The 243,166-nt window shown below is 50.3% G+C and overlaps 51 protein-coding genes across 51 annotated transcripts; 27 read left to right on the top strand and 24 right to left on the bottom strand.

Annotated features, from left to right (window-relative positions):
* Positions 1 to 3,225: 3,225 nt before the first annotated feature.
* On the bottom strand, positions 3,226 to 10,504 carry EsH8_V_001177 (type I polyketide synthase; the record flags this gene model as incomplete). Its single annotated transcript, XM_083273693.1, has 4 exons — positions 3,226 to 4,068; positions 4,130 to 4,450; positions 4,514 to 10,253; positions 10,311 to 10,504. The coding sequence occupies 4 exons, from the start codon at positions 10,502 to 10,504 to the stop codon at positions 3,226 to 3,228; spliced, it is 7,098 nt and encodes a 2,365-aa protein (XP_083126408.1).
* Positions 10,505 to 12,049: 1,545 nt separating this feature from the next.
* On the top strand, positions 12,050 to 13,962 carry EsH8_V_001176 (MDR family MFS transporter; the record flags this gene model as incomplete). The annotated part of the gene is made up of 3 exons (XM_083273692.1): positions 12,050 to 12,247; positions 12,311 to 12,733; positions 12,787 to 13,962. The coding sequence occupies 3 exons, from the start codon at positions 12,050 to 12,052 to the stop codon at positions 13,960 to 13,962; spliced, it is 1,797 nt and encodes a 598-aa protein (XP_083126407.1).
* A 2,147-nt stretch (positions 13,963 to 16,109) lies between these two features.
* Positions 16,110 to 23,230, top strand: EsH8_V_001175 (type I polyketide synthase; the record flags this gene model as incomplete). Its single annotated transcript, XM_083273691.1, has 6 exons — positions 16,110 to 16,188; positions 16,250 to 16,518; positions 16,580 to 16,942; positions 16,995 to 17,988; positions 18,041 to 22,425; positions 22,484 to 23,230. 6 exons carry the CDS (start codon positions 16,110 to 16,112, stop codon positions 23,228 to 23,230), a joined length of 6,837 nt encoding a protein of 2,278 aa, XP_083126406.1.
* Positions 23,231 to 26,047: 2,817 nt separating this feature from the next.
* EsH8_V_001174 (cytochrome P450) lies at positions 26,048 to 27,764 on the top strand (the record flags this gene model as incomplete). Its single annotated transcript, XM_083273690.1, has 2 exons — positions 26,048 to 26,180; positions 26,233 to 27,764. 2 exons carry the CDS (start codon positions 26,048 to 26,050, stop codon positions 27,762 to 27,764), a joined length of 1,665 nt encoding a protein of 554 aa, XP_083126405.1.
* Positions 27,765 to 28,076: 312 nt separating this feature from the next.
* On the top strand, positions 28,077 to 32,094 carry EsH8_V_001173 (uncharacterized protein; the record flags this gene model as incomplete). Its single annotated transcript, XM_083273689.1, has 5 exons — positions 28,077 to 28,232; positions 28,416 to 29,522; positions 30,439 to 30,968; positions 31,025 to 31,921; positions 31,980 to 32,094. The coding sequence occupies 5 exons, from the start codon at positions 28,077 to 28,079 to the stop codon at positions 32,092 to 32,094; spliced, it is 2,805 nt and encodes a 934-aa protein (XP_083126404.1).
* Positions 32,095 to 33,996: 1,902 nt separating this feature from the next.
* Positions 33,997 to 38,130, top strand: EsH8_V_001172 (HET domain-containing protein; the record flags this gene model as incomplete). Its single annotated transcript, XM_083273688.1, has 1 exon — positions 33,997 to 38,130. One exon carries the CDS (start codon positions 33,997 to 33,999, stop codon positions 38,128 to 38,130), a length of 4,134 nt encoding a protein of 1,377 aa, XP_083126403.1.
* Positions 38,131 to 39,312: 1,182 nt separating this feature from the next.
* Positions 39,313 to 40,206, bottom strand: EsH8_V_001171 (thioredoxin-like protein 1; the record flags this gene model as incomplete). Its single annotated transcript, XM_083273687.1, has 1 exon — positions 39,313 to 40,206. One exon carries the CDS (start codon positions 40,204 to 40,206, stop codon positions 39,313 to 39,315), a length of 894 nt encoding a protein of 297 aa, XP_083126402.1.
* Positions 40,207 to 41,516: 1,310 nt separating this feature from the next.
* Positions 41,517 to 42,677, top strand: EsH8_V_001170 (uncharacterized protein; the record flags this gene model as incomplete). Its single annotated transcript, XM_083273686.1, has 3 exons — positions 41,517 to 41,766; positions 41,861 to 42,298; positions 42,352 to 42,677. The coding sequence occupies 3 exons, from the start codon at positions 41,517 to 41,519 to the stop codon at positions 42,675 to 42,677; spliced, it is 1,014 nt and encodes a 337-aa protein (XP_083126401.1).
* Positions 42,678 to 44,275: 1,598 nt separating this feature from the next.
* On the bottom strand, positions 44,276 to 44,983 carry EsH8_V_001169 (uncharacterized protein; the record flags this gene model as incomplete). Its single annotated transcript, XM_083273685.1, has 3 exons — positions 44,276 to 44,383; positions 44,442 to 44,741; positions 44,804 to 44,983. The coding sequence occupies 3 exons, from the start codon at positions 44,981 to 44,983 to the stop codon at positions 44,276 to 44,278; spliced, it is 588 nt and encodes a 195-aa protein (XP_083126400.1).
* A 5,618-nt stretch (positions 44,984 to 50,601) lies between these two features.
* EsH8_V_001168 (uncharacterized protein) lies at positions 50,602 to 51,704 on the top strand (the record flags this gene model as incomplete). The annotated part of the gene is made up of 3 exons (XM_083273684.1): positions 50,602 to 51,088; positions 51,183 to 51,400; positions 51,465 to 51,704. 3 exons carry the CDS (start codon positions 50,602 to 50,604, stop codon positions 51,702 to 51,704), a joined length of 945 nt encoding a protein of 314 aa, XP_083126399.1.
* Positions 51,705 to 51,842: 138 nt separating this feature from the next.
* On the bottom strand, positions 51,843 to 54,331 carry EsH8_V_001167 (uncharacterized protein; the record flags this gene model as incomplete). Its single annotated transcript, XM_083273683.1, has 5 exons — positions 51,843 to 52,548; positions 52,600 to 53,242; positions 53,342 to 53,642; positions 53,863 to 53,986; positions 54,174 to 54,331. 5 exons carry the CDS (start codon positions 54,329 to 54,331, stop codon positions 51,843 to 51,845), a joined length of 1,932 nt encoding a protein of 643 aa, XP_083126398.1.
* Positions 54,332 to 54,579: 248 nt separating this feature from the next.
* Positions 54,580 to 55,443, top strand: EsH8_V_001166 (uncharacterized protein; the record flags this gene model as incomplete). Its single annotated transcript, XM_083273682.1, has 4 exons — positions 54,580 to 54,666; positions 54,722 to 54,945; positions 55,152 to 55,253; positions 55,323 to 55,443. 4 exons carry the CDS (start codon positions 54,580 to 54,582, stop codon positions 55,441 to 55,443), a joined length of 534 nt encoding a protein of 177 aa, XP_083126397.1.
* Positions 55,444 to 57,658: 2,215 nt separating this feature from the next.
* On the top strand, positions 57,659 to 59,429 carry EsH8_V_001165 (uncharacterized protein; the record flags this gene model as incomplete). The annotated part of the gene is made up of 3 exons (XM_083273681.1): positions 57,659 to 58,591; positions 58,653 to 59,006; positions 59,115 to 59,429. The coding sequence occupies 3 exons, from the start codon at positions 57,659 to 57,661 to the stop codon at positions 59,427 to 59,429; spliced, it is 1,602 nt and encodes a 533-aa protein (XP_083126396.1).
* A 10,662-nt stretch (positions 59,430 to 70,091) lies between these two features.
* On the bottom strand, positions 70,092 to 73,757 carry EsH8_V_001164 (uncharacterized protein; the record flags this gene model as incomplete). Its single annotated transcript, XM_083273680.1, has 5 exons — positions 70,092 to 70,167; positions 70,732 to 70,968; positions 71,786 to 72,416; positions 72,499 to 72,565; positions 73,665 to 73,757. 5 exons carry the CDS (start codon positions 73,755 to 73,757, stop codon positions 70,092 to 70,094), a joined length of 1,104 nt encoding a protein of 367 aa, XP_083126395.1.
* A 768-nt stretch (positions 73,758 to 74,525) lies between these two features.
* Positions 74,526 to 76,418, bottom strand: EsH8_V_001163 (flavin-containing monooxygenase; the record flags this gene model as incomplete). The annotated part of the gene is made up of 3 exons (XM_083273679.1): positions 74,526 to 75,536; positions 75,601 to 76,037; positions 76,196 to 76,418. The coding sequence occupies 3 exons, from the start codon at positions 76,416 to 76,418 to the stop codon at positions 74,526 to 74,528; spliced, it is 1,671 nt and encodes a 556-aa protein (XP_083126394.1).
* Positions 76,419 to 79,289: 2,871 nt separating this feature from the next.
* On the top strand, positions 79,290 to 81,308 carry EsH8_V_001162 (cytochrome P450; the record flags this gene model as incomplete). The annotated part of the gene is made up of 7 exons (XM_083273678.1): positions 79,290 to 79,497; positions 79,564 to 79,696; positions 79,773 to 79,964; positions 80,030 to 80,181; positions 80,251 to 80,489; positions 80,572 to 80,843; positions 80,918 to 81,308. 7 exons carry the CDS (start codon positions 79,290 to 79,292, stop codon positions 81,306 to 81,308), a joined length of 1,587 nt encoding a protein of 528 aa, XP_083126393.1.
* A 2,018-nt stretch (positions 81,309 to 83,326) lies between these two features.
* On the top strand, positions 83,327 to 84,598 carry EsH8_V_001161 (uncharacterized protein; the record flags this gene model as incomplete). Its single annotated transcript, XM_083273677.1, has 2 exons — positions 83,327 to 84,171; positions 84,223 to 84,598. 2 exons carry the CDS (start codon positions 83,327 to 83,329, stop codon positions 84,596 to 84,598), a joined length of 1,221 nt encoding a protein of 406 aa, XP_083126392.1.
* An 863-nt stretch (positions 84,599 to 85,461) lies between these two features.
* Positions 85,462 to 87,997, bottom strand: EsH8_V_001160 (uncharacterized protein; the record flags this gene model as incomplete). Its single annotated transcript, XM_083273676.1, has 2 exons — positions 85,462 to 87,674; positions 87,736 to 87,997. 2 exons carry the CDS (start codon positions 87,995 to 87,997, stop codon positions 85,462 to 85,464), a joined length of 2,475 nt encoding a protein of 824 aa, XP_083126391.1.
* Positions 87,998 to 89,625: 1,628 nt separating this feature from the next.
* EsH8_V_001159 (pectate lyase superfamily protein-domain-containing protein) lies at positions 89,626 to 95,160 on the top strand (the record flags this gene model as incomplete). The annotated part of the gene is made up of 2 exons (XM_083273675.1): positions 89,626 to 90,591; positions 90,655 to 95,160. The coding sequence occupies 2 exons, from the start codon at positions 89,626 to 89,628 to the stop codon at positions 95,158 to 95,160; spliced, it is 5,472 nt and encodes a 1,823-aa protein (XP_083126390.1).
* A 2,458-nt stretch (positions 95,161 to 97,618) lies between these two features.
* Positions 97,619 to 98,235, bottom strand: EsH8_V_001158 (CVNH domain-containing protein; the record flags this gene model as incomplete). The annotated part of the gene is made up of 3 exons (XM_083273674.1): positions 97,619 to 97,680; positions 97,745 to 97,857; positions 97,943 to 98,235. The coding sequence occupies 3 exons, from the start codon at positions 98,233 to 98,235 to the stop codon at positions 97,619 to 97,621; spliced, it is 468 nt and encodes a 155-aa protein (XP_083126389.1).
* A 4,855-nt stretch (positions 98,236 to 103,090) lies between these two features.
* EsH8_V_001157 (uncharacterized protein) lies at positions 103,091 to 105,559 on the bottom strand (the record flags this gene model as incomplete). Its single annotated transcript, XM_083273673.1, has 5 exons — positions 103,091 to 103,440; positions 103,503 to 103,953; positions 104,029 to 104,759; positions 104,856 to 105,210; positions 105,293 to 105,559. The coding sequence occupies 5 exons, from the start codon at positions 105,557 to 105,559 to the stop codon at positions 103,091 to 103,093; spliced, it is 2,154 nt and encodes a 717-aa protein (XP_083126388.1).
* Positions 105,560 to 105,819: 260 nt separating this feature from the next.
* On the top strand, positions 105,820 to 106,958 carry EsH8_V_001156 (uncharacterized protein; the record flags this gene model as incomplete). Its single annotated transcript, XM_083273672.1, has 2 exons — positions 105,820 to 106,242; positions 106,359 to 106,958. The coding sequence occupies 2 exons, from the start codon at positions 105,820 to 105,822 to the stop codon at positions 106,956 to 106,958; spliced, it is 1,023 nt and encodes a 340-aa protein (XP_083126387.1).
* Positions 106,959 to 107,422: 464 nt separating this feature from the next.
* EsH8_V_001155 (uncharacterized protein) lies at positions 107,423 to 108,484 on the bottom strand (the record flags this gene model as incomplete). The annotated part of the gene is made up of 1 exon (XM_083273671.1): positions 107,423 to 108,484. The coding sequence occupies one exon, from the start codon at positions 108,482 to 108,484 to the stop codon at positions 107,423 to 107,425; it is 1,062 nt and encodes a 353-aa protein (XP_083126386.1).
* A 905-nt stretch (positions 108,485 to 109,389) lies between these two features.
* EsH8_V_001154 (uncharacterized protein) lies at positions 109,390 to 110,627 on the top strand (the record flags this gene model as incomplete). The annotated part of the gene is made up of 2 exons (XM_083273670.1): positions 109,390 to 109,954; positions 110,017 to 110,627. 2 exons carry the CDS (start codon positions 109,390 to 109,392, stop codon positions 110,625 to 110,627), a joined length of 1,176 nt encoding a protein of 391 aa, XP_083126385.1.
* A 1,328-nt stretch (positions 110,628 to 111,955) lies between these two features.
* Positions 111,956 to 112,474, bottom strand: EsH8_V_001153 (uncharacterized protein; the record flags this gene model as incomplete). The annotated part of the gene is made up of 2 exons (XM_083273669.1): positions 111,956 to 112,320; positions 112,384 to 112,474. 2 exons carry the CDS (start codon positions 112,472 to 112,474, stop codon positions 111,956 to 111,958), a joined length of 456 nt encoding a protein of 151 aa, XP_083126384.1.
* Positions 112,475 to 113,396: 922 nt separating this feature from the next.
* Positions 113,397 to 114,680, bottom strand: EsH8_V_001152 (uncharacterized protein; the record flags this gene model as incomplete). The annotated part of the gene is made up of 4 exons (XM_083273668.1): positions 113,397 to 113,570; positions 113,624 to 114,250; positions 114,321 to 114,499; positions 114,581 to 114,680. 4 exons carry the CDS (start codon positions 114,678 to 114,680, stop codon positions 113,397 to 113,399), a joined length of 1,080 nt encoding a protein of 359 aa, XP_083126383.1.
* A 1,294-nt stretch (positions 114,681 to 115,974) lies between these two features.
* On the bottom strand, positions 115,975 to 117,306 carry EsH8_V_001151 (uncharacterized protein; the record flags this gene model as incomplete). The annotated part of the gene is made up of 1 exon (XM_083273667.1): positions 115,975 to 117,306. One exon carries the CDS (start codon positions 117,304 to 117,306, stop codon positions 115,975 to 115,977), a length of 1,332 nt encoding a protein of 443 aa, XP_083126382.1.
* Positions 117,307 to 121,055: 3,749 nt separating this feature from the next.
* On the bottom strand, positions 121,056 to 122,969 carry EsH8_V_001150 (zinc finger CCCH domain-containing protein; the record flags this gene model as incomplete). Its single annotated transcript, XM_083273666.1, has 3 exons — positions 121,056 to 121,648; positions 121,706 to 122,859; positions 122,938 to 122,969. The coding sequence occupies 3 exons, from the start codon at positions 122,967 to 122,969 to the stop codon at positions 121,056 to 121,058; spliced, it is 1,779 nt and encodes a 592-aa protein (XP_083126381.1).
* Positions 122,970 to 127,394: 4,425 nt separating this feature from the next.
* On the top strand, positions 127,395 to 130,756 carry EsH8_V_001149 (uncharacterized protein; the record flags this gene model as incomplete). Its single annotated transcript, XM_083273665.1, has 4 exons — positions 127,395 to 127,953; positions 128,011 to 128,070; positions 128,125 to 130,656; positions 130,728 to 130,756. 4 exons carry the CDS (start codon positions 127,395 to 127,397, stop codon positions 130,754 to 130,756), a joined length of 3,180 nt encoding a protein of 1,059 aa, XP_083126380.1.
* A 1,023-nt stretch (positions 130,757 to 131,779) lies between these two features.
* EsH8_V_001148 (multidrug resistance protein 1, 2, 3) lies at positions 131,780 to 136,208 on the bottom strand (the record flags this gene model as incomplete). Its single annotated transcript, XM_083273664.1, has 9 exons — positions 131,780 to 132,457; positions 132,506 to 132,696; positions 132,748 to 132,863; positions 132,922 to 133,470; positions 133,591 to 134,471; positions 134,739 to 134,885; positions 134,955 to 135,234; positions 135,303 to 135,973; positions 136,026 to 136,208. 9 exons carry the CDS (start codon positions 136,206 to 136,208, stop codon positions 131,780 to 131,782), a joined length of 3,696 nt encoding a protein of 1,231 aa, XP_083126379.1.
* Positions 136,209 to 137,649: 1,441 nt separating this feature from the next.
* EsH8_V_001147 (putative transcription factor) lies at positions 137,650 to 140,394 on the top strand (the record flags this gene model as incomplete). The annotated part of the gene is made up of 8 exons (XM_083273663.1): positions 137,650 to 137,778; positions 137,838 to 137,861; positions 137,929 to 138,047; positions 138,111 to 138,598; positions 138,655 to 138,950; positions 139,000 to 139,437; positions 139,569 to 139,819; positions 139,878 to 140,394. The coding sequence occupies 8 exons, from the start codon at positions 137,650 to 137,652 to the stop codon at positions 140,392 to 140,394; spliced, it is 2,262 nt and encodes a 753-aa protein (XP_083126378.1).
* A 3,275-nt stretch (positions 140,395 to 143,669) lies between these two features.
* EsH8_V_001146 (transient receptor potential ion channel family protein) lies at positions 143,670 to 145,921 on the top strand (the record flags this gene model as incomplete). The annotated part of the gene is made up of 2 exons (XM_083273662.1): positions 143,670 to 145,831; positions 145,888 to 145,921. 2 exons carry the CDS (start codon positions 143,670 to 143,672, stop codon positions 145,919 to 145,921), a joined length of 2,196 nt encoding a protein of 731 aa, XP_083126377.1.
* An 809-nt stretch (positions 145,922 to 146,730) lies between these two features.
* Positions 146,731 to 148,449, top strand: EsH8_V_001145 (ankyrin repeat domain-containing protein; the record flags this gene model as incomplete). Its single annotated transcript, XM_083273661.1, has 1 exon — positions 146,731 to 148,449. The coding sequence occupies one exon, from the start codon at positions 146,731 to 146,733 to the stop codon at positions 148,447 to 148,449; it is 1,719 nt and encodes a 572-aa protein (XP_083126376.1).
* A 2,443-nt stretch (positions 148,450 to 150,892) lies between these two features.
* Positions 150,893 to 152,299, top strand: EsH8_V_001144 (uncharacterized protein; the record flags this gene model as incomplete). The annotated part of the gene is made up of 4 exons (XM_083273660.1): positions 150,893 to 150,959; positions 151,361 to 151,459; positions 151,511 to 151,957; positions 152,013 to 152,299. 4 exons carry the CDS (start codon positions 150,893 to 150,895, stop codon positions 152,297 to 152,299), a joined length of 900 nt encoding a protein of 299 aa, XP_083126375.1.
* Positions 152,300 to 155,064: 2,765 nt separating this feature from the next.
* EsH8_V_001143 (uncharacterized protein) lies at positions 155,065 to 157,355 on the top strand (the record flags this gene model as incomplete). The annotated part of the gene is made up of 5 exons (XM_083273659.1): positions 155,065 to 155,440; positions 155,494 to 155,899; positions 156,077 to 156,323; positions 156,378 to 156,717; positions 156,790 to 157,355. 5 exons carry the CDS (start codon positions 155,065 to 155,067, stop codon positions 157,353 to 157,355), a joined length of 1,935 nt encoding a protein of 644 aa, XP_083126374.1.
* A 286-nt stretch (positions 157,356 to 157,641) lies between these two features.
* Positions 157,642 to 159,336, bottom strand: EsH8_V_001142 (uncharacterized protein; the record flags this gene model as incomplete). The annotated part of the gene is made up of 1 exon (XM_083273658.1): positions 157,642 to 159,336. One exon carries the CDS (start codon positions 159,334 to 159,336, stop codon positions 157,642 to 157,644), a length of 1,695 nt encoding a protein of 564 aa, XP_083126373.1.
* Positions 159,337 to 160,196: 860 nt separating this feature from the next.
* EsH8_V_001141 (uncharacterized protein) lies at positions 160,197 to 161,459 on the top strand (the record flags this gene model as incomplete). The annotated part of the gene is made up of 1 exon (XM_083273657.1): positions 160,197 to 161,459. One exon carries the CDS (start codon positions 160,197 to 160,199, stop codon positions 161,457 to 161,459), a length of 1,263 nt encoding a protein of 420 aa, XP_083126372.1.
* A 559-nt stretch (positions 161,460 to 162,018) lies between these two features.
* On the top strand, positions 162,019 to 165,096 carry EsH8_V_001140 (ankyrin repeat domain-containing protein; the record flags this gene model as incomplete). Its single annotated transcript, XM_083273656.1, has 1 exon — positions 162,019 to 165,096. One exon carries the CDS (start codon positions 162,019 to 162,021, stop codon positions 165,094 to 165,096), a length of 3,078 nt encoding a protein of 1,025 aa, XP_083126371.1.
* A 1,037-nt stretch (positions 165,097 to 166,133) lies between these two features.
* On the bottom strand, positions 166,134 to 167,232 carry EsH8_V_001139 (uncharacterized protein; the record flags this gene model as incomplete). The annotated part of the gene is made up of 3 exons (XM_083273655.1): positions 166,134 to 166,480; positions 166,542 to 166,693; positions 166,763 to 167,232. The coding sequence occupies 3 exons, from the start codon at positions 167,230 to 167,232 to the stop codon at positions 166,134 to 166,136; spliced, it is 969 nt and encodes a 322-aa protein (XP_083126370.1).
* Positions 167,233 to 167,598: 366 nt separating this feature from the next.
* Positions 167,599 to 168,981, top strand: EsH8_V_001138 (uncharacterized protein; the record flags this gene model as incomplete). Its single annotated transcript, XM_083273654.1, has 1 exon — positions 167,599 to 168,981. One exon carries the CDS (start codon positions 167,599 to 167,601, stop codon positions 168,979 to 168,981), a length of 1,383 nt encoding a protein of 460 aa, XP_083126369.1.
* A 713-nt stretch (positions 168,982 to 169,694) lies between these two features.
* Positions 169,695 to 170,894, top strand: EsH8_V_001137 (MBL fold metallo-hydrolase; the record flags this gene model as incomplete). The annotated part of the gene is made up of 3 exons (XM_083273653.1): positions 169,695 to 169,743; positions 169,814 to 169,961; positions 170,036 to 170,894. The coding sequence occupies 3 exons, from the start codon at positions 169,695 to 169,697 to the stop codon at positions 170,892 to 170,894; spliced, it is 1,056 nt and encodes a 351-aa protein (XP_083126368.1).
* Positions 170,895 to 174,820: 3,926 nt separating this feature from the next.
* Positions 174,821 to 175,354, bottom strand: EsH8_V_001136 (uncharacterized protein; the record flags this gene model as incomplete). Its single annotated transcript, XM_083273652.1, has 1 exon — positions 174,821 to 175,354. The coding sequence occupies one exon, from the start codon at positions 175,352 to 175,354 to the stop codon at positions 174,821 to 174,823; it is 534 nt and encodes a 177-aa protein (XP_083126367.1).
* A 9,093-nt stretch (positions 175,355 to 184,447) lies between these two features.
* Positions 184,448 to 185,932, bottom strand: EsH8_V_001135 (uncharacterized protein; the record flags this gene model as incomplete). The annotated part of the gene is made up of 2 exons (XM_083273651.1): positions 184,448 to 184,598; positions 185,322 to 185,932. The coding sequence occupies 2 exons, from the start codon at positions 185,930 to 185,932 to the stop codon at positions 184,448 to 184,450; spliced, it is 762 nt and encodes a 253-aa protein (XP_083126366.1).
* Positions 185,933 to 187,939: 2,007 nt separating this feature from the next.
* On the bottom strand, positions 187,940 to 189,270 carry EsH8_V_001134 (uncharacterized protein; the record flags this gene model as incomplete). The annotated part of the gene is made up of 2 exons (XM_083273650.1): positions 187,940 to 188,694; positions 188,775 to 189,270. 2 exons carry the CDS (start codon positions 189,268 to 189,270, stop codon positions 187,940 to 187,942), a joined length of 1,251 nt encoding a protein of 416 aa, XP_083126365.1.
* Positions 189,271 to 193,520: 4,250 nt separating this feature from the next.
* Positions 193,521 to 195,067, bottom strand: EsH8_V_001133 (cytochrome P450; the record flags this gene model as incomplete). Its single annotated transcript, XM_083273649.1, has 5 exons — positions 193,521 to 193,709; positions 193,764 to 193,901; positions 193,955 to 194,569; positions 194,619 to 194,876; positions 194,936 to 195,067. 5 exons carry the CDS (start codon positions 195,065 to 195,067, stop codon positions 193,521 to 193,523), a joined length of 1,332 nt encoding a protein of 443 aa, XP_083126364.1.
* A 5,126-nt stretch (positions 195,068 to 200,193) lies between these two features.
* Positions 200,194 to 200,787, top strand: EsH8_V_001132 (uncharacterized protein; the record flags this gene model as incomplete). The annotated part of the gene is made up of 2 exons (XM_083273648.1): positions 200,194 to 200,279; positions 200,343 to 200,787. 2 exons carry the CDS (start codon positions 200,194 to 200,196, stop codon positions 200,785 to 200,787), a joined length of 531 nt encoding a protein of 176 aa, XP_083126363.1.
* A 4,303-nt stretch (positions 200,788 to 205,090) lies between these two features.
* On the bottom strand, positions 205,091 to 206,757 carry EsH8_V_001131 (class I SAM-dependent methyltransferase; the record flags this gene model as incomplete). The annotated part of the gene is made up of 7 exons (XM_083273647.1): positions 205,091 to 205,130; positions 205,181 to 205,600; positions 205,654 to 205,791; positions 205,877 to 205,911; positions 205,986 to 206,023; positions 206,089 to 206,218; positions 206,623 to 206,757. The coding sequence occupies 7 exons, from the start codon at positions 206,755 to 206,757 to the stop codon at positions 205,091 to 205,093; spliced, it is 936 nt and encodes a 311-aa protein (XP_083126362.1).
* A 1,783-nt stretch (positions 206,758 to 208,540) lies between these two features.
* Positions 208,541 to 212,080, top strand: EsH8_V_001130 (uncharacterized protein; the record flags this gene model as incomplete). The annotated part of the gene is made up of 2 exons (XM_083273646.1): positions 208,541 to 208,667; positions 208,890 to 212,080. The coding sequence occupies 2 exons, from the start codon at positions 208,541 to 208,543 to the stop codon at positions 212,078 to 212,080; spliced, it is 3,318 nt and encodes a 1,105-aa protein (XP_083126361.1).
* A 16,059-nt stretch (positions 212,081 to 228,139) lies between these two features.
* On the bottom strand, positions 228,140 to 228,933 carry EsH8_V_001129 (cytochrome P450; the record flags this gene model as incomplete). The annotated part of the gene is made up of 2 exons (XM_083273645.1): positions 228,140 to 228,564; positions 228,687 to 228,933. The coding sequence occupies 2 exons, from the start codon at positions 228,931 to 228,933 to the stop codon at positions 228,140 to 228,142; spliced, it is 672 nt and encodes a 223-aa protein (XP_083126360.1).
* Positions 228,934 to 231,084: 2,151 nt separating this feature from the next.
* Positions 231,085 to 237,240, bottom strand: EsH8_V_001128 (uncharacterized protein; the record flags this gene model as incomplete). The annotated part of the gene is made up of 9 exons (XM_083273644.1): positions 231,085 to 231,773; positions 232,336 to 232,668; positions 232,726 to 232,999; positions 233,153 to 234,285; positions 235,030 to 235,588; positions 235,661 to 235,732; positions 235,993 to 236,073; positions 236,124 to 236,472; positions 236,693 to 237,240. The coding sequence occupies 9 exons, from the start codon at positions 237,238 to 237,240 to the stop codon at positions 231,085 to 231,087; spliced, it is 4,038 nt and encodes a 1,345-aa protein (XP_083126359.1).
* A 596-nt stretch (positions 237,241 to 237,836) lies between these two features.
* EsH8_V_001127 (uncharacterized protein) lies at positions 237,837 to 240,708 on the top strand (the record flags this gene model as incomplete). Its single annotated transcript, XM_083273643.1, has 4 exons — positions 237,837 to 238,102; positions 238,176 to 238,305; positions 238,360 to 238,444; positions 239,600 to 240,708. 4 exons carry the CDS (start codon positions 237,837 to 237,839, stop codon positions 240,706 to 240,708), a joined length of 1,590 nt encoding a protein of 529 aa, XP_083126358.1.
* Between the last annotated feature and the right edge of the window lie 2,458 nt (positions 240,709 to 243,166).

Here is a 243,166-nt window from a genome sequence, read left to right as displayed (position 1 = left end):
AGAATGAGCAGATTACTACGAGAATTGCATACAGAGGCTTTGTGTCTTAGAAAGTGAAGAGATATAGCGAGTTAAATAGCGAAGGTCTTGGATATGATGTAGCCCCTTTGATATTATTGACGGGGTGATTTTGCTTCTTTTTTCTTGGCACTTCCAGTACAAAATTTTGAGACGCACCTCTGTACAGCGTAGCTATATAGTGTAGAACAGGGGATAATGATATAGGTGCATCATTACTGAAGCTTATGCTTTATGCTACAGTTAGTTGCCCTCGCCTACTTGTAACACTTACAAGCTGTATTATAGGTAGTAGCTAGGTCTTCAAGATAGACCTTAACTACTATAGTACTAAGTATAAAAGTAGCGGAAGTATTGGAAGTAATAGAGTTGTCGGAATCACTAGACATTGTAACATTAATTAAAATGCTAGTAATAGTAGTGATAATAGGTAAAAAAGCATAGTGGTAAATGTTGTATCGTTAAGGTACCCCTCTGAATGCGGAGTAATGAAGTGTAAATAGTGGAGATTCTAGGGCTTAGCGAAAGTGCTATCTATTGGTACCCGATGGGATAGTTTTATTATATAAATCTAAAATTTCATTGTTTTCTTGCTTGTTAAAGTTATGTAGTGAAAATGCAGGTGGGTGGATTGAAACTTTTGGTACCCTACTGTGTAAGCTTGCCTACCTTTCTGACGCTAAAGTATCCTTGGGTTACGTCTTAAGTTATGCGTTGCGAGCGCATCTTCTTTTTGCAATTGTTGAAACTAGCCCTTGCATGAACTCTGTCTCTCTACTGCAGCTATAACTACTCGATGTGAACGTCGAACGAAATCATTGGTGTTTGCAATTGATTCATCGATGACAAAGAAATCTTAACTGGCAAAGTTTTCTCAGGCCGCATGTGTGCCCTCGGAAGCCGCTAAGCGCGGCACACATGTCAACCAAAGTTTATACTATTGGGTCTTCGGTATATTCGCCCCAAGGATACAATGGCAGTGGCTACGAATGAGCCAAGGTGTCGCCTGAATAGATCGAATGGAACTTATTGTTAGGATCTAACCGCGTCATCGCTAGTCCTCGCTCAGGCAGCCGCTTCTATTACATTATTTACCGTGCTAGAAAAGCAAAGATGTTCGGCACTCTGATGTATGATCTACAACAAAACGAGCCAAAGTTTGTGGAGAATAACGCTGAGTCTGTGATCAACCGGAACAAAAGGGGGAAGCCACATATAGCTTGTGAATTTTGCCGGGCCCGCAAGGTGCGCATTCATCTTGAAGACCTCCAGTCTTGCCAAGTACTGACCCAAAGTTTTGGCGTGTAGTTGCGTTGCAACGGCAATCCAACTGGCTGTGATAGATGCAAGTCAGCCTCACATATCTGCAAGTATGCTGCCAACCGCGCGGCGATCCGAAAACGAAAACTATCAACTACTTCGGCCAAAGACACGGCTCAGACAAACCAATCTACACATGAGGAGGCAAATATGCCTCTTTCCCCAGCAATCTCCGATCACTTCACAATTGAACCGTCCATGATATATCAGACACTCAACCAGGACCCCGAGACGAATGTGGTTATGGGCCAGCTACAAAGACACAATTCTCTTCCAAAACACGATAGAAACGTCACCCTGTGCGCAACCAACCCAATGGGAGAATTTCTGAGCAACCACAATGAAAAAGAATGTCAAAATGACCAGATTGATCAATGGCTGTCGTCATTCAGCCTGTTGTCGCCGAACGGCACAATCCACATGTCAACTCTGAAGACTGGAGATATCAGTGGTCCTTGGCAAAACCTCGGAAAAGATGTTCCATATTTGGAAAAGGCAATTGACAGTGAAGATGATGGGGCCAGCTCCCAGGAGACTCAGATGGAAGACTTCGACATGAACGGTGAGTAGTCTAACCTGCACTCAATTTCCGGCGTAGTCGATAACCAAACTAATACTCCATGCTTTTTCCAGATTCTAATCAAGTGATCGAAGATTCATCCTCCACGCCATGTTTGTCATCAACAAGTCTGGATTTGCTCCTGGACGACAGTTTCTCTCCAAATACCTATCTTCCACCGGCAGATTCGCCGGCAGCCAAGAATACAACTTCACAGCCAAGCCAAAAACAAGCACCAATGGCATACAGAATGTCTGCACCGGCACCAAGTCCTATCAGTGCCCTTTTGAAGAACGCCGAGAACACATATAAAAAGAGGGCTGAGTGCCGCTGTTTACGACTTGCAGCGCATTTGCTCGAGCAACTTGGGAATGAGGGGGCCAATACAGAACAGCCTACGATAGATGGGCTATTGAGTTGCTGCCGTGAAGCCATCAAAGGCTGCGAAACAATCCTCAGCTGCACACTCTGCAAGTCGCGCTCGGAAAGTATGATGCTCCTAGCCATGGCTGGACAGTATCTCAGCAACATCTGCGAGAAGACAGTCCGATGCTACGTCGACGTCGTCCAGAAGGCCCAGCCAACAAACTCATCGCTCACGGGTGGATCAGCGATATGGTTTTGCTCTTACAAGATGGAGAGTCTATCCGAGCGGAACCAGGTGATAAGATGCCTCGTCACCGGCCAGCTAACAGAATTCTGCCAGCTCATTAACAAAATCAAAGCGAGAGTTGGATCGCGAAAGGCACAGTTAGCGCCATTGCTTGGCGCGGAAAGAAAGATTCGGTGCATGAGGACGATGATGATGGAGTGCGAAAATTATATAGGTCCCAGAAGTGTTAGTAGCGAAGCTTAGAGATCGTGTCGATATAACTCAATTTGGAATCCATGACAAAAGGTTACATACTTTGCGCCGTATGAGCGATTGGCTAATCTTCAAAATGGCTGTGTTTGAATGTGATTACGCGAAGTGATGGGCTTGGAATAAGCACAGTATGCAGCAGACGAAAGTCGCGAACTTGTTCAAACTCGGTAACGTTTTTGCATTTTTATGATCTCAATGTGCATATCTTGCTCGCACTACGACGACGTGGGAAGCGTCGGCGCAGGAACGGCAGCCCAGGGATAGGGGTTGGCTTTCACACACGAGTTCCAAACTTGGCTAATGCGAGCATCGAAATGATGTTTACCTACATTCCTTTTTGCCAAACATCTCAAAATTGGTTCACCACGCAATGAAATTACTGAACCGATAATTCAATGTAAGCATTTTGAAAAACTACATAACAACAGACAGGGATTTCGACAGAGCCCAGTTGAACCTAAGTCTAAAAGGATTTCACCATGCTTGAGACATATCGGCTTTTTTCTCCGATCTTCTCGGCTAATATGGTCAAGTTCGGGCTATGTAGCACGTCGAAGATGCTTGTCGTCTCCGCGCCAGCGCTTGATACAAGCCAATTGCGGAGCTCCACTGCAATGAGTGAGTCTACTCCGTACTTGGAGACTGGGTATTCCTTGTCAATCTCGGCTGCGTCCAGTCCAAACATATCCGCAAGTTTTGAGACGATGGCCTCCAAAATGAGAAGTACCGCACGTGAACCGCTCGTCACCGACTGAAGGGAATCCGATAGTCGCATAGCCGGGCCCCCTGAGCGGTCTGACCTGCTACGTGAGCCCTCCTTGGAATTGCGACTAACTTGCAGAGACGAGAATCGCTTGTCGTTGACCCAAGCTACAGTGGATGACTCATCGAATTCCAAAATACCCGTTATGAGCTGACTGAGGTCGACAGGCCGCAGGGGGTTTTGGATAGCCGACTCAACAATCTTGAGCATTTGGGCTTCGTTGATGTCGGCAAGACCTGTCTTAGTCAAGCGCTCTGCAACACCTTCGGTGTTGGCAACGAAGCCCACTTCTTGGACGCTAGCCAGGTCAATGGAAACAGCAGGGAGTGAACGAGAGGTACGATACTTGGCGAAGGTATCCTGGAATGTCCCCCCGGCCGAATAATTTGCCTGGCTGGTGTTGCCGCCAAGGCCTGTTAAGGATGACAACATGATGAAGAAGTCAAGTCCCGGGAGATTGTTGTGGATGTTCCACGTTGCAGAAATCTTCGGGCCCGTTGCGGCGAGCCATTGGTCGTATGTCATATTTGGGAAAATGGAGTCCTGCGAGAAACTGAGTTTGGGATTCTGATACACGAGTCATCGAGATAAGTGCCGTACTTACATTTAACGTCATTGCGGCATGGATCACACCACGGACCGGCGGAAAGCTTCGCTTGATGTCGTCTAGAAGCCAGCGAAAATCGTTCTCATTCGACAAATCGCAATTTTGAACGCTGACTTTGCACCCCGCAGCCTCAACATCAGCGATAAGATCAGCGCACCCTGGATGTGTCCGCGCGTTCCGGGAAAGTATGATGAGGTTTTTACAGTCGAGACTGTTGGACATCCATCGTGCAATTGACTGGCCGATACCTCCCATGCCACCGACAATGAGATACGATGAGTTAGAAGATAAGGCCACCGGCTCAACAGAAGGAATGACCTAGAAAAAAGTTAATGTTTTCCACTTTGCCAATCTACGAGCAGGTTTCAGTGATTTCCATACCTTGACCAAGTCCGTCCTACTCGGTTTCACGACTATCTTACCAAGATGTTTTCCACTCTGCATTAACCTGAACGCTTTATCGACTTCAGAAATGGGGAAAGTGGTCATCGGAGCTACAGTCCGAAGCTCTCCGCGGCCAAAAAGTTGCATAATATCTCGAAGAACCCCCTGAAGTACCAGCCCGTTATATTTACCCAGTTGAAAGAGATCGACGGCAGCGAAAGAGGCAGCGCGTCGAAAATTGCTCATGTCGAGGGTTTTTGCAGCTTCCATGTCACGCTTGCCTATCTCGACAAAACGGCCAAATCTTGCCACGCAGTCCCAGGATTCTTTGAGAAGAGGGCCAGAGAGAGAGTTGAGCACAACGTCGATTCCCCTGCCGCCCGTAGCTGCCATGATTGCGGGTCCAAAGGACGTGTCTCTGCTCGAGAATATGTGGTCTTTAGCAATTCCGAACTGCTTCATGACAAAGTCACGCTTGGCTTCGCTACCGACAGTAACAAAGATCTCTGCGCTTCGGTGTTGAGCTAGCATGATCCCGGCTTGGCCAACACCGCCCGTCGCGGCGTGGATCAGAACCGTTTCTCCTTTCGTGAGCCTCCCGATGTCATACAGCCCGTGATAGGCTGTAGCAAACACCATGGGCACGGTGGCTGCTTCCTCGAAAGACATACTGTCTGGGATCCGGATAGCACATGGCCAGTTGATCAGAACCCTCGTTGACCAGTTTCCGCGGAGTATGGCACAGACTCGGTCGCCCACCTTCAGACCGCTCTCCTTTCGGGCTTCAGAGCCTAGTCTGGTAACGACACCGCTGCACTCGTAGCCCATAATAGTTTCGTCAAGCTGACCGAGAGCAACTAATACATCTCTGAAGTTGAGGCCAAATGCGCGGGGCTCAATCTCTAATTGACCTACAGCCAGTAGGTCTTGGAAACTTTCAATTTCCCTGAAGCGGAGAGTATCCAGGAGTCCGGGAGTTCCAACCTCCATCTGTAGATTTGAAGTGGAATCCTCAGCATCAAATTCTTTGAGCTGAGGTTCTGGCTCAGAATCCTTTGGGGCCAACGACGTGTTCGACAACTCGTCGTTATAAATGCGCGATACACAGACCAGGGAATTCTGGGCTGCGTACTCCCAGTCGATGTCTTGCGGCTTCAGTCTCAAGTTGAACGTATTCTTGAACACGTCTGCAATAAATGTTGCATTCTTGTCGCTCCAAGTAGCCTCGGTGGAGTCAAGATCAAGAGAGGCGTATCGCCTACCAGCATCTTCCATCCGAAGCGTTCGAAGAAGGCCCCAATGAAGCGCCATGTCAGGTTCACCACCGTGGATGAGGCCACCCCGGGTCACCCACAAAACACCTCTGGCAGTCGTCAGAAGCCTTTGGATGCACTCAAACTCATAGTTTGTCATATGTCTCAAGATAGGTGCGACCATTTCAACCAGCATGATGCACACCTTGTCAGTTGCATCAGTCTTGTTCCAGTCTACTACAACGGTAGTAACCCCTGTCTTTGTTTCGATGGCTTTTTGAAGACCGCACATCCAGTCGTTGGGAATATTTTCGGCTGCAGAAAGAATATAGGCCCCGGAAGGGAAAGATGTCGGTGCAGCGGCGGTCGAGACCATGACACTGAAAGAGTAGTTGTCATCGTCCTCCATGTCGCGAACGTCTATGTTTATTCCGTCGAAGCCGCTGTTTCTCAACACACGACCCCAGTGCTCGAGTGTGAGATTCGGCCCGTCCTTGCGTTCTTCTCCAAGCCACCATCCAGGGAGCGTGCCAAAAACCAACTGCACGTCGAGTGTGTCTTTTGTGGTCTCAACGAGGATCAACTTGCCTCCGGGCTTCAATAGCTTTCTGACGTTCTCCATTGTCTTCTCCATGTTTTTGGTTGCGTGGAGCACTTGGCAGGCGATGACGAGGTCGTACGAGCCAGCGTTGAATGACTGTTCGGTAGGATCAACCTCGATGTCAAGTTTCCTATAACTCATCATGTCTCCATACTCGGAGAACTTCTTAGCGGCTGCCTCAAAGAAGCCAGCTGAGATGTCGGTGAATGTGTAAGAAGAGAAGCGCGGCCTGCCGTCTGGGGTGTCCTCAGTCAGCCCCTTCAAAACTGAGCCTGTGCATCCACCGGTGCCGCCTCCGATCTCCAGAACATTTGACCTGGGATATTTCATTGAGTATAGGTGCACCAGTTTTTGAACTTGGGCGTAGGACCGGTTGCATCGAAGCGCTTTCTCGTAGAACTCGTAAAGAAGGTTCCCTTCCATCATCACCTCAAGAGGCGCCGCCTGTTTCCTTAGGATCTTGGACAAGTTCTGCCCAATTCGACACAAAAGACGACCGTTGACACTCTGAGACGCCACTTCATCAAAAAACATGTGTTTAATCCCCTTGCTGGTTCTGGCCCAGGATGCACTGCCGCGAGCTAGTGTGCCAGCAAGTCCAGCCTCGTAGCGAGATAGCATCCAGCGGTGGAGAGCTTTGTGGTACCACTCCATATCAGCCAGTGCCTGTTCATCTGAGCTTAGGTCTTGGATAGCGTCAGAAATGAAGTACCAAGCCGCGCGGACGAGTTTCTTGTTGATGGAGAGTTCATGTTCGTCAGCCTTATACGTAAGATTCTTTTTTAGAGTCTCGGCTGGCATAAGCGACAAGTCAGGATGCCACAACATCTTAAAAAGAAGCTTCGGCACATCCTGGGGGCCCTGGTCTTGGATCGAGCCTCCGACTGCCTGGCAGTATAGACCTTTGACATCCAAAATAATTGTTTCCGGGGTTTGCGGGTCGTGAGTGGCTATTGACGATCGGAACCCAGACTTGTCTTGCTTAATGGTTGTTGCAATTGACTCTAGTTGAGTACCCGGAGATGACGCAATCGAACAGGCAACAAACACTTCTTCAATAGACCTCGGTATAACCATTGCGTTTTGGTATGCTTCAGGCGATAGAGCAGCGTATGCGCCTTGGAAGATAGAGTCTAACGTTGTGGGGTGCAACACATGGCTGCTGTTTGACTTCGCATCGGCTATATGAAACTGAAAACGCGAGCCTGAGTCCTTCCCATGGATTTTAAGCATGTTCTGGAAAGACGGGCCATGCTGAAGCCCCAGTTTCCTCAGGCGGCTGAAGAGATCGTCAACGTCAACTTGTCGAACGTAATCGTCTTCGATTCTCGGCAGAAGGGTGGTTGCTATCGGTGCCAACAAAGACTTCTCCCTTCTTCTCTCTGACACATAGCCGTGAATATGTTCGGTCCAAGACTCCCCATCACTGCTGGGGGACTTGAGTGAAAACTCATACCATCCAGGCTCTAGGTTCTTGCCGTCACAAGGATGGAGACACAATTGAACTTCAATTCCTCCGTCTGTGTCGGGAATAACAAGTGCGTTGCTGATCTCGATATCTTTGAGACAATAACCGTCAATAGAATCTCGCGCAGACTGGGAAAACTGTTTGATGGCTTCGATAGCCATCGCAATACCTCCAGCACCAGGGTATACAATATCCGACTGCACCAAATGGTCACGCAGCCACGGCAGCTCCGACGGTTTGAGAAAATGTCTCCAAGTTGGACTCGTATTTGCAGGGCCGGAGAGTAAAGAACCTAAAAGCTCGTGCCGCACGTGTTTTCGCTTGCGATGCGCAACGTTGATTCGAGGCTCTAACCAGAAGCTCTTGGAGTGGTTCCAAGGATACGAAGGAAGGTCGGCAATCACGTTGTAGTCTCCGCGATCATTTTGACAGTTGACTGCGGCAAGGTCGACTGGATAGCCCCTAGACCAGACTGATCCTACTGCTGTTTGTATGGCAACGACTGCATTCTGATCCCTCAACAAGCATGACGCGTACGACAAGGATTTGTCTTTCAAGGCAGCGGTCTTCAAAATCTGTCGTATCGGACCGGCTAATGCTGAGTGTGGGCCGACCTCGAGAATGAAATCGACATTGGAATGGCTTCCGGCTGAGTCAGGTACGCACATCTTCTCAAAAGATTGAGAGAATAGTACCGGCCATAAAAGGTTGTTGACCCAGTGTTGGGGTCCGAGTTTTTCTGGGCTCTCAATGAGATCTCCCGTGACTGGTGAAGAGTATATCATCTTGTTCCACTTCAGCTTTGGCTCGATGATGTTTTTCAAAGCTGATAGGTACTCGCCGGCCATAGGCAACATGTGATGAGAATGGTATGCCGACTTCACCTTGAGCTTTCGAGCGAAGATTTGGTCCTGAGAAAGCTGTTTCTCGAGACGTTCGATAGCCTCAAGATCGCCGGAGAGAGTCACACTAGACAGGCTGTTGACGCATGCTACAGTAACAACGCTTTTTTCGATACCGTGCTTTGACAGATAAGACCAAGCATCATCGCTCCCGAGACCAACTGCCATCATACTACCCGGTACCGTAGAAGCTGCCTGGTATTTCTCTGTCAAGGCGCCTCGGAAGTAAGCGACGCCAAGGGCTTCCTCGAAGGTCAAGGCACCAGCTGCGTATGCAGCGGCAATTTCACCGCTCGAGTGACTCGTGACAGCGCTGGGATTGACTCCCCATGATCTTAGGAGATCAAATAAGCAGATCTGAAGGGCCACACAAACCGGTTGGCTGAGCCTTGGCTCGTTAACGCGAGTCGACTTTGCGTCACGCTGAAGCTCCTCAAGCAGAGACCAATCGGCGCCGTAATATGCCAGTGAGACATCGGCATGTAGCAGAGCTTTTCTAAAGATCGGATAGACTGCAATTAGTTCCCGGCCCATGGCATGCCACTGAGCTCCCTGTCCATTGAAGACAAAGCCGATTCGAGGGGCATCTTTAGCGAGAGTGATGGTCTGATTGGTCGGGTCTTCAAGAGCACGAATCAAATCTTGCTGGGAATGTAGACTTGATATTGCGACCCTCCAAGGGAAGTGCGATCGCCGTGATTCGAGGGTGTACGCAAGATTGTTCAAGTTGACATATACCCCTGCCGACTTCTGAGCCTCTAAGTACGCTTTGAAGTTTTCCAGCATCTGGGAAGTGACACTGGAGTCTTTGCTGCTCAAGACCATGAGCCGCGGCTCGTTTGATTCAGAGCTCTTACACTGGAATTCGATCAAGTGCTCAGCCAATCCATCTATGATGACGTGACCATTCGTACCCCCATAGCCGTAATTGTTCACCGAAACACGTCGAGGCATGCCCTGCGGCCAGTCTTGCACAACCAGAGGGACCTTTACTTTAAGGGCTTGCATGTCGATTTTCGGGTTGGCCTTCTCGTAGTTCAAACTGGGGGGGATGATACCGTGCTTGACCATCATGATCGCCTTGATAACCCCAGCAATGCCACTTGATGCCTCCAAGTGTCCCAGATTTGTCTTGATGGAGCCGACTAGAACTGGGTCATCTGTGCTTCGGGCCTTGCTGAACACTTGACTGATGGCGCTGGCTTCGATAGGGTCGCCAGTTGGAGTTCCAGTCATGTGAGCCTCTACGTACGGCGTCTTCGAGGGATCAAGCCCAGCTCGCTGGTAACATGATCGGATCAACTCTTCCTGCGCATCGGAGGAAGGAGAAGTAATCGTTGGAGTCTTGCCATCTTGGTTGACAGCAGTCTCTCGGATAACTGCATGGACAGAATCGCCATCCGCAAGAGCGTCCCGCAGGGACTTGAGTAGCAGAGTGGCAATACCATCACCACGGCCGTAGCCATTTGCTCGACTGTCCCAGGCATAGCATCTACCGTCGGCGCCAAGGACACTATTCATTGTCAGCATCTCAAAATTTAGCACCAACACCGTAACCTGTGCTACTCACCCAAGACCTGACATAACGATGAATGGGTCAGGGTTCAGCAAGAGGTTTGATGCTCCGACGATAGACATCCGGGACTCGCCGTTGCGGATGCTTTGCACAGCAAGGTGCAACGCCGTTAAGCTAGCAGAGCAGCCAGTGTCTGTTGTCAAGCTGGGGCCATGGAGATCAAAAAAGTGTGAGATCCGATTTGACATCATGGCAACGCCGTTGCCAGTCAAAGCCGTTCGTGGCAGTGTATCGGGGTCACGCATGAGACTGTCATGATAGTCTCTGGAAAATGAGCCCACATATACAGAAGTGTTACTGCCTGCCAAGTTCTGCAATGTGACTCCAGCTGTTTGCAATACTGTGAGCATTACCGATGCATATGATGACATTGATAAGTCAACCTACCATTCTCTGACGCTTCAAATACAGACTCCAAGAGAATTCTTATCTGGGGATCCATCGCCTGGAAACCCAATTTAGACATATATCATCAACGAAGCTTGATAACTCAGGTATTGACTGACATTTGCGATTTCTGCTGTAAAGTTGAAGAATGATGCGTCGAATTTAGATACATCATCTTGAATAAAATGACCGCCTACCACGTTAGACTAGCTTAGGTATTAGCTCTGCTATTCAGAGACACGTATGATCAGGTAAATATAATACCATTCCGATCTTTGCGTGATCCCCATCGTAGAATGCATCTTTGTTGAATCTCGACCTCGGTATCGAGGACCATCCGTCTCTGCCATTGGCAACTAATTCCCAGAGCTTATCCGGGGTTGTTGCGTGTCCGGAGAAGTTGCAACTCATGCCAATGATGGCTATGGGCTCTGACGGGACTCCTCTAGGTGACTGGACACTGTCCACTGGAGAGCCCAGCTCCGACGACGTAACTTGAGTCATGTAAGGTGCCATGGCGAGTGACTGATGGGTTTGATGGCAGTTAGTTGCAAATGGGGTACAATGTTGCAGGCAGCAAGTTGTCTGGGTTATCAAAAGATGAGTTTCTAGGATTTGAGCCGACGACACTGTAAAAGACTCTACAATAACCTTCTATGGACTCTACCATGTGAGAATAACAATCACTGTGGTATCAGCACTGCATATGATCAAAAATCATCACTTTGACGATTGAATTGTGACTAAACAGTCATCATAACAATGTTATCCGTAGCAACCGGATTGCCAAAAACGGTACGATCCGAGACGATGTTGCTACGTGGATGTTTTGTCGGCACAGTCCTTATATGTCCGACGAGTAAATATCTCCAGATTGGGAAACAGCGTTGGAACGCAGAAAAGAGGATCATATGCATTAAACCCGCAGAAAGTTTCTTTCTTAGGCTCGGAAACTCTGATTGAACAGTATGCTTCATCCATGATTCGGATCAAGGCCCTTTGATAAGGTTAGACTGTCCGCGTTTAATATGACTCGTGGTGTCAACAAAACAATGATATCGAATGCTCCGTCGAAAATGACACAGAGCTGTTACGGTCACGGAATTTTTCATGACCGCATGTAAGCCATCAGTCTACGACTTTGTCCGTACTAATAGCAAGTACTCAATGTGTTGACAGGCTTGCATCCGATTCCTAAATGACGACACCGCCGAACTCGGAGTCCATTGAAAACTCGAGATCTCACTGACAAGCTCACATTGCCAACTACAAAGGCTCTCTTTGTGGTGTTCTTGATATTTCAAAGTCCTCCATTCAAACTCGAACGACAATTTTCAACACTAAAAATGGCTTCGACGGTAAAACTGTCCAAGTTGCCTAAAATCGACGCCCGCAAGTCCAACTTCGAGTCCGGCGAGCCAGCGGTCATCGAGAGACCCGTCCCTGACGGCCCGCCCTCAGATCCCAGTGCAAATGGCCCAACTGGACTGAAACTTTCTGTTATCACTCTCGGCTTGTGCTTGACTCTTTTTCTAGTAGGCTTGGTACGGAATCCCACCCTGAAGATGCGATCTCTCGAACAGCTGACTTACAATAGCTCAATGTAGGACAACATCATCATATCAACGGCGATTCCCCGAATTACCGACGAGTTCAACTCCATTAACGATATCGGCTGGTACGGTAGCGCTTACTTGTTAACGACTTGCACCTTTCAGCTTACTTTTGGTAAATTGTACACACTATTTTCTATTAAGATCACATACCTCATTTCGATTGTTATTTTTGAGGTTGGGTCGGCAATATGTGGCGCAGCCCCTCAGTCAGTTGTTCTAATTGTCGGCCGAGCCGTCGCAGGCGTTGGCTGTGCCGGAATTTTAGCAGGCACCTTTACGATCATTGCTGTCATTGTCCCTCTTCCCAAAAGACCTGCTTACACTGGTCTCGTCGGCGCTGTATATGCTATCGCATCAGTTGTTGGACCGTTGCTTGGAGGAGCCTTCACAGACAAGGTAACATGGCGATGGTGTGTAAGTTTCTTCTCTTGACCCGTGTTCTGCCATTCAGCCCTGACTTTATGCAGTTCTACATCAACCTTCCAATTGGTGCTGTAGCCCTTGTTATCATGGTATTCATATTCAATTCTCCTCCTGCGCCAGACACAAGCAAGGACAAAGGTCTTCTGGAAAAGTTCCTTCAAATCGACCCATTGGGTACAGTTGCTTTGATGCCAGCCGTTATCTGTCTTTTGCTTGCACTTCAATGGGGTGGTACAACCTACCCTTGGAATAACGCAAGAATAATCATGCTTTTCGTCCTCTCTGGGCTGCTGTCTATCGGTTTCGCTGTCATTCAGATACGCAACAAAGAACACGCCACTTTACCAGTCACAGTCATTTCTCAGCAGAGTGTTGCAGCTGCTTGCTGGTTTTCACTTTGCACTGCAGGTGCAGACTTCACTATGCGACAGTATATCCCCATTTGGTTTCAGGCAATCAAAGGCGTATCGGCAGTTAACTCTGGCCTAATGAACCTGGCGTTAATCTTAGCTACTGCCCTTGCGTCGATCCTAGCTGGAGTCGGCGTTACCAAGATCGGCTACTACAATCCATTCATGATCGCAGCGGCAGTTTTCATGTCTGTCGGCGCAGGGCTCATCACCACTTGGACACCTGATGTTCCTATAAGAGACTGGATAGGCTACCAGGTTTTATATGGCTTAGGTTCCGGACAAAGCATGCAGACGCCACTGATGGTGGTTCAGACTGTCCTACCGATGGCAGAAATACCTTTGGGGACGGCTTTGGTCATGTTTTTGCAGACATTGGGCGGCGCCATTTTCATCTCGGTGGCTCAAAACGTTTTCACAAATGACCTTCGTGCTGGTTTGGCCAGAGAGCTTCCTAACGTCAATGCTACTGCAATTGTAGATGGCGGCGCAAATACTATTCGGATGCCAGGGATATTACCGAAAGATCAGTTAGAGGCAGTTATACGGATATACAGCAAGTCGCTGACCAATTCCTGGTACGTTGCAGTGGCGCTTGCTTGTGGAAGTGTCGCTGGAAGCCTTTTATTACAGTGGAGAACCGTCAAGCAGCAGACGCCGCCGGCAGCGGGCGATGAAAGTGGCATTGGGGACACGATGGTTGGAGCAGTGGACAACATGGAGATGAAGCATTGCGCTCTCAGTCCCGCAAGCTCCGACGGCAACAACGTGTTTAACAGGCGAAACGATACTGCTAATACATATGAGTGAGCAAATATGGCCAGAGGGTTAAAACAATACTGTACCTAGGTATGAAAAGATAGATATTACCTCAGAGGAAGGGCAATTCTGAGGCTGCAAACAGACAAGCACACTATGTGCGATGAATTGAAATAAAAAGCTTACACACTTCTTCTTTGAAGAAAGTGTCATAGAAAAGGAGGAATTCTCAACAAGTCTTTTTCCCATTTGATGTTCTGCATTTTGATAATAGTTTTTGAACTTGATCATAAAGCAAGCGAAGCACCAAATTGTGGCCAGAAAGTTTGGATAGACCAGCCAGTGTGCATGCTTTGTTGCACTATAATCAAACAACTGAACTCGTCCAAATCTAACTCAAAGAGGCGGAATCGTGTTGGAAAGGCTGTCTATTTCACGAACGTGTTTGCTTTGCGGTCATCCTTTCCCATGTGCTACTATGCATTGTTCCATACATACCCATCATAGAAATGATGGTGGTTGTCTATAATATTGGTCCACAGCGCATTCGATAGCCCTGACAACCGCCTTAATCTCACAATCTTTCTTGGGCGGTTGGTGGCCGCCAGAATGATATAGCTTCTTGGAAAGCCTCACATCACACATTTGATAACCTATCTCATGCATATCGTGCATGAAAGGGAAGTCTCGCCGACCAGAAACATGAATAGTTGGAATATGTATGCGATCAGAGAGTAGCATCGGATGCAGCACACGTGGAACAGTGCCACCCTCATCTCGGAAAAAGTCCTGATTGAAGTCCGGCAGCACTGCTCCGATCTTCAATGCCGACTGAAAAGTTCGCACTAGACAGTCGTTGAAGACTTGTTGTTTTGGTGTAAGGTCCCTAGCATCGATGCCACTCCGGCGGTAGGAGCAAAGCCCGTCGATTTCTCCTTCGCAGTAGGTTGGGTCGGCTGAGAAGGGAACGACTGAGGAGAAGAGAACCGCGAACTTGAAGTCGGGTTCCTTTCCTTTGACTTGTTGATGGTAGAGGTAGGACAGCGCCAGCGATGCACCTTGACTGAAGCCCAAGATGCCATCAAAAGGACCAAGTTCGCCTACTGTTGCTGCAATGTGCTGGTGTGCTGCAGCAATTTCTGCAGGAGAATAGCCAGTGGTGTGAGAATAGAATGGCCCACCTAGTGCTGCACCCATACCTTGGACCATGACATTAGCATGAGGAGCTTGTGGCATTTTGCTGGAAGTGGTGCCCTGCTGTCAAGCTTACCAGGTCCTTGGTGTGAGGGAAACGAACCGTCGACCAGCACAAACTCATAGCTCGCATCGACTGACCTCATCAAACCGACAAGTTGGGTCTCAAGGATTTTGGCAGAGCTGCCAACGCCATGCAATGCAAGAATTCTCATCTTTGACAGCAGTGATTCGAAGCAAAAAACATGCAGGTCGCATTCTCAATCCGCCTGCATGAAAGGCAGATACAAACCTTCTTATTGGGAAAATTTTATTCCGAACACATGGCAAACCTGTTGCTCAAGTTGGTATGGCAAGGTTTGGTTGGCATCTCAAGCGAGTTCGGGCGTCCAATTCGGGTAGTTTATATACATTTCGACGTTTTCGGCGATCGCCGACGGTCGCACTTTCGTCTCAAGACGCCGGAACTTTGTCTCTAGCCGCAACAAGTGATGGCCGGGCAGTAATATACGGCTCTGCAGCTTGAGAATACTGGTATGTCAATGTACTGTGCTGGTGACTTGGTTGACAGTGATGGTAATCTCATCAGATCTGAATGTTACCAGGGCTCTCAGCTCTTCTTATCTGGTGCAGCAGACCGCACCAACCACTTGTTTTCAACCAATCACCAACAACTAACAAGAACCACCACCATGAGACCTTCCAAAGAACAAGAACCAATTGCCATTATTGGCACCGCGTGTCGTCTACCTGGCAAAACAACGTCGTTGGCCAGGCTATGGGACATGATCAGTCATGGAAAAAGTGGCCATGATAAAGTTCCACCCTCGCGATGGGACGCTGATACATGGTACCATCCTGATCCTGATCGTAAAGGATCTGTACGTAAATACCTGACGTTGTTGTCATGGCTTACACTAACAAATTTGATTCTATAGATCAGTGTGAAGCACGGCTACTTTCTTGATGAGGATGTTTCTCTTTTTGACGCCCCATTTTTCTCCATGACAGCCAAGGAAGCTGCTGGGATGGACCCTATGAAAAGACTACTATTAGAAGTCAGTTTTGAAGGGTTTGAAAATGGTACAATAAGTTTCAAATATTCTTTGCTTCGTCTTCCTTTACTAATGTGTGCCGATCAAAGCTGGTATACCAGTGGATACTCTCATGAACTCCCAGACGGGTGTTTATGTGGGATGTATGACCAACGACTACGAGCAGCTATCGGCCCATGAAATCCACGATGTAGGATATGTTGCAGCTTCGGGGTTGAGCGAGGCCATGATCGCTAATAGAGTCTCCTGGTTCTTTGGTCTCCGGGGACCCAGCTTGACACTTGACACAGCATGCTCATCCAGTCTTTATGCCCTTCACTTGGCTTGTCAATCATTAAAACTTGGCGAAACCAATATGGTGCGTAACAAGAGGACTGCACGATGAGACATCGGGTGAAAATTCACTAACTCTATGGCAGGGGCTTGTTGCAGGTGTCAACCTGATCTTGCACCCAAACTTCATGCATCAACTTTCTTTAATGCACATGCTGAGCCCCGAGGGAATTTCTCACTCTTTTGACCACAAAGCTAATGGCTATGGGCGTGGAGAAGGCGTCGGTTGCTTGATTGTCAAGAGGTTAAGAGATGCGCTGAGAGATGGCGACACTATTCGAGCAGTAGTTCGTGGCACAGGGGTCAACGCAGATGGCAAGACGCCTGGAATCACACAACCAAGCTCCGATGCACAAGCCGAGCTTATAAGGAGCACATACAGTTCTGCAGGCTTGTCATTTGCCGACACTCAATACTTTGAGGCGCATGGCACAGGGACTCCTCTTGGTGTGCGTATTAGACAGCATCTCGATGCAAAAAGCTTCCGCTAACTTGTGGAAGGACCCCATTGAGCTTTCAGCCATAGGAGCAACCATTGGAGCCGGGCGTACAGCTGAATCTGGACCGCTATATGTTGGCAGCATCAAAGCAAATGTTGGACACACCGAGGGATGCTCAGGTCTAGCTGGTGTTCTCAAGTCAATATTGTGCTTGGAAAAGAGCATACTTGTTCCTACAGTGGGTATCGATAAACCAAATCCAAAGCTGAAGCTTTCTGATTGGAATCTTGCCCTACCTACGGAGAACATGGCATGGCCAACCAAAGGCCAACGTCGCATCAGCGTCAATTCATTCGGTTTTGGAGGCGCCAACGCCCACGTCATCCTGGACGATGCGTACAACTACCTTCGCAGTCACAATCTGTCGGGGAATCACACAACAAGTACCTATGAAGACGATTCTTCAGAGTCTGGTATTAGCATGGGATCCGACTCCCCCAGAGAAGACGCTAGCAAAAGGCTCTTTGTTTTCAGTGCGAAGGACCAGAACGGCATTGAAAGATTTGTACCACTTTATGTCGACCTCCTTTCAAACAAAGAGGCCACTTCGAGTCCCAGATTCATGGGCGATATTGCTTACACCCTCTCGGCGCGAAGATCCCATTTCGAGTTCCGCAGTTTTGCCGTCGCCGAGTCAGTCTCGGATCTTGAACAGCAAATGTCAAAGGGTCTTCTGAAATTTAAGAGAGCAGCTAAGCACGACAATCCCATTTTCATCTTTACTGGCCAAGGGGCTCAATGGGCGGCCATGGGCAGAGAGCTTCTTAACAACAATATCTTCCGAGACAGCATCCACAAGTCTCAGGCTCTTCTGGAACATTACGGATGCCCTTGGGATCTAGTTGACGAACTCTCTAAGACGTCAGACTCGAATGTCGATCTGCCACAGTACAGTCAGGTGCTATGCACTGTTTTGCAGATCGCCTTGGTTGATTTGCTCCGGGAATGGGGAGTTACACCAAAAGCTGTTGTCGGCCACTCGAGTGGTGAAATTGGTAAGACTTTGCTCATGCACGATATCTCTGTGGATTGTTAACTGTTTCTCAGGAGCAGCATATGCGGCAGGCTTGCTATCACGCTGCATCGCCGTCAAGATTGCCTATCTTCGAGGTGTGTGCTCAGCTAAAGTCGCGGGGATCATCAGCCCGCAAGTAGGTGCTATGCTCGCAGCTGGTTTGTCCGAGAAGGATGCAGAAATCTACCTCGCTCAGATTCCCTATCGATCAGCTGTGGTTGCGTGTGTCAACAGTCCCTCCAGCGTGACGTTGTCGGGAGATTATTCTTCGATTTCTAAGCTGTGCGATCTCATCTCAGCGGATGGAAAGTTCACAAGAATGCTTCGCGTCCAAATCGCATACCATTCTCCCCATATGGAGAATGTGGCTCAGGAGTATTTCGATCGGATGGGAGTAATTATTCCACTCTGTCAACAGGACCAAGTCGCGCTGATGTTCTCTTCTGTTACCGGAAAACCCGTAACATCGGGAGATCTGGATGGAAACTACTGGATGAGGAACATGTGCGAACAAGTCCGGTTTTCTCAGGCTATGAGTAATCTTCTGGAGCATACAACGGATGCATCGCGAGGATGCGGTCATAGTCGGACATCTTGGAGCGCCTTTATCGAAATTGGTCCTCATGGAGCCCTGCAAAGTCCTGTTGCGGAAATTGTCAAATCCAGTCAGAGCAAAGCTGCCAAGGAGGCGCCTTACCTTTCGGCCATCACTCGCCAAAAGGACGCTGAAATGACCACCATGCAACTTGCCGGCCAGCTCTGGGCTTCGGGGCATGGGGTCCAACTAACCAAAGTCAACGGTCTTCCGTCTGAACCACCTCCAATGGCACTCCCAGACATTCCATCATATCCTTGGAATCACAACAAGGGGTATTGGCACGAGTCGGCGGCCACCCGGTCGAATAGGTTTCCGAGTAGTCCACGAACAGATCTTTTGGGGGTTCCAGTTGACCTGCAAAACCCCATGGAGCCCAGGTGGCGAAACTTTTTGAGAATCTCCGAGAATCCGTGGATTGAAGATCACAAGATCACGGCAACCACGCTGTATCCGGCTGCGGGCATGATTGTGATGGCCATTGAGGCTGCTCGCCAACTGATAGATTCAAAGTACATGCCCAAGGGAATTATTCTGCAGAACCTCAAATTCGAACGCGGTCTAGTAATACCGTCAATAGACCAAGCCGTGCAAACAGAAATCAGCCTTCGGCCCGGCGAAACATCGCCCGACACTTGGGATTTCGCTGTGTACTCTACCTCCGCAACAGGGCCTTGGACGAGGAACTGTCACGGATCGCTTACTCTAGTCTACGATGAAAAATATCGCATGGATTCCGAGGAAGAGTGGGATAGCTTGATCTCTACTTGGAAGCAAGTCACGACGAAAACCTCGAAGGATATTGATATTGACTCTTTCTACAACGACCTCGAAGCTGTAGGCATTGAATATGGGCCAACATTTCGAAATGTTTTCCAAGCGGCCGCTAACCCCGGCGAATACTGCGCCTATGGCTCAGTCAGCATCCCAGATACCAAATCATCAATGCCTTCCAACTTCGAGTACCCTCATCTCATTCACCCAGCTACCATGGACGCCATTTTCCATCTCCTTTTCATCGCATTCTCTGACGGTAAGCCGCTAAAGGAGGCGGCGGTGCCTTACACACTTGAACAAATGTACATCTCTACAGACTTGCCGCAGGGTGAGGGTAGTGTCTACAATGGGGTTGCCAAGCGCTTGCGCACCAATGGCCGCGAGACTGCTGGAGACTTGGTCGTTTCAGACGAAGTCTGGAACAGTCCTAAATTGGTAGTTCGAAACCTCGCCTTGAGGCAAGTGACCTCCATGCAAGACTCGCCGTCTACCAACGAGGGAACGGCAAGCAAAGTCTCCGCCAAAATTCAGTGGAAGGAAGATTTTGAGTTCATCCGCGCAACTGAGACTCTACTGAGATCGAACACAGAGCGGGGAGTTCAGGAGGCTTTCCAAGAGACGGCTATCTTGAGCGTGTTGTTTCCGTTTTTGGAAATATTATATCACAAGCTGCGGAATTACGAAGCTCTCATTGTAGTCACCGACGCAACACAAATCTCCCAACAAATGTTGCAAAGCTTGCTGGTCCTTTTCGAATCTACCAAGGACAGCGAAGATAAAAGTCCCTTCCAAGTTTCACTCGTTGCGGCGACGGAAGAAGCCAGGGAATTGACTCGGTCATTACTATTGAACTCTCGGCTTTCTGTGGGCATCAAGATGTGGCACATACATGACAAGACATTGCCATTTTCCGAGCAGACTTTCGATTTGGTCCTGGTTTTGGACGCCTCTGGCCACGCAATGAGAGACTCTTCAGCAATTTCTCATCTGTGTGAACTTACTCGCTCAAATGGTCACTTGGGGATACTTGGGCTGTCTCTAGTCTCTCCAGAGGAAGAGTGTAAAGTCCAAGAAGTCCTTGCATCATCTGGATTGATCACATGGGCAAACGAGAGACAGCAAGGAACCCGAGAAACACTTCGTCTGGCTCACAAGCGAATGGCAACCGATACCTTGAAAATGTCTGAAGACGTTTACATCATTCAACCAATTCAGCCGTCTCAGCAGTCATTAGCATTAGCAAAGAAGCTACTTGACAAATTACGAATGCTGGGGTGTCAGCCTCATCTAACAACTCTGGATGACGTCGATCAGCTCGAAGGCGGCTATGTCATATCACTACTTGAGGCTGAGTCGCCATTTGTCTATGGTTGGACTGAAGAAGAGTTTACGCGATTCAAGCATCTCGTATCCAGGGTCAAGCATCTACTTTGGATCACGAGAGGCGGTCTCATGCGGAACTGGGACGGTGGCCTGCAGTTCGCACCATCTCAAGGGCTTTTGCGCGTTATGCGCACTGAGTATTCGCAGATTACACTGCCCCACCTTGATCTGAGCAGGGAAATTGACTTGGGGTCAGAGTCAACTGTCAATGTGATCATGAACATTTGGCTTTCTTCCACGCAGAGCGCCTCACAGGTAATGGAGCTAGAGTACGCTGAGATGAATGGAACTATCTATGTGCCCAGGTTTGTCGAAGACAAGGGCATCGATACTGACCTTGCCCCTAGCAGTGAAAATCTCAAACCGATCAAGGGAGCCTTGCGGAGGGCGGATCCCCACACACTGGTGCAAAAAAACGGCTTCTTCGTCTGGATTGAGGACCATGAAGGATGTGCACCGCTGCACAAGCAAGAAATCCAAGTCGAAGTGGAATATGCGGCCTTGACAATTGATGCAGCGGAAAATTCCGGTGGACAGCCCAAAGGCATGATATCTACTTCTGCTGTTGGAGTTGTTGCAGCATCTTCACGTGAAGTCATGAACTTTCAGGCTGGCCAGCGTGTGATGACGTTACAGTCCGGGCCTTGCCGAACCAGAGTTCAAGTCCACGAGTCTTTTGTTCGACACCTTCCTCAAGATCTCAGTTACCAGGAAGCAATGTCAACAATTCCTGCACTGGTCGCAGCTCAACATGCGTTGCTCGAGGTGGCAAGGGTAGAATGCGGCCAGCTGCTTATCGTTCATGGAGTGGATTCACCTGTCGGCCAGGTAGCTGCCCAACTCGCGACTCTGGTTGGCGCAGAGGTTTACGCCGTACCCAGTGGCTCTTCAAGTAAACAAGAAATCTGCCAGAAACTACGGCTTTGCGAGGACAGAGTTTTTGAATACTTCTCGAGCGATTGCCGCGCAGCTATTATGCAGCATACGAATGGGCGAGGAGCGGATGTGGTTCTTTGTTGCGGCAAAACCTCCTCCTCAGCAGCTTTTGAGTGCTTGTCAGAGTTTGGTGTCTTTGTCGATTTTCGCGGATATCTTAATCCAGGGCTCACAAGAACCAACATCGATCGGAACGTCACCATCCTCAGGGCGGACCCATACCGATTGTTCCAATACAAGCCTGCCCTGGCAAAGCGACTATTCCATAAAGCATTCGACATGGTTGAAAATGGGAGAATTGTGCCAATTACACCATGTGAGGTCACCGCCGTCTCTCAGCTGGGCAATTCAAGGTCAAAAAATAGCGCTCGTGAACTCATTCTTTGGTTTGACTACAATTCGAGTGTTCCGATTCGTCCCTCTAGACCAGCTGAACTTCAACTAGACTCAGAAGCAACGTATGTACTCGCTGGTGGCCTTGGTGCCTTGGGATTGCAAATTGCGGAAATGATGTTCCGGCATGGTGCCGGTCACGTCGTTTTTCTGTCTCGATCCGGGGGCGAGAAGAATCTGAGAGACTTGGACTCCTTTCGTGAACGTGGGCTGGAAGTGGATGCGTTCAAGTGCGATGTTTCAAACGCATCACAAGTCGAGTGTGCAGTTCAAGGATTGATAGACCAAGGAAGATGCATCAAAGGCGTTGTTCAATGTGCAATGGTGCTGGAGGTAGGGCCACCGGGTTTCTGCAGCTTTCAGTTGAGTTAACTAACATTGCGGCTCGCAGGATGCTATCTTCGAAAACATGACTTACGATCAATGGCAAAAGACAACTAAGCCCAAGATTCAGGGAACAATGAATCTACACAACTTCATGCCTACCAATGTCGACTTTTTTATTCTCCTTTCATCCATAACCTGTGTCATTGGTAACGCAGCGCAGTCGAACTACAGCGCCGGAAACACTTTTGAGGACGCCTTCGCACACTACCGTCAAAGTCAAGATCTTGCAGCTACTGCAATCGATGTTGGACTAGTCACTGACTCAGCCCACTTCACCGGAGATTTCGACATGGAGGCGTATCTTCAGATGTACGAACATCGATGGGATGGCTTACAGACAACTCAAAAAGAATTGGACGTTGTGATAAGGGCAGCCATGCGAGGCCACACTGCCGATGGTCAACCCATCGAACCACAAATCGTACTTGGACTAGGCAGCTCCATGCCATGTGGACCTTCAGCAGTGTCCTGGACTAGAGACGGCAAATTCAACCATCGAGTAAATCACGATTCGTCTTCGGTGTCAGGCATTACTGCGCATCAGCAACCAGCTGCAGAGAGAATTGCACAGGCGCAGACTTTCGCTGACGCAGTGCTAGTCTTCGAAAAGGTCCTCAAGACCTACGCTGCCCAAGCGATGAATGTTGCGCCTGACGATGTCGATGCTGAGAAAGCATTTTACGATTTTGGAGGTACGTCTCTCTCTATGCTGTTCTCATTTGGCCCATGTCTGCGCGTCACTTCTTACTGACTTTGATCAGTTGACTCGCTCAAAGCTGTCGAACTTCGCAGTCATATTTTACGTGACTTGCAGAGCGACATGTCTGTGTTTGAATTACTGAGTCCATCACCCTTGTCAAATCTTGCGTCAGAAATCGCCAAGAAAAGCAAGCTTACTAGGCATGTTGTCGACAGGGGTGGGAGTGGGGGTAAATGATCAAGGAGCCGAGTAGGAACCGGTTTGCGACAGTTCTTCTGATTGTGTCTGACATTGCCTTGTGCGAAGCTATTCATACTAGAGGGACTTTTAAGAATATACTCTTCCTGCAAGAGAAAACGCCATCACCGCGCCAGGTGAGATGATGCTACTGGCAAGCGTGAGGGCACCTATCCTTAGGATGATTGAGCCCAATCCCGTTGCAAGCCAAGTACTACGCTTGCGTAGTCGTATGAAAACGCGAGACGACCTGAAAACCAGGTCGGCAAAAGGAACCAAGGCTGCCGTGATGACGAAAATATCCATCTGCAGAAAGTCACGCGCCCCATCAGCAATGGCCATCGGACTCCGCACGTCGACACCTTCAGCCGGCAAAAATGTTCGACGGACACCACCCTTCCCTGAACAAAACAGAGCCCAACCGTGTCCTATGGCTGCCGTCATACCCGAGAAAACTAGTGACGCCGCAACGTACGCTTTTGGCTTGGCTGGCCCGCGGTTGCGAATCCAGGATTGAGGAATCTTTCCGTAAATCCAAATAAAAAGGGGATGGGCCAAGGCTTGCATGAGTGGAGCGAAGCGGTAGAATGCGATCAGCCCCTGTCTCTGATGGGTGGTACAACTTGGATTGAATGCCGGATAGAGTATGAGTGCGGGAGTGATTGCACCCAGAAACGACGTTGCGAGTATTGCAAGAGCCTCCCTGCCCTCAGTCGAACCAACATCTTCCTCCTCGCCTGTATTCTGGTCAATGATTAGAAATCGTTGGGCATGAGTGAAACACCAAAGAGGATACACAGCCGCGGCGCCCCAGGCCTGATTGAATGTGCCCCAAAACAAATACTCCCTACCATTCATCAGCGTTGATCTCTGTTAGAGATAGGACATGTATTTTACCATGAAGCCCACCATGGTCTTTTACCCCGTCTCCATCCGAGCACCAACATGCAATGGGACATGCTTTGCATAGTAGTGAAAAGACTCACGAGCAGCATGCGGTCTGCTGATGAACCATTGCTCAGAATGTTGTTGTAAAATATAACGGCCGGGATGAGAAATTGGTCAAAAACGTATATGCCGGTGAAGTTGGTTCGAAGGAGGTCGCCATTTGGAAATGTGCCTGTCCGCTTGACAATTCCTACTACTCCCACTACACCGCTGCGGATCATGCGTCCCCAAAGGGAGTCGTAGCCTACCAGACTAAGCCCAAGGAAGTAAGTGTGCATTTTGATGACGAGTGTTCGGTCAACCTTGTCATCTGGCAATCTTGAACGGGGAAGCTTTCGTGCTTATATATGAGGGAAGGTGGGCAGGCTTTAAGTTCAAGGGAAAACTATCATGTAGGTCTTTCTATTTGAACGAGTCAGACTAATGGGTAGCTCACTCATGTGAGCTCTCTTCCTCAAAATCAATTCAGTTCCAATATCAGACGTTCGGCCTATTCATTTTACAGCTGAAGTATGAAGGATAATCCCAAACTTCACCGTAGTACTCCAACGTTTTCGTGAACTGCGCATACAAATAAAGATACCCGCTCAGACTTAAAAGAGAAGCGATCAAAACTCCCATCCAAAAAGGTAACATACCCGACCAATCTGAAACTACCAGTTTTTGTCCGACGACCGTCTCTTCGGAAGCAGCATTGGTTTGACAGAGCTTTTTGAACAGAAAACCAATCCCAAGCAAAGACATGCCCAAAACAGCAGCTCTTGAACCAATATGATGAGATCCTGTTCTTTTGACCTGAGAGCGGTAAGTATCCCAGGCTTGGGTCAAGTTGTCCTGGCCCTCATCATCCCTCTTTGCTCAGGGTTAGTAAAAAGATTGAACATGATGTATGCTAGGTCTTGTTTACTAACATGTCCCTGTAAAATACCGACTTGAAACCTCTGCAATGTTTTCCATGCATCCTCTGAATGCCCTACATACTCGAAGCTCTCGGTGCCATCAGAACCCGCGACGTCTTTCAACACTTCTATGCCACCTGGATGATCATCCACATAGCTAGTCGCGTCATAGACTATAGAAAGTTAATGTTGATTTATATTATCAGTGTCAATACTTACCTTTTCCACGAATTGAAACCCATAGATCACTCACGTCATGATGTTTTTCTAGTTCTGCTACCGTATAGATCTTCATAGTGTCCGCAACTATGATATCATGAATGTACTGCTCTACATCAAAACTATTTCCATGTCCTATACGGCGCTTTCATCTGTTTTTGACGAAACAATCTTTCTTTCGGCTTTGCTACTCGTCGTCATTTAACCCAGGATAGCCATACATCATCGGTGGTGAGAACGCAGCCGAAAAGTGGGGTACGGACCGGCCCAACAAGGCAATTGCACGGACCGGTCCAAGCGGGGCATCCCGATTCGGCCTCCCAGCTGTGCGCTTTTGGACTTCTCCGAGAAAAGCGCAACAGGGACATGTCAAAAGTTAGGCAGGGAGTGAGCGAGTCGTACTTCGGCCATGCTTTGGTCGGGGAAACAAGAATCATCATGATATACACGATCAGTCAGCTAAGTTATGTTGAATAAAGGAGGCAAATTGGGTCCATCAACAAACTCATCGTCATCGTTCAATCTGCATCACCAACCGAGGCCCAACTCTCTGTCGAGCAGCGATATGTTCCAACAACAGTTCACCATCGGCCACGGCTCCCTCGAGCGATGCCAAACACTCACTCTCCCAAGCATCAAGAGCATGCAAGAGCTCAAAGCCGGAATTGCCAAAGTCTTTTCCGTTTCCGATTCTGATTGTCAGTGAGCGAAGCTTCTGTCATATGTGATTGTGGCTCACATCGACTCCAGCAATTTCTTTCTACAATCGTAGGAGCGTTCTCACATGTCTTGGTGAGATTGAAAAATGCGATGTCCCTGTTCAGATCAGAGTCAATGGTGAGATCGTCCGCGAACCAGCCGGACCGGAGCCTCTCCCGTACGTCGGTAACAGATACGAGCTGTATCCCGATCCTCTGGGAAACTATGACCGCCTCTTGGAGCGCTACGGCTCAGTCATCAAGACGGTGAACATGGGCACAACGATCTACCTGACCAATGACCCAGATGTGTCTCGAGAAGTCTTGCGCGAAGGGCAATTCTTCACCAAGACCACATCAGACCCTGGCCATCCGTTGTACTATATGCGAAACAACGAGGCACTATTTACCTGCGACAGCGATGCTCCAGCGTTCAAGCTAGCACATAAGTTTATCCCTCCCAGCTTAACGCCTAAAGCAGTGCGACACTATGCACCGATCTTGCAGGCATGCGTCGACAGATCATACAAGGTATTTGATGAGCTAGACGACAAGGAAATGGCTTTCAACGTATATCATTACACCTTTAAAATGGCGGGTGAAATTATCTGGAAAGTGATATTGGGTATGGACCTCGGCCATTTTGAGTCGATAGAGTCAAAACCTCATGAAACCATACGACTGCTGGGCGAATATCTTTCTCTTATGAAGAAAACTTCATTGAGAGGTAGCTGGTACGGTTATCTCCCATTCGGCACGCCAAAGCGACTTCGCCTCGTCAGGGAGCTGCTGTGGAGCGGTGTCGCAAGAGGCATCGAAGAGTCTGTGAAGACTTCTGGCGACTTACCGATGAAAGATGCAGCTCTGCGCGCAACATGTGTGGCAGATTATCTGCGGCGCGCCACTAATGAGAATGGGGACAAACTGCCTGAGGATTTGATGCTCAGCAACTGCGTCATTATGATTGGTGCTGGCTTCGTCACTACATCATCGCTATTAGCGTGGCTGATCTACGCCCTTGTCAAGTACCCTGGCAACCAGCAACGTCTGTTCCAGGAACTCGTGGACAATGGTGCAGTGCCGCAGAAAGAGTGGTCGTACGACGAACTGACCGAGATGCCATTCTTGGACAAATTTGTGAAAGAAACCCAGAGAATGCACAATCCGTCTTTCCAAACTGCAAGAAATGCACGGGAAGATGTCGTCCTTCCGGGGGGCTATTTCCTTCCCAAAGGCTCAGTTATCATTCCTACCTTTCCATCACTACACAAGAACGCGGCACATTGGGAAAATCCCTTACGTTTCGAACCAGATAGATGGGATACGGATGCCGTCAAGAGTCGACACAAAATGTCGTACACGCCATTCGCTGCAGGAACGCGTGGCTGCGTGGGATACAACCTAGCGTTGCTGGAGGTCAAGAGCGTCATGGCGAAGCTAGTATACCGATATCATTTTGAAGACGCTTCCACTGAGGCTGTTGTGTATGATCCGGAGTTTATAGTTGTCAGGCCATTGAACTTCTACGCTCGTGCTATGAAGAGGACTTGGTGGCCGGAGACACATTCCAAATCGACAAAATAAATGTGGCATTGCGCTGCAACTACCCATGACTTCGATTTACTTTGCAACCCGTAGCCTTGAATGTGATGTCAACCCAACCACTATCTGAAAAAGTCTCACAAAAGCATTCTACTCCCTCCTCATTTTAAGTTTCGGGCCTGCAGATTCCCTTTTTGGACGTTCCGGGCTCAATTCTATGTATGAAACTTGCTCGCGTCGAGCAGGTGATATATTAATAAGTTGTGCCGCCAAACACAGTTTTTCAGAAAATTTTCTAACTGTTTGTCGGGTAGATGCACCGATTGAAGAATAAACTAGCCCTGATTATTCGCCATGGCAACTCACGCCTACACCACAGCCGCAGACCAGGTCAGCATCGGCCCAGCTTGCAAGTCGCCCGACACCATTACAACTCAGCTGAGCGTTTTCGACCTGATCCCACCTAGAGTATACATCAAATTCATCATCTACCTGCCACTGCAACCCGGTGTCAGTTTTCAGAGAGCATTTTCTCATCTAGAAGCTGGACTCCGGGGCACGCTTCGACAATTTCCATTTTTGGATGGCCGCATCTTTCCCAGGAATAAACACGAGCCCGACTGGCGGCCGGGGCATATCATTGTCTCATACGACCGAACAGCTGCAAGCAGTTCGCACGATCCTCCTCGGCAGCTAGTGTTCAAAGACCTCTCGCAGGTCCTCCCGGACTTCGAAGATCTTCGGGACGCCGGATTCGAGTTCTCTGCGTTCGACGATGAGCTAGTTCTGGCTGCACCATTTGTCCCAGATCTATCTGGCGGAGTGGACATTTTTCTTGCCCAGGCAAATTTTGTCAATGGCGGTTGCCTTCTTGCAACGGGGTTCCATCACTCAGCCAACGATGCCACCGGCATGGTCACGACAATGAGGGCATGGGCGGAGCACTGTCGCAACTTCAGCCAGCCTGCCGGCGACGTCTGCAGCTGGCTGGCGCCAGAAAGTTTCGATCGTACTCTCCTTGAGCGGCTGTGGAGCAGAACGCCTGCCAAGCCCGTCTCCGAGATCCTGCGCGACACGTGGAGCTTCCTCGGCTTTCAAGCCCCGGATGCGGAGGACGTAGCGACAGAGGATCCTGCCCAACCCCCGGCACAGAATCGGACGATGGAGTCTAGCATCTTTTACATTTCGCCTGAAAACTTCAACAAGCTCAAAAGAGAAGTTCTTGGGGAGACACAAGACGGAACAGGCTTGTCGGCTAACGACGCCTTGCTCGCTCTCTTCTGGAGAGCTCTGATGAAAGCACGTTACAAGGCCGCCATCGCCGCAGGGCAGGCCACACCACCAGACGAGGTTTCGCATCTCGAGTCTCCACTCGATGGTCGTCCGGACTTTGACCCTTTACTTCCTCCGTCTTACGCGGGGAACCTGGTCATTGTGAATAAAGTCCCTATGCCAGTGGTAGAGCTGGCTGCTGAGACGACGAGTCTCCGCGACGTCGCTCTTCGCGTCAGAGCTCAAGCGGCTAAAGTGAACCCAGATTTGGTCAAAGACGCATTCACACTTATGCGGGAGGTTCTAGATTATACAAAGTTAAAACACGCTTTTACGCGGCTTGACGGATTCGATGTTATGATCACGTCGGTACTGTTGTTACCGCTAGATAAGATCAATTTCGGGGCGGACATTTTTGAGAATGATGGAAAGCCCGAGTCATTACGGCCGTTGATGGATGCGTTTAATGCGAACTTCAGACTATGCATGGTGCTGCCGATGAAGACCTACGGCGGTATTGAGCTGCTTGTTAGTTTGTTTGCTGATGAAATGGAGCAGCTCTTGGGGGATGAGGAGTTCACGAGATATGCGGCTTTTTGTTGTCATTGACATTTTTTTGTTGAGGTTTCACATGGTTAATTCTCAGTTTAAAGCGTAACGCCTGTCTACCTCATCGGCCTTTTGAATTTTCTTGTCAGCAGGTTCCCAGTGTAGACCACAATATACATTCCTTGTGAGCCAAAAGTCGAAGTCGGCCGCATATACTACGGGATGGGCTAGGATTCCATTGAGCAACTGTGCAAAGCCAAACGTGGTCTCATCGCTACAGCGAATGTTTAACATCAAAGCAGTAAAACGGTCGCATCCTCACACCACCTCGCCAGTTCACGCCTTAATTACTGGTTTGCCATGTAACGCCTATCGAGTCAACTTTGATTGACCTAGCGCACGCAACTGCTGACTCGCAGACTAACACTCTCGAACTGAGTTCCAATTTTCGTCAGAGCTCACGCTTAAGCTCACCGGCGCGACCAAGGAGGGAAATTTCAACAAACTTCCTTTCTTGGACTCTCCGTTAAGCCTAGGTTCCCTTTAATCTACGCATGTATTTACAGCAGCCCGCCTATTTTGCCACATTTACGTGGGACTGTTAGACAGCCCTCGCATCTCCATGCCTTGTATTCATGAAATCCAACGACTACTTCGACTGATTCAACTCCCCCCGAAGCATTGAAAAGCCATGGGTTACATGATCTCATCAACATCGGCGGCAATGCTGCCGTTGATATTGACTCTCACAGCCGCTGTTACATGCACGCTTCTTCTTAAATTAATATGGGGAGCATACACGATCAGAAAGAAGTTCAGACGGGTGCGTGCGCAGGGTATTGTGAGTACCGAACGATCAACATTTATTTGCGAAGGGGTTAACAGCCAGCCTCAGCCCATGCTACCGCACTCCTGGATAACGGGACACTTGAGTGTCATGTTCGAGTTCCGCAAAGAGTACCCGAAAGACATCAACATCGGGAATTTCCATCCATGGATCATTAACAACTACAAGAGATACTTTCCAGATTTAGATCACTGCCCATCGGTGATCTACCTCGATCTTTGGCCTATCATGAGGTCGCCTATCGTAGCTGTTTATAAGAATACAGTAGCGGCGCAGTTTACTCAAACTAAAAACCTCGATAAGCATCAGACTTCACTAGACTTTATGAATCCCCTAACTAAGGGGAAAGATATTGCCAGCCTGCAAGGCGATGAGTGGAAGAAGTGGCGGTCCTGGTTTAACCCGGGGTTTAGCTCTAGGAACGTCTCTACGATAGTCCCGGAACTCATAGAAGAGATTAAGGTCTTCGCGGGAAACCTGCGGCAAAGGGTTGGGCCGAACGGGTCTTGGGGGCCGATGTTTCAGTTCCGTAACATGACGACAGCTCTTACCTTTGACATCATCGTCCGAGCAGTGTTGTAAGCCGGCACCATCGTGCAACTCAGCTCCGGACTTCAGTACTGACACTTCCAAGGGACGAACGTCTGCATGAGCAAACAAACCCTATCAGCGGCCCCCTAAGAATCGCCCTCGCAGACCAATTACGTTTAATGGGCATTAGACAAGCTTTCAGCTTTGGTTACCTGTTTCCCTGGCAGCAGAAGGCCGTCGACCATAACAACGAGATCATCCACAATCAACTCTACCCCAGCATTATGCGCTCCCTCGAGTCTGGTCTAAAGCCTTCCAAGAAAAAGACGGTTCTAAACCTTGCTTTAATGCACCTCTCAGAAGAAGCGGGCACGCGCGTGGTAAACCCAGCCACAGACCCAGACATGATAGAGACTATCATAAGTAACCTCAAGACCTTCCTCGTTGCCGGCCATGAGACGACGGCGAGTGCCTTGTGCTTTATGTTCAAGGTTCTCCAGGACAACCCGGGTAGTTTGGCCAAGGTCCGCGCTGAGCATGACGAGATACTCGGCCCTGACGCGGAGAAGGCTGCCAACATTCTGAGCAACTCTCCGCAGTTACTTAACTCGTTGAGGTATACCCACGCGGTAATTAAGGAGACGCTACGGCTATACCAGCTTGCCTCCACGATGCGGGGCGGAGAGCCGGGGTTCTATTTAACCGACCCCGATTCCGGCAGACAAAATTCAACTGAGGGCTTTCTGGTCTGGGATGGAGGTCCCGGTATGCAGCACGACCCATCGTTGTGGCCTGATGTGGAAAAGTTCGTGCCAGACAGGTGGCTGGTACCTGCGGAGGATCGACTACACCCTGTCAAAGATACCTGGCGTGCTTTTGCAAGAGGCCCTCGAGACTGCATCGGTCAAGAGGTCGCATTGGTAGAGATCAAACTAGTTGCAGCTCTTATTTTGCGTGAGTTCGATATCGAGGAAGCCTGGGACGAATGGGACGATTATAAGTGAGTTAGTACTTCACCCCGGTGCAGTGCAGCCTGCTAACTGCTTTCCGTTTCTCAGGGGGTTGAAAGGCCCTCAGGATATGGTAAAGGGCCAGCGCTTGTACGTCGCTGGAGACGGGATCGGTCACCCCAAAGATGGCATGCCAGTTCACGTACGCCTCAGACAGAAGTGACAAGACTTTCACGATCGCAGGCTTGTTCCAAGAGCGCAGAGACATGGACACGGCTGTTGAAGGGGGGAAATTCGGCAGAGAGTTTCTGAATTTGAGGATTTTCTAACGTTCATCTTATGGAATAACTGTGAGCAGCTTTTTCCTGGAATGTACGATGCATTGGCGACCCAGAGTAAAATTGCTGATCTATGACCAGCAATTTAGATTGTGACCGAAACAGACCATAACGGGTCGATCTACGGTCAAGCACCAAATGAATGTGTTCTTATCCGTTATGAAAGAGTAAAATAGCCTGCTCGTATTCTATGCAGTAAGAGCCAGTCGCAAGCCGGTCTCGTCCACCCGCCTGGGTGCCCTCACCTCCAATGTCGGCGGGATATTCTCGGAGATCTTTTGAACCAAAGTGTTTGATCTCACACCCTGGTAATCTCAGCGACGGAAATGGTATCACGGTGCAACAGCGGAGCCCACCAGGGTCTGCCATCCGGTCGAACGCCGTTCGAGAGGCTAGCGACCGCCTATGTGCTCTTCTCGGGGAGATCACCCGGGAGCTCTGGGCTCGTGGTACTTCACATGTTGGTTGCTTTAGCTTTCATATTCCAACTGAAGGTACTTCTCCCTCTGCCGGCGTTTACTCTCCTGTGAGAAGAGTTACTAAACGCAACCCCCTTGAAGACAAAAAGAAAAACTGTGCTTTCCCCTTACCTCCACTCTTCCAGTCTACGGAGAAGCTGTCTCGGGAACCCACGAGCCCGCCCAGCTGCATCTCCGGCCTCAAGTTCCAAATCCTCTCGCGTTTTCTCAAGTAGGCCAGCCACATGCATAAGCGCCGCAATATTGTTCATCCTACTTCTTTATACACCAACGGCGAAAGTCGCAGTGTCTGTATTCAAATGAAACTACATGCGAATCCCCCATGCTGGTCAGGCTTTGTTGCAGCGCGTTAAAGGGAAGGGCATCGGCTTGACCATCTTCAGCAGCATCGGGAAAATGCGGTAGGCGCCGGCGCAGAATCTTGTCTTTGCCTTATTCCTAGCCAACCTTGTTGAAGTACGTTAATTGATGGTGTATACCTGTTGTGTATTCGTATGTGTGTATCTGGGAAATCCCCTTAGTTGCCTGGCCGTGTTTTGCCTACTATGCAAGGCAAAATGCACGTGCCATCGGAAACTGGCATTCCTCCGGACTGCCCCGCTTTATCCCTATTTAGGCTGCTGAATGAGATACCCCATCAATTGACGTACTTCACCACGTGCGCACGAATCCTGTTTATCTTATCTGCAGTGGCTGCTCCAGCCACAGTCTCCATCATCCACGAGTCACGTGAACGCAAGTGTGTCGCTGCAGGGAGCCTACAGTAACCACAGCAACGCAACGCGCCAACTCATCTAGTGACAATAGTAGCTGTATTGTAGTTGCAGTAGAAGAAATATATCAATAGCTTGAAATAGATGGTGACAGTTAAACCGCTGCCTTTTTAGGTGGCCTAGAAGTGGGTGCCCGACGTTAAAACCATTGTGATGTTAGGCAGAAATAAGGCTGTTACTATTTATGCAGAGCTGACTACATACAGCTCCCCTGCAGGAGGCGTGCAAGAAGAACCAATTAAACCACTGCGTTGCGCCACCCGGAATAGCATCTTTAACACCACTAAATCCCAGACCCAGTATATAACCAACCCACCACAACACCAATGCACCGCCTCGTGTGCTGTTCCACACTGCTAAGGGATATTTCCAGACTCCTGTCATTAAATATTGTACTGACGTGTCAAACGAGGCAAGGATACCTTACAGCCGTATACAAATACCGCGACTTTTCCAACTCGTCAGCAACTCCCCTCACAGAATCAGCTAACACCCATTCAGAATCTACCTAAGACAGTCACTTCTCACTGGAATCATGGATCCTGATACGATTACGAGAATGGAATTGGATGATTCGTTATCAAAGTATGGCTTCATGCAGACGCAGTTCGCCGAAGCCCTCGCCAACGACAGGATCCCGTTGGAGGTTGAGATAATGGTGCGATCGACGATGGCGGAAATGGGCATAAAAGTTGGCTCCCAGCTAGCCCGGCAACCACTTCTTGAAGATGCCATCCAGCACCTAGACACCATTCTGCGACGAATTCCGCAGATCTCCCCCGATCGCCTAGTCTTTCTGAACAAGCTTTGCGAGGCCTACTACGAGCTTTACTGCGTTGGGGGCTCCCAGCAGGCCCTTGAAAAATCCGTTCTCTATGGCCGCCAAGCGAATGATGGGTTAATTGCGTATGGCGTTGAAGAGGGGAATCTAGACCTTCACCTCGAGATCCTGACAAACTTGGGCCATTCCCTGGTTCAAAGGTTCGAGCTGAAGAAGAACCCGCCCGACTTGGAGGATTCCATCGCCTGCAAGCGGGAGATCCTGGCCAAGGCACCCAGGAACTCCGATTGGTATCTCACGGCGCTTAACAATCTCGCTTCATCATTGCGCCTGCGCTATATGTGCACTGAAGAAGACGAAAATGAAAGAGAGGCCAGTGAATTATTTCGAGAGCTGCTGTCGTCGGCTGCACCTGGAACACCGATGCACAACGTCGCCATAGGCCAGATCGGTGCTACGGCTGCCATGAAGTTCAGGATAAAGAAGACGCCAGAAGTGCTGGACGACGCAATCGCGAATTGCAAGATTGGCTTGGAGGCAGGTGGTCCTGTGAACGATGGCTGGATGGCGATGCTTAGCATGCTCGTCGAGCTCTGCACCGAGAAATTCAATTATACTGGCAATCCGACAGACTTAGAAGTACTTATCAACGCTTCATGGCGCCAATTCGAATCGATACCGGCTGGACATCAAAGTCAAGGAAAGGTGTTCCTGAAACACATCGAGACATTGCGCGAATGCGCTTTTCAGCTTCAGTCTGTACATATGGTGGAGCACATCAGTGAGGAATGCCATACCGCGCTCGAAAGCATGCCGGCGGACTCTGAGACCAGGACCCTGTCGCAGGTCGAGTATTCCCACATCCTGGGTCATAAATACTGCTTATCAGGTAGCCTGCTGGATCTCATCGATCTCGTCGAGCATAGCCTGTCTGTGTCGGCCGACTTCAATGCGCTTGTCAGAGCTAGCTCGAGCCTATCCCTCTCAGAGGTAAATAGATACTGGTACCCCGATCTAGCTAGCAGGCTGCATGCGTTGGCTAGGGCATCTCCCGACAATCCCATGCGTCAAACTGCGGAGGAAGAGATGCTCGCCATTTTTAAATCACACTACGACTTTGAGGCCAAACGCTACGCACTAATGGCTTTGGATGGCATCTTCGAGTACAACACCACAAGATTACAAATCCTGACAGCAGCTGCGGCGAATAACATGAACCTATCGAACGATGAGATTGAGCGGAAGATCGTCGAGCTCTATACCGAGAGTGACGAGCCAGTGGAAGAGCAGAATGAGATGCCAGAAGAACCCGTCAATCCATTCGATCTGTTCCACTCTCAGCGTTTGGTGAACATCGATCCCCAAGATGGGCACATGGTGTTTGATATAAAAGATTGGGTCAAGACTCTCATAGGTCAGGACGATGGCCTCCGTTCAGACAGCGGCTCTCCCTCCGTCTCTGTTCTCGTCGATAATAACGAGAGATTGGAACGAAAGATGTTTCGAAAAGCCCACGAGGCAGGTAGGCAGACCAATCCAGGTCTGTGCTACTGGTGTCAGTGGCTTTGCAAACTTGTGGACCCACCAGGCGTAGGTTTTGGCTTTTCTCCTGAAGATACCATGTTCCCAAGTATCGGAGACTGGAAGACGACCCTGTTCAGGAAGAGAGAGTGCGCTGTTTGCAGTTTGGCAGCCTCGCTGATCACGACAGCAAAGGGCCAACTACACGCTTATTTTGAGAAGATAGAAGAGAATTCAAAGCGTATTCGCTTCATTCTGGGTCGACTTCCGTCAGGCGAGGGCGTCCTGAGAGTGGATGTCGGTCTTTCCTGTGCGGGAGAGTTGCGAGTGCTGACGCCAACCAACTTTCGTCAAGCTCTTCGACAGGCATGGGAAGCAGATGTGGACACATCAAACACCTTCGAAGCATTATCAGAAAACACGGATGGGCCCGTTCACGACAAGGGCGGCCAACAGATCAATTTCAAGCTCATGAGAAGATGGCTGAAGGACTGTGACCACAACCATGGCCCGAGTTGCAACCACCTGCGGCCCGGAAACCGGATCAAAACCGAAATTAATCTGATCTTCATTGATGTGGTCAAGGAATGCTTGGTCTTTGGTTCCTCCAGCGATGAATATCTTGTGCTGAGCTACACCTGGGGCAAGACGGAAATGTACATGACGTTATTGGACAATTTCGAGGAGAGGCGACAGCCACATGCGTTGGCTTCGGTGCCCTTCCCGAAATCAATCAGGGACGCAATCAATCTGGTACGCTCCCTCGGAGAGCGGTTACTTTGGATCGACGCCATCTGTATTGTGCAAGACGATGATTCACAGAAGAGAAAGGACATTCCAAACATGGACATCGTCTATGGGAGGGCTTACGCCACCATTGTTGCCCTCCACGGCGATAATGCTGACGCGGGGCTCCCAGGTGTTGCACCTGGCACACGTGCCTGTCAGCGGATTGAGACGATCGATCTTTCTGCTGACGACCAAGATACCCAGGAAGGCTTCCAGGAGGAGCGCATTCAGAAATGCAGATTCATCCGGGGTCCCAGCCCGCTTCCTCTAGTCTTGCAAGCATCGACCTGGAACACGAGGGGATGGACACTGCAGGAGCGACTCCTATCAAGGAGATGCGTATACTTCTCTGCCGACGCCTTCTACTTTGAATGCAACCGAGGGACCTTGGCCGAGGGCGGGCTGAATGAAGCGTATGAGTCCTACTCTTTCGGTGAACTACTCGATGACGGAGATATCCAGCAAAAGCCGAATCAAGACAACCCGATCTCAGACCTGGCTTACATGGACGATCTATCTCCCGGTAATCGACTGTGGAAGGCTTGGACAGTGTACCAGGAGCTAGTACAGATGTACACGAAGCGCCAGTTTACCTTCAAGGCAGATATTCTAGACGGCTTTGCCGGCATCTTCGCCGTCCTGGATGAACTGCACTTGCAGGAGTCTATTGGTAGCATCACGGTGTATGGAGTGCCTGAGGCCTTCTTCATCCACGCGCTTCTCTGGACGCCTGCCGCCAAGATCTCGCGCAGACAGACCACGGTCGCTCCTCAGAATGACGTCGACGTAGGAGGCCAGCCGGATCCGAGATTTCCCAGCTGGTCGTGGGCCGGCTGGGACGGCCCCGTGGACTATCGAATGTTCGAGGGGGTTCAAGATGCGCTTGACCGGCCTAAGCCCCTGGTGCGCAAGTTAAAGCTGGATGGCCAAGATGTCTACCCTGACAAGTGGGCAAAGAGTGGCCGTGATCCAGTCCAACCTCAGCCGGAGTGGGAAGGAATTGAAGACGAGGGAGAGAGGACAGCGGGCGGAGATGAAATGATCGATCAACAGCGAGGATCTCAAGAGGTGAGGAAGAAGAAGGATTCCCCTCGAGCCAACACCATCTTGGAAATGACGGCCCCCACCGTTTCACTTGCATGTTTTTCGGTGTCACCCATCGAGGAATTTCTGAGCTTGACGGATCAAGTACACACACAGGGGCCCCAGAGTGTTCGCAGGATAATCGACAGCGAGGGCGAGCACTGCGGGCTCTGGTGGTCCCAAGGCCGTGAGGCACGGGCTGAGGATGATACACATCCACAACACAAGGAGAAGCTGACTCTGGTCGGTATCTCTGCCCATGGGGAGTGCAATCGTCCACGGCAAGGGCTAGGCCGCCCTGGTGGGGCGATTGCACTCTGGGACAGCGATCGGTTTCCCAGTATTGGTCCGCAGAGTGGCTGGGTGAATGTCATGGTTGTTGACGAGGATGCGGGCCACCAGGACATGGTTTCCAGTCGCTATACCGTGGCCATCATTTATAAAATGGCATGGGATAAGGCAAAGCCTGTGCAAAGGGTAATTCAGATTGCATAGGGGACGAATGTAGGCATATAAAGACATAGAATCTGCCTCAAATAAAGCGGATGAAGTAAACTGATAGAATCGCGTCGCCGGGGAAGCCAGAAATTGTGCAGTCGTCTTTTATGCCTTTGCATCAGTTTTCAGTATCTACACAAATAATACATAAATTCCTACTTGCGCATGAGGATCATGTCTCTGGCAGGGTTCTGCTCAGGTACTAGAGGCGGTGACTCAGGCACGTAGTGCCATGCTCAGGCTCGCCTCAGGCTAAGAGCGGCGACTACTTAGGATGGCAGCCGAAAAAAGTGGCTGGAATCAGTGAGACAAATCGGGTTGGCTGTCGTGAATCCAGCCTGCAAGGGTTCTATATGGTCTTGACTAAAGGGCTAAAAGCTTCCAAGGACTTTTACCGCAAACCTGGTAACTTGGCTATAAAAAGATTTCATCGCTTGTCGTATTAATCATCAAAAAGAAAGCGATACTGCACTCCGCGTGACCCTGGCTGCACAGTTACACTACATGCGCGGAAGTATATTCTACTATCAGGCCAACATGGATTTTCCTGCTACATCACCCCCTATGCGTTTCATTCGAGATAAATAAGAGATCCTTTATGAGTTTATTCTGGGAGTCAAACGTGCGCACTAGGATCTTCAGGCTGAAATAATTTCTATACTTCCGTTTACATGTAAACGGAAGCCCTTTTACACACTCAAATACCTAACCCAATATGACCTATATGATACTGGAACTGCAATTCCCGTCATGGAAAAGAAGTGTCTTCAGCTCGATTGGTCTGAAGTGGATCTTGCTTTCCCAGTGAAGGAAGGACTCTACAAGCATTCTCGGAAAAGTTTGACGAAGCGCGGCATTGCGGCTAGGATTTGGCTGTGAAATCGTCCTGACAAGGTCGTCGCCGTTGTCTCACATGCTGACTTTCTGCACGTAAGTAACCCTAATGAAACTTGCTATCAGGACTATAAAGTTCAATAGACACCTTGGGTAGATACATTACCCAGCACAATTCAGAATGGCTCCCCTAGTGGTTCTAAATTGTAAGCTACCATCACTACAGTAAACCATAAACTGCTTCAATCTTTCTCGATTATTTAACATGTATAAATACGGTACTTATTGTTTATAATTCATTATGTATCATATTATCTACAAGCAGAATGAAACTTATTCTGACTCTCAGGAGTTACCAATAATATCCAGCTCGTGAATCTCAGTGACTGACGTCATTTCGCCGCTCATATTGGCATCAATCCTGATCGTCAAGCTGTTGATGCCTGTAAACTTTGATGCCTTGAGCTTCAACTCTGCAACACCATTAACGTACTCGTCAGAGAAAACATTAAAAGACTGCGAGTTCTCTGCCTTCGTGATTGATGCCATAGTCAAGTCATTCGACTCGACGCCTTCCTTGTCCTTGGTAAAGATCACCGGAACGTTGGTGCCGACCTGAATCCTGCTTGGTGCCTTTGAAATCGCATCTTTCCCAATTGTGATCTTCAACTGGCCAGGGCTGACACTCTTTTTAAAAACCAAATGTATCAAGAGCTGCGACTTCAATGCCGCAGAAGCCGCCGTGTAGCCAGCAGGCGGAGGACTGACAATATTGCGCACTGAACTCAGATTCGAACCCAGCACTCTCGACGGCCCTAGATCAATCCACGAACGCAGCGACTGCGACTCGCCGCTCTTCGGAGCAGACGCTGCTTTCTCACCACTCTTGCTCCCTCCCGCCGCAGCCTCTTTCAGCGTCAGCGATGTATAGTATCCGATCTTGGTGGTGAGCTGCTGCACGTCGGCGCCCTTAACCTCGTCGACCTTTTTGCCTGAGCGGAAGAACTGGAATGTAGGCATCGCAGTGATCCCGCATGCCTGCGCAACATCTTTTGCCTTGTCGACGTCGACTTGCGCGAAGACGATCGCGGTCGAGGAGGCCTCATGCTGCTTTGCGAGTTTGGAAAAGACAGGCGAGATTGCCTTGCAGGGACCGCACCATGTTGCGTAGAAATCGATTATGAGGAGGTCGTTCCCCTTAAGGGTGTTGAACTGCGAGATGGACTTGATTTCTTTCATCGTGGAATGCTGAGGAGATTCTTGCGGATGTTGTTGCGAGATGGCGGGGTCAATCTGTGGATATATTGCACTTTTGAGAGAAATAGTACTTCCTGCTTAGTAATTTCGGCATGGATGAATAGCAACCGTGCTTGTAAACACTTGAACTACCTCTTTAGTAAGCTATCCTATACAGGGAAGAAGCTAGGGTATTGCCGAAGTTCTGCCGGTTCCACTCCCTACAAATCAGCGATATTGCTGACGCTCTAAAGTACTAGCAGAAGCTTCGCTTCTACAATCACATTTCAAATTCATTAAATATACATACTCTCTTGGTCTTCTAGGGGTTTAATTTTAACCAAATTTCATTCGCTATTGTTTTCACCTTATAGGTTTCGCCTAACTTAAATCAAGATCTAGCGTGACTTTCGCCTACTTTGCCGCCGAGTCTCGTTCGGTAGTTAACACTAGTTATGCGGTAGCTGTCCAGCCCGGCGGCGATGTCGAGACAGTGCACGCCGTTCCGAATGCATTTATCGATGAGGGTCTCAGCTTTGCGATGAGATATACCAGCACAGTCGAGAAGTGCGTTGATGCCTTCGAGTGCGGAGACGAGTTGCTCACGTGCTGTGACATCGAAGACTCAATAGGGCAGGTCCAGGCTGGCTGCAAGCTCATTGAGGCTGTCTGGGGCCCCTCAGGCCAGGATAGTCTTGATCCCAAGAAATTTGCGTGCTCGTTGGCCATGCGTCTAGTGTATACGGTGGCTCCGCAAATCATGAGCGTTAATATTGCCACGAATGCACTACTACTTCGGCGACAGGCGGCGATTTCGAGAAGCGTATAAAATGACATAAGGCTGGGGGATTATTGGTTCGATGAAACATCAAAAGGGTATCTTAATGGTATAAATGTATAAGTATCGATATTTCTCTGGATGTCGGTCTAAGGGTGGACGCCAGTGATGGCTGTATCCTTTGTGCTCGGGGTTCCGGGTATCAGCCACCCCACTTCACCTGCGTCAGCACCTTAACAATTATTCTGAGGTAATCTTTCCTCAAGAGTGACATCTAGCATTCAATACATTCCCATGACAAATAGATTGATTACAAATCCTCAATTTGTAATACGATGCTGTTTGTGAAGTCTGGTGCGAATGACGCCGATGCGGACGAAGCCATTCAGTAGGCCGGATATTTGCCATGTCGACATCGAAATGCTATATAAAACAGCCGCTAAAGATTGAAATTTATGTGATTCTCAGAGGAACAAGTAACAGATCGTTTTAGAAGTCAATAGCTGTTTTCCAGCTAACAAAGCACTCCAACACCATGACGATCCCGCAGCCCGCCATCCCTCTCGGTTCAACTGTCGTCGTAATTGGAGCAAATGGCTTTATGGGCGTGGAAACCTGCGAGAAACTTCTGACCGCCGGGTTTTCCGTTCGAGGCACGGTCCGCAATGTCGACAAGCACAGAAACTGGATGCATTCGCTGTTCGACGAGAAGTGGCCTGGGAGATTCAGTCTTGTGAGAGTCGTGGACTTTGAAGAACAGGGAGCTTTTGATGAGGCATTTCGGGGTAAGCTGATCGGGATTGATTTCTGACGACAAGGGAGAATATTTATGAGTGGGCTTTTCAGGAGCAACGGGGGTTATATACGTCTCCACGCCAGTCATATTCGACACGGACCCTGACAAAGCCATTGATCCTGTGATCAAGGGCCTCCGCAACACCCTGGAAGCAGCAGCACGAGCTGGCGTCCAGCGCTATGTCCTCAGTTCCAGCTCAAAGGCAGTAGAGTCATGTGTCTACAATCATCCACACATCATACAGACCGACACGTTCAACTACGAAGCAGTACGCAAGGTCAAAGAAAACTCGACAGGAAGCGGGTTTGAGAGGGCCCTGAGCGTCTACAGCGCCGGGAGAACCCTTGCTGAGTTGGAGTTCTGGTCTTGGGTGAAACAGAACAAGCCCCCATTCGTGGCTAACTGTGTCGTGCCAGACGGTAACTTTGGTCGCATCCTGGGTCCCGATACGGAGGGTTCTTCGGTTGGAATGTTGAAGAGCGCCTTTTCTGGCGAGTGGAAGAATGTGATTCCACACCTAGGTTAGTCCAATGTTCCCGTGACAATGAGAGATTCATCTGCTTATATGGTGTAGGTTACTACATCGACGTTCAAGACTCAGCACGGCTTCTTGTAGCTGCACTCAGTCTCAGTTCTCTGGAGAATGAGCGCATCTTTGCATATCGATACCAGGGGACCTGGAATGATCTTCGACGCAGAGTACGGGAACTGTATCCGGATCGTTCGGACGTAATTACTGGAGACGACCTCGAGATAGAGGGGATGGACTTGTCTGATGCGACTGGGCCTATACAGCGTGCAGAGAAAGTGTTGCGGGAAGTCGGCCAGCAAGGCTTTACAAGCGAGGATGACATGTTGCGCGACTTTGTTGCAAGTGTCTACGGGGATGGCGATTCGTAGAGGGGTGGATTATTTTCATTATTTAGAGGTTCTAAACGTATTTACACCTAATATTACGACATATCTTGCTAGTAGTCGACTTTATTGATTAGGACCCTCTGATTTGATCTCTTTTGAAGGTGCAATGAATTTTCCATAAGATGCTGTGTTACAGCTTGGTGCCGAGACAGACGTCGAAACAAACGTGTCCTCGGATCAAGGCACGGTATACAATGTAGCTTTTGGGTTTCAGTTGTTCACAGCATTCACTAGAGCCAATGGTTAGTCTCAACTTTATTATATAGAGTTCTCGAGTATACAATAATGGAATAGTCCCGCGTACCATAAAATACTTCCAAAAGCATCCGCTTCAGCAAACCAAGTCTCAGTTCTCATGCTCCAAGAGTCGTCCGCATTAATGTAATAGAATTCGCCGATATTGAAACCTCCGTGCTTCCAGAAGACCAACCACTTCTCATACTGCCGTCGCAAAGTCTTCCGCACAGGAGATGTCCAGCTTTTAAAGCAGGTAAAGCGCCAATTCGAAGCATATTGGAATTAGATAGGCGTGCAGCAGCGACCACGCCCATTCGAGATGTTGCAGGCTTAACACGATCCTGTGCTTAGCAGCCACTGATGGCCCAGTTTCTTCAATCCGGCACGTAATAGTTAAACTCGGCGTCAAGGGAAAGCCTGGTCGTTGCCAGCCAATGCCTCACGTCCCAAATGCTGATGAGGATTTGAGCCTCGATTGGGTCAGGCTCGGCTCTCATCGATGCTGAATCTCAGACACCAAACAATGGAACAATCATGCTTGTTTAGATATAGTTGTAAGGCGTCTAGACGCTAGCTTTTTGTGACTGTTAAGAGGTGTGGCACTATAGTTTAAGGCAGAAGAGAAGAAGGAAGGGCTGTGTGAGAAAGATGGTTTGTTTAAGCCTATAATTATTTCCTTAAAACACAATGCTAAGGCTAAGCAAACAGGAGATTGAGTCTACTCTAGTATAAAGACTTGAAGTCTTTTAGAATGGTTTAAGCATAAGCAACTTATCTAGGTACTTCCTTCCTTCTTTTGAATTTACTCTATAATACTAAACTAAAGAGAATGTGGGGGAAGGGGTTGTAGTCAATATGAGAAGCCTAGGGAACGCATTGAGATTTCCCAGGCGGGCAGGTTCAGATACAGTGGGGCGGAAGAGGGATGCACCCAATGGCTGTACACGGATGGGCCGCTCCAAGTTTATTAGAGAAATAACCTCAGGAGAGGACTGTAAATTACTAAATTCAATACAACGACACTTGTCCCACATACACTATGCTGCTAGCGGCCATACATATGATATATCACCTGTCCACTTAAGCCTGAAGTAGGGTACAAAGGCAGCGTCCAATCTTTCATAACATCACAACTGACTGACAACCACTGTTTCCCGCCAGAAGTTAAGTTGTCTTGATTCACTATAGCTAGCCATGTAGTTGTAAATTATAAAATGTCTGGCTACCAACGTTGTCACAAGCACGCACGGCAGAACGCCGCTGCTGTCCTTCCAGTTCGTCCTTGCTTGGTCCAAGTTTTCTGTCCCGGGACCTTAGGGTTATCAGGGAGCCGGTGTATAGCCTTAGGCCTCAATCTGGCCGCGCAGGTTCTGGAACTCGGCGGGCACGGCATCGGCACCGGCGCCGGTGTTGGCAATCTTTTCCTTTAAGCGGGGCATGCAAGTCAGCATCTAGTCCAGGTGCCATACACATCATCATCATTCTTCCAGAGCTGCAGCCAAAACTTACCAACTCCTGAACCTTCTCATCCGTCAGGCCGGCGATGTTGTACTCGGTGCCGTCCGCGAGGCCGAGCGTATCGGGCTTGACGACAGCTTCGCATTTCCCGGCACCGGGCTGCTCGGCTGGGCATGACTCGTCGTTGGCTCGCTTGCGGCTGAGGAAATAGTAACTGCCCCCCGTGCGGTCGCCGCGCGTGATGTACGGCAGGCAAACGGTTGTGCTACCGGCCGAGTCGCGCCGACCCCCGGTAGCAGCGCAGCCGCCGCCCGTGTAAGACTCAGTGCGGATGCGCCAGTTGCTCGGGATCTGTGCTCGACGCCCGTTAGTTCTGAGTGTTTCGCAAGCAAATGCAAAGGGGTTTCACGCACGGCTACCACAGCAATGCTCGACCTGCCGCTGCTTACTGAGCTGCTGAACGAGCAGCATACGTTGGGGTTAATGTTCACGCAGGCCGTGTAGCTCCCGACGCAACCGTCACCGACGTGAGCCCTGATATCGATGGCCGATGCGGTGGCCGCAAGGGTCAGGAGGAGCGACGAGAAGTACATATTGGATGAGTGCGGTGATGGTATTTGGTGTGATGCTGCCAAGTTGGAAAGGGGAGGAGCTGATGGTGATGGAGGAAACAAATAGAACATTCCTGGAGGAGGAAGCACCTGGCTTTATACTGTTTCTTGACCATGTTGTCCATCCTACGACTCCTCTCATCTTGAACAAGAAGAGCAAGAGGCGTCGATACCTCGACGGCAGTATCATGCGGGTGCCCCTCCTGTGCCGTCTTACCACCTCGCAGATGGGACGTCAGCTGCTGGCTGGCCATGGTTTGGGGTATCGCAAGCATCTGTCGATGACAAGTGAGGACATCGCCACCGCCCGAGCCAAAGTTTCTCCGCAAGTTGCGAGGCTCTTTCTCTTAGGCATCAATTGGACGCGCCAGATCGTGGGGTTCTTTTTGCTGAGCCATTCTCATCCCGTAACCCAGGTCCCTTAAAATCGATCTTCCTTAGATCACAATCATCGATCTCAACAACTCTCAATTTGTGCGTGCGGTCTGGCAAGCGACTGACGAACAAGTCGAGCTCGTGAGCTCGTTGCTCAATGGGATGCTTCTCATCTGCCCACTTCTTGGCATTAATCCTTGAAGCATCGGTCTGCAAGCTATTTGCCGTTTTGGGCGCCCATGCTTACGCTGAGTGAATTCTCGCAGCATCTCTTTCTTGACATAGCCCAGCGGCCTGCCTAGACGCACACGATGTGACATCGCAGATGACGGATTGTCAGCCTAAAGGTAAACCCCGCAGTTTCTGCTCCTAAAACAGTAAATAAAAGTCTCACCTCAAAGCAGCTTCCCTTGCGGGATGTTCTAATCTATTCAAGCAGTCTGTTACGGCCCGCAAGGCATGACCAATAGAGAACGCCCAACAAGGATACTGGGCGGTTAGAATTGATTGATTGATTGATTCTTGTTCGGTTATACCCGGATAGCGGGGTTCCGGCAGACAGCCGAAGCGCCAATGCAAAACATTGACCAGTTGTCCCCAAATTCCCGCTTTCACTTTAACCTCTAACTACATTTGGTTGGTCCCCTCGTGGGGACTAGTCCCCTACTAACGTAACTTATATACTAGGCTCTGTCGAGGCCTGGTGCCTCGTACCTTGGTTCTGTGTACCTACAGTCTCCCCCCAATGGTGGGCTTTATCTGGGTTGTGACTCGATCCTAAATTGCCCAAGGATCCCGGTCTGTTCCATGAATCTAATGTCATTCGAATCTCCGTCATCTAACCAACGTACCCCGTTCCCGTGTTAACCATCTTTCCGGTCCGTTAGGTACCTGATTTCCAAACCCCTGCGACTCCGACATGCAAGTGTGGTGATTCGCACTTTTTTATATATATGGTACAATGTAATGTCATTGACATTTCTCTCCAAAGTTCGTGGGACAGCATTTCCTGTCCTGGTATATGCAAAGGACTTTTTAAATATAACCCTTGCGATACGTTAGGCACAGACTAAAGCGTACTGACTGTATAAAAGCTAATCATCTCAGCAACACTGGACTTTATTGAATATGCTGAAGTATCTGCTCTTATGTACATCTATTTACAGGTATTTCCCACCGGTAGTGTGACTGAAATACATGACCGCGTGAGTACACTTTGTGATAGACAGACCGCTACCTTTACTAACTGCACTTTTTTTTCCAGCCAAGTGACTTGAAAACATGGCACACAGGATTCTGCTATCAACGTTTCGTTAGGCTAAGGCCTTACGAGACATCCTTCAATATCAACTCTCGCCATTTGAGGTCCTATCGGGCTTGCTGGTGAGTTTAGATTCATACTAGAAGCTATGCCAGCTTGATTACCCGACTCTTCGTTTACTCCTTCCAGTGGTTTGCGAGAACTGTGACTGCTTTTTCTTGATGTGCCTGAGCACAACAATGTTGGTCGAAGGAGCGGCACACAAGCGCAGATGATTGCAGAGGTCTGTTCAGCAAGGCTTAAGAGAGCCAGCGGAACTTCCTTGTAGTATATATCAGCAGAAGTAAAACTTGACGACAAATTGATAATTCTAATACAAGATATTGTTGTAGTACTACGCAAAAGGTTATGATACTTGGTCAAGCAGTAAATGGTTGTTTACTTACAAAACACCAACTCCAAAGCTAGAAATGAGCCCAGCCTTTTGTGTTGTTGTAAGAGGCAGCCGGGCTATAAATGGCAAAGGAAATATAAAGACAACAACATCAGTAATAAGTTGTATAGCGGCATTAGCGTAGCCAAATTCCAGCAATTCTTGACTAGGACCTGGAATATAACCAAGCCGGAAAGTCTTCTTTGTAAGTAGACCATAAGCTAATGCCATCCCAAATAGCATCAGGAAGATAATAATTAAGAATATGTCGCAGAAAAGTTTCATGTAAGGTAGTGCAAAAGCTCGACGATACTGAAGAAGGAATGTCGTCTTAATAAAGGTAAAAGAAATCAAATACATAAAAGCAGTTGATACCAAAAACTCAACACCCAGATTAGTAAAACATCTATATTGACTATAAATATACAGTCTCTTACCTGGCCATCAGCTTTCAAACGGCTAGGTGGTACAGTCCATATATGTACACCAAGACTTCCGTATTCCGCATCTATAGGTAATATAGAAAGTCATTAGCATGATATCTACGTTATAGATAGAAGGTGTGCTAGCTCCACATACGGCATAATACTAACGCATTTTGAGCGACTAGGAGAATCTTTTTTAAGTTATTAATATGGATTGTAGTAAAGTGGGATTCATCTACTTACGGATGACCAGATAAAAATTGAATCGTCTATTTTCCATGCTTTCAAAATATAACCTCTGATGTACACTCGAACTGCCATAATGATTATAACAATACCAATGAACATAGTGGTAATTCCAATGACGAGAGTTTTTTTGGTATCGGTTGGAAGAGATTGCGACGGTGTCGGCTCTGAAGCCTCAGCCAGCATCGTCATGTTGCTCATGCTTCGTGAGAATGAGGCCCCACAGCCGAGGCTGTCAGTGGACTTATCGGGTTCGGTAGGTAGGGATGTAACTCTGTGTTACTGATACGCGCATTATCATCCGCAAATTTCGACCCGTTAACATAACCAACTAGCCAGTAGATTTTCAATCAGGTGTACAGCAAGCGAAATCAGATCGCTTGGACTGTACAGGGCCAAACCTGCGCTGTCTGATGGTCAAGGTATGAAACTAGGTAATAAGAAAGAGACGGATGATAACCGGGAAGAAAAGAACGATTGAGACTTAGATCGTTCTTTGACAGCAGCTATTTGCTAGTCGCCAGCTAAGAAAATAGAGTATGAAAGATGTAGCAAAGCGAGTTCTGAAAACGGCTTCCCTTTCAAGCTAATTTTAAGTGTTGAATGCAGGTGGTATGCCTGCCCGCATTCATGCCACATTCTTTTCTGAATCAGTGGCTGAGACAGGCTGCGACAGGAAAGGGTATAGGTCTCATTACTACTTTGGTTTTTGTCAGCTCCCTAACACACTGAAGGAGTGCCAGTCAGTCATCAAAAATCAAAGACAGACCTGTGTCCGTGGTCTAAAAGCCGTTGTACAACAATCTGATCTGAAGGTTCAAGACGCCTGATACGTTATAGAAAGCTCATGGCGTTGGGATCCTGGCTCTTGGTAACTTGCCACTGCAAGTTGTAGAAAAAGACAGGATACACTTGATACCATCACAGTACTTCAGCACGCTGTGCTTGGTTTTCTGCAACAAGCCCCTTAAATCAACCATTAAACAACGCTAAAATCAATACATCATTCAGTATTTAAGGCATTGAATTAAATTATTTCATTAATAGCTGGTTGTTTGACCCTTTTTGGCGTTATACAGTCAGTAAAAGATGGTTGTTGCATTTAGTGTGTCATTCTTTTCTCTTGAAGCTTGCCGCTAGCAACGAGACAATCAGGGTCTTAAGGCTTAGATCTTTTCACTAGCGACGACGCTAGTTGTTAATTGCCAGCTGATATAGGCAGTGCATAAAACAGCGGAAACCCTTTTTTCGTGACCCTTTCCCTTTCTCAGGTTGATTTCTACTGCCGGATCCGGGACGCCTCCTCAGCTAGAGTTGTACAATGTTCCTTTCTAAATGAGTGGCTGAGATATACCAGAGGTGGTATAGTCAACGTGTATCGTCAGCTTTTGTCGCCTTTTTTGGTGAGACTGGAAAGGTCTGCCAACTCCCAGTTGCTATGCCAGTGTGCTGAAGAGCACGTTTGCTTGTGAAGTAGGTACCAAAAAGCGGTTGTATGGAAGACCGCTTCTGGAGATACAAGCTGTGACATCCTAGCGTCGTGTCTTCGCCCAAGTCACCATCTCACCCTAACCTTTCACTCCCACAACCGGAATGATCAGCTGCCTCTGTATCTCCCGTACTCCTCTGCCAAGATGGTTTCTCTTCCCGGGTAGTTTCCGTTTTGCAAGCTCTTGTATCGGATTTGGAAGCTCAGCTTCCGCTTCGGGACGGCTTTGGTGGAGCGAGCTGTGCACAAGCGTGGGGTTTATGCATTTTATACAAATGTCGGAGGGGCTACTACCGACCACCGACCCCACAATTTGGTCGCTTGAGTGTTTACCTGGTTCCATTTTATCCTGGCCAAGGAGGATGCGGGGGCAACGTGGGGGGCATGCCTACGTCCACGTTCCGAAGTGTTTACATGAGGAAGCGGCGATGCTATGCTGGCGCATACTCCTGGCCAACTCCTGGCAGAGGCCCCATTGGCTATTGTCTTTCAAAGCTTGGAGGGCGGTGTTGGAATGAGGCAATTCAAGGTCGAGCCGTCAAAGTAAACTTCCGCTTACACTGGAAGAGGGCGAGGTTTTGCTATATACATAATTTTGTGCGTACGTGCTGTGCTGCAACTGACATGACTATCGCAGGGGATAAGGTGGTCCACAGGCAGCCAGCTCGCGTACGTAACAGTCACGTAACAGTCATTCTATCACAACTTTGGACATCTTTCTCGTCAGGTGCAGCCAATATGATTCCTTTCGCTTCATAGTCGGAAGGACAGGGATAGGATCAGAGTCGGGAAACCTCGGACAACGGAAAGCAATTATCGTTGCTGGATCTCGTGAAGGGCGAGAGATATCAGCGCAGAGGGGCTGGCTGAAAAAAAGAGGCAACGTTAATGTATGTACAGGTTACTTTTGTATTTATCTTAACTACATGCCCAGACCGCATGCATTCTTTTGTTGATAGTTCTGCTACGGATGGTGGCGGGCAGTTGTTGACCAAGCTTTAATACTGCTGCCTAATGACTCCTATACCTCTTCTACACCAACATAGCTTCCTACAGCGGAAAAGCAACCTTCCCGCCTTGCGGACCACCAAGATCTGCAGCTCCATGTGCCTTGCTTCTCGAAACGGGCGGAGCGGAACATATTTATACCGAAGTACGCCTATGTTAGGCAGGCATCGAAGATTGGCCAGTCACGCTTGACGCATGGGCGCTTCGGTTGTTGAATTTCAGGGAACCCCTGCTCTTCGCGGGTTGAGTTCGCCCCAACCTGCCAGAGCCTCGTTCGCATTCGAGATTCCCCGACAAGTCCTATTTCTTACTCAATATCCAAGTCAGAAATCTCAATCAAAGCTACTGCAATTTGCGCCTGCAATGACGCGGCTGACACACATGGGACCGCTGGTTTGGACGCAACCTGCCCCAGGCTCTCCGGAGGCCTTCCGGGAGGACGAGTTCGTCAGTCTCTGGTCCGAGATGTACGTTTTACTGTTGAAGCTCAACTTCTGGAGACGCGAGGACGTCGTATTTCCGCCAGAAAATACGGGGAGGCACACCAATCTGGATAGGCATCATCTTCGGGTCGAGCTGGGAATGAGCCCTGAGGCCGTCTCGCTCATCGAGCGGCTGCCATATCCCCGGATCGCGCCGTACAAGCGCATGCGCATCTTCCCTGAAGCTGACGCCATGAATTACCTGGAGTGGGACGACCTCAAGGACTGTCGCGACCCGCAGGACATGGCACACTATTCTACCCGAGCCAGCAACATGAGCGACAGCAGCTACCTGCTGCCACAAGATGTCGCCCTGGCTCGTCCAGATGAGAGCGATGGTCTCGCTTGTATTCTGGACATCGATTATAGTATGTCTATTCCCCCTGCAGTCCTTTCTCTGTCGCATATGGCTCTAGATGCCGCCTGATATAGAGACTTGATCTGACCACACCATCCCGCCAGACGCCTTCAGATTCATCCATGGCGTCTTGGAGACCCCCGCGAGAGGCTGTGATGACCTCCCGCAGAATTACCCTATCGAAAGGCCTGAAGACCCAGACCATTATAGGAACTGGCCCACGTACCATGCGCCCACTGTCCTGAGAAGATGGATTCAAGACCTCCTTGATCTCGAAGTAGTTCCAGCCTCCATCCAAGGCGAGTACTGGAACTTTCCGTCCGTAAATGCTTATATATATCCTCCATCCCCTATGCCACATATACGCACTGAACACGCGCCAATAGGACGTTCAAGGCCAGGTGATTATTAAAGCCCTGCGAAGGTATGGCTGGCCCGCGTCCTTTCGAGAACAAGACTGGGCTCGGGACTCTAAGGAGATATTCCGCGCCGCAAGCGACGTCACGGAACGCTATGAGAAGTCATTCGATCCACATAAGTTTGGCCGTGACAGGGACGAGCTCCTGTCTCAGTGGAGGGAGGACGCGGATCTCATCCCCTATGTCGGACTGGACCTGTCAGAATAGCACCAATCACTACGCATTCGCGAAGTAGTGACTTCATTCTCTACTTGTATCTTGAACCAGGTACCTATAAAAGATCAATATTCGCGTTGACAGCACGGTCCCTCCAAGTGCAAGAACCCAGATGCCACCCAGGTAAGTCTACGGGGCCGGGGTCACCGTTGGCAACCTCGGCACTTTTATGCTTCGCCACGCCACATCGGGAAGGTTTCCCCCATAACTTCCAGTTGCCTCCTTCATGGGATCCACTGCCGTCGTCGTGGCCTGTAGCGAGATAGGCGTTGGGTTCCCGTTCACGTCGAGCCCCAGGGCTGCCTTCTCCTCGACACAGTTGGGCGAGAGGCAGGGCAATATTCCCAGGTGTTTCCGCAACTCTTCCGGGGTCGCGCGCCGCGACTGATTACGTTCATCAACGATGCCGAAGCCGTTCTCGTCAGAAAAGAAGATGTCCTTGTCGTCCAACACACGACGCGGAAGAGTCAGTCCCTGGGTCACGGCAAAAGGAGGAGGGTCCCGGTATACGGCTGAATCAATTTTCTTGCCCGAACCAGTCTTGTACCAAGGGTCATCGGTCAGGAGGACGAAGCCTGGGTCGTCGAACCGGACATTAGGGATGCATGGGTTTTGACGCAGGTGGTCATCCCAGATGGCGGTGTTCTCCCAATCGTCATCCCAGTTGGGGTATGATATGCTGAGGACGACCTGTGTCTTGGTGGTCTTGGAGTTCACATAACATGTACGGCTACCACCCGACGTCATCTCGACAGTAGTTTGCGACTCAAGTGTCGTGGGGCAGACGCCTTGGACTAGGGCGACGCCAGCACGGCCGTTCTCACTCTTGGGCAAGCTACCGTCACGGTCAGATCCTTATCATTTGACCAGCAGGGGGAATACATACACCCTTAGGAATTGAATTGGGGGGTTTGGCGGGCCGATGAACCTGATGAACAGATACTCATCTCGTTCGCAGGTTGTGCCGCCGGGTTTGGGGAGCCAGTTTGTCCAACCCGAGTGCTCGCCGTTCCAGGTTCTGGGAACGCTTCTGGTAGCAGTAGCCCCACGTAACCACTCCCATGGACACAGCAGATGATCGCTGTGCCCGGCTGAGTTGTGACCGTTGGCAAGCCAGTGCTTAGCGACCGAGACGTAGTTGTGGCAGGCTTGGGGCCATTTTTTAACATCGCACTCTCTCACTGTGATTATCGACTCAGTCACCGTCTTCGATGTGGTGATGGTGGTAGTACACTCCCCATCATCGTCATCCAGATCGGGCCACTTAAAGTCACTGCCGGCAGGAAGGTTATAAGGAGTATACCCCAGCCTTATGAGGTCCTCGATATCACCATAACGCAAATCGTTGCAGCCATTGTAGCCGTCGAACATTCCAGTGAGCGTGGGGTCCATTGCAGATCCAAGGTTGGATGACCTCCGCAGGATCTTTTCAACGACCCCTCGGATCACCAGGCCACCTGCGAGGTCTCCTCCAATTCTCATGCTTCCAAAGTCGAACTCATCGCACCATCTCTTGTCGAGCTTGCTCTCTACACTCTTGCAACACTACAGTGGCGCGAAAAGCCGTGATTAACAAGTGGTGAGGTTCCATGTGCTAGGTGCCACACTTACATAAGCAGCTTAGGTACCGGGGAAACATTCTTTGGGGGCGTCATTGTCATCACTGCTCGGCGGCATGTTGTCGTTGGCGAGATGGATCGAACCCTGGGGACAACCGCCAGCAGCAATGAGCCCAGCAATGGGCAGAATGGGAGAAAAGACAAGGGGGGGACTGCAGAAGAGCGGCTCTCCAACCCAGGAGCAGCCTTCTGCCTCAATATTACCCGGTACGCACAGAGTCCGCTTGCCCCGGCCTGCTCTCTGGTTAGTAGGGTCTCTCCGACCTCTATTGAACATGCACTCTTCGACGTCCTTGCCCGATCCGGCCCACTGAGTAAGTATGTTAGGTCTGGGATTCCAGCTACCGCAACTGCCGAAGGGGCGAGAAGAGAGAGGGAAGCGCGATTGCAGGACTTACCACCCCAGATGCTCTGGCTATGGGATTCCACCCGGCGGGACATTCCTTGCCACACTCGGTGAGGATCATATTTTAGATTCCCAAGCCGTTAGTTCGAGCCCGGTCCGGTATTACACGGCAATGAAGACGTACCGCCACGGCCTCATTTTGCGACTTAAGATCTCGGTCTACGCGGAGTGCCGCGTTGACAGAAAGGTCCTTGAAGATCCCCCAGGGAGACCGCCAATACCTCCACCTCCGCTGCCTGAGCTTGAGCCTGAAACCAGAGGCTAGAGAGTTGGAGAGCCGGGCTTGTCAAGGTCAACTGCCCAGATCATCTTGCCAGACAGGCACCTGTTATTAGCAAACTGTGTTTTCAAGGCCAACGTTTCGTCGTCATCATACGACACCCTGAGGAGCCCGGTCAGTCTCTGGCAGAAAAGAGAGGTCCACTGAGCGCTTACCATTGGCCTTCCCAGCTGATGTACTTGATGCCTGCCTCTCTGTCTAGAGTCGGCTCAACTCCGGTCCGGTCGAGGACGCGGCGAATCTCGGCATTGGAGAGGACTCCGGACGTATCCATGCAGTACCCGGCGTCAGCTCCCCCCGAAAAGGGGCACATAGGCTCAGTACAGCTGGGGTCCTTGAGATCGAATGCCCGTCCGTAGAACCCCAAGCCAAGCACAACCTGGGTTGGCTTGATATTGTTGCGCCATGGCCTCCACATCGGAGTGCCGCAGATACCCTTCAACAGTGTCAGAGTACTATGTGTCAGGATTAATATTTCTAGGGGGACTTACAGTTAGAAGCGGGAATAGCCACCGTGATCTGTTTGTGCGCAGGCATAGCTGTTCTAAGTTCGCGGACAAGATGCGCGTAGTTCTCCGTATCTTCGGGCGCTCCATCCCGATCCGAAGATGCGGGATACTCCCAATCGAGGTCGATACCATCGAACCCGTAAGTGTCTAGCAGGTCAAAAACGGACTGGGTAAACACAGCGCGTCTTTACTAGATCGACGAGGAAATGGATGAGTGCTTCCCGGACGACAAGTTCGCGGAAGAACCCAACAATGACATTTCGGAGTGGATGTTCCTGACACACGACTTTGCGGCCGAGGACTACTTCCGGGACCGCAGCGGCGTCCTTGAGGTGGCGAAACGACACGGCCTTGGGAGCTCCAAAGCCCTGCACTGGGACGAGTACCCGCTTGAGATCCAGTGCAACCCTTGCTTCTGGTAGGTCGTCAATTTAACGCTGTGCCCATTCGCTCGTCGGTGGGCTCGAGATATGCTTACGGGAGGCGTCGCAAGAAAACCTTTGCAATGGGACAGGGAAGTCAATGGTCTCATATGCGATGGGAGTGAGTTAGGCAAAGCGGCCCGGCTACGTAGACAGCCGGTTTTCCATGATGTCAGACTGATCCCTTGGTGTTTTTTTGCAGCTCCTGGACCGAACAGACCTTGGCGAACATGGTCCGCAACTGCGAAATTCGGGGAGAAGACGGTATGATTACTTCGTTCAAGAATCTCACTGTACTCGAGCCGTAAGTCAGAGCATCTCGCCCCCAAAGGAACGGACATCTATTATCGTGGCTAATCTCGGGTCCCGAAAGGGCCCCCGGCGATGGCCAGGGAACTGACTGGAACCTGTGCCCCAGCACCACCACGATCTCGGTAACAAATGAGGACATGATCTGGGAGTTTGCGCAGAAAGCCTCGCTGCCGATGGCCTGAGTCCGCAGCTTCAACTCGGAAGGGTACTACGGCGCGGCCTTCCTCAGGGGCGCGCGGCTGTGCCTGCCCCTGTCCTGCGAGACGGCCATCGTTGACGAGATCACCAACGTGCAGGACTTGGTAGAGAAGAAGCTCGATGGCGTCCATGTATCAGTTTCTTGAGTGGAATCAGTGCTGCTGAAGCATGACACGGTCTGTCTCGGCCCCCACAGAGGCAGGTTTACGCCGACGACGACGGGCGTCGCTCAGTCGACCATCTTCACCACGACAGCGTCAGTAATCTTTTTTGTCATTCAGATTACTTAGGAACAAACCTGATTCGTCATTGCGTAGAACCCCGGATCCCACGCCACCGCAAAGCCAAATTGGGTGCCGCTGTTCCCATGCTTAGCGGCCGGCGCCAGCAAGGGATCCCCTGCAGAAGGCTCATGTTAGCTTAGCGTGCGTTGATCCGTAGCAGGGATGAAGAGGAATGGATCATTGATCACACTTGTATGCCAAGGTACTATTTAGCAAGGCACGACGCACCTTGTTGATGGGCGCAAGCGTAATAGCCCAGCAATCGCAGGTCAGCCGGTGCGGGCTAGGGACGTAGGAGCCGAGAGCCGAGGCGGAATTAACCACTAGAATTTGCAACTCGAATGGGCAACTAAAATTAATCATGTTGAATTGGTGCTGAGTCCCTTTGCAATGCTTGGCCGCTTATGGGTGCTCACCTGAGCCCTTGCAGCACGACCCAGGCCATCTCCCGATCAATTATGAGCTGGCCAGTTAGCTGCAAGGTGCAGGCCACTGAGGGCGTGCATTTGACTGAGCAGGCATATCTTGGCGATACCTCGTGCAAAAGGAGAGGCCGGATGCTGTAGGGAGCCTTTGCCGAACCTGAAACCCTGATATACAAGCGGCCGTTAGCATAGGCATGAGCCTGAGCCAGCAGTACATAAACAGCTGCTGTTGTGCTCCATTTTGCCCATTGTGACTGTGATTGCCCGCCATCCAAAGGAACATCTGTGAATCTGAGCTCTACTGACGCCTGACATCTGGTTGAATCCATAATGGCTCGTCTTGCCACTCAGGCTATTCTCCTCGCAGCCGCTGCAATATGGGTTGTGGCTCAGAGCCCAACGCCGCGGTTCCCGTATGACCCAAGCACGTCATTCTATTGCACGTGGTGATTATACTACGAGGGAAACCAGAGCTGCGACGACATTCTGGACAGCAACTGGAGATAAGTCCTATCTCCAAAGTGCCCTTCGTGTGCGTTTCGCCCTTCAATTCGACAGTAACAGCCAGCGGTCGCAATAGTTGCAAGTCACCACATTAGAGCTTGCTGTAGAAGAGACTCAAGAAGCAGGAGAGTTTACTAGATAGATATCTAAGGGGCGTTGCAAGCTTCTAGATAATCCTAAGAGGTTGAGATAATTCTTTTACTCTGTTGTTATTTAAGTCTCTATTCTCAAGGTCTAAGCCCATGTTAGTAACAGATACCTTAGCAGCAATTTTTGATTTTGTGTAACACCAGTCCTAAAAGCACAGCGACTCTGTGAGTAGAATTCGACGCGGGGGGGTTGGAGGTCTGGGAAAACCTCCCTAGTTCAAAAAAAAGAGACCTCAGCCCCTCAAAAGTGCCGCATTTCTCCGCATCTTAGCATTATGATGGGGCATCCAAGACCCCCTTGTAGCTTGCCGTATTGCCGTCCCACACACTTTGGCCACTCTAAGAAGAGAAAAAGTCAGTTTAAGTTGGGTACAATGACGAGTCAACAGTGCACAGACCCGAAAAGCCTGGGACTCCCAGCTAAGTTAGAGACGACGGGACAGTTTTCTCATATAATTACTGATCACTATCACGAGCTGGGGCTTTACGCTCTGCAACAAGCAAAATGAGATCGGTGGACGGAGGCAATAAGGACTCCGGGCTGCTGAATGATATCCACTCTTGTCTCAACTACCTAAGTCGACCGAGACTTTACCGAGGCTAACCCCTAAGGGGCTAATTTAAACTTAGGTCCCACTGTCCGCCCCAATCGACTGTCAACTGTATAGTCAATCTGGCAACAGCGTGATAACTTCTGCCTTTAGGAAGTACTAAAACTTTTATCGATTGATAGCAAAAGTCTAGCCTATATAAGATGCTAGGGCTTGCCTTGAAAATCAATGTTCTCTGGCGCCATCCGCAAACTTCAAGTCAGGCATTTCCTCAAAGCCAGCCACCATGATTCCTTCACTCTTCAGCGGCATCATCTCGCCCTCAGCCTGCACCGCAGCCACCTTTCCTTATCCTATCATCCAAGATGTAAACTTCCTTTCACTAGAAGCTAATCTTGTGAAGAACTTCTCTTCCAACCTCGGTCCTGTTCCTAATCACGGTCCTGTTAATGTTACCAACATCGGGTTTTGCAACGTCTCAACCACCTACACGCACTATGGCGGAAACGACACAGTCAATGTCCAGGTTTGGCTCCCTACAGACACTTGGAACGGGCGCCTTCAAGGCATTGGCGGAGGTGGATGGTCTGCTGGCCTGAACTTTCCAGCGCCTGACGGTATGGCTGCTGCTGTTGCTGAAGGATTTGGCTCCTTCGGCACCAGTGCCGGCCTAATCCAAGCCGACGTCACGACTCCTAAGACCTGGGCTTTCAAGGCGGAAGGAAAGCCAAACATGCGTCTCCTTGAAAACTTGGCATATGCTTCCCTCTATGAAGCTGCTGTTATTGCCAAAAACTTCACAGCTGCCTTCTACACTGAGCCAGCCAAGTATTCTTACTGGTCTGGCTGCTCCCAGGGCGGTCGCCAAGGCTTAATGCTTGCCCAACGGTACCCAGACCTCTTTGACGGTATTGCAGCTGCTGCTCCAGCGATTAACTGGAACTCCGTCTTTGTTGGCGGCACTTACGCCAACTTCCTTATGGACCTGTATAAGGTGTATCCGCCTAGATGCGAAGTTCAGGCTCTAACTGATGCTGCAATCAAAGCCTGCGACGGAAGCGATGGCCTTGTGGACGGTATCCTTTCCGACATTGACGCCTGTGACTTTGATCCGGTGAACCTCGTTGGGACCACCATCCAGTGCGAGGGCTTCCCCTACCTGAATGTAACTACTGAGCGCAAGATCTCACTAGGCGCAGCGACTATTGTACAAAAGACTGTAAGTTTATCTGCCAAAAGTTCATTACCTAAACTTGTTTACTTACACTTACTGCCTGCAGTGGGACGGTCCTCGACGCGCAAACAACTCGCAGCTGTGGTATGGTGCATCCCCGGCCGCCGCCCTCGGTGGTGGCGTCTACGCCAACCTTAATGGTGGAAGCTTCGCGCCCATTGGGACTGTCTGCGGCGCCAACGGAACCTGCACCCTGGACCCTCTCGTCCTCTTCCGAGAATGGACTCGGTTTTTCGTCTTGAAAAACTCCACTGCCGACTTAAGTAACCTGTCGCTGGAAGAATATGAGGACATCTTTGATTCCTCTGCCCGAGAGTACGCCTCTATAATCGACACAAACAATCCTGACCTCTCAGCATTCCGCCAGGCTGGAGGAAAGCTGCTTACCTTTCATGGAACAGTACGTCCGCTGTCTACAAGACACCTCCCTACCCGCCTTTTCTTGTCTCCCTTTTTTTTTTTTTTTTGGCAAGGGAACGTTGTAGCTTAAGCACTAACCTTAATTTAGGCTGATGATCTTATACCTTACCAAGGGTCTGTAGATTACTACAACCGCGTTACTGCACTTGACCCAAATGTGCATGACTTTTACCGCCTCTTCCTTGCTCCAGGAGTGTACCATTGTAACAGTGGGCCTGGCCCGTTCCCAGACACAGCCTTCAACACGCTGGTTCAGTGGGTAGAGAGCGGCGTGGCGCCTGAAACCCTTATTGCCCACAGTTTTGGCACAGAACCCAGCTACGAACGACCTCTATGCCCTTATCCTCAGAAGCAGAAGTACGTCAAGACTTCTAATGGAACCAACATCTTTACCTGCGAATAAGGATCTAGGACAAATTGCACTACATGCCTAAGACTGGCTACTAGATCTATATTGGAAAGCCCTTTGTTTCTTTAAGACAGGAGGATTACAAACACCTTTCAACATGTGTTGTATAGAAGATAAAGTCAGATAAATTCTTAGAGCAAATCTTTCAAGATAGGTACTAGACTACTAGGCCTTTGGTCTAGTAGCTTAGGGTTACAATATGAAAATGCTTTTAACTTTCTCTTGTAATTCTTATGTGTTCTAAATAGCATGTATTCAACTATTAATTATAAGCCCTATATCTATTGCTAGTTAATAACAGATACAATTACATATAAGCTTGTATAGAACCTACTCCTATATTACAGTTAGATATCTGACAGCAGTGTTTTCTGCTAACAGGGCGTTGCGGTTGATACTCTTGCAGTGGTCGTTTGTGCTGTAAGCCGTTGTAGTGTAGCTAAGGGTCTATAGGCGTATAGTGATCAGTCACACATCAGTTGAAGGCTAGTAGGGAGTTCACTAATGTAGGATACAGAGAGTCATTTAGAGATAAACTTTAAAGTTGATTACTAAAGAGCTAAAGGAAGTAATCAATCTAGTTCTAGTTATAGAGTCTCATGCTCATCTATAATTCTTATAGTGTGTTTAAGACTAACACTTAGAAGTTTGTCATAATGTTAGACCACCTTTAGTGTATTAGTCTACCTTTACTAGACTGCTTTCTATCTGTTAGTTCTACCCTATAAGACTGCTTATTGTTTGTTAGTCCTTTTTGTTATTGTATAACCTCCTATAGTTCTTCTATTGCCAATTGGGCTGAGCCTGATCCTTATGCTCTTATGTATATAAAGGTTTATGCTGCCTGCATCCTTGCCGCTAGGTGGAGCGTTATATTTAGTAACTTGTTGGGTTGTAAATAATAACTAGTAAGTATTGTATTAAAGAGAGTGCACTAGGTTGTAATTTAACTAGCTAACACCTAAATAGAGTAACTATATATAGTATAGTGTAGGATTAGAAAGGAAAGGGCAAGCGATATAGAACTTATGTTTCTATTCTTATAGAGAATCTATTTTATAACCTTAAAGCCATCAGTAGATGACGTGCTCTAGAAACTACCGCCCCTAAGGAGTACTAGAAGCACGGGTTTTTAAACCAAGTAGTGGGCTAGACTTAGTCTCTATGTCTTGCTTTACATTAAATCTAATATATTATGTTCCGCTTGGACACTAAGTGGACATTATATACTAATTGATCTAGTTTTTCAAGGTACTATCCATCTTAGACTACAGTTAGGTGTTAGTTGACCACCTGTTTACCTGTCTCTGTTAATCACTCATGCCCAGCAGTGCATTAGGTATTGTTTCCCATGATGGGCAGAATAAACCCTTATATTTGGCCGAGGGTACTCCCGCTGATGTTTTTCGACCGAGTAGCACTCATCTGAATAGTCTCCTCTCGATCTCTATCTACCCAATTTGCCTTGGGTAGGGCCGGAAGAGGTTTCATTACATTATTGAACCCAACAGGATATGCTATTATGCTATTGTCTTTCTCTTCCTTCAACTTACGCCACTTTCGTAGTGTAAATGTTTCCAACATCAGCGTCCGACACGCCTTTGTCGTACCGAAGATGACGAAGAGGAAGATACCTGGTGTCACGCCTGGTAGGAAAAGTGCGAAGGTTGCCTTGGCTCGATCTAAGCTGAAATCGGGCTCCTTTAAACCTGCATCTTTCCTATTGTTGTTGATAGATGATAATTGAAATAAAATATTGGTGACTTCAAAGATCCTACACGAATAGTTAGCATTTTGACATCACCCTGAATTTAATAGGAACTAAGGTCTTACGAGAGAACTATAAAAGCAACTGTAAAGCGCCCCATGAGCCATCTGTCATAGACACTGCGTCGTGGTACATATGCTTTGCCGGTCGAAGAGCTAACTGTTGTATCAATATTCCTTCGTTCCGATTGATTCAAGCCTCTGTAGCTGACACTGAATGTTGTCAACTTCCTTCGTGATTGGATGTATCTTATGAGTATAGCTAATAGAGTTCCACACCCTACAGCGAGACTTAACATAACTATGGGAAGTTAATTTGGGAGCAACCCCTGCGATCGACAATTCATTCCACTTACGTGGAAGGTCTGCTAAGAGAATGAAAGCAATGAAGTTTTTTTGTAAGGCGGGTATGCGTAATGAGAGTATCGTGCAGAGCGGGAAAAGAACAGTGATTACTTTGCCAGCTGCATTGAGTTTATTTAGTAAGCGCTTGAGCCTCCCGCGTTCGTTTAATTTATAGACCGATTGCGCGAGCGCAATAGCCCTTGCAACATGCCGTTAGTACTTTCGTCTGCTTGCAATTCCAAAAGATGTTCGCATAGACAAATGACCTACCAAAACATAACAAACATAGCCTCCACATTGTAACAGTAGTACTGGATGTAGTACAAGACTAGGTCAACGCCAACCGAGCCATTAGCAATCGCCTGTTCTGGATTGTTAGGGTTCAATCTCTTGTTGTTAAATTGCTCTCGCAACATGTCTCGCCATGTTATGATGTCATGAATCTGTTGAATAATAGAGGCAGTTGTACTAAGTAAGGTGAAATAGGCGACACAAGCAACGTCTATCGTGACGATCAGAAGCAGTCATTTGCGCAAAAAGACTCCTTACTCACAAGTGAACTGTTCGTTGTGCATCCAGGTCAACCAGAGCATGAGGAGACTACAAGTCTCACTGACGCAGGAGTATATCAATACCCCTGCTGCGGCACCAGCAGCATCTGTCGGGAGTTGAGCCATCTTCGTGACGGACAAGGTTAAAAGAAGCCAATATATGTTATAATTAACGCATAGTAGGGGTCTAATCATAAAAAAAGATCGGATGATTCCTCTCAACATTTGGGAAAGTTCCCGCTTTACATACTCCACAGATGTCGCAACCCATCCGGAGAATTAGCAAGTGCCACTACCTACCCTCCCCTCTTTCCCCATGATCTTTAAAGGAATGTGCTTAAGAAATGCATATAGTATGCATGCACTACTACTCGAACCACACCTAGCAGGAGACATTTCAGGTTACATCGGCTCTTGGTGACTAGAAACGGAGATCTATGTGCGGCTGAGACTACTAATTAGGTACGCTAAACCCCAGCTGTATGCTACTCTCCAAGACGGTAGGAAATTTAGGGCAGGTAAGTATTCGGCACAGGTCGATAAGCACATGCCGATTATGCAGGGGTTCCGGGGCTTACCGTTTCTGTTTATACGGTTGCTTCCTTACTCCAACCCCTCCAAAATAAGCCCCCAATTTCTCGCCCAAAAAGGCAGCTCATATGCTTTCCGGTCGGTCAACGTGTGGTTCATTACCACACTGTAACAGGCGACATAAATGGTGAAACACACCTGTCCAAATCGAGGGTGGTGAAAAACAACCCTAGTGCCTTTTCAGGTTGAACAGAATGAGTCTGTTTGTGTGCTAACATGCAGCAGCGGGATCCCACCTAGAAGGGGAATGCTTATTAAGTAGTATGGCTTACAGCATGGCTCACGTGTAAGGGTATAATGTGACCAGAAAGCAGCAGTTAAGGCTAAGAACAAAGGATCCACTTTGGCGCCAATACGATTGCCACAATTGTTTCAATCATGACTGAGCAAAACAGTCTCGGTCTTCCATATGCTAAGATATACTATAACAGTCACTTAGAGTAAAATATCTCTTGCTTATTAAATCCCATTAAGTGCCTCCAGGGATTAGGTAAAATATACTGCAAAAAGGTATTATTCAACCAGAGATGGCGTGTATACTAACTTTCCGGAGATTAAGAATAAAACTCCGAGAATAATACCGACGCAATGCAATGGTGGCGAATCGCCGAAATGGCAAGATGACCGCGTGAGACCACTAATCTAGGTGTCAATTATTGTTTTAAACTGTAGTTCGTTGGAGCCCCCATCTCAAGACACGGGCAACTGATCATCAAGGTTGATTTGTAATCTGCTTGGAGGAATAGATTCTGACTTTTTCGGCTTATTAGCTTTAGTGAAGTCAGATATCAATGCCTTCAACTAACACGCTCCACGATTTACATGCTAGACAGTGGTAGATTGTCGTGGTTAAGGGAATAAATAGTGACTTAGGTCTCGTGTAAAAGATTTTCGCAGCGACCTCTCAACCGTATTGAAAGGAAAAAAAGAAGCATATATAATCATTGATTGCGTTGGTAATGACGAGGCGGGTGGTTCCATAAGTGACGGACTCTGTCGTACCTGCAGGTCAGCTCCTGCTGTGACTACTTGTCCGCACCCATCCTTCCCTTCCTGCAGAACATGCACTCCTTCTATAAATGTCCACACATAGGAAAGAAGGAGGGTATGTACCCCCCGATAGGCAAAAGAAGGGGAACGGGCAGGTCCGCGACTACTTTTGCCTGCCAGACACATCCATCGCCTGTCGTCCACTTTTATCTTCCACATCTTGCATCACCGTCACCATCACCATCACCACCACCACCACCACACACCTCAAAATAGCACTTGTTTGGCACCAATTGCCCAAAACCACTTGCTCACCGCCGCCTGCCCATGTTCCGCCGCGCGCCGCGTAATTCTCTTACAGAACAGCCAATCACTTTGCTGAAAAGAACCTCGCTACTACGCTCACTGCTCGTCGCAGCTGAGCATCTCCACTGCTAGCCGATTGTGAGTTAAGCACCCGGATTCCTTAGCCTTGTTCATTCCTTTGGCACCTGAGGATTGATACATCCACGGTCACAGCTTGGCAGCACCAACAACAATGGCAACACAGCAGCCGGTAAAAACCCTTGACAGCATCGAGCAGGGTCTCTCAAATTCGCTCGCAAAGGACCTCGTCTTTGAAAAACCAACGGTCGCAACCTGCAGCCGATACAATGCAACTGCATCCCCGGCATGGAAGGCTTTTCCGTACCCTGCTCCTTGAACATAACACTGCCGCGCGCTGTTCCCACAGCGCCCTCGAATTGATTGCACTAAAATACCTGCTATGTAGGCTTTCTATCCTCACCTTTTGCGGCAGGTGCGTCAGGAATCAATCTACTTACCTCTTGCTGCTAAATTGGGTTTGCGGGTTTATAAACCACGTAGACATGCACTCTTATTATACAGGTATCTAGCCTACTATTTCCTAACTAATAATACTATAATCAAATCTCTTTGCACTAGAATATTCAAGCTGCTTAAATCTCTATACATATAAATAAGTTCATTATACACCTAATAGTAAAAATTAAAAAGTTTATCTAGGTTCCGCTGCTGCCGGCTGCTGCCGACCGCCTGCCTGTATTCTGGCTTGGTGATGTAATAAATCCCATCCTTGAAAATCCTGTCCTGGAAGCAAGTCTGGTCCTACCGCATAGACATGCCAGGTGCAAAGCAATTCGAACCCAACACACAGGCCACATGCCGACCTTTGTATGGTGAATCGGGTCCTAACTGCCGAATAATACTTAGATAAAGATGGAAATAGACTTTAGGGGCTAAACAGGCTTAATCAGGACCGGATCCACCGGCACACCGGGCACTTTCGCACACCGAGACTAATAGATAAGACCACCACCGGTGTATAACTTTCCTGAAACGTTACAGATCAACATTCCTATCTTTAGTCATGTTCGATTAGACATAACATCACTGATTTTCATATTCTTCAACAATAAACGTAGCCTTACTCACACAGCTTTGCCAAAGCAATCATCTCCAATTGCCACAGCGAAGCCAATATCTTTTTTGAATCCAACTCAGAAATGTCTTTCGAGTCTACTCTTTCGGCAGCCACGAACCCACCATTCACAAATTTGATTGAATCAAGCATGGGTTTATACTCGAGTTGGGAAGAAGGCCATACCAAAGGAGCAGTCCTCATTCTGGTCGTCGTGGCCTTTGGAGTCTGCTACTTTCTCTGTGGGCCTGTTCTCTACCCAGGGTTTCCTGTAGCCGGCATTGACGGCAAGGAGTGGCGATGGTTTAAGTACCAGAAAGCAGTCAGCGAATACCGCATACGCGGGAAGCAAATGATCCAAGACTGGTCCAAGGTGTGCAGCTTATGATCATTCAGACTCCGCAAACCAGTCAATTGACCAAATCGACTACGTGTGTGCTTCAAGACACATAAGCCTTTCCAAGTAGTTACAGATACCGTCACGAAGATCTGCTTCCCACCCAAGTATGCCAATGAGCTCAAGAACATCAAAGCGCTTAGTTTCACCAAAGCTCTAACAAAGGTCAGCTACAATCCGTCGAGACGGAGTCGCGGCGGTCTTAAACAACGAAGTTTTTATTTCTCGCTGAGCCTGACCCAAGACTAACATGGAACATTTCGTAGGAACTCTTCACTGAATATCGAGGGTTTGAACCCATCAGGGCTGTTAGCCATGAAAGTAACATCCTTCAAAACATGACTCGTCTGAAAATCACACCTTCGCTCAGTGAGTTCGTTCGCGTGCCTGTTAGAGTATGGGGCTGGGATGAAGAGCTTATGGCGGCATCCAGACTATTTGACGGACGATATCGCAGCAGAAGCTTCTGAAGCTCTGAAAGAGCAACTAGGAAACCCTACAGGTGAGCGAGCATCGCTTATCGCGGCAGAATCCCTCCACGCAGCTGTTCCTTTACTAATCACATACTTCCTCGCTTGAGCCAGATTGGCAAGAAACAGCCTTCAAACCCGTCGTTGAAAATTTGGTCGCGCGACTCTCTGCACGACTTTTCGTGGGAACTGAACTGTGCAGAAATCCAGAATGGCTCAAAGTATCCACCGCGTATGCTGTGGACAGTTTCGTCGCCGCATACGCATTGTGTGGCTGGCACCCCCTGCTTCGATGGCCCGTTAGCTGGTTCCTACCAGAATGCCGCAGACTCAGGAATTCAGTGGCGAATTCTCGCCGAATATTAGAACCATTTATTATAAACCACTCCCGAGAGAATAGACGAGAGCAATCGGAAAGAAAATATCAGCAGCCCAAAGCAAGCACCATTGATGTACGTCAACGCACCTGTCAAATTGCCCCTGCCTTTTTGTTTGAGTTCCTCGATTTGAGTGACAAAACGCCTGGCATTGAGTTCATTCATCTCTTTCTCCTATCACAATCCGAAAGCTTAACGTTCTATTGCCCAAAATATTCTAACGCGTTTCACATAGTGGCTATTGGAAGCATTCGAAGAAGCCGGCAACCAGGGAACGTGGCATGTGGCTGATGCCCAATTGGGACTCAGCATTGTTGCAATCCACACCACAACCGAATTGCTCACTGGCGCGCTGTTTGACATTGTGTCAGCAGGTCCCCAGTTCCTCGAAGAATTAAGAGAAGAAATTATTAGAGTGCTTGGGCCAGCAACAGTAGCTCAGTCTGAGGCCGGCGGGGGTAACATTATGTTCAATAAGTCGAGTCTGTACGAGCTGAAATTGCTGGACAGTACACTCAAAGAGTCCCAAAGAGTACACACAAGAGGAGTTGGTACGATTACCCCTGAGCCATTAATTTGGCGTCTTTTCTTCTTTGATCGCGAATCTAAACCAGTTTTGCCGGAACAGGTGCTATGGGTCGCGTCGCCGAAGCCGACGTGCGGCTTTCAGACGGTTCCGTTATTCCAAAAGGGGCTTTTTCGATTGTAACCCTTGACTCATACCAAGACGAGAAGCTGTACCCTCAGCCTCATATCTTCAATCCACGTCGGTTCTTGGATATGCGATTACAACAGGGTCAAGAGAAGAGTTGGCAACTTGTTACTACAAGCCCTCACCACTTGGGATTTGGATATGGCGATCATGCATGTCCGGGACGATTTCTTGCCGCGAACGAAATCAAGGTCGCCCTTGTCTATCTCCTGATGTATTATGACTGGAAGCTGCCGGGGCAGAGACCTCGGGACACCATGGTGATAGGCTCACAACACCAGGTTGACGCTAAAGCCAAAGTCTTATTTAAGAAGAGGGTTTCGGAGATAGCACTTTGAGGAAACAGCAACACTGGTAGCCCACGTCGAATTCTTTAAGAGGTAAAGATATCAAAACCCACCGATAGGTTAAGAATATCTGCGTTTCGAAGAAGTAGACCCTCATTTTTTATTTTATTCGCAATTGATCTCCAAGTCCCTTGAAGCACAGCATTTCCGCAACTTTTCCGACGCAAACATGGTTTTCTGTCCCGTACCATATATCATACGCCTCGTTGAACTCATTGAGTTGCTGCTCATTGATGATCCCTAGTTGGATCGCCTCTTCCTTACCAATACCCGCGCCGATGATGTTCAACATCTTGGTTTGTCTCTCTTCCCCAACCCCGACAGTAATCCTTCCTCCGTCCTTCTCAAAACCTGCCTCGCGCGCCCACTCCACGATGTGAGACCCAGCCTCCGGATGACCTCCCTTAGCCCGCAAAAGAGTGGCAGCAATGCGGCCATGTAACCTCATCGCGGGTAGATCTGGGGTCCAGGTTACCTGATTTTCGATGTCCAAGGGATCTCGCACCGCCACCACGCCACCAGGTTTGCATACACGAGACAATTCGCGAAGAGCGGTAACACGATTGTGGACGTGCGTGAGACAGGTGTGGGCGTGTACGACATCAAAGCTCGCATCGGGAAACATTGAAAGGTCCTCAGCGTTGCACACCTCGAATGACAGGTTTTTCGGTAGTGTTCTATCGTGTTTGTCCAAGTATGTTTTCCGGGCATGTTTTACCATATCGATGGAATTGTCGATACCCACTACACGGCCTTGCGGGCAGAGGCTAGCAAAATCCCTTGTGATGCTACCGGATCCAGCGCCGATGTCCAATATGTGATGATGTGGACGTATATGCGGCAAGAGATATGCTGCTTGAATCTCAGCTCGCCGGTGGTCGTAAGATGATTCCTTCGTCATGGTTAAAATATTGATTTTTAGTCCTGGTTGTGACTCTGTTCAGGCTGTTTCGTGAAAAATGTAACTGCTTCGTGGCAGAGTTTAACGATGCATGTTTCAGTTCTCGTGCAGACATTGATGTCGACGGCTGTTCTTTTAATGTAAGAATAACTCTGGATTGGGGGTTGAAAATCTACGAGGCGGACATATGACTAGGTAGTGTGGCTTGTTTCCCAGCGCCACTGTGTTCTGTGTATACACCACTGAAGTCATCTGCTTCTAAGGATACGCCCGGGAACGGAGCCGGACATATACATCCCAGACATTATCTCGGCCATATCGCTGCGAAACCGGCGGATACTGACCCCCGGATCAATTAACACTTTCCCTCAGTGCACATTTCAGATGCTGGAATAATAGCCAAAAAGTTATTATGGGGTCTCGTATCTCACAATGAGACCATTGTAAACTCTAATGCGTCGATACAGTGCTGATCAGGAAGTCTGGAAACACCGCCAAGGTGGCGCGGCAATTGGGTGGTGTTTTCAGACTTTCTGACATGCACTGTAGCCTCCCGAGTCTCCACGTCTGTGCACTAATATCACCCTTCCGCCGGAGACTTATCGTCCTATCAACGCCAAATCTGCGTTACTTTTACTTTATATCCCCTGCTTAGTACTCGTACTAGTAGTGGAGCTGTATGTACCCCGGATGTCTCGATTAAGTCCCCGACGGAGGTGTGTGCTTTAGAAATGCCGTCGGGAAAAGAAGCAAAAGTCTGTGAACTGATCCTTAGTCTGTTCCCACCTTCTGGCTTACGTAACAAGAGGTTCTCACTCAGAACCCGATGATTCATCTGACTGTTTGTAGTTTTTGGTTATGTTTAGAATAATACAATTCAAATTATTTCTCAACTTCTCTGGGTGCATGGTAGTTGACCTTTTCTTGTGAACAAACATACTCGAGGAATCAAGGTGGCAATGTCTATTGTACCTCCATCGAAGACGTTCACTCCCGGTCTGGAGTTCAAAAACAGACAGTACTTCGATCCCGCGAAAAAGTTCCGCGATGAAGCAGCCACCGCGCTCGGAATCGTGCGGCACAGACTTTCTGTGAGTGAATGGTTCAACATTTCCAACGACGACCCAGTTGTATATTTCCGTCTGAAGAACTCGAGCCCAAGAACTTGGGCTCAATGGTCACTTGGAGGAAGTACCAGTCGCCATTCTAAACCAATCCATTATACCCGAGTCTGCAGGGCTGATTAAACATTAGGTGTTTGGAGAGTTGAGGGCGCTTTTACAGCTTACTTTTGGGGACGCCACATACTCCAGCCCTCCGATCTTCGTCGACGCCCTTGAAAGAGATGTAAAGCTTCTGGCCTCTTTAGGGGCCGATGTAGAGCCAGATGTGCAGGTGACAATCCGGCCAGAGTACATCATAAGGTTCCACGAAGGCACATTGGACCCGCGCATGGGGCTTTTTATGGATGCTCGCTCTTTCGAACCATCAATTCCCAAGGGCGACATCCCCAAGTTGATCCGTTTTGCGGACCTGCTTAACAAGACACCACCGCACTTGCTGGAAAACTCTGCAAATCTAGATGCATCCATCTTGCCTCAACCGACCGAGGACATTGAGAAAATCAAACAAGACATAATTCAGTTCGGCTACGGGTTAGTCGCTTAGAATTACATTTTGTGCATCTCCGGATACCTTTCTTCATTTGAATACACTCGCCAAACTAACATTCAAACCGTCACCAGGCTAGTGAAGAACGCCTTGTCTCTAGAAGAAGTTAAGATTATTAAGAGGGCGGTCCTTGAACAGGCCTCTGGAGAGCGGCGAGAAGGGCTTGCCACTTCTGACGGTGGTCCTCAAGGACCTAATCAGCGTGTCTGGTACGTTTCATTCAAAGTCTGCAGTTCCACACAAAGACTAAGTCCGGGACTCACATAGGAATCTCATTAACAAAGGAGACGAATTCATGTACGTGTCTGGACCTTGTACACAATGCCACGAAACAGAGTTAAATGCTAATCGAGTGCGGGGATTTAAAGAGACTTACTGAACCACCCGCTCATAGACGCGATTGTTCCGTGGTTCCTAGGCGACCATGCCCATATTTCTACTTTGTCGGCGAATATTGCGCGGCCAGGAAACGTGCCAATGCAAGTCCACACTGATCAGGCATCAAAGACGCCACCGCAGCGTAATATAGCGTTGGGTTTAAACATCTCCTTCTATCTCGTAGACACTACCAATGTCAACGGGGCAACGCGAGTTTACCCAGGTTCTCATCAAGGCAATGTCGCGCCTAGTGACATTTGGAGCGTGGTATGTGTAGAACAGCCCCTTAAACCCAGGTAAAATTTGGAGTGCGCTTTGCTAAGGACATGTTTGCGCCAAATACAGGAAGGCTCCATACCTGCTGAGGGTCCGGCCGGGACCGCGGTCGTATTCGACAACCGACTCTGGCATACGACGGGACCGAACCGTGCCACAGAAGGCGAGCTCGAGCGTCCAGTTATTCTTCTCCACTTCGTGCGTTCTTTTGTGCGCGCTGGCGAGAACCACTATCTCTCTCTGCGCAAAGATGTCGAGGCCAAACTCCCTGACCGGCAGAAAGCCTTCTTCGGGTTTCGGAAGATTCCCGGCATGGGATCTGTGGAAGGTAACACTGCTGCGAACTTTGTGACCCGCACGGAAGACGCTATCGGAGCGCTGAGGGCGTCGGATTAAAACGCCGAGTTTAGATGTTTAGAAGCATTTTCTGTGCCTCCTTTTCAAATGATTGCTTCCATCTATACCCCTTACCGTCCTGGTCACTTATATCCACAAATTGATGTACCAATCAGCATAGAACCGGACGGAGAAAACTCTATTTAAGTACAGGAATTCAGATGATTCGGCATTGGAGTGTGATGTACTTCTAGCCAGACCAAAGGATACTGAACGCCAATGAAATATTGGAAAAGTCTACTAATCCTCCTCTGTTCAGTCTAGTCATGATTTAAAGAGCCATGTACTAATACTGTTACTGTATGCATCTTCACAATATCAATATTGGCGTTCTTAGAGTATCCCTGCCTGTATGTTGGTCTCGGTTAGTTGCCCGCAAGCGCGGGTATGTGGTTACCTGATTAGCATGACTGCAATATATTGTAACTGTGGGGAGCTTGTCAACAAATATTCATGGATGTTTCTATCCCTAAGTAATACTAATCTAAGCGATAGTGCATTCAAAGGGTTAAAGAAAGTAACATACATTGAGTACAGACTGACGAGGGTGTGGTGAGAACCCGCGCATGTTGTCGACAGCCCAAAGCTGACCTGTAAGCGCCGGTTGCGAGAAATCACTATTTCTACCTTTCACTCGAATGCTGCCAAACATCACTCTCGAGTTAATTAAGCACCTTGTTTCGCGGATTCTGGGTCCAGATAATCGTCGGGTTGTTTGATTGCACAGTAGTCGCAGTAACAGCCACTTGCTTCGCTGAAAAACATGGCTGCCTTGCCAATCGAAGCTGAAGATCATGGCGTTGAATACGGGCGAGGGCCTCCACGCAGCGTTGACGTTGAGCTGTGTCACATCCATGACGTAGTTGTTGCCGGTGCTCTGGCCCGGCAGGACATTGCCGAGCAAGACCTTGACGACCCACTCCTCCGCAGCGAGGGAGTATGTGCCGACAATGGTGCTGGTGCCTGGGATGAGCCATTCGAAGAAGATACCCAGAGTCAGTGCCTCGTATATGTCGTCCGACTCGAAGCTCGTGCCGAGATATGTCTCCTTCGCCTTCCTATTCTCAACCATGCTCACATCCGTATGACACCGCCGCTTAAGGCTGTTGTAGACAAGGTCCTTGAGGGCGTTAGCGCTCGACGAGGGGTCCCTATAGGGTGGATAATTCCTCAATGTGAGGTTGTAATTCTTGTTGCCGATGTCAAAGTTTGGCATGGCCTTTTTACAGAGAGACGGACTGATCCTCAAGGATCTGTTAGAGCCTTGTGCCGTGGTGTTCCCAGCCAGGTCCGAGCCGGAAAGGGGGGCGAGTTCCCGTTTGACGCCAGTGTAATCAGCAAAGATGCAGCGGGGATTGTCTGCGTCTTGGTCTGGCAGCTCACTGTCTTGGCTCTTAAAGTTCAAGAACAATGAGCATGGCGAAGTTACATCAAAAAATATCTATCAATATACCACCCGCGACCCAGACTGGTGTGCCGACAATCTCGACGGCCAAGGAGTGACCCGGAAACTCCGTTCTCTAAGGTCGCTAGATCCCAAATGCCAATTTAACATTGCAACAAGCAGCAATTACAGCATTATACGTCAGAACACTCATAAACTTTATTTAAAGTCGGTGATCACGTGTTTATGTGCTGAAGTTAACTCAAGGTGTAGCACGTTTCTGATTTTTTCTTTCATGAACCTAGGAATACTATTAGGCATCAACTTTCAGAAGCCATTAAAATACGCTTCATCTCCTCAATAGAAACGTCAAAGCAAATAAAACAGAGTTTGTATTTTTATGCCAAAGAAAAAACTGCAGAGGATGCAAATGATGTACGAAATATATGGAGAAAAAAGGTAAACTAAAAGTCCTTCTGCCCCATTCGAAAAGTAGACACTCAGATGAATAAGTGTTCAGTGAAATCTTATACCCGCTATTCTTTTGTTCAGCAGCTGCAACGACACCTTTAGTGGCGGTACTGTACATACCTCCTCGCAGATCCCAAATCCGCCAGTACTCCGAGAGGGCATTCATTACATCTTCATCCCCCGCCGCCATTCCCTCAAGCTCCCTCCTTAGAGCCTTCACGTCCACCTGTGTGAAATTCTGCTGTTTATGCTTTTTCAAGAAGTCATGAAACTTCTGGATATGTTCTGGGCTTCCCCAGCGTCTCTAGAGACTCTTAATAAGCGCAAGTAATACTGTAGAGACCGTGTAGTCTCTAAGGCAATCAACTTACGCCTGCTGCATACGCGACACCTTCATATGCCGCCCATATCTCTCTGTTATAAGGCGATCTAGGTCTAGTCCCACGAATTCCACGAACCCGACAGAGGATCGCGCTAGCCGCCTTTTTTTCTTTTTCAGTCTCGAGAGGTGCGTCCAAAAACTCTTCAAAAAGGGTTCGGAAGGTGTCGTCTTTAGCAAGCTCTATAAGGCTACGCAAGGCGGATTGTGTCTGTGCCAAGGGAACTTCCTCGACCGCAAAACGGGAGAAGATAAGATATAACTTCTCCTCGCCGTCCTCAATTCCGTTCTCTATAAGACGATCCTTGACGATGAAATTTTCAGCAAGTGCGGCTTTGGCATATGCCACGAGTGATTGCATTGTGAAGGGAAAAAGCAAACTTACATTCAGAGCTATCTCCCATTCTGCTTCGCGCTGCATAGCACGATCAAGAGCCTCCCAGTACTGCTCTTCATCTTGCTGAACATTTCCTGACATGATGAGTCCTCTGATAGTTAGTTAGTAGGTGACACACAGTGAATAAGAGCCTCGGGGATATGTTTTGGCTGATAAAGATGGATGAGAATAAATCGAGTTGAGGGGTTGAGAGGTATCAAAATGAACGACATAAACTAGTCGGCAGCTCCATTTCTTATAATTCTTGCCTTCGCCCCCAACTTTTATCGTTATCTATTTCCACAGTTGGGGAATGGCTTAATTTTCATCCATGCCGTTAACCAAGTCGTACGTGAAAGGGAGCAGTTGACAACCAACAGAAAAATCAAACAACTTCATTTGTCGTTTCTGGCCCCACACCCCCTTTGTATCCTTTTCTGGCAGCTTCTGGACCCTACAAGCCAATCATCCGGGCAAGGGTCTACTGCACGGAGACGCATTAAACAACTGGTGCGCAGCATCAGCCAGCTTCTGGAGTGTTCATTGATTGATGGCGGACTACTGAACAAGGTACCATCGTGCCTTGTATTTATTAAATATAATTTTCGTCTGTTTTATAAAATATCAGCGAAGCTGAACCCGCTCGCTTTAATTAATACAGTTCCTATCTTTACAGGTCTATGTATGTTTTTGCTGGTTTTTTTGATAACTTTAACTTGGATTTATTGCGGATGGCATATTATGCAAGTGTATGATGGTAATAAAACTCTTACAATAGACAAGTGTGAACACAGACACTATAATGAAGAAAATAGCGCTGACTTACTATTCTCCTCCTGCGGGATGTCCTATCACGTCCTTGAGAACAGACTACTTTGTCTTCTTGTTTTGTTCTCTTTCCCATTTCTCACCCAGCTGCTTCACGTCCTCGTTGTTCGCTATGATGGCCTCTCTAGCACCGGGCCAAGTCTTCCGGCCCCTCCCAGTCTCAAATAACCGGAGCAAGGGCGGCGAATTGACACCGTCCGTTAGTAGATTGTAGAACTTCCTGTCTTTCCACCAAAGCTTCCATGCATCAATGCTGAAGCACATCAGTCGATCAGTTACCCCGGTTCCGGCAATCTTGTTGAGCCAAGTAAACGTATCACTGCCGAACATCCGGGCACCCATGTGCGGCACCGGCCCGCGTCCGAGAGTCTTGACAACAGTGTCGTAGTGGGCATCGATGTCTCGTGCCATCTCCTTCTGGTCGGGGATCGGCGCGTCACCGGACCAGAGACTGCTCAGAGCCATTGTTGCAAGGTCATAGATTACAAATGGCGGTCCCATGATTAGGAAATGCCCCAGGACGGCGAGGGAATCAGGGTACTGTTCAGAAATGAACCCGCGATAAAGACGAGGGAAGGTGTCGTGAGGGTCCTTAAACTTAGCCGCATTGATGCGCTCGTAATTGTCAGGAGCTTTTTTGGGATCGGTGGGATTACCAGCGCCCGTGATGAGTGAGAAGTCGTAGTGATAACCGGAACAGACAACAATGGCATCGATGTCCTCGAGCACTGTGTCGTCAGTCAGAGTGACGGACTTGGGTCCTGAAATTTCTTTGACTCCCGTAACGGCCTTCACTGAACCATCTCGAAGGTTCTCCGCCAAATCGTTGGAGAACGTGGGGATGCGATGTTCGACTCCGTCCAATTTGCGAGGGGACATGAAGGACGGGTGCTTGTCAAGCCAGGGAAAAGCCTTCCTACGAGCGCTGACCATGGCTTTCGAGAACAGCATTGCGCAGCCCTTGGGCCACCAATCGCCAATGGTTCGGATGATTGTCATAGCTCGCAGAGACATGGCATGGTCGAAGGCCTTTCCATTCATCATGCGAGGCAACTATTTCAAGTGGTGGTTAGATTCTGGCGAAAATGAGAATCCAGGAATGCGAAATGGAACTTACCAAGTAGTACTGGCCGCGGTGACTAAGATAAATCGACTTCGCGTTGGCCTTCTTCAGAAACGACTGCGTATCAACGCCCGTGGCCCCGACGCCCATTATGAGAACATTCTTGCCCTCGTAGCGATTGGGCTCCTTGAAATCCCGTGAATGCACGACCTCTCCTTCGAAACTTTCGATTCCCTTGATCTTAACGTCAACAGGCACATTGAGAATGCCGGTCGCGATGACTATGCGATCAAATGTTTGCTGTTCTTCGGCTGCATTCTCGACATCTGACTTGGTGTCGCGAGTGTAGATCATCCACTTATTGGCAACGTCATCGCGTTCGATCTTAGTGACCTTCTTGGAGAACTGCACGTGTCGCTTGAGATCAAAGCTTTCGGCATAGGCCTCGAGATATCGTTCGACATCCTTCGCAGGTGGATGAATGGGGACATCTGAATAACAGGGATGTCAGTACGTAAGGTGGGGGCAAAACATTTGTGTGGGACGCATTGGTGTTCACCCTTTGGGAATGGAAAATCCGTGTAATGACACTGGTAGCATTGTCAGCAGGGTATTGACCACACATCAAGTGAACGGTGGAAAGAATTACTCACCGTTTGCTTAGAGGTGTTGAACGATGTCCAAGGCAGCGCAGTGGTCTGTCCCTTTCTGGGGCTGAGATGCCAGTTTCCGCCGATGAAGTCGTTTTGCTCGATCGCGGTGACTTTTAGACCCTGCTCCTTGAGGTTTTTCATCGCAACCAAGCCAATCATGCCAGTGCCGATTACAGCGACATTGTTGCCAAGGGTGACATGTGACCCGGTCGAGGCCATGTTGCTGGACAATGCTGGGAGAGTTGGAGTACTTCAAATTAGTAACAGACTATTCGTTCGGGGAGTTATACGAATTACTTTGAATGGCAAGAACGAGTACATATACGTAAACACCGGCAGGGTCTATTGATGACCCAGGTTCCCTGTACGGTGGGCTTAGCGCCTTTTATCCAAGAGCTCTTCAAGCTTATCTGACACCTTTCCCCCATAACGGTACAAACTAGTTACCTAAATAGGATAGCTGTCGGACATAGGACTCGGAGACATTTCTTACCAACAACTATCGGAGACTTCTTGGTCGCCTGTCATTTGTGGTTGCGGATCCTACAGGAAGCCATCTCAAGCCATCCAGGCGGATGTCCCCCGCACGTTAGGCAGCCCCTATTGATCCGAAATGCTAGCCAGCGCCATCCATGCCACATAGATAGAGATAGCGCTGCAGAAATGTAAGCCCTTGCGAATGAAACAGGTTTTAACCCAATTGGATTCGGCAGTGATGAACACCACTTTCGCAAAAGGGTCTTTTGTAGGCGCTTACGCAATCCCATAAACAGCCCAAGGATCTGACTTGAAGAGTGCCTTACTTATTGTGGTTTAGACTAGAAACGATTGGATCGGCCAATCCAGAATGGTTTCCTGACATGGCGAATAGACTTTGTGGAGTTGCGGACCGGAGGTTGGTACGAATATCCTTTTTCACCACCAGACACTTGACCACTCACCACCAGCACATACGTTTACATTTTCAGCTTTTGCAACTCTTCTGGCCAGATCTTTCGAACGGGATATCTCAATAGTAGCATGTTTGCAAGCAGAAACTGGGAATCTCCGCCAGCAAAACTCCGCTGCGGACTTTGCCTGCCTCGCGCTTTGTTTCCTTGTGCGTCATGTACGTTCAACTGCGATGATACAGTTCCTGGGTCAAAGTCTCAAAAATCAAATTCGTGAAATTTCGTGGTAGCATGTGTTGATTTACACGTTTCAAAACACGCCCTTCCGTAGAAGCTGCTGTCGAACCTCTCACGCCTATTCGTGCCAAGCATCCGTCGCTCAGCCGGGATAGTGCGTGTCCAGGCGAGTGAACCCTGTCAGCGGCCCGGCCGGAGCGGGTCTGCGGGGTTCGCACTTGATCTTGTCAACGGCGACGACGTTCCGGGTGTAGAGAACGTCGCCGAGCGCTTTGGGGAGGTACCCGACACCGTCTCAGCCCTGTCCCGGATTGCCACGCGGGGTAGCACTTCCCACTCGCAGTGATGCATGCGTATGCAAGCGGCGGCATGCGGGAGACAGTGCGTATCTTGGGGGTCCCGTGACCCGGTTGCGGCAAGACGGGCGTTCAAGCGATTTTCCGCTGAGGTGGCGAGGTCGGCTCTGCGGCGCGCCCTGGGCCGAGGGTGCCCGGGTAAGTGTTGTAGAAGGCGTAGGCCTACACCAGGCGCAGGGGTTTCAGATTGACCAGTAGGTCGGCCCCATCATTCAAGCGACATCGCCTCGTCAAGCCACTTTCTTGACTGTCCGTCCTGTGCCGGTTGGGGGACACTGTCGTTAGCTTGAGGTCAACCTAAATTCCGAAGAAAACTTCAGACGAAGTATTAGCACTGCTGTTGATTTCTAAAACGTGAGCAACTATTTCAGAATCACCAGCAACCCATTATTCATATCAAAATCTTCCAGCAAGTTCTCTGCTGCGTTTCCGTTCCCGAGGGGAAATTCGAGTTTCTTACCATTATTTTGACAATTCAGGGTGTCGTGGGAAGCGCGTCAAAGTTTGTTCGTGAGTTTACCCTAAGATTGGTCGTGGTTCTGAATATAGAGGTACTGATTTTATGACTTTCAGCCAGCACATGGCTAATTCCACCTAGCTGATAGAGAATGGGGATTGAATCCCAGGTGATACTAACATTTTCTTCGCAACATCATTAATACTCAAACAGCAATCTATTGGTGCAATGGACAAGTGCGCTGTTTTTAACAGCGTTCCCAAGAGCAACAATTCGGCCGATCTTCCTTTCGTCGGCAGCCATGTCGTTATCCTCGTTGTTTCTATTGAGCAGATCCGAGAGGACCGGAAGGAAGACATCTACGCAACTTCTGGTGTTTGGAATATGGAGGAGACGAGTCCACACATAATTGCAAGATCAAAAGAACGCCGACCACATCTGAAGTTCCGTGATGTACAGAGAAATGAGTAATATATTCGTGCGTTCAGCTTAATCGAGCATCGTCTTGAACGCACGTCTAGTGGTGTCTTACGGAAGAATAGGTATAAGGTCTGCAATGCAAGGGGCTATGGTTATCAGGCAGCAGCGGAAGCTTGAGACACTAGGATCGGGGTGGGGCTGTGTCAGCTTCTGGATCCAGCTTCGGGGTCCCAAGAAGAAAGTTTCAAATGCCAGAGCGAGGTGTTGAACTCGAGAGTCGAAACGCGTGACGTGGGCCCAATGCTCAGCGAGTATCTCGCCTAAATCCTGCAAAGACACTGCGCTGTGGTATGATTTTGATTGGCTCGTTCGAGAATTAATCCCCTTCTAGGCCTTGAAATCATAGGGAGACTTTGGCGCGTTTCCGGCGTACGTAACCGCCCGTTTGGGGCCGGGGGTTGATGACACGCGCATGCCCAACGGTAAGCTGACTGCATGCAGCCTGCCAAGTGAGTCTTGCAAGATCACCAAGCCGGAGGCCAATGATTGCCCGCGGAATACGCTGCCACAATACTAGTGGGTTCACCCTTCATTGGTCCAGAGTCCTTGCCCGAAGATGAGATTGGCGGTCCTCATTGATGCGATAGCTGATAAAAGGGACGGCATCCCGTCGGTGAGCGCCAAAGTCCCGTCTGGTCCCAGTTTGAGGAAATCCCCATGCATCTCGAAGATGAAGGACTCCACACTCGTAATCGGCTTCGTTGCCGCCCTGTTGGCTGTCTTCGTCGTGGACAAGATTATCCAGGCGAGAAAGGATGCCCGCCGCTTCCCTTTGCCGCCCGGCCCCAGAGGTCTGCCCATCGTTGCAAACATGTTTGACCTTCCCAAGAGAGACACATTTGCAGCCCCTCAGTATGCAAAATTCAAAGACAAATATGGTGAGCGCCAGCACGGCAACATAAAGCAATGCTAGCCTCGGCTAACCATTATCGCTGCTCGAAAAGGTCCCATCACCGCCCTTAAAGTCATCGGAAAGCCCTTCATTGTGGTCAACGATTCTCAGGTCGCACTAGATATTTTGGAGAAGAAGTCGGCCGAGTTTTCATCAAGACCCAGCTTGACATTTATCGGGGAATTGTGCGTCGCCTTAATGAACGAGATCTCCCTCTGTTCGCCCCCTCTCGGTATTTTATCTCATCTAACAGAATGTCAGGGTCGGTTGGTCTAAAGCGACAGGCGGCATACCATACAACCACACCTTTCGCCTTCACCGGAAAGTCTTTGCTCGTATAATAGGGACACAGACGTCAGCATCGAAATTCGACCTGCTCCAGGAGGCTGAGGTCGGCCACTTTCTGCTGCACGTCCTTGACAGTCCGGGAAATCTTAAAGAGCATATTCACAAGTAAATCAGCTTTGTGGCGTCAGTCATAACCTCGACACGATTGCTAACCCATGCTTGATTTTCAGAGAGGCTGGTACTGTGGCGCTAAAGATTGCATATGGTTACAATGCCGACCAGTTCAACAAGGACCCCCTGCTCAGTAAAATGAACAAGGTCATGGACGACTTTGCTCGGTCAGCCGTTCTCGGTCGTTACTTGGTGGACTTTTTCCCTATAAGTAAGCTATACCTACCGTCGTATGATGTATGTAGGTGGAGTTGTGGACTGGAAATCTAACGACTGAAAGTTAAACACCTTCCTGACTGGTTCCCTGGAACTGAATGGAAGAGGCTTGCCAAGGAATACAGAGCCGATTTTCACGATGCGGTTGAGAGACCCTATAGATTCGTTGAGGCTCAACTGGCCGAAGGCAGGGACAACGTTTCATACCTCGCCAAGGCGATGACAACCAGCGAAGATACTCCCGAGGACATACACAACAACATGTGGACTGCAGGATCGATTTTTAGCGGCGGTGCTGATACGGTAAGCCGAGATCCAGCAAGATTCAACATCCTCGAGAAGACCTTGGAAGAGAAAGAAATGAGTATGAGCTAACCAACTCCAGTCCGTGGCATCAGTCAACGCCTTCTTCCTCGCCATGGCCAAGTATCCCGAGGCGCAAAAGCGGGCCCAGGAAGAAATCGATCGTGTGATTGGCAGTGACCGATTGCCTACAATCAGCGACCGTGACAACTTGCCCTACATTGATGCCCTCATCAAGGAAGTGCTACGCTGGCATGTGATTGCCCCGATGGGTCTTCTTCACATGAGCTCGGAGGAGGCCACCTACTTGAACTACCGAATTCCCAAAGGCAGTCTTGTGCTCTGCAATATCTGGTGAGTATCATTACTGAGACACATGGTCTTGGATTTGTTTTAACCCGCGTGGACTTTCCATTAACGGTTCATAGGTGGTTCATGAACAACCCAGAGGTCTACAAGGAACCTTCCCAGTTTCAGCCCGAACGTTTCCTGGAAGTCGAAGGCCGCGAGCCGGAGCCTGATCCTCGCAGATATGTGTTTGGTTTCGGTCGCCGTATCTGCCCTGGCCGGATTCTGGCCGAAAACTCGCTCTACCTCAACTTCGCCCAGTCGTTGGCTGTTTTCAACATTGGAAAACCGGTTGCCAATGGTGAAGAGTTCGAGCCAGAGTTTAGACCACTACCTGGGGCGATCAGCCATGTGGCTCCCTATGAGGTGACGATCAAGCCTAGATCGCCCCACCACGAACAGTTGATCCGGTCGATCGAGCAGAGGTTTCCGTGGCAAGAGTCGGATGCGAAGGGCTTGGAGGCTGTATAAGCCACTTAAGGATAAAGCTGTATCTGGAGACATACCTACCCTAATTCATCTCATCCCTTCACTCTGAATGGCAGCAGCCGGATGCCTGAGACGCGGGCCGGAGAAGGGCACCGGGAGGACCGGTGACCCACAGGGGGGGCGGTCCTAAGGAATAGTTAGTCCAGTGCGGGCATAATCGAGCTAGTACGGGTGCAGTGGAGATAGTTGAAGGCAGATTCGAATGACAGTGACACCTAATACCTACGTGCTAATCGTTGTCCTTTTCAGTCGGGGCTAAGAACTCTGACACCTGATACCTTGTCCTGCATTTCACTCTTCTACTCCAGGTGATAATGTATTCAATGAATGCAATTCATAAGAAGAGCTTCATAAAAATAAAAAAAACATCTTTATTAACACCTCCTTCCTATTCGTCAAAGCGGATAAGGCAGATGTTACGCTCACCAAACGTCTCTAGAGACTGATGCCATGGTTCGATAAGCTCGCAGTGGTCGTTTTGTTCTCATCTATTTCTCTGGGGGTTGAAAGAATCACGGCTGCGCTGAAGTGATAAAGTGAGGGCTGATCTGGCTCGTAGTGTTCATTTGTCGTGCTGCTACGCTCCAATCTCACGCTTGTCATAATGCGAATTTTGGTTCGGCTGAAGCCCTTGCTATCATCATTTCCATCGCCATTCAGCAACATGGATTTATCTATGAAAAGAATGGGTACTCAACTGATTCCAAGTTTAGAGTTGTTGGTTCTATAGCCGCTGAGTCTACGATTTTGGTTTCAATCTGTTGATGCCTCCCTAACCAACCAACGCCAAGTCAATTCCCACACAATCAACACTTCCTTCAAGCTAGCAGGATTCCATTTGTTTTGTGTCAAGAATTTCAACCGCTGATAATGCAGTCAAACGGTTGCGTTAGACTCTACATGATTGGCCATATTATTGAATCGCCATGGCGTGATACAATCCCAGGGTTATTGGAGATATACGAAAACTATTCTCCGCCATGAAATATCCCACCAAGAGCACTTTAATATATTCAAGTCTGTACTGACCCCAATTTACTGCCAATGCGGTACGTGTAATACTTTTTATACTCCGGTGACCACACCCAGTCGCTCCAATTACTAGACGGGTTTTTTGATCGTTCCATGAATTTTTGTGATTCGTCCATGTCCGGCTAGCCGCAAAGTGCTTCCTTCTATATTGTCATTTATCTCATCATGCAACCGAAGCATTGGGCTAGTATCGGAAGATAGTAGGATAATGGTATCGGTTCGATTAGGGGGTTGGTTGCAGGCTGTTCGTGCTATCCAATAAATCCGGGCTCTAGACCGATTTAAAACTTCTTACAATCATGAGTTATAAAAGTTATCTCGAGTCGTTAATAGAGTCAAAACATGTTGTAAATGAATTCCATTACTCCACCCCGCCTTTAGTAAAAAATGACGTTAGTTGGCACTCAATAGGATAGGGGCAATATGGAAAGGAAGAGCACGATCCATGCCATGCTGCGGTACTCTCCCAATTCTATCTTATTTATCCCTAGCTATTGCAGGTGTTGCGAGCCCCGCAGCTGTTCTCGGCGCATGCATTCTTCTTCCCGTCTGATTAAACGGGTGGACAGACGTGGCGAGGCGATCACCGAGTAACATTTCGCTGGTGACGCCGTCACCGTTCTGAGTATTGATCTGGTCCTTGCAGGCGTTACTTTACGCAAGGTGACTGCTGCCTACCTGCCTACCTGCCTACGTCCGTCCTAGGGAACTTTTGTGCCTGCGTCTCTTGGCGCTCCACCAACACCCCATCAGCTACTGCTGTGGATCACGACCAACACTGACTTAACAGCTACACCTTGTCAACACTAGCACCAACGCCTTCACTCGTCCAGGGTGGCTGCACCTCTCACATGCCACGGCGCTAGGTATATCCAGATTTGTAAAAGTAGACGCTGCGCTCGTTTCCCTCACGCTTGTCACCAGTCTAGCCCTCATTAATTGACTTGACGCACAACGCTATCACCATCATGTCGCGGAATCTATCGCCAGCAAGCAGGGTGCGCTTCCGCAGGCAGGTCTCCCTCGACATACTGCACCAGAAGACCGATGGCGTCGACCTTGTGGCCCTGGCTTTAGAGAACCCGTTCGAGGTACTGGATAGCGGCGTCAGGCGCAACGCTCTCCTCGGCCGCTCACACTTCCTGGGCGACGAGATGCAAACGGTGAAGAGGGTGACCGACAACCTGTGCCACACAATCAGTGGCCTCATGAACTATGGCTGTCAGCCTGGCGGTCCGAAGACGCTGCCCACCGTCGACTGCTGGAAGCTCATCGTGTGCGACGGCCGCCATGTCGAGGACGCAGCCGACCTCGACCGCCAGTACCGTGCCCAGCTGCAGGCTGAGGAGCAGCAGACGCCCTTAGAGCGTGCCAGGGAGACCGTCCGCACTGAGACGGAACGCACCGCCCGTAGGAATGCCAAGCTTATGATTCCCGCCCTCGAAAAGCTGTCCCCCGAAAAGTACGCCATGATGCTGGAGCGCGGAACTCTCTACACCGTCTGGGAAAAGGTTTCGCCTAAGCCGCCCGCCTGGATCACCGATATCACCGAGGACGGCTACAACTGGGGCTTCGTCTTCTACAGGTCCGCCCAAGTCATGCAGCGCGTCGGCGACCGCTGGGACGACGCCCTCGAGCGCCTCGAGGGTCTCGACGAACTCTTCTACCCAGCGAACATCACCGACCAGCCCATTATCGCTACGGCCGGTCCTAGCTCTATCCATAGCGCGGGTGAGAACTTCGTGCAATACTGGTCTCCCGTCTGGGTTGAGGACGCAACCTTTGCAGACGGTGACCTGCGTAGTACCCGAGAGTGAGTTTATCTCGAGCTACATGTTATCGTCTTACTTACTTATATTTACAGGCACTTCAAGGACTACCGACAGACACTAGACGAAATGGAAGGCATTCTTGACAATACCCTGATTGTTATTGACTCGGACTGCGTCCACCCTGACATCCTGACTGTTGAAGAGCTTAACGAGCTGCCGCAGTTGGTCTTTTGGGTCTGGGCCTGCGACCCTGGCTGGGAGCCGCCTGCCGGTCGCGACGCCGACGACGATGGGTATCAAGGCTGCCTTAAAGTGCCCTTTACATGCCTGCAGGCGTGGTTCTACGCCGCGAGGCTCAAAGAGGTCGATATGAAAGCCATGTGGAAGAAGGCGCAGAGCCACCCGCAGCAGCTGTGGGTGTGCAACTCGAGGCCGCAGCAAGAGTGGAAGCACGAGCCGTATATCTGAAGTATATGATTAATATCCTGAGTTATATTTCATCGTGCCGAGAAGCATGATAGGTTCAGCCAGACTATACTGAACCGGCCAGCAGCAGCAACAGCCGACCGCAGCAGCGGCCGTGGTAGCGGGACCCGGGGATCCAACCTCCGGGCTGCCAACAGCAATATCTTCACCACTGCTAATGCTGCCAACCTACCTGCTTTCTCTTACACGCACACAAGAATACAGTAATAATTGTTCCTTTTTGATTTACGTTGATTTACCACCTGTACGGGTATCCTGTGATACCAACAGTGACGTTACTACTGTTGGATTACGTGCCCAGAATACGGGCACGCGGTCAGCAGCAGCCGCCGGCCGCAGCAGCGGAGCCCGGAGATTACGTCTCCGGCCTGCCAACAGCTACATCTACACTTCCGCTGCTACTGCTGCCAACCTTCTACTTTATCTTCTACATACCGATTTACAGCTTCCGAATATACCATATTGATATTCGGCGAGCTCCAGCCCATACGGGCAGTCCTGTTGTATACAATAGATACCCTGTGATTCCAACAACTACCTAAATTATCATTCCTCTTCTTTTTTAGAGATTCTTGCTACTCCTACTATTAGTATGAAGTTATGTAAGCCTTAGCTACTTGTATTATAAAGTTTAGTGTTAGCACTTTTGTTTTATCCCTAATATAGTCATAGGCTAGATAAAGCATACTGTTAGCAGCGGTAATACTACGGCTGGTGTGCTGCCTACTACTCGATATAACCTAAGTCTTGCATTATAGAGTTATATTGAGCGATCTAAAGTTCTAGGTGATTATATTATATACGATCGACTTTGTTACGGCAGCACCGCTCAGTCTGGGAGCCGACTAGTTGGCGGCCATAGCTGCTAGACCCCACAAGGCATCCAGGCCTAGCAAGCAGCTGTACCCCGAGCACGAGGGGTTGCTGGCAAAGGACTTGAGGGCGGCATTTATACGGTCCATATTATCCTTTGGGGTGGTGGTGACGTCGGCGTCGCAGCAGTAGGCTGCGGCGCCGCCCTTGGGGCACCGATCACCGCCCTTGTCGACGGTGACCTTGATCATGCCTCTCGGGCAGCCCGAGTTGCAGCGCAAGTTGCTCCTCATGCCCTCGATGGGACTGTTACTAAAACCGTCGTACCAACCGCAGTTCTTCCAGCGGGTGTTGCTCGTGTCGGTGGTGCTCGGGCAACAGTAGGGCCTGGGCCCGCGGGATGTCTTGTCTTTGCACGTCTGCGCGCCGCTGCCGTCCCAGCTGCTCACGAGCATGTTGCGGCGGCCGTTGTCCCAGGCGCACTGGTCGAGGCGCGGCTCGTTGAGCGCACACGACGGCTCCTTGCCGTACCACTGGCAGAGGGACCAAATCTTCATCGAGTCGAGCTCGCCGCGGCCGAAAAAGCCTGATCTGGGCTTCTTTGTGCAGCAGGCGACCTGGCTCTTACCGTTGTTGCAGGCCGTCTTGAGCGAGGCGATCTCGTACGCATTGAGCGGGCACTGGGGATTACACTTGCCGTTGTTGTGATGGTACCAACCGCAGGTGGTCGGCCGGTCGCCGGGCGGGCAGCAGAAGGTGCGCGTCGTGTCGCCGGGGCATTGCGTCGGGTCGGTCATAAGCTCGCCGACGCGCGTCTTGTAAGGGTCGTCGCGCGTGATGATGGTCCAGCCCGACGGACATGACTGGCCGCAGTTGGACCAGGTGCACGAGTCGTGACGGACGAGGTGGGATGGGCCCTCGCCCGTGGTCTGCGAGAGATCATCGGTCCACGAGATGACGGCGTCTGACCTGTAGCCGGTGACGTTCTGCAGCTGGCGCGAGAAGAGGCCCGACGAGGTATCCTGGCTGACGGCCCAGACCATGACGCCACCGATGCAGTGGGCGCGGGCCCAATCGACCTTGAGCTTCCAAGTGTCCCCGTCGTCGTAGGTGAGCCACTCGCGGTCCAAGGTAAGGATCTTGACCATTGCGAGGTTGTCGAGAGTGACACTCGCGCGGCGGTACGCAGCCTTTTGCAGAACGTCGGGGTTGGAGAGAACACCGACGGCGCGGCTGCAGTGGCCATTGAGCCCTCCCGAGTCGAAGAGGCAGCCGGGACTCATGCAATCGGTACTCGAGACGGTAAAGGTGCGTGAATAGAAGGCGAGGCCAAGATTGATCTGGTGTGCCTGGATGTTGTTGCGCCAGAGCAGGTCCATGGCGTCGGCAATCTCGGTCATGTTGGTGTGCGAGTTGAGTTGGTTACCGAGCCAGGTCTCGGGCGTGTTCCAGACGCCGTGCTGGTCGTATGTCTTGACATTGAAGAAATCGACCGTTTTTGCAATCTCCTTGATATTAAAGTGCTGTAGGTACCAGTAGGTCGCGGGGATGGCAATGCTCAGGCCGTTGCGGTTGCCGTTCTGCGTCAGGGCGCTCTTGATATTGCGCAAGAACCTAGGCAGATTGCCAAAGTCCTCGCTGCGGCCCCCACGGTCCTTGGCGCCAGGGTATTCCCAGTGAATGTCGACGCCATCAAGGTCGTACGTGTTGATAAAAGATACGAGGGACTTGATGAAAGTGCGCGAATTTGCGTCGGAACGGGCAATGTCGGAGAAGGTTGTCGCTGTCGGGCCCGGGTCATTGAAAGCCCTGCCGCCGATGGCGATGAAGACCTTGAGGTTCGGGTCCGTCTTCTTCTTGCGGACGAGACGGCGGAGAAACTTCGGGTCGGTGGCGGCAGCGGGGGCGATGCGGAAGGTCTTAGGGTCGATGGTCGCGAAGGCATAGTTGAGGTGCGTGTAGACGCCGTTAGGAATGCTTTCGGGGTTGTAGAGGTTGCAGGCGCGGGTCTTGGCCCAACCCTCGAAATACCCGACGACGCGCTTCATGGGCTGGCTGTCCACGGCGCAAGACGGCCGGGCAACCTTTTTGGTGCCGCAGTATTCCTCAGTGATGCCGCAGTAGCCCCGTTTCGAGCAGCAGACGTTCAGGGGGCACTTTGCGACCTCGGCATACGTGCCGTAGCCTCCGGGATCGCAGTATGTCTTGGCGTTGCAGTTGTCGACGCAGTTCTCTTTGCTGCAGACTGTGTGGTGCCCGTGGTGTCAGCTGGATACCGACTGAGGGGTTTGCTAACAAGCACTCACAATCGGGCCCAAAGCCGCAGAGGCCAAACTTGGAACAGCACTCGCCGTTCTTGCATGGATTCTTGGCATCGCAGCCGAGCTTGAAGTCGCAGGTGCTCAGGCATCCAGAGCCGCAGTGCTCCTCGGAGGTGCCGCAGAAGCCATGCTGTGAGCAGCAGCCGGTCGCGCAAAGCTTGGTCTTGCTGCAATTCTGGGCGTGGACGAGGACGAGATGCAGCAGGACGATGCACAGAGCAATGGCTGAGAGGCGGCGGAGATGCATTGTCATGGAGGGAGCGTAAGCATCGACGATGGAAATCTTTCTGGCAGAGACAGTGACGAAAGGAGGCCGGGGTTGTATTGGTGAATGAGTGGGGTTTGCGCAACCAGTAACAGAAAGAGAGTCAGAAAGTGGTGAGCCAGCGCCGTGCCCGACGACTGACGAAGACGTCGATAAGGTCGAGAGGTCGGTGGAACGGGAGAGGAGAGCATAAGGCGTACACAGCGGGAAGACGAGCATGGAAAAGGCCGACCTCGTAGATCCTGTGCCCACGGCTCGGGCCCCATACGCAGTAGACCAAAGTCGGGTTCAAGGCCGGGCCCATCAATGGCCTCGACTGCCCCTCGTCAGGATCTCATCACGCCAGATGTGCGTCATGGCCGCCTTCGGGCGATAGGGTTCTGGAAATGGGAGAAGCCAAGAGATCATCTGGATGCATCGTGAGTTGTCACAGTCCAATGGTCATGAGTAACTCTAGTACGGCCCGCAAAAGTAACTCCAAGTAACCCTGCGCTGCTGAGCATGGGGGTTTTGGACAGGACCCTAGAAATTTCGACCCGCTGGCGACCAAATATCCGCTTAAGGACACGAGCAAAGGCAAATCGACGGGGGCTGTATGGTTATTTTGCCTCACTAAGCCCTTTTCGTTAGCTGTGCCACACAGCAACCCACAAGCCTATACCATTAAAGTATCGATTCCAACGGGATCCCTGTAAAGGTAATTTCGTTTGTTGGACCAACATGCGTTCGTCCAACAAGCGTTGGTCGTGGTGGCTAGGGAAGTTGACTGCACTGTAGTTCTTTTGATTTAGGGAGGCTGCTCACGTTTCGTTGCTGACGTAGAGATGTACGTTTCTAGCTTGAAGCTTTATAAACTCTATCACAACGTAAAATCGACAATCAAAGCCCTAGCTTATAAGGAGTGCTACCTCTATAAGCGCCAAAAGAAATACAGTTCCGAAGATATTGCTCTCTGTACTCAATTTCAATCGCATCACAGCCTTTCCCGGATCCATATCGTGTGCTGTGCCGCCGCGCTCCAAGGCCGACCAACGCCGCCGACCCGCAGCGTCCATGTCGATTTGCCCAATCCAGTCGAACTTTGCGGTCTAGGCTGCGGTCTACCATGCACCTGCATTCTTCATCTTGCGACACCTTGCCTACTTGGTCTCCTTCGTGTCCACACATGATGCCACTCAAGCGAGGACAGAGACACCGCCATCTATGACCACGGAGATTGCGCGGTGAGTCTAAATATTCTGCACCTCATGATGGCATCGCCTTTAAGATCCTGGGTCCTGCTACTACGATGATAGAGGAAGGAACCTGGGCCAGACTCAGGAGAGTAATCTCTTCGGGTAGACATTACGAGGTGAGATCATGCCTCTAGCCCTTCCATCTCCGCTTGACCTCGCGCGCTCATCGGACTCACCATCTATCTATCGAAGCCCTTGCAAGTAGCATGAAATCGATTCTCGAAATTTCACACTCTCACAGTCTCTTTGGACTCGGAGCTTGTCACCAATCTCATTTAGACAGACAGAGCCTCACGTCCATGGCAGCCTTATCGTGGACTTTCTTTCCAATACACCGTTCATCGCACTGATTTTCTTTCTTTATTTCTCTCTAAAATGCGCCTATCCTCCCTCCTCGCGCTGCATGCCCTCGTCGGCTCGCAGCTGCCGAGGACGGCATCCTCCCACCACGGCCACCTCGATGCTACTCACCATTCCTTCGCCGAGAGGGCCGCGCCGGTGAGCAACTCTACCGCCTCCGGCCCGGTCTCTGAGAATGTCGACGATGCCCGCGCGCTCCTCGCCAAGGCCCACGCCGCCATGTCCGTCGCAAACAGCGCCATCATTGCCAACCCTCGCACCAACCGCCTAGAGGTCCTCAACGCCACCGAGTTACAGTATGCCCGTGATCCGCCGCCATCCCTCGACTACAACAGCATTGGTATCTCGACCTCAAACTCCCTCTTGGCCCTCCGCGGGCAACTCAACAACACGGCCAGCAACGCCACCGGCGGTGAACCCCCCCGATATTCTGTCCCTAAGGAAATCATCGTCGCCGCACGTCTCGTCTCCGAGGCCTGGACGCCCCCCGTCGACGACGGGAGCCATGCCGACGCCGTCGCGGCCCTTAAGCGCAAGCATGGGCCCGCCGCCAACGACACGCAGATGATGCCGCCCATGCTGCGGCACCCCTCGGGGCTGGTCGGATACACCGACCAGCCGGCAGCCGCTTACCGCTACGGCAACATCTCGACGGCCGACCACGAGGACATCGTTTCCAACGCGACGCCCACCAAACACGCCGCCGAGGACTGGTGGATGGCCAGGATCCACCAACGCGGGTCGAGCCCTTTTGCGCCCGCCGGGTACAAGGTCTGGCGTAACGTCAAGGACTATGGTGCCAAGGGCGACGGTGTTGCCGACGACACCGAGGCCATCAACCTCGCCATTTCGAGCGGTGGGCGCTGCGACAGCCAGTGCACGGGGAGCACCATCTATCCGGCGACTGTGTACTTTCCGCCGGGCACGTACAAGGTCAGCTCGCCGATCATCCAATATCATAATACGGAGATGATTGGAAATGTGAGTGCCCATTTCCTGCTGGAGCTTGAACATGAAGAGAAACGAACTCACTGATAACGAAAGCCCTGCGAACTGCCCGTCATCCTTGCGGCTCCCAGCTTCGTCGGCCTCGGCGTCATCACGTCCAACGTGTACACCGGCGAGATATCCCAGTGGTATGCCAACGAGAACAACGTTCTCCGGAGCATCCGTAACTTTGTCGTCGATATCCGTGCCACGTACCAGGACGCGTACGTGTGCGGCATCCACTGGCAGGCCGCGAAGGGCACATCGCTGGAAAACATCCATTTCTACATGACCAAACCGTCCGAGAACGCGGCCACCACCCAGCAGGGCATTTACGTGGAGAACAGCAGCGGCGGCTTGCTGGCGGACCTCTTCTTCATCGGCGGCAACATTGGCGCGTACATCGGAAACCAGCAGTTCACCGCCAGCGGGCTCTACTTCCACGAGGCGCGCACCGCGGTTCAGCTCCACTGGAACTGGGGCGGGACGATGCAGGGCCTGCTCATTGACTCATGCGAGACGGGTATCAACATCGTTGGCGGCGCCGGCGGGCCTACGAGCACAGGTCAGGACGTCGGCTCGCTCTTGGTGACTGATCTGCAAATGTTTGGCGGCCAGATCGGCATCTCGACGTCGCTGCACGCCGAAAATTCGACGGCACTACTGCTCATGAATAGCGTCTTCCACGCCGTCAGCATGATCGTCGTCGACGTCGGCAACGGCGAAGATACGCCGGCTATTTTGCTCGCCGGCGCCGCCAGCAAGAAGCACGTCAATAGCTGGGGCTTTGGCCGTGTGAGCAGCCCCAAGGGCGACGTCAACTTCCTGAACGGCGCCGAGCTGGCGACAGCGACGCGCTCGACGCCGTTGACCCGGCCGAACCGCGACGACTTCTTCACAAGGCGTCGACCCAAGTACAACAATCTGGGTTTCGCGCAGATCATGGACGCGCGCGAGTACGGCGCGCGCGGCGACGGGGAGTCGGACGACACGGCCATCCTTAATTACCTTTTCAGCGCCGCCGCCAACATGTCGTCCATCGTCTACATCCCCTTTGGCGTGTACATCATCACGGACACTGTCGAGATCCCCGTCGGGTCCCGGGTCATCGGCCAGGCGTGGGCACAGATCATGGCCACCGGGTCTAGGTTCCAGAACGTCGCGAAGCCGTACGTCGCCGTACGAGTCGGCCGCCCCGGCCAGGTCGGCGTTGTAGAAATACAGGGCCTCGTGATAACCGTCCGTGGCCCCACCGCCGGCACCGTCATGATGGAGTGGAACGTCCACGAGTCGACCCAGGGCTCAGCCGGGCTCTGGGACACGCACTTTCGCGTTGGCGGTGCCTTAGGGTCCGAGCTGACTGTCGACAAGTGCCCGAGGCTCTCGGACCACCGCATCAACCCGGACTGCGTTGCGGCGTCGCTTATGTTGCACCTGACGTCCACATCGTCGGCCTACCTCGAGAACGTCTGGATGTGGGCGGCCGACCACGACTTTGACTCGATCAACCAGACACTGATCGACATTTACGTCGGCCGCGGTCTCCTCATCGAGAGCCAGGGCCCCACCTGGCTCTGGGGCACCTCAGTTGAGCACTGCGTGCTGTACCAGTACCAGCTCTCGGACGCGCGCAACGTCGTCATGGGCTTCATCCAGACCGAGTCGCCGTTCTTCCAGTCTGTCTCAAAAGCGCCGGCGCCCTTCCTACCTGGCGCATTCCCTAGCGACCCGACTTTTCAGGACTGCCCTGACTCTTCCAACGCCTGCGCCGTCTCTTGGGCGGTGCGCTTCGTCGACTCGTCGGCTGTCCATGTCCTCAGCGCGAGCTTGTACTCGTTCATCTCAAAGCAAGGCCAGACCTGCATCGATTCAGACCGCCACGACTGCCAGGACAAGTTATTCTACGCCGAGGAGAGCTCTGACGTTTGGGTTTACAACTTAGTCACTCTGGGGAGTATCGAAATGATCAGCCCGCTTAACGGCGTCGCGACCCTCGGCCGCCCGAATAGGAACGGCTTTGCGTCCTCGATCCTCGCGTGGCTGGGCGGCTCCGAAGACGTCACTGGCAAGCGGAGATTTGAGGGTTATCGTATCCATGACCTCGACGCGTTGGGCTTGTACAACTTTCCCGCCTCGTGCAGCAACGCGCTTACAGCGCTGGTGCTATGCGACGACGTGACGGCCGAGTGGACGACGGCCGAGTACCACGGCATCTTGCCGGACGAGACGAGCACGACATCCGTCTGCGATAAGGGGTGTGCGATAGCAATCGAGAACTGGCTCACGGCGGTCGACATCTTCTGTGACGGGTACGAGTGGGAAGGCGGAGCTGCACCCAACGTGCTTGGGTCATTCATTGAGTACGGCCTCCGGGAAACGTGTCAGAAGGATTCCGAGATGGAGGAGAACTGCAACGACGTGATTCTTGCCTTCTCCGACACCGATCAACTCGAGGGCATGCCTGACAGCGAACTCTGCTCCGACTGCCATCTCGGCCGCCTCAAGATGATGCAAGATAGCCCATATTCCATCTACGCCTCGTTCCCCTACTATCAAAACGCCATGAAGCGTGCCGTTGACCGCTGCTCCCTCGGCTCTCAGGACGTCGCCCCCAAGGACTCGCCTTTCCCCGTCGAGGAGCAGGGCCCGGTCTTCTGCCTTTCGGACAGGGAACACAGGTCGGTTGACGGCGAGACGTGCGACTCGATCGCCAAGCAGCACAGTGTCGCCTCGGCGTCTCTCCTTGCCGCCAACCCGCAGATCCTCGACTGCAGCGCCGTTGAGGCCGGGCTCACGCTCTGCCTGCCGCTTACTTGCAAGACGTACGAGCTGAAAAAGGGTGACAACTGCATAGACGTTGAGGTTGCCACGGGCCTCAACGAGGACGCCCTGCGCCAGCTCAACGGCTGGATCAAGTATGGCTGCGAGAACCTCCAAGACGGCGCCATCTCCCTCGGCCGCGTCCTTTGCACCACTGTCCCTGGTGGCGTGTATGAGTCCAACGCCAACGTTCCTGCCAAGGCCACCGACCCGGCCTATAATCAGTTCGCTGACGAAATAACTGCGCCGCCCTCGGGCGCCGTCCTCGACGACGGGACCATCAGGCACTGCGGCCGTTGGCACAAAGCCATAGAGGGACAGGTCTGCGCCGAGATACTTGTCCAGCACCACATCAGCCTGATACTCTTCACGCGCGTCAACCCGTCTGTCTCGTTGGAGTCGTGCTCGGACGACCTCGTACCCGGCCTAACGTACTGCGTTGGCCCCGTCGATGGCTATGATAACGACATCATCTTCGGGCTCTACGAGCACAAGCACTTTGGCTGCTACGCGCGCAAGGCCGGCGGCGACACGGACGTGCTCAAACTCAAGTCTAGATCGAGCGACGAGATGACGGTGGCAATGTGCAAACGCTTCTGCCTCGCCAGGTCCTACGGCGTCTTCGGTCTCGAGAACGGCAATACGTGTCTCTGCGGAGCGCGCATCTCCCTAGGCAGCAAGCGCCTCGCCGACGACAGGTGTGATAAGAAGTGCGCCGGCAAAGCTTCAGATGCCTGCGGAGGCGACGGCGCCGTTGAGGTGTACAGCATGGAGGCGACTCTCGCGGTTGAGGCCAGCGAGATCGGCTGTTTCGTCCAGAAGCGCGGCGAGGCCGTCCTCACGGACGGCTCGTTCCCCTTTGTGCTCGCCTACAACGACATGTCTATCCAAAAGTGCGGCAGCCTCTGCGCCGAGGACCCCCGCAGCCGCTTCTTCGGTATCACCGCCGGCAACACATGTACGTGTGGCTTCAGCATGGCCGACGCAGAGCAGGTCAACATGGCCGAGTGCAGCACCCTTTGCCCCGCAGGCGACGGGCTGACCTGCGGCGCCGCCGAGCGCATCCAGGTGTACACAACCGTGTCCGGTGCCGCTAGCAAGCCCTCTCTTTACCAGGGCGTGCCATTCTTTCACCACGGCTGCTACACTAGTAAGGGGATGCGGGCGATGGGCCTCTCACACTGGTACTCGTACAAGTGGGATGGGCTCGGCATGACGGTTGAATACTGTGCCAAATTCTGCCTGGAGACGCAGGGCAAGCCGCTCTTCGGCGTCGCGGGCGGTAACATGTGCCGCTGCGGCGCGGTCATCGTCGTCGGCGTCGTTCCGGGGCCGGCCGACGCGTGCTCTGAAACCTGTGTCGGCGACGCATCGCAGAAGTGTGGCGGGTCGAACAGCATCAACCTGTACAGCATCAGCGCGAACTCGCCGACCGCGTACCGCCGTCTCGGGTGCGCGAGGCGTCGCGAGAATGGGGCCGTGTTCGCGGGTGCCTGGGAGACTGAGACATGGAGGGATGGCGATATGACAGTTATGGCGTGCGCGATGAGGTGTGCAGCCGCGTTTCCGGGACAAGAGCGGCTTCTGAGGTTTGCGCTTGAGGAGGGCAGTGTGTGCACGTGTGCGGTTGGAGGCAAGATTGACCACGGGTCGCCGGCTTGGTGCAATACGCCTTGTGCCGGGAGAAATGGCGAGTACTGTGGTGGTGAGGGCGTTGCGGATGTCTATAGGATGGGTGTCTAAGCGGTCAGTTGAAGTTGGATTCAGGCATACAGAACTGTTGTGAGGAATAAAATGAAACGACTTCTCTCCTGTAGTCCAGAGAGCTTTCAAAAAATCAATAGCGAATAATTAAATAAACAAACAAAAAATATCTCCACGCCGGGTTCCCAGTCACCATGGTCCAGGTGATTAGGTACCAACTACCTCATGAATCATGCTAGCTACTACTCCTATTGTAACAAGTTTTGTGCTTTGAATCTATATGCTCAATATTTGTGAAGTTTCAGTGACATAGGATTCCTAAGACAATTCGCCTTTTGTGTATGTTTGTCTATGGACTCTAGCGCAACGGCCTCGGTGGTGGCTGTTGATTGGGCTTGTCGCACTTTTTTTTTGCTTCTCCAATTAGTTACGCTAGCTTCGGTGATATATCTAATACTTTTAGTCTTATAGAAATTGGCCTTTTAAAGGGAGTGAAAGACTTTCAGTAGACTTTTTATGTGCTGAAACTGGTCAAGCAAAGCACTCCTTGACTGATATAAAACTATAAAACATATATACGACGGGAGGCTCAGTTAAAGGACGATAAAGCCTCGCATAAACTGGGAGGCCCATTATATGTCTCTGGCCGTTCTGCTACAATTTAAGACTGCCCCGAGCTCGTTTGGATGACGCTTGCTCCAGGGCTTAACCCGGATAGTAGGTTCTGGCAATCAGGTTTCATAAGTAGATGCCATCGGGATGCAGGCCAGGTATGGTGACTTTGGCAGAACATAGATAATCCTACCATAACCTATGGAATGATTGTAATAGACGGTCACATTAGACGCGTGTTGCATCGACTTGATGACAATGAAAACAAAACTTCCAGTACTATAAGCCGTTGTCTTTAATCTGCCTTCAGCCATCCCGCCTGCTTATTATAGACCATTTGTATGCTTGCTCTTCTGCTAGTTACAGCTTCTGCTGGATGTGCTGAAGTCACATAACTACGAGACATTGGGGTTCATCACGCTATCGAGAGGCTGCATAACTAGTGTCCGTGTCTGTTATATTTCTTCGTCGTAGCTGACCGCCCGGCGAAAAGTAGATAAATTCAAAAGAGAAAAAGATTCGACGTTGGCCTGATTCGAACAGACGCTCCCGAAGGAACAAGATTTCTAGTCTTGCGCATTAGACCACTCTGCCACAACGCCGGATGTTACTAGACCCGCTTCACTACAGGGATACTGTGTTTTGCGGCTCTGCCAGATCAAGATGTCGCCGCAACATTCGCATTCGCATGCCATGGGGAATTGAGATTGATAATTCAGTTGTCTTACACTCACAAAAATGCTCCTAACCAGCCGGGGCTGATGGAAACTGACATCCGAAATGTCTTGCGGTGTATAAGCTGTCGGCCAAGTTTTTTTGCTCTATTTTGCAGTCTAATTTCAATCACCGTCATCCGTTTGCTCATTTTTCTGGCGTGTTGGCAACAAGGAGTGTGTGTGTCACTGTATCTACAAGCCTGTCGCCAAGCCCGACCGACTGATGCTTGAATGCGGCACGGTCCTGTAGGTAGTTAGGCAGATTATCAGAATGTAAGACAATTAGGCCTGTTTTAGTAGGTGCTAAGGAAGCCCCAGTCTATTGACGACTTTTAGGCTTCAAATGGCAGTTAAGGAATGTAGATTACGACCGTAACATTGATCTTGCAACTGTAATCTCACGTAATAAAATTTCTCCGGGCTGCAAGTTGATAAGCAGCGTCAACGAGTGCAGCCTAGGTAGATTAAATAATTAGTTGAAATAACGCCAATAACTATAAAATCAAACCATCAAAGCCGAGAGCAAAGTACCTAGAAGATGAATGAATATTGCGAATACCGCTTTGGTCCTAAGTCAGAGCAGCAGGCTCAGATACTTTGCAGAGTAATATAACATCTAATGCATCCTTCTTAGTCCTAGCAGCTCTTCGCCTCTATCTCTATCAGGGTATTAGCATATTACGTTGGATTGCAAAAGCCCGCTGCATTCAAACCTCCTATACCCTCAGGCCCCTTGCAAACTATCCCTTGCGACCCTATGAACTAATCACTACAGGTGAAAAGGAAGCACACCCGACCCGCACTCAAAATCCTTGCCAGGCAGACGTTTCTTCCATATAGGCATGTAGGGCGGGCGGTACGGATCGTGAACCCTGCCTCGGCCGCGATAGCAACGCCTGGTCTTTGCCTATTTCTGTCCCTTTGACGACTAGCACTACGCCTCTTAGCGTCTCGGCAGCAACGTGGAATTCGGCGAATGATATCAACAGGGTGCTCAAGACCAAGAGCTTATAGGCGGACCCAGCCCAACGCATGACAAACGACCGGTTCGTCCCTAGATCACAACCATATAGAAGGGCGGAATATCAGCCGAATCGAGGGCTCGAAGCTTACTCGTTTATTAGTCTTATGTCACCGAAGGATTATCTACTAATTAAGCTAGTTCTGCCTTATCCAAGCTGCTTGAGGCCGTAACATTCGAGGTCGCCATTGTCGTTCCCAATGACGTCGTCTATGTTTCTTTTAGCGATCCAATTCCACTAGCGACATCGACAAGATGGTCGTTGGAAACTTACTCAAGTTGAGGCCAGTGAATTGCCCGTTTCCACTGCAGTCCTTGCATGTGCATTGGAACCATGTCCCGCTCAACGCGCAGTACGGCTTGTCGCACGAGTCACCATAGCGTCCACTATGTAAGACATGCTACATTAGCCAAATTTCTGACAAAATGAAGCTGGCAAAAAAATTGGTTTGGGGATCAAGGAGACGCTTACCGTAGGGCGGGGACAAGACGGCCGCAAATGTTGGCGAGGCACAGCATCAGGTCGACGTGGCTAGTCTTCCATGCGCCGCTGATGGTGCGGCAGTTGGCATACAGCAGCGTAGGATAGCGAGAGTTCAAGCTGAAAGAGTTGCAGGTTGCGGCAAAACCGGATCCCTGGAGCTCCATCGTCTGGCGGCTGGCGAGGTTGAGGGAAGTATCTGGCTCGGGCAGAGCAGCCGCCGTGACACCCATGAAAGGCGCCGCAAGGGCAGCCCAGGCGACAAGAATAAAATTGGCTTTCATGGTTGCGGAGCTCGAGAGGTGTGTTATGGTGAATGCTTAAAATCGAACGGCAATAAAATTGGACATTGCTCTGGGAGGGGATTCAAAATTTATAACAACGAGCCGTCTAAAATAAAGTGCCAGACTTGGTACGAACAAGACTCCAACGACCTGCTCATTCTGGCTTTTTACCCGGTCAAACAATCTGTAGGAATCAGACAATGTCACGATCCTACGACAATAGTGCCTGCATGTGCATGGTTAGCTCTTAGCCAAGGCGGCGACATTAAGCCTTCTTTCGGGCCTACTTTATCCGTGTGCGGAAGACTAAACAAAAGAATAATTACTACACTAGCCCGTTCCCTGGCTTTCATAGATGATGTCACGCTGTGCCAGAGCAATAAACCGAGCGCACCAATAAGACAGAATATGGCAGGGAAATAGTAAGACTTCCCTTGTCTCCTCTGCCTGGGGCGATTGCATTCCTAATATCTTCTGCCATCACTTACTACTCGACAGTTCTTGTGCTTGCTCGATGGTTATTATTATAGAAAGGCACGTGCCTCCTGATGAAGGGAAACCTCATTTCCAGCATGAGTCTACCAGTATTAAAGTCGGTATATAAACTTGGGCTTTACAACCACCAAGCGCCCCAGACTGACTCCAGTGGATCGACTTTCGGAGCATAAAATCCCCTCGGCAAAGAGGAGTTCTCCTGTGGGGTAATGCAACCGTTTTAATCAGTAGCGTCTTTCAATGCCCACAGGTAGCTGTCCGTAAAAGTTAGATATCCAAGACACGGGTTTCTACCAATAGAATGACGAGATTAACATCGGTACTCAAAAACAGCAACTGTCCGCTTAAGGTCTACTAAGAAATTGAGGCGAAATAAGAACATTGGAAGTTGATAGTTGAAGAATCAATAAAGGCCCCTATAAGTACGACGCGGGATGGCTTTCTACGATTTAGCGGTCACTTTCCTCTTGGTCCGACCTGCTAAGTAGTGGGAAAGGCACGGTCGGGTAGTAGGTTGCATCATCCTTACTCGCCCGCGACCGGGAGGGTATGACCGTGGCGACATGTGCACCGCCAAGTGCTGCGTCCAAAGAAACGGCTTGGCAGACTGAAGCCATCGTGACATCTTGGTAACATTCCTCAAGTTATTGTACCATAATATTGTTTGATAACACAGTCTCATGACCGCGACAACCACACTTGGGCAGCATTGATGCAAGCCACCTCCTCATTGTGGTATTAAGTGTAGTGACTACAGGAGCACGAGATTAACTCTACAATGAACCCCAAGCACTTCGCTACCTGACTTCTCTACGTCAGTTTGGTCTCTATTACGTCATTCAACTGGACCTTTTACCCCTTTCCATCGTTTCCCACTTCTTAAGCACGTTGTTCCAATGCCATACATAGCCCGCGCCAGAGGGGTCATCTGGCAGGCGCTTTCTGTTATGACAACTCCTCGACTCTGACGTCATGAGGATAATTACCGGTGCCCCTACTGTAGACGACGAGGGACACTTATCCTTCCACTCTACCATTTTGGTAGAAGCTTGGCTGCTCATTGCCTTCAGAGTTGGGGGGTCTTGCGGCTCCCTCTTAATTGTAATCGTCGATGTTGTGGATGATCGGGAATCATTAATTTGGGTGTTCTCTTCCACATCCTCAGCTGAGGCTATTGGGATTTTAGGCGCCATTGATAATTGGAAGTGCTCGGGAAAGGATCTTTGGAACAACTCATGTTAGTTTAACCCTTTAGGCGACAAACGGAGATGACAGGTAGCGGGCCACATGTTCAAATTAATACATACGCAACTTCAGATTCTTTATCGTCCTTCCCAAGATTAATAGAGTGGAGGATACTTGTAGATTTGATATAGTTCTTTATCAGTTGACAACTGATATAAATGTCGATATGAATAACAACTGTTGATGTTGCTCACAATTGAGAGATTATTCAAAGGCAACAATGTTAGAGACGGGCGGTGAGGTGTATATTATCAGTTCCCCTGTTGTCAGCTGTTACTTAGCGGTCCTTATACTTCTTATATCTTGAAGATGACTCGCTTGCTTGGAAATGCTGCTGTTTGCTACATCTTGCTGTTTGCTTAATACTTAGTAAATCTGTCGGTTGCCAGCCTTGTCAAGACTGGGTGTATACTATAAACAAAAGCCCTGTCGTGGTTACACCCGTGTATACCCGCAGGACGACATGCATGCGGCACCTATTTTGAGTACAGACTAAATGTGTCCAGTGCCTCGAAACAACAAGCAGGTGCCCCAACTCAGACCTGGCGCAGAGAACACAAGGGAGGGCCCATTACTTGATGCATGTAGATGCGGCAGGCTTTTAGAGGGGCCGGTCTTCAGCGATGTGATATCGCTATAGAGGCTGTCAAGGTTGCAAAGTATTAGGGATTAGTTGCGGACATAGAGGACCTCAACGAACGGCGATGAAAGTCAGTAGAAGCGTGTCGCAGACGGTCCACAAGCCTCGAAAATTTCCACTATAAAACTACGAAACGCCCAAGTGCGATATAATGATCGAGCAGCCCGCGCCGCACGAGGAGGGCGAGGAGAATGGGGGAATGGTCTGGAGTGGGCCTAGACGGTGCTCTTGCTGGGGCACATGCTTCGGTTCCCGGACATGTGCCCAGGTATCAGGCTCTGGAGGAACGCAGGAAAAGACCAGACGGGCACTTGAAATGATAAACCCGCTTTTTCCACGACACATTAGCCTCTTGGTACTGGGAATCTAACTTAATTGGCTGGCTACGATCGGGTATGGCTCGGGAGCACGCATGGAGGTGCAGCCCTCAACCAACAGAATTGCATGCTCCTCCCTACCCCGTCTTGGTCACAGCAAGCAGCCTTGCCATTGTCAAAGAAAATGGAGATGATGCGATATCATCACAAAGAGAAGTAAGGGTGTGAGTGTAAGTAGAGTGGGGGTCAGAATGAGTCCGAGTCCGAGTCCGAGTCTGGTTCCTAGTGAGACTGAGGGCGAGAGTGAGAAATTCACTAAGAAGCCCTAAATGATAAGGTACTTACTTACCTTGTAGCCGAAATTTGTAATCCGCTACACGAGACTTCGAGGTAATTCGTTTTCTTTCGGTTTGCAAGTCAAGGTTGGTTAGCACCAGCTCACGCGGCGACCAAGCCTCGGCGAATGCCTCGGTGAAAGGTAGGGGGCGGGTGCATAACATGCCGCATTGTGTTTGTTACAAGGGTCCTACATTCTGGAGGGTGGGCATCTCGCAGATGATGTATCTAAGCGAGCCGCTGTAGCCGATGCTAACCACCAACACAATCACCTTTTACGACGTGACGGGCCATTGATAGGTCTCAAACCATCAGCTACGGTACCAAAAGAATCCGGCAACGTTACACACTAAGCCAGGTACAAGGCGTGAGGCAATCTCTGCAGAACCTTAGGAAACTCATTCATTGTTTTCCGGACGGTCAAGTTGTGTTTTCTACCATTTACTCCGTACAACAGATCATCGGAAGCCATGTCGAGTTCACACAGTGTTCGAGGGCCGCCGCCAAAAGTCCCTCCAGTATCAGGTCCATGTCTTCCTTGGATGAGGGAGGACTAACTGATGGTGTCGAGACAGAAGCTGTGCCGACTTGACTTGAGGGATGGTGCGGACCGGGAACCACAAACCCCGCCAACCTCGAGGGAGTTGGTGTTAGTGTTCATGTTGGGGCGTTGTTGGCTCGGATATTGCATGCATCACACTACTACAGCTACCCGCTACTGCCTGCAGTCTTTTGTGGAAACAGCCTTGTCGGCGGAGATCTATCCCATCGAGGATGGAAACGCGTATTTCTCCGAATGCTCTTGAGTCTGAAGTATTTCATTGGGCGAATCTAACTGGCGTTCCCCGCACCTTGTCCAATATAGCGGCTTCCCGCAGTCGATGTGATATTTCGATCGCTGGGCCTCACCGGCAGTCTTGGCATCGCACTGCCACGGGAAACAGTTAGTTGGAGCCGCCGTGACTGTTGCAGCGGCTTCATGGTGTTGTGTTTGTGGTCTGGCCAGGCTGGGTTGCAAACATGGCGGAAATGGCCGAGCTGCATGTCACTCCGGAGTTTAATACCAAAACGGTTTGCTGCGATACGATGTTGATGAAAAGTGGAGGCTAGAATGGAAGTCACCATCGCATTGCCTTTTTTTATTGACGGATGTATGTCGTTGTCGTCGTCGTTGTTACTGATGTACATTGTTTGGCGCAATACGAACCCGCCGTCCAGGACATCCTTGTGCGCCGGCCGTAGCATTCATCGGTGTCTCGGCCGGCCAAGCGGCCCGGTAGGCCATCAAGCCCGCCCGAGTCCTCTCGCGGCCCGTGCCGCAACTTGCCTGAGCGAACAGCATATTGTTTCCGTTTGTGGCCGACACACTACATATGTAGACCTTCTAGGGGTACATGTATGCTTCTAGACCTGGGTAATTCCACGTTGGCCGAGCAAAACACTGCTTTTTTGGGCCGACACACTTAAGATGGCTCGCGCCAGGCTCGATGAACATGATTTTATCCTTCACGGTTATTGAGCATTGTCAGATATTTTGCCAACTGAATTCCGAAATTCGTATGTTCTTCGTGGGCCTCGGAAGAAAACAATATTATGATACACTGATGGCACATTGCCATTTACCGGCCATCCCTCCTTTGCACAGGGCCCCCACAATAGAGTGACGCCTTACACACCGAACCTGAACTCTCTGAATTTCTTCTGCTGGTAATACGTTGAGAGCGCGCCATAGACGATGAGACCGATGGCAGGGTGACGTGGCCTGCGCGGACCCGAGGTCGATGCAAATCCCTGATGAGTTCCCACAGGACGCCCTCGTACACTAGGGCTGGGGCACAGGAGGTGTCGGCTGCTTCGACCGCAGCCTGTTTAAAAGCCCCTGAACCTTCCACACGGTGCCGTCCCACGCAAACTCGTTGATTCCAAACGACGTCTGGGATTGCGTGAAGATCCTCGACAGCTTGTCGTCGCCCAGCACTGTCGCGACACACGCGCCGTGGAAACTGGCCCCCGAGACGCCAGCCTGTGTCCAAGTCTTCCCGTCGTACATGTGCACGGTCAGTTTGCGCTCTCTGCTGCCAATTATTGCTCTCAGGATGTTTGAGTTGACGTTGCAAAGGGCGATGGGGGCCATCAAGGGCAAGGCCATGTTTGGGCCGACGCGAGGTTCACCTGGTCGCCATCAGCATGCTGCTCGTCGGTCTTACGGAAAGCTCAATGATGAGAAAACGTACCATAAGAGAACTTTGGGGCATCCTCTGCGACACAGCGCAAGTCCCGGATTTTGAGCGCTCCGTCCTGGAAGAGAATGCAGATGGTCTCCTTGTCGGTCTCCAGATTCTTGGCAAGTCCCATGATGGCGGCGGCTATGCTGGCGCCGGGAGGCATTGTCACGATATCTTCCGTGTCGCCTTCGCCCAGCTTGGCGCCGATTTGCGCCGTGTCGGGGAACAGCCACGTCTTGGACTTGGCAGTGTACCGCACATACACAAGCTTCAGGTCGGCGCTCTGGAAGAACACCCAGGCGTCGCCGTTGCCCTGGCGAACGGCGGCCAGACCACTTGCCGCGTGCGGCTTGGGCAGGTTGGCGACGCTGCTGATGTCGCCGTCGACCCAATCCTCCGACCCGGCGAGCCAGTCGCGCTGAACGAGAGTGCCCTCGGACGTGATGTAGAAGACGGAGACCTATCAACAGCGGGTGCATGTCAGAAACAAAAGGCGGCATATTAAGCTTTCAGCTTTAAGGGCTGGAGGACTCACAGTCTTGCCGTCCGTGGACGATATATTCGCAATGGGGGTCCTTGGAAGTGCTTTGGAAGCCACAACCTTGCCGTTGGACTCCCAGGTATCCGCCGTCCAAGTACCAGCCACAACATCCCACGAGGCATTCTGCCAGGCGACGCTCACAGTCGGCTTTTCGAGACCCATGAGCTGGCAAGCGCTGATGCTTGTGCCGACAGCACCAGAATCGCCGGGCATGGGCTTCCTCCTCACCTCGACGGGCAGCCTTGCCTTGATCTTCTCAGCGGTCTGGTATGTCTTGTCGTATTTTCCATCGAGGTCTTTGTCCTTTTCGGACTCGGCAAAGGGAGATAATGTCAGCAGCTCGCCGTTTCTCTTAATGACCTGTTTGGCATGATCGATGTCTGCAATAGCGTTATCCATGCCATCTTTGGAGACAGCGTAGAAACCTTTGACCGCTCGGGCCTCGTAAGACCCTTCATCGCTCTCAACGAGGCTCTTCATGTTCTGGATCTCTCCCTGCAAGTAATCAAGGGCCAGCACGTCGTTGGCTAGGACATCAAACTCCTTCTTGACGAAGAATTGGCTCTTGACGTCGGTCAACTGTCTCCAATTCTTGATTTTGGCAACATCCTTCACTGTCAAGTATTTTTTGAGCACGGCCATGGCCTTCGGACGATGATCGGGGTTGCCAGCATCCTTCTTGAATTTGACAGCAGCCTTAAGCATTTCCTCTGGAGTGCAATTTGCTGTAGATAGATGGCGTTAGCTCTGCGACGCGACGTCTTGAGGCTTGTGCCACAGCTCAAACTGAAGTTTTGAAGGCGTCGGGTTTTGGCGCTTACTGGTTATTTCCACGTCGGCACCCTCCCAGCGCATTGTACTGCTAATAGAGGCCATTTGTCGCAGCTCACTTGAGTCCCATTCACCACTGCCACTCGCCTGAACGTAATTGAAGGCAAGTTTGAGCTGTCCGTCAATGTGTTGAATGTCCTCGGTCTTATTAGCGGTAATGCTCATGATGCCCAGAAATGACTGGCCCTCCTCCGCTTCGGCAATGTAGTAGTCGCCATAGGCTTCGTAGAAATCGGAAGCATCGTGCACAGTCGGGAGTAACGAGAACTTGGGCTCCGGGAGGGGTTCCGAGTAGATCCTTTTACAAGTGACACGGACGACAAAATTCTTCGTCGCGGTAAATGACTGTAATTCGAACAGGTGTGGTCAGCAATGTCGGACTGGGATCTGGGGGGCTTGTAGAGATGATGATGGGTGGGAAGCTTACTGCGTGTTGCTTGAGAAATTTGCCTTCGCCGCTTGCGTTGAACCCGCCGGCGTTGACAGTGAGGCTGGCACTCACTGTCAGAGCCGACTTCAAGCTCTCCGCGCTATCGATCATGTAGTGGTCGCAAGAACCGGAGGGCGTCCATTCTTTGCGGTTGTCTGGCGCATACTCAACCGCGGAATACAGCGCGAACGTGCCCGTGACGCTTTTCCATCCGTGGCCCACCTTCATGCCCGTGTCCCAGGGGATCTTCGGGTCGCTCGACATGTTGATAACAGGAAGACTGAGAAGAACCGAAAAATAACTGTGTGGGGGGCGAGAGATGTTCAAAGAGACGACAGGCGTTGGGAAATCAGAGTCGAGTTGCCAAATAGTTGCAGTGCATTTCGTCTATAAGTAAGAGCCTAGTCTTCAGCCAAACCAAACATCTATCTGTCCATCCAAGCGTGCAGACCCTTCCTCCCAGGATACCACGAACAATACATCCGCCTTGAACTTTCATCTTAATCGAATACGACTGTCTTGCTATGGAGCACCATATGTTGGTGGCATGGCCAGGCCCAGCCCGAACCGCGGGGTCGCCGGCACCTTCGTATGAGACGCCGCTATACACATCGTATCATCTCGACCAAGGCAAGTTGCAGCCGACTCTATTGCTACAGAACCCCTCACAGCACGCCGAATTAGTAGCCGAATGGACCAAAGCGTACGCGAGCCGCGGCGACAGCTTCTTCTGGGGGCCAATAGCCTTCGCAATGCCGACGAACCCCTCAGAGCGAGCCGTCCACTGGGAGAGGCTATCGTCAACCGTGGCCGCTCAGCACACGACCACAAACGCCAGCTCATCCGATATGCATCTCAGCGGAGCCATAGGCGTAGGCCCGAGCCTGGGCCCTCTATCGGTGACGGTTTCTGGGAAGTACAACCGCACCGTCAAGGAGAGAGCGCATGTGAGTTCCGGGGCCCCTGGTCCCCAGTTGCGGACTATTGGGCGATCTATCACTTTCGACCCCTGCGGAGGGGCTCTGCCGATCTTTTTCAGCTGACTATGCAACCATCATCAAAGTCGTGCCAGGACTCCTTCACGCTGCGCATTGAGCTCGGAGACCTAAGTCTCGAACAGCCTCTTGAGCTGACCCACGAGGCCGCGTCTCTCCTCGAAACCGAGGGCCCAGACATCTTCACCCAGATATTTGGCACGCACTACACGTCCGCGCTGCACCTCGGCGCGGATGCGGGGTACTGCATCAGCCTGGACGACGAGGACACAACGGAGACGCACAGCCTCTCCGTCGTGGCCGAGGTGCGCTTCTTCTTCTGGACCGTCAAGGCAGAGCTGCCGCTGGTGCAGGTGTCCGAGACGTTTTCCAACCACAGGTTCTCGCTCGTCGCGTACGACACCCTCGATGACACGCACGTGGACGTGAAGAGCAGCGCCGCGGAGCCTCTTGTGTTCGTCGAGCAGGGTCGGGAAATTCAATCACGCATCTTGCAGCTGCGCAAGCGCCTGGAGGCTGCGGCAAGGGATTGCCACCCTCTAATGGCCATCCCGCAGGATCGGGCGGCCCCCATCCTGGATGTGGTTGTCTCGCCCTGGGCCACGCTCCGGCAGTGGCATGAGGGCGTCGCGAAATGGAAGGCCATGCGGAAGGAGAAAAGAAGTTAGGCGGCAAAGTGGCATCGGCTCTGGATCCATCGGACAATTGCGCCCGCGCCATGGACCCTGTATGCAGTCGTCTGATGTCTGTAAGCAGCAAGGTTGGGGATCCAGCTTTCAGCTGTGCATCTGCATTGAGCTAGCTCTACACTAGTTCCATGCGGACCGTCAATGGCTAGGGCCAGACCCCGGAGCGGGCCGGCCTGGCCGTTGCCAAGGTCCGGGGTGCTGGTTGGAAGGCCGTTCCCTGTTTGGAAGAATTTGAGGCGATCTTGCGATCGTGGTCAATTCTAAGCCCTTCTCCAACATGTTCCTCTCTGTCATTGGTGTGATTTTCTGCAGGCTCGTGATGCGGCTTGGTTCTGCATCATCATCTTTCACAGGAAAATGAGTTGCTGAGTGAAAAGAATGTTCGGCAAAGTTTAATACGCCAACTACTCGTAGAAACTCGACAAAGTTGCAGCATCACTCGCTCACCCTACAGTGGGTGGCCGTGGCTCTGTACTCAGGGCCCGTTCCACCTCCGTCTTCTCGGCCAGCTTGACGTCAAACACGGCATCGTTCCTCGACCCTTCAGCGAGCTGGGCCATGCTCTCTTCTTGACCCAGCGGAAACTCCCCATTCCAATCCTTCAGCGACCGCACAACCTGCGCGCTCCTGAAGCCGGCCGTGACGCCAGAGGTAAACAAAGGAATCTCGGCGGCCGGGTCGGTGCTGAGAACCTCGTCCTCCAGACTATTATTCCGCCGATCGTGCAGGACCCAGACGCCCCTCTCGTCGCTCGTAATATCAATGACGGCGGCGTAATCCGTGGGAATGTACTCTCCCTCTTCTATGATGTTGTACCTGGCACGCTCGTCCTCGGGAATGCCGGCGAGCTCGCGCTTGTCCTGGACATACACCCGGCCAAGGTTTATGATGTACTTAGGCGGCATGCGCTCCCCAGCAGGAGGAGCGGCGGCCCCTCCGTCGCCGCCATCATCCATCGGACGCACAGCGAGAACATAGTCGTGGGCCGTTGATGGCGTCGTGTCGGTGCTGCCAGATGACCCGGCTTCCTCGTCGGCGGGGCTCAGGATGCGAGGATCAGACAGAACCACGAGCCTACGGAGTGAGCTGGAGCTGTCGTAGAGAATAATGGGTATTTTGATCGCGTAGCGCACATCCAAAAGGGCCTTGTCGAGCAAGTTTGAATCGCGGACCAGATTGACGCTCCCGAGGCTTCTGAGCACGGTGAGCAGACTGGATTCGTCAGGCTCCGTGGACCTAGTTGGGCGAAGGTCTTGTTTGGCGAGCCAGCCGAGATAACCAGCCAGGTCGACATCACCGGCTTCTTTCACCTGCTGGATGTATGCGGGGAGACTCCTTGCTTTGGCGAGAAACGAGGTCATGTTAGCATGAATCATGAACGGTGTGTAACATCCCGAGTACGATGCTAACATCTCGGTGACTGGGATCGACTTACGACCAGGAGGGGGCCCAAGCCTTTCGCGCAACCGCGCGTAACCAGCGTCATCAGCTATACGTGAGGACATTGGATCGAGAGTGTGTCGAGTTTGAGTTTGAGCCGTATGTAGGCTGAGAACGGAAAGAATGAGAAGTTTGCTGGTGGCACATGCAAGGGTCGGGGCAGTTCAGTTGGCAAGTCAGACCTTTTGAGTGCGCGTCTCGTATGTTGACTTTCATGGCTTGAAATTGACGTTGTCCAAGTTGCCTCTTGATCTGGTTGAGCTCCCCACCATAGTACCGTACACAGCTCATCAGACGTACCCTCCCTAGCAAACTGGACGTACCAGGGTCTAATGAAAGCAAGCTAGAATGCCCATGTAGTGGAGGGAACGTCGTTCAGCTTGGATAACGGCCCACCAAGCGACCCTAGTGTTCAGGATGCAATGCGGGAAGGGGAGGGGTTTGCCCCTGTAGTGGGGGGAAGCAATTCCAGGCCCAGGGAATCCACCCATGACGAACGCCTCGTGGCTAGTCCGCTTGACTTCAACCTGCCGCCTGCAGGGTTACATGGCCTCCTGATCAATCACCTGCATAGACCGTTCCAGCCAAGACACACGTCGGACATTAGGACTTCCGACTTCAGAGTTCAGCTGGCCACCGTGCTCTGGAAACACGCTGGTGTCGAGGGATACTCCAGGTCAGGAAACAGACCACTGGAGTGGAACAGAAACCAAGAACCAGATACGACGTGTCATCGGCAGTGTCTTTGTTGTGTAGGAGCACTCTCGATGCCAGCCGGGGCTGCTTTGGTAGTGTTGGCAAGTCAATTCAAACCGGATATCAAGACGCGCATCGGCAAGTGTAATCATGCTTGTCAACGGCGACTGAACTTGGCCACGAGTCGCTCACCATCAAGCCCACACATATCCATATCATCATCAGACCCTTGTCTTTACATCTGCCTGCAATCATCAAACACCTATTCCCAACGATGGTACTCGTGTACAGGGAGCCCGAGTCGGAGCCGTTTCTGCTCCAGCCTCCCAGCTTTGCGCAGATCAAAGAGGATATCGCCAAGAAGCGAGTCAAGCTTACGTATTTGGACGTTTTCACGTATATTGACGGTCTTCTCTGCGTGGCTGAAGACTTCAGGATCGTCGTCAAAGATGCCAAGAAGTCGGCAACGGGGTTTCCCCAGGCCGCGATGAAGGATGCCCTGTCGCTCACCAGCCTGCTCAAGTACATGGTCTGCCTCCCCCTAGCCAGACTGCAAGAGGAGTGTGAGGCTCTTGTCTCTCCGGGAGACACGTGGTTCCAGCGGGAGCTCCAAGACAACTATATCTTGCTGGGACAAATCCAACTCATTGCCCTATCGATCGAGGTCGATCTTAGCGGCAAGGTTGACAAAGACGCGGATACATACTACACGACAGAGTTTGAGACCTGCTCCAAGCAGATGGATGGGACGATAGATTGGCCTCCACTGACGCAGCTCTCCGTTGTTGAGCTCCTCTGCCGGGTAGTGGCTGCGGTGCAAGTCGAGGTCAACTCGGCCGGTACGAACTATCCACGTCCCAGCACTTTCAATGGCATAAGGCTAACTCCCAAATTGGGCTAGATCATTTCCAGGAAATCCTCAAAAGTCGCCTGAAGAATCTGGCAAGCCTCGAGCCGCTCCCACAGAAAGAGAAGGTCAACTACCTCGGGCTGCCCAAGATCATCTTTGCCTGCGCCGGAAACCCCGACGTGACGCCTCGCGCCATGGTCATCACGACTTCTGGTGACGAATGGTGCGGGCTGCCATCCCACGCAAAATGGAGCGAAAAGAACCGCGCCAAATTGCGTCCAAAGTCCAAACTCGTCCAGGAAAGCGGCGGCATGAGCAAGGTTTTGACGGAGTCCAAGAAGGTTCGAAAAGCCTGGAAAAAAGCCGAGGAGCTACCGCCCAATGAACAAAACAAGCGCTATTTGGAAATTGTGACCAGCGACAAAGTCGATTTTGCAACCGCCAACCACCTCAAAGAGCAAGCAATGCCTCTGTCTTGCCCGCGGTTTGACGCAAAGCCGCGATGCTACCGGTGCCTCGCCCTGTTCAAGTATGACGTGCCGCCTAGCGTCGAGGTCAAGGAGACGAACCTTCGGGGCTTGTTTACTTTTTGGGAGTGGAGTTGCGCCGAGACCATCGCCCAGGCTTACTGTTGCCGCGCAGCCGTCGAAACGGGTCACTGAGATGCATCACTACAGCTACCGAACGGAAAGTATCTAGGCACTCACCGTGAGGCACTGCGGAGAGTCTGTCCCGCATTGGTGTCATTGGCCAAACCAGAAATTGTTCCACACGAAGAAAATGGAACCGAAAGTAGGTGGAAGAGGGCTCTGTAATGGTGACTAGACGCAGGTATAGCCTTGTTACAGCGGTACCCCTCGGTGCCCAAACGATAGAAATATGAACCGACGGTCAACTTGGTCATCTTGCCCAATTCCATGTCGGTTTTGCCATGATATAGAAGCGACTCCCCCAGTGCACCTCATGCTGTTTTCCTTCGAGTTGATAGACACAGGGGTCGGTTACAGCGCCTTTAGACCACGTTGCGTGTGTTGCAGCAAGTATCAGCTACTCATTACAGAGTAGGTAAAAAACAAAAAAGGCAAAAAAACAAAAAAGGCAAAATACATACAACACCAGGTATTCGCTGGTCGTCACCGACCCAACTACTAATCCGGCCCTCATTGGCTTATCTATGGGAGAGCGGACGGGATCCCGAGTTTTCCAATGGGTATGGTCGTATGTGGCAGCAGTAACCGGTTGAGGTGAAGAAATACTCTGTGTGAGAGCACATGAGCGTCTATGATAGCCCCACCATCTTCTCTTTTGCACAATTTCCATATTCCCCGACGACATGTAATGGGTGTGCAACTAAGTAAGACAACAACTCGTGTGGACGTGAAGAAAGTTAAAGACTCCCGGTTCTCACTATCACTGTCGGGCGCATTCCGTCGAGATGGCCCGTTGAGATGCACATCCCTCGCTTGAGCCACAACGGGGTGGGCGAGTGCCACTAAGAAGCTGTGCCTCTAGGTCTTGGAGTCCCCAAATGAATACACGTCTCCGAGAACGTCTTTTCAGACCCCAGACAGTGGTCTGAAGCGGTAGGTCAAGTAACCTAGGGGAGCTGTCTGTGGTGATGCTTCACGTATCTGCCCTTGTTTCTCGGAAGCTGGCAATTCCTCGTAAGGACATTAACTATCCCGATCCGACTGAAGCTCACCAGTTACCGGGCATTTCGTCCTGGGTACAAGGACAACAAGAAGTGCTACAGGCAGGGGATCTTATAAGGTCGAGGAAGAATGGAAACGGACGAGACATGCGAGATGACAAAAAACGACGCAGCCACGCCGCACAAGATATCATTCTCTGCCCCATCGCAAGGACCAGCACGCCGCCCGCCCCAGCGCAGCAGCCGTGACATGGCACGGCGCCGACCAAAATCACCAAGAAGGTGCTATACGGCAAATACCGACGCGTTCAGGCAGGGACCTAACCGGCTCTCCAGGCTCTACTCATTGTCAAAATCTGTTTCGCCAATTTCGTAATCGTGCGAGAACTCGCCCGAAGGCGCGTAGATGCGCAGCCGCAAGTCGTCCGCCCCGCCTATGACGCTCGTGACGCCGTCGCCGCGTTGGTGGGCCACCGGTACACAGAACCAGTCCGGGATCTTGACTTTGCGGCCCGACGCACTGGAGCGCCTGGAGGCCAGGGCGCGGGCAGACTGGCGCCCGCGAATTAGCCAAGTGCCCACGGCCTCGAAATCGCGGCGGCCGAGAAGCCGGACGATGGTGCCGAGGGCGAAGGGTCCGTGGTTGTTGCGTAGGATAGCGGCGAGGTTGCGTAGGACATCATTGGACCAAGGGGGCTCCTGCGCTGGGTTAGACGGGAGCTGATAGCAGGGGGCTGGTGTAGAAGAGAGGGATGGGGTTTTCTCACGACAGGGCGGAAGCGAGGGGGCGTGTTGAGGACGGGAGGAGGAGGTGAGAGGGGACTGCTTGAAGGCGCGGACTTGTCCTGGGGATATCATAGTTAACAGGCGAACTTTTCAAGGCGACGTTTGGGCAGATGGACTTACAACCGGCGAAGGGGTGCGCAGGGAACGAGCAATCGACGGAGTCAAGGGAGCGGGAGAGCTTCGGTCGTCGGGGGGAGAGTGGACGCCATGGTTGCTTTCCTCGCGAGGCGAGGACCTCTAATCCTCGGTCTCAAGGACGCTGGGCATGGTTTTGGCGTTGGTGACGCGACTATCGCTGATGGACATGACGTGGGAGTGGGCGGTGGTCACTAGTGTTGATGGCTTGAGGCGAGACGACAAGGTGTTTTCAAAACGAGAAGGCTGTGTAAAAAGGGAGAATTAGGCGAAGTCAGGCGAGAAGAGGAAAAAAAAAAAGTGAGATTGAAATTGAGGGGGAGGGTGGGTTGAAGTGCTGGAAGTGAAGAATTTGAGACGCACAGGTGAGATGAGTAGGGCAATGAGGGAGTGACTCAAGAAATGGGAGCGGGATGAGACTCACATATTGGCGAATGAGCCGAGAGGAATATGAGATGAGCTTGGTTCAATGCAAGATAAGCTTGGGCTGATAAGAGCAGGCAGTCGCATGAGATGAGATGATGATGTGATGTGATGGCAACCACGCGTCGCTTCGCAAGACGCAGAGGACCAGAGGGCACAGCAGCCCCACACAGAGGCGAATGTCACTGGGCGTTTTTCATTCGCTGAAATTTCCCGACGTTGTGTCCCACGTCACCATCATATGCATGGAAGGAAACGAAGTGTTCAGGACGCAAGGAAAGAAACCCAGTAGGCTCGCGCTGGCACTCATCATTGAAGCGGAACAAAGAACTCGACAACAAAAACAACAAGAGTAACAACATTAATAGCAGTATTTAAACAACAAGAACTCTAATCAAAACATGAAAGACACACGGATGGAGAGGGAGAGGGTGATCTAAGGGGGGATTAGGTCGCGGAACATGGCTCTGTAGTAATCTCGGAGAGCGGTTGACTCCACGGGCGGCTCGCTGATTTCGTGAACGAGCGTTGCGGTCAAGACATCGGCCTGTCTCAGGACGTAGAGACCGCAGTCAAAGGTATTGTTCTGCTGAAGAGACTGAAATCCAACCTTGAATCAGTAACAGTGCAAGGTGACCGGCAACACGAGCGCAAAAGACTTACCTGTATGACGACTGGCTCTAGTATGGGCTTTCTGGGCGCCATGCATCCCCAAAATAGCTTAAAGCCTTGGATGGCCATCCCTGAGAAACCCGACAGCAGCAGCGAGTCGTGAAGGTGCACGCGCCCATCGCTATAACACGCGAACAACACCCAGTGGAAGTTTCTAATGTTGTAGGGAATCAAGACAAGGTCCTTGTTGCTGTGGTCTCTCTCGAACCTGGCGATTTTCCTGTCGGAGACGCTGGCAGGGTCGGCAATTACAGCTTCAGAGAATACCGAGTCGATAAAGGATACGCGGGCGTCTCGGGAGACAAGCATGCTGAGGACAACGGATATGCAAACGTCATTTAGCCACTGATTTGGGTCGAAATGTCGGAGCGCTTTAGTGAGCAGCTCCCTTTGAAGGTTATCGGAGCTGGCGGCGGATTGAGCTCCCTGGCTGTCGTTGTCCTCAACAACGACATGGTTGAACCACGGGAAGGCGGAGGTGTTGGCAGCGCTTCCAGTAGCTGAACGTATGGTTGGGGCCGTGGGGATGGTCTGTTCATCGAGAAGGGGCCTGAGAGCGGCAATTGGGGGGTTGTCTATGATAAGGGATGGCGAGAGCGCATCTTCGACGTGAGAGATCTGCAGGCATGAAGTGAGCCCTCGTGATTCATCAAAGGTGATTCATGTATCATAAACGACTTAAACTTACGGGGGATGGGTCAACTAAGGGTCCAAATTCGACATGAGAGTTCTCGGCCAGGGCCCAACGCAGTACTTGGGTGGTCAATGGACCAGAAAGAATTGCTGCATCGTCGGACGCGGATGAGGATGCGATTGTGACATGACCTGAGAATGGAGGCCCGATCGGCATGGCCTTCTCTGAACTAGCTGAGGAAACAGAAAAAGTCAGCTTCATGTTTCATTCGACGCTCACTGCGACTGTAAACAATGGAATCCACAACGACTCACCATCTACTCCCGCGCCATTTATGATCTTCTTCCTCTTAGTCGCGGGCTGGCCGGGAGGTAGCACGGGCTCCCGGGGCCGAATTTGGTAGCGCGACGACATATTGATGGAGACGATGATTATGATGATGAGGGCGACGACGACGGCGATGGAAATGACAGCAGCTCGAATGGTTACTGTAGGGGGAGAAAGAGAAAACACGCATGGAAACAAAGTGAAGTTGCGATACAAGAGAAAATCAACGCCGATAAAGGAAAAAGTAAACAAACGATATTGGAATTTGGGCAGGCGACGGTGCAGGTCCAGCGTTAGTTAGAGAAGAAAACAAAAAGGTCATAAAGACCCACAAGAGGTAATACACCAAACTGGAATAAATAATCAGCAAGAAATCTGTATTATATTCCTCGGCGGATCTTGATTTATATCCCTATGGTTTTTATCACAGGAGCTCAAGCTTCTCGAGAGATTTCTAAAATAATCGTTACTGTATATCACGAATATCCTATTATCTCTTGTCTTCTTTAGAAACATCCAATCCAGCATGTTCTTCTCGGACTCCTTGCATTGTTAACCCTGTTGCTCATTGTGAATATCAATCTCGTGCAGCTATCCATCCAGAGCACAGAGCTTCTCGTCGGTCATCCCAATGACACCAAGCGTTAGGTTTTCTACGGCAAAGTCGACGCGCTGCATAGCTGCCAGTAGACGTTGTGATATGTCGCCCATGGAATTTTATTCAAGCAACTCATTGACTGCATGCATCGTCTCGTAGCATCTATCTCCATGTTTTTCAAGGACAGGATGCCAGAAAAACATTGAACCAGATGACCACCCGTACCAAAGTACACTATCTTCTTCCCGTCTCACTGTCAACATCACATGATGTCCACCTACTCGCCATCGCTTGCCATCGAGCACCTCGCCTGCACTTGGAGATCTTGACCGAGTTCTTAGACAAGCAAGGACAGAAACAAAAAAGTCAAAAACATACAACACCAGGTATTCGCTGGTCGTCACCGACCCAACTACTAATCCGGCCCTCATTGGCTTGTCTATGGGAGAGCGGACGGGATCCCGAATTCTCCAATGGGTATGGTCGTATGTGGTGATTTCACAGCAAGGACAAGATTATAACCCTAATTTCCAAGGCCAGGCCTCATCGCTGAGTCCAGCACCACCTCGGACCATCTTACTGCGGCAAAGGAAAGAGAAACAATGATAGGGTTGTCCTTCTTTACAGCACCCTTCGTTCTTGTAATCTTTCTCGCCGTTGTAGCTAGCACAAAACTGGTCTGAACCACATGTCGATGTTGTCAAATTGAAGATAGAATATTACATAAATCGCATCCAAAATCGCATTAGACGAATGCCTTATCGTCAAGGTACCGTCCTACCTTTAATACGGCCGAGTCCTCCGCGTCTGCCGGGTGGTTCGTTGCGGTCTGCCGGAAGCAGCTGGTGACGTCGGAGCGTAGGGAACTTCAGAGAGACTTTGACCTGGCATCAGCTCAGACTCGGGGTCTGTTTCCTCCTGCTTCGGCACTCCCGCTGCCTCTCCCTCTTGCGACGTCGTTCTCAGGACAGTTCCTAAATCCGTTACAGCCTCCTGCTCCAAGCCTGTCCGCAAACACCCTCCCTCTTCCGTTTCCGTTTTGAGATGCGTTCCGGCTTCTTGGCTCACGTCTGCTTGGTCTGGAGCAACCGAGGCCACCCGCCAAAGATCCTCGCTAGCCGCTTCACGCTTGACCGAGACCCTCGATGACATGGCCGGCGATTGCACGTCCGAAATATCCTCCTCTTGTTTCACCAACGGACCTGGGGTCGTGTAGGGCTGCACACCAGCAGCCCACATCTGTATATCCCGACTCAGCAGTGGGCTCATCGGTGGACTCCGCCCCTGCACACGCGTAAGCCGTCGCTCGCGCTGCTCCTGTTCCATGGCTCGAATGCATTCCATGGTCCAAGAATCACCCTGCCGCCCTTCCAATGCCATTCGGCGTCTCTCTGCCTCGGCGTCCCGCATCCTTCTTTCCACATAAAGCTGCCGCTCTTTTCGCTTTTGTCGGCCAAGACGCCGTTCCTCCGAGTGGCTCCTGCGATCGGCTTTCCGCACCTCATAGTCCATCTGCCACTCAAGGTAGTGCTGCTTTTGTTGACTGCTCAACTCTTCCGGCTCGTCGTCCGAATCCTCGTCCCACCATTGCGTCTCGGTTTCCCAAAAATGCGGGTCGATCGCCTTGTCGTGCTCACCATCGCTCATCTCCTCTTCAAAGTTCGATCCATATTCACCGGCGTTCTCCCTAATCATGTTCTCGTTCTCTTCACGAACATCCGCTGCCCTGAGGACGTCAATCAGCGCCATCTTCTGCCGCTCCGCCTGCTGGCAACGCTGCATCTGGGCTTGTCTCCTCCCAGCAAGAGCGTCACGACGCTCTTCCGCAGCTTCGAGATCCTCCCGCAGTGTGCTGATCAAGCCGTCCTGATGATCCAACTGTTCTTGCCAATCGACAAGGCACTCCATTGCTGCTAGGTGCATCCGCTCTGCTCTCTTGAAAGCTCTCTCGGCCATGGCGCGGCCTGCAACGGCCGCTTTGTGGTCCTTGACATAGCAGTAGTAGGTCTTTGGCTTTCCACAGTGTCTGCCGTAATCGCCACACGCTATGCAAGTTCCCGGAGACCCATCAGGTAACTCGGGGTCATTGTCAGGCATCAACCAAAGGGGATCCATCTGTTCCGTGTGAGCTGGTTGTTTTTTAGGGAATGTTGCGGTATCTCTTGACCTTTCCAGTAGTAGCCCTTGACTCGTATATATATATGACAACTAGGAGGCAGTACGATCTCGTTGGTGTTGTAGTTGATTGGTGGTGGTGGTGAAATAGATGGAGAATAGCGTGTTTAATTTAGACTACGGAGTAAAGTTGAACGGTTGAAATTGTCGCGCCACAAGCCCCACGGATGAGCCGCAGGGAGGTGGCTGGTGCCCATTGACAAGGGTTGTCTTTTCAGAGCTACCAATCAAGTTTACAGCAGTTGGATCATTTTGGCAATGGCCCCATCGCTGACTCAGCAAACCTATCTCCCGATTGCTCCCCGCAACGCACAGCTGGGGTTCGACATATCAGAATGCATTACCTAAGTCGCTTTGTGACATAAGCACACCGCAAATCTTATGGCAGTGCTGGACGGCGATCCGTCAAGGCCGAAGAAACACGCACCATCAAGGTCCAAAAAGCAAAAACATACAACACCAGGTATTCGCTGGTCGTCACCGACCCAACTACTAATCCGGCCCTCACTGGCTTATCTATGGGAGAGCGGACGGGATCCCGAGTTCTCCAGTGGGTATGGTCGTATGTGATGTGATTGTGGCATAGAGTTGCCTGTATAGCTTTCCTAGTCATGTTTTCCAAAGTTTCCCTTCGAACCGCGTGATTAGAACCGAGGCAGTATCGCGTATGAATTTGGGAAGCCATTTGTCAAACACGACTCGCTAGCTGTTCCCTTCTCCGGACCCATAGGAAGAAGTCCGAGGCGCGATTGCGGCGAACCCAAGGTATAAGCCACCCGCAGCATGGGCTATGGTGTCCTTGGAGAAGAAGTACTCGGCTGGGTTCTCTGGGCCATCTACGTTGGCAGTAACTAAAGTCCACGTATTGTATATTCTTGAATTGGCAGGGTGTGGTATTCTCGGTTTGACGACCTGTCATCTGCTTTGTCCTCTGGTTTCGGCTGGTTCTGCTCCCTCCCTACCCTCGCTTGGTGGACTGGGCATTGCTTCATGACACCGAGGGAAATTTCAGTCCCCAATCCGTCTAGCAAATGCGGAATTCAAGTGATTATGCTGAAAACAATCCAAAGAGCCATCCGGAAAGCGGTTTCGTGTACAAGATGAAGAGCGGGCCAATGCCAACTGCTGCGGGATCGTGTCACCACCCCAAGCACGGGGTGGACAAAGCTATCCAGACACAGCTCAATCTGCAATTATCTCACGATTCATTTGCTAGTAAATAAATCACAGCATTTGAGTGGATTTCTGAAGTGCAGGCATCTATTCCGCTGTTGTACTGTCTCTCATAGCTGTCCTGCACATGGCTTTTCCCTTCCCTGTCGCCTGCAACCCAACACAATGGCTTCCCAGAGTGACTTGCTCCTTCTATTTTCCCTCAGCACAGTCTTCCCCGCCCAGCCACTCCATCCATCTCAGGTGTCTCTCTGCCTTGTTTCCTCCACTCGCCCACATCGAAGTAGTAGCTCCACAGTCTTGGCAGTAGTGAGCAGGAGGGTGTGTGGCGTTTGTTTCCATCCGCCGTGGAAAACGAGGCTGCCTTTGATGTTGTTTCGAGAGCCACCAGTGTTGTTAGACGGGATGACTAAGGGTAGTTGCGTAGTTGTCGTGCTGGATACCATCATCGACAAAGAGAGGCTAGCGAAGGCTCGGTTGGGAACATGCCCGACTTGTTGGCAGTAGGCACTGGAAACCAGACCATGAGCTGCTTGGTTTACCACATCCCACTTCCATGTTCTCTTCTGTGACTTCTGTTGCTAGGTGTCAAGAAACCCCAGGAGCGCTTCGGGGCTACTCCTTTGTTGTTTTTGCCTTGCTGGCTACGTTGCGCAGATTGGTCTTGAGTGGAACCATGATGTAGAGGCTGGGAGGCCGACTTTGCGGCTGACTCGAGGACAGAGTCGAGGTGTCGTATGCGCGAGAGGGAGGGGCGCTGCCAATAATCAAGGCACGATTTGAATGCGCAGAAACCTGCCGTAGTTAGTACTTGGCGCCTGGAAAAACCCAAGACATGGGACAAACCTGGGTTTCGGGAGACATCCCGCTTTTGACTCGAAAGATCTTGCCATTCAGCGTCGTCTCAAACGCGGTGTGACTTGTGTGGCAACGATGAGGTGTGAAGACGATTCATGGTGACAACTGTTGGAGGTAAGATTTGAAAAGAAGTTGGTGGATTCGTTGCAGGCTAGATGACCTGGGCAGATGGGAAGACTTTGGGAGACTTTTGTCAGCGCAAAAAAACACTCGCCAACAGCTAGGCAGAAGCTTGAGACGTACGTGGAAGCAGCTCTCCAGATCAAGTGGCATCGCCGAGGTATTGTGGGCGGAGGCATCGAGGTTGCAGCTGCAGGAGCGCAGTGTATGAGAGAGAGAGTGAGAGAGAAAGAGGCAAAGCAAAGAGGTTGTGTGTGTGTTTGTGTGTGTGAAGGATTAGGATAGAAAGAGAGAGGGGGGAAGAAAAGTTTGTTTGTTTGTGAAGGTTCGAGGGGAGAATTCCCAGATGAGATCTCTGGTCAATAGGTATATATCGGCAGGCGGAGGCGGGGCTTTTCGATTCACCAAGATGGGCAGGTGGGGTGGCTAAGCGAGCGACAGGGCGAGAAATTCACCCGAGGCGTCGCAGGTCAGGCAGGTTAAGGAAGGACCACACGAGGCAGGAGAGGCAGGTAGTTATCTGTGCCTGGCAATTGTGTTGTTGCCCGATCTGAGTCCCGGAGTCCAAGTGACGACGCGCTTGGGAGTGTGGGGCTGGCGGTGTGGCACCTGGGATTTTTGTGATTGGGCACCTCACTCATCCCCCGCGCTCCTTCCACACCGGGACTGCGTACCTTGGAAAGCTCTGCTGCCCTCTGTTGTGTAAAACGATAATTTGGAGGTGCTTTAAAAGTTCCCCGTAGGCGGTACGGTACCTGTTGCCGCTGCCCATTACCCACCACTGAGCGGTGTGAAAACACATCATCATGTGGGCTTCAAAGATACTTCTCAGGTAAGGGCTCCTTACAAGCTAAAATATGGGATACCGAGACGCAAAGGTTGACACAGCATTCCTCATAAATCTAAACCACGAGACTCGGAGCGGGACAGCAGAGATGGAGGCAGCGCAAGGCTTTATTGAGTTGAGGATAAAATTGGGGGACTTGTATATAATCAGCAATAGCTGTCTTCCTGACCAATTCGTTAGACATAGCATAGCGACTTGAGTCAGGTGGATGAGTAACGCTGCTACTGTGTCGTAGCGGGCACAACTGTAAAACCGTATATCAGTCTGCGGTCCATCTTATGTGTCCCGCACTAGCCATTAGAGGCCAAAGTTGAACGATCGTCCTAACCTGGTCGTTCTTGTAGTCCTTTTTAGAAAAGGCCAATGTTTAGGTGTTTGCTCAAGCCGGCGACCGGCTCTGCCTCTGCTTGACTTGCCGCCGAGATGGCGTCTCTTCTATACAACTTATCGTCTCCGGCGAGCTTCACACCCACCGCGTCGCCGGCGTCATGACTGTTTGCTGTGATGTGGGACATATGGGGGCTTATTTTATGGGCTTATGAACACCGCCAACACTCTTCGGCCTCAGAGATGAGCGGTAATATGAATGACATCTCGGCGGGCCACGGTGCTCTACCCCCGGCCAGTTGGCAGTAAATAGTACTGCATGGATAGCGAAGCGAAGGGATACCCTTTGGATACCGCCGGCCCGTTACGTTGAGGGGCGTGCTTTGCGCCACTGCAGCTCATCTCTTTCATCATTCTCGGCCTCGGCCGGTATCGAGTCAGTGCCGTCGGCACCGTCCTCGTCAGCGTTACTAGCTGCGCTGCTACTATAAGTGGTATGGTATGCTATAGATGCATGGGGTGTTTTCACATTGGCGGGGATGAATCTATCCGCCACGAGTTCTTCGGTATGGCAAGCATAAGGCAGCTTGCAATGGGCCTTGCCACCGTAATGCTTGCAACGCGGATTCTGGCATATATGCCCGTTGTTGCAAAAGGCGTCCCTGCAGCTGCCGCGTTTCCGGCACGACTGCGAGCGGGCGAGCAGCTCGAGTGCGACCTTGGATTTTGAATCGACCGGCTCGTGGTCGTATGCGCAGGAATCGCCGGCGTCGCAGAACCCGTTTAGGTGAAAACTGTTGCAGACCCGGTTCCGGGCGATGCGGAGGCTGAGACGACTGCTGGTTTCGGGGTCGGCCGGCGCGACGTACGGGTCGAGTCGGTGGTTGTGCTTGTTGACGGCGATGTAACCGTCTGCGATATCCTGCTTCTTGGGTAACAACGCGGCCAAGGCCGAGTCTATCCTGGTTAGCACACGGGTGCACGTAGCAATTACGGGATTCGTCATTCTCATACCGTCTCTCGTTGTAGCGAATATGGCGGAATTTGTATTGGAAGCTGTGGACAGTATTCCGTCCTCCAGCTCCTGCGGCGGGGTATTAGTGTCCGAGTGTGCGTCGGCGACGGATCTCGCCCGCCATGGGCTGCTGCTGCTTTTTGTACGTTCGACGTGTATATTCTTGCACGCCTTGCCGTACTTGCATTTGCCCCGTGCGTGGAAAGTGCAAACGGCGCTCTGCCTGTCGTCCCCGCCCACGCCTTGTAACGAAGATGCGGTGGGAGGAGGGGCTCGGTTTTCCGCCGACAGAGTCCGGACGGGTAGGTTGTCGACCTTGACGGCGCCGAATGCGGTTTGGGCAGGCCGAGGAGGAATAGCTGCCTCTAGGGGCGTCTGCCGGAACACGCCCGGGAACTCTTGGACCTCCATACCCAGCTTAGTGAATTGGGTATGGAATCGAGTGCCGGCGGCCTTGATCAGTGTAAATCTCTCGTTGTGTTCCCTCATCATGTACGGGGTCAGGTCGGAGATGTACCCGACGTCGTGGCTCAGGGCCAGGTATATGTGCTTGCACTGGGCGTTCTCGGCGTAGAGGTGCATCAGCGCACGCAGCTTAAAGTCTGCGTTCTCCTTCAGCTCGCCGGCGTCTACGAATTCGGTGAGGCCGTACGACCGGTTGAAGCTGGCGATGAACGGGGCGAGGGAGCGCTTCTCTGCGCCGACGTGGCCGGCCTTGGACAGCGCCTTGGACAGGCCGGCGACGTTGGCGTAGATGCGGATCATGATCTTGCACTGGTCGAGGCCTTTCCTGACCAGGTCGGCCTTGATGGCCTCGTTGAGCCGCTGGGCGGCGGTGCTCCCGCCATCGGCGCCCTTGTCGAGCAAGTTTTCGTGGAACGGGTAGCCGTCGCCGTCGACCAAGACAAGCACAAACGGGTTGCGCTCCTGGCCCCGCGCCAGCTGCTTGTATCTTTCCCGAGCATCCCGCTCCTCCTCGTAGTCGCTCTTGAGCCGCTTGTAATCCTCAATCAGGGCCGCATATTGCTCCAGGATCTGCGGCAGGGTGTTGCTGCGGTTATACTCGGCGAGCTGGTCCGCGGCCCCTTGTATTTCGTCGTCGCTGAGCATCGTCGCTGCAGGGCGGGGAGGTGGTCTTGATTGGCCGCTGCGGCTGCGAGCTGTTGAAGATTTTCCAGACGCTAACCATTTCCCGGATGCGTGGCTTGGGCTTTTGTCGGCGCCGGCTTACCTAAGGTCGAAAGTGCGGCTGTTCCAGTCCATGGGCAGAGGGGATTATCAGATTACACTTTTGGCTGGCTCATGACGGTAACAGGGATCGGATCTATCTATATAGGCGAAATATCGTTTTGACACCATGCTGCGTGGTGATAAAGGCGCACTACGCACGCTTTATATGCATCAGCTAAATAACGGTGCATTCATTGTATTGCAAGGTTTCACCAGTCGCCCTTGTAATTTAACTAGGATCCTGGTCTGTTGCCCTTGGGCAGCCAGGTGGGGTGGCTTGGATACGCTGCACCCCGCCTTCTTTGTCAACCCGGTCTCTCCGTGGTGTCTGTGTCTCTACTCAATTGTCCTCGCCACAAAGAAACCTGTGCTTTGTTTGCGAGTATGGGGCGGCAGGAAAGATTTCCTTGAGCGTTGGGGTTTCATTACATCCTACACCCAACATGGGTACCATCTGCAGCCAGACTTGTCGAAGACGCTGTGATGACGACCATCGCGTATCGTGCATCATGTAATATGCGGTATCGCCCATGGTGCATCGGCAGTCAGAGCACCCTACCCTGTTTGGGCGATCCGGTCCGACCGGGCGGCTTTAGCTGGGTGGGTCCACATCCGGGCCCGAAGACTCGGTTCGGGCTGGACGGGCGACAAATGGGCAGAAAATATGATGGAAGGGTCGGAGTATACGGTTGCGCCCAAAACCGAAGTTCAATTATGATTTGAACGCTTCAATAAATGGAAAAGAGGCCATGGATCCGCTTCAGCTTTTTTGTGCCCAGCGTGTGGCACGTTACCACATGATCTCTCTACGAGCGTGCTTCATCTTGCTCACCCGTCCACAACGCCATCTTGCGACATGACGCGCCGTGGCTTCATCAAATCTCTTCACTCGACAACACTTTGTTAGGTTGTTGTTGTAGGGCAACGAAACGTCGAGACTGGATGCATCCTCTCACAATTTCGGCGACAAAGTGTGGAAGAACTGGTGGCTCGCACCAAATCAGGTTGTAAAATGCGTTTTTGGGCCACCCCGAAATACTCGAACCGGTGGCAAATCTTTCTTTGTCGTACGCGAATATAGATCAATTGGAGAAGGCAAAGGAACTCGCTAACAAGGTATTTGAAAAGGGAGAACGTGTTCCAGCCAACAAACATTCTTCTGTGCTCAATTGGATGGTCGGTTTTTCTGAGGTGGTCGTGGAAATCAAAGACTTCAATCAGGCGGGGACGTTGAGACAGCTGGCTGGGGAGCGCAAGCAACTGCCTTCTTATACTTGCATGTGCCTGCTAGGTTAGCAGCATCTGTGCTATTTTCGGTAAATCATCCAATGGTTTTATTGAACTCCACGTGAGTCATCCTGATCTAAGAGCCATTCTGGGCTTTCATATGCGCTCTTCGCCGTAAGTACCTCAGCTGCCCAAAGGCGCAACTGATAGGCACAATGAGAGATGCTCTGTCAAGATTCAAAATTCAGAGACTTGCAAAGGCGTACATCGGGTTGTAAACCCCAACACTCAAGTTAGAGAACCATTGCTGAATGACAGTCAGACATTTGCCGGCATCCCAGGCATTGAATAGTGCGTGGGGCTTGGACGCTCTGATATTACACAGTCACCACCCGTAACAACTGGCCCTAGCATTCCGGGGTATATTTACCAAATTTCGAGAAGCACTTGAAATTGTATTTGGCTAGCCTTCCAGGGAGACTATGCGGGGTGTTCCTCTAACCAGAAAACGATCATGTAACTAATCGAATGTATTTCCACCAACTTCCAGTACTTAAAGCCCATTAAAAGGGTTGTGTAACTGACAAATCATAATCTACAGACAATTGACCGACGAATTCACGGCAGCTCTGACAGTCTCTCCACCCTTTGCCCAGCACATGCATTTCCTGATCACTGCACCTTACCTCGATATGACTTTTGCCTTTTTTGGAATCTGCCAGTCAAGAAAAGGGACCGGCTCGGGCTCGGGGTCGGTCTCTGCGTCTTTCGAGGGTGCCGCCTCGGTCTCTAGTAGAACTTCCACCGCCGGCTCCGGCTGAGGCTCCGCCGCATCTATCGACGGACCATGCATGGGTTCCAGCCAAAGCTCCGCCTCTCGATCCAAGGCAGCTAATTCAAGCTCAAGCTTCGCTTTTTTCAGCTCCATCTTCTTTTTTTTCTTTTCTATCTGCAGCAATGTTTTCCTTTTGAGAACAGGCTCGGTGGCAGCTACTGGCGCGCAATCAACGGCTGATCCCGGCTCCAGATTTAGGGTGACATTCGAAGGGGTCGCATCGGGTTCTGGCAGGGATTTCACAAATTCCGCCGCCGGTTCTAGCTTAGAGTCCGCGGCATCTATCAACGGGCCACGCATGGGTTCCAGCCAAATCTCCGCCTCTCGTTTTAAGTCAGCTATTGCGCGCTCCTGCTTAGCTTTTTCGCGCGCGATCCTTTTCTCTTTCTTTGCTCTCCTCTTCATTTGTTTTTTTGTGAGAACAGGCTCAGCGGTAGCTACTGGCAGGCGATCCACGGCCGATCCCGGCTCGAGATCTCTGGTGACATTCGAAGGGGTCGCATCGGGTTTTGGCAGGGCTTCCACACATTCTGCCGCCGGTTCCAGCTTAGAGTCTACGGAATCTATCGAGTGGGCCGTCTCGGAGTCTGGCGTGAATACCACCACTGAATCCGACTCCGGCTCTGTAGAACCCATCGAAGGAGCCGCCATGGTCGACTTCTCGCAACAGATGTCGATTAAACCCTTGACGAGCATACCCGTGTATGTTGTCGCACTACGAAAATATCCCAACAAGTCCTTTTTGTTCAACGAATCTGGGTCCTCGAATAACTGCTGGATGCGTAGTCTGATGAAGGTGGAGAACCATAAGTCTTCTTCTCCTAGGAGTTGGCCAACATCAGATGCTAACCCGAGAATCTCCAGAGCAGGCAACCGTCCCGCGTAATGTGAGACCTTCTCCTTGGCAATCTCTGCCAAAGCCGGTAGCTTATAGATCCGTGCGGCAGCGTAGACATGCAGACTGACTTTGAGTTGGGTTGAATTGATCGCCGTGGGTGTCGACTCAAAGACCCTAAGGGTTTGCCACGAGCCGGTATGAAGGTAGTGTATGAGCACATGGCCTGCGTCGTTTGGGATGTCCTCCAGGCGTATTTCGTGCCGGCCGCTGCAGAGTTTCTCGAGCTCTTCGCTTCGCCGGAGTAAATCGTGTGGGATTCTGAACGTTTCCCAGCCTCTGAAATAGATCGTACAGCTAGGGCTTTGGTAAGGGCTTTTTAGTGATGTTAGCATAGGTTGTTATCTGAAGACGAGAAAGTATGCTTACGACACCTCAGGTCCTACATTAAGGGAATTGTCGTGGAAAATGTCCGAAACGTCAAGTTCTGGCGTTTCTTGCTGCAAGGTTGCCTTCACGGCTTTCGTCGCTTTGTCCATCATTTTGAGTGCCACTTCCTGCTGGTGGTTCCTCAAGGACACCCAAGAACCCTAGGATGGCGTTTATCTCATTTATCTAGCATACACCTTGTGCGCAACTTACCTCGAAATGCCAGTTGCATCACCTTTGCATGCGCCACGCTGGGGTTAGTCTTTTTCCACGGCGCTTGCTGGGTATAACTGTGTTGAAAACCTGCATAAAGGTCTTATCCATCCACCAACCACCCTGCTTGCGTTTCATGTAGTTGGAAGCTGATTGCTTACAACCAGCCTTTACCCTTGCTGTCCTGCGTGAGCTGCATACGGCGCAGCGGGCTTGCAGCCGGTGAGTACAATTTTAGATGTTGGTAATGCAATGTGTCCGCCGCTGAAACAGAATCAGTGGCTGAACGCTCCCCACGTCAGTGTAAACCAACATGCACAGCCTGCTAGCCCTTGCAAACAGCACTCTGCCAATACATAGGACTGGGTAATTTCAGAGGATGATAAGACGTATACCATTGAGCGCGGATTGACCCCACTTCCGCCAAAGGTGGGATAAAGCCAGTTAGATTTATTACCCAAGAGTGCCAGGAGATATTTGCCCAATTGGTCGATGTCGTCAATTCCAGTTTATATTGCATGGTGTCAGCCTGATCTTCGCCACGTGCTCTGGTCATCAGTAGCAAAACCGATCCACATCATTTAGCACCAGGTTAAGTAACTCTCGGCCGACAGCGTACAATGTAGGGCTTAAGAGTAACACGCTCCAAGTTTGATTTAAACGTTTGATTTAAAGGTCTTGCTATGATCGTGTTGCTTTGAATACTAGCATGGGGCAACTACTCTCACTATCAAAATGTAAGATCCCGCAGTGAATCTTTGAGCTGGCTGTGTATGCGAATGTGTGTTGGCTTTGCAGACCGTCCAGGCGTTGCAGGCCGAGCATATAACGGAGGGCCTTATGCGGGTACTCAGGACCATCAGGCTGCGAGTCAGATATTTCGTGCCGCCACCATCTTCCATCTAACATCAACAACAAAATGGAGCCCGCAAGTTTTGCCGTCGGCCTGGTTGGGCTTGCCGGCTTGTTCAGCTCCTGCCTCGAGGTGGTGAACAAGGTGCAGTCTTATAAGTCATTCGCGCGCGACTCTTCCACCCTGGCTGTCCAGTTCAACGCTGCCAAGGTCCGCCTCGAGAACTGGGGCCGTGCTGTGGGCTTCAGCGAAGGAAACATATGTGACCAACATCACCCAGCCCTCGACGATGAGAAGACCCGCAGAGAAACCCTCGAAATCTTCCGTCTCGTTAGGGACAACTTTGACACCGCTGAGGCGCGCATCTCACGGTCACTTCGCTCCACGTCGGGCGTCATGGGCACTGGCTCAGAGCAACCACTCACGCTTTCGGGAATACTGGGCAAGTCGAAACGACGCAAGTTGGCCTGGGCCATGGGAGACAAATCGAAAATCACAGAACAGGTCGAACTACTGGGAAAGCTGGTAGAAACCTTACATGACTTGGTACCGCCAGACCCTTTCCGGGGCACATGGGTGCTACACAATGTTAACACGGGGGCGAGCACGGTCGGATTGGGGGCAGGTATGAACATGGATGGGTCTTAAGGATGTCACGTTGATCGTTGCTGAATAACTCTAGGATCGTACATGTCGAATACCTGGTCGACCAAGTCCCGCCAACTCAATTCCCACCTTGAAGGTACGTAGAGTCGCTGCTACTTGGTCCGAAGTAACTTTTCCTGACTGGGCTTAGCAAAAACACGACGAGACCTGCACATGTGGCTACGACATATCTCCAACGAACGATATGAGGACTCATTGCAAAGGCACCTTAAAGACACCTGCTGTTGGATCCTTGAGCAGCCCACGTTTATAGAGTGGATTTCTCCAGAGTTCCCCGCGAGCGCCAAGGTGCTCTGGATGCACGGCCCTGCGGGTTTCGGCAAGACCATCCTCTGCGCGACCATCGTCGAGCACATCACGAGGATGCTACAAACACCCGTGGCTCACTTCTTCTTCTCATCCGACGATGACAGCCGCGAGGATCCCTTCCTGGCCGTGCGATCATGGATTTCCCAGGTCGTGACGCAGCATGATGGTGCGTTTCAGTCTGTCCTCCAATATCAGGAGACTGATACAAACCCCTTCGCGACGCGCCATACCATCATATCCCTCTTCCAGAACCTTGTCCGCATGGTTCCCGGTTGCACATTTGTGGTCGACGGCTTAGACGAGTGTATGCATCTCGAAGGCAGAACCAATTCTGTCGACAACTTCCTCCAAACTCTCAAGGCCGCCATGGCTGGAACAGATACCCGTGTCCTCATCATCAGCCGCACACTATCGATCATTCAACATGCTCTCAGAAGCAACGACGGCGTGACTCTTGTAGAGTACAAAATGAAACCCGACGATGTTCAGTCCGATATAGCAGCGTACTCGCGTGACATTGTCAACGGGAAGCTGTACAACAAGGACCCCATCCTCCAACTATCCCTCTCTAAAGCAATGGCCGAGAGATGCGAGGGCCAGTTCTTATGGCTCAAGCTGCAAGGCGAATCGCTACGGCGAGGCATGTCCAAAAAACAACTGGAGGATGCTGTCAGGGACACTCCGACCGAGCTCAATCGCATCTACGATCTCAACTGGACCAGGATCACCCAGCTCAGGGAAAGCGACAAAAATCGTGGATTCGCTCTCTTGCGCTGGACTGCCTTCGCAACACGGCCTCTGACGACTTGCGAAATTACTGAGGCCGTCCACATTGACGATAACGGAGAGCTGGCGTGGGACTATCTCCCTGAAGACGTGGATAGAGACTATGTCGACACTGAAATACTCAATCTCTGCAGCCCTCTTCTTGAGGCCCGGAGTGTGGGGTCAGCTTCAATGCCGAGCCAACAGACGGTGCACCTACCGCACTTCACTATAAGACAGTATCTATTGTGCAATCTCCCAGTGCCTGGGTGGTTGAGGCTTAATGAATCCCTGCAAGTTTCCCACGCCCAGCTTCAACATACCGTCCTCGCTAGGGCCTGCCTTCAGTACATCAAACACAGCCGAGTCTGGCAAAACGCACCGTCTGGATCTCTGGAGCCTTTCGACGCGTTTTTCCTCACTTATGCCGCGACTTCATGGCATCGCCATGTTAACTTGGGTCAGCGTGGTAACGCCGAAATAATCAAGCTTGCCGTCAAATTCCTCACCGAGAGGAGTACGATTACGGAAGCATGGAGGTTGCTTGTGGAGTCGGGAGATGCTGGACAACATGGCGCGCCGGCTGAGACAAGACCGCCCAGTCCCCTATACCACTCGGCGAAGCTTCAATTGACGGGGGTGACAGCTGTATTAATCCAAGACAAGAGCTGCGATGTGAATGAGATCAGCAGTCTCGGAAGGTCGGCTCTAAGCATCGCTTGCTCGAACGGGACAGTTGATATTGTTGCTATTCTTCTCAGCAACGGGGCAAATGCTTCTCTAGCGGACACAGGCGGAATGATGCCGATACACGTGGCGGCGCAGAATGGCCATGCCGAGGTGGTGCGGCTCCTTCTTGAGCATCAGGCCCACATCCTGGCTTTGACAGCCCATACGTATACACCAACATGTCCGACGGAACGGGAAGTGAGCGCCAATGTGTTCGATGTCTCTATGAAGACTCCTTTGCACCATTCTGTCCTCCACGGACAAACGAGCTGCATTCAGCTGTTGCTTGAGCACGGCGCAAAGTTGACGGGGGATATTGACAACATGACACCTCTGCACTATACCGTGTCAAAGGCCAGCGAGGATATGGCACTATGTCTGCTGGCCGCCGGTGTACCAATTGATAGCAGGGTGGAGAGGCGCGCCTGGCAGCCGGGTTACCAAGAAGGCAAGCTGCATTACATCCCAAGCAATAGTAATATTCATGCCTCTGGAGTAAAGACCGACAATCACCCTGGTCTTACAGCTTTGCATTATGCGGCTTTGACAGGGTGTCAGAAAATGACCAAGTTTTTCCTCGAACGCGGAGCCGACCCAAACGCAGTCTCGGAACACGGAGAGACGCCTCTCCACATGGCACTCAAACGAGATCTGCACGGTCCAAGATGGCCCAAATTTGCAGATCATTGGAATGACCCTGTTCACAGAGTTGAAGACGTCCTCGGTTATATCGACTATAACCCCGAGGACGAGGTTGAATACTCTTCAACGGCGGCCATGATTGAGGAACACAGATCAGCTATCGTCAATCTGCTTTTAGATCAAGAATTGACCGAAGTCAATGTCCAGGATCACCACGGTGCGTCCCCTCTACATAACGTGATCTATGAAAGCAGCGCAGCTCCTGAAATCATCACGCGACTGATTCAGAAGGGGGCCAACGTCTCGGCACGCAATAACCAGGGCCAGACTCCACTGCATTTGGCCTGCTCCAAGGGAAACGTAGATTCGGTTGCCACCATGCTGGCTCATGGTGCGGACATCACGCTCAGCGATTCGAAAGGTACCAATGCTCTGCATTATGCTGCTCAAAGCGGACACGGAGAGACTATCCGGCATTTAATTGCTCATACGGCGGGTGTAAGCTCCGTTGCCTTCCTTACCTCGCAAGACGATTCTGCGCGAAATGCACTGCATCATCTGGTCAGCAACACCAGAGGCGTTGTTGATTGCTCAGTCGTTCGATACCTCTTGGACATAGGAGTCAATGTCAACGACGTCGACGATGCAGGCATGTCTCCGTTAGCCCTGTACCTAGAAAACTTATTTTTCTTGGATGAAAATGAGTCTCGAGTGGTACAGTTGTTTCTCCAAAGAGGTTCGGAGCCCTCCTTTAAAACTCGCAACAGAAGGCTAGGCTTGGCTCACTTGTACGCCAACTCCACGCAAGTTAAACCAGAGCTTCTGGCAGTGTTGGGGGACTATGGTGTGGATCTTCAGGCGAAGGATGAAGACGGCCGTACAGTTCTGCATCATTGTGCTATCGCGGGTTCTCTCACTGAGGAGACTCTGCACTTTCTCTGTAGCGAGGGGGGGTTGGCGGAGGATTCCCAGGATGCTCAGGGCATAACACCGCGACAATACGCAACCAAGATGAGGAAGGAGAACCATCACCCGGACCTATTCGACAGAGAACGTTGGTCCCAAATCGAGAAAATACTCCTTGGTTCAATCTAATGTATTTTTCGGAGATGGACACGAGGTGCTCCATCACCCTGTCTTCTATACTACCCTAAGATGTTACGAGCAGGTCAGGGCTACCAACCGTAGCACGAAGCAGAAGCTTCGGTGATGATCATCTTCGCCTCAGCACACGTGTGTAATGCTGTCCTGCAAAAAAGAAACGAAAGTCTATAAAGAATTAAAAGGCCGAGAATGACGCCATCACCACGGGAAGCCAAGTGCCACCGCAGTCTTGGCAGCTACAGGCTCTGAGCCTCGCACATCTTCTTGTACATCCCGCCTTGGCCGATGAGATCATCATGCGTGCCAGACTCAACAATCCTGCCCCCGTAAAACACGCAAATCAAGTTCGCTTCGCGAATCGTCGACAGACGGTGCGCAACGGCAATGGTGATACGATCACCTGTGACGGCAACCTCCATCAGAGCTTTCTGCACAATCTTTTCAGACTCGGTATCCAGCGCACTGGTCGCCTCATCCAAAAGGATCACACTGGGGTTGCGGACGAGAGCGCGAGCGATGGCGATTCTCTGCCTTTGTCCTCCGGAAAGCTGGCTGCCGCCCTGGCCGCAGGGGGTGTTTAGGCCTTCGGGGAGGGAGCTGATAAAGTCCCAAGCATTTGCGGCACGGCAAGCGGTCTCGATCACGTCATCATCGACGAGGAGCTGTTCTTCGGCGCTCACATCGATACCTGATGCGATGTTCTCGCGGATGCTGCCGGGGAAGAGTGTCGGTTCCTGCTGCACTAGAGCTAGTTTGCTGCGGTAGAGGCGAGGGCTGATTTCGGTGAGTGAGGCCGAGCCGTCAATTTTGATGGAGCCACTGGTGGGGTCGTAGAAGCGCTCAAGGAGGGAAATCATGGTGCTTTTACCACAGCCCGAGGCTCCGACGAAAGCAACGAATTGTCCGCGGTCAATCTGTGGGATGTCAGTCGAACGTCCTCTCTGCCTTTGGCCAGTACTCACAGTAAGAGACACGCCCTTCAGGACTCGCTTGTCGGGGGAAAGGGGGTACGAGAATTGGACGTCTTGGAAACCTATAGAGTTGCAGCCGTCTTCTGGGCCCTTGTCCTTATTCTCATCTGTTTCTTGTATAGTTGGCTGCAGGCCGAGGAGCCAAAAGTAGTAATTGGCGGCAGAGTTCGCTTTAGTAAAACCTGCAATTGAAGTTTTAGCGCTGCCTACAACATTGGATAGAGCTCACTTACTGCTTGAGAAACTGAAGATTGTGCCGGCAGCTTGGCCAGAGAAGAAAACGCCCATGAACGAAACGATGAACTGGGGAAACGTGATGTCCCCTTGGGAAACTAGCTTCGAACCCCACCTGGAAAACTTGTATTTAGCACTAGACGCCACCTCACAAACCAGGGGGAAGAACTCACCAGAAGCCAAGGGCGAGAATGAAAAACTCAATGGACTGCGTGAGAGAGAACCAAACCATCATATTAAAAAGCGGCACGGTCGAGCTCGAAATGGCATTGTCCAGCTCGTTGGTGTACCTCTGCAAAATGCTCTTCTCAATTGCCAGAGAAGAAACTGTGCGGATGGCATTAACAGTCTCGGACGCCATTGAAGCACTTGCCGAAAACATCTTGTCAATGTCGGAATCCATTGAAGTTTCGATACGGATACGAGCGTAGCCCGATAGTAGCAGAGGAGGCATGCCGGCGAAGACACCGACCAGACCAAGCTTCCAAGAGTAAGCGATAGAAAGAATGCTGCTTGCAATGACGTTGATGAATGATAAGAAAGCCAAGGCGACGTTGAATCCCATGAGCTCGAGGATAGCCTGCGCCTGGGAGTCGATGCGGCTGTTGAGTGCACCGACGGTGTTCTCTGGTCTGTCAAAGAACCGAAGGTCCTGTCTCAGTATTCCCCTCAAAAGACCCTCACGGACGTTCAGGCTGAGTGTCTGTGGCACAGTCAGCTGTCTGATGTTCAGTCTACAGTACTCTTAGAAGACTCACCTGTGCAATGACATTCGATGACCATCCCATGGCGAAGTACACCGCCAAGCTACCTAGAGCAAGGACGAAATACATCAAAGACACAAAATTGCCCTTGCTGACCATGTCTGAAGAAGTGAAGACTTCCATAATTTTGGAAAGCAGTAGTGTCTGTCCAGGATAGACGGCAGCTGGGCGTTTCGATTAACAAACACCCAAAATAACACCTGTGGGGCCAACTTACCTCCCACAACACAGGCGATAAATACAAGCGTGTACGACACCTTGATTTCAGGGGATGAGCGGATGATTTTCCAAATTGTGTAGATCAACCCTGTGTGCTTGTAAAGCTCGAAATCCTCTACGTCCATCTGCGATGCGAGTCGTTGAACAACGGCGGTATCGTACTTAGCGAGCGACTGGACAGGTTCTACAGTCTCTGTCTCGTCACTATCAGAGTTGTCGTCGATCGAATCCTTCTTCTCGACTGAGAGATCCTGTGCCTTGACCAACTTGGCATAAGCGCCATCAAGGGCCACCAGATCATCGTGCCTTCCCTGCTCGACGATCTTGCCCTTGGACATGACGACGATGTTATCTGCGTTCCGGATGGTGGCAAGCTTGTGGGCAATGACAATCGTGGTTCTATCTTTGGAGACACTGTCCAGCGCCCGTTGTACAATGCCTTCGGCGTGCGGGTCGAGGGCGCTCGTCGCTTCGTCGAGGAGCAGAATTTTGGGTTCGGAGATGACACTCCGCGCGATGGCAATTCGTTGCTTCTGGCCGCCGGAGAGGAGTCCGCCTCTCTCGCCAATACGCGTGTCGTATCCATCCGGAAGGTTGGCGATGAAATCGTCTGCAAAAGCAAGCTTTGCAGCGTATTCGACACGTTTCATCTGGTCATCCCGTGAAGCTGCCTCCCAAGGGGTCCCTACGAGGCCATTGGCAATGTTTTCAAAGACCGTGCCATTGAACAAAACAGGTTCCTGTAGCTTGTTAGTTTGCTAGTTTGGGTCTCGCGCATCGATTTCGAAACATGACTAAGCTATGACTTCCTGGCCGAGAACATGTTGCTTGGACGTGATATCATATCGTTGGGTAGAGATTCAAGGCCAAGGTGAGAGGGTAGGGGGATGTGCATTATGAAGAGTGGCGAATAAAGGCAAAGGAGGGAGTGGATAATAGATAATACAAATGAGACGATGAAATAGGACGCAAGTGTTTGTGGCAGAATTATTCAGCGAAATACACACCTGTTGGACTAGTCGCATCGTCGTTCGAAGCCAGCTGAGGTTCAAGTCCCGGATACTGACTCCATCAAGGTTAATAGTGCCGGAAGCAGGGTTATACCATCTTTCTAAGAGACCAATGATGGTGCTTTTACCAGAACCGCTTGTGCCCTATCTGCATATTAGATTTGCCTCAAATACGAGAATGGTTTAGAGGTAAGACGGAATGTTGAACCTTACCACGAGGGCTGTCACTTTGCCGGCGGGAATGTGGAGAGAAAAGTCGTCCAAAACTCGTACATCCGGCCTTGTAGGGTAACTGAAGCCGATTCCCTGGATGTCAATGACACCAGAAATATCATTGGGCTTCTGGCCAGACTCATCCAAGGGGTCTATGTCTGAAGTTCTGTCGATCAGAGCAAAAAGTTCTGAAGCTGCAGTTGCGGCACGAACGAAGGACGAGATGTTGGGAGCAATGCCGTTGATTGAGGTCGAACCAATGATGACTGAGAATAGCACTCTGTAAAGTTCACGTTTAGCTCGATACTAAAAGAAAAGCCATTGTTGGTAGCACAGAACTCGACTCACGTGAAGACCGTACCAATGCCATCTACCTCCTGACGAGCTATCATAGCAATTCCTTGCCAGAAAGCCAGACCCATGCCGGCGTAAGTGACAAAGTATTGCCACCCAAACATGACTCCATATATGCCAGATTTCTTGGCTCCAAGTATCCGAGAGTTATCGAGGAAAGAAGTGTAGTTATGGGCGATTCTCGACTCGAGACTGAATGCTTTTATGGCGCGAACGTTGCTCAGAGCACTCTCGGCGTATGTGGCTGCTTGGGCGAGGATTTGGAGATTCTTGGCGTCGATGCCCGCGTCCAACGCAGCCATTGCACCGACAACAAGCATCAGAGCCGGCAAGATGCAGATGATAATCAAGGTGAGCTTCCAATAACTGGCAAAAGCGATAATAAAGGCCGCGAAGAAAGTGGCAACGGACGCAAAAAAAAGGCCTAGCTTCTCCGCGATCCCGGACTGGATCAGCTTTCCATTGGCCGTGGCTTGCATGGAAATGGAACCAGAGGTGCCATGGTCGAAAAAGCTGATCTCCTGGCTCAGGGCTGCTCGGAGGTAGGAGTGTCGGATGTTGCGTGTCAGCCTGAAGGCGACGTATGTAAAGAGCGTCGAGTATATGTAAGTGAAGCCAAACCGGGCTATGCCGATGTAGACAAAGTAAAGGCTAATAAGTGTAAGCTGGATGCGGGGGGTGCGAGTAGACAATTAATAATTACGCGTTCTTGCTGACTGCAGCCATAAACACTTCTGGTTCTCTGGTGCTGAGCGTAGGATCGCTCATGATGTTCATCAGCTGGCCGATGACAAGGTTCATCAATGCACTGGCCACGCCAGAGCCGATAGCGGCGAGAATGGCAATGGATTCGAGGACATAGTCAAGGGTTTGACCATAAGTGAATACGCGCTGTGGCATGCACGGTCAGCCTATTTGCTGCGATGAAAGGTATGGAGCGACGGGAATTGAATATTCACCAGAAATGCTGCAAAACCCGAGGTCCTTTTTTCGTCATTCTGGTCAGATCTCGTCGATAAATCGACTGCTGTCGAATCCAATGCTACTTCTTTTTTCTCCATGTTGAAGTGACGACTCGTTGAGCCAGGAGACGGGCCGGAGGAGGGTGGCAGGGTTGCTAGTGCATCGATTCAAAGGTCAAAGGCGACTGATGGGATGGGACGGGAAGAAAATGGGACCAGATGAATGTTGAATTAGTAGCTGCATGAAAAAAGGAAAGGATGGCAGAGAGTGTGGCAGGGAGCTTTAAAGATTTAAACCAGAAGTAAGGGGAAAAGGAGTGTGTAATCCGAAAGTTGGTCAAAGGTTATCTACAACGATGAATCCTGGCTAGCAATAAACTTGCAAACACAGCCTGCCACAGAATATAGGGAGAAGGGTGATTGGTAACCCCCATTGAATTTAGTAGCGGGGATTCCGAAGCCCACGACCACGACCGCACCCTAACCCGCGTATTGATGGAATCCGAGGTCATACTGATACCAGGCGGCGCTGCGGAGCGGAATACTAAGGCACCGTGGCCGAAGCGCCTGACGGCTGCGGAGCGCGGGATGCCAAGATTCCGCAGCACCGCACCCCCTACCCAAAGATAAGCCCACTCTATCCAACTCTTCTACAAAGACAGCGCCAGAGAATAGTGAATGGCACTGTATGATTAAGTAAGCATGTTAGTGTGGCTCACATAGTATAGTGGAAGTGGTCGTGAGCATAGGGTCTCTATAGTGCTGGCAGTGGTCAATTACAGTGGTCTATATATGGAACAAGTGATATTCCGAGACCGAGATGCTTATTAAGGCTGTGTAGAGGACTAAGTATACACTGTACTTAGGGCCGGATACTTCTGGCCACTGGCTTCGTGTGCCATGAGGGAAATTGGCAATCCACTGCGATGGCATTTACCAATGACGCGGCTACTGAAAAGAGTACATCCAGGAGACGAATCCGCAGCAGCAACTCTCTTTCTTTACTCTTCTATATCCAAAACACGTGACGCACGATACTAAGCATCAGATCAGTGAAACAGAGGTCCACAAAACTAACATTCGTATTGGGTTTCGCTTTCGCTTTGCGCTTTCGGTTTGCGCTTCGGTTAGGTGTGTGGGAATCCATCTCGCTGCCAGCGGCATCCCAACTCGGCCAAAACGGTGTGCTGAGAATCTCCTGCTCCTTCATACGTAGCATCCAACACTGGCCAGCATTGCTGTATTGCTGCCGTGTTCCCACCTCGGCTCCCGGCCCGGCCCTTCTCAACTGCCCTGGAGCCTCTCGGTGCTTGGTATTACTCTCGGTCAAGTAAGCCGTAGCGACGACATCACCAAATCAATCCAAGCCTAACATCAGCATGCAAATGGAGCCCGAAAATACCAAGGCCTCACTTGGGCCAACCCTTGAGGCTCATGAGGCTCATGAGGCCAACGAGGACGATGAGGAAAATAATGATGACGACAGCAATTTCCTGTCTACCATTTCTGCAAGTCAGATTCCATTCCATATTCTGCTCAACCGCTGACCGGGGCTCACTGGGCTCAGTGTGATCGCTGTCGCCATCGAAAGGTATGGCAATCCCGCCATTCAACTTTCAGTTCCTTCTGCAGCGGACTCACTGACATGGCCATCTCAGGTGCGTTGCGACCGAAAACGCCCATGTTCCTATTGCATTCGAACAGGCGTTCCATGCACTTATCCCAGGAGACAAAAGCCCAAAGAGAAGCGACAACGCGTCTTCATCTCGGAGCTATAGTGAGTGCGAGCATCGCGGCCAATGCATCTCACTACTGACTTTTATCCCCCTCCCCTCCCCAGCGAAAACAAGATTGACCACATCGCAAAAAAACTAGAAGAGTTTGGCCAAGCGCTAGAAAGTATGAAGAGCAGTCCTTACTCTGCTCCCTCCGCCTCTCCCTTCACCCCACATTCATCTTCCACGGCAGCGGCCTCCTCCAACCTGACGTCAGGACATCACACGACGCCCTCATCATCAACCAGTCGCGCTGGAAGCATGCTCCCCACACCAACTTTGAAGTATGAGGGGGAGTCCTCCCTGTCAGCCCAAGCTGCTTTCGCCAACCAGTTTCTCCAAGATGCCGTCGTCAACAAGCCTTCAGTCGACATCACCGGCGAGATGGCTTCTGTTCTGGACTCCCTGAGCCGTACCGTGGGGAAGCATTCGAGCCAGCAGGAAGCCGATTACTTATATCCCCATGCTAGAACATTGGAGCACGGGTTCAACATCCGTAACCTCCCAATGCCCCCAGTCGAGTCGGCTTTCATCTGTCTGAGGATGGCCAAAGGTACGGGCGGATCCACCATCTCGTTTCGTAATGCATGTTGATTGTAAATTCCATAGAGCATCCCCGTGTCCGCTTTTTCTGGAACCACGAGGCGAATTCTATCTCGTCTTTTACCGAGTATTTTCTCAAGGTCTACTCCCCGGGCGACGCTTCGTATGCCGACCTTATCATTGTCAACGCGGGGCTGTACTGGCTATTCCTGGAGTGCAAAAATGCAACCACGGACTCCCAAAAGCAGTCAGATTTTGAGGCCCAGGCCATCGTCTGCCGGGATAATCTCGAAACCGTGCTCTCCAACCTCCCATTTCACCAACCTTCCACGGTGGAATCAACGTGTGCTATGTTCCTTGCCGTACGTCCGCCAACCTCATGAATCGGAAGTCTGTTAACGCTTCGCGCAGGGCATGTACTGCCTCGACACCTGCCAGCCATCTGCTGCTTGGAATTTCATCGCGACTGCATCTCACATGTGCCAAACGCAGGGCATGCACAACATTATTGCAATGGCCCAAGACAGCAACGAAGATAGGACAATGAAGATCAAGATGTTCTGGCTTATATATGTGCAGGAAAAGCAGCTCTCTCTACGACTCGGTCGGTCTTCAGTCATTCGCGACAGCGATATCACCGTCCCGCACCCTATTGTGGACTCGAGATCGGACATGGCCATCTTCGGACAACTGCACAAATGGGCAGATCTCGCGCGCTTACAGGGCATGGTCTATGACCAGATATACAGCCCTGCTGCTCTGATCCAGCCGCAAGCTGTTAGAACTTCCCGCGCAAGACGGCTTGCTGCGGCCCTCGAAGAACACAGGACCAAGATTTTTGCAGGTGAGGTACGTCGGCTCTGGGTGTATAAGCCACCTGATTCCTTCTGTCTTCTCCCGAGTAACCTGCGGCCTACTTGCCCGTTTGGCAACTGCCAGCCGAGATTACGGCCAGTGCAAAGGTGTTAACAAACCTGCAGAGACACTACATGGAGGCGATGCGCCACGCGATCGGGGAAAACTTCTATGTCGCCTTCCTCTCAACTACCAGAGTCACCCACTTGTCACTTTTCTGTCTCATTTATCGCGCCATCCCTGCCGAATCAAACGATTCTACCATCTTCGGAAAAGAATGTATTGCCAGCGCCCGGCAGGCTCTTGAAGAGCATCAGAGGTGTATGGCTGTTGTAACTGATATCAAGGAACAATTTCTTGAGACTTATGTGAATTGGTAAGTGTATTGGATCCTGCCTTAGCATATTCCCAAGTCTGACAAATTGTAATCACAGGGCTCTCTTGAATTCACCTTTCGTTCCTTTTATCGTTCTTTTTTGCCACATCATCGAGACACGTAACAAAAGCGATCTCAAACTTCTTGAGGGACTCATTGAGACCCTTCAGTCCGCCTCCACCGATTCCTTCTCCATTGGCATCAAAAAGGAGTCGCGTCTCTTCAAGGTTCTCTATGATGTTGCTTGCAGTTACCTCAAGCTTGAGTTGAAAAATACAAATGCAGGAATGAGCCAACCGGTGCATGACGCCTCGCTTATGGTCCGACAACCGGATGCGGCACTGACGCCAATCTCGATGAACCCCCAAGGCGTGGCTCAGACGCCGTTCTCTAGCTTGGAAGGCTCTAGAGTTGGTCCAGAGACTATGCTCGGTGAGACGCCTGATTGGGTCACTGGGTATTCCGGTATGACTGGAGACTTGAGTATGGAGATTGATGAGCAAGGCGCACAGCTTGGGAATTGGTTGTATATGAATGATCAGATGATGAGGGCTCTAGAAGATAGCTACTTCTAAAGTGGGTTTAAAACGGTATATACGACAATCATATTCACTTTGGTAAGCCGATAACATGTTTAATAAACGAGCGATATACGAAACAGCAATTACAGCTCAGCGGCATATTCCATTGCAATAACTGAAAACATCCTGAATACTGAATCAATTATTAGTAGTGAATTGGAACAGTAGGAATGGATAGATGCAACATACTATAGCATTATCAACAACTGCTAACTATACTAGGTTTCCCCTAGTCTGAAGTGACTTTGTTCACATCATCTCGTTGCCGATGGAGGACTTATCGTTAGCAGAAAGGGCCCAAGATTCTCCGGCATCGTGTATTAACTTTTCACAGCCGTCATGCCATGTTGCCATAGTGTATTTGAAAAAAGTTTATTTCCCTGGAACCAAGGCGTTGAGAAGTCGGCAAAAAAGATGGTTGGATATGTTTTTCGAGACACAGTTGAGACCTTTCAAAAACGTGCCCAAGCTACCCTCCAAGGTTTGAGTTCCTCCCGCAGAAAGCGCGCGAATAACGGTGTCAAGTTGTTGATGTCCTCATCCTGTGACCTAGATACTAAATCAATTCAGTGCGGTATCTTAGCCATTTCTGCCCATATCTAGGATTTTACTGACTTTCCGCATGATGAGACATATCCAGTTTAGACTCGCACGGGAAGACAGCCTCACATCAGTCCACTAGTAACGCGGCATAGGAGTCGTATTTGATCAGCCAGCGTCCCCAGCCGGGGATGAATCGTCTGAAGTTATTGAATATTCTCTGGTCCAAGGGGTAAAGATGTTGAGCTGGTCGGGTCGGGAAGACATTTCATGGCGCTCTGCAAGAGGGGTGTGTAGACTCGTTCGATGCCCGGGGCGTTGCGCTCCAGTTGAGTATGGTTCGAATGGAGGGTCTTCGATGCCTAGTCATTCAGTCTTGTCTGATTTGCGCTGTCGGGCCAAATTTGTGTTGTCGCCGCAATTGGTGGTAAATTAAGACGCAGGGAGTCATCACCGTCACACATGACATTTTGCTATGGCAACAGGTTTTTGGTAACCTTGTCGCTCTGTGGGATGCGTCAAAAGGATGTAATAAGCAGGCAACAAGCGTTAGGTCCCGGCACTGTTACTTAATACAGTTAACTCGACTGTACTCTAGATGGAAGATTTTTGGCTAGCGGCCACGAGCGTCAATACTACGTCGCTCGGGCTGCAGTTCTTGATTTGTCAGAGATCTAAACCGAAGGGATTTGTCAATCACCTGAAAGGATATCGATGCCTGAAATTGAACAAAAACATTTCTCGAGATCGAGTTTGTCGCAGAGACTATGTAAGGGGCAGAACCAAGGCTGCCGAGAGCCACTGAAGGATTTACAGTGACGTGCTGCCAACGAAAGAAAGAAACAACCTAGGCGAGCTGCTAAATCATGAACATGCAATAGCGCGCAGGACCCTGTCCATTGGCAAAAAATTTTTTATTTTGAAGGCAGAAAAGCGGTGCCAGACTCTGTCTCCTTGATGCTCTTGGGAGTATCGCAGTCGATATATTCCAGTTCTTGCCATACGTGTCGTCTGAGGGCATGGAGTTCTGGTCTCCAAGTAGTTGTCTTCTGGAGGTAGTTAGGAAAGTGTTGTGAGGCAGTCCTGACCTCTGACGCAGTTGGAGTCCACCGTTGTTGGTTTGTCTAGGATGCTAGGATGCAGTTTGTGTTCTCGGTGTCTGTATCCGTACATACCCTTGAAAGTGACGTTCCCTACTTGTACGTCCAGGGGGCATTATGACAAGTCACGTGATGCCGCGTCAGGCCCGTGTTTGTCAGTGCCCATCCGAGCTCAGCTACCATGGCGTGAATTGGTCCACCCTTCAACACCGCGTTTGCCTGCCCTCTCTCTCTTCCCAAGGGGGCCGTCGGATGTTATCCACATCCCACGCCAGCGGCTTTGCATCGTTTATATGCACGGGCCAAGTCCCCCATCCGAGCTTTCCAGCATCCAGCAGGTCTTGGCTTAACGGCTTACGGCATCCCCTGTTTCTTTGCTATTCGCGACTGAATAAGTTGGCATAGGCTCATCGATGGGTTGAAGACGCAACTACGCGGTTCCTCCACCAAGTACAAGACCTTCGCATTGCAAATGATCGCGGTGCCCACAGTAGGCTACTCCCTCTAGAGTCGGCAAATGCTGCTTCTTGTTCCTTTACATGTCTCCCAAACCTGGTCTGGTGGCGTCCATCTCTCCTGCATTGGAGCATTCGATGGTGAAGGCGATGTGAGTTCCGTCCAGCAGGGCTGGAGTACTGGAGCCTCATTCACAGTAACGAGGCCAGCTGTGCAGGCCCTTGACTGGGGCAGCCTACCTGGCTTCAATCTCGGATAATTAATTGCAGGGACGGCCGAATGTATAGCCAATCACAGGACGAAGACAGGGGGGCGTTCGGCAACCCATTATCACGAGCGGGCTTAGTACATACTATCCAAACATAAGGTATTATTAACTTATGAACGGGTGGCTCGGCCCGTGTTGGTTAGTAAGAGAGTTGGCAGGATGAGCGATTGTCGCAACAGCCTCTGTCCTTTCATCTTATATTCAGGTGAAGTGACACGACATGAGTCTGGATAACGTCTATGGGTCCTCTATGAAGACTTGTAACAGTAAATCTTCAACCATGTCTTGGGTCTCCACAGTAAAGCGTGCTCCGCCTCCATTCCAAGATGACTAGGTGCGGCGTAGCCGCGTATCGAGAAATTGCATGCACCAAACGGCACTGGGCACCTTGGCGAAACGCCTGCGCCCAATTTGTGCGACGGCCCCATATCCCCTATTATCCACCGCCCATCCCCCTCCTGGTTCAAAAGCTGGTCGACCCAATCTTCCGTCATACGACGAGACTCTTGCTCCAGCCCAGCCGGTCAATACTTTCCTTAACGCGATTTTGATTTGATTTTCCCGAGCGACTGGACTGGACTTTAACGTTGCGTTTGAACAACGTCTAAATGCGCCCTTTGCCATTGTGAAAACAGTGTCTTTCCGTTCATTGCATTCAAGCCAGCCAGTCGCCTTACTCGCCGTTCATTTGCTCAGGGGTCCACGCTCTTTAGACCCTTTCTCTTTCTAAGTAATTTCGTAAATCGTTCGACTCTCAAGTCAAAATCGTCGTAAGTCGAGCTTCGTGCGAAGCAGTGTCCTCTCTCTCGCCTTGCTGACCGACGCCCGCCTCACAGTGAAGCTCGGCTTGATCTGAACCGTCGACGACAAACCTTTCTCCCCTCGCCCAGCGATTCTTATTTCAAATGAAACTCACCGCAGTCTTTCCTTACCTCATCTACGCGTCCCTCGTCGCATTCCTCCCCTCCGCCTTTGCGGAACGGATCCTCCAGTCGCTCTCGCTCAACAACTGCCAAAAGGAGTCCGACTTCTCCGCCAGCCTCTTCAACGTCGTCGTCTCGGCCGACAATGGATCTGTCACGGCCAACGTCGCCGCCGTTGTCTCCATCGAGGGCAAGGCCATCTTCGACGTCGCCCTGCGCATCTACGGCTTCGAGTACATGCGCCAGACCATCGACCCGTGCACCGCCAACCTCCAGGGCCTCTGCCCCATGAAGCCCGGCAAGATCGACATGGAGTTCTCGTTTGAAATCGGCGACAAGCTCGACACCGTGCCGGGCATCGCCTACACCATCCCCGACCTCGACGCCACCATCCGCGCCCTGGTCAACCTGACCGACACGGACGAGACCGTCGCCTGCGTCGAGGCCGACTTCTCCAACGGCAAGACCGTCGACCTCGTCGGCGTGAAATGGGCCACCGCCGTAATCGCCGGCCTCGGCCTCGGCTCCGCCGGCATCATCTCCGCCATGGGCCACACCGACGCCGCCGCCCACCTCGCCGCCAACGCCCTCTCCCTCTTTGGCTACTTCCAGTCCCAGGCCCTCCTCGGCCTCAGCGGCGTCGACATGCCCCCCATCGTGCAGGCCTGGACGCAGAACTTCCAGTGGTCCATGGGCATCGTGCACCTGGGCTGGATGCAGACCTTGTGCACGTGGTACCAGCGTTCCACCGGCGGCGAGGCGGCGCGCCTGCTCGACTCGGTCCGCAGCGTGTCGGTGCAAGTCTCGAAGCGCTCCGTCGAGCTGCTCGACTCCAGCCCCGTCAAGCGCGGCCTCGCGGCCATCACGAAGCGCGCCAACATCAAGCTCGAGAACGGGTCGTACGTCGTCTACGGCATCCAGCGCGTGGCGTTCAGGGCCAAGATCGAGACGACGAACCTGTTCCTGACCGGCCTGATTGTGTACTGCGCCTTCGTCTTGTTCACCGTCCTCGGCGTCGCCGCCTTCCGCTACGGCACCGAGATCGCCGTCAAGAACAACTGGAGCAAGAAGGACCGCTTCCTTGAGTTCCGCCGCGACTGGAAGACGACGCTCAAGGGCATCCTGTTCCGCCTCTGCCTCATCGGCTTCCCGCAGATCGCCGTGCTGTGCCTGTGGGAGTTCGTCCAGATCGACTCGCCCGCTCTCGTGGTCCTCGCCGTGGTCTTCTTGTTCGGCACGCTCTTCACCCTTATCTGGGCCTCGTTCAAGGTCATCCGCATCGCCAAGGAGTCCATTCTCACGCACCAAAACCCGGCCCACGTCCTCTTCTCCAACCCTGCCATCATCAACAAGTGGGGTTTCCTCTACGTCCAGTACCGCGCGACCGCATACTACTTCATCGTCCCCTTCATCGCCTACATCTTTGTCAAGGCTGCCGTCGTCGCCTTCGGCCAGGGCGTCGGCGTCGGCCAGGCCATCGCGCTCATCATCATCGAGGCCGCCGCCCTCATCGCCGTGAGCGTGCTCAAGCCCTTCATGGACAAGTCGACCAACTCCTTCAACATCTCCATCTACGCCATCAACTTCATCAACGCCGTCTTCCTCCTCATCTTCACCAACATCTTCGGCACCCCCGGCATCGTCGTCGGCGCCGTCGGCGTCGTGCTCTTCATCGTCAACGCCGTCTTCGCCCTCGTCCTGCTCCTCATGGTCATGATCTCGAGCATCCTCGTCTTCTGGCGCGTCAAGGGCAAGCCGACGACGCAGCCGTCGCAGCTCGTCGACCCGGCCGTCACCGGCAAGGGCGACCGGACGGAGAACAAGGGCCTCTTGGACCTGGACGAGGACGACTCGAACCGCAGGGAGTCCCTACGCTTCGCCGAGAAGGATATGGAGGGCGGCATGGCCCAGAACGCATCGTACCGGCCGCCCAACGGCGACACCCACGAGCTTGCGGTGCTTCCGTCGCCCGGTGCCGCGCCCGCGGTGACCCCCTCGGTCCCCATGTTCCCGGCGGACTCGTCGATGCGGCCCCGCACGCCGGTCACGCCACACTCACAGCCCGCAAACGATTATCCGACAAGTCCTTTTGCAAACCAGATGGGCCAAAATATGCACGAGTTTCGGTTGCAAAATAACAACAGGTAAGCCGCCGCACGGCAGTTCTATACCCATACGCACTAGCTAACATCTGCCGTAGTCCATGGCAACGAGGCGCTGGGTACGATCACTGAGAGCGACGAGCTGCTCGCCATTCTTTTGTTGTATTAATTAGTTCCTGGTCTGCCTACCTACAAAAGGCCTTACTTTACGTTAGACTTCAATTAGCGTATAGGTCATTGGGTGCCGCCCATTCTTGTTTCCTTGGTTACAGCGTATGCAATGCAGCGGATCATTATCCAGTTAAACAATTGACATATCTAATGTTTAATGAGCGTTTCGGGCAGCATGATCTAAGTAGCTACAGCATGGAACTAACTACTCGACGCAAGCATCAGTCAGACAAGTAGGTGCATATGTTTTTTTCACTACCATGTCTACAGGCCTTGTTCGGGATGGATCTCCACAGCATGAGCCACATCGTTGATGTGACACTTGATGGAGAACATATCAGCAAAGCGGTCATTAAAAGTCGACCAGGACTAGATCCGCCGAATGTAACCCCAAAGATAGCTGTCTTCAGTCGCTACGATCCCGGAGTCTGCGTTTCTATCTGCAAGGGTCCTTACTTAGAACTTGGATGCTATTACGCATATCGCTACTGCACCAGCAAAACAACTCCTAGATTGGTCTCGATATAACAGCTAGCTAGACCATTTGCGATAGATACAGCTAGCGTTAATCTCGAGGGTTGATCTTATAGACTTGCTACGAGCGGGTCGAGGCATCTGCCAGCACATCATTGGAGGCGGCCTTATTGCTGAGTCAGAGTAGCAATAGTAAAGTACCTTTATCTGTCGTCAAGGCTTGCCCACTTCATCTTTCCGTCACTCAACCATTACACAAGGCAGCCACATATTATTTCCTTGATTCAACAATTGCGATGAACGAAGGCATAGAGAACCGGCTTTACGAATATTTCGATACTGCCGACGAGGCGTTGCATGCATGCATCCGCGATGATGATATCCGGCATCTACGGCACCTGCTCCGTGCCTCGCCCGCCCCAAACATCAACTATTCCCACCCTGGATTCGGTCCACCGGTTCATTTCGCCGCATGGTGCGGCAACTTGGACGCCGGAGAGCTGCTACTAGCGGCCGGTGCGGATCCTCTTCTTGTGAGCTACGGCGAGTTGAGGCTCACGGCCATCGGATTTGCCGCCCTGAAAGGGCATCGGCATGTCGTCAAGCGTCTCTGGACAGTTTGTTCCCCAGAAAACCACGTGCATGGGGTCAAGCCGTTTCAAACATGCCTCGTTGTGGCGGCGACCTTTGGACACGTTGCTGTTGTCGAAGATTTGCTGGATCAGTGGGACGGTTGGTCGCAGCAGCTGAAGACCGAGGCGCTGCTGTGGGCTGCGCGGAGATGGCACTTGGCAGTGGTTACTTTGCTCCTGAACAATGCATCGTTCGAGCAAGCAACCCTTCAAGAGGCGCTGCATATCGCTACGGCCCAGAAGATGATGCTCTCTGGCGAGTATAAAGTCAAGTACGAGGGCATCGATTACATTGACCAGCAACAGCTGATTGCGTTGTTGATTGATGCCGGAGCGGACCCTAATTCATCTCCAAACAACACGCCTCTGTTATACACCGTCGCCTACAATGCAAATCTTACAGGCGCACTTAAGACGCTACTCGCAAAGGGCGTAGACCCGAACAAGACCAACGGCGCTGGCAAGTCTGCTCTGCATGTCCTCGCCTTGCCGGTGGGATCAAGTCAAGCCAATACCAGTTTTTTAAACGAGACTGCGATACGGCTGCTGCTGCAACATGGCGCTTCCGTGTCTCAGCCGGACAATGAAGGTGAGTGTCCGTTACACTGGGCGGCTTTTGGATTGGATCTGCGTCTTTTCCGCCTATACCTATCCTCTCGTCCAGCCCAAGACCGGGACTCCCTCCTGCAGCTAACAACCCCCAATGGGGAGAACATGTTGCACTTTGCCGCCGCTGGTTGCGGCATTGAGATGATGGAGTTTCTGCTTGCTCAAGGTTTGGATATCAACGCGAAGAACTCCAACGGCTGGACACCCTTGATGTGCGCTCTGACTCCGATCGAATGGAATCCATCCAAGCCGGTCAGGTCACCCGCCGAAGTGATGCGCGCGGCTCGGTTTCTTCTCTCTCACGGCGCTGATGCCAACGTCACAACAGATGAGGGGTGGACGCCGCTCCATGGCCTCGCGCTCCATTACGACACTGACACAAGCGGCGTGGCAGCTGACCTCACCAATGACATGATAGCTCGCGGCGTCAACCCAGAAGCCCGCGCTCGTCTATTGAGCCCAGCCGCCGATTTGGTTGTTCCTTCGCTCGGCCTTCCCTGGGGCTACCGGTTGCGACGCGCCATGGCCGATCCGTCAACCCAGAGGATGGTCATTCGGCCCGCCCTGACGCCTTTGTACTGGGCAGCCGAGCGTGGTGCAGTCGGTGTCGTCAAAACGTTGCTGGCGCACGGCGTCGATGTTTCGTCCGTGGACGTGGACGGTATCTCAATCTCCCCCGCTAGAATGGCGGCCGAATCGAAGTTCTTAGCAAGGCAGCCTGGGATCGTTGACAATCTCATTGAGATCCTGCTAGCTGCTGGCGCGGGGTTCTAAGGCAGTTCTTATGCGAGCGTCAGTCGCAGCCGTTGGGACAGCAAAGGTAAGGCAGACACGGTAAGAAGCACATTTGCCGTATATAGTCATGCCAAGACATAGCGCACATACCACAACATCATCTCAATTTACCAGCCCCACTCTCCGGATGCTAATGCTTGTTCAAGGTATTGTGTAGATGCAAGTCACACAGACTAGATCGTGATAGATACGAGAAAGCTGCGAAATTCAATAGGTGGACTAATGCATATGTTTGGTTCGAGACCAGTGCTATTTGAAACATGGCGTGGCTAGAGTGTCGACTGGTTAAACATCGATACCGTATTTTTTGGTCAGTTTCCAAGCCAGTGGTAAGTCTCTAGAGATTTGATATGTTTCATTACAAAATGCTTTGTAAAGCATTCTTTTGCAAACTTTGAAAACTGGATATTCCCTTCACGCTTGACCTGGCTGAGGCTGCTGGTTTTAAGCCAAGCAGGTAAACTGCGTTCAACTCAGCAGCTAAGAAATAGTATTATTCAACAGAAAGCGTTATATTGACAACTTGCCCATTTTCTTTACTGGTCACCTGATGTAAGCTCGTAACCTTAGCGATGAACCCATCACACGTAAGCAGGGGATTGTCGCGAAGTGTTTTTACACATCGGATGATACCTGCGTGAATCTTTGTAGTCAGAGGCTTGCGGTCGATGATTATGTCCCCCGGCCTTTTTGGTCAGACGGTTGAACAGTAAAATTAAAGCCAGCTATCGATGCAAGCATTTGTCCAAAAAGGACCAAAGGCATCGCCAAACAACGCAAACATCGTCTGTTCCCGATCGGCATTATGGGTAAAACGTGACAATAATATAATAGACAGTTTTGTGTGAGAACTTCTGTGATAGAAAGTAGCAAAATTGAACAGCCAAATTCGAATAAGCGGAACCGTGTTGGATTATGGAGTTCAAAGGGCTGCGGGATGACGTGGCAGAAAAACGCTGCGGGATATTGTCGCGAATCTTGCCTAATTACATCTCGTTCAAATATCGTCTCAGCCATTGGTTATGAAATCTCACTATTGCCACCACGTGCCAGCATGAACTGCGCTTATTCTGCCGCCCTCACCATCACGCATTAGCATGAAATCCTTCACCCAGCACATTTGGGCTCGACGACTGCAAATGCGTGCATATGCACGCACATCCACACAGAATGGAGCACTGTAATCATATTTTCTCGCACTGGCGTGGTGGATTCTGTTCTTGAACATTGGGCGGGCACAATCGTTGAGGTACAGAAAACTCACCCCTGCACGTTGTGCGAATTCCGTCAAGCGTGGTTAGCCTTTGTGGGTTTTAAGTCTCCGTTTTCGTTACAGCACTAACATATCAACTAACAATTGCACGGCCTCATGTAATAAATCATCCCCGAAGCAGGCATGGTCGACTACACCATGAACAAAAAATCAGCGAGGCCGTTGCAGTTCGCCCTGGTTTTGTGTCTTGTTTCTTTAACACTCTTTGCGGGTGTTCAATCGTCTTGGCGATATCCAGCTGAACATGTCAGCTTTCGCACCCAGTTTCCTTTCGTTTCTCACAGCAAACATGGCATCCCTGTTTATAGTCCCGGTTTCCAGTCTGCGCCTCCAGCATTTTTGCCCGTCTCTTCAATGAAGGATGAAAAGACTCAGCAACTACCTGCATTTCAACCTTCACTCAAGCCTCGCCCGGGGCATCCAATACTATTTGCAGGAAGCCAGAAGTGGAGCGAACTGCCCAGTCTTATTCGACAGGACCCTTATCTCATTTTATGGAACAGCAGCATTTTCAGTCGTGCTGCTGAACTGCATGCCAAACCGCCAGTTAATTACTCTATCGACGGTTCTCTCACTGGAAGTGGAGTGCTGGATGTGGCGAGAGAGTTGCAGCTACGGATCAAGAACTGGGCATATGCTTTTCGCATTTCCCGCGACCTCAGATGGAGAGATAGAATTTGGGAAGAGTTAGTTGTGGCATCAGGGAACAGCTCCCAGTATTTCGGGTCTCCAGGAGACAATTGGAATAGCGAGTAAGTGTTGTTTTGCATCGAGGCTCAGTTTTGCTCTAATTCCTTGCTTAATCTCTAGGCACTGGCTTGATGTAGGCGAGTTTCTAGTCGCATTTAGCTACGCATACGATTGGCTCTACGACGCGTGGAGTGTCGAAGAACGAGATGCAATCATGTGGTCCATAGTTTCATTGGGCCTGTCGAAGGGACTACAAGCTCATGAGCAATCCGCGTGGTTCCTCTCAGCCAGATCGAACTGGAATTGTAGGCGATCCCGACACGTTTGACATGTGGAGCTTCGCAATTCTGATGATGGAGTTAGGCGTGACTAATGGAGGCATGATTATCGGTGCACTGGCCGTATATCATGAAGACCCAACGGGGATTGCACGACGCCTGCTTCCGCTTGCCGTAGACAATGCTCGGCAGTACTGCGCCCAAGCCGTGGATTCTGACGGAACTTGGGCCGAGACGCCCGACTACTGGTAAGTGTGTTACCCTGCACAGCGCTTTTGACTCGGAAACTGATTTGGTTCTAGGTATTTCGGGACCCAAGCGCATGCTCAGCTTGCCTCGGCGCTACAAACGGCTACAGGTAGCACACACCAACTCCTGACCGCGACTCCAGGATTCCAAAATACATCTCTGTTTCATATATACAACAATGGAATGACTGAAAAGTTCAATTATGGGGACTGTGGCCCAGCTAAGCTCACTGCAACGGCGAATTCTCTCCTGTTTTATGGCAAAGAGTACGCAGATCCGATGTTAATACTGTACCAGAGAGATCGTCTCGACGCAGGTGACCCCTTAAGCATATTATGGTATACACCGGGAATTACTGGTGATTGGTTTCACAACTTGCCACTTGATCGTGATTTCCCAGACAGTGCAGGCGCGTGGGTTTCAATGAGATCAACTTGGACTAGTCCTGAGGGCTTGTTCGTCGCAATGAAAGCGGGAAGCATGACAGGCCATGCATCGCGTAAGTGAGTCGAGAGGTACAAGACAATAAAATGCTAACGACCCATCATAGATGGAAATCTCGATGCGGGCGACTTCGTGCTAGATGCAATGGGCGAACGATGGGCCGGCGAGCTCTGTCAGGATGACTATCTGGCAGAGGGTTACTTCTCGGGTGAAAGCCAGGACAGCAAGCGGTGGGACTATTACCGCTGCAGAACCGAGGGGCAAAATACGGTGGTGATGAACCACGAAAATCAAATCGCGGACGCTGAACCTCGGACGCGATTCAAATCGACGGAAACAATTAGCGAGTCTGACCACATCGAAAGCACGGCATATTGGATTGCTGACGTGACGTCCGCTTATAACGGAACGAGCATCCAACGTGGTTTGAGGATGCTGAATAGCCGGAATCAGGTCTTGATCCAGGACGAGATTGGAGCTGCACGGTTCAGTAGCCAGTGGCGAATGCATACCAACGCTAGTATCTCATACAACAAGGACCAAAGGACGGCGTGTAAGTGAAGTAGCATGGTACGTTAACATTGACCTTGTGAGCTAACAATTCACAGATTTGCACCTTAACAACAAGACAGTGGATGTAATCCTCCAGTCCCCGGAAAATTCCAAGTTTCGGACTCTGGAGCCCGTGCTTCAAAGTATCTCCGGGGTGATAGAAAATTCAAACAATATGCCGAATACAGGCGTCAGCGTTTTGGCCGTTGATATTGAATCTGGAAATAGCACCGTGGCTGTCGTTTTCTCGCCCAGGTGGACCGAAGATTGGGATATTCGCTTGCCAAAACTCGTGCCCCTTGACGAGTGGGCTTTGGGATCTCATGAGGGACCCGAACACTAAGAGATGAGAGCGGCATATTACTAGTTTGTTATCCATAGAAACTTGATATGACCCTTTTTCCAGGACAAAATGCTATTGCTGTTGCCTTTTCTGAACACCGCTCATTAATCTCTGTTCATTAGCCAAGAGATCGTAGACTTGCTCAATTAAATGATTTTTTTTGTTTTCTATTAAAGTTGCATCTTAAACACTTTTGTTGTAATATCCATCATGCAGAAAGCAGTAACGTCTGTGCTTTAGACGGGACCCCTTCTGAGGTGATTGCAAACAGCATCCAGTACCCCGGTACGACAACTCCGGGGTCAGCCGGTATTTTGATTTCATAACTGAAGTCCAACTGTTGAGGGCTGACTCTAGGTAGAGACTTCAGTACGATCCGTCTCTGGTCGGTATTGATAGAGTGAGTAGCCGAGCTATAACGCACTAGAGTAAACTCTAACACGGCCATATCTGTTCGGACTACAAGCTCGTCATCCAACCTAGCTTCGGCGCTTGATACTACGAGAATTCTCGGTCTCCTTGCCAAAGCCTTCCCATCCGATTCGAACAAATACGGCGGATTAAACACTTGAACATCAAAGTGATCGCTTCCCGCCTCCCATTGAGGTATGTTCTCACATGGCTCCCAACAAAGCCCACCTCCACCTGTCAACACGGTGGCGTCAGGAAGCAAAACCGCAACGCTGTGGTACGTTCGAGGGACCGTCATGCGTGCAAGGCGCCTAAAATTCTTTGTTTTGGCGCTCCACAACTCAGGATACCATGTGGCGTTGGCATCCGTCCATTGGAGGGCGTAACTCGCACCGCCGTTGACAAACACGTCACCTGTAGGAAGCAATACGCTATTTGCGTAAGCTCGAGGAGCATACATGGGTTCAAGCTCCTCGATGGTGACATTCCCGAATGGATCCGAGATTGTAACTACATGAGCGGTATCTTTTGCTGGAGAGTAGGCGTAACTCGGCGCCCCGCCTAACGTGATAATTTTGCCCCGACTCGCATCATACATGACCGCATTGCCGTTCATTGCGTCGTTGTTGTGGCCGCGAAGGGCAGCTGGGGATTGACGACCCACGAGGTCTGCATCGCCGGTACCATACCAGTTCATGGCAGTAGATGGTCCTGCCTGGAACACAGAGCTGTTCTTCCAAGCAAATAGCCAAGCGTGATTGTCTGCAGAAAACATTCCCCTGGCGTCGGAAGTGAGCATTGGCTCTACCCTGCATCCGGCCAGAGATACCCAAGATTGCGTCTTTGGATCGAACATTTCACCGTTCTTTTCCATTACTCCGCCAGACCAGGATCCTCCAATGGTGAATATTTTTCCATCAGAGAGCGTAACTTGCGCATGATAACCGCGTCCGAGGGTCATACCTGCACCAGCTTCCCATGATCGTTTTGTAGGGCGGTAGATGCTTGTGTGATTGGATGTGCTCCCTCCAGTCACCACCACGTCACCCAAGACATCGAGCGAAAGGCCAGGGCAGAACATGTTATGACCCGTCTCAGAGATGATTTTGCTAGACACTAGCCTTGTCTGTGGATCGTACATGGCAGACACCGTCCGGCTCTGGTTTCCAAATGAGCCTGGGTTGTCCGCTGCCCACAGAAGAACCTCTCCAGTGCGGCCCAGAACGGCTGCAGCAACAGGAACCAAGGGAACTGGTATGCTTGGCTCCCATTTTCCTATAAGTGAAGGATTTGTTGAAGAGTGCCATATTGATCTAGTTCGTGAGGGAAGTTGATCGACAGGGAAGTAGTATAGTAAAATAACAAAACTGACAGCAAATATTGCAAGGCATGTCTTGGGAACATTGATCATGTTGATGCCGAAGTTGAGGCTGCCACCACAAGAGTGTGAAATTGCTGTCGTCTAGGTTGATCTTGGGGGTGAAAGCCTTGCCTGTTTGTTGAGAATCATGTCCGATCGTGGCTTTCCGCAGTTCGGATTTCAATTCTCGGTGGGTACCATAAATTGAACCCCTCCTCTTGTATTATCACCACATACAGTGCGGTAATGCGGTTGTGCGGCGAGGGCCCTTGTCACGAGCTAGCCGTTGTTGGCTCGCAAACAGTCAATGCTTCAGCCGTAATTGGCTCAGACAACGTGAGCCCCCCACTTGAATCTGTTCCTTTGATGTCTTGTGAATCTGACTGCATACGAGACTAGTCCTGAGGGATTAAGCCTCTTCGCGTGACTGTCAGGCTGCAACACCTTACTTCATGTAAGCTTCCTCGCTCAAGTTGTCCGTCATCTTTCTGGCGAATCACCGAGGCTCTACCCGCTACATTCGCTTAATAGCCTGCTTCTTCGATGCATATTGCCCTATTGGGAAGGTGTGAGACCTGTGCGCACCACGTCTTTCTGGTCCAGAACAGTCTTCAGCAGGGTTGCAGCCTCCAAATCAAAGTACAGAGAGGGTCCGGATTGCTAGTTGACGAAGATTTCCTAAAGAGGGGTGCATATCACGCGCTCCATCCTGGCGTCTCCAATTCTGCCTAACGAATGCACAAAATCAATGTAAGCTGCGATATCGGGAGTGAAAAAGTTGGCGGCAGCGCATTGATTGACAGGGCCTGATATGAGAAGCTTCATGGATGGTGAAGTACTTAACGGAGGTTGTAGAAATTTTCAGAGATAAGAATGTGTGCTCGTCAATTTTTTAAATTCATGGGCGAACATCATTAGTGCCACAATCTCTATTGTCTTCTGGCATCACAGATCGAACATCTGTATCACGCCCGCCCCTTTCAAAGAGATTACCATGACCGACATCTTCCTAAACGAGAAGGATGGGATTCCCAAACGCCCTTATGCCAGCACAGTCACGGAGAGCCACTGTGAGTCCAGATTAAACTCGCCCACCACATACAGCTTCAGGAACGATATTGTGGACGAAGACTCCGTGTTCATTGACCATGTTACGAACAACGATGACCAAGATATTATGAACATTTCTCTTTGGCGTCGAAACGTTGCGCGTTTCTTCGTCTTCACATCTCTCATCCCTCAATTGCTCGCCTTTTGGGCTTCTCGAATCCAGCTTCAGACCCTGTACCACTTTGGAAATGATGGCAGCCTTCCTTTTGGTCGTTTTCTTCTAGCTTGTGGCGTTGTGCTATGGGAATTGGTCTGGGCTAGTGAGCATCTCCATCGAATAGCTGTTAGGGTCGTTTCTGACGGTCTCATCTAGTGGACGCTATCCTTCATGTCCTCATCAGATTTGGTGCTCTTACGGGACGATGGCAACCTCGATTACGATTGCTGGGGGATAACGTTCCGTCTGTGGATGTTATAGTGACGGTCTGCAACGAGAAGATTGACATTGTCAAGGACACCGTTCGCGCCGCCCTGAGTGTCGAATACCCAGTTACTCGCTTTCGGGTCACCGTTGCAGACGACGGGAAGTCCAAGGTGTTGGAAGACTGGGTGCACCAGTTTTCTGTCGACCATGCCAACCTCTACTACACTGCTCGTTCCACACTCGGGGGTTGGAAAGCAGGCAACCTCAACGAAGCAATCAAGTTTGCCGGGTTTCTGCCCGGCGGCGCTGCCGAACTTGTAGCTGGTCTAGATGCGGATATGATTCCGGAGCCAAGGTGGCTCCGTTGCGTCACGGCTCATATAATGCGCGATCGGAAAACGGGGGTTGTTTGCCCAGCTCAGGTCAGCAGTCTTCCCCTTGCCTGGTAGGAGTATAAGCCAACTGAAACTGTTTTTTAGCACTTTTACAATGTTCCGAGCGATGATCCTCTTTTCCAGAGCAACAAGTTCAGTTGGTACTGTCGAGACCTCGTCTGCGGCCTGGTTGGTTCTGCATTCAACCTCGGCTCCGGCTGGGTTATGAGGCGGGAGGCGGTTGATGACATAGGAGGATTCCCAACCGACGTTCTGACTGAGGATATCACCAGCTCAATGATGGCCATGGCAGAAGGTTGGAAGACGGTTTACATTCCCGAGGCCCTTCAATGGGGTCTTGTACCCGACACGTACGCAGCCCACGTCAAGCAGGTCGTCAGATGGGTATGTTCGCTGCCACCCATTCCTTCCAGGCCCATCATGTTGACTATAGGATAGTATATCGGAGGCTGCCAGATGGCCGTTAAATTCGGCTTTTTCCTGCTCCCTTCTCGAACTAAACGGCAAACACGAACCCAACGCTTGGTCGGATTTGCTCAAGGACTAAGTGTGCATCTCCGCACTCAGATGGTGACCGTGATCCTTGCACTCGTGGCAATAGTGTTCATGACCGATACCGACCTCGTCTACTGGCGCAACGTCGAAGAAATGCGCTTATTGCTGCGGATTCACTGCGGTATTGTTCTTTTTGGCTGGTTGCACAACGTGCATTTAGCCGTTCTGTCGGGTTACCGCGGGGCTATTTGGGAGGCCGCCCATGCCATTTATCTCACTCCTTGTAAGTCTTGTTCGTTTGTTTCCAGAATCCAGACAAGCATCTTAACAAATAAAACCGTAGATTCTACTGTAGCATGGTTCAGATCGTTCATCCTGCCCAAAAGTCTCGGAGGTAAAACAACTACCTTTACTCCAACAGGGAGCATCGGTAACGTGTACCACGAACGCGACCCAGGCCGAAGGGCCCCGCTCATCAAGCGCCTCCAGCATATGATCCTCGGCTGCGGCGCGTGGATCCACGTGCTCATCGTTCTCACACTTGGCATTGGAGCCTACCTCCGCTTCTCGCGGGCTTTGCGCGAACATTCCCTCGACGCCCATGGCGACCATGGGCTCGATATGCTCTGTATTCGGCTTCTTCAGAAGGTTGCTTGGCCCACACATCCATGGATCACGACAATGTTGGCCTGTATCACTCCGATCAGGTATGCCATCTATCCGCCTCAAGTTCCGGAGAGAGACAAATTACTAGGCAAAAGGGGGAAGAACGGCGCACGCTATCCTCTTCCTGAGGTCATGGGCAAGGTCAAGCGGACACCCTTCGCAATGGGCTACGTTGAGCTTTATACCATCTTCGTGGTATACGTCGCTGTCGTATTTGTAGCCACTTGGTGGGTTGACATTACAGTTTTACAATAATTGGGCACGGGATAATGAAAGGAATTCGGGGTGCAATATCCAAGTCGAATACGATATCTCTCTACGACAAAAATTAGCCCATAAATAATAGTGTTATGTTACTATATCTATAGAACTTTAAGCCTCTGTGTTACGACCCGACAAGTTAAAATGTATAAAACCTTCACCCGATGGTAAGGATGTGGTCAGCACAGTCTGTAGAGTTTGGCGACAGAGAAGTCAGGCTTAACCTAATCGGTATAGAAGAACTACGGCACCCACTGCCACCAGGATTGCGGATAGGGTCTCAAGCGCTGCACATGCTTAGGGGCTGAACCACCTTCTCCCTGAACTGCTGGACCCAGAGCATCTCCTCACACGTCTTGTCATCCGGGAGGCTGTCTTGGAGCAGTGCCTGGGCGACATCGCGATAACGACCACCCATTCTCCATCCAAGGTCCACAGCAACTTTTTTAGTTATGAAATCGCGCCACTCCGTGGAACTCCGGCCGTTGGTCCTGTTCCTATTCCTGCTACTCGTCGTGGAAGAACTCCGTACGGGAGGCGCCGAATCGCTAATTAGCATCCACCGACCAATCTCGCAAAGGATGACCCCGAGTCCGTACAAATCTCGGCGGCGTGAAAACCCGGACTGTGCTACGTCAGGGTGGTAATAACACTGGAGATCCTTGTCATCGAGCGGGCTATAAGTTTGCGAGGTAGCAGTGAGGGGTCGCGTGTACTGGAACCCAGTAACAAAGGGCTTCGTAATGTCCACCAGCATCGACCTGGTGTCGGATGTCTCGTGTTGGAAAAAGACAATGTTGCCGGAGTGAAGGCCCTTGTGTAGCCACCCTGCAGCATGAAACTGGCTGAACGCAACTGCCAGCGCATACGCCAGCTGGAAACGATGGCCTAGCAAAGGAACGGGGAAAGTCTTGTCTCGAATTAGCGAAGCGAGGGTGCGAGGAGGATGGCGTTCCAAGTCAGCTTGATAGTAGTCGCGGCCAAGTGTCACCTGGTCGCCTTGCTCGCCCGTTGGGAGGCCAAAAACGTATCCGAGTCGCCGCCTTCCGTGCTTTGCAAAGTACGGTTGGTCATCATGAAGTCCATAGCAGGGTGGCAGTCGAAGTGCTGGATCTCCGACACGCTCCAAGAAATATCCCAGGCTGCTTATCATTCGGGCGTATTTGTGATAGTCCGGTTCGTCATCAAGTGTGTTCCATTCTATCCACACCGACCTGATGCTGTCTCCCAAGTCAAGCAAATGTCGATTTTCGCTGAGACGCTCCGTCCTGATTGCTGTTGCAGCGCCGTCGGAGCCGATTTCAGAATTGCGTGAAATGAGTGTCTTGGCTCGGGCAGTCAGAGCCAACGCTCTGTGGCTTGGCAAGTTGGTGCTGTCGATAAGTGCAAGCTGCTGCGCGTCCTGAATGGTTGCCATCACACGAGGCGCCAAGGCTCTCAAGGGCAGCTCTGGGTCGCCAGGGTGAAGGCTCAGCGCGTGCAAGTCCGTGACGAGCTGCCGTAGCTTGACGACGACTTGTTCGAATTCGCCTTTCCCTCTGATGGTCCATCGGAATCGGGCGCTCGGCCGCATGGTCGCCTTCGCCAGCGCTCGCGGGAGCGCATTCTCAACGCACATGTTGTCGTCAAGGGCGAGATCTGGTAGTGAAGGCAAGTGCAGATTATGTTTGTCTACAACCTGCCTAGCTTGCTCGTTGACATTACGGATCTCGCCAAGGATGCGCACAATTACTTCCTTGAGGTAGGCTGGTTTTTTCTGGAGAATCGGCGTGCCGTTATCGTGTGCGTGGCACATCTCGCCCCATAACTGCAACCTTACCTTCTCGATATGATAGCTGAGTGCGAGATCTCTGCAGCCAGACTTGTCGCTGTCGAAGAAGGATTCAATCAGCAGGGCCGAGTCAACTGCGCCCTTGAAAGCAGCAGCGACGCCGACCACGGCGAGTACCGCCCCTGAAATCTCGAGCCCCGACATGGCAGCCAACCGCACCCAATATGTGTGAGATTGCCTGGCAGCAATAAACTCAGTGAGCCGATTCCGTCGACAAAATTTTAAGGAATGGCAGGAGGATAAGTGGCAGGTTCACAGGTTTTCTCATACGTGAGTAAGGCGGGTAAACAGTTGCGTCTTGTCTATTCCACATCGAAGACTACCAACATCCTATAGGCAGACGCTGCAGTGACCAGCCCTCTCTCTTCGTAGCCCGGTCCGTTGCGCATTGCTGTAGAGTGGCAGTGTCAGACAAGGATCTTGTCAATTGGGGTCTGTCACAAAGTATTGTTCATTGGTCTCTTGAGCACGCTGGCGAATCAGATCGGCAGGGCTGTGTAAACTGCGTCTGAAAACCCCCCAGCACGCACGAGGCGAACACAGCATAAGCCAACGTCTCCCCTGCAGGTGGTCAGCCATATCCGGGGGCTTTACACATGCCTTATAAGCGGAGTGCTGGTACGCAATTAAAACGACAGAAACAGACCAGCCCTGCTCTTGCAGCAGTACACACCCTTCCCTCGGCCATACGTAACATTCATGTGTGTGCTCTGGTTGGTCATGCCTCTCGCCACGGATAAGTGTAAAAAAGGGATTGCCTCCCATTTCTAGGCAAGGCTGAATCGCCTGCTGGTCGAGTACCTATTGGTACAACACCCCTGCATGTTGACTGCTGCAGCAACTGTGGCCAAGGACGCCCGCCTCACTAATGGTCTTTATTTGAAGGCATTGAGTGCTGGCGTCCACCATGCTGTGTCCAAAGTGGCACTCTGATTCTTCTCGTTGTCCATTTCCAACTGCATACAGGATTGACCCAAGCTGTATCCCTTAGCAGACATACAGGAATGGAGCGATCTGGCAGACTATTAGATATATCACAAGACCTTTCGGGCTCCGAAAAACACCGACCACGCTCAACTTCGTCTACGTCGACAGCCTCATCTAGCAAGTCCACGGCATCTGACTCGTCATCAGTCGATAGCCTCGAGAGCCCCGAAAGTCTTTTCGCGAAGCTGGTTGCGGCCGCCGCGGATGAGCTGGACTTTAGCGACATCAGCGCCGCGGCAGATCATTATGGGATCCCCTCGGAGTCGAGTGACGCAATTGGCGTCGGCAATCTTTTCCTACGCGATGTCATCGGTGTCGGCACAGGCCTGACTGCAAAGGTCATACAGCACGACACTGGTGTAGCAGCGCCTAGCGGGGTGCCAAAGAGCACAATCGTGGCACTCAAAGTCTTCAACGATGTCGAAAGCGGGATGCAGGCGCGCCAGGATGTGTACCGCTGTATCCTCCGTGAGATGGACGCCTTCTGCGACCCGCGACTCCGAGGCCATCCCAATATTGTGCAGCTGCTGTTCGTCTCCTGGCACCCAGACGAGCAATATCCGATGCTGGCGATGGAGCTTGGGTCTTACGGCTCACTCGAGCACATTCTCTGCTCTCCTGACGCTGTTCAGCCGTCGCAGACTCAGAAACGACATATGACCATGGACATGGCGCTAGGACTCCAGGCGATCCACGGGGCTCAACTCGTACACGGCGACATCAAGCCGGCCAACATGATTGTGTTTGAGCACAGTTGCCCCGGACGCGAGCTGATTGTCAAGATGACAGACTTTGGGGGCTCTGGTGTAGTTTCTGGTGCCCAACCTGCGCACTTCACGCCGCTTTGGTGTGCGCCGGAGATCTTGGCCAAAAGTACTAGTGTAGATTGGGAAAAAGCTGATGTCTACTCTCTTGCACTGGTTTTGGCAAGCTTGTGGGACCGACAAACAACCCAGGACCCTCTTCCGCAATCCGAAGACACCTCAAATGCGAGCGTCCTCCGCAACTGCTTGCCGAAATGCACGGAAGCCCTCAAGGACGAGTTGGACATCATGACCCGGTTGAAGCACCTTCCTGCCACTGAAGATGGTAGTGTTGGAGACTTGCTTGTGCGCAGATTGGAGCGGCTCAGGGATGAGTTGGGCGTCGATTTCGAGCCCTTGGTTGAGACTCTACTCCTCGCGACAAATGTCTCTCCTAAGGTCCGGCCGTACGTGGATGAGCTTGTTGTCAACCTTGTGCCACTCATTGCTTCGCTTGAACGAGATACTGGACAGTAAGGACTGCTGCTTCGCTTGCCAACGTTGATGTGAAAAAAAGGCCAAAGCTAATGGGACATGCAGACAGGAAGTTGCCGGTGGCCAATCGCATCCAGCTCACCAAGACGTAATTGAGGTACGTATGAACCGTGGCAATTACTCGTGGCACTCGTCGTGAAGCAGGCAAACTAATTTCTGCCCATACACACGTGTATAGAAATACCAGCCAAGACCCTGGCCACAACTACAGGTCGATAATATCTATAAGAAATCAAATAACTATAAAGAAACCATGTATCAGCAGGCAGCCCGGCAAGTCGAGCACATTGAGGCATTTGGTCTGTCGGATTTTTCTTTGGGCGAGATCCCGTCCGTGATTCCAGACGACATGTTGGAAGCGCCGTCAACACACGCGTTCCTTAGAATGCTCCTGGATGCGGTAGAATTTGAATCCTTGAGACCAAAAGATGACCGAAATCTGCTGCGGTTCCTCCGCAATGGAGCCTATCACCATTATTTAGGCCACTGCCAGACAGAGGGAGTCGGCTTTATGAGAGACACTCCCGAGGGGCTTCACCACATGGCCACCGCAGGCATACACGGCTCGGCAGTTGGTGTCCTGTATAGCCTTTTCGTCGCTTACGATGAAGGCCACGTGAGTGGCGGCGCAAGCACAAGTCGAGAATTCCCAAGGCGGTTGTACCTCACTTTGTCGGCACTGTCCGGCTCGCGCTTGGCACTGGAGCGACTATCGACCGAGTGGCCACAGCACTTTGCCATGGTCCGACGAGCAATGCGAGAGCGACCAGGAGCTTACAAGAAGTCACGCGAGCATGAGGTCTCGCTTCTGTCTGCGCAGGTCATTGTCGAAGCATACTACCACGATGAGAACCCGCAGGCTGCAGTGAACCTGTCACTGCAGGACGCGCTTGAAATTGGTGCTGTGGACGAGGTGCGCCAGATGTTGTGTGATGAGACTGAAAAACCACCCGAGCATGCCAGCCTGCGCGAGGGACTATTCCATCAGTTCACAGGCTTGACCGACGCCGAGGCTTCAAGTCTTCTCCGCGTCGCGTATGAGGCAGGAGCAAAGCTAGACAACATATCCTGCTTGCGGGACCCTTTGTGGGCTCAAATGCTTGGGGGCATCGTCGACTACTTCACACCCCTGGCAGCAGCGATTGTATATGGGCAGATGGAACTGGCGATGGGAATACTCTGCCTGCACGTCGAGCAAGACGAGCCAATCCGCATGTTTCCTGGAACACTGTTTCTTGCATATTCGTTTCTTCGACACGAGCTGGGCGACATGCTTCTCCAGATATTCAAGGACAATCCAGGTTTGTGTGGCGACCTCGACTCATTACCCGCTTCCGCAGTTGGAACTCCAGACTACTGGCGCCTCCCGACTGCTAAGTGGGACTTTGACGGCGCGATGACGATGGCCCTCGTGTCCGTGTCCACGGCACAGTTGCACCTTCGCTCCAAGCTCCATTTTGGCTTGTCATGGCAGGAGGCTTACGAAGCCACACTGCAGTCTCTCTTGTCTGAGGGGGCAGATCCTGTTGGCGGAGGCGAGTGCTGCACGCCATTGGGATCTGCCCTGATGGCTGACGACCTTGAGGCGCTTAGGCTCTTTACACACGCCATCCGGGTCAAAACGGGCAACGAAGGCCTGTGCAAAAGTCTCGAGAACCCTTGTGGTATTGATGGAATTTACAGTCCGGAAATGCTCATGGACGGACATTCATGGGGCCACACCTTCTCGGCCCTGTCTCTATGCCTGCGTCACGGCTCGCTCCGCTGCTTCGAGTTTATATTGGAGAGCTATCCTCTTACACTCGCAACAGAGCAGAGCGACTTCATGGGCTCGAGCCTGATGCACCGAGCCTGTGGCGGCAAACAGTCTCTACTTCCTGACTTCTATGAGGCAGACATGCCAAGCTTCGTGACACTTGTAGCGCGAGCTGGGCCAAGATTGCCCGACACACGATTCCTCAAGCTGCTACTTGAACACCGCCCGGAACCGCTCATGGTTGACGATCAGGGAATATCGGTATTAGCGTGGGCTCTTGGCCATGGCAACATAGCGGCAGCTAGCTTGATACTGTCGGCATGCTCAGAGGACCAGAGGGCCGACCTGTTAGGAAGAGATCCCAACACGGGCACCTCGGTCTTCTGGCAGCTTCTCCGTGCTGATTCACGTCACAGTTGGCCAGGCGGCCAGAGACAGCAAGGCTTGGTTGCTTCATTGCAATGGCTTAATCAGCAGAACGCTCTGCACCTGTATGGTGGTGTCTACGGCAGAAGCAACGACAGGAACTTCATCTCGCCATCGTGGTTTGTTCTTGTCGACGGCGGGCCAAGGCTCAGCAGGGTCGACCAGCTTCTGGATGCCGCCATCGTGGATTATCTCCTAGACAATGCCGGCTTTGCCGAAATCATCGATGCTAACAACCACGAGGGACTGACCATGCTGCACAATGCAGTCATGCAGACCAATGTCGAGGTCGTTCGCGTCTTGCTGGCACGAGGTGCCGACGTCAACTCTCCACTGGGGCCAGCATCGCAGCGTGCCGGATCATCAGTGCCTGGGACGTTATCGTCGGCCATCTCTGCCATGATGTCGACACCACTGGATCTGAGCTGCATGCACATGAGTGGCGCCGCTCTTAAAGGTGCTATGGAGAGCTGGAGCAGCTCGGACATTGCACGATGGAGAGCAGACGTTATCGAGATCACGAGACTGCTCCTGAGCCATGGCGGCAGTGGCCTGTTCTACAGCCGTACGCAGAGATACGCACGTATGATTTCTTCCAGCAGTGCAAAAAAATCGGTTGATGCCAGATTCCAGCCCACCTTCTGTGCTTGGCCACTGCAACTGCCGCTAAACCAAGACTTGGGGATTAGCCCTTCCGCTCCCGATACTACCTGGCAGTTTTTTGGCAACCTCCTGAGTGCAGGCCCAGGTTTCGATGTGCAGGACACGCAAGTACCTGTCGTTGATAAAAAGGGCAAGGCACCCGCCGAGAAGCATACAGGCCAATCGCCGCCAGCCTGCAACCCATGGCTTCTGGACGCCGACGACCACGGCAACACCCTGCTTCACACTGCTGCGGAGTGCGGAAGTATAGCGATTCTTCAGGCGGCGCTCGAGCAGGCGGCACCAGGTCTGGCAACAGAGATAAATCGAGAAAACAACGACGGACTCTCGCCTCTGGACCTCGCCGTGGCACCATACAAGTTCATAGCGCCATCGCATATGTCGATTTCGGAGAGCTCGTTTATACTACGTAGTGCTACCATCGAAGATCTTGCTGCAAGGACGCGGCTACTCCTCACAGCCGGCGCCGATCCAAACCGCTCTTCGACAGGGTTCTCGCCGCCTCCTCTACACGAATGCCTCCGGTCACATGGTGATTGCGCCTCGCTCGTCGAGATCCTATTAGAAACAGGAGCGGACGTTGATTTGCGCGATATCCAGCAGCGCACGCCGCTTATGTTTGCGGCAGCCAACGGTCATCTTGAGAGCATGGTATTATTACTGACTGCTGGAGCGGATAAGTGTGCCATTAGCTGCAAGGGGCTTGCGGCGGCTGACTATGCATTTGAGAATAAGCACGTGGAGGCAGTAGAGATTCTTCGCGAGTGGAATTAATTCAACTATAACTACGTGGAATCGTAAATGGAGCGCGTAATGTGATGCTCCTGATCCAGACCATCTGATTCGCCATTCCAATGTTCCCCAGCCACAATTGCTGCTTTTCAGCCACCCAAGCGTACTCCTTCGCATAACTCGTTTCATTCAACAAGACTTGTCTATCTAAGGCTGGGGAATTAAGTAGCAGGTTGCGCGCGCGCTCTGCGCGTAAGTCTGCAGCGGCTGCCCAGATCAGCCTCAAGAAAAATCCGATGTGGCTAACGGCCGGCGCAGTTTCTATGGAGCTTCCGGATAACCGGTTGGGGGTCCTCGGTGTGACCAAAAGCCGTTCCCGGGCCTCGGTCCCGCAACAGTGCTCTGGAAATTGAGTTACAAAGCGCGTTGTACGCCTTCACTTCTCACTCTTTATCCTTTTACTAATTACCCTACCATATTGTTTGTTTTTCTTTACTGAACAGCCATTCCTGTGTGCTTCGATGTTGTATGCCTCATACTTGCCCTGCCAGATTTTCCAGATGTACCATGCGTCAATCCATCTGGCGAGTGCGGGCATGTACGCTCCAGGGAGTGAAAGATATGAATGAATGTGTTTGAGCAGCCAGCTAATAGCGAGAAGTATGAGAGACCCAAAGAGCACAAGCAGAGACATGTCAATTGTCGCTTGGAGAGGTCTTTTCGGAATTCACACAGTAGACGAAGCTTGCAACGTATGGTTCTTAAGAGAATGAGGGCGTGGGGAAACCCTGGTGATATTGCAGAATGTGGTGGGGTGCCGAAACTCTCATGGAAAGTGGCGGTGGGGTGGTTGAACTCTCTTGTAGAAGAATGCGGAGTAGAAACTCAGGGTGGAAGGCGTATTGCGAGAGTTTTGTGAATCAAGTGAGAATAGTACAAGACGTATCTGGAGCCAAACGTGTCGATCAGCAGCTATTACGATGATTTGGAGGCTCACTTGTGATATAATGGCTATATAGGATATGGCGTCCCAGCTGCCATCTTAAACTGATAGATATCGATAATTACTGCTTGCTATCCTACTTCTGAGGACTCATATTTTCCCGGCGAGCTTTCTCCATGTGAGGATGGCCATAGAATACCTTACCTTCGGGACCGTCTAGCGCTGCCGCCTTCTCCATCTCCTCGTAGATGTCGCCGTTAACAGGCGCTTCCTCAGCCGAAAGGAGCTCGAAGGTCTTCTTGGCGCGGTCTGCCTTCGATGTAGATGTCACGACAATGCCGCCAAGTCGGTAGTATGCCCAGCTGAGCAGCAGATCAGCTGTCGACAGATTCGTCTGCTTCGACTGCTCTTGCAACTTCTGCAGCAATGCTTTGCTGTATTCACTAGGCAAGCGGCCGCTGATGGCTGTCAAAAACCCGTAGTCTGCGCGGCTGTCAGCTTGGAGGATTTATTCCCCGATGGCTTGGCAGGACGGTAGTCATACTCATTGGGACAATATTGTGCTTGACTTCGAACTCGTGGAGTTCCCGGACCTTGGGACTAGACAGCAAGAACGGATTCAATTCGTATTCATTGAGCTGCGGAGGGTGCTTGAGGTCGCTGGCGTTGAAGATGTCATTGTAATCAGGCAAGGTCCTATAAAGTCGCGCTCATGAGCCTCGATCTAGTTGTACCAACCATATTGTTGTATTATCAAAAACATACCAGTTCGACACGCCAATAATGCGAGCAACTCCCTGATCCTTGAGGTCTTCCATCACACGCCATGTTTCGCGATTGGTCATGTTCCCAGCGTAACCGCGAGGCGGGAAGTGCAGCTGCAGGATGTCAACATAGCCTTCTAATATCTCAAACCGCTTGATCTCTTCCTTTACGGTCTGGATCATGTGATCGCGGCCTCGACATCCTAGAGATGCGTAGGTGTTGATCTTGAGAGATAGGAAGATCTCGGAGCGTTTGAGATTGCTGCGGCGGAGGACTTTCGCAAGGCTGTCGTTGTTGGTGTAGAGATCACCAGTATTAAAGTGGCGGAAGCCAGCGTCGATCGCTTGTTGAACTTCGACGCTGCTGTCCGTAGGAAGTGGGTGAGAATGGCCGGGTGCCCATGACATCAGTGACCCAAGACCGAAGGATAGGCGGGGTATGGCTATTCCTGAAATGTTGATTGTTGCCATGGCTGTTGTGTTTCTCAAGATGTCAGATGAGCTGGATGTTGGCGGCAGTAGACATACACCACGTTCGACACACAATCTCCCGTCCGTTGGGTGCTTTTACAGTGGGAAAAATATACGCCGTACAAGGTTCCTTCGTACGGACGCCTCCGCATTGCGGGGTATTCCGGTGTGGTCGTGGTGTTGGCCGCCCCTCCAGACCAACATTGCATGGTCACAACACGGGCCCTCTGGGCACAAGTGATATATCGGACGGACTTCGAGGCTTTCAAGACGGGGAGAACTCCTTTTCTCTTCATTCAAACTTTCGCGGTTGATTGTTGTGCATATAAACCTATCAATCACTTTAACCAAAAAAAGCCACCCACCATGGCCTCGTCCAAATTTCTTCCCCACGAAGGGGGGAATCATCGCAAAATCCGAGTCGCCATCATTGGTGCAGGCATCTCTGGACTTTCCGTCGCCAACGGCTTACTGAAGGACCCAGCCGAGAGATTTGATGTCCAGGTCTTCGAACGCGACACGATTGCATTCGACTCAGAGCGTGGCGGGTATCAGCTCCGCATCAGTGCCAACGGCCTAAACGCTCTGAAGACAGTGTCCGACCGTGAACTTTGGTCCTCGATCCGCGAGGTGTGGGCCGGTGATCAAGCGGCAGCGCCTGCGGTTGTTGATCCCGACACTTTTGCGGTTCGGCTAGGCCTGGGCGATCTCAAGTTGTATCCCAAGAGTCGGGCCATACCCAGACACGGACTGCGTGGTGCTCTCCTGCAGCCGTTGCTCGTTCAAGGGCGGGTTCACTTCGACCATACCTTCACGCGCTTCGAGCTCATGCCGGGAGATCGACGCGGCGTGCAGCTGCATTTCGACGGCCAGGCTTCACAGGATGCTGACATTCTTATCGCATCAGACGGCAGCGGCAGCAAGGTCAACCGGCAGGTTGGCCTCGAGAACAAGATCAAGCTACAGACCCAGACCTTGATCCAGTCTCGCGGGATCATTTCACGATCTGTACGCGATGAACTACCCGAGTCGCTCGTCAAATCTGGCTCGGTGATGTTCTTGGGCGGCACGGATGCTACTGGATTTGCATCCGTTTATGACCCCAAGAAGGACCTTGGTACCGGCGCCGCAGAGTCATACACGTTGTTCTGGTCAATCCTCATACCCAGAGCTCGGGGTGACGATTTGATAGCGAAGGCCGGTTCGGATCCTCAGAAAATTGTTCCTCACCTTATAGATTACGTACGAAACGACCTGGGCTACGGCAAACCTTTGGAGCTTATCATGCAATCGGCGACAGACTTTGTCCGGACGGGCCTTGTGACCAGCTCCGTCAAGCCCAAGACGGATTGGCGAAACGGTATCGACAAGAATTCGCGAGTGATCCTCCTTGGTGACGCCGTGCATCCCATGACGCCGGGTCGAGGCATGGGTGCAAACCAGGCACTAACTGATGCCGGCAATCTTGTCGATCTTTTTCACCAAGCAATATTCGAGCAGGTCGTGCCGTCCGATGGAGAGCTTGCCGCTCTGGTACGCACATTCGACGCAGAGATGTACACGCGCGCATTCAAGATGGTGAAGGCCAGTGAGACCGTAACTACGATGGACTTGACGACGGTATCGGGCAAGATGATGATCAGTTTAATCGGAATGGCTATGACCGCGATGGGATGGTTGGTTTCAGCCTTGGAGACTGTGGGCTTGAAAGCCGAAGTAAAAGTAGACTATGTATCGCATGAGAAGTAGTGCACGTAAGAGATCTGTATCTAGTAATTGAGCCAATGTGCTGACAATCGCGATGGATTTTGTGGATGTAGCGGATCGATGGATTTGCAGTATTGCTTTACCGTCAATAATCGGAAACTCGCCTTGATGATGGATACCCTAGGAGCGAGCACTCATTAGGTGTGTTGTTGAGCATTCTCCGCAGCAAACGGGGAACCCCGCCGCTTCGTCACTGGGAGGAATGGCACCGTGTTTTCGGCATGTCCTTACAGTGTCGTATTGTGTATTAAGGAGAGTTCTTTTGTGCTTGAATCATGGCCCATGGTGAGGAGGACTGGCCGACAGTCGCCTGATCCTACCCCGCGGGGGTGGGTTTAGATTGAGTGTCCTGCCCTGAAGAAGGGATGCAAGGGGCTCACATAGCCCCGGAAGTCCTGAATGCGGGGGGCGAGGATCAATGGCACAGGCCAGAGACGAAGGCTGGACACGGCTTTTTGACAGGATTCTGAAAGGTACATAGGTAGTTGCAAAGACGGCGTTGGACGGAATAGTTTTAGGAAGGGCCGGAGTGTTGGACAAGTTAGTCTGGCGGTGCGGAGTTGTGGGGGTCCCCGGGCTTGGTCTCTGGAGGGTCTCCAGCTTCAACCTGGCTATATTTAGGTGGATGATTCAAGTTCGATCCAGACGAAGCCATGTCAATCTAAACTATAACTTGCTTTCTTCTCCATTTCGCGATGATGACTGGCAAAAACTTCAGCATGGATGCAACAATCGAGTGGTTCGGTAAGTTACTACAACGTTCAGTGTCTCTTGACTGCTCCGCTAAGGTTCGTAAGGCTCATCAATCACCCAGGTGCTACCACGTTTCGTGTGAAAGCCAACGGTCTCGTCATCTTCTTGGACGCATGGCTGGAGCGCCCAGATGTTCTGCCCAAAGTGTTGGCTATCGACGATGTGGCTGAAGCGGATTACATTTTCATCTCCCACGCACATTTTGACCAGTGAGTGTCACACCTCCCTATCATTACAATCAAGTCGATTCATACACAAATCCGGCTCACTAGATGTCTTTCAGTCTTCCTGGTGCCGATAAGATCGCAATTAAAACCGGGGCGCACGTTGTCGCCAACGGCGAAGCTATCAACGTCCTGCGGTCAGCTGGAGTGCCCGAAGACCAGTTGATCCCAGTATCTGGTGGCGAGCGCATCCCTCTTTTTCCTCTCGATTGTCGTCAAGCTGCGGCTCGTGGTGAGGTTGATATCGCTCCTGGGCCACCAGGTGCTCCTGCGGCTCCAGATGCGAGATTGGCAGCGGCTTCCGTCCATGTCTGGCCTTCATTGCACTGTCTGATGCCTTCTAGCTCACATGCTGATGTGCCTGCGATCATGGATACAGGCAAGGAGTACATTGGGGGAGCAAGCCAGTACGCTTGCACACTGGATATCACATTCGGCATGAAATATGGCCTCCTCAAGCTCAGCGACCACATGCCTCGCGACGCCATGGACTCGGGCATGCGCTCTTTCGTCGACTACATCAACGGTCCGGCGAGGGAATGCATGTCCCACTTTGACGGAGGGCAGCTGATGTACAACCTCCTGCTCGGAGAGGGCAGGACGCTGCTGTGGAACGGGCATCTGGGTGGATACGATGGAATATTGAAGACGATGCAGCCGCAGCCAGACGTGCTCATTCAGGCAATAGCTGGGCGAGCGAACTTGAATGGGCGACCGTTTGATGGATCGGCGGCGCAGTTCGCGGTGCAGGTGTCGAAACTTCTGGGAGAGCCGAAGAAGGTGATCTGGTGTTTGCACGATGAGGCGCCAATCAAGCCGTGGAAGGTGGATGTAAGCCCAGCTACGCAAGCCATCGAGGAGGAGACTGATTCCAAGGTGACTGAACTCCAACTGGGTGCATCGGATATGCTCTTTTGAATATTGCAAAATTATTATGGTACAAACAAGATAGATCACGGCCAGTTTGCGCCAGAACGCCCACCATGACGTCTCAGCTGTAACGACTTCTAGACACGCGTGAGGCAATTTGATCTATGGAAGTAATGGAGGTAAATGTGGTTGCGCTTGATTGAGCTGGCGAAGTGTATCTCATCTACTCAACATTCGCGAGTTGCGGTGGCGGTCAGTGGAGTGCAAGACGGGAGTTACTCCTCGGCATCCCTCCACCCCCGCCGCGATTCTCTCACTTCCCCACCCCCACTCCGACTCCGCCGCCGCAGCCACCCCCCGCCGCCGCCGCCCCGAGATTACGCAACCCCAAACATTCCCCGTCTTGCTCCGCACACATACAGCAATTTCACACTTCACTACATCATTCAACATGCGATCGCGTGCCTCCGCAATTGCCAACCGAGGCAGCAGTACCGATAACGATGGCGCTGCTGACGGCGTCGGTGACGGCAATGACCCCCCATCCTCCTCCGCATCACTGCCGTGTCCCGAATGCGGGCAGACCTTCCGTCGGCGCGAGCATCTAAATCGACATCTGGACCGCCACTCCGGCCGTCGTTCTCACACATGCAGTATCTGCAAGAGACCATTCTCTCGGAGGTGGGCATTCTCCGTGCCTTGCACAGCCTGTGTTCATTATATCTCGCGTGACACCTGTGACTGACTTTAAGCGGGAAAAAGGGACACGTTGAAACGGCATATCCGCACACATGGCACTGCAGTACTCGCTGAATGGACGCAAAACGATGATGTTCATTTCTCACGAGATCAACGTCGTGCGTGCGAAGCCTGCGCCAGAGCTAAGCAACGCTGCGATGGCCGCAGGCCGGCACCTTGTACGAACTGTACAAACAAAGGTCGTCGCTGCTTATACCAACCAAGTTCTGGCGACGACGAGACTATCCTCATTGCACAGCCTGCAGCCGATGGCGACATATCCGCAGCCCTTTCTCCGCCTCGTCAGCACTCGCAGTCTATGACTTCGCAGTCTTGTGTCTCGGACCAACCCTCGCTCGAGCCAGACCTCCCATGGGACGCCTTCTTGAACCCTGCCCAATTCCAGTTTCCGTTCTCGCCAGTGCCTTCTTTTGGAGCTGGGACATCGACAGACTTCTGCTTCGGAGCCACCGCTCTGGCTGCCGCCGGTGAATCTGCGGATGGCCAACCAAGAGTAGGTGTGGAAGCCGTTGAGGTCTCTCCTGGACCAGACAACCTGACAGCGGAAGAAGAAGACATCCTGATCGCTGAGCACATTCCTCATGTACCTCCTGTGACAGCAGAAACGCGGACATACATGATCCAAGCCATCAAAGCCCGACTGCCACAGCATGAAGCCCAAGGGCTCGACACCAACTTCCCATCTCTGCGACACCTTGATACATACATGCAATTGTATTTTGAGCACTTTCATCCGCGGATGCCTTTGTTACACGTTCCGACATTTCAGGCCTCGCCCGAGACGTGGCAACTGGTGCTCAGCGTGGTGTGTCTCGGCAGTCGGTACTCCTTAGCGCACCACAATCAAGATCATGTTATTCTACTACAGCGACTTGCCCAGTACATGCTGAAAATAGATGTAAGGCCCACTCTTGAACTATTCCTTATGATGTCGTGCTGATACGACATTCAATCCATTGCAGATTCGAGAGCTATCGAGCACTGACGTCTTGACCTGTGTACAATCCCTATTGTTGTTTCACCAAAACCTGTGGCTCTCGGGCGAGTGGAACGTTATCGTCGAGATGCAGTTCTACCGGAACATCCTCGTCACCCTTTGTCGCCAATTGCTGTCTCGAGAGGGCACTTTGATGCACACGCATACATCCGCCGAAGACGTGAACCACGCATGGTTCCAGTGGATACAAGCCGAAGCCAAACGCCGGATCATTCACTTCATTTGGAGTAAGTCATCTTCACTGAACCCACCCTCGGCTACGAACTTACACAAAAAGCGTCCGAGTGTCTCCAGGCGACATTCTTCATGTTTCCTCCTCTGCTCTCAATTGCTGAGCTGCAAACTCCGGTACCCACAGCTGATCCGCACTGGTCATCAAGTTACGAGCAGTGGCACCTTCTCCCGCTACCACCGCAGCCTTCATCAACTATTTGCGCTCTACTTGCACGCGTCGGTCTCGGCGATGTAGTGCCGGCGAGTCTGAACCAACCGGCTAAATCTACAATACTGCTCTCGGCCTTCGTGCAGCAAGCTGCTGAGAGCGATTTGATGCGAGCTATGGGACTTGGCTCTGTTGGCAATACTGCTAGTCAACCGGGTCTAGCTCCAGGCATGGTGACAATGCTCTCTCAGAAAGCCTTCGATGCTTTGTCGCAAGTAGGATGCTCTCAGGTGTTGCACGAAACGGACGCCGGCACCAACTCGAATGACTTCGCCTTGCTCTCTCGAGTTCTTGCCATTTGCTCATTTACGCCATTGCGGCTACTCTACCCCTACAGCAAATGGAAGACGACAGACGTAGGTCACAGCAACGCCCGGTCTGAAATGTTAGACATTATACCGCATAACGTCGGCAGAGCAAGACACTGCTTGTACTACGCAGCGCAGGTTCTTCAATACTTTCGCACTACTAGAGTCGTGACGATACTCGACGTCATAAGTGTCTTAATCTGCGTGCTCTACATGGTGCTGTACGTGGATATTGTTGAGCAACAAGACCCCGATTCCGCCGGAAGTGGGGCCAACGTCAGAACGTCTGGCACGGAGATCATCCGACTCGACCAAGTCGTTGATGTAGATATTTTGAACGGCTGGTTGGAGGTCAAAAATCATAAAAGACCTCACATTACTGGGGTCGGTCTCCTACACAGTGGCCGCAGCGTGCCTCGTTTATATAAAGAAGGGTCGCGGATTATGGCAAGCGGGTCCTTGGTCTCAAGGATGGCCAAGGAGATGTCGATTATTTTCGAGTCGCAAGCTAAAGGTTATCCTCCAGACTTTCGAAGTCACCGACAGGACGTACAGAGCGCTGTGTGAAGCTTGGTTGAGGAACAACAGCAGCTTTGTACTGGTCAGCAGCTCTTACTCTTCATAAATCGCAAGACTTTGTCCCTCCAAGGGCTCCTCCCATTGCAGGTTGAAGAGTTCAGCACATCCCTGCTTAACCCAGTGTCTGGCCTGGATGTGGCGTGTCTCCGGTCGAGAACAGGGGAGGCGTGAGAGAAAGAGAAAGGCTATAAAGAGCAAGGGCAGAAACTAGAGGGGTGTGGCGGCGTGGTGTCGAGCGAAGGCGGGAGTTGTGGTCATTTTTGTAAAAAAACGAACGGGCAAACGGTCGGCGCCATACGGCCGTCCGGCCGACAGACTGAAACGGTCAACGGGTTAGTCAGCAGGGGGTCCCGCTCCTCTACACAAGCCGTCCCTCACTGGCTTATCTATGGGAGAGAGGACGGGATCCCTAGTTCTCCAGTTGGATATGGTTGTATGTGATGTTGTGAGCCGTGTTGAGAGTTCATAATGCCGCGACGGAGTGCTTGTGACCACCGTCCCGGATCTGCAACACCCAGAGAGGAAGGGAGGTATGGGGGACATTCCCAATAAGACATATTCGTGACTCGATAGTATAGGCCAGTTGATAGGAAAGGTAGTGCATTGGTATGGATATATCTGACTGTCCTCCCAACCCTACGTCTCTTTCGCTATAGCCGGGTGGAACATTCTGATGTACAGTACATTGCCCAGGTGTGAGCCCCACACTCTATTTCATCAGAAATTCCTACAATCCAACATTTTCCTCCCGTTGTTCGTTGCTAGTAATGTTCTACTTTTGTGTTCATGCTTGTCTGAACCGTTCCTGTCTTTTTAGGCGCGGATTGAAGATTGTCTGGGATACTTATGTTGACTACCACCCGGCTCGGGTCCATGCATCAGGAGTGATTTACTCCAGCTGCACGTACCAAGTGCCGTCCATACGTGGGAGAAGGACGCATCCGGAAGCGACAGTCGGAGTAGGCCTCAGAGACATGCCCGTAGCGCGGCCAATTGGCACTCTGATCGTCTCTCTAGGCGTGCCAATGTTGGTGTCCAGATAGTTGCTGAAAATGAGAGCCGCGCCAAAGATCTGAGATCGGTTGGTAATTTCGTAGCGTAGCTGACGGTTTTGGGTCGTCGTGGACGAGAAGTCGATGATGGCGCGGATGTTGAGGTTCGGGTTCCACTCGAAAGAGCGGCGGCCGTCAATGTCACCCTGAATGTCACGGCGGTTGTTGCGGTTGATCCTCAGGAGGGGGAGGATGTGGCTGATGCAGCCGCCGGACTGACGGGCTTCGAGCTTCGAGAAGTCGAGGGGCGCGTCGTCTTTGAAGTCCATGTTAATGGCTCCCGCAGCTCCGTTGTCGGGGGGGCTTATGGCCGTAGAGAAGACGGTGGTGGCCAGAGTGGCGAGAGTAACAAGAGCGGTGGAGAACTTCATCGTGATAATCGTGTTGACTTTGATAGAGTTATTGAGCGAATGAATCGATGTTGATAGGCAAGTGAAGTAAAGAGTGGATTGGTAAGTGAATGAGAAGGGTGGTGAAGAAGAAATGTTGAGGGTGATGGATAAAAGATGTATTTTATAGTTGGATCATACGGTATTCTTCACATTCTGTTAGTATAACAGAATCTTTCACAACTAAGACTAAAAAAAACTTCATTTTTTTATTACTTTAAATTTAATAATTGGCTTGCATATGCTCTTGACCCCTGAAATCCCTCTGCTTATGACTCGTATTCACTTCTTCTCTAGCATTGTAACGGAAGAACAATCCTGTTAAAGTTTAGTAAAACACTCTCAAGTAACTAGGGAGTTTGTATATAACACGAAGAGAATATTACGGCCTGGTTATACTATGAAAGAGTTTTTACTAATTTGAAGGACTTCTTCCTCGGCGGTTCCGATCTTTATTTACTTTTCTTAGCCCTCGTAATATGTAATTTGATCTAGTGAAAGTGTCTGGGCAGGTGGTTGATGGCTTTCAGTCGGGGTGCACAAGGGAAAACGTTGCGCAAGCCTCAAAACTTGAACAGGAGTTCTTAATCAGGGTTTTTACTGCTATAGGATGAGCCCGATTGTGCAAGTAGCTAGCCATCACTAGTCATAACTTCGTGATTATAAAACAAGCAGCCTGGTTAACCGAGGCTGCTACTTCCATATTACCGTTGACGCCTCGCTAGACATAAGCAGAGTGATCTTGGACAAGGTCACTGTTCATGGCCTCTAAGAGAGAAAAGAGGCCTTAATCAGTGGTAAAAGCAGGTATTCTTGCCTGGACGCTGGAGGACTAGTGTTCCGTGTTGACATTGTGCGCGTAAGCGGGGGGGGGGGGGGGGGTGGGGGGATGACTCTGGAGGAGTCGAGGTGACTTGGGAAAACACCAAAACACCACTCGAAGCTCAATATAAGTTCGTAAACAGGGGTCCCTACGGCTGCAAGCTGGCTTTGTTCAGGTGAGTAGCTCTCGGCCGTTTAACCTCGCGACTGCATAACGAAGTAGCCTGGCCTGCCGAGGCCACTAGAGACTTTTGCTCCTGCGTCGCTGGCTGATCAGTCCGCCTAACGTGACGTGGATCATGGAGGGGCTTGTTACTGGAGGAGAAGATGCACCCCTAACCAGGATCTCTAAAAGTAATGTAGAAACAAAGCACAAAAGAAAACATCTGTGCACTCCCCGGTTGGACCCAGAGCATTTCTAATCGATGATGACAAAATTAGCCATGTCCGTTGTCCATGATTGTGCTCTAAGCCTAAGTCGTTGATCAAACTTAAAACCACGGGCACGTAGATCCCAACGAGATAATATAACAGAAGAAAAAAAGAAAAAAGAAAAAACCAAACCAAGATCAGGGTGTACAGACTGTTGCCCCACACCGTTCCAATACATAACGGATTTTCTTACTGAAGAGAGAAAGAAAATGCCGCCGCATTTACCACATTGATACGATTTTGTCTATGCCGCTATGTGTGCCCTCTTCTATGATTGTGCCGATCGTAACAACATATCTCCCCTTCAAATACTTGTCCTCATGCTATACTGTGACAAGTCTTAATTTTCACTTCGTTGGTATAATATAGAGAAGCTCCAGGCTACGCAGTGCACCCTGCAGCTGGAATGATGGCCTGGCCGAAACTTACCTAGACAGTGTAGGGCTTCAGCTAACGTTGTCGCAACCCACGGGAATTGAAACCGTAATTCTTTTAATGCGGCATAAGATTCCGATTGTGTCCCGAACGGGTCAGGACAACGAACTGCGCCACAACGCAAAAGCTTTGGTAATAACTATGGTCTAGTCTCGTTAGCTCCTGTGCTGCTTTATACAGCTACACCGCACACCACCCAAGTACCCAATTGGGTCGGTCGTATAACTTAGGATGAACTCAATTACCCAATTAGGCTTGTCGTATAACTTGGGTTGCCAAGCCGGAAAAAGATCTGGAGTTATGGACTTCTTGGGAGGGGCAAGCCAAGAGGAGGAGGTACAGCTTCGGATGAACCATCTACTTTTCATTTACTCGCGAGTAATTTTGAATAATGATGTATTTGTTGGATTGCCCAGTCAAAATACAACCAGACAGTCAGCAGCAGACGGCAGCGGCCGCGGCCGCGGAGCCCGCAGTTTCCACCTCCGGGCTGCCAAGAGCAATATCTTCATTACTGCTCCTGCAGCTACCCTTCCTACTCTCCTTTCTATTCCACACACAGATATGCAGTTTGGGATTATTTAAATTGATGTCTTTGCGCTATCACCAGTATGGGTATCCTGTGATGCCAAGTGTATCTAAATCCATATTTTATGCCTGGCACCTTGCCACTATCTCGCAGTACATGGCTGTTATGTTACGTGAAGTAGCCGCTCTTGTCAGCGATGCTGTCATATAATATTTTGCTAACTAGAAATAAATTGACTACGCCCGCCAGCGCCCGCCTCTTACTAACCCCGATTGTCGCTCTGCCATATACCGTCTCTCGCGCATTCACAAGGTGCTAGATACGATGAAGCGCAAGGAGCCACAACCAAACCAGCTCATCCGCCGTCGTTTTTGGCTGCATTAGGTGTTCGTAATTTCACCGTGATGTTTCGGAGTCAATACTGGCTTTATTGCTAAGATAAAAAAGTGCGTCAATGATGACTGCTTAACCACGAGGATTCTGACGTCGTGAAGACCGTCCGAGGGCTCCCCAAGCACAAGAACTTTAGCAGTGGCTCCAAATCGCCCTCCCCGTTTGTACCCAAGCCACCTCGTAATGTGGAATAGAGTTTTTGCCATAACCGGCTAGAATTGTAGTTCGGCAACGGCAACAAACCGGCGCAGCAGAGTGCTTAGGGGTGTATAACTAGTGGCGGTCGGCAGTTGGCCGGCGGCGAAAAGACGAAGTGGATATGGCCTGGCTGCTGATAGCAATTCTCCGAATCACTGACTGGCTGGCGAATACTCTAGTTAAATATGACCGACAAAAGGCGCTTAGTTTGAGTCCCTGTCTACGGGACAGATAAAGTCGGCGAGTTTATTGCAAAGCTTAAGTAAGTGCAGGGCGACTTGCAAGTCTAGATTTCGTTTTAAAACGCAAATCAATTATCTCGTTCAGTTGTGTGGTCGGATCACTCGCTTTCCTCGCCTGGCCGCTGCTGACTGCTGCATTCGCGTGATTAACCCGACCGATCTGCAGATACGGGGGCTTGGCATGATATATCCAGCTTTCTTAGCGGTAGCGTGTCCTCATCGAAAACGCACCTCGCTCGTGTACCTTCAGGTGCTGTGAGCCGTTATGCTAGATCTACTTCAGAAGACACGGCAATCAGTCGTACGTTCAACAAGGTCGCACGTAGATAAGTGATGTCATGAATAAAGGATATTCAAAGTCATAAAAAAATGCACCACAAGTTGATTGCTGAAGATCTATAGGAAGTAATCCATTTGCTCTGTACGCCGTTATATACTAATCCGTGATTTCTGTGATGTGTCCAGGACTGACGCTCTGAGGTTGGTCCTGATGTTAGGATTGCCCTTGGCGTGTCGGTCCACCCGTTGTAGGACCTCTTGTTGTTTATTGACCTTTCTTATCATCACGTGACCTAATGTCGTGCTTCCGCACCGATTCATCAACCTAACCAGTCTTCGACCAAATGACTCGATGTCAGCCCGGTGTCCACCATACCAGAGTCCTTGCCCAACAGTGACAAGAAGCCCGTGCTCTTAACCCGACTTCAGATACAGGTACTGCCTAAGGTTGATAATGACCTAGCGAATCTTTATCTACAAAATATCTCCTCACCCACTTGCCGCGTAAATACCCTTGTATTATTTGTGCTGTGTTCTGTAAACGCTGGCCGATCGCAATTGCGATCGAACCTTGTCCAAGTGCCAAGTTCATCCCGGCACCTGCAACTGCCAATGACATGTCGGTTGGCAACGAATACCAGCGAAACACGAGAGACGGGGGTCTGCTGGCTCTTGCAACAATCGGAGGGGCATTCATTCATGATAGCTAGAAGTGGTCGTTATTTTCCTTGGTCTAGCCCGTGATATAGCAGTGTCGGCCAGATCCTGCATCCGCCAAGCTGGGTCCAGCCTGGTTCCAGGCATTCCAACCCAAAAGCCGTGGAAGCTCGATCGCTTACACCCCAGTAGCCAGCTACGGTTTCTTCGATAGTTGAGACCCTTGACGTTCCACGAGGAATGAGTTATAGACGGTCTGTCATTGGTACGCTTGCGGCTGTGGTCGGAATCGATAATCGTCCAACCTGCTAATTTGCACCATCATTGCCATTACCATCGCCATCGTCAGTATCTGTTGGTATCACAAGATACCCGCACGGGTGGAAGATCAATCGAAAGAGCAAAACTGGTACTGTATTCTGTAGTTATAGATATGTAAGAAAGAAAAGAGAGGCAGCCAGCGGAAGCAGCAGTTGTGAAGATATTAACGTCGCCCACCCACTGTTGGCCACCCCCACTGTTGGCCACCCAAAAATCCCTCATCACAACCATGGATATACCTCAACCCTAACTACCACAACTTTTCCAATTTACATTCAAATCACTTCCTTTTTTCAGCATCACTTATTTCGACCTTAATAGGCCAGTATACCGAGTATGAAGTTCACCAGGCTCTCAACGCTATTGCCAGCGGTCAACCTATCAATAGTGCAGCTACAGAATGGGGGATTCCTAGGTCAACACTTCGCCATCGGCTTAAGGGCACCCAACCTAGGAAGGTTGCTTATGTAGAGCTCCAGAGACTATCTCAAGGGCAGGAAAGCAAACTGGCTGAATGGGTCTGTATTCAGGCTGCCCTTGGAGTTGCCCCAACCCATCAACAAGTCAAGGAATTCGCTGAGCGTGTCTTACACGCCAATGGGGATACCCAACCACTTGGAAAGAACTGGATAGACGGCTTCAAACGAAGGAATCTATCTATTGCAACCTAGAGAAGTCGAGCAATCGATTCTAGACGTATCAATGGAGCCTCGGCTGACGTACTAAAGGACTGGTTTAAATATTTTGATATCCTTTAGATTAAGGCTATTAAACCAGCTAATAGATACAACATGGATGAGACTGGGATCCTTAAGGGCAAGGGATCTAATAGGCTGGTACTTAGATCCTCTAAGATTAAGTTAGTCTAGAAGAAGCAGCCTAGATTAAGGGTTTAGATATCTATTATTAAGTGTATCTCAGCTGAATCTCAAGTACTCTATCCTCTTATTATATATAAGGGTAAATCAGTTCAACAGCAGTGGTTCCCTCTTGATCTCAACCTTTATACCAACTGGGAGTTTACTATAACAGATAATGGTTGGATAACTAACCAGACTGCTGTTGAGTGGTTGCAGAAGGTCTTTATTCCTTAGACTACCCTTAAGAGTAAGGATGAGGCCAGACTGTTGATTCTAGATGGGCACGGCAGCCACAAGACAACAGACTTTATATAGATATACTACATCAACAAGATCTATCTATTATTTCTACCACCACATACATCCTACATCCTTCAGCCTCTAGATCAGTCAGTTTTTAGACCTCTAAAAGCAGCCTATAGAAAGAAGCTAGGCTGGCTTACTTTATGCGACGATACCACTGTTGTTGGTAAAAGGAACTTTATAGATTGCTACCAAAAGGCACGGCTGGCTGCCCTTATAGGGTAGAATATCAGAAGTAGCTGGAAGTGGACTAGACTATAGCCTGTATTAATAGCTAAGCCTATAATAAGCAAGCTGCTGCTGGCACCAACTATACCAACTACACCAGCCAAGCAGACTACCCAACCAATACAGGCTGCCATCCAGGCTGCCTAGGATCCTAATAGATGGGATTTAGTACGATCTACAGTTGTGTGGTCTACGCCTAGAAGGGCTAGAGATCTATCAGACCAGCTTAGATCATTCAGCCAGCTTAAGCCGGGCAGTTAAAACGTCAACACATGACGCCAGCTATTTAGAAAGGTTAAAAAAGGATTCCACGAGCAGGCCTACCAGCTGGCAGCTGCCCAGCAAGAAATTCACTACCTGCGGAAGAAGGTTGACGATGGGAAGAAACGGAAGAAGCAGAAGGTTAAAATAGACCCTAATACGAAGTTCGCGAATATCCAGGATATACGACGCGCCCAACAAGAAGCTGGTGAAGCTGAAAGTGGGATAGATGAGTCCAGCGCATCTGATTACCCTAGTGAATCAGAAGAATGTATTGTAGTTGGTGGTGGGTAGAGTCAATAGTTAATTGAAGTTGATACCCATGGTACGGTTGTCCTGGTATTTTGGGTGGCCAACAGTGGGGGTGGCCAACAGTGGGTGGGCGACGTTACCGTTGGCGGCCCGGAGGCAGAATCTCCGGGCCCGACTGCTGCCGCTTCCCGTGGCCTGACCGCCTGCCCGTATTCTGGCTGGGTAATCCAACAGTATCAGCAGAAGCTCTTCTCTCCCAAGGAAAGCCTTTTCGCCATCATATGACATAATTTCCCTCTTTTTCATATCTGCCCTACCGTCACATATCGCTTGTATATATTTGCAAGGGCGCAATATCGGTTCCACATTCAACTGCGCACTTCATCCGTTGTGTCGGCCTCGGGCCACCCCGTACCATCCCGGCTTCTGTGCCCTGCTGAGCCGTTACAGTTTGTCGTCGTATACAGTTGCCAGTGCACATTCCTTTCACTCAACACGTTTACCAAATTTCCTTAAATGCACATCTTTGCAGGTCATCGACCAACAGAAAGGCCCCATAATGAATATCGAGATGTTATTTCAACGGGCCATGTCACAAAGTCCAACACTACGTATCAAACAATACCGCGCAGCTTAATACCAGCCGATGCCAGCGATGCGCCAAAATGCTTCGCCATATGACTAAGACAATACAATGGATATTAGCCGTTAATTTGGATATGCAGGTAACGACGACCAGGCAGTAAACTTGACATTTCATAAGTTTAGCATACTCAGTGACAATAGCCGATGCTCCCAGGCCCCCCAAAACTGCTCTGATAATTCATTAAAATTTGCTGTTAAAAGAGCATTACTGCTTAAATAGGATATTTATAAAATTCCATCTAGAGGAACAATTTCCACATCGTGCCGTGGCCCTTCAGGAACCGTATCTAAAATAATTACCAAACAATTGTGTATCAGTTCCCGGATTCCATAATGTTCACAATAGAAGGTGGTCTAGAAAATTCCCTGTGTTTCTTCTGATCAACTTGTGATCATTCCACGACATCTAAGTCCGTTCGAAATGGTCCTGAGAGTCGAAGGCAACTTGTCCGGTAGCTAACAACACTTTAAATATCTCTGTGTGATATTGGCGCGCGGACATTAATAGCGGTGTTGAACCCCTTTGTATCTACATCAACACGCTCAATAGCGAGCAGCAGCTTAATGATAGCCTCTTGCCCGTTCTTGGCGGCCATAATAGGGGTGTTTCACTAAAGCCGTCCTTTGAGTCCACGAAAATGCCTTTAGCAGCAAGCAGCAGCTTAACAATAGGCTCGTGCCGGTCCTTGTAGGCCAACAATATTTCTGGCGACCGTTACCGAGGAACTCATCGTCGCTCAAATACGACCAAAATATCTGAAACATGAGAAGGCCCCATCTAGTCTCGAAGATCTTGTTCGCCCACCACCGATCTTGTCTTCCAAAACCCAAATGAGGCTGTTAATTCCATTTTTGTTAGAGTTCGCCGCGCAGCAACCATGCAACGCATAGGAGCCGGGCGTCGTCCTGCCTCTCTTTGGGAATGTTGTCGTCTAAATATCTGGTGTATGTTTGGTAGAGCGCCTTGGGTAGATGATAGCGCCTCAAACTGGTTGAAAATCAAGTTAAGGTTGGCCGAGTCCTATGGATAGATCGCTATAACGATGAGATACTATTACTCGGAAGCAGCTTTGCTCATATTCTGTGCTGCTACGGATTGAAGAAGCTACTGTCGTATTTGATTTTTCAAAAAGAAACTGAATGATATCAACTCTAGAGATGATGGCGGCTGATAACCGTTATCATTAGCAGCTGAAAATGGACAAGAGACTATTATTGAGACGGTATTTGACAGGCACGGTCGATGTCAACTATAAATATAACAACGGCCAATCACCGTTATCCTGGGCCGCTAGGAGGGGACATGAGAATGTTGTAAAGGTTCCGCCTCGACACAGGTAGTGTGGAGTTTGAATTAAAGGATAAAATTTACAGCCAGACACCATTATCATGGCCTTTGCCATGCCAGCATACAACTTGTTAGAGATGATAAAACTTTGTCTCCTGTAGGATGTCGTAAGATGTTATGAATCATAGTTTGCTGTAAGAGGAACAGGTCTCTAGGGGTGCTACGTACTTCTTTATGAAGTGACAATGGCTTCGCTTCAATAGATCAAATTTAATATCACAGTTAGTTGATTATCTGATCTAACCGCCTGGTCTCTCCGCCGTTCGGAAGATTCCCCCAGTATTACACCCGCTTCTAAGCCCAGCTACAAGCTAGTCTTAGTCAAATTTCCAGCTGCTATTCAATGCCCGAAAACACATTTCTCAACGCGGGGAGAGTTTTTTCTTACCAAGAACACTTGCGTGCAGGTTCTGAGGACCAAGTTGGTTCATTAGGCGGTGTTATGTAGCAGGCCAACGGCCCACCCCGGTTGTTTTGCAAGGCGCATTGTTAGTTCTACAATGGCTATTTACCGGTGGAGGCTTGACGCTTTGTTGAGGCAGAGACACTAAAAACAAGCAGGCTCGCCAGGGGGTTGTGCAAGTTCACCCAAGAATTTCTTTACTCAGGCTTTGGAGGATGGAATCGACTCCGACCCCGATTTAGATGCTCTAGCCCCTCATGGTCCACATGATGACAGTGAGCCTGTGCGACTCGCGATTCCCCACCACGGAGGGCATGTCCGCGGGATACTTGTTTACCCAGGTCTAGTTGCCGTGTTCGTCTCCGGGGTTTGCTATATTGTAGACCTTCTCGATGGAGCCCGATGGTGCCGATGGAGCCCGGAGGTAGTAGTGGAGCCCGATGGCGCTGGTGGGGCCCGGGTCCATGTCATTTGCCGGGATTTTCCACGACTGGCTTCGCTTTGAAATTGCCGTTCTCGGCGGCCTCCTCGGCGACGCCATTCTCCCTGGAAATGGCGCCGTTGATCAACTTGGAACTGGCGACACAGCCATTGGCCTTATGGCCATTGCTATCCTTGCTGGCTGACAGACATGGGGTTTTTACACTTTCTGTGCAAGCAGCCGGCCCGCAGGGCGCCTTAAGTCTGCTTGACCGGGGTTGGTGGCGGTGAGGATGGCGAATACCCCGGCATATTACAAGGATTGGAGCAGCCATGCACCCAGCAAGCTCCCAGAAAGTTGAATTGGAGTGGCGCCTCCACGCTGCCCCCAACAACATCTGCCCCGCCCGCCTAGCGAGGCTGAAAACCCCGCTACTATATGCATTTAGGCTGCCATTAAAGACCCTGAACGACCCCAATGGCCCTGTGGCCCTGGCAAGGTCGCCAAGGCCCAACGGTCCGCCGTCTCTCCACTTTGCCAAAGCCGCCTGCGTCTTGTCCATTTTGAGTGCCTTGCCGCAATGCGAAAGCCGGGGGTATCACATTGAAAGAAGGGCGCCATCTCATTCTCCCTATTCGTGCGGTTCTCTACCTTGTCTTGGTTGGCTAATGCTGGACAATGTGGCTGAAACAGTATCGTTAGCAACCCGGCTGCGAACTCGGCAACACATCACGCAACGGCTAGTTAACCAGCAAATTTACTCAACGCCTCCTGTTCAGTGTCGGAATTCTCGTATGGCATAGCCAAGATAGGTGAGACATTTAACAAGACATCGCAGCTCCACTGTAATTCCTAACTACACGAAGCCCCCTCCTACATTCTAGAATACAGTGACGGATAACCCTTTTCATCATACCAACCATGTCGCACTGCTGACAGCAGCGACAGCGGATGTCTTAGCGTTCCTAATCAACTTCTTGTAATCCTCGAGCTGAGAAATCCCAACGACCACAAGTTCCTCCACCGTCTGCTGGTCAAGCCCATGCCTCCAGAGACAAATAAGCCCGTTTGCTTGTTTGTCGTCAATCGTCACTGACATGACCAGATTCGACTCATCCCTGAGCTCCCACGAAGCCTTCCCATACGGAACCATGCCTGTTGGTTTCCAGTGCAGACGGCCGAGCCCGCCGCTCGACTCGTAGTGCCTGTCACTTGCCTTGATGTTGATCTCATGTTTGCGCTGCGGGAACTGGATTTCGGTCTTTTGGGGAAAGGTGTGGAAGTCGACCACAGCCACTTCCCTATTTCCGTCGACAGGCGCCGTGACATCGCACTTGTCTCCCCATGCTCCGAGCACGGCTCGTCGTTTTACTTCGTAACGCGGTTGCTTGTCGCCCTGTACGCCCAGGATCCGGCGGTGGGCCTCGACGACGGTGTAGTGCATTTCCAATGCAGGCTGCTCGTTACTGCGCCGCGGGTCCGGTGTTGCGTCTACGCGCACAATGTATTTTTCGAGCCAGGCGGGGGCCATGTTGGAGTTTGAGAGGGTGGTTGAAATGGTTTTTTTTTAACAAAAGTAAAGAATGTTCCAGTTTGTCGCAGGTTTTGCCTTTCTTTTCTTCTCAAGAGGTCGAAAATATGTAGAGTGGCTTAGAACTTGCTGATCTTGGGAGAGAAAGATGAGGAGTGAGGCGTCGGATGGTTCAGTGGTTGTCATTTATAGAGTTTATAGAGGTCTGACGGCGTCTACTGCAATCTATCAGTTTGACGGGAACGCTGCCAGAAACGTGGGAGAGTGGGTGTGCCGGCGCGGGAAAGGGGGGCTGAGCGTCGGGGACATGACATGACCCCTCTCCTGCCATGTGGACAGGGGTGGGGCAGTTGTTTAGTTGTCAAGAGGTAATATCCGTATTGAGAGCAGGTACTGAACTCAGCTCGCCTATATCGGAAGAGGAGGCGAGTCTGCAGGTCTCTTGCGGCCGGCTCCGGGGCGAGAAGGTCGCCGGGGTTCGGTTCCGAGATTGCTCCCCACATTTAGGCGCCAGCGTGCAGGCTCGAAACCGATGAAACAACATCCCCAAAACCTCCTGATATCCACGCGGTTCATGAAGTGTCTTTAACAAATCCTGGCTAAGCCTGGCACGAATGCTACTGGACGTTGGGCGATCGTGCGAGGATGGTAGACTGCGTGCTTCTTTTCAACCCGCTTGTCGTGTTACTTTGCCTTGGAGCCCGGCGGATATCCGCTCTCCGCGCCACATGGAATGTAGGTACGATCACTCGATGAATGGGTGGGGAGTTGTGAAATGATGTTCTTACATAAAATCCAGCTGGGATGTGTCCAGGTGGATCGAGTGCTGAAAGAGGGACATCTAGCCGCTACGATAGGTCGCAGGGAAGCAATGAGCTCGCCAGTGAATTGACTGCTTCCTGCTCTTGTTACCTTGTAAGCCTCCGTGCATCTCCGCACTGGTGAAGGTGAAGACCCTGGCTGTCCCACTCGCCTGTCGACAGGGGTGGAGTGGACCGCTCATTTAGTGTACACGCCTAGGGCCATGATGGGCCCGTTTGCTAATTCCGTTCATGAACGGGGCTAATCATCAGTGATGGTCTTGGCGGATTGTTCAGATCGTTGTCATCGTTGCAGCTGCCCCCGTCGCCTTCAAGGTTCTGACCGAGGCCATCGTCAGCACGGTCGAAGCGAAGTCTAAACCAACGACCTTTCCACTATGAGACGCTTCGTACGAACCGAACATTGTGAACTAGCACACCAGCGTATGTGACGAGCCAATGCGTAGCAACGAGGTTCGAACGAGCAAAAGCGATTGCCCTTATAAGCTATCGAGGAAAGCAGCGCGACACCGATGAAGAGTGAAAAGTCACGTGCTCACGCACGGAGAAGCCCCAAGAGCCGGTCCCAGCTGCGGTGGGCTGCTCGGTGTACCATAAGCCGGCTTTCGTCACGTTTGACAAAGGAGTCCTATGCATGCCTTTGTAAAAAAGCAAGTTTGAATTGTGAACTTTGCATGAGATGAATCACACAAGGCCATTATTCTGCAACATAGTGTACCGAACTCGATGATTTGGCTGCGCCGAGCAGTTACGTCACCGACTGTGTAGAGTAAGATCTCGAAGTACAAAGGCTGAACAGTTTCAAGCGGGCTGTGGGTTGCAGATCGAGTCGTCCACTACCGGCTTCTGCTTAACCAGGACATCTTTGTTACGGAACTGGACATAAATATCGTCTGAACAACGAGTAGGATCTTCATACCGTGCTTCCTATTTGAGTCGTGCTTCAAGACTCAATATCCTGACTGCATATTGCTTTTACGCTCGACAGCGTCGGTAAGACCACAGCTCATGATCGAGGTTATCCCGTTGTAGTGGGTATTGAGCTTTTAGAACACTATGGCTCTGCTTAAGCTGTCATGGAGTGCCCGAACACCATATCATTCAGCTCGTCAGGTTGATGAAAGACCTCCTTCTTGACGTAGAGGTATGCTTTAGCCACAATATGTTATTGATGAAATTGGGTTACTTATTTCCATGTTTTCTCGCTGGCGGGAATGGCCCAATTCCTCATCCACTCAGTCTTTAGAACTTGCTTAGCAACCAGCCGATCACCGGGGCGGAACGCGAGCATCCCACGCAACATCTCGAAGAGTACGGTCCTCTCCTCGTTGCTCATCGTCTCCATGCCCTTGCTGCGGCGAGGCTCCTGGATGCTGTCTTCAAAACGCTGGTCCCATGACCAAACAGACCGGCCCAATGCAGGTCTACCGTTCTCGTCAAACTTCTTCCTGGGGACTTCCCACTTTTTTTGCCACTCTGGCGGCAAGGGGCCAAGGAAATCAACTTGGTCAGCAGTGGCGTCGTCTTGGGTTATTAGAAAGCTATCCAATAGTGACCTCTGGCCGAGGATTGCCCAGATCGTGCAGGCAAGGCTCCATATATCGGACGCAAAAGACAGAGGCGACGTTGGCTCAAAGCGCGCCTCTGGAGCCCGTATCTCCAGCGGTACGCAAGATTCAAACCTAACGACCTGCACGGGGCAGAACGCCACCCCAAAGTCGGCGAGGAGAAGCTTTGCGTCTGAAAGCGAGACGCTTTCGCTGGCCTCTCCGAGCCAGACTGGGGAGAATACATGAGAAGGGACGCCCTCTCCGAGAGGTTTTCCGTCAGCCCGGAACACGGTCTCGGGGTCTGGTTTCCCGAATTTTTCGTGTAGCTGCTTGACCGAGAGCTGGTCAATGGCTGACGTTAGCCGAAGAAGCATGTTTCCCAAATGGAGGTCTGTAGGACACATCGAATGTCAGAGTAAGATCACAACCTCGCTACAGAGGATCGGAACGACAGAATTTGCTAGTACTTACCCCCATGAACATAGCCCAAGTCGTGGATATACGCCACCGCCACTGCAAGTTGAGCGGCAAGAGACCTTGCAACGGCAAGTTGGAATAAACCAGAGCTCGATGCTTCTTTAGTGTCGGCAAGACTGCATCTCGCCGGGGAGGTAACGAGGCAAACGTGTGTCCCATTTGGGCCATCAAGAGTGAAACGATCAAGCACCGTGGGGAGAAAGGCCCTCCCGGGAGTTTCAAGGGCGTCCGCGGCGGCGATTCGACTTAGAATGTCGACTTCATTCTCGTCCGAGTCGGCCGTACCCACCTTGACAGCAACATATTTGGATAGCTGCTCGTCCCGGGCGAGCCATATGGTCGAGTATGTGCCATAGCCGAGCTTTTGAACCACACGATACCGCTGGCGGAGACAATCGACGATGATGATTGGGTGATAACCACCAGGCCGATATAAGTCGAGTCTCTCGACATCGTTAATATGCTCGTAAAGAATGCGTGCCGTTGACATGTTTGAGCAGAAGAGAGTCGAATGTCGGAAAAGACTTGTGTTTATGTGGCGCTGATGCGGCGGCCGATGGAAATGGAGCAGCTTCAACATGCCGCAAGCCAGAAGCCCGAACATAGCCGCATGGAGTACTAATAGCGACGCGCGCTGCCTGGACGGATAGAGCGTCCGTTTGATGCTTGTGATGCTTGTGATGCTTCCTGAGGCGTGCGATGGACACCGTTGTGGAGAAGAGTGTTCTAATTTTAGATCATCATGTTAACGTTGGCATTGACCCACAAATATAAGTCCTAAGGGCACCAACGCGCTCTCGGCGTAACGCTTTCTTCTGTCACCAAAGATAACATTTAATTACATCCACAAAAGTCTCGAAACACCTAAGTTAACTGATTGGGAGTCATTTGGCTGTTGAACTAATGGCTGAGTCGTTAATTAAAACTTTAAAAAATTTCACTGGACAGTGATGTTAGTCACGTTGGCCCAGGGTCGCTTTTCGCGCTGACCGGAACATTGCCATGGCATCTTGGATGCTTATGCAGCGAATGTGTTTTTTGGGCTACTAGCCATCAGGATCGACACAGCGTAAACTAATGCCGGGAGGCTAGGTCAAGTTTACTAAAACTTCATATAGTCGTATAGCCTGAAGTACATTTTCCCAAGAAAAGCTGTTGAAATATGTGTGGAGCTTGTGAAAGCTATGGAGGAGTGAGGGTGTGAGGACTGGAGTAGGTTTCGGGCATTTTGAGTTATTAGGAACTGCAGAATAATGTGTCGTTATTATTTTTGACCATTGAACGGTCGCCGTGGGCGTAACTCATGAATCCATTTTACCCTCTCATTCCACCACTCCTTGTCATCTTCATGGCAACCCTCCTTGACAATGTCAACAATACCCGGTCCCAACAGCGGCACGGATATCGGTGGTCCCGACTATCAATCCCGGGATCGAAACGAGGCAATTTGGATGCCTCGTCGGACTTTACGAATAATTGATGCCTATGAGGCGGCCTCACCTGGTATTCGGAGATACATCCCGAGGCGAAGGTTGAAGGGGAAAGCGAGGCGGGAGGCCATCAATGCATCAACCTGTACCAGGCAAAAACGCCACTTGATCCTGAAAACACCATGCCATGTCATCTATTGGATCACGTCCATTATAGGTGACACCCGCTGCCACAACAGAACACGAAACACGGCGACATTAGGCGACATTAGAATGTTCTCTCACCGCCGACCATTCCTACTTCCACTTCAACCTCCGGTATCGAAAGAATCTCACTCATCCTTCCCCCCTTTCCCTTCCCCCCTACGTCCGACCCATTTGTTTGGGACGATAGTGTCGGCGCCAGCCTGGCGCCGTGCTACAATGTACAGGCTTAGACCAAAACACCCTCGCTCAATTCAGGAGGCTCCCGCTGAAGGAGAATCCGGTTCCGTCATTTGGTACGCCGGGGGCGCCGGGTCAACTTGAAGTCAAGCAATGCACACTATAAGGGTTATTCCTTTAATAAATTATCGTGTTCATACTGATTTACGAAATTTCGATGGTCATTGTTGGCTTCACGATCAACCTTTTGTCGGATTCATGCCATCGAGTCATCAGGTCGAGCGAAGCCAAGCTCCGATTGTTGACAATGCCAGCTCCGGCTGTCTTCGAACTCCGACACTCCAGAACCTGCCGAAGCTGGGCCTCCGCAGTCACATTGGAACGATACCCTGAACCCCCCCAGCCTCCCCAAAACCCCCCCTCTCTCTCTTCGTATCAAAGGGTAGATTAGATGTCTAGGCACTTATGGCATCAACCCTGGGGTTAGTATGAGATGCTGACGTGGAAGTCGGGCACAAGGCTAAGGTCAGGAACATAATCTAGACTATCGATAGCCTTTCAACCTCATAGGTCACAGGTCGCAGTGCAACATGTTATAGGACCTCAATATGCCACTCTTGCTTCACGCCATATGCTACTAATATTCGTCGGCCGTCCTGGATGTGCGATGATGTGCTTGCGGCGCGGGTGAATTGCATTTCACGCCACGTCGACGGCGCTTGCAAGAAACGTGTGTGGTGATTGGGTTGGTTGCCTAAATGCCTCGGAAAGACAGCTGAGCAAACCCCCCAACCTCCCAGTACAAGCAACAATCTTTGGCCTCCTCTCCACGAAACGCGCTACACAACACTTCCTCGAGTTGTCCCGCGAGTTGTTGCATGACGCATATTGAATTCCGCTGTCTCAAGGATAGGATTGGACACCCCTACTGATTGGGTAAGCTATACCCCCATTGCACCAACCCGGGGGCAGTGTGTACTGTCCTGGGCTATCTCTACCAGCAGATGACGAGAATGTCTTTGTTGTTACGACCCTGGTACTTTGGGTAGAGGTGGTTGCTATGGTCTCCTAGGGGCTGTTATTTAAGCTGCGCAACGTTGTGCCTCGAAGACTTTGGCACACTCACATCACAGACAACTGCTTGATCCGCGAGTAAACTCTCAGCCCGAACACTGGGCCAGCTTGAAGAGCCATATTTCGCAAACCCACTAGTATACGAGCATTTATTTTCATTTCGGCCGAAGCTTCATGGACACGCTATCTAGGCAGTCCGTCTTCAACGGGTACGAGGTTGCCACTCCCACAATGATGAGCGTTATGATAGGATGATGAACTAGAAATGTACTGACTGGATGATTGTAGCCATGCCGCGCCGAAAGTACAGCACAGGCATTCGACAGGTCAATCGCAGATGACACTTGGGCAGCGACGATTATCCATGTACCAAAACCAACCATTATCCGACGAAGGGAGCGTCTATGGCTTCTCGTACCAGAGCGCCAATTCAGTTGCGGCCATGGTGCAACACCAAGCCAGAGTCGCCGGGAAGGTAGAGATGGCAATGGGCCAGTTCGGCGCGTGCAGTCCGTAGGCATACTTCATGTTTAACGACGAGCGGTGGTCCTTTTAACACGGCTGAATACAACGACTTAGGAGACTTTGCTTGACGCGAGGTAGTTTTCGAGACGATTTGAGGTCCCCCGTAAATCATGAGGGGGGGTGCTGGCCGCCCTTTCTCGGTCGCGTGCTTATGTTGTTGATGTTCCTTGGTTTTGTTGTGATCTCCAGAGCAACGAGAGTAATCAAGTGTTGTACATGGTTTTGAAGGTGTTCACAAAGAAACAAAAAAGTATGCCAATTTGAGTTCACATCTATAATGCCAGTTTGATCGTCCTATCTTAATCTTAATTTTTCCCTTGTCCGAGCCTTTCCAGCTCGCACATTCGTGCCGCGGATCTCGCCAGCATCCTCTCCCTGGTTTTTCGGTCGCGCCTCTTGCTCGCCGCCATGCTCATATCAACCATGACCAGCGTCCGGGGCTTGTTATGCCACCCAGCCCACTTATTTTCAACGCAAATACGCAATGGTCCAGGGACGAGGTATAGAACGGCTAGCTTCGTCTCGGGCGGCCGCGACGGGTTGCACCCGACCTTTCCAAGGACGTTTAGGGGCGTATCACGCATACCTATAAGCCACAGGTGGACTGCAGAAACATACTTGTGGATCGTAAGAAACGCCCCGCTAGCCGTCATCCCGAGCTGGATGTCTTTAGCCCGCAACCGCCGGGGGTCGTTTTTCGTGTCGATACAGTCGCGGTGAAGCTCGGCCTAAAGCTGTTCCCACTCGTCGATGCAGCTAATCCTGAGGTTAACGGGCAGGATCCGGGTCTCCATGATAGACTCTTGTGATACGGGGTGCCAGCTCGACGCGGCAGGGTGAAAGTAAGGTTACATAGTGGCGCCTGGCTCGTAACACTGACTAGGCGCGGCCTGGATCGCGTTCTCGAGAGTGTCATTGAGCATCTATAAGAGTCGCTTGCAGGTTACTGATACTTGTATGAAATGGTTCGTTCGAGATTACCGGGATTACCTCCATGAAGCTGGTAACGGATAGGCTGGCTGTGTCCATGATTGGAGGTTGTGTGTAGTCTGTTTTGATTGAAGTAAGATTGAAGTGAGGTGGCCTACGGATGGACGAGGCAGGAAGAGAAGGGGGATCACGACCGTTTCCCATTGGGTAAGAATCAGCTGACTTATTCCGTCAAATCAAAAGTCAGGTACGGCACGGTACGGTCACTAGTCATATTCTTGTAAGGTGATGGCTTTAAACATCCTCCCCGTGATCCACTTGTACGATTGCACTGCAAACTCTCCAAATGCCCGTCGTAACACCCTCAATCCCCAATCTAGCGAGTCGGCCGCGGAGCTCAGCATGATCCCCTCTTCTTCACTCTAACGAAAAAGTCTCGAGGCTTCACAAACCAGTAATTGGTGCAACGCCAGTCATCCTCCTTCTCTAGTATGACGTCAAAGTTCTGCACGACTCTGGGAATGGCTTTGAACACCTCCAGCAAGCTGATGTTCTTGCCGATGCAGGTGCGCGAGCCCTGGCCAAACTTGAGACTTTTATCAGCTTCGTGTTCAACATGGTGCTTTACGGATATACTTACAGCGAAGAAGTACGATTCCATGGCGCTCTTTTGCTCCTTGCTTGAGTCGATCCATCGTTCCGGTCGGAACTCATCTGCATCGTGTCCGAAGACCTCCTTATTGTGATGAGCTATCCAGGCGTTGATGCCAACAACATTCTGCAGTAGCATTAGCATCATCAACTACCAAGAAAGAAAATTAATTCACTCACCCCTGCAGGAAAGAAGATTCCTGCCAGCTGTCTGCCGCCCTCGGGGACCACACGCGGCATAGTGAGCCCCGTGGCAGGGTGTAGTCTGAGACTCTCCTTGACCACAGCCTGGAGGTACGGCAATGCTTGAGATTCTCTGAAAGTGATTGGGTTCGAGATTGACCCCTCGGCCTCGGCGTCGTCCAGCTCCTTCCGCAATTTCTGCAACGTGCTCGGGTTCTTGCAGAGGTAGTACATGATGGCGCTGAGCGAGATGGCCGTAGTATCTGATCCAGCCGCGATGTTAGTATTGCCGGTAGTCACAATAGACGCATCATCGATGGATTCAGGTCGCTCTCTCTGGGCCTGGACGAGCTTGGAAATGAAATCTTGAGGTCCCTCCTTGGGCTTCTCCTCAGTACGGCTAGCCACCACCTGCTCGGTTGCGAACTTGGCTAAGAACGCATTTCCCTTTGGCTCTTTGCCTGAGCCGATGTACTTGAGCATCGTGAATAAGTAGGAGGACAGCCACGGGTAGACACCGACTAGAGTGCTAAACGTCAGGGTTTCTTCAAGCGCCTTCATGACTCCTCGACCATCGTCGCCGGCGTCAAGACATCCGAATCGCTTAGAGAACTGCGGTTGATCAGTAAAATTCGGTTTTATTTTGACAAGTTCGTCTCACTGTAATCTTGCCAATGACATCGAGGGCATAGCATTGGAACCAATGTCCAAGATCAATCACGCGACCCTCGGCGGAAAATTCGGAAAATCGTTGGGCAAAGATTTCGGTGCACTCATCAACATATGGTTCGTACGAGACCATGTTGGACATTGAGTAAACATTGGCAACTTGTCGGCGCATACTGGCGTGGACTTTCGGGTTCAACTCGTTGAAGAGGTTGTTCTGGGCGGGGTTGCCCCATGGGATGTACCAATCATTCTGAAGAAGCAATCAATTAGCCTGTTTGAAGCTTGATCTCGAATACTAGTTGAGGTCACCTTGGCGAAATGGCTGCCATGGCCGTAGATAGTTTTCGCTGCGTCAACACTGTCGATGCTGTATTGACCAGGGGCTACCCGGACAACAGGACCTGTTGTATAAATGTAGCAATCAGCAATCGGTTCGTCCATGATAATCAATGAGTAACTGCCTAGATACCATATTTTTTATGTAGCTCGCTGCTGGTCTTCTCGTAGTCGGCGCGGCAGTATTGACGGAACATCCAAAGTCGCGTAAATCTAGCGAGGAAGGGCCCCGGAATATGTCTCAGAGGATCTCGAACGGCGAAAAAAATTCGATACAGAAATACTGCTAATAATGCGAAAGGGATCACCGACCACCATGGCGGCAGTGGTTTCCCCTCCAAGGCATGGAGTGGTAGAATCATGATGCAAGTTGTGGTTTGGAAGTAAATGCGAGATTGCATGAACTGCCACACCAACGACGACGGCTGACAGAAGTCATTATATCTGCCATCCAAACCTTGACATCATAGTGCCCGGGAAGATTTATTTGATAATCTGGGGAGAGATCGTGGGGCAGATCTCGGCGTCGGCACTTGTACATTTCCCTAACTCCCCGCCGACACCCCGATGGGGAACAGTACGCGTCCAGCATGGTTTCCCCACCCCCACAACAAGTCCCGAAAGCTGCATCAACATGATTCATTGACAAACAGGTTGAAGATCCTCGTGGCTTTGATTGGCTTAATGGAGCTATACCCTGCCAAATCACTGGTTGCGATGCATGAAACAAGATGCGGCGGCTCCCACCATGCGAAGCAACGGCATGGTTGAACTCGGAGTCCGCCTGATTTTGGCCGGCCGTCAATAAGAATCGAGTATCGCGAAGCCGACCTCCACCACACCGGAATGAAAGACGCGGATCGCCCGGGATGACGGGAACTAAGTGGGTCGTCTTACTGACTCGCGCTTCGCCCAGTTCTAATGTCTGCCGTCGGAGACTGTTTGTCCTTTCTACACCTCCACACGATCTCCCGAGACCGTTGACGAGATGAACAGCGAATCTCGTAGCTTACGTTGCAAATACTGCGATGAGGCGTTCAAGAGGAAAGAGCATCTCGACCGCCACCTTCGACGTCATCTGGGCTCGAAACCTTTCCAATGCTCGGTTTGCCTGAAAGCCTTCTCTCGGAAGTATGTCGCGCCACGGTTTATTCAAGCCGGTAGCTAACCTGAGGCTCCCAGAGACGTCCTGAATCGACATCTTGCAACTCATGAGTTGAGCTCCGCGAATCCTTCGTCACCAAGGCGAACCGGCAAGAAACCGCAAGCGTGCTTTTCATGTTCAAAGGCAAAACAGCGTTGCTCCAAAGGAAAGCCTTGTCGCTCATGCGCAAGCAAGGGCATCAGCTGCCGTTACCCGGCCGATGGAGGTGCCTCCGATGGGGTAGCGACCCCCAGCGGCCAGTCCGACGGTTCCGAAAGACCGGCATTTGACGCCGGGGAACAACGCACTTTGCCCGATGCATCTTCCTCTGCAACGGCCACAATGCCGACAGACGCCCAATACGAACGCCTCGTACCTGCCGCAGAAACCCATGTAACTCTAAACGAGCCTGGGACGAACATCAACGCCGAAGTCAACCCGATGCCGAATTATGGTATGGCAGCGCCTCCAGTTAGACAGCCAATCAACGTCGTATCCGAGTCCGAACCTTTCTCCACATCTATAAATCCCATCGGGGTCGAAAGTACGCATGCCTTGAACTCGGCATTTGTCTCCTTCAACCAGTCTTTCCTATGGTCTTTCAACCAAGACCTCTGGGGTCACGAGCTCCCTGGGCCCGTGCAATCGTCTGCGGAGGATAACAGCGGAGCATTCATTCAGGAAGATCAATCAGCAGTCGCCGTACATCATGGTCCAGCCTTCGTTTCCACCCAAAGCGCACAGTCTGGTGCTTTTTGCGAGGATAGTCCCTCGTTCCCACCACTGGAACCGAATGATGAGAATGTATTACTCGCAGAGGACTTTTGCCATGTTAGTAAGATCAATGGCCACGAAAAGTTGGTGAATTTCTTTCAGGAACAGAAGCCACCCGGCGACGGAGTGTTTCCCGAGGCGAGAGTGATTCACACATTCGTTCAGCTCTACTACGAGTACTTTGATTACCAGTTTCCCTGCATTCACCCAACGGTGCTCGCGAATGGCGACGAGTCGTGGGTCTCTCTTCTCGCCGTTGCAGCCGTCGGCTCACAGTACTCCTCCATCTCGAACTCTGAGCAGTACCATAAAGGATTACAGGAGCTTCTTCATCGAGCGGTGGCGGCCTACGTAAGTTGATATACCAAGGACTGCTGGCGACCGTGCTGACCAGGCATAGAAACCGGAGCCATACCGAAGCCCAAGTTTACAAATAGTCCAGAGCACGCTTCTCAGCTTGGTGTGCCTGCAGTTCTCGGGATCTCAACGGAGGTCCATGAGAGCGGAATGGCAAAGAAGCCAACTGATATCCTTGTGTCGCTTCGTAGTCAGCCTTCGGCGCAGGGGGTCCAGCGAACCGAATCCCGCTCCCGACCACGAACAAGACTGGAGCGGCTGGCTTGCCGCCGAGTCACGGGTTCGACTGGTTCATTGTCTCTACAGTGAGTTGACGCTAATCGACCCGGATTCAAACATTTAAGTCTGACAACCTCAACAGAACTAGAATGCCTTCAGCTTACTTTCTTGAGCCTGCCGCCGATTTACAAGCTTCATGAACTTACCGATAGATTCCCTGCACATGAAAACGTCTGGGGATGTCAAGACTCCGAAAGCTGGCGAGAGAAGAGTCAGTCCCCAGAAGGTACTGCCCCCCCCCCCCCCCCAAATCTCATCTTAAACCTCGCTAAGAAGTCCACATTACAGTGAGAGCAGCATGTCACATCGGATTAGACCTCTCAAACAAGCATGAAGCAATCGCGAAAATGGGATCATTCGCTCGACAAATGCACATGCTTAGCCTCTACACAGAGGAAACGGTTCTACACTACCAGCTGTTGTCTCCTCTATGGAAGACACTGATGACAGGGATGTCCAACCCCGTGGATACCCAGACAAACATCAACACCTTGCTCACAAACGCTGCGACATCTGTGAATGATGCGTTCCAGATATTATGGGAGAGATCCAGCTCAAAACCGGAATCACCAGAGACCTGTGCATTGCTCACGTACTATCATGTTCTGTCCATCCTGCGGCACGTGCCGCTTCGAAAGCTCTACGAGTTCTCCGGATGGCAGGTCACAGATGCCCAAACTGAAGCGGCGCGAGATTATCTACAGAAATGGATGCGAAACAAGCCCTCTGAGGCTCGGAGATGTTTCTGGCATGCGGCAGCGGTCTTCAGGATCCTTAGAAACAAGACACACTTTGCATGCGACAGCCCTTTTTGCCATTTGGTGGTCACTATTTACATCTGGGCCTTTGACCAGTTTGCGCAACTCAAAGAAGGCATGTCGCCTGATGATACGACCACTTGTGTTGGGGTAGATCGACCAACGAGAGTTGATCTCCTGCAAGATAAACAGGACATTGAGGCTTGGCTGGAGAGTGGAAGCTCTGGTGTTCATATCACGGGCGTAGGGGTTCTGAAGAGCACCAAGAGTAGCGCCCGGTTGATCTCCGAGTGTCAGAGGATTCTTCTGTCTGCCAGTGGCTGGCCATCGTTGTGTCGTTTCCTGGCTGGGGCTTGGGAACGGGTTTCTGCGGGTGGTCGGCCTCACGACTGGAGTGAAGCGTAAGACGCATTTGAACTTCATTGGTTTTGTCTCTCAGCTCGCTCCGTTGCGTCCAGATTAAATTTGAAATTTGGGCTCAAGCCACCCAGAAATTACCTCGGGCTCGTCAATGAGCTTTAAGCTCTGGGCTAGTTCAACAACTGGTACCTGTCAAAGCGTCTTGGGCCCGTTCGCGCCGCGCCCTGCGTTCGAAGTTTTCTGAATCGCATGATAGACTGCAATCTTCCCTAGATTTCATGTCTATAAATATTCAATCGGCGCTCTAATTAGCTCAAAATATGTTGCAAGGAAGTTTTTAAGACCTCTTTCCTAATTTAGGCTAATTTTAACGGTCAAATCGATGTGATCTTCCCAACTAATGTTATGCATGTCCCTTTCTGAATCGGTGACTAAGGCAGGGTCCAATAAGCAAGGTCTCAGTCCTATCTCTTCACCATGAAATATGTAGTTTTAATGTAATCAGTGAGAAAATCCCCTGACGTCCACGATAATTCGACCCTGAAACAAGTCGGATGGGTCCGTAGAAGGCACTGGGACAAGAAAAAACGATATCCCTCTCAGCAAACAGGGCGCCTCTCACATCTCTGATAGTAACGAGTCGCTTTTGACAGCAAAGCCCAGAGGCCAAGTCAATCAAAGAAGCCCTAAAGCCTGTAACCTGGTCTTTTTTAGCAACAGGTTATGTGCTTGTAGGTTACACTAAAATGTCCATGTCTCGGTGTTAGGCCCCGACTAATGATGAAAAGCCAATGCCAGGCCTGTTTCCCCTGTCTAAAACCCGTTGTACCAGAGCTTGGTCAGGGGGTACGAGACGCCCAGGTTCGCCACAAGAACATCGTGGCGTTTTACTCCTGGCAATCGGCAACTGTTTGCTGGAAATAACCGATCAGTGCCATAACTACCGGATATTCATGGGGCCGGACTGTTGCAGCGTCGTCGCAACGTTCTGGCGTACAGGCAGCAGTACAGAAAGCGTAAAGGCCCTCTGGAAGAACCACTACTACTATGCAGCTGCATACAAATGAAAGAGAAGCATTAGGATTACTGGAAGACATCGCAGCATTAGCTAGGGCGTGATCAGCTCGATTATTATAATCCCAAAACTGAGCCACAGTCAGCAGAAAAACAGTGGAAATAGCTTTTTGGTCAGCACTATACCGTATTGAGCCTAAGTTCCTTTGCACAGCTCAAAACACGGCTTGATGAAGCTTTCCGGGAGCTGCTGGTGCTGCAAGCCACCGTACCACACTAGATTCTAGCTGAAAACCTTAGCGTGATAGGTTCAGTGGTGATGCCAGGTAACACAATGTAGGGGTAAATGATGGTATCGCCATGTATCCCTTTAAAAGTGGAGTAAAATTGAGTGTTATCAGACTTGACGAAAATGAGCAGTCAGCATTCAATGGGATAAAACCTAAAAGTCCCCTTCTTTGATCTTTGTTTTCCGACATCGTCTTAGCCAACGCGTTGTAGGTTTGATTTTGTTTCATCTTCCTCTGTGCCCTCCATCCGCCATCATGGGTAAAGCCTGCAAAAAGTCGCCGATCAAGACGGCGATGAAATGCTTCGTCGGGGCATGGGGCTTTATCAACTCAACGTTGGTGTAAGTCACATTCGTTGATCCCATGGCCCTGATGGTCGACGAAGTTGCTCACGTACATTGCAGCAACACCACTTCCGGCGATATCATAACACAGGATTGGGCATACCCTGTCCCGTCCGGCATGTCTCTGTTCACGCCAAACGGCTACACTGCCCTGCTGGTCACCGCAAATGACACGACTCGACCTGACCTGCGACCTAAGGGGCTGGATCAAAGCAACCCAAGCTCATCGCCCGACTCGGAGTGGGCCAAGATCGGCAAGTACAGCGTCGCCGGCGCTGGGCCGTTTCACCTTTCCAATGTAACGGGCGAGAAGGGGCCAGCGGGTCCAGAAGGCGTGCAAACCGGAGAGTTCCTGACGTCTACGCTCCCGGCTCGCCTTGGTCCCTACCAGTTCACCTTCAAGTTTTACAACGACTGCTCAGCCTGGAATCTTCATCAGGATGTTGGGGCTGGGCTCCAGAGGGTTGCGTGGTACCATAAACTTCCTGATCAGGATGAAGACTAAAGTCCTCGTGTTCAAACCCGTGGGCTTAATTAGGGCGTTGTAAATGAATTGTGGTCTACAAATTCGGGTGTAGAAGCAACAGAAATATTTATGTTCGCACTAGGTCGTTCGCTGGGACCGGAAATGAGACCGATTAACGTTTTGGAACACAGCTACTGGAGGCGTGCACTATGTTTAATACTACAGCCGAGGGACGACAGAGATGATAGGGATAATATGAAAGATACATTTACACGACAGCGACAATATGGACATACGCCGTACATCTGTTGAATACAGATTAGCCTTGGAGAGTGGATCTCCGGCCCAAGTGCTGACATAACCACAGTCTTACTTCCAACAGCAACTTACTTGACTCGTCCTAACCCGACTATCCCCAATGCTTAATATTCCTTTCCTCTAAGTTTGCCAGATGCCGCTATATACAAGTCGGAAATGTTGTTAAGCATGGCGGACCTTGAGAGAGGCACGACTAGATGGAGCTGCTTCTCGTGACATCATCATTGTCCCACGCTTCTCCGTGCTGAGTGCTGTCTAATACCAGAACTCACGCATACATAGTCCGACGTGCAGATCAACCAGAGAAGCTGGATATTGTGCATGGCTGCAACCAAGAATTGTCGTTTGGGGTTCATTCTCCAGGCTTGGGGTCCCCGGTGGTATTGATGATGTGCAGTTGGTGGTCAAAAGTCTGGGCCCAGCGGCCCCACAGCAGGCAGGCTTCCTTGTCGACACCACCACGATGTAATGGACGGATTCCTCAAGCAAGAATAATAGTGTACTGGCCTATATGATACGGAACTGAAGCCAAGAGTCCAGAGATCATCATCACGTATGTCTTGAGCGAAGACGTGATATATCTAACAGGCGGAGCGTACGTAGTGTGCTGAGAGTGGAGTCAACATGCATCCGTAAGATGGGACCGGATTGCATTGATTGGTTGGAGGGGGGAGCAGTCACCACCACAAAGTTACCCCGCCTCTCTCAATGATTACTCTTTCTTGCAGATCAACACATAACGCACACTACCTAATAAATCTCTTATCCAGCTGATATCGTCAGCGACCTGACGATGGAACTTCCGGTGGACCTAGCTCTTTGCCAAGGGTGTTGCAGTCTTGATCTGGACAAGGTGTTTGCAGGACACTATGAGACGCCACAAGTTGTCACGAAGCTACCCGACGTTCCTCGCGACATGCTATCGAGCGCATGCCCTTTATGTCGCTTGTTGGCAGAGGCAGTTCACATGCCTTTCTCAGACAGTTCACTTGCATCGTACCACGAAACATGCTATCTTTGCAATAATGTCGATACGGAAATGAAACTAGACGAGGGATATTACCTTTTTGCAGATCGAGTTTGTCGTACCCAGTGGGAGGGTATTGGCCATTCATCAGTGATAGGTTACCTCGGCGCTGTTTTACCAACATCAATTGGCGACGGGACAACGTTTTTCAAATCCAACATCAAGAGCGCCAAGTCTATCACTGTCGCAGAAAGAGCCGTGCATTCGCCAGCAATATCCGTGATGCAGACAGCTACAGAGGGCTTCATCGCTTTGAAGGTAGGGAAAATGAAGGAGGGAAAGAGCATTGCTAGTTACTTGGGGAGCATCTATCCAGCTTTTAACTCCGAGTCGAAGCCAGCACCAGCCAGACTAGTGCGACCCGACATCGACTGGGAGCTACTGCGATCTTTCCTGCAAACCTGTCAAGAGTCTCATAATGCGTGCCTTCCAACCAAAGCGTGCATTGATATAGCCGGTTTTCGATTGATCAACTGCATCACGGGACGCCTTGAGCCAGCTACAGCCGACGGGTCTTACGTAGCGCTGAGCTATGTCTGGGGTCAACCCGACAAGTCGAATGATTTTAAGCCATCCTTGGATGATGACTTGACCCGCGCGCCATTGGTCATTCTAGACGCAATGATTGCTGTCAAAGAAATGGGTTTAGTTTACCTTTGGGTCGATAGGTATGTTAAGGCTTCGATAGCGGTCAGAGGGATGGAATGCTGACAACCCAGATGTTGCATTAAACAAGACGATATTGAAATTCTCGACGACCATTTATCCAAAATGCATCTCATCTATCAACAAGCTGTGTTCACCATAATTGCGGCCGCGGGAACCGATTCTGCTTATGGACTGCCGGGCGTCTCGATGAGAACACGGCGACCGCAGGCTCATGCAACAGTCGAGGATCGTCTTCTGGTGTCCGCTCTAGAGCCATATACAGAAAACTCAAAGAATGTCAAATGGAATACCAGAGCATGGACGTGAGTGATGCAACCTTGATTTTTCGTACGACTGAATCTGACGGTTTACAACCACAGGTATCAAGAGGGGGTGTTCTCGGCCAGACAACTCATCTTTGGCACCCACCAAGTTACATTCAGGTGTACAGAAGGCAAGTCATGTGAGAGCCTCACCAGCCCACTGAAAGTTGGCGCATTCCCAAAAGGTCAAAATGGCGCTCGCAGCCGTTCAGTATGGGAGCATATCACGCAGTACTCGCAGAGAGAACTCACTTTCGACAGCGACGTACTAAATGCCATAACTGCCATGTTCCGCGCATATAACAATAAAAATGGCGAGGTCGCTTTTCAGGCATGGGGTATTCCATTCGCGGGCTGCCTGAGCGCCTTGAATGGCCTATCGCCTGGCCCCTTGAAACGAGCGATATTCTCTTCAGAACAAGCTATTTTCGGATACAGCCTAGCATGGTACTCGACACACAGCAGTCTTCGAAGACGCTGCGACTTACCGACCTGGTCTTGGGCATCTTGTAACGGAAGTGTTGGATTTATGAGTCTACCTTTTGGCACCCCGGACAGTGCAGTGATACCAGATCCGGAAGTCGACATTTGGCTCGAATATAACGATGGCGAGCTTGCACCCTTAGCCAATTACCTGTCGCATGGGTCAACATCTCAACCCTCGCAATATCTTCACATTGAAGCATGGTCGGTTCGTAGTGGTTTGACGTTTCATCCTGACGAAGGCCGAGTGACCATAGATGTCGGCGACGAGAAGTACCACCTTACAGCGAACATTTCCATGGACACCTTACCGGACGAGCATGATCAAAAACCGGTTCGCGATGTCTTGATGGGGAAAGAGGGATGGGAGGCCATTGTTGTTTACTTCTCGCCTGAAGACAACAATGACTCAGTACAGCCTTTTATTATAACTCTCGTGAGGATTGATGACCCCATCAAACCACATGATGACGTTTTTGAACGGATCGGTCATATTACAGACCTAAGGTTAGAGAAGATCTCCAAGAAGGCGGAAATATCTGTTCAAAACTTTACGCATGATGTCTTGGGTAGAGAGGGAATTCCGATTGTAGAGCCGGAGACCTCTCCTCAAACCGTGGGATGGGCTGCCAAGGCATTGAAAGATCAAGCAAGAGAGACCCGGCAGGCGGAAGAGACATTCATGAAATTTCGAGAGGGGTTGCGACAGGTTGATCAGCCCCCACAGCATTCTGCCGTATCAAGCAAGACTTGGGATGCTACGGAGGGCTCAGACTTGCATGGACACGCTCCATGTGTGGATACCCATCAGTCCTTGTACCAAACTGCTAAAAGCAACCTAGCTTTTAAAGAGGTTGGTGCCAAGGCCTTGCGCCAAGAGAATTCTGCTTCAGCTCCGAGAGAATTCCGCTTGCCGGTGGGTAAATTGGGAAATGCACTAGATTTCTTGAAATCAGACGAAGCGGCAAACGATGGAGAAGGAGAATTGCAGGGACAACCGGATTCAAGGACTAACGAGTTGGGAGTTGTAACTCACACAATAGACACCTCCAGTTCCTCAGAATCCGATTCGGATGACCACGAAGATTATATGATTAACATGATTGTCCGGCGCGGACATATCAAACGCCTGTTTCCTCGGATCCCAATGGCTAGGAGGAGACTTATAATCAAGTGAGCACGCAGCCGAAACCTCTATCTGGTTACTGCATTTTCCAGGAAAAGAAAAATGCCATATTGCAAAGATCAAGTAGCCAAGGTTAGGGATTGAATTGAAGGAAGCAACAAACCAACGCAGCCACCCTAACGCATTTACCATTAAACTGCTGAATGAAGAAGAGAAGGCCGATGGTTTAGGATGGGAAAAGATTTTGGGACCTTTCAGAGAGCATGCATGAGCAGGCCAGATTTCTAAGTCGAGGCTCTCTTAGCTTTAATTATTAACAAGAATTGTTGCTATGATATTTACGGTGTGAATATTGTATGACATTCGCAGGAACTCTTTGTGACAAAGTCCCACGCCTCTACCTTCGGCAATGCGCTATTACCAAGGGTTAACCGGCTTCTGACCATAGACAACGTGACTGCAAAAACGTTAGCAACACACTCAAGTGCCATATACGACAAAACTCACATGTCAAACATCGCATGAAATGTATTGCTCATCAACTCCTCCCGGACGTTGGCCAACTGCGCCTCGATCTCCGCTTGCGATTTCCCAAGCATCTCAGAGAAGAGCTTCAGTGACAGAGCCTCCAGCCCGTTGAGCGTCAGAATCATGTTCATCATGCCCAGTTCACAGTACCATGGGTCCCTGGGCCAAGGGCCAAGTGGTGCCCGCACACGGTTCGCGACCACGTTTTGAAACTGGGCATCCCTGACCCAGCCCTCCAACTTCGCCCCGACGCTGGGATCGCGGCCTGTTGCCGAGCAGGCCTCCATGAAGGCGGTCATCCACTTACATGTGGCCGTGTCCTCTGTGTAGGTTCCATCTTGGGAGTAGAAGGAGGTGTTGACGTCCTGGAACTCTGCCCAGCCTCCCGGGGCGAGGTGGCTAGACCATTCAGCTTCCCTACCACGTGAAGCAGCGAAGGTTGGAAAACTCACTGGTAAATGTTGTTCATCAACTTGGGCCAGTCTTTGATTGAGGCGCCCATGTAGCGGCAAAAGATGAAGTCAAATTTCCTACGGCCGACCCAGCGCTGCTCGATATCGTCAATCTCAAATTTGACGTTCGGGGGGAGCCTAAAGTCCAGGTTGATCAGTTGGACGAAGTTCATTGAAAACAATCATTCTGGGGATTTTTGAGATGAAGAGCTGGATGTACCACTCAGGCATGATGGCGCTTAGATCAATGCCAAGGACCTAATATCGCACTTAATTCCTGTGATGTCGAACGGTGATGAATATTACTATAGAGAAACGCGGCGCAAACTTACTTCGGCATTTTCAAAGGTTTCTCCCATCTCGATAGCCCCTGTCGAACAGCATGGTCAGTAGGTACGGTTTCTTAGCTGAAGCTGGTCCTAAACCGCGACCTACAGATTCCAGTACCCGTGCCGATATCGAGGATACGCCGAACCTTTTCCTTCTGAAGCGGGGCCCGAAAAAGCACGCTGCCCATCGCCTTCACCATCATCGCGTGGGCGTAATCTAGTCGATCCATCTCCAACTGCAGACCCAAAGTCAGAGACAGGTCCGTATATTGTTCTTCCCTGGTGAAGTCACACCTCATCGTTAGGAAACTTGTAAGCTACATGAAATGTTAGCAGACCGCGATCTGTCCGGCCCTCGCCTGAATCGTTAGGCTACGGGATACGTCTACCTACATCCGGCGCGATACGCGTGGTAGCGGCGACCGTACTCAATCGGATAGTTGAAGTCACTTGACTTGAGTGAGGCGGTGTAGGATGAGCTGACAGGTTAGCGACACATTGGCCACTGTCCTGAGAGCAGGGTCTGTACATTCTGTCATCCATGGATGAGGCGTCATCCGTAGCCTAGTGAGAAGGCCCTCACTGTCAGCAATAGTGTTCTTGAGGCCCCGATCAGATGGTGTGCGCAGCTGGTACTAACGTATGCCTCGTCGTCAATCTCTATATCCTCCGCCGGCTCTGGCCGCGGCGGCGGGGCCACGGCGGAGAATGCGAACACGGATGCGGTCGCAGGCGCCGACGCAGTAGCTTGCCCGGTCTCCGACTCCTCGACCATTTTCCGTATACTCCGTAGTCAATTTGCGTATGGTGGAGATTATCCGGATCGTGCTGTCTGCGGCTCGTGCGGGTCGGTGAGTGGTAAGATGTCCTCTCGGCAGATGGGGGTTGTACCTATCCAAAAGTCGCCCATCCTCCCCATTCTTTTCCAGCAAGGGTCGGCGCTGCCGATTTATCCAACGGCTGGAATCCATGTAGAATCTCGAGTGTTCAATTCGTCGGCTGTCGCTAGCGGCGTCGCAATCTGTGTCCCTGCATCTCATGAACCAATCTTTTTCACGCACTTCATCTCACCGGGCGAAGAGAGTGGAGTATCGGGGAATCCATCGCTCAACCCCGGGTACCGTTGTGCTCCGCCTTCCCAGGCTCCGATGTGACCCTCTAATTGCAGGGCTTGAGGCCTTGGTTGCGATGGAATCGGACTTTGATTTCTTTGGCCGCACAAACGTCCACGGAAAACGGAAGCAACAATATCGCCTCAACCAGTCTATTAGTCTAGGTAGTTAAGACCTCAGATTCTGTTCCACCCCAGATTCTTACCTAAGACCATCTTCGAATCCTTAATAGACCTATTCGTTTGTTCTTGGTGGTTATTGCTACCTTAGAACATGTTTCATTTTTTTTCTACTTAATAGTCAGCAGTACCGCGCGCGTGGCGTAAGGGGCGGCACACGAGACACATACACGGCTGCAACCCATTATTAGAATTGTATAATACAACTACGTTTTCAAAATTTTCTCTAACGCGTTGCATTTCTACTTATTTCGCATACCTGCCCTAATTTAACGACGTTGGGCCCTTGATTTAATATTACAAGTCGTTGGTACAAGGAATAAAGTTGACCGCTCTTTGTTTTCTTAGTACATGTCGCGAGTATGTTTGATCCACATATCGAAACAGACTTGCTGAATAACTACCAGTCTTACCATGCGGAACGCTGTAATTCACTGAAACAATCCTATTTACCTATACCAGTTTTGCTACTGGTTGCTGCTGCAATCTGTACGAAGACTCTGAATGCTTAGATATAATGAAAGCACGGATCACATACAGTCTCACCATTCCCATCGAATAAGGCTGGACCCTGCTTTCGCTAACAGTGCGGGGTAAAGTAAACTAGATTCATTGGCCGAAAATGCAAATGCCTTTGAATATTTGCCCAATTAAACGCTTGCAAGTATTTCGGCGTTGTTGGAGTAAAACTGGGCATTTCAAGCCTTGGTGACGACGAGGTCATCCAGCCGTACTTGATAGAATAATTGGTTACTGGCAGATGATAACATCTGCCCGTGGCCCAGAAGACAGGATTGATCATCAGAAGGCGCACAGAATAGAATTCTGGCGTAAGATTTTCGTTTCTACCCCGCTTAAGTATCGGTCAATGCGTTTCCTCACATTTGGGTTTGTTCCTTGAGAGGATTTGGTCACGGCGAGTAAGTGTTGGGGCATTCAGAGTTGGATTTCGGACCGAAACGCCATACGCTTATCGGAGCTCCAAGGCTAATCCTTAATCATGGCCCACAACAAAACTACGAAGACCAAAGCGTTTTTTTGGTTCGATGCCTGAGGTATTATCAATCTCCATACTCACGGGACAGGTTGTCGAACCGGAAAGTAACCACATTTGAACACTCCAAGCCTTTTGTCATGTGCAATAATCGTTTCCTATGCTTGGCACTTGGCAAAATCAAACAGAATGCATGATTCTCACTTAATCTCGATAAAGAATTTGTAGCCTCATCGTTCTTCACTTACCGTCGGATCATTCAATTCTATCAAAATGACTGATCGAGTTAGTATCGAAGCCGCTCAGGCTATCAGGGAAAGGCTGAGGAACCTGATCTCAAAGGTTCTGTTCATCCCCATCGAAAGTATTCCAGATGAAGCCTCTTTCGTTAGCCTTGGAGGTTAGTATATTTCCAATCTTGTCTGCGCGTTTTGACAACATTTTACTCACCACGATAAACAAGGCGATTCATTTAAAGCCTTACACCTATACCAAAAATGTGCGGATGAAGGTTTAGGTGTTCGCTTCCAAGACATTCTCCACAAATCATTGGTAGAACTGTCTTCACTCACCGAGTCTTCCCTTTCCAAAGAATCCGATGGCACTTCAAGTCGCTGCAAAGTCAATGGGGCCGAAAAGCTTTCTCTGATGCCGTTTAACTACAACTTTGACAAGATTTACGACGAACTGAGGGGAAAGTACGGCCTGGGCTCCGAGGATATTGAAACCGTTTACCCGTGTAGCCCGATGCAAGAGAGCATGTATATTGGTCGAAAAATGGGCTCGAAGCGGCTTTACCGAACTCGCGGACTGTTCGAGGTAAAAGCGCTCGATTTGAGTCATTTTGAAGCAGCATGGAACAATGTTGTTCGCCGACACCAGACTCTCCGAACAGTTTATGTGGAAACTTCGGATCCAAGTTCGGGACGACTACTGGACGCTGTGGTTCTCAAAACCACAGTTGAAAAGGTGATGGCAACGCAAGTTGACGATATTGAGGATGTCAAACGTAGATTCACCGCGGGAGATCACGAGGAAGAGTCTCTTGGTATGGAGGAATCTCAACATCGAGTTACGATCTACAGGACTACGCGAGAAACAAGGCATACTCAGACCATGTTTGAGGCGGACCTAAGTCACTTGACGGTGGATGGTAGCTCCTTCATGATTATCATCAATGAGCTTGCCCGTTCATTGCAAGGCAGTCCCCTTGCCGGGTTGGCTCCAGGATACAGTCAATACATAGACTATCTCCAGAATCAAGTCGACGAAGACGGAGCCCTCGACTATTGGATTGAATATTTGGACGGTGCGGAGCCATTTTTATTTCCGGTGATGAATGAAAATCACGCAGGCGCCGGAGGAACATTTCAAGTTGTGGACATGCTACTGGACACCAACTTCAGTGATCTTGGTATATTCTGCCGCAACCAGAATGTGACCATATCGAATGTTTTACAAGCTGTTTGGGCAACCGTCCTTTACATGTACACTGACGATCCGGACGTGTGTTTTGGCTACCTCTCGTCAGGACGAAGCATTCCGATACCAGGAGTTTCCGAGATTGTTGGGCCGATGATGAACTTACTAGTGTGTCGAGTGAATGGCATTGCCAATATCTCACTCGGCGGTCTTCTCGCCACCATCAGAGATGATTTCGTTAACTCGTTGCCGCATCAATGCTTTTCCATAGGGAAAGTGCAGCGCATCCTCGGGACCAACGAGACGAAACTCTTCAACACTATCATGACATCCTACTACTCCCCTTCTACGTTGAACAACAGCGGCGACGACGTCTTCAAGTTGGTTGCATCACATAACGCCACAGACTTTGACCTTGTGCTCAAGGTCATTTATACGGACTTGGACATTCGAGCGCGTATAGCATATTCCACAGCAATATTGTCAGCAGCCATGGCGAAGAATGTTTCACAATCATTCTCCTGCATACTAAGAAGGCTGATCGACATGGAAAATCCTGATATCCCGATTCATCAGGTGATCTCTATCAGTCCTTGGGACATGAATCAGGTCACAGCATGGAATCATCGGAACAAGCCTCCCGCAGCTCAGGCAGTACCCATTCATCAGCTCATCGAGATTCAATCTCAGCTCCGGCCAGACGCACCAGCAATCTACGCTTGGGACGGCGAAATGACATACAGAGAGCTCAACGAGGCAGCAACAGTAGTTGGGCACCAAATCGTTAGCCTTGGTATCGGAACAGGTGCATTCGTTGCACTCTTCTTCGAAAAGTCAAAATGGTACTCGGTGGCATTGCTTGGAGTTTTGAAAAGCGGACACCCTTTCGTTCCAATTGAAATTTCCAATCCCGCAGCCCGCAGAGAAGAGATTCTACAGCAACTTGGGATATCCGAGAGATCTGGCTTGATCATCTGTTCTCGAGATCAAGCAGCGTCATTGAAATCTTTCGCTCGTCACCTGCTGGCAATCGACGGTGAAAATTTAGTTGCCGTCGCCTCGGCAGATGGCATTCACCCACTTCCGATAGTTTCTCTTACAGACCCTGCATACGTCATATTCACCTCTGGATCCACCGGAACGCCGAAAGGAGTTGTTGTAGAGCACGGGGCATATGCGTATGCTACCCAAGCGCACAGCACTGGGATTCACATTGATGCCAACTCAAGAGTCTTGCAATTTGCTTCATATGGCTTCGACACTAGCATGGAGGACCATCTAACAACATTTGCTGTTGGCGCCTGCTTATGCGTTGCCTCTGAAGAGGACAGGTTGAGTTTGCCGAATCTAGCATCCTTTTCATCCAAATCAGGGGCGAACTGGGTGCATCTCACGCCATCTTTCGCCGAGTTACTCACGCCCGCCCTCATGCCGACAATCAAAACCCTGGTCCTTGGCGGAGAGGCAATGAGTGCGACGAACGTTCGAAACTGGGCGTCATCTTCACAAACTGAGCTCATTCAGGTTTACGGGCCATCGGAGTGTTGTGTGACCAGTACAATCACCCCAACAATGTCTTTCAATAGCGATCCTACCAACATTGGCCAAGCAGTTCCGGGATGCAGGACATGGGTCGTCAGGCCTAACGAACCGAACAACCTTCAAGCAATCGGTGCAGTGGGCGAGCTTCTTATGGAAGGCCCGATTCTCGCAAAAGGCTACTTGAACAAACCGGAAGAGACCGACAACTCATTTGTACAAGGTCTCAATTGGGCGCCCAATAAGAGGCTTTACAGAACTGGTGACCTAGTCAAATATGACTCTTCTGGTCAAGTGCACTTTGTTGGTCGGCGAGATGGACAGGTAAAACTTCGCGGTATGCGAATCGAGCTGGGGGAGATCGAAAGACAACTTTCGCTCGATTCCAGAGTCCAGCACTGCCTCGCTTTGGTCCCGAAATCAGGACCTTGTAGCAAGAGATTGACTACCGTCGTAATGCTCAGTGAAAAGTTTACAAACACAACCAGCGGCGATCCAGCTATAAATTCATCTATCGAAGTTCTCAGCACTCCTTGGTTTGAGCACATCAGCTGCATGAGAGACAACCTAGTGGATAAGCTGCCTCCATACATGTGCCCTGAGCTATGGGTCCTCTTGAGGTCTATCCCGAGAAACTCTTCCGGAAAGCTTGATCGAAAGAAGGTTGCAAAATACCTCGACAGTATGACAGCGGAGGATTTCGCTGATATCTTACCTCGTATGCAAGAAAAGACTGTCGCACGACCTGGGACGGAGTCGGAACTAAGCTTGAGGCAAATTTGGAGTGAAATCTTGAATGTTCCGGAGGACAATATTCATTGGAACAGCTCGTTCTACTATTTGGGTAAGTAAATATTTCCACGCTGGTGTAAATCTCCAAACCTAGATTAATCCATCGTATTGTAGGTGGTGATTCCATTTCCGCCATGGCAGTTAGCAGCATGGCATACCAGATGGGTCTAGACATATCGGCTGCTGACATACTTCGGTATGGATCTATTGAGCGTCTAGTCAGAGCATCAACGCTCTCAGCCCAGCAAACGTTGGGGCAGCCGACGGCGGAGGACAATCCCACAGCAACGGACTTGTTCGCTCTGTCTCCTATTCAACAACTGCATTTTCAAGCTTCAGCCAAAGGTGACATCTTCGACCAGCAGACTATGGTGGTACAAGTCACCAAGAAAGTTAGCCAGAACAAACTTTTGAAGGCTATTCAGTCACTTCTCCAAGCACATCCAATGCTACGTGCGCGGTTTGAGTGCCACAATGGCGAGTGGATGCAGCGAGTCCATTTGGATTCTGCTACAGCTGAGATGAATGACCGTCGGGTCCGATTCCACAACCGTGATGAGCTTGAATACGTTTTCGAGTGCATCGGTGAGGCAAAGACGTCAATAAATCTCATAAAAGGCCCCTTGGTCGCTATTGACATCTTTGAGACCATAGAGACGACATTAATGTGTATGACAATCCACCACCTTGTTATAGACACCGTTTCTTGGCGTATAATCTTCCGCGAGTTGGAAGAGCTCCTTTTATCTGAGAAATCAGTACGCCAGGAAACGACGTCGTTTAAGACATGGTGCTCGGCTCAAGTGGAATTCGCATCCAAGATGCAAGTTCAAGATATTCTGCCTACAGATGCAAACGTATTTGCTACAGACTTGGGATTTTGGGGTATGAATGGGACAAGTAACTGTTTCAAAGACGCAATCTCCCACACGATCACCTTCGACGCAGGTTTTACCCAGTCCATTTTCTCGGGGAACGTCATACCGAGTGTCAAAATACTGGAAACAATGGTGTTCTCTGTGTTCAACTCATTTATGGGGATATTTGGACGTCCTCCCTGCGTATTCACCGAAGGTCACGGACGAGAGCCGTTCTCTTCCAATGTCAACCCCTCTAACACGGTGGGATGGTTCACTAGCTTTTCACCCGTTGTTGTGCAAAATCATGAAGATGTTCCAAGAAGCTTCCATGAATTCTGCAAAATGACCTCCCTGAGCAATTCATCGTACTTTGCTTCCAGGTTCCTCACCAGCGCTGGAGCTGAGAAATTCAAAGACAAACACTTTCCAATGGAGATCACCCTCAACTACCTCGGCGCTTTCCAACAATTTGAGAAAAAGGACTCCCTCTTCAAGAGATGCAACGAAGATTTTCAGAAACGGCTATCAGAGTTGAGGCGCCGGCAACGCGCAGAGTCCCCAAGATACGCGCTCATTTCAGTGTTAGCCCTATCAAAGAACAACCGGTTGTCATTTGAAGTTGAATGGAACAAAAAGATGGACCATCAGCAGCAATTGGCGGAATGGCTGCTACAATTAGAACATACCCTGAACCACACCATTTCCGAACTCTTAGATCCATCTGCGCATTTGCCTATGACTCCGGTCAATGCTCTTCCTTTATCCATTTGTCTTGGACCCAAGGATTTCGACCATGCTCTGAATCTCGCCATGTCACGCTTCAACTTGCGACTCGGAGAGATTGAGGCCATATACCCATGCTCACCAATCCAAAATGGTCTCATGCTTTCGCAGCTACAGAGCCCGACCAACTTTTACAGACAGCATTTTCTATTTAAGCTATCTGGGAAAGAACATATCGACCCTTACAGGCTTTTGCTTTCCTGGAAGAAGATCGTTGCTGCACAACCTATTCTACGTACAATGTTCCTTGAAAACGAGTCTGGGATATTTTTGCAAGTGGTCCTAAGATCTGTAATTCCTGATGCTGAGATTCTCTCGCTCGAGGATGAAAGTGATCTTGTGGCGCTATGGGCACAGCAGTCCCAGTCAACAGGGCCTTCACTTTTGAATGGCAGCATCCTCCACAAGCTCAGGATCTACACGGCGGATAACGGCTCTGCCTACTGTCTGTTACAAAAGAACCACCTCATTACCGACGGCACGACTAGTCGTCTCTTGATCGGCGACTTTCTGGCTGCTTATGACGGCTGCCCAAAAGAAGGGGTGTGTCCTTACTCCAGCTACATTGATTATGTACATAAACAAGACGACAGAAAGATCTCCGAATACTGGAATCAATACCTGGACGGAGTACCAGCATGTTCCTTCTCCAAACTTTCACGATGCCAGGCCCCGGCAAGTCATGTTACCGAGTTTACCCGTAAGACTGCTGTCATATCGGATAAGACTGCTCTAAGTGCCGCATGTCGAAGTCTTGACTTGACTATGCCTACGATCTTCCAAGCCGCATGGGCAGTGGTTTTATCAGCTTACTTAGACTCGGAAGACGTTGTCTTTGGTGTTCTTAGCCACGGAAGAAACATTCCGCTATCAGGGGCTTCAGAGATCATCGGGCCAATGGCCACCATTGTACCCATGCGGGTTCAATTCAATACTTTTTCGAGGATGTCGGAGATTCTTAAACGTGTGCAAGGAGATAACATTGAGCACATTTCCAGACAAGCGATATCGTTGGCTCAAATTATACATGCTGCCAAGCGAAATGGGAACCCCATTTTCAACAGCATATTCAATTTCCAAAAGACCCTCAAGCCGACTGAGTCGACAAATATCAAGGCGGAATTGCTCTTTTCACACGACACCAGCGAAGTAAGTTTTGCGCCATCACGCCCAGCGGCCCGTTTATAATTATCTTTACGCGCATAGAAATGCTGACCTAGTATTGATCAAAGTATGAAATCGCTATTTGCGTCACAGAAGAGCAACAATGTTTTCAGGTTTCCATTGAATCTCCTGCACATTTCATGTCTGAAGCCCAAGCAGAACACCTTCTGAAGGTTTATGAACTCGCCGTGCAGACTATATCTTCTCGCCCAGAGACTCTGGCTCAAGAACTCAGTCTAGTTACTGATATGGATCAACTCAAGTTGCAGGAATGGAACTCGACCAGACTGGAGACAAATAATCGGTGCATCCATGACATGATCGCAGAAACAACTCACTGTCAACCCCTACAACAAGCTGTATGCTCGTGGGATGGAGACCTAACATATGCAGATTTGGACTCCCTATCTACCAAGCTCGCAACTCAGCTTCAGTCTCTAGGCGTCAATCCGGAGGAGATTGTTGTCCTATGCTTCGAGAAATCCGCTTGGGCTGTGGTGGCCATGCTGTCAGTTGTAAAATCCGGTGGGGCATTTGTTCATATTGACCCAAATGGTGCCCCAAACCGAACAGAGTCAGTTATCAAGCAGACAAAATCACGACTTGGCCTCGCTTCAACAGCCCAGCATGACAAGCTGGTTTCTTTCGTTGAGACCATCGTCATTGTTAACAAACTTTCAGTCGAGGAGCTTCCCAGCCAAACGGAATGTGATGCACCTAAAATTTCTGTTGATCCTTCGAATATTCTCTATGTCATCTTCACATCAGGTACGACTGGTACGCCAAAAGGGGTTGTCATACAACACAAGTCATTTTGCTCAGCCGTGGCTTACAACAAATCTTGGCTGCAGATTACAGCCGAGTCTCGTGTACTACAGTTTACTAATTACTGCTTTGATGCCTCCCTCGAGGAGATCTTCACAGTTCTTGTTTCCGGTGGGTGCATCTGCATTCCATCAGAAACGGAGCGAATGTCAGACATTCCGGGATTCGTCGCACGAAAGCAGGTAAACTGGGCTGCGTTCACACCATCATTCTTACGAACCCTCGATCCCGACGACCTGAAATCGATCAAATTCATCACTGTTCATGCAGAACGCATGGGCCAAGATCTTGTGGCTCAATGGGCTGGAAGAATTCACGTAAGACCAAGCTACGGGCCGACTGAATGCTCAGTCACAAGTACTGTTGGTGCTCCTTTCAACGTTAAAACGGATGCTACCAACATCGGATGGCCAGTTGGCTGTCACGGCTGGGTGGTACATCCAAGAAACCACAATATTTTGATGCCAATCGGGGCTGTTGGGGAGCTTATATTGGAAGGGCCAATCGTTGGCAAAGGCTACCTCAACGACGAAGCCAAGACAGCAGCCGCTTTCATCAATCCTCCTAGTTGGACAGTTGAGTTCAGCGTCACCGCTAAAACTTACTGTCCACGAAAATGTTACAAAACTGGCGATCTTGTAAGGTACGCAGAAGACGGCAGCCTCCTCATCAAGCGGAGAAAAGATCACTCTCAAGTCAAGATTCGCGGGCAGAGAGTCGAGCTCGACGATATCCAGTATCATCTCAATAATCTTTCCGGGATTATTCAGCACAGTATGGTCCTGGTGCCAGAATCAGGGCCTCTGAAAGGGCGTCTTGTGGCTGTTGCCAGTCTGGCAGCCATTTCCTCAGACTTTTATGTCGGCAGCCATAGCCAGGGTATCACGGTCATTACAACGAGCGATATTTGTGTAAAAAGTTCCCGCAAGCTTCGGAGTTTGATGAGTGAAATCGACTCGTTATTGGGGAGGGAATTGCCGCGATACATGATCCCTGAGACTTGGCTCTTAGTTCGAAGTTTTCCCGTACAACTTTCTCTTAAATTAGATCGACAACGTGTGGTCAACTGGGTGAATGATATTGACGACAAGACACTGCAGGCTGCCCTTGAATTGCACCATAACATTGACGCTGGGGAGCAGGATTGTTCCCCCACAGAAGAAATAATTCGCAATATATGGGCAGAAGTTCTTGGGATTCGGACAGGTAAGCTTACAACAGACCTTACCACATAAGTCTCCTAAATCGCATGTTGATATGATACTGATCTTGGCACAAACAGAACAGATAGACCTCGACCAGTCTTTCTTCAGACTAGGGGGGGATTCAATTCATGGTGAGAATCCGTGACTATGAATCCACTTAAGTTTTCTCGCGCGGGCTAACTCTATGACCCTCTTAGCGATGCAAGTGAGACGACTCTGCATGGAAGCCGGCCTTCAAGTTACTACCCAAGATGTCCTTTCAACCCCTACTGTTAGGCAACTAGCGTCTGTGGCGTCTCCAATCGCAGGCATGCAGTGCTCCATTTCTACGGCTTTACAATCACCTGGAAACTCTTCGTTTACATCATCTTTCGCCAAACTGATCCTAAATGCCGACAGAAATGCTGAGGCCGTGATACCATGCTCATTGTTTCAGCAGAGGATGTATCATGCGTTCTTGAAGAAATCTCACAAGCCTTATTTATTTAATAGTCTTGTGTCTCTCAGCAACGTAAATGGGGAGAGAGAATACGAAATTAGCAATCTTCGAAAAGCGTGGCAACAAACTGTCAATCGACATCCAATGTTGAGAAGCGTTTTTGTCTTCAATGCTTCATCAACCGAACTCCTCCAAAAGGTCCTACGGGAGCATGAAGCTGACATTGTCGTTCAACCCGTGGAATCTGAGGCCGATGCATTTACGCAAAGTCGACTCCACCTTAGTGTCATTCGATCAAGGATTTTCAAGTACGACGCGCCCCCAGAATCTGTCCGTATTTTTGTCGCCAAGAATGGACAAGTATTTGTACACTTCGTCATGGGGCACATCTTGATCGACCACGTCAGCTTGGCCCATATTTTCTCTGATTTCACAGCGTTTTACCGAAACAAAGACAAGCCAGCAATACCCCCTCCTACTTTCTACCATTATATCCAGCATATTCACCAAACCCGTCATGTGGAAGAATGCAATCAGTACTGGGTCAACAAACTCCGGGGTGTCAGTCCCTGCACAATATTGACAGAGTCCAACGTCAATGCATGGTCGGACTCTCACTCAATGGGCTCCGTAGCCTTCACGTTGGAAATGACTCTCGAGCTTCAAGAGTTTCTCCGTGAGGTCAGAGTTACTCTTTCGACTCTGCTAAAATTCACCTGGGCGATGCTTCTACATATTTACATTGGTGACAAGTCTGTCTGTTTTGGATACTTGGAGTCTGATCGCGATATTGACGTCCCAGACGTGGACGACATTGTTGGACCTCTGCTATCGATCATGGTGGCTCGGGCTGACCTTAGCGACGCAACACTTGTTTCTGATGCTCTGAGTGCGTTTCAAGCAGACAGCATCCGAAGCCTACGACACAAGACCTTCGACCTAACCGAAGTTGAGCATCAAGTGGGTTGTGAAAATGGTCTTTTCAATACCTTGGTCAACTACCGGAAGGTGCTTTACTTGGATGAAAGTCCTGCAGTAAACTTCCGCCCGATTTGGAAACAGGATCCCCACGAGGTTGGTATAGTCTAGATCAATCTTCTTTTATCAAGTGTCTAACAGATTTTGTGTGTAATAGCAAATCCTGGTTCTGGCTTTCAACGACAGGTACCAAAAGCTGGACGCCACCTTGACATACTACGAATCTCTGACATCTGAGGCAACTGTAAGAGGCTTAGTTAGGACCTACTGTCGAGTACTGGAAACTCTTGTTACTGGTCATCATCATTCTGTTGGTGGCATAAAGTCTACTCTCAATTTATAACGACACTAGGTTCAAGGACGTCCTGCATCGAGGTGGGAGAGAATGACATCGAGCCGCTATCTATTAGGATATTAGACTAGATTTTATTTATTTACCTTGCAGTTAGGCTCAAGGAAGTAAAAGCTACTCTGCTAGATTGATACAATCGGCTCAATCGGTACTGTGTGATGTGACTGTAAGATCTGAGAGAATATAATAATAGCAGATTTGTTACTAATGAAGACTTGGATTTGGGCCATAGTCATTGTACCGATTGTGCCTGAAATATATGCCCAGTTTTGACACTGATAGATACCAGGCTTTACAGGTCCATGATTGAGTTGGCGTGACTCCCGGTAGTTGGTCGATAGATTACTCGTGTAGTGAGATATTGCAACATCCAATGTAGGGTAATTTATTACTGTTTTTATGCTAATTATGGATTTAGCACTCTGGAATCGTCGTTTCTCTAGTCATTTAAAGCTCACTTGAACTAATGTCACGAAAGCTTCATTCCGCCAAGCTTTTCTTGAGCCACAAGCTCTTGGCGGTGCGCCTGTCCCGTGCGCCTGCACGTGACCAGCTGATAAGATTTATACCTACACGGGCTCTTCGTCCCTAATTCACTTACCGAGGATACAAGACACTTTTCCCTACAAATTTCTTATGCCCACTGAGCTCTTTCTTGCCATAACTGATTTTAATCTGGCCTATCTATCACAAATTCAACGGTTGATATTTTCTCGTCTTAAAAATACATTTTCATCTCCTTGGACGTCACCCATTTAAAAAAAAAACCTAGTCTTCAAAGCAAAGCACTCAGTTGACTCGTCGGAAAGTTAATCCAATCGCTCAATGCACATCCGTCTCTTAAGTCTTCGGCACGAGTCATTCTTTGCATTTCGCATTGGAACGATTCTCCGTAAACTTTTCATTAGGCGTTCCCGAGCTTTGGGGTTCGGCTCGAGGGCAGAACCTGAAACTTGGTGTCGAATTTGAGGTAAACAGAAGCTATTTTATCGAATAGAGGCGTATAACATTATTATATTATATTGCTAACGCAGAAATTTGGGTCTTAAAATTTAATGTTTACTCTTAACTGGCATATCCCAAAGTTAATCACGCTGTTGGTTAACTCGGTCCGAATTGGCAAGCAGTGGAAAGCGGCAACAGCGGAGCCCGCAACCCGGAGACCGCACTTCCGAGCTTCCAACGGCGATATCTTCGCTCTTGCTTTCGCTACAAACATTTATACTTTAAATTATACCCAACGATCTTGCAGCTTAACATATACATATTGATATTCGTCGAACTACCACCGGTACGGATATCGTCTGATACCAACAAATACATCATTATGATGCGCATATTCTTTGGTGTTAGTGTAGTGAAATTCATAGCCCTGTATAACGACATAAGATTGTTGCTGGAATGGTACATTGGAATGCTTCGGACCGGTAGCTCGGATCATCCGTCTGGAACCGGCTTTGGCCTCGGTCCGCCCTACCAGTAATTGGGCGCAGGCCTTTAAAGCTTGCACTCTAAATGAAGTAATCTAAGTCTCAACAATCACATGAATACATTTTCGCTGACTTGGTTTGTTAACAAGGTTTCTTATGATACAGCCAACCAAGAGGTGTGTTCCGGAAGTTGCTGCATCAAGATCAGCAGCCTCTTTTCTCGTTTTGGACGGCTGTTACGTTCCTTGACCTCTTCTATTTGTGAGAAAGGCTTTTGAAACTCCGCAAGAGGTGGTGAGTCTACGATAATTAGGTATCTCCTTTTAAAACCTGTTCGCAAACACTTTCATCAACACCAGCTAGCTGCTTTACCCTATGAGCCATCTTTTATACAACGAAACCCCTACTCAGCTATGATGCCATCAAACCCTCGCAAACACGAAGAGAAGTATTCGCTTCTAACAAATGAGTCTGGAAGAATTTGTTTCGAAGAGACTGCATCTGAAGGTTCTCTAGCCAATCCAGAATCCGGGACCATCAAATCAAAGAGATATCCAATCTGGCGGTCCTTTACTCCCGTTTGGAACTTATGGTATCTCTGTATTCCATTGGCTCTCGTCATATTGGCCCTCTTTTCACTCCTACTTTTTCCCTCATGCAAACAATGCCAGAGCTTAGACATGTCAGGCTATGTCTGCGCTCCTAACGGGGCATTACCTAAAATCGCTCGCGATCGAGGCTGTGAGTTTGACACCATGTCTTTCAAGTGGTGGCCCAAGGAGCCGATGATGCATAAGGAAAATATGGCTTTAGTGAAGGATTTTCACAACGAAGGACCTTGGCATCGGTATTACGACAAGGGCGGCAAGCATGAGATACCGCCCACAAGTGAAGTCTTGACAGCCGGCTGGGTGTCGAGGAAAGAACATACCTATCACTGCATGTATACCTTGAGGCAAACACATCTCTGGATGACTTTAGGCTATGATGCACCATTCAACTACACTCATACTGTCCATTGTACAAAGTATTTAATGGATACTATCTTGGAAAACCCACCAAAGGACTTTGAAGAGTTAAGTGTTCACGGCACACCGTGGCCGGAGCACCCAGATATTGTAAGTGCACGCTACTTAATTGATTCTTTAGAAGGATACTTATTTCTTTTTTAATAGGTTAAACCGTACTATCCGTGCAAGCAAGAAGGACTCAGTTGCAAATCTTGGTAGTTTTGCTTTTATGAGAATAAAGCTGCCATAGGAAGGACGAATTACCACTGAACGCGTGCTAGGGTATATTGTGAATATATCATCTTGTCTTCTAGGTTGTCTATGAAGATTCGTTTTAAATTTTAGTACAACCGGATAACACCTATAAAACCAGAGAAGTCTACTTAAGCATGTGTCAAAGACTCTGGTACACAGCCAACCCCGCACTCCTACGCAATGATTGAGAAATAAACCCGGTACTAGCGAAATGGTTTTATTCGTGACACGATCGTGCATTAATTTGCAATCATGGGACCATGTATCTCTGCGAAGAAGTTCCAACACGGTTCAGTGACTAAAATTGACACACAGTCATGAGTAGAGGTTTAGATTATGCTGTAAGCTGCCACTGAGGCGCAACTAGAGTTATAGCATTCCACCCGAGAGCCCCTAACTTGACGGGATCTGAAATAGCCCGATGTGAGAAACTTGACGTCAAATCAACCTCGTTTTCGAGCCAAAATCATATGAACCTGCCATTTCAGTTCCAAGATTCCGTTTCCCACCTCATGTTCAATTTCCAGCCATTCTGGAGACTCCCATGATTCCTTTGTAAACCCAAAACGCATTGACTCAAGAGACTGTTTCAGCCATTCCACTGAGGCCGACATCTGCCAATCCTTACTATCATCTATGGATACCCTCTCACACGCCCCTAAGTGGCTAACTGGTTCTTTAGTTCCTTCAATAGGTTCATAGTGCTTTGCAAACCACCCATCGTAACAGTTCACCTCAATACGCTTCACATCCTTCCAAACCTCATCCTCGAGAAGAACGCAATCCATGCCGTGAAACATCTGACGCGCCGCGCGCTTCCAGTTTTCGTTCATCCATTCTTGTTTCAAAAGCCGAGTGGAGTGATCCGCGATGAAGCTTTTGAACGCCGCATCGGCGGATGTGCTATTGCTGATGGTGGGGAATGGTCCGTAAATGACTGCCGCAAACGTTCCATTCTGTCTCAAGCTTTTCGAAATGTTGTCAAGTGTCGGGTTTAGCACAGTCCAATGGAGCGACTCACAGGCCATAACGAAGTCGACATGGCCAAGGCTGTCGGGAGGCTCCCAGGGGTCTTCCCCGCAACAGTTGCGATAAATGAAGGTCGTGCAAGGGAAACGGTCTTTGAAGCGGGTGCGGCAATCCTTGATGTTCACCTCTTGTGGATCTGTTAACACTACATGTTCCAAAGGTGGGTATGTGTGCGTCAACAGGCCTTCAGCACTGTTGCCGCTGCCAGCGCCAATGTCATGAACGTTGATAAGGGGTCCCTTATGGTAGCTAGTCCAAAGCTTCCACATGGACTCTGGATATGGTGGCCGATGGGCAATATAGTGCTTTGCCTCTCTGGCGATGGCTTCCATAGCTTGGCGATTTGCATCTGGGCGAGGGGCGGTAAGGGGAGTATTCATCATGTACAAGGTTACGCCTGGAACGAAGGTTTCCAGGAAATCATTAATGGCCGATTGGAATTTTCATTCAAAGAATTCTAGACCCAGTGAATGAGTTCGGGGTCACTGCTTCTTCTTATCCACGCGGTCGGAAATCAGAAATGTCAATCGCATCGAGACGCGGGGGCAGCCATCGATCGTAGATGCTTTGCTGATATTATAGTTTACAGGTGGGTTTCTTCTGTTCGGAAACAATAATAACTGTGTCTTCCTAGGCCGAATTACCTATCTCCTCGGTCAACTTGGATTCCACTTTCCACTAAGCTAACCGTCTTAGGCAAGGCGACTGCTGAAAAAGGAGTAGTGTACCGGCAGAATTAGAGTGGCTGGTAGCGCGGCGACCGCCTTCTCTAATAGGACAAAGCATAGATTGAAATGGAATCCAGGTTGACCGAGTAGACACGGTACTGGTCCGAAATAACGCTAAATTCTATTCCGGTCTTTTGCCGTAAACAACTGACTCAACTTAGTGCTGCATTGCTTAAGGTTTTGAGGTTTTTGATCCCCAAATTTCCGCAGACTGCGGGGTTTGAGCCTAAAGCTTCATCATGCCTGGTATCCAAGCTACTCCACCATGTGAAGACTGTTGAGCTAGTGAAAGTTATTCTCTGGCCGTGTTTTCAACCCTTGAATTAAAAAAAAGGGCGTTTCAAAATGAATCAAGCATAAAGAAAAGCTTCTCAAGAAGACTCAAAGGCACAACCGAGAAGCTGGGTGTACTGAAAGTAAATACCGATTGACTGGATGCCATGTTGCTTAACTAGCCAATTCATCTAGAGGTGGGTGTACGATTCTGCTAGGTATATACGACACACAGGAGGCAGCGTGGCTTGCTCCCTTAGATGCTGTATCCAACGCTCCTTGTCTGGCCACTATGAACCATCCCATTTCAACTAGGGGAGACAGATTAAATCGAGGAACCATCAACGGCAAAATCAAATGCATAATGTAGGTTTTAGTTGCTGCCCAAATCTACCAATGAGCCTGCGTGTAGGTGGGGACAAACGGCATGAATGGCTTTGCCAGCGCATGGATCAAGATGCCCGCACACACCTTTGTCGTCTTGCTCAAAGACTTAGTGCAATCCGGCTCTTATACGGCAGCCTGCAGGAGTCACTGGTTCAAAATTCAGCAATTTCCTTTTTTGGGAGCTGTGGTCACTATGAGTACGGCAGGTGTTCAATTTCTGCCTGATTCTAGCCCTCCTATTGGCTATATACAATGATATGATGATGATAAGGATCCACTTACAATGAGTAAAAGTGTATTCACTACCACACGACACCATCTATCAACACATCTATTACAATTGTAGGTTTATAGTTAGACAAACTGTTGGTATTAGAAAAGGTGTGTTTTTGAGGTGCAGTATTGCATTGCGCCCTGAGTAAGTGGAGCGAGCGTGGAACTAAGCCAATTAGAGCTGCAGTTGTAGTGTAAAAACTCAAAGCAGGAGGGGGTAGATGTAGGATTGTCGTTGGAATTTTGAACCAGTGAGCCCTGCAGGCTGCCGTACTCGTACTCCAAGGACCCTTAATAATTCAAAAGGCCTCGGCGAGTCATCTGCGAAAGTCACATCTATCTGTTGTGACTGATATCGTGGGCAGACAACATGGTGTGACAGGAATGGATTGCGCGGTGCAAATTTGAAACTCAAATATATAACCTTCGTAATCGCTCATTGGACGACAGATGCCCAATCAAACTTTTGGCTTTCGCATATTCGCTGATGATAACTTGTCATGCAACAAAGTTTCATCACGGGCTACTCCCGAACGAAACATTCTAACTGATTGAGGTCTTCGACCAAAGTGCAGAATACCTTGGAGCCTGGGTATATTCAATAAAGGTCAGCAGTGTACCTGTCGCTTGCGAAGGTTCTGCGTTCTCAACGAAAAGCCTCAATCGGTTGTCCAAGTGACATTTAGCTGTTGAAACCGTTCGAGAAAGACCCAAAAGCTAACCTCTAAGCACATTTTTGGCTTCGTTCGGTGAACTAAAATCGATTAATACTTAGGCCAACCTCATCTTTAGAGTAAAACATTGTTGCTGTCACACATCCCACCGGATTGGCAAACTTGAAATTTTGCCTTCCCAATTTCCTTCTAGAAGAATTTGAAGTTCAATTACCCCCGCGTTGAATATCACTCAACCTTCCAATATGCGTCGAATCACACGCAGGAGAGGCGCCTGTCAAGCATGCAGGTCAAGAAAAATCCGCTGTAAGTCTCGTTTTCGATAAACATAGCCTTTTCTAACCAATTGAAGGTGATGGGGCTGAGCCGTGTCTGAACTGCGAGGTATTAATTAAAACGCGTGATTCCCTTTTCATTTGTAACTTTTGCTTACGATTACCTTTTAGCGTAATAGCCAAGCGTGTTACTATCCCCCTTTGGCTCCTCGACCACGCAGGAACACTTTACACGGTTCCAGTGTCAATATCAAAGCAACGCATAATGTTCGAGGACTAGACATAAACACTGATCTGAGCGCTCCTTCATATGAGATGTGGCAACAGCTCCCACGCGACAATTATCTTCTGACCCCGAACTCGACGGAAGACGGGGGAAATAATGGTACAGGAGCAGGACCTAGTGAGGAAGATTTCAGTTCTATGCTGCGGCTTTCTCTACCAGAATCATACCCAGGCTCACAGCATGATGATGATTGGGTCTTGCAGGATCTACCACTTCCAGGTGAAGATGAGTTGATGGAATTGCTTGATGCAACACCGTCCGACTGTAATTCAAACGGGGGATTCAACTTCAAGTTCACAACCTCGCATGTTGAAAAGCATGCTCGATCGCCGAATTCAGGTCAATGTGCCTCAATACCAGATCAGCGTCAACAGAGGCAGGAGTCAATGGGCCCTCGAAACTACAATTTGGTTGGTGACTGAAGTCAAGATAACTTTCTGTGGTCGAAAAGCTAAGATTGTCTAGCCGCTCAACTGTAACGGATCATCGGAAACATATCTAAGCGACCTAAATCAGGATAATAAGACAGCAAACAGAAACGATGTCACAAGATCAGTCGACTTCTCCGCAGTCAATCTCTACGGTTTGCCGACTTTGATGTTTGTTAACAGTCAAAAGGTGCAGCGGACAAAAGCTATTGATATTGTGAACGACCTTCAACAAGTTCTTTGTGGGAGTACATCGAAAGCAATGAGCAAAGACACGTTAGATCAACAGAAACCCTTTCCTAAAACCGATTCTACGCTTTCACGGTACTGTGATGGTAAGTAGATGAGTTGCAATTTCCGAAATTCATCCCGCTTAAAACTAACAATTTATGCATACAGCATGTTTTGAGGACTATTGCCCGTAAGTTGTTGCTTGCAATATTGGTATCTTGTTACAATCTAGACTTAGGGACTAATATTTTGATGTCCAAAACAGGATCGCCAACTTGATGACCCGATCGGCAGTCGAAAATATTATAAAGCAGTCTAGAGAGGAGGGGGCTGATGAGTTACTCACTGCTACTGCCGATGCCATCGTAGCCATAGGATACTATACCACTTGTCTTCAAGATGGGGAAGCCACAGGCATGGATGAGAGCACTGATTCCAGAAGGCGTCTTTCATATGTGTTAGGACTTTACAGTAAGATTCAACATTGTCCAAGCAGCCTGTTGAAACTTCAGGTGAGTGTTACAAATTACACAGTCTAAACCTAATTCTACCTCGGATGAAATGCTGAAGACTAAAATTCACAGGCAATATTACTTATGGTACGAAATAATCTCCGAAAATGGGTTGTCAGTCCTTGGCTTAGTTACTAAACTGTCACAGTCTGTAGTTGCTTGTATTTGCGATGAGCTATCTGTTTGGGACAAGATTACCGCAGCCGTGTGCTGCGCGAGAGAGCTTCGACTCGTACACTCAGCAAGAGGTCAGCAAACGAGCTTGAGCGAGAAAGATCAAGAATTAGCACAGCGTAGCATATGGTTTCTATACAGCTTGGAGACTGATTATTCAATTCACCATGGCATGCTTCCGGTCAGTAAAATCATTGCATATACTGGGCATCCTTTGTCACTGACGTTTTACTCAGATCCTCGATCTTAGTTGGGGAAGCCAATTTCCCTCGTTCAAACAAGGCGACGACATGATCGCGGTGTCGTATACCTATTCGGAGGTTCTTCATTCCATTATCAAATTTCAATACAGTCCACGGGCACTTAGCAAGTCGACCTCAGCTTATGATCGCCGGGACCGTCTTCGGGCTAGTTGCCAAGTTCTCAATGAGTGGATAAGCAGTCTACCTGGGAAGCTAGATGATGCCCACGATGCTATGGGTTTCCAAGACATCAAAGACGACCGACAGTTGCGAAGAGCATTCCGTGTCTTCTGCATGTATCACCGGGCTGTGTTCTTCATACATTGTCCATGGATACAGGCAACATCCTCAGATGATATAGACTCGTCCGGGGTTGCTGAGATGACACGGAAGAGATGCGTGGAACGCTGTGCTGAGTCAGCATTTTCTGTAGTCAAGTTAGTAACCAGCGGGCTGTTTTGGGAAAAGGGTCTTGAAAGGCAAGTATTGGAGCTAGAATATTTGACACCATGAGACTAACAAACCCATGTTAGGAGTATACGTTCGCCAACTACTAGGTGGTGTGATATCGGGCAGCTTTTACTTGTTTCGCTTTGTTTTATTGTCTACTATCATGTTAATTGTGAAAAGGCCAACCGAAGGTTAGCGATGCCTTATCTTGCCATATTTGGGGGTTTGCTTGGGAGGCTGAGCTTGGATAAGGATGAAACGTCGCTCCTTGATCGTTACCTCGAGCTGGTTCAAATGGTTAGGGCTAGTTAAAAACCTGACTAGGGCGCAACAGATACTAGCATCGCCAGCTATTCAGTATCATTGTCTAAAAATAGAGCAAGGTCAAGAGCGGCAACTTGTTTTCTTAGCAAGCGGGATTTAGTTATAATATGAATGTTTCCTCTTATTACCATTAAAGAAACATTACATGCGAGCTGCGCGGCATGACTATTGATGAGCACCAAACTGAAAGAAGCTCTTAGTTTGTGAAACTTCATCGTTTGCCAACACTGGTTACAGCCATATCTGACATCGAAAGACAATCGGATAGTGAGTTATTCAATGATGATAATTTATTAAGTGCTTATTCAATATTTTCTTCCAAATTTGGCGTTGACCCTTCAGCTTTCCGTTGCCATATAATCGTCAAAGTCGACTTGTGGGCGTGTCTTAATGGGTTTTTTCAAAGCCAGGATGTCATATCTCCCTCTGCCAGCCAAACTTTGGTTTGACCCTAGAAGTCTTCATGATCCTAATCTCGTCGGCAAACACTTCTCTGGCGAAATTGGAGCTCAGTTGACATGGGGCCTTGAAGTTAGAAGGGCACCTCCTCTTTTCTGCGCCTGATGAGTACTTTCGTGGCGGGATTGGCCAACATCGAAAATCCAAACTCAAGAGGGTCAGTTGCAGTGTTTTCTGCCAACTTGATGTCGTATTTGAGTAACAAGTGACACATGACTAGCTTTACGGTGTTGGCACCGAAGAAGCGGCCGGGGCAAGCATGAATGCCGAGCCCGAAACCAAGGTGTTCGGGCGAAGTACTGACCAGCTGCGCAGTCTTTTCTCCCTGCTCTGAAGCTTCCCGCATGCGGAGGAAGCGGTACCCATCAAAACTTCTTGGGTTGTCATATATTTTAGGGTCCCACATATTCTCCGCTGACAAGGCAATACCGCACTCACGAGGAAGTAAGGTACCATCTTTGAGCCGAACCTCAGACATGACTTTGCGGCCCATTGCAACTTGAGTGATTGAAGTCGTCAGCTGAAGCTCTCTTTAATACCACCTACTCCCTAATCTTTCGAGTGTTCCAATACTGGAGGGAAGAGGAAACATAGCAAATAGAGAAGCGTAATCAACTCACCCGCTCCAACAGGCTTCAACCGCAAGGTTTCTTTTAGAACGCTATCAAGAAGCTTCATGTTGTAGAGAGTATTCGGCTTCCACCCGTCGTCCCCAATAACGGATCGAATCTCATTTCGAAGGGGCTCAAACAATTCCGGATTCCTGCACAGATCCATGATGCTCTGTGACATGAGGTCGTTGCTAGTCAAGATTGCGGAGATACTAAGACCCAGTTGCTGGGTTGCGGCATCGTAATCAACGCCCATCTTCTTCGCAGCCGACTCATACCAATCTAGAGCGTCGTGAAACTTGAGACTGGGGTCAGCTGCTTTTTGAGCTCGGCGTTCCTCGAGAATAGGAGCGATTGTCCTACGGCCTTCTACTACCATGCTTCGCACCTCCTGGCACTCGGGGAGAAACCAGTGAACAATTCGGTAGAGAAATTCTGGCCACTTACGCAACACTTTGGCAGCATATGTTGCTTTCTTGGTATAATTGACTGTGATCCTTAACCAATCCGGATTTCGGCATAGCTCGGGACCCAAAAAAATAACAGATGAGACTCGCGCAACAATTCGGATGATGACATCTCCAAGAAGAACTTCATGCCATTCTTTAAAGCATGTGCTGGTCAATAACATACTCGGAGGTTTGGGATGTGTTGGCTTACCTTCATCATCTGTCAAGATAGCTTTTAAAGCAGCATTCGATTCATCGGACAACGGCTTATTGAGTTTAGCTGTATGAACAATTGTTTGTTAGCTTGATGGATTTCATATGTTTTGTTAACTGAAGTACATACCAAGGCCAGCTGGTGTCAGGTTCCATTTGATGATGTTGTGTAAGATGTCGCTTCCTAGTGCGATGTATGGTTCAAAACCTGGAATTCCAGCTTGCCAATACTGCAAGTGGGACGAAAGTTAGCTAAATTTGAAGTTTTAAATTTGGAAAAGAGTAATCAGGTTACTTGTAAGAGAAATTTCGTGGAGTCGAAACGATGGTCATTTTTGACTTCAGGGATGACACTGGAGTTAAGAATAATGATGCCACCGCCGAGACCAGTGTTTACTCTGAACGGTTTGCTGCCATATTTTTTCATGCCTCTTGCAAGAATCATCCTACCATTTCTGAGGTACTCATTCTTTGAGCCACTGAGGACTGGAAATTCTGACAGCTTATCTTGGCGGAATGAAGCAGCTACCACTGAAGCTAGCAAAAGAATTGCTATGAGGTAAGGAACGCATCTATCAACGCTGATCGGGCTTGTTGGGCTGAGCTGAACAAAATGGGTCCATGATGGACGCGGAATGCTGAGAATGAAATTGGTGTTGGTATCAATGGAATGAGACATTGTGAGATTTCCTGATGTCGTTCTTGTTACACAAGATGGAAATGTGAAGTTTCAATAACGAATCACAAACTTCAATCAATGACTTCTTCACGACATGAGGCTAACACTATATCCACTTTGCACAACTCTCTATAGGCAGCGCATAGCTCTCCAGCCGTCGCTGGACCCTAAGTTGGGACTAGCGATACTATGCATTGATCACAGCTGCCACATCAGCCGGAATCTAATCAGGGTTCGGCCTGCGGCTCAAGTTCTGGATGCGCAAATCAGATGACTCGGTCCGAGTTGCGGATCTGGGGGTTTTTAACGCACTAAAGCAAGGCCGGCGGGACACCAGGGCCACGCTTGACAGGTGGATACCTTCGTTTCCGAAACCTTATGTTGAACATTCCATGGTTCCAGACTCCCGTGGATCCGCCCAGCTAAAGCAAGAGTCAGTGGTCTTTCAGGTGTTTCCCTAGTAACCTTACTGATGCATCTCTAGAGAAGGTGGTCGGGAATCCATTGGTTCACCTAGTAGTACCATCTCCTCGTCCGCTTTCATTGCTGTTGCTAGAGTTAATAAAGATTGCGCACACTGCAACCTATAACATTTGCCTTAACGAGTGCCGAGTAGTTGGTGTCATGCACTTTGTGTATAGAGGGCTTACTCTTTAGCAATATACATTTAAAGTAATAAGATAGCGATTTTCATCCCAAGCGGTTCTGCACGATCGTACGTCCATGTTTACCAGTATGTGAATGCAAAGTTTCATGAATTCAATGCAGCATTTCCCACGGCGAAAATGGTTCGCACCACCTCAGCGGTTCTTGTTACTGAATAGTGAGGCGTCCAACACTGAAACGCTTTTGCAAAGATGCGACAGAGAATATAATGGTGTGGTTAGGCCGATTCAAGAATCTCTACTTTTAAATGAGATGGATATAATATCAAATGGAACTAATTTGTTGCAGTACAAAATATTGCACATCTTGGGGAAAAAACCCAAGACTCAAACATCCATAACGCCAAAAGACCACAATGTAATGTTGGGGGGAAATAAGGGAGGGAATAATAGTTCAAATTTTACGCTGCTGAAATCAACTCCCCAATGATTTTCTCTGCGAGATGCACCAAGGAAGTGCACTGCGTGACCTCCATAGAAGTAAGACCAATACAAAACTGCTGGTGGATCCAGTCCACTAGCTCAATGGAGATGATGGAGTCCAACCCAATCGAAGTTAGGCTCTCCGTAAGTGGAAAATCTTCCACGGGCCTTAGCATGAGCTGGCTGAGAGTCGCGCTGATGAACTTTGCGAGGCCCATGACTGTTGCGCCGTCCCGGAGGGCAGTGGGATCAGACCTGGCAAGCGATACAAATGTGTCTGCCTTTTCACTGTTGTTTTCCTCTGCAACGGTGGCAATCTTTGACTTGTGAAAGTAGTGAGACTGGGCGAAGCGGATATCTCGCTTCCAGTTGACACGGTTGGTGGGATCAGAAAGTGGTTTTTCCGAAAGACCGCCCAAGCAAAAACTGCTATAAGGGCCCCCGAAAGAGTTGGAAACGGCAATGGCGGCTGAATCAAGCACATCTTGTTCTTTGAGGAAAAAAAACCCACCATTCCTGAAACTCTCGTAGAGATCATGACGCTCAAGGAGATAACCAACATCACCGACGACTCCAAGGTCGATGATTGAAGCAGGGAGGCCCAGGTGGTGGCGGTACTCGACGAAAGCATCAAGATAGGTGTTGGATGCGCTGTAATTGGCTTGACCTGATAAAGAATTAGTCGGAGACAAAATGTAGAGGGATATTGAACGAACCATAGTATCCAGTATGACCTCCGCCTGACCCAAATATTACAAAGAAGTCTAGTGGAATTTGAGCGTCCAATAAACATCGGTGAACGTTCCAGGTGCCGCGGACTCGAGGATCTATCACGTCGTTCCATTCTTCCCAAGTCATCTCAGCCGTTGAGTTGTCTTTGAGAATAAGCGACAGCTGAAATACTCCCGCAATAGGCTTTGGTGCAGCATGGATTGCCTTGAGGACGTCCTCCGGTTTGCAGACGTCTCCGGATACAACTTTGACAGTGCAGCCAGGGTAGCTCTCGAGCTCCCTAATGAATGACTTATTTTCAGTGCTTTTGGCAGACCTTGATAGAAAAACGAGGTTACGGGCACCATGCTCGAGTAGCCAAGTTGCAATTGAGCGACCAAGTCCACCAAAGCCCCCAACAAGGAGATAGGAGACATCTTCCCGAAACATGGGTATATCTCGAGTCGTAGGAAGCGCTTTGCTGACATCTGGTTCGTGTAAACCAAACCAGTACATACGAGGAATGTAAATGCTTCCGTCCATGATGGCGTAATCATGGTCTGCATCAAGATCTCCGCCCTTGCGCCGGTTTGGGAGACTTTGGCAGATATGGTAGAGCGCATTGGGAAGGCCTTTGCGCGATATTGACTGATCATCGACCTCCATAATGGTTACGTCTGCTTTGTTCTCCATACGAATGGTTCGGGCCGTGCCTTGAATCATTGCTGGGCGAGCATCCTTGCAAACGCCGTGGACTGACGGAATAACCCATATCAACGAGCCGCGCAAGTTGCACAGACTATTCATGAAAGGTCTGAAAGTCTTTGGCTCGAGATCATAGACAGTGTTACCTGTAAGGTCAAGTAATGAAATAACGAGAGAGCTCTCGGAAGGAACCAACTGATCACCGGCGATCTTAGTCATGTATCCTCGAGAACTGAAGTAAGACTGGACCGCATTGGCAACAGCGCTACCTTCAAGGCTGTCGTGAGCAAGAATGGTGACCTTTATGTTTGTATCAAGATCCGCACGCTTGATCGGCTCAGCAAGAACCAGTCCCGAACTGGTCTTCGAATGCAAAGTATAACCAAGTGACTGCAACCTCTGGGTGACCTTATCGAAGTTATCGTCGACATCCATAGCAGAATCATGGCTATGGATAATTATCCTGCTTCCGACGGTCTGTAAATACTTTAGCTCTTTCAAGTCATCCTCTAGGTACCGGTCATTAGACAACAATGTTGAGAGTGGCAGTAAAACAATGTCAGCAGCGTTGCAGAAGGAGAGCTGCTCTAAATCTATGACCGAGACATTTTCCTCTTTCAAGGAACTGACAGCGTCTCTGACTCCTTCAACTTGCTCCTCTGAGGTGCAGACGTAGGTGTAGCTGGAGTAAAATCGCTTGTGCTGCGCCGGGTGAAGCGTCTCGAGAGCCATGCAGGTCGTATCAGTCGCGCCTGACCCGATCTCTATCACCTTTGCATCTGGGACCTTGAAGCATAAAAGCTCGATGACTTGGCGAAGGTCTTCAGCATGAGTCGAATTTTTGCTTGCAATCTGGGAAATTGAGTCCACCATTGTGATGTCTTTCTTCCACTCAAACGTGGATCCGAGTAGGACTTCCTCCCGTTTAGCGACGGGCAACTCAGAGTAAGAGAGGCCTTCCAAATAGACAGTCGGGCGACCATCCTCGGTGTATATAGCAGCATTGGCAGTGATTCCATCGGGTCCTGCTTCAATGCTACCATATGTTCTCATGCGAAGGTCCTGGTTGCCAAGGACGCCTAGACGGGAAATAAAGGTCGGTAGGAGGATGCTGTCCAGATTCCTTTTTTGGCCATGCGTCTGAGCTACGAGGTTTATCTGAAGCATTTGGTCCAACAGAGTAGGATGGGCAGCGTATTGAGTCGTGTCATCAAAGTCATAGACTGTCGCTGTCGCTTCTCTGCTGACTGGACTGACCGTAATCTCATCGAGACCCTGGAAGGCGGTTTGCCACTCTATACCGACAGTTTTGACAGCTCTGTACCATGCTTCCGCCTCAATCTCACGAGCAAAGTTTTGTTCGGCGTGGTCTTTGGTGATTTTGGTCTTGTCTGCCTCGGCACCGGAGCGGATGTATCCTGAACAGTGACTGACCCAGTGGTTGCTGTCGCAAGACATGATCTTGAAGTCATACCATTGGCCCTCCGAGCTTGACTTGCCTTCTGGGATCAAACGAGTATAAAGCTCCAGCTTTTTCTCCTTGGGCACAGTCATGCCAGTAGTGATGGACATGTCCCGGATGGTGTAGGAATTCTGGCCATTGGCAATCTGGTGCATTGCCTCTCCAGCCATTGCCATATAACAGGCGCCTGGGAACACAATATGGCCATCCACAATGTGGTCCATTAGCCATGGAACCTCCTTGAGATCAAGCATGTTTCGCCAGGCGGGCTCGATATCGTTGCCCTCCAGAACTCTCGCACCTAGAAGAACGTGTCTGGTGTGCTTTCTTTGTTTGTAGCGCGAAGGGTTGCGAGGTTCGTCCATATAAGTGACATCATGTAGCCATGGGTAGGTAGGAAGGTCAGTCAGGACTCTTCCCTTCCGAATAACAGATGCCATATCTATCAATTTTCCTTGCAAAAAGAGCTCGCCTGTAAGTCGCAGCATAGACAGGTTGGTATCCTCAGCTCGATGAAGGGTTGTTATGTACTCGCAAGCAGCCTCAGGGATGCTCCTCAATATTTCAGTGATGGGTCGCTGAAGTGCAGGATGCGGGCCAACCTCGATGAAGAGATTGTTCTTGTTGTTTTTCACCAAACTACGTATTGCTGTGTTAAACAACACGGGCTGAACAAAATTTCGGCGCCAATAGTTGGCGCCGAACTCCGCTCCGGTCATCTTTTGGCCCGTCACGCTGGAGAAATGAGGAATATTTGGTGCACCAGCATCAGCTAGATGTGGCCTCAACAACTCTTCGTACGGGCCAGCGAGAGGCTCAATCCAAGGAGAGTGGAATGAGGTTTCAAGATTCAAGACCTTAGCCTTAATATCTGGATGGCGACGCATAATTTGATCAACGCAGTGCTGGATGCAAACAGGGTCGCCTGACAATGTGGTGTTCAAATGGCTGTTCTCACAGCCGATGACAACGCCGGGAATTAGGTAAGGTTCGACTTCCTTTGGGCCGAGACTGATAGCCGCCATAGTTCCTGGAGGAACAGTACCGTGAAGCAGGAGCCATCCGCGAAAATATGCAACTGCCATGGCGGCTTTGGCTGAAATACTGCCAGCAGCGTAGGCTGCAGCTGCTTCTCCTCCGGAATGGCCAGTAACGGCATCAGGGCGGATGCCGAGACTTGCGAGGACATCTACCAGAGCAATCTGAACAGCCGTGGCGCATGGGTGAGAGTATCCGCGCTGTCCAACTTTACTGGAGGCATCGTCAATCGATAGCTCCTTCTCCAGAGTCCAGGACGGTCTGTGGTCCTTGGGCAGCGACTGGAGCCAAACATCAAGGTTGAGTATTGTATTCCGGAAGACATTGTTGCTTTCAATCAAAGCCTTGCCCATGCCAGCCCAGTGCACTCCCTGGCCCGTGAAGACGAGAATGAGATGCCGGGGAACCATGGGTTTTCTCTTGAAACTGCTGGGGTTCAAAAGGCCCTCTTCATTGACGATGGCGTAAGCTCGGCAGCTCAGATGATCTCGATGATAACCAAGTGTGTAGGCGAGATCATCCACGTCAGATCTCTTCTCATCAAGATACTGTTTATGTTGTTCCACCTGTTTCTCGAGAGAAGTCATATGGCTGGCGGAAAATAGAAGCAAACGCGAGCCCGGAGATCCGACACTTACGCCAGAGTCTGAGCTGATAGAGCTGGCATCATCTCGAAACTTCTGCCATCCCTCATAAGAGTCGAGGATGATCTGTCGTGAATGTCAAAATCTGATCTCACAGAGCGAATTGACAAGATAAGCTTACATGTGCATTGGAGCCTGCAACACCGAAGGAGTTGACACTGATACGCTCATCTCGATTTTCTGGCCAAGGAGTTGACTCCATTGGGACTGATAGTTTTGCCTCTTCCCACGGAACTTTTTTATTTTAGTGAAGTCCGATGCATGCTTCGCTAAGTACACTCACTTCTTGGGTTGGGGTTGTCCATGTAAATATTAGGAGGAATCACCCGGTTTTCCAAAGCAAGGACTGCTTTGATCACGCTGGTCAGGCCTGCAGCGCCTTCAGAGTGGCCAACGTTGGGTTTTACCTGATTCTAATCAATATCATGTGTCAAAAAATGGGAGACTGACAACATACAGCGCCAATCATGATACCGTCGTTGTCCTTCCAAATGCGAGCAACCGCCGCTACTTCAAGGGGGTCGCCGGTGGGAGTTCCAGTGCCATGGCACTCGAAAAAAGCTGTTTTATTGAACGGTAGACACGCCTTCTCATATGTCTTCCTGATCAATGCTTCCTGAAGGAATGTATTAGGGCTCATAATTCCGTTGGATCGACCATCGTTGTTAGTTGCACTAGCGCGAATAATAGCGCGTACTGGGTTACCATCCCTCAGGGCGTCGCTTAATCTCTTGACGTAAACTGCATTTACGGCTTCGCCACGACCGTACCCGTCAGCGAGGAGATCGAAGGTCTTGCATTTACCGCTAGGCGATAAGACCCCAGTTTCGGTGAAGACAATTGATGTGATGACTGAGGTGATGAGGTTGCAACCCAAAGCCATTGCCGACTTGCAAGCGCCACTCTGAACGGCTTCAGCAGCCAAATGCAAGGCAACCATGGACGAGGAACAACCGGTTTTGACAAGCATGCTTGATACACATTAGCATTTGAGGTTCATACATTGACCAAAAAGGCAATACTAACCTAGGGCCTGTCCACCCATACTCATAGGAAATCCGATTGGGCTGTAAGAAGTCGAGATACCCCGAACCTCTGTAGAGACCAGAGGCATGAGGGTCCATTGACAAGTCATCTTGCCAATCTGATGAGAAGTTGCCGACGTAGCAACCGATTTCTTGACCCCACCAGCCAGTCTCCCCAGCGTTGTCAAGACATTCACGGGCAATTTCCAACAACTGCCTCTGCATGGGGTCCATGCGTTCAACCTCCTTCTCTCCACATGTGAAGTATGAGGCGTCAAACTTGGTGAGGTCGTTGTCGGCTTGACTAAACATGTAGGCCTCCTTATTCTGTACTGTACCCCATTTCGGCACTGGGCTATAGAATCCTTCAGTATTCCATCTTTCTTTCGGAATAGGGATCAAGCCGCTTCTCTTCTCGATCATCAAGTTCCAAAAGTCCTCGGTGTTACGGATGCCACCAGGTAGTCTCACAGCCATGCCGACAATGGCGATGGGGTCCGATTTACCGATATCAGACAATGGCGTTACGTTATCAGACTTGTGCGACATCTTTTTACTGTATTGCAAGATATTTGTTTTGCCCCGCTAATTGATAGTAAGTCGAATGGCAATTGAGGTGTAGCGTGTGAGTGGTTATCGACCGAATGGCAGATTTATGAGTCCAGCAACACATGTTGCCACTGCCTAGTTAATTTAGACCTTGTAAATTCTGTTCTCGAAAAGAATCCTTCTTCATTACCGGAAACTTCCAGGCCGATGTTCTCGATGGTTGAAGGTTAAAGACGCGGATCCGAAACTAAGCTGCATCCGGCCTTTCTGATTCGCCAGGGACTTAAAAAGTCTGTGCTTCTTAGTTAATTAGACCCGCACAATCCACGGTCCGAAAGATGACTCGCGGGTAACTTCTCAATTCCAGCGGCATTGGTCACAGCATTCATTTGCAATCATTGTTTGTGGTGTTGGTGAGATTGGTGGGCTTAAGTGGGTTTCCATTTTGTCTCAATGGACTGCTTGTAAGGCAAGGAAAGGAGCCTCCGCATATCCAACTTTTCCTTTTATTTTCTTTGTTCGGCATTTGCCCATTCCATGAACTAGAACGCCCCACAGTCATATGCACAACCATGAATTCCAAATTTCCAAAAGAGATGCAGTGTATCATTATACGAGGCCGTGGTCAGGCAGCAATCACTACGTCCGCGCTCCCTGAATTGAGAGATGGCTACATTCTCGTGAAGACCACGGCTGTGGCCATCAACCCATCCGACTGGAAGCACATTGATTTCATGTGGGTAGGGAACCCCACTGGTACTCGTCCAGGACTGGAATACGCCGGTGTTGTTGTCGATGTGGGATCAGGCGTAGACAAGGATTTTAAAGTGGGAGATAGAGTTTTTGGCATTGTCAATGGCTCGTAAGTTTGTACTGAACATCTTCATGAAGATTTCATGTGTTTTATCCCACAATTACTTACTTTCAAGCATTAGAAATGTAAGGCAAAAGGAGGACGGTGCCTTTGCTGAGTATTTGATCGCCAAGGCCAGCCTGCAGATGAAGATCCCGGATCATACCGCAGATACGGAGGCCGCAGCCATTACTTCTGGCCTTGTGGCAGTGGTATGCCTGAATCCTTAGTTCCAGACACACGCGACAATCTAACAACAGTGATAGGGTCAAGGCCTTTACCAATCCTTGAAGCTCCCTCTTCCTACCGAGCCCTCTCCAGAGCCGATTCCCCTACTCATCTACGGTGGAAGTACAGCATCTGGAATTATGGGTATCCAGTTTGCAAAAATGTCGAATTGTATTATTGTTGTGACTTGCTCACCAAAGAATTTTGAGTACGCCAAGTCATTCGGAGCGGACTTTTGCGTGGACTATAAATCCGAAGACTGTGCAGAGCAGATCAAGATACTCACCAAAGGCAGACTCCGTCATGCCTGGGACTGCATTGCTACAGCAGAATCTGCCCGTACCTGTGCCGCAGCAATGTCTGTACGTGGTGGTCATTACAGCAGCTTGCTATACTTGGTCCCATCCATTGTCAAGAAAATAAACCCTAAAATCAACTGCTCTACGACGCTTGGATACACTATTTTGGGAGAAACTATTGACAAAGAAACAATCATTGAGCCAAGGACCGAGGACTACGAGTTCGGCAAATTCTTCTTTGGTATCAGTCAAAAGCTACTCGAAGATGATCATTTTCGCCCAATACGACAAATTGTGAACAAAGGTGGCGATGGGCTGGAAGGTGTTCTGTATGGTATTCAATACCTGAAGCAAGGGAACGTGAGTGCAGGCAAATTGGTGTACACAATTGATTCATAGTTAGGTTGCAAGGGAATATCGAAATTTCACTTAAGAATTGCAAAAGAAGGTCGGAAACAAGCCTCCAGCCACATTCTATCCTTTTCTGCTCTAGCTTCAGATCTTCTTAGCAACGACGAAATCGTCCAACGGGAAGCAAATCGAATTTCGTGCTCCTCAACTTCGATAGAACATACGTCATGACTCAAGTAGTTACCGCGACTCGTGCTGAGTGAAACACGGCCAAAATGCACCAGCAGCCCACTCAATTCCGAGCGGTCCGTCGCATCAAAACCGAGTAATACTACTTTCTATTCCGTGTTTGATGAGTCTCGCCCGAAGCCTGAAAACGTAGCAGGTGTTTTGGGTATTCAAACTGGAGATGATGGCAACTACATGAGGTTTGCCCATGCAGATGAAATTTCATTTTCGGAACCTATCACGACGTCTTTTACCCACCTACGATCAGCAACGCACCAAGCCATGTCAGCTACCAAAGTCTCCCGTGCTCATATCATATCCACGCTCGCTCTCAGAGAGTGCAGGCCCCCAAGCCCCGTTGATTTACAGCCCTCTGTAACATTGGCTGCGGCTATTGCAGCATTCACAGAGACAAAACACAATACTGACACCATCATCACCGATGCGGGCTTTACTGGTTACTATGAAAATGTTCATCCGCGGCAGAAAACGCTCATAGTTCAACTTATCATCAAGGCTTTTCAAAAAATGCGGTGCGATGTTCGTCGAACGAAGGCGGGACAGAAGCTTCGGCCCATTAAATGCGTTCGAAATGTTCAGAAGCAGCTCGATTTCTGCTACGGGATGCTCATAGAAGCGGACCTCATCTGCAAAGAGAACGAAGACTACATTCGGACGGAGACACCCATCCCCGTTGGCGATCCAAACGTGGTACTTCAACAAATTCTAGAAGATTATCCAACTTACACTTCGCTCAACCAATTAGTGGCTTACGCCGGCAACAATCTTGCCGAAATTTACACGGGCCGTAGCGATGGTGTCAGATCAATCTTCGGGCCAGCAGAGAGCCGCGCGTATCTCGAAGACATTTATGGGGCGGCGCACCCGAGCAAAGCCTTTCACAGACTGATGGAAGATTTCATGAGCCGCTTCATCAAGGCATTCACCGTCCCACACGGTTCCAAGTTGAATATCTTGGAACTTGGCGCGGGAACGGGGGGTACAACGAAATGGCTGGCACCGCTGCTCTCTCAATCGGGTGTTCCTGTGGAGTACACCTTTACTGACCTTGCCTATGGTTTTATTTCACAAGCTGCCCGGAAGTTTGAGCAGTACCAATTCATGACATACCGTACACAGGACATTGGAAAACCACCGCCGGCAGACCTCGTGGGAACTCAGCACATTGTGATTGCCGTAAACGCGATCCATGCTACACCGGACATGGTCAAGTCGCTCCGGAACCTACGGCAATACCTCCGACCTGATGGTTTTGCCTTGGTCATGGAGGTGCAAGAACGTTTGTGTTGGGCCGATTTTGTTTTTGGACTGTTTGAGGGTTGGTGGATGTTCAGTGACGGGCGGAAGCACGCGACTGCAGATGCTAGTGTGTGGAAAGATGCCTTTGAGACTGCTGGGTTCGGTCATGTGGATTGTACTGGTGGACAGTTAAAGGACTCGGGATTACAGAGGGTTTTCTTGGCAACTGCAGCTGGGATCTCGTCATAAGTTTGTTTTCAGAAATGTTAGACTTTGTCATCAATTTAGTGTGCTTGAGATTGTGCAGCGATTTTAAAGTGTGAATGATAAGTGAATGCCGGATGATAAATGGCATATTAAGATAAGTTCAGAAACTATCCTGCGAACCTCCACAATGTAGATATAGCATTGTTTAATTTCCGGTGACAGCGTGCGTAAGAATATTGGGGTACTGTTACGTGGTTTGTGTAGCAATCCTGGAGGTGCTCTTCCGCGTTGTTTATGAATTCATATGCGGTAAAGGAATCATAAACGGAGTCTTTGTTAATAACATTCATCTACTCCACTGGCATCACCTGGCCGAAGTGAAAAGCATACTCCATGGAGTACCATTGCGCTCCATTTTCCCGAAGACTTAACATTCCAAATTTTACACGAAAAACGACAGGATATTAGCGTTTAATTAGACAAATATTTCCATTCATTTGGGAGCAATGAGCCCAATTAGCTCTAACCCCACCTTTGACAGAATGAGAGCGCAGTCAAACTCAATGTAATACTTATAGGTGATGGTTTTCATCAAGATATTTTTCGGAGCAATACATTGAAGTCGAGAAAGAACGGGAATACGAGAAAGAAGACGATTTCAGTCATTGCTAAAGGCGAGCGCAGGAATCAAATAAGTGCGGTTCTGCAGCGTGACAATTTGTACTTGCTAGGCCGAGTTGAAAAGCATCGAGAATTTAACATGCAGATGCCGTCCAAAGGATAAAGACATTGTGTTGATTACGCCGGCAATTTAAACGCCGAGTTTATTTACCTCAATTCTAAGTTCCAAAGCACTGAAACGGTTTTTTTCTTTTTTCCATCGTTGACTATAGACCTTTGGTTCCAATATTGGCTATTTGAGTGTGAATTATATCCTTTCCTTAGCCATATCTACTCAGAATCATCTGTGAGCCAAATCTCATGCCCATTCCCTTCCTTCACAATAAGACTGTTTAAACAACCTAGAGCAGCAACCACACTGGCAATCCACCAGACGAGGCCAGTTAAATTATGAGAGGACCCATAGCTGTATATGACTCCTGCTATGGTAGATGTACCCGATCGCACCAACCCTGAAAGCATGAATGCGCTGCTATGAGTTCTTGCAAGAACTGAGGGATGGGGGGATGATCTGGGAATGTCATGTTAACCATATGTCTACAAGAAATGGCGAATGAAATCACTCACAGGTTTGTTAGCAAGAGCTGTGCAGGCACGACAAAAGTTGACGTCGCCACCATCAATACCTGAACGAGAATTATTAGGAACCAGACCAGGAAGCCAGTCTTCCCCGCAGGCGGCGGTGTGGTGGAAGGCATTGCTGCGATGTATGGTAAAATGAAATACAACATGGGCATTCCCAACATGAACGTTCGCCACATCTTGAGAATTCCGAGTCGTCGGCTGACACGAGGGTAGATGAGGAGTTGAGTAGGAAGACCGATTATTCCCACGATGGACATTGACCACATAATCTGATCTGGTTTCATTCCAGCACCGCCAGAAAACAAGAAAGGCAACCTAGCCTGATTTTTTTCATCCACCGGATCACTCAGAAAGCTCGTCCACAACGTGTTATAAGTGGTGATGTGATATTCCTGAACTGCATACGCCAAAAGTGTGAAACACATATTTTTGGTAAACATCCGCTTGGTAGGCAGTATCTTTGGGATTTTGGCAACTTTGACTGACTGGCATTTTTCTCCAGAATCTTGTTCAGAAGAATCCAAGTCTTCCGCGAGGATATGGGACATTTCTTCCTTGGTAGCCTCTGTGCGAGTGGACCTGTTATCGTTCGAGGTCATTTTGCCGAACAGAACCGAGCAGACTTTTCGAAAAGCCACGATTCCTGGATCGTATCTTTCTTTCAAGGGTTCGAGGGTCTATCCAATGCATCATCGTCAGCTGTAAATATCAATGTAAAATATCGAATTTTTAAACTAACCTCCTCGAGGAAGAAGAATACTGCAAAAAATCCCAGTAGCATAATAAATCCGCTCAACAATGCTGGCGGCGCATATGGCCACGCCTTCAGAAAAGCATTGCTTCCAAACTTGTTCGGGTATTTGCCTGCAAGGTCTGCCAACTGGCCAGCCATCAATGGACTAGCTATTGCAGCTACATTGAATGATATAGGGAGTAGCAGGAATGCATGAGGTTGAAAACTTTCCTCTTGTTAGTGCGGATCATTGTATTTCGAGAACTGGCAAATCGACTAGACCTACCGCTTCTCCACAACTACTTCCGATACCATGGTTCGAACCGTCGCAACGTTGCCGTTTACAAGCCCCTCAAGGATGCGTAAGGCCAAGGCTTGTTTGAAATTTGTAATAAAGCCGAATGCAACACAACCAACACCTGACCACTTTTTGTCAGCGACACAGACCACACGATTAGAACTTTGGGGTAACTAACAGGACCCTGCTACGCCTAATAGGAG

This window comes from Colletotrichum jinshuiense, chromosome 5, assembly GCF_051148585.1.
Source record: "Colletotrichum jinshuiense chromosome 5, complete sequence".
Lineage (NCBI taxonomy): Eukaryota > Fungi > Ascomycota > Sordariomycetes > Glomerellales > Glomerellaceae > Colletotrichum > Colletotrichum jinshuiense.
Note: the sequence above shows the minus strand (reverse complement) of the source record. Positions and strands in the feature narration are given on the sequence as shown.